Consider the following 288,358-nt stretch of genomic DNA (forward strand, 5'->3'; position numbering starts at 1 on the left):
TAAAATAAATATATTGTATGTTAGAAGTAGAATTGGAAGTAGCTCTTAAACACATTGGAAAAGGTTGTAAATATACACTTATCATTTCTAGAAGGGTTTTGCTTATTTGAACAGAAACTAGGAAAAAAACACTCCAAGATTAAGTTCTGTGAGGTACACCCAAGTAGAGTAACAAAATTCTGGGTAAAGCAGAGGAAAAATCCTGTAAGTCCAAATTAAAGGGTCTGTTTCTAAAGCTGCAGATTTGGCAAACCTTCTTAGCCACTCTTGAAGCATAGAAAATTTTAGTTCACTTATGTTCCAAGTTTAGGTGCTTTTTCATTTCCTTCCCAAAGATGTGTGTGCCTCAAGCAAAGAAACAATTCAATATAATTTATTGATTGTGACGTACATATTTCAAGATTAATTTTTAAATGTGTTACATTGCAAAAATGCAGATATCACCTTGTTCGAATAATAGTAATGTACGTATCAAAAAATTAAGAAGTGATTTTTCTTTAAATAGCCTTATTCTGATCTTTGTGTAAACATATATTAAATGTTTTACTTAAATGTTTTTTTTCAAAGTTATTAAGATTGACATTCTACAGTTTTAAACTTTGTACACTCTCACTTTATTCACATATTTTTGTTATTACTTACAGATAGTGAATTATTTTTTAAATGATTTATTTTGGCTTCTGTTTCATTATGTTGAATCAGAATTCTAAATCACTTGACATAATCCTTCAGATTGTTTTATCTTTAGATTTTTTTTTTTGCTACCAAGAAATCATTTTCAAAATAATTATCTCAATGGATTTTTCCTATCTTTCATTAACTTCTCAATATATCTTTATTTAAACTTGGGAAGCAAATGTAATGCCACCAGTAATGTTTGTAAACAAAGCTTAAAATAATGCATAACATATAAATTCAAATTCAGATGTATTCTCATTACAAATATAGTTAATTTAATATTTTTTAATATCAAACTTGAAGGTTAATATATGACAAATGGCCAGATTAATCTGACAGTATAAATCAACAGTGTTAAATGCCTGTTATAAAAAAAGCAAAAGTTGAATATTCTAATAATGCTTTGTAAAAGATGGGGTTTGATATGTTAAATTTAGATGTATAACTTTATAAAACAGAAAAGTGATTTTGCTGCTTAAAGTATAATTTCTACCAGCAAGGAAATTACAAACAGAATCATAATAAAAATGAAGAAAATAATAAAGGCAGCTCCTTTATAACTGCGCAGCACTTTGAGTGGAAAGGAGGAGATGATGAAAATCAAGGTTTAAAGAACATAAGGACTTGATTGTAAGAGGGTAACAGCCCTTTTCTCTCCTGTGTGCCATTTTCTTTTCACTGGACTTGGGCCTATGCTGGGGGAACTGAATACAAAACAAAAAAAAACAGTAGGATATTCCCATTTAATTGTCTTTGGTTGTTGAATTAACTGTACGATGGATACACTTAAAAGTTCTGTTGTATTGATACAATAACAGGATTATTTACACTCAAGCCATAGAATAATCAGCATCACATTGGTAACCTGTAAACACTTCAACTCCAAGGTAACAGGAAGTGAATCACAAGAACAAGCTACAGGGGCCTATGCTAAAGCAAGAACGGCTCCTATCAATCCCTGTTGAGTTCAGTTCAGTTCAGTCGCTCAGTCCTGTCCGACTCTCCGCGACCCCATGAATCACAGCACGCCAGGCCTCCCTGTCCATCACCAACTCCCGGAGCTCACTCAAACTCATGTCCACAGAGTCGGTGATGCCATCCAGCCATCTCATTCTCTGTCGTCCCCTTCTCCTCCCGCCCCGAACCTTTCCCAGCATCAGAGTCTTTTCCAGTGAGTCAACTCATCGCATGAGGTGGCCAAAGTATTGCAGTTTCAGCTTTAGCATCAGTCCTTCCAAAGAACACCCAGGATCGATCTCCCTTAGAATGGACTGGTTGGATCTCCTTGCGGTATAAGGGACTCTCAAGAGTCTTCTCCAGCACCACAGTTCAAAAGCATCAATTCTTTGGCGATCAGCTTTCTTCACAGTCCAACTCTCACATCCATACATGACCATGGGAAAAACCATAGCCTTGACTAGACGGACCTTTGTTGGCAAAGTAATGTCTCTGCTTTTTAATATACTATCAAGGTTGGTCATAACTTTCCTTCCAAGGAGTAAGCGTCTTTTAATTTCCTGGCTGCAATCAGCATCTGCAGTGATTTTGGAGCCCAAAAAAATAAAGTCTGATACTGTTTCCACTGTTTTTCCATCTATTTCCCATGAAGTAATGGGACCAGATGCCATGATCTGTTAAGAGAGGGGAAAGTTCAACTGCACCAGTATAAAATCTGCTTACTCTTTAATATGATTATGATTGTAAAAATGTGTCCTGGTATAGGACATATCCTTATAGATATTTTGTGCTATGTTTAAATATCTTACCTTTGCATTGTTATATTGTTCTTATTATTAATAAATGCTCTACTTCATATAGTGTATCTCTTTTCTCTACAGATTGATATAACTGAAGACAAAAACTGTTTACTTAATAAAAATATCACCACCTGGTGGTGACTCCTATAAACTGAAAAGACATAATCCCTAAGAGTTCCCAATAATATGAAAGCATATTACATAATCCCAAAGACTTCCAAGAGTTATGACTGACAGAGGTAACCATTTTGAAGACAGCAAATATCACAGTATTAATTACAACATAATTTTTAAAAGGCATGGTAATGCATTATTTGGAAGATTTTTCTCAATGTAGTTCTGTAGTACTGAATTTCATAAATAGATTTTCTCTTAATTTCTTAACTATTCAGCTACTTTCATTCATGTAGTCATCACAATATTTAGTGAAAGCCTATTTCGTGCTAAAAATTATTCTAGGTACATAGGATTATAACTGCAAACAAAACCAATATATATGTGTGTGTATATACACATATATACTGTTACTAGACTGTAAGCACACATGAGACTTCTTTGACTTCCTTTTTTCTTGGGGAGTATAGTTGCTTTCAGAGAAGGCGATGGCACCCCACTCCAGTACTCTTGCCTGGAAAATCCCATGGGCGGAGGAGCCTGGTAGGCTGCAGTCCACGGGGTTGCGAAGAGTCGGACATGACTGAGCTACTTCACTTTCACTTTTCACTTTCATGCATTGGAGAAGGAAATGGCAACCCACTCCAGTGTTCTTGCCTGGAGAATCCCAGGGATGGGGGAGCCTGGTGGACTGCTGTCTACGAAGTCGCACAGAGTCGGATGACTGAAGCGACTTAGCAGCAGCAGCAGCATAGTTGCTTTACAATGTTGTGTTGGTTTTGGCTGTAAAGACTTTCCTCACATCTGACATCATGTGAGTTCTGGGGATCCCCAAACCACTATCAATTTTAATAATTCACTAGAAGAACTCATAGAACTCCTTGAAAGTTGTATAGTCACAGTTATGGTATGTTACAAGGAGAAGAAGCGCATACAGCAGAATCCAGAAAAAATCCCTAAGTGTGGAGCCTCCGTTTTCCTTTCCCTGAAGAGTCATGAACAGCATTAATTCCCTAGCATCAGTGTGTGAGAACACATGTGGAATATTGCCAATAAGGAATGAATCTTGCTGTGCAACCTTTAATGGGGCTTCATCATGGTAGGAGTAGGGCAAATATGGTTGACTGCTCACAAGACTGACCTCAGTTTCCAGCTCCTCAGGAAGTCAAGTTTATATGGAATGAATAACTCAGTTACTACACTAAATCACATTTTTACTATCTGGCTGATCTAAGGACCTCAAACAAAGTCACGTCTATCATGTATAACATTCCAAGGGCTTAGTTACCTCCCCAAAAGAGCAAAGGTCAGGTCTCTCTTTGTATAGGATTAAGCTCTTCACTACATATATGTACATTGGTCATATACAGCTCTTATACAGATCATATATAGCGCTTCACTACATATACATGTATATATGCATATGATATATCTCAGGTAATGCTAAGTATTTTGACATAAAATAGGCACCAGATGTAATTTTAAAAATTAGAATAAAGGAATAATGACAGAAGAAGTGTTGTTTTCAAATATTTCAGTGAGGAAAGCTTCACTGATTAAGGTAACATTTCATCAGAGATGCAAATCAAAGATCAAGGTGTTAACTGATTCGGTTCTTGGTAAGAGCTCTCTTCTTGGCTTGTAGACAGCCTCTGTCCTCACATGGCCTTCCTTCTGAGGAAAGAGAGAGCAAGCTCTCTGGTGTCATTTGAAACATTATCTCAAACAATCTACACTATTTCCTTCTTCTTTTGTTCCTATCATCTCCAATGACTATCTAGTCCTATACTGAAAAATTCACATACTTGTATATCAAGTGTGCCCAATGGGTACATTTATTTGAACTATTCATTCCTTTAATTTTAATATTAGCTAAGAACTCCCAAAACATACACTCAATCTTCTCTCACCACACTTTTAACTCATATAACCAACTGCTTTCTAGACATCAATTTCTATGTTTCAGAGGTGCCTCAAACTCTACTATTATTAATTATATATATATTAACTCTAACCTTGCCCTCCAACTTCCTCCCACCAAAATCTTCCTTATCCTATGTTCTTTATATTTTATGATACAGTACCTCTCCATTTGAGGAACGCTGGGCTGGAAGAAACACAAGCTGGAATCAAGATTGCTGGGAGAAATATTAATAACCTCAGATATGCAGATGACACCACCCTTATGGCAGAAAGTGAAGAGGAACTCAAAAGCTTCTTGATGAAAGTGAAAGAGGAGAGTGAAAAGGTTGGCTTGAAGCTCAACATTCAGAAAACAAAGATCATGGCATCTGGTCCCATCACTTCATGGGAAATAGATGGAAAAACAGTGGAAACAGTGTCAGACTTTATTTTTTTGGGCTCCAAAATCACTGCAGATGCTGATTGCAGCCAGGAAATTAAAAGACGCTTACTCCTTAGAAGGAAAGTTATGACCAACCTTGATAGTATATTAAAAAGCAGAGACATTACTTTGCCAACAAAGGTCCGTCTAGTCAAGGCTATGGTTTTTCCCGTGGTCATGTATGGATGTGAGAGTTGGACTGTGAAGAAAGCTGATCGCCAAAGAATTGATGCTTTTGAACTGTGGTGTTGGAGAAGACTCTTGAGAGTCCCTTATACCGCAAGAAGATCCAACCAGTCCATTCTAAGGGAGATCGATCCTGGGTGTTCTTTGGAAGGACTGATGCTAAAGCTGAAACTGCAATACTTTGGCCACCTCATGCGACGAGTTGACTCACTGGAAAAGACTCTGATGCTGGGAAAGGTTGGGGGCGGGAGGAGAAGGGGACGACAGAGAATGAGATGGCTGGATGGCATCACCGACTCTGTGGACATGAGTTTGAGTGAACTCCAGGAGTTGGTGAGGGACAGGGAGGCCTGGCGTGCTGTGATTCAAGGGGTCGCGGAGAGTCGGACACGACTGAGCTACTGAACTGAACTGAACCTCTCCATTTGATCATCTTTCAAATTTTCTACTTGGGAGTCACCTGACTCTTTCCTCTAATTCTCCACATCCAGTGAATTACCAAATCTTGACTATCTTTTTCCCATTCAGTTCAGTTCAGTCGCTCAGTCATGTCCGACTCTTTGCGACCCCATGAATCACAGCACGCCAGGCCTCCCTGTCCATCACCAACTCCCAGAGTTCACTCAAACTCATGTCCATTGAGTCGGTGATGCCATCCAGCCATCTCATTCTCTGTCGTCCCAGTCTCCTCCCACCCCCAATCCCTCCCAGCAACAGACTCTTTTCCAGTGAGTCAGCTCGTCACATGAGGTGGCCAAAGTATTGCAGTTTCAGCTTTAGCATCAGTCCTTCCAATGAACACCCAGGATTGATCTCCTTTAGAATTAGTATTTCTTAATTCCAGTCCTTCCCATATTCCATCTTGTTCTGTCATCCAATTCTGTCTCCCCAAAATCACAGCCTAAGTCTCTCTACATCCATTCTTGCCTTCTCCATTCCTTTCTACTCAAAGCAGTCAAAATAATATTTCCCTGATTTAAAAAGTATTATTCTTTTTGTGACATGAATATCTTTTATGGCCAGTCTCCTTTCTATCACTTTGGCCTTAACCATCAATTTCTTAAGTTTCAGTGTGAAATTTTCTCACTCCACAACATTTTCATCATCTTTCTTCAAGCACAACGTTCCATCCACCTGTAATAATTTACTGCTTACCCTTTCATTCTTTAGAAAGAACTAAATTTATTTCAAAATTATATTCTTTTGCTATAACATCTTATGGCTATTGGTGGGTGGGGGAAAAACTTTTTCCTTTACCCTCCTATGTTTAGTTCTCTGGGACTTGGCATACTAGATTGACAAAAGACTGATTAGCAAGTGAAGGAAATGAAAATCCACTCCAATATTCTTGTCTGGAAAATCCCATGGACACAGGAGCCTGGTGGGCTACAGTCCATAGGGTCCCAAAGAGTCAGACACAGGTGAGCACACCCACACACACACACAAAACAGATTTAATCACTTATCTACAGGAGTTCACAGAATTGTGCCTAAAAGCAGTGGTTAGAATTTGGCATTTATGTATCATCTTTTAGGGAAGGGAAGGAGGAGAAAGCTATTCATGGGGAAACAAATGTTTTTAAAGAAAGATAAATGTGCTTTTATGAGAATAGATGGAAGATATGATATTTTTGTTACCAAGTCTTTTTGGTGTGATGCTGATTTGCAGTCTCCAGTAGCAAAAGTCCACCTAGTCCATCTTCTCTGATTACTCTCCCAAGGAAGGGATTTATGATAATAAAGATCTTCTGAGTTCTTCTGGGAGGCCGTGTTTTTAGGCATTTAAATTTCAGGAATTCAAATGCTACGGTTCAAAATAATCTTTCTTGCCATAGAGAAGTATTCTGAACTCCTTCATATGGCATTTTCCTTTAACTCACAACATACATTTCTTTTGCCTTTATCTTCTCTTAAAGACTGTAAGCAAATGAAAGTTGATGTCAAACTTGTCTTGTTCAGTGAATATCTCCAGCACCTTTAAATCAGTATATGTATAAATGAACCGGATATTCCCAGGGAAATTTGCAAGCCTGTGTGGCCAAGCCACTTGATTATTCAAGAATAGCTCATGGATAAAAGCAAAAATAAATAAATGGGACCTAATTAAAATTAAAAGCTTCTGCACAGCAAAGGAAACTATAAGCAAGGTGAAAAGACAGCCTTCAGAATGGGAGGAAATAATAGCAAATAAAGCAACTGACAAAGAATTAATCTCAAAAATATACAAGCAACTCCTGCAGCTCAATTCCAGGAAAATAAATGACCCAATCAAAAAATGGGTCAAAGAATTAAACAGACATTTCTCCAAAGAAGACATAAAGATGGCTAACAAACACATGAAAAGATGCTCAACATCACTCATAATCAGAGAAATGCAAATCAAAACCACAATGAGGTACCATTTCACGCCAGTCAGAATGGCTGCTATCCAAAAGTCAACACACAATAAATGCTGGAGAGGGTATGGAGAAAAGGGAACCCTCTTACACTGTTGGTGGGAATGCAAACTAGTACAGGCACTATGGAGAACAGTGTGGAGATTACTCAAAAAACTGGAAATAAAACTGCCATATGATCCAGCAATTGCACTCCTGGGCATACACACTGAGGAAACCAGAATTGAAAGAGACACATGTACTCCAATGTTCATTGCAGCACTATTTATAATAGCCAGGACATGGAAGCAACCTAGATGTCCATCTGCAGACGAATGGATAAGAAAGCTTTGGTACATATACACAATGGAGTATTACTCAGTAATTAAAAAGAATACATTTGAATCAGTTCTAATGAGGTGGATGAAGCTGGAACCTATTATACAGAGTGTAGTAAGCCAGAAAGAAAAATACCAATACAGTATACTAACGCATATATATGGAATTTAGAAAGATGATAACGATAACCCTGTATAAGTTCAGTTCACTTCAGTCACTCAGTCGTGTCCGACTCTTTGCTACCCCATGAATCACAGCACGCCAGGCCTCCCTGTTCATCACCAACTCCCGGAGTTCACTCAAACTCATGTCCATCGAGTCGGTGATGCCATCCAGCCAGCTCATCCTCTGTTGTCCCCTTCTCCTCCTGCCCCCAATCCCTCCCAGCATCAGAGTCTTTTCCAGTGAGTCAACTCGTCACGTGAGGTGGCCAAACTATTGCAGTTTCAGCTTTAGCATCAGTCCTTCCAATGACCACCCAGGATAGATCTCCTTTAGAATGGACTGGTTGGATCTCCTTGCAGTCCAAGGGACTCTCAAGAGTCTTCTCCAACACCACAGTTCAAAAGCATCAGTTCTCTGGCTATCAGCTTTCTTCACAGTCCAACTCTCACATCCATACATGACCACGGGAAAAACCATATCCTTGACTAGATGGACCTTTGTTGGCAAAGTAATGTCTCTGCTTTTTAATATGCTGTCTAGGTTGGTCATAAGTTTCCTTCCAAGGAGTAAGCGTCTTTTAATTTCATGGCTGCAATCAGCATCCGCAGTGATTTTGGAGCCCCCCAAAATAAAGTCTGTCACTGTTTCCACTGTTTCCCTGTCTATTTCCCATGAAGTGATGGGACCAGATGCCATGATCTTAGTTTTCTGGATGTTGAGCTTCAAGCCAACTTTTTGACTCTCCTCTTCACTTTCTCCCATAAGGGTGGTGTCATCTGCATATCTGAGGTTATTGATATTTCTCTTGGCAATCTTGATTCCAGCTTGTGCTTCTTCCAGCCCAGCGTTCCTCATGATGTACTCTGCATATAAGTTAAATAAGCAGGGTGACAATATACAACTTTTACGTACTCCTTTTCCTATTTGGAACCAGTCTGGTGTTCCATGTCCAGTTCTAACTGGACAAGTGCTCTGCACTGAATTTGGGTTAGCGGGCTCATGTTAGGAGAAGGCGCTGTCACCGCACTCCAGTACTCTTGCCTGTAAAATCCAACGGACTGAGGAGCCTGGTAGGCTGCAGTTCATGGGGTCGCTAGGAGTCAGACATGACTGAGCAATTTCACTTTCACTTTCACACATTGGAGAAGGAAATGGCAACCCACTCCAGTGTTCTTGCCTGGAGAATCCCAGGGATGAGGGAGCCTGGTGGGCTGCCGTCTATGGGGTCGCACAGAGTCAGACACGACTCAAGTGACTTAGCAGCAGCAGCAGCAGGCTCATGCCTTTAGATAAACGCAGTAAATAACGACAATCCTTTAAGAGAGGCAGGAACGTTCTTATACTTAACCATAGATTTGAAACAGGTGTGAGGCTGTTTTCAGCCACCTGTTCAAAAATTTAAAAAGGAATTAATTTCTTAAAGACGTTAGGGGAAAAAATATTCCACTTACAGGTTCTTTCACTGTCCCAACCGACGTTTACAAGGCCTACTGGGAAGCAAACTCCCAAGAGAATAAACTAAAACCCCAAACCCGTTTCCTCACATGCTGGACTTCAGGAAAGAAAACCTATGAGCCTCCCCCTTGCTTTCCCTCCAAATCTATAAAGGTAAACATCTCTGAGCACAACACAGATTTCACCTGAGCCAACCCGGGGACCTCCCGGGCCGGCGTCCTGTGACGTCACAGGAAACGTCTGCTTGTGGTGTTCAATGTCCCTCCCTCTTGCGCTGGGCGCCGGAAACAAAGCGGAAGTGGACGCGCACCGGCTTCCGGCCCCAGTCGCCATTTCCAGCGGTTGCAGGTACTGAAGAGTTGAGGTCTGCTGGGACAATGAGCTATGGTTACCATCAGAACTGGGGCCGTGATGGTGGCCCCCGCAGCTCTGGCGGGGGTTACGGAGGAAGCTATGGAGGCAACCATGGAGGAGGCCATGGGGGGAACCGAGGCTCTGGAGGCGGCGGCGGCGGCGGCGGAGGGGGTGGTCGAGGCGGCCGAGGCCGACATCCCGGGCACCTGAAAGGCCGCGAAATCGGTTTATGGTACGCGAAGAAACAAGGCCAGAAGAACAAGGAAGCAGAGAGGCAGGAGGTAAACTGAGACTCGGTAGTGGAGGGAGGATGGGGCTGAACAGGTTTCTTTTCCAGCCTTCCGCGCCCCCCGCCTTTTTTAAACTTTTTTTTTTTTTAACTGGTGTATGTGCTTTGTGGAGTGCAAGTGCTAAAACTTCCTGTAGTGGATACTGCAGCGGTAACGTTGGCCATGCGCATCTTTCCTGGAGCTGTTGAGGTTTATGCGGACCAAGAGTATGCTCCGCTTGAAAGACAAAACTGGGAACCAAATATTAGATTGAAGGTCCATCCGGAATTAACTTTATTGGGTATCACGTAGTATCTCTGGCTAACCTTTCCGTTATGGTAATGTTAGTTTCATTTAAGTTATTTGCCTGATGAACTCTAAAATAGCGGTTTTATACATTAAATACAGGTTTGCGTGGAACAAAACTGTCAAGCACTATTTTGAAAGTAGAGCCTTCCAGCTTTCACTTTACTATTAAAATAAGCACAAACTCAGGTTTTTTATTTTTACGGTGGGCTGCGGAGATTTCTGCTGATTAACAGCTCTTTGAGAAGGAAACCTAGGATCCTAGAAGTGGAAGAAGTTTCGGGAGTTGATTTGGTTTAGTCTTTTGTCTTCAGCTGGCAGTTGTTCCTTTGAATTGTATACTAAACACCTGTCTGTAGTAAAGGAACCATTAAAGTTCCCCGAGTGGCCTATTCTAATAATTATATATATGATTAAACCGAAGTTTTCTTAATATGAGCTTTACAGTAGCTTTCTACTGACTTAAAAAGCATCTTTCATAGTAGATGCAGAGTGTGATCGAATCACCATTTAGGCTTCTGTGTTTCAGTCATCCCATTTCTTTGTTTTCCTTTTATCTATGTCATTTTTATTGAATTTGGGGGGAGCATTATCCATTTACCTTAACAACTTACCGTTATTCTTCAAACAACGTATTTGACATGCAAAAATTAGGGTGTTCATTGAGCAAACTTTTTTTGAAAATTAAGGGAAGCACATCTAAGTCGTCTTGAAATTGGGAGAATGATTGAGTGATTAGTATTACAGACTATACATAGTAACTTCCCAAGAACTGTATCAATTTTTTTTTTTTACCCCTTTTTTCGCACAAGGTTTTATGCATGATGCTATGGAGATCTGAACAGTATTCAAGGAGCTTACAGTCTAGTTGGAAAAATAAGAACTAAACAGATGAAACATTAAGCAAATCAGGAAAATCTGTTATTTCCACCTGAAGCCAGTTGTACATTGCATGATTATGAACTAAACTCTTGACTTCCACCACCTCCCAAAACCTTCTCCATTTTAGTACAAGTTACTGCCATTTTTTCATTTGTCAAGGCCAAAATGAGATTTTTTTGGATTCTTCTTTCATTTCAGCAAATCTGTTTTCCTTCTTAATATATCTCAAATCTAACCACCTATCTCCACAGTAGTTAGCATAGATCAAGCCACTATTTTGTTGTCTGTCCCTGAATCTTAACTATCTGGTCTTCTATTTCTACTCCTTCCCATGAAATCTGACTCTTGTAGAGCCTTCAGTTCAGTTCAGTCGCTCAGTTTTGTCCGACTCTTTGCGACCCCATGAACCGCAGCACGCCAGGCCTCCCTGTCCATCACCAACTCCCAGAGTTCACGCAAACCCATGTCCATCGAGTTGGTGATGCCATCAAACCGTATCATCCTCTTTTGTCCCCTTCTCCTGCCCTCAATCTTTTCCATCATCAGGGTCTTTTCAAATGAGTCAGCTCTTCGCATCAGGTGGCCAAAGTATTGGAGTTTCAACTTCAACATCAGTCCTTCCAGTGAACACCCAGGACTGATCTCCTTTAGGATGATTTCTATTTCTACTCCTTCCCATAAAATCTGTCTCTTGTAGAGCCTTAGATCATCTCATTCTCTCGCTGACAGTTTGAAAGCCAGATCACTTCTGTCTCGGTCTGATACATTTCAGTCGCATCCTATTGTGTTTTCCAGGAATCTTGGCAATTTGGATTCTGTGTATCAAATTTCCTTTTATGTACCATACCTTTCTGAGCTCATTTCCCAAAGCTTTCGTAAACATACTTTTATTTTTGCTTTTTTATTATAGTTCTCATACCATTCTCTAAAATTATCTATTTTCTCTACTAAATATTTCAGTTTTTTGAAATATTTCAATAATTTGGCTCAGCCTTTCTTTTTTTGATCACTTTCAGCCCTACATGATTGCTTGCTTCCCAGTCAGGAATCCCATAACTTTTATCTTTTAATCTCTTTGCTTATAGTAACTGTGTTCTAATGATGCATCGTTACAGTTTCAACAGATATCTTTGAGACTCTAATGTATTTGAGATAGTATCAGAGGCGCTGTGTTAATAAGCTAGATATAGTCCATACCTTACACAAATTGTGGTGTGTTAGGTGCCGTAGGGCAGTTAGAATACAATGTTTAAGTATTACAGTAAGGAAGCTATGGGCTTATCTTCTAACTCAAACTAGGAAGAGCCTAGTAGGTTCCCTAGAAAAAGAAACCCTTAAGCTGAAACTTGAGAAGGCATATTTGTGTTTGTGACTTGGGGTCTTGGAATGGGATTTTTCAGCAGAAGCAGCAGCATGCACCACAGCCTAGAGGTCAGGAGGAATGTGTTCAAAGAACTGAACAAGTAAGGGCATGGCTGAGGAGGGCACAAAACGGACTATATTGCAACCCAGTACTCATGTATAACTGAACAAGATGTTTCATAAAATAATTACCTGTACATTGCCCTGGGGCTTTTGTTTTTGTTTATACCTTTCTGCCCTCTCCGCCTGCCCCCCTTCAATGCTGGTCATGATACTTTCATTGTACAGACAGCAATATGAAAGGTCCTGGACTAGAAGATAAGCAGAGCTCTGACAGTCTTTCTCCTAAGAACTCTAGCAAGTCATTAAAGCATTTTAAGCAAAAATGAAGTGTTAGATTTGTGTTTAAATTCACTCTGGGTAGCAGTATAGAGAATGGATTGAAGAAGAGACAATCCTGGGACAGGGAGACCAGTTAAGTAGCCCCTGTAGTAATTCAGGTGAGGAATGACACCTTGAATTAGAACATGGGCAGTAGAGATGGCAGGAAGTGGACAGCTTCAAGTGTTTTAGGAGATAGACTCAAGATGATTTTATCCGGAGGAAGGGGAAAGCAGGTGTGAATGAATGATACTAATGACTACAAAGAGCACACTTATTGGAGGAAAACGATGGGATCAGCTTAAGCACACCAAGAGTGGTATTATAGGGCATATAAGTGGTGGTTTCAGGGAAATAGAAGGCTGTGTGGATCTGATGCCTAGAGATATCTAGACTGCAGTTGAACATCTGACCAGTTTGTGGGACTATGCCTAGTAGTTGGGATATAGAAGTGAATGGGAATAGTGATGGGGACAAGTCTGAAATCTGTAGACCATTGCTTCTGAAACCTGAATCACCTGGCATCTTGTAAAAATGTAGAACTTGGGTGGTGTCAGATACAGCTTTTCTCACAGGCTCCCAGATGACGTCAATACTGCTGACCTGCTGATCACTCAGGCTGTATAATGAACAAGAAAAGGTAGGGGCTGAGGAAGAGAAGCTTGAAAGATCTAGGAAGAGCCTTCAGAGAAGAGAAAAATAAGGATGTGGATGTTGTTTTGGAATCCAGGAGAATCCTTTAGGGAGAAAAAGAATATAAAAAAATGAAAGTAATCAGTAGTGGCAAATGCTGCACTGATGTCAGTATAAGAGTTCAGAGTGTCTTGGATTTAGCAACAATGTAATTGGTAGCCTTGATGAGAGCACTTTTCATGGAGTTGTGGAATTAAAAACCAGATTACAGTGAAGTCCCTGGAGAAGGAAAGAGGAAGAAATGGGGCACTTCCAGGCAGGTGTACAGTGGAAAGGAAGAAAAGTTAGGGGTGGGAGAATTCAAGGGAGGATATTTGTTTTTGTTTTAAAAGTGAAGAGGTTTGACTGTGTTCAAGTCCTATCATCATGAACTTGATGGTAGGGAGCCTGTGGAGAGGAAAGGTGTACTGCTGCTGCTGCTGCTAAGTCGCTTCAGTCGTGTCCGACTCTGTGCGACCCCATAGACGGCAGCCCACCAGGCTCCGCCGTCCCTGGGATTCACCAGGCAAGAACACTGGAGTGGGTTGCCATTTCCTTCTCCAAAAGGTGTACTAGAGAAGACTAAATCGTGTTACAGTAGAAGTAGATAGCTCATAGATCTTAATGAATTATCACGGTAGAGGTTTTCTACTCACATTACTTGACCATTGGAGTTCACTGAAGAGTTCTCATGAGAATAAAGACCACAGAGCCTCTTCCCAATAATTTGGACAACATTGTGAGTCTCCTTTGCCAGGAGTTTCCAATTATAAGCTGAAAGAATATTTGAGAATGTCCAGAGCAGGAGGGGAATAATCAAAAAATTAAATACCTTGATAAGTCATGAAACCTAAAATATGTGTCTGAGATTCTTCAGGCAGAGGGTGAGGTAAAGTGAAAAGTAATGTAACTGGAAGAAAGTTAGGAGACAACCTACAGAAAAAGGCTCGATTCAGGTTTGGAATTTCAACATTCCTGAATTCACTGCCATGGCCTCTGAGGCCTCATTGTGCAGAAAACCTCATTAAAAATAATTTGCCAAAAAAGTCTATATATTTTTCAGGGGCTATTTTGTTTTTCAGTCATCTTACCTTTTTGTGAATATAAAATTAATATTACAAGTTTTAATTCTCACTTTTTAAGTGAGAATATTTATAATGTAAGAGATTTAAATGCTCATTGCCACCAAAATATTTCTTGCATTTTTAACTTTTGTTTTTGTCAGAACATTTGTGTTTATTAAATTTAATTGTATCTTTTAAATTTTAAGATAGGAAAAAAGTAACAGTATAATGCAAGGGTAGAAAGAGCACCAAAGTTTTAGTAAAGGACATAAATAATGCTTTCTTCACCAGTTATATTAGAGCTGATTTTATAGACACATAGTAGAAAAGTGGAAGGCAAGTGGGGGGTGAGTTTAACTTTCTTTTATATGTTTGCTGAACATATATTGTGTTGCTTTTATTTTTTTAGTTGTCAGATGATTTTGCACGTTTTCTCACGTTGATAAGGGTGCTTTTTCCTTTGCACAAAATAGAGAGCTGTAGTACATATGGATGAACGTCGAGAAGAACAAATTGTACAGCTGCTACATTCTGTGCAAACTAAGAATGATAAAGATGAAGAAGCACAGATATCCTGGTTTGCTCCCGAAGATCATAGGTAAAACAAAAAGTATTCTTTTAAAAAAAATGAACAGAGTGACACTTGTTTTAAGAGCATTTGCTTGCAAAAATGATAATAAATATTGTGTTAGACTCTTTTTTAAGTGAAATTTAGCCTCAAAGTATTTTTTCTTTTTATGTAGATTGAGCAGGGTTAGTGAAAGATTTAAAAATCTAGGTGGTATCCTTATTCCCACAGAAGAGTTTAATGGTAGGAATAATCTACTTACATAGGAGGCTGATGAAGTTATTATTTATTGTTCTAACTACCCACCTTTGTATTTCCAAAATTCTCTTGTGGAGGAGATCTGTAAGAAGTTAAATTGATGTTTTAGGAAATTCATAGAAACTATCATCAGGGCAAATTAGAAGTAGTTTTTCTGGGACTGTGTAATATAGCATCCCATTTGTACTTCAGAAACGGTAGCAGGAAGAAAATGGAGTGAAATGAAACAAGGCTCAGAAAATTAAGTAAAGAAAAACACTTAAGTCATTGCAATGAAGGAATGACTATTGGGTGGATGTTTATTGTTTTAACTACCACAAGGAATAACCTATCTGGCAGTATCTGTTTGTGGGGTGGAAAAAATTGAATTTATTAAAAGAATTTAAGTATTTTCATATTGCTCTACTAAGATAAAAGAATAAGGACTTGATTTTGGTGATTTTGAAATCATTAAACAGCATATTGTTCTATTTTTTTCAGGGCCTGAGTGGATCTTTATTTAACCTTTATCATTTTTGTATTTTTTCAAAATAGATACGGTACTGAAGCTCCTGCTGAGAACAAACTAAATTCAGTAAAGAATGTTGAGCATCAGGAAAAAAAAATGATACATCAAGAAAAGAGACCATTTAGAATCAGGGACAAATACATTGACCGTGATTCTGAATATCTCTTGCAAGAAAATGAACCAGATGCAACTGTAGACCAACAATTATTGGAAGATTTACAAAAGAAAAAAACTGACCTTCGGTATATTGAAATGCAGGTAATGGAAAGAAAAGATTTTTACTTGTCATCTCTTCTTGATAAAAATGTATTTATGGTTAGAGGTAGCTGCCTGATATCTAGATGAGTGAACAAGCCATCCTCTGAGAATCCCCCCACCCCTACACTATCCCTTCCACCCACCCACCCATAGTATAGAAAAGTAGTGAGAATGGAATTACACATAAGGAGCCTGTCTCACAGTTTATATGATGAAGAGACGAAATATTTAAGAAATGGGTAGTGCAAATGGGGGAAAAAAAATCACTCTTTAAATTTAATATTTCTAGACTATTAGTGAGATGTCATAAGAGACAGGGTGGTTAGAATTGTAAAGTTGTTTTCTTCTGGAACATCTAATCCACTCTTTCCTTTTACAGATGTTAAAATTAAATCCCTCAAAAGTCATATGATGTGCTTATATACACTGACACTTTAAACACAGAACTGTGGCAACTGAGTTCTCTTGAAAATTTTTCAGTATTTTCTTTTCCTGGGCAAGGTCCCTTCTGCTAAAACATAAAATTGAATGCTTTGTGGACGTTCTAGAGATAGATGTAATGTTCACTTTTCTTTTTTAAGAGAAAACAGGGAATTCTGAGAGCCATGTCTTTAATGTGCAGATATGTACTGCCATTTTTGAGAAAGGCAGATCATTGTATCTCCTGTAGGAAAGAAAAGATCTTTTGGCTCAATGAAGGTTGAATATCCTTATTAAAACAGATCAGCTGAGGTTGTCTAGGGACCAAATGCTGTAGCTGTTTGATGCCTTTTGAGTGAAAATATGTATTAGGGACAGAGAAGATTTCAAGATGAAGTTATTGAGAATATTTTACCTGAGAGCTGAGCTGCTTGTATAACCTTAGGAACGCAGAGTTAGCTGCCATCTCTGCTTTGTATGGAGGACAGAACTCAGATATTCTTGAAGATGAGTAATTGATCTAGTGCAGAGAAAGAAGAAATGGTTGGTCTTCCTTTTGGTCAGGCATGTTGTAAATGCTTCCTATGTTCCACATCATTTAAACCTCAGCAGCCCTGTGTAGGAGATTACACGTGCCTGTTTCACAGGAGGAAAAAGAATCTTAGGTTCAGTGACATACCTGTGCTTGCACAGCTAGTACCAGAACCAGGTTTAAAATTTAAGTGTTTTTAAGAGCTCAACTTTTTTCATCCTTGGTAATATGCCATTTATTTTTTTCCTTTAAGTTACTATTTTTTTGATAAACATTTTTCTACTTGCTTGATGCCTGTCATTGTGCTATTTTCCAAGATAAGTCTTGACACCTCACATAAGCTATGTGGTAATAGAAAATACTTTTGGACTCTTAATATGTTTATCTATGATATATTCTATTTACCAGGATTATAATTTGATTACATTTCTCTTGTAAAAGATTAAAAAAAATTTTTTTTTATAATTTCAGCGTTTCAGGGAAAAGCTGCCATCATATGGAATGCAAAAGGTAAAATTTTTATACACTATTTAATGTTTTGCAAAATGCTTAAATACATTTAAGTTCTGAATCAAGAAGAAATATAAATTAATGAACCTTTCCCTAAAGGATGGTCTTGGAAGTTCATTTTATTCTTTTGAATTGTTGAAAGACCAAAAAAAAATTTCTGAAGCAGTTTTACTGAAAATTTTTCTTTCTTTATGTCCATGATAGAGTTTAAAAATAGAATTTTCACTGGTAAGTTTATGTTTCCTCATACAGTCTCCCTATATAGAATAATATAGTCTCCCATCCTTCCCTGACCTCTCAGCCTTCCTTTGTTTTGACTTTACCTTTCTTAAGGACAGTCTGTTTTGGTCACTATGTGCCTCTTTACTTAGAACAGTGCTTTACATTCTATAGACCCCTAGTAAATACCTTTTGAATGGAATTTGGCCTGCTTCTAAGTACTTCTAGCTGTTACTTTGTTGGAATTTGTTCTGATATATATGAGGTATTAGATAAATTTTTAAATGGTGAGTTTTCAAGTTAGACTATTTCATAGATTGAAAATAACTCCTAACACCCTTTTGAAGTAGTGGTGGGATGGTTTTGTTAGTACTACTAATTTGAAAATATTTGTGATTGTCTATAAGAAGATCTTTCCTGAGTAGGCAGTTTTCCAGATAGTATCTGAATTTTAGCCATTTGATGTTAGTTATTTAAAACTTGGCTCTGTTTTAACTCTTTAAAAGGGAATAGGCTTAAATTATACTCTTCCTTGTTCTCAAACAGTATATAAAACTTGTCCTGTAGACAAAGCCATATTTATGATTTATAACATAAATCCTTGATGTTCTCAGTAGTTTTTTTCAGGGGATTTGCCTTATATTCAATAGACCCACATGTCAACATTCTTTTTAATTAATGTTAATTCTTTTAGTTCAGTTCAGTCGCTCAGTCGTGTCCGACTCTTTGCTACCCCATGAATCACAGCACGCCAGGCCTCCCTGTTTATCACCAACTCCCGGAGTACACTCAAACTCATGTCTATCAAGTCCAGCCATCTCATTCTCTGTCGTCCCCTTCTCCTCCTGCCCCCAATCCCTTCCAGCATCAGAGTCTTTTCCAGTCAGTAAACTCTTCACATGAGGTGGCCAAAATATTGGATTAGCATTAGCATCAGTCCTTCCAATGAACACCCAGGACTGATCTCCTTTAGAATGGACTGGTTGGATCTCCTTGCAGTCCAGGGGACTCTCAAGAGTCTTCTCTAACACCACAGTTCAAAAGCATCAATTCTTCTTCGATCAGCTTTCTTTGTAGTTCAACTCTCACATCCATATATGACCACTGGAAAAACCATAGCCTTGACTAGACGGACCTTTGTTGGCAAAGTAATGTCTCTGCTTTTTAATATGCTCTCTAGGTTGGTCATAACTTTCCTTCCAAGGAGTAAGCGTCTTAATTTCATGGCTGCAATCAGCATAAATTTATAAGCTGTTTCCTTTGCCTTGTGTGCTTTTCTTTAACAGAGCCATGGCTCTGTTCTTCTTAAAATTTGGTGCCTCATCTCTTGAAAATCGGTAGATCCAGATACCCAAACTGCCAGCATTGCATATAACAGAATTTTCAAGTATTAATATGCTTATTAAAGCAACCTTCAGTTCAGTAAGATTCAGGTAACTTTTCAGACTTAGTCAACATGTGATGTTCTTCACTTTTTTCTCCTTTTGAAATAGGAATTGGTAAATATGATTGATAACCATCAGGTAACAGTGATAAGTGGTGAAACCGGTTGTGGAAAAACCACTCAAGTTACTCAGTTCATTTTGGATAACTACATTGAAAGAGGAAAAGGATCTGCTTGTAGGATAGTTTGTACTCAGCCAAGAAGAATTAGTGCCATTTCAGTAAGTAATCTCTCACTTGTTAAAATTCCCAACATTTTTTTTTTCCATTCTTCTATGTAGTCTTGCTAGAAATTACTGATTTTGAATGTTGGGGTGGTTCTTAATTAGGTTTAGGATATGTTGCTATGAAAGCAAAATTTGGTTCGCAAGTATTTGGTAGTAAAGACCAAGAAATTGAATGACCTCTCTCATTGATAACAGATGTTTAGGAGTTCAAGATAAATTGCAAATCCAGGCAATTTTCTATAAAACTAAATGAAAAGCTGATAATGTTTATAGAATTGAGTATGAGCTTCAAATAATCTCCATCATTAGATACTTTACATTTTACTCCTTGATTCCTTTAATACTGTTTTCAGCTCTTTTTTTTCAGTGTATACGTACTGAATGACAGCAATATTTCTGATTTTTTAGTGCAATTCAGTATTAGGGAATTTGTCGTAGAAAAATAAGGTGTTTGGAGTTTATTTTGAAACAGGTATTAACTACATGTTTATTGTAGATAACGTTTTTGGTTTGTGTTTAGTTAGATGACCTAGTTAAATATATGAGTTATATGTTCTGTAAAGATGTTTGGGGTTTCTTACAATATCAAGTGTACAGTACATTTATTTCAGTGTTATGTAATTCTTTGTGTAAATTTAAATTATGAAGCTTTCCCGGTTGTATTTGATTTTATGATAGTGTTATTTATTACATCTCTAAGTCATTTTATACAGAATCTGTGGTCAGGAACTGCATTACCAATTACAGCAACATTTTGTAGGAACCACAGTATACGTTTAAGTTATAGTTCCTAAGAGATAACTATTTTAAAAAAGTAAAGCTGCCATGTTTGTGGGAAGATAATATTCTTAGAAATGGCATAAGTTCACAGAATGGTGAAAAATAAGCCTCTTTTGTTATAACACTATTATATAGCTAGACTTTGGTTAAAAATCTAATTTTATCGTTTTCACTAAAATATGACTATAAGTTCAGTTCATTCGCTCACTTGTGTCTGACTCTGTGACCCCATGGGCTGCAGCACGCTACTATAAATTGACAGTAAACAGAAATGTTAATTAGGTTATTTCGTTGCTTTTTTTCCCCCCCAGGATCTGTTGGTATTTAAATGGGCAGTTTAATCAACAGTAAACAGTGAAGTAATGGTCTAAGTTAATGTATCCAGGATATGATGATTGGGAAATTTTACTTCTGAAGTATTTCTTAAAAGTTAATTGTCATTTTCTATTTCTAACCTCATAAATCACTGCTCTGTCACTAAATGACTGTTGGTTACTTTCAGTTGCACAAATCAGTATTGGTTTATAAGATTTCATCTGTCTAGAGCTTATCTTTAGCAGCCATAACTCTAAGAACTTAACCAAGAGTTAAGAACTAAACCTGCCAATCTACAAAAAATAATCATCAGAAAAAATATCAAGTATATAGTTACTCTCAAATTATATTCAACCTTTACGAGTTTAGATTAAAATATCCAACTGTTTTTAAGACAGAGAGGACTTATAGAAAGTTGCTTTGGAAATAGTTAGGAGGGAGAATTTCAGAGCAGGTAGTCTTCAGCTCTTAAAGGGAACAATTTTAGATACCTCAGATTTTAATGTTTCTCGTTATCTAATGAGTAGTGTTTCAACAACTCCAGATTTTCACAGACATTTAGGATATTTACCCTAAAGGAAATGTTTTCTTTGTAACTTTATTTTATCTTAATTAAAGGTTGCAGAGAGAGTGGCTGCAGAAAGAGCGGAATCTTGTGGCGGTGGTAATAGTACTGGATACCAAATTCGGCTCCAGAGGTAAAGAGTGTTCACTTGTTTTGGTTTTGGCCATGCCAGGCAGCTTGTGAGATCTTAGTTCACTGACCAGGGATTGAACCCAGGCCCTCAGCAGTGAAAGGGCTGAGTCCTAATCAGTGGATCACCAGAGAATTCCAAGAATGTTCACTTCTTGTTTATAGGTAGAGTTTAGTGAAACTTTGAAGTTATCAGAGATTTAAAAAAAAAAAAAAAGATTTTCCCCCAAATTTTTATGCTGGTTATTGTCTTTAGAATTAACATTTGCAGTAACTGCAACATAGGCTTGCAACCCACAAAATCAGTTTTTTTTTTTTTGGATCCAAATTCAGATTTGAATTGCCATTTTAATATGTCTTTCGATCCCTGGGTTGGGAAGATCTCCTGGAAAAGGGAATGGCTACCCACTCCAGTGTTCTTGCCTGGAAAATTCCATGGACAGAGGAGCCTGGCAGGCTACAGTCCATGGGGATCTCAAAGAGTCGGACACGATTGAGGAACCAGCACTGTCACTTCACTTTTTTTCACTTTAAGATGTCTTTTACACTCGGAAATGTTCAGAATGAGGACATTTTTCCTGGATATGTTGGTAGACCGTCATTCTCCTAAAGGAGTGGCCTCCTATACGTTTTGGTACTGCCATGGAGCCTCTGACCTACCTTAATTTACTTTGTATCTTAACTCCCACCCCCCTCCACTGTATTTTTGTAGTCCTCTGCAGCTCAAAATTCTGTTTATCTTTTTAAATGAACTGATTTTCCAGTCACTAAACAAGTTGAGTTTCCTAAATATTTGGTCTTTTTCTGAATGGTAGGTCTTGTAAAGAAATCATTAACGTTGTATTTATAACAAAAATAATGTATAATGAACTTGAAGCTAGTATTTCTCATTACTGTGCTCTAGGAGTTCTGGTAACTAAAAAAATTAAGGATGAAGTTTTTCATTAAAACCGAAAACATTTTTTAAATTGAAGATTTTCTCTTAAACGTTTGTGGTATTTAATAGTTCATTAGTAAAGAAAACCAAGAATTAATTCATGTCTTTTATTCACAGTCGGTTGCCAAGGAAACAAGGTTCTATCTTATATTGTACAACAGGAATCATCCTTCAGTGGCTTCAGTCAGACCCGTGAGTATGTTTCAGCATCTCAGGACATCTAGTTAAACATCATCAAAAGATGTTTTTATTACATAGGGTTTTATTATTATGTAAAAGTAAAATGGTTCTGTTTTTGATTTTGTGCCAAGTAGCAAACTTCATGCTTCTGTTGTAGCCATCTGTCCAGTGTTAGTCATATCGTGCTTGATGAAATCCATGAGAGAAATCTACAGTCAGATGTTTTAATGACTGTTGTTAAAGATCTTCTCAGTTATCGACCTGACCTGAAAGTAGTATTGATGAGTGCGACATTGAATGCTGAGAAATTTTCCGAATATTTTGGTGAGTAAAATTTATGATTGTTACTTTACAGAGTTATCACAAAACCACTGAATTTAGAAGCAGGTTTTTAAAAAATGTTTTCAGATGTTTAGTGATGCAAGTAGTCAATGTTTAGCGATGAATTATATTTGAATATTTACCTACCCTCTGCTGCTGCTGCTAAGTCATTTCAGTCGTGTCTGACTCTGTGCGACCACATAGACGGCAGCCCACCAGACTCCTCTGTCGCCAGGATTCTCCAGGCAAGAGTACTAGAGTGGGTTGCCATACCCTTCTCCAATCTACCCTCTGCTGCTGCTGCTAGGTCACGTCAGTCGTGTCCGACTCTGTGTGACCCCGATAGATGGCAGCCCACCAGGTTCCACCGTCCCTGGGATTCTCCAGGCAAGAACACTGGAGTGGGTTGACATTTCCTTCTCCAATGCATGAAAGTGAAAAGTCAAAGTGAAGTCGCTCAGTCGTGTCCGACTCTTAGCGACCCCATGGACTGCAGCCTACCAGGCTCCTCTATCCATGGGGTTTTACAGGCAAGAGTACTGGAGTGGGTCGCCAGTGCCTTCTCCCTGTAGTAGTTTTTAAAATACTTTTTTATTTTTGACTGTGTTGTGTCTGTTGCTGCTTGGGCTTTTCTCTAGTTGTGGGGAGCAGGGGCTACTCTCCAGTTGTGGTGCACGGGCTTCTCATTGCAGTGGCTTCACGTTACAGAGCACAGGCTCTAGGTCCTCAGGCTTAGTTACAGTATATGAGCTCAGTAGTTGTGGCACATGAACTGCTCCAGAAGCATGTGCTGCTGCTGCTGCTAAGTTGCTCAGTTGTGTCCGACTCTGTGAAACCCCATAAATGGCAGCCCACCAGGCTCCTCCGTCCCTGGGATTTTCCAGGCAAGAGTAGTGGAGTGGGTTGCCATTGCCTTCTCCACCAGAAGCATGTGGGATCCTCCCATACCAGGATTGAACCCATGTCTTCTGCATTGGCAGGTAGATTGTTTACCGCTGAGCTACCAGGGAAGCCCTCTTTAGTAGTTTTTTAAAATGGTGGCATCATCTCTGGTCTTGTAGTGAAGAGATGTAGCCTTTTGGTGCTACCACCAGATAATTAAGGTGACATTAATCAAACCACAGATTTGAAAAATTTATTAACTTTTTTTGATAGTCTTCTGTAGCTTTTATGTATCTCAGGCTAAAGTGGCAATTTGTTAATAACAGTGATAACTAGCGGTAACTGTGATATCAGTGATAACCGTGGAATACCTTCAGCTTGCTGGGTAGTGTATTTGGCCTATCTTCATCAATGCTCATTGATACCTTGTGAAGTAGGTGCTATTCTTATTGTTACAGATGGAAAACAACCTCAGAATAGTTAAGTAGCTTACCTTTGCATAATTAACAGAGGGTCAGGATGATTTGAAATTAAATTTGAGGGAATTCCCTGGGAGTCCAGTGGTTAGGACTCAGTGCTTTCACTGCTGGGGCCTGGGTTCGATCTCTGGTCAGGGAACTAAGATCCCACAAGCTGCATGGAGTAGCCAAGAAATAAAAGAGAACCTAAATTTGAGTAGCTGCAGAGTACATTCTTTTAAAATTATGCCTTACTGTCTCTACTGCTTAAATTGTTTGGGGAAGGAGGAGACATGGGAGGACGTTAAAATGGAATAGCACTATATTTAATGTGTTTGTAATCAGCCCAGTTGACCTTCAGAGCGTTACTTTGTTTTTGTCTCTGTCTCAGTCCTTTTGATGAGAAATCCAGAACTAACATTGAGTCAACTTACACAGGTCAGAGGCTAAGTGTACTCAAAGTTGTGGTGCCACTTCAGTTACTTCCATTTGTGCCGTAACTTTGGCGTTTGTTTACAGAGAATATGGTTTATTTTGTTTGATACAGAACCTAAATAACATTTAAGTAACCGTACTGAGAGACTTCTTTTTTAACTAGTGATTCTATAAAATAGTAAACAGTAGTTTAATATTTGGTTAGTTCTTGCTGTAACTACTCCTTTCTTTCCCTAATTCTGGATGCCAGAGAGGTCATGTTCCTTATGTAGATTTCAATAAAACTTAGGTTCTCATGGCACCATCTTGGCTAATGATGAAGAGAAATAGACTTAATAGGTCTTGAATCCAACTTAAAATATGCTATTTTTTGGTATTCTGGGTTACGTTGTAGAACTGTGAGGTGTGTATACAGTTTGGTAACAGTAAATTGCTACTGAATGAAGACTAAATTGCTGTTTTTATTAAATGTGATATGGAAAAATAAGGTATAGCTGTAAGTTTCAGGACCCTTTTCTGAAGTTAAAACTAATGCAGTCATTGTCCTATTTACAGTTGATTTTTTTTTAACATTTGAATACAGATTTATGTTTTATCTACCATAATAGGTAACTGTCCAATGATACATATACCTGGCTTTACTTTTCCGGTTGTGGAGTATCTTTTGGAAGATATAATTGAAAAAATAAGGTAAGTAAATATTAGGAAGTAAAAGATTAAAAGTACTAATATACTTTAGTATATTAGTATCACCATTGTGTCAAACTTTAGTCTAAGAAACTCACCCTTAACTATTTCTTTCTAAAACATTGTTTTTCTTAAATCAGGGATTCCCAAATTTGGTTGCACATTGAAATCACCTGGAGTCTTTGAAAATCCACATTGACGCTCATACCATATTATGTAACAGAGCCTGGGCTGGAGCCACATATCAGTATTGTCTAAAGACTCCTGGGCAGAAAAGTTTGGGAATCTCTGTCTTTAGTATTGAACTTCTGTTCTGATTCTCCTCCCTGGTATTCATTCTCCTTTGCTGGCCTCCATTTCCCACCCTTTAAATATGATATTCCCCTAGAGTTCTCACCTTAGATGTTTCTTAGCCTTTTATGATTTCACTGTGCAATCCTATTTCCATGACCATAGTTCCAAATTTTCAGAACTATTTTCCTATAGCTTTCAGAACGATGGTTTCAAAACTGAATTCTTCCTGAATTGTAAACTTATCTAAATCTGTACTCAGCAGCATTCCAGTATCACAGATTTCTTGAACCTCACATTTTTCAAACAAACACCGTCACTTTATATTTGATTCCCACCGTGCTTCCACCAAAAAAATTAAAATAATCTATATTGCTTCTTACGCTTTATCATGGCTGCTCCTGTTGTCTTTCACCCGGTATTTAAACTCTAAATCAGAGTAGCTGGTGTTTCAAGCGGTTATGTTCCAGGATATGTTAACTGCTTTACTTGCTTAGTAACCAAAGTACTGTAAGTCATTCTGTATCCTGTCCCACTGTCCCCCATGAAAACCCTGAGAGCTTTCTCCTTGAACATACCTTCTTGTTTTTATTTCTTCTACTTAAGGTCCTTTTTATCTTGCCTATGTTACTGTAAGAGTTTCTCTGTGGGCACTGTGGTCTTCACTCTCACAGGTGCTGCCATCTGTTTTCCCCAAAACTGGTCATGTGAGCTTTCTTCCCTAGGGTATGCCCCTTGAGATTCTTTTTGAAAACTAGTTGAAGAACCTTTGTTGGTTTGTCATGGCCTAGAGCGGAGCACCTCAGCTGGTATGCTGAAGTTATGATCCCATTCACGCTGGCCTTCAGCTGCTAGCAGGATTCTTGAGGAGCCATCAAAATTACCTTAGTATCACTTGATGAGAGAGGGCTGAAGGCACAGACCCATAGGATCGGGTTCCAGCTTCTTAGCCTGTCACCTCAAGGCTCTTTAGAGTCTGGCCCTGTCTGTCTAGTGTCATGCATTCTTTATGCTGCTTCTCTTATGCACTGTCTCTTCTATGCCAGTGTGTGCCCTTTCTTTCATGACTTTATGCTTTGTTACATGCCGTTTCCTCCTTTTAGAGTTACATTTGCCACCTTCTCCACTTTTCATCTGTAAACTATTATGTAAGAACAAATCCCTGCCCATTCAGCCTTCTCTGATACCCTCACAGTGAGTTACCTTCTCAGCAAGACTGCCAGAGCACTTCTATCATATCTCTTGTACCACTTACCTTATTGCCATGTGATGTATCTTTTTATATATGTTTCTTGCACTACATTTTAAATTTTCAAAGTGGAAGATTTTGTCCTATGCATCTTTGTAACTAGTACATAGCACAGTGCCTGGCCTATAGTAAACATCTGAAAACTAAATGGACAGATGTAGAAACATTTGGGCTGAGATTTTTCAGGACTCCACAGCTTACTTATTAAAGGAGAAAACTAGAAAGTGATGGTGGGAAGGTGAGAGCAAAGATCCTACTGCATATTTTACATGGAGAAAAGTCAGCTGAATTTTGAATGGACATTTATATAACATATTTTTGAAACTTTATGGCTTTCACTGTGCACTAAGATCTGAGAGAAAACAAGGGAACGACTCATTACACAGCTTTGGAGCTTGTATCTAGATAGGGACACATACAGGCTATTACTGTTAAGGAGTATACTCTGGTCATGCTCACATGACCAGAGTTTTGGGGGAATAGATGGCAGCATTTGTGAGAGTGAAGACCACAGTGCCCACAGAAAAACTCTTATACTAACATAGGCGAGATAATAAGGACCTTAAGTAGAAGAAATAAAAATGAGAAGGTATGTTCAAGGAGAAAGCTCTCAGGATTTTCATGGGGGAAAGTGGGATGGGATACAGATTGACTTACAGTACTTTGGTTACTGTTCTTGGTAAGTGAAGAGTGTGTAAGGCAGGGATAGCTTGGACAACTCAGGAAAGCAGTGAGGTTGGCAGGGCAAGGAGGGAAGTGTGTGTGAGGGAGGAATGTGTTAAAGTGAAAGAGTGTATGTTGGTCTTCCATGTTCTGGTTATATCATCAGTGCTTATAAATTTTTATGCTCTCCCTCCTCAGTTCCACTTTCAACCATGTGGCCCCGTTTCTTACCATAGCACATTTACCAGTTGTTTTCTGAGGTAATAACAGGCAGCAACCTGACAGTAGAAACAAAGATTCAGGGATCAGTAATCTAACATTACATAAAGATGAATTGCTTTCTTAAGGTCTCCAGAAGGCAGTGAATGTACATGGAATTGTAGTTAAGGGGAGTCTCTTGAAGCAACAGATAGTATCTGTGCACTTGTTCTGTAACCAGCACAAGGAGGGAGGTGAAGTAGGGTGGTCATTAGATAGAAGTTTTCAGCAGAGGCCCCAGCTATTCCTTTTCCAGAGGAAGAGCTGTTCTGCAGGGAAGTAGGAAAGAAAATACGTGAGATATTATGGAGGGTTGTGATTGGGTACTTGGGGAGGGGGGCTGAAGGTTACCTCTGATCCTGTAATTGCTGGGAAGGGAGCCAGCTGTGGGTCCATCCTGCTGACTAGATTAATTTCTGTCTCAGGTTGCCCTACCTCACGGTGGTGCCTCTATATGTATCGAAGACTTAGGGGAGTCCTGGGTCACAGGTACTGAATAGGGAAGGGGATTGATGAACTCTTTGGGGTGTCTGCTATGTGTCAGGCACTGTGCTTTATCACTTCTTTTTCATTCTCATGTCAGTGCTGTTAAAGTATTAATCTCGCAAATAAGAAAACTGAAAGCCAGAAGCTTGTATCTTGTCCAAGGTTCGTAGCTAGTCAATGGCAGAGCACAGACATCAGCCCATTCTGCCTGACTCACAAAGCCCATGTTTCACACCCCCCATTCTGTTTAGATGCTCTCATCTAGGTGAACTCCGAGAGGCTTTGGGGTTAAAGTGTAGGTTTATTTTTCTTTGTCTCTCTACTTCCATGCCTCTCACAACTCACTTATGGTACGTGACGTGCACTGCAGCATGGTGAAGTCAAAGCATAGCACTGGACTGACTTGTAAGACATCTGAATGCTAATTCTGGCTCTGCCATCGTCTGTGTCTATAAGACCAAGCAGAACTAAGTCGTTCTCAAGCATGAGTCTGTGGATCTACAGACCATGTTATAACTACACTGTCTGAATCTCCTGGGGCACTAGACAAAATTTCTGGATGAGCAGACCCCAACCAGACCTACTGTATTCAAATCACAAGGTATAGGATTGAGGAATCTGTTTTACAAACTACCCCAGGGAATTATTTGTGCTCACATTTAGGAACCTCCTATATTCAAAATCTGAGTCTTCTAGGCAATTAACTATTATTTTGAACCTATATTAATGTTAACTTTTGATATAAAAGTAAATGCAAACTTAGATGATACTCTACCATTTAAATTTTTATTGCTAAAGATTATCTAGAGCTTTTACATACTTTGATAAAGAATGATTTTAATCTAAAATGTTTTATGTTCATATTTGTAAATAAATTTAAGTAACATTTACTAGAAAGTATAGTGAAGGTGTTCTTTCCTTTTAAAATCCTAAAATGTCAGAGATATTAGTGAAAACCAATTTTAAATAAAGTGAAGCTATTTAAGAGTATTTTTATTTTAGATATGTTCCAGAACAAAAAGAACACAGATCCCAGTTTAAGAAAGGTTTCATGCAAGGGCATGTGAATAGACAAGAAAAAGAAGAAAAAGAAGCTATCTATAAAGAACGCTGGCCAGGTTATCTAAGGGAATTGAGCCAAAGGTAAGTCTGTTTTTGTTAGAAAGTGAGAACATAGTAGCTGAATGACTAAAACAAGATGCAGGTTTGTCTTGACTTTGTACGTATTTAAGGGTAGCATTGTTTAGTCACTCAGTGGTGTCCAGCTCTTTTGTTATTTAGTCACTAAATGTAGCCTGCTAGACTCTCTGTCCATGGGGTTTCCCAGGCAAGAATACTGGATGTCATCTACATTGGCAGGGGGATTCTTTACTGCTGAGCCACCAGAGAAGCCCTGAGGATAACATTTCGAGTCTCATATTCTAGCTGGATACTCTACTGATTTGACTTGTAAACACTATCATAATCCCAGTATTTCTTTTTATTTATTATGTTTTCCCATTTGCAGATTGAGTTAATTTTAAAGTTTTATGATAAATTAAACTTCAGGAAAGTGTCAAGTATTTCATGACTTTATATTTGACTTGATAGGTATTCTGCAAGCACTGTAGATGTTGTAGAAATGATGGATGATGAAAAAGTTGATCTGAATTTGATTGCTGCCCTTATTCGATATATTGTTTTGGAAGAAGAGGTTAGTTTTGTTTTTCTTTAATTTTCAAAAGTGATACATTTTAATTTCATATCAAGGACTTGAAAAAAATTCTTTTCTTAAATGCTTTTTAAAAAATAATCTTTGGAAGAAACAGCTTTTGATACCAGGAGCAAGAATTTGAAAATAGCAAATGATTTAGCAGTTTGGCCTGTTTGAATAAAATACTCAACAAACGAAATGTCTGGATTATAAATCCTATTTTTAAAAAGCGAACTCTTTCTTTAGTTATAGTTAAAAGTTATTGTGAGCTAATATCATTTTAATGAAGACTTGATTGTGCACAGAATTATACTCTTACTGTATTTTGTTATGTAATCCTTTATAACAGTTATTTCCCCTCTGCATAGGATGGTGCAATATTGGTCTTTCTACCAGGCTGGGACAACATCAGCACTTTACACGATCTCTTGATGTCACAAGTGATGTTTAAATCAGGTATTTTAGAAATGTATTTTATTGCCATTCTAAGAATGGTACTTGAGTTATATGTAGCCTGGTTATTTTCTTTCATTTGAACTTATTAGTCCAAGTTGAGTTTTTTCAAAAGTTAGATTTTTTTTTCCCCCCTAAAGTTCTGGGTCAGAGATGAAGATGGTAGATACATAGTGAAGTTCCTTATTTAGTTTTATGGTGAGACTGTTTCCCCTCTGCCTAAATTTGCCCAATAAAATTGAGTCTTTGGCATTTGAAGTTTTTGTTGCTTCACTAACTTCTGCATTTAGTTGGGCAGAAAAGAAGTTTGAATTTATCCTCTAAGGCCAGTATTTCTCAGCTCTAACTGTACAACAGAGTCACTCATGGCACTTCTTTTAAAATGCAGATCCAGATTGCATCCTCATGCCAAATGTTAGAATGTGACCTGCCAAATGTTAGAATGTGACCTGAACATCTGAAGTTTAAAAAAATTCTCAGATGATCTTATTGTTTAATAAGATGTTTTGAAAGATACAGCCTCTTATGTTTTAGAGAAATGCACTGGAACATTTTTCTCCTATGAAATTAAGTTATAGCTTTTTCCGGAGTCACTGTTAACTTTAGTAAAATCAAAGCAAATTCCATTTAGTATTTTAAATAGTTCTGAATATACTTCCTAGCCTTAGTTTCTTGAAGTGCTTTGATGCGTTTTATTTTTTTTTTAAACACTGAAAAATAGTTTGATCTAATTTTATTGGCTAAAATACTTTTTAAACCCCATCGTGGTAATGCTCTCAAATCATTCACTATAATTAAAGTTATTTTCTATTCTTTCACTGCAAAAATATTTTTGTCTGATTACCATGACTTCCCTGTAATTAAATACTACTTTCCGTTTTCCTCATCATTGGTAACTTCTGTATATAAAAAGTATAGGTCATGATTAAACTATACAACCATATATATATTTTTAAAAACAGAAATACTTCTCTGGCTGAACCTTCCAACTTTGGCCTTTCCTTCCCGCATCATAAACTCTATTATATGATCTACTTTTAGTTTTAAAAATGTGAGTGTGTATGTATTTTCCAAGAAAAAATGTGGAGATCATTTTGGAGGAAGTAGGGAAAGGGTGTGATGCTAAAGTTTGTTATAATTGACTTCATTAGCTTTCTGATTTAATTATACTCAGGAATGGAAGTATTCATTTATAGTTCCACCACCAGCTTCAGTTTAGTTCAGTCGCTGAGTCATGTCTGACTCTGTGCAACCCCATGGACTGCAGCATGCCAGGCTTGCCTGTCCAAACACCTGGAGCTTGCTCAAACGCATGTCCATCGAGTAGGTGATGCCATCCAACCATCTCATCCTCTGTCGTCCCCTTCTCCTGCCTTCAATCTTTCCCAGCATCAGTGTCTTTTCCAGTGAGTCAGTTCTTCGCATCAGGTGGCCAAAGTATAACCACCAGCTTAATTTCTTTTAAAGAAAATCTTTCAAAAATTAAACATTCCTAATCTTTATCATCATCTGATAATCCAATCCATAATCAAATTTTACCATTTTTCCCCCAAAGCATGTTTCACAACTAGCTGGCTCAGATTGTAGAAAAAGTCAGACTGATAAATCGTTTAGTTTTAGAATGTCACTCCCATCTTTCCCTTTCTTTCCCCATGGTGGAAAAGACTAGGTTCTACTTTCTGGAGATGTCTAAATCTTTATAGTATCATTTCATTTAATCATTTCTTAATCCTGTTTTCCTGCCAACTGGAAGTTATATCTGAAGGCTTGATTCAATTCGAGTTAACTTAGAGTAGATGTATTTCATACTGTGTCACAGAGATAAGTAATTGAAGGCATTCTTTGTTAAGCACTATTTGACAGCTTTTTACAGTTTAGGAGGGTCATAGAGGCTGTGGGAAGCACAGTGTCTCCTGAATAACAGCAGTTCTCTTTCTTGGAAAATACAGCTAGCTAAGGTCTTCTGGACATTCTTGCTAAAGATTTACGTTAGGTTGCACTTTGGTAGCTATGTCTGGCTGAAATTTACCCTTGCTTCTGTAACACTCTCTCCTCCCCATTACGGTACTACATCAAACTATCTGTTGACTGATAATCATGAATGGGCTTGAACAACTTGATTTTGAAACTTAAAACTTCCTATATTCCTAACAAAATTATTTTTGTTTAATGTGGGCGACTTTTGGAATGTATTACATTTTACCAGTGCTATTTCATTATTTTTAAGTGGACATGGAAATTTAATAAGTAATTTGCTTTAAAATTTAAAATTTTCTTTGATTAAAGTAGGATTACCCAAAGTCAACAAACATATTCACTCATATTAAATAAAATCCTTTGATCTTTAGTTAGTGGTGGGAATGGGGTTAACGTTTTGTTTTGTATTTTTTTAAATATAATTTGAAAAGGTTGCTACCAACTTTTCAGCATTGCGTAAGAATTTAGAATTCGCAGAAAATAATAAGAATATAAAATGTATATACTTGGTCTGATTGTAGATAGGAATATAAATTAAGAATTAATGTGACTTAGCATCTGAACTCATTCTTCCATGTATTTTTTATGGAATTTTCTGCAGCTGTTTATCTTAAAGTTTAATTTTCTTCTTAATTTTCAGACAAATTTATTATTATACCTTTACATTCTCTGATGCCTACAGTTAACCAGACACAGGTATGTTAAATTTATCTTTCAAACTGAGGCAAGCTTTAAGGACTGCTTATTGTATGTTTTGTTTTCTTTTATTTTTGAAGGCACATTTTAAAATAGTAATCCATATAAAAAATACTTCTTTGAGAACCTTTGCAGATGAGTCTTCAGGGAATGACTGCACAAAAATTTGGATAAGAGAGGGTAATCCACGAATCACATTAGTTTCATCAGCATTAGGGAAATATTTAAAGATTGCTTTTATCAATAGCTTATTTGGGTTTCCTGAATAAAATAAAAGATGTGAAAACCAATACAAATAATTCAACCTAGGAATCAATAATCTATGACATACACAGTTTGATACTGAGATTTTGATTTAACAGAATTAGTACATTTGTAGGCATGAGATTTCAGTGATGTATTATTATGGTTTTGGATGTTTTGACTTTGTCAGATTCAGGGATCTCTCTAGTTACAATGAACAGTGCATTCCCAAAGGAAAGGTAATTTTCTACTGTGTTTGCAGGCCCTGGTAGAATGAGATGGATCCATTTTTCCATTCTCTTTGTAAGAAATAATATGGATATTTTTAATTGAGAACTTTTTACTATCTCTGCTGGTATGATAGTTCTGAGTAAGGCTCAACTTGCTGGATTAGGTACAGTGTGCATGTCTGAGGGAAGAGAAGAGGAAAGACAGAGCTCTTGATCCCAAAGGTTGAACAAAAGAGTATCTGGTGTGGAAGTACTTTCATCGCTCATGCCCTAACTGTGAAATATTGATTCCTTTGCTAGAGGATATGTGACTAGACTGGCAAACAACATTTTCTCTTATTACCATTTTTATAAATGAGACGAGTTTATGCTGTATTCTTTTTTGCTTTTCAGCCAAGTGGTATTTACCATCATGACGTAGGATTTATTATGTGATAAGTCCGTTTCAGTCTCAGTAGCTGGTATACAGTGGTACAGCTAGCTGACATTCATTCTGATGATTAGGAATGTGCCTTGTTGGTTGATGTCATCTGTATGTCTGTACATGCTCAGTTAATCAGTTGTGACTGACTCTTTGCAACCCCGTGGACTGTAGTCCGCCAGGTTCCTCTGTCCATGGAATTTTCCAGACAAGAACACTGGAGTGGGTTGTCATTTTCTATTCCAGGGAATCCTCCTGACTCAGGGACCAGACCCTGCATCTCTTGTATATCCCCCTTTGGCAGGTAGATTCTTTACCACTGAGCCACCTGGGAAGCCCTGCTTTTATCTGTATAGTTTTTAAGTAATTCATAATTCTTTATACTTCTGTCCCTCTCACTTAAAAAGTTTGACAGCACAGTAAAACATTGCATTCTGCAGCATTTGTTAAAAATTTTTTTAAAGTTACCATATTTAAATATCATATTATTAATTTTGTATACCACTTAAATATCTATAAATTAAAATAATCTTTAAATTATAACCTTTCACTTGAAATCTTGTTTGTGACAGGGTTTTGATATCTATGGGAGATTTGGTTTACCAAAAGGGAATTTTGTGATATTGAAGATGATGTATAAGATATAAATAAAGCTGTAAATATTAGATGCGTCTGTCAGTGAATGAACACAAAATTGCTAAAAGTGAACAGTACTAGAAGTAATTAATTGCAGGAATGAATGTATTAGAAATTCACTCTTGGGATTTTGATGTATGTACTCTTGCAGGTGTTTAAAAGAACTCCTCCTGGTGTTCGGAAAATAGTTATTGCTACCAACATTGCAGAGACTAGGTAAAAATTGTTTTTTAATTACCAACTACTAATGATTACATAGTGATCCACACTTTATTTTTTTGGGCTCCAAAATCACTGAGGATGCTGATTGCAGCCATGAAATTAAAAGACGCTTTACTCCTTGGAAGGAAAGTTATGACCAACCTAGATAGTATATTAAAAAGCGGAGACATTACTTTGCCAACCAAGGTCCCTCTAGTCAAGGCTATGGTTTTTCCCGTGGTCATGTATGGATGTGAGAGTTGGACTGTGAAGAAAGCTGATCGCTGAAGAATTGATGCTTTTGAACTGTGGTGCTGGAGAAGACTCTTGAGAGTCCCTTGGACTGCAAGGAGATCCAACCAGTCTATTCTAGAGGAGATCAATCCTGGGTGTTTATTGGAAGGACTGATGCTAAAGCTGAAACTGTAATACTTTGGCACCTCATGTGACGAGTTGACTCACTGGAACAGACTCTGATGCTGGGAGCAATTGGGGGTGGGAGGAAAAGGGGACGACAGAGAATGAGATGGCTGGATGGCATCACCGACTCGATGGACATGAGTTTGAGTGAACTCCGGGAGTTGGTGATGGACAGGGAGGCCTGGCGTGCTGTGATTCATGGGGTCGCTAAGAGTCGGACACGACTGAGCGACTGAACTGAACTGAATGATTACATTTGTTTTGAGCACCATAACAGTTAACATACCTTAATCTTTTTTTCTACAAAATACTTTGTAATTTCTTTAAACCTATTTTAATTTAGTTGCAGTGAACATGGTTTTTTTTTCTTTTTCAACCTGTACTAATTAGAACATTAGAAATAGGCTTCTAATGTTTTCTAAAGAAATAGCCTCTTCAGAAATAGGCTTTTAAGTGATTGTTTTAAAACTTCCCTAAAGAAGCATGGGGACTGAGGTCAGTACTTCTGGTTGGGAGTAGAATTGATAGATTGTTTGGTAATCACTTATATATACTCTTTAAGATTATTCCATTGGAGGTACTAATATACCAGTACAGTCATTGCAACAGATTGTTCTGCAGAAGCTGGTGTTAAATCATGGCACTGGAGGGCTCACAGAGCTAGTTACAGAAGTCCTCAGGCAAGTTGTGATGGTTGACTGAGGGCAGATAAGAATTGTGCACATGGTCTGTAAACAGGGCTCTGCGTGCTGCCACTGAAGCTGCTGGTACTGCCTGTGATGCGGTGTCTGATCCCCATTTGTAAATATGGAAGAGTGGTGAAAATCCTAAACTACTGAAATCAAGTTGATTCAATAAAAAGTGTCTTAAGATCCCTATCTGTAGATCTGGTATAGGCTAATATGCTTTAGATGTGTTTTTAACAATTTTTATGTATTTATTTTCCAAACAGCATCACCATTGATGATGTAGTTTATGTAATAGATGGAGGAAAAATAAAGGAGACACACTTTGACACACAGAACAACATCAGTACAATGTCTGCTGAGTGGGTTAGTAAAGCTAATGCTAAACAAAGGAAAGGTCGAGCTGGAAGGTAAGATCATACCTTTGAAGTCTTTACAAAAACACCAAAAATTTTGTGTACCAAATTTATTTAAGGTAGTTCCCGTTCATCTTTTTAAAAACTTACTGCAGCATGTTTTTAGATGGGGGCGTCATTTTAATCATAGTTGTTTTGGGAAAAGTATCTGTCAAGTTTTTTATTTTATGATTTTTCTACTTCTCATTCCTCAGTCTGGTTAATTAAAGTTAATATTCTTTATTTTATTAGCTATATTATCTGTGATTGTGTTTCTTTTTTAAAAACCATATTACTAATAATGTTTGCTATTAATAATACTTGAATGTCAGATCATCCTCTAGATACTTTATACATATTAACTTGCTTAATCCTCCCCACAGTGCTATGAAATAGGTTATTATCTCTATTTTGACGGTAAAGAAACTAAGGTATAGAGAAATAAAGTCATCTAAAGTAATCTCTCTAAAGTCACACAGCGTTAAAAGTAGCAGAGCCAGGAATTTGAATTCAGGTGATTTGGTTCCACAGCCTGGGCTCCTAATCACTATACTTTTTCCCACTTATGTGAAAGTGTAAGAAATAAAGATACCTTTGTGTTTTTTTTTTTTGGTTGCCCGTGGTCTTTTTCGTGGTGAGCAAGAGCTACTCTTGGCTGAAGTGCATGTGCCTCTCATTGTGGTTTCTCTCGTTGGGGAGCACAGCTCTCGGCCCTCGGGATTCAGGAATTGTGGCTTGTGGGCTCTAGAGTGCAATCTCAGTAGTTGTGGCGCACGGATTTAGTTGTTCTGCAGCATGTGGAATCTTCTTCGACCCAGGGATCGAACCTCTATCCTCTGCATTGGTAGGCAGATTCTTATTCACTGTACCACCAGGGAAGTCCAATACTTCTGTTTTAATGATCAGAGAAAAGATTTGCCTGTAACACAAATAATTGCACTTACTACTTGTTTTAACGCATACTTCAGAGTATTTTACACCCTAACTCATACGAGTGATAGAATCATGTCTGGAGTTTGAAGAGTTTTTAGCTTACGTCTTTGTAGAATAAAAAGATTTCCCTGAATTTTCAGATACTGGCTTAAGTAAGGAAAGAAGAGTTGAAAAAGAATTTGACAGACCATTTATCAGCCTTTTAATAAGTTTATACTATATATTTAAAGCTGTGACTCACTTGTTATAATGTTTGCAGATTATTCCAGTATAATGTGACTTCAGGTAGTTTATTGGATTATGCAGTTGGTGCTCTTGAGTCATAGTCCTGGTTTAGTCCAAGAAGTGTACCTTCTACTCTATTAAGAGGGAATAATTTGACTGGGAGCCTAGCAAGATTGGGGTTTCCCCATGCAGACCAGTCACCAAACTTTACAGTGTTGCATTTTATAGAATTCTTCATCCCCACTAACCTGGTGAAAGTTAATTGTGGAATTGCAGTGTTTTTGTTGATGTTTTGTTTTTAACTGAAGTATAGTTGGTTTACAATGTTGTTTTAGTTTCTGGTGTACTGCACAGTGATTCAGCTTTTATATATATATATAGTATTGTATTTCAAATGGAAAATAGTCCCTTGTGGGCTCTGTGATACAAATTTCCTTTAGCAAAGCTAATTAAGGTTGGGCTTCCCTGGTGGCTCAGAGGTTAAAGTGTCTGCCTCCAATGCGGGAGACCCGGGTTCGATCCCTGGGTCGGGAAGATCCCCTGGAGAAGGAAATGGTAACCCACTCCAGTATTCTTGCCTGGAGAATCCCATGGACGGAGAAGCCTGGTAGGCTACAGTCCACGGGGTCGCATAGAGTCGGACACGACTGAGCGACGGAACGGAACGGAATTATTTTGAAGGCCAGTGCAAACTGTATTTATTATGTGGTCCTTGGTGGAGATCCTATAGATAATGGGTCCTCTGAGCCACCAGATAAGCCCATCATTCAGATCAGTAGATGTAAATAAGGGAAAAAATTGTTTCCAACATCTCTCTGAGAGCTCACTAGATAGCATATACCTAAGAGCTTTTAAAATAATATAGACGGGTTACCATAATACCAGGATTTGTTACATAAAATGCTCACAAGGCCCAAGAGATTAACCTATGTATACTGCTGATTTTGTGTCTACCAGTCTGGAATCTGTAAGAAATAGGTAACCAAATTATTAGTAGGAGGAGGGAACCTTGTCTTTTTTAGAACTAGGATTTAGGTTTAGTGGATTTAAGTTTATTCAAAACAGATTAGGAAAAGGAATATATGAATAACAATGAAGTAACAAGTAAATTAGTTATGATGTGACTTGTAAGAAATAGCTATTGACTGCTTTCCCTGCCTTTTCTTTTTTCTGGAATTCTAAAAAGTCACTGATAATACTTAACCTCCCTCCCTTGTTGGTTTTTTTTCTTTTTAAGAGTTCAACCTGGTCATTGCTATCATCTATATAATGGTCTTAGAGCAAGCCTTCTAGATGACTATCAACTGCCAGAAATTTTAAGAACGCCTTTGGAAGAACTTTGTTTACAGATAAAGGTAAATTAAGTGGGAGAATTAAAGTAAATAAGGTTCTAGTTTTCAGCATGTTTTATAGAGGAAAGTAATATATTAATCTGTCAGAAAGAATTTAGACCACCATTTGTTTTTGTGTTAGTACAGTTTGACCCCTGAGCAGCCTGAGGGTTAGACTTGCCAGTTATCCCTTCTCTGCCTCAGAAAATGACTCACCCAAGGGTGGGTCATTGAAACAGCTTAGTTAGAATCAGGACTCAAACCTGTTGATTCTACTTGTTGTGCCTGCTGATTGAACACAAACTTTCCCCTGCACTTAGTTAATTTAAAGGTCTGTAAAATGAAAATGAGAGTACTGTATTTATTGAAAAAAAAATTTGCATAGACATGAACCCATGCAATTAAAAATCGATAAACTGTAAACTGTTTTTAAGCTTCTGTCACGTGTATATTAAACAGTTTTTAATTACATACTGCTCTAGAGCCAGACTACTTGGGATTGAATCCCAAGTCCTGTGGCAAGCTAGTTCTTTTATATTGGGCAAGTTATTTTAAATTAACTTTGTAAAATTCTTAGAACAGTGCGTGGCACATGGGAAATGTTCAGTAAATCTTAGCTACTGTCACTACATCTTAAGATTCTCTCATTATAAACTACTTACCCTTTTTTTTAGCATCATATATTTGATAAAATTAGCCACCTTATTTTGAAGATAATTGGTAATCAACTTGTTAAGATTTTAACCAGCTACTTTTCTCATTAATAGAGTTAGTGGGTGTTGAAAGTAGTATGTTGGCCTTTAAACATTTAGAATCACAAACATAATTTTAACTTATTCTGGTAAAATAAGTAACTGGATAATCATGTATAGGTTTGATGCTTTATTTGAGTGAGTGACACAGGGAAGACTAAACTCTGTGTCCATATATGACATGTTTAATTATGTTTGTCTCCCCCCAGATTTTAAGACTAGGTGGAATTGCTTACTTTCTTAGTAGGCTAATGGATCCACCATCAAATGAAGCAGTGTTACTCTCCATAAAACACCTGATGGAACTGGTAATTTTTCTTAATAAAACTCTAACCTAGATGTAGAGTGTTTAAAGCGAGCTAATTATAAAATTTTACTCTTAATTATTGCAAAGTAGACCAATGAGTGTGCAGGACAAAATTGATTCACTATTTGGCTGTTCAGCTTTAAGTATGAAATAAGTTATAAAATGATACTGTTGTGATTTTCTTATCATACTGGGCTCTTTCCACACAAGTTTTTTCATTGTAGGCATGACCTAAAATTACATAAAATTTTGAAATCTTTCCATTTCAGTCTTTTAAACTTTCGAATCTTTCAGTTTCCTGTTTTGATCCTCTTCACTTGTCTTCTTGAAAGGAATTTGGTTGCTGTATTCTATTCTTTCTGATTTTCATAGTGGTTTTATAGCTTTGTCAAATCTAAGCAACTTAATGACAGTATGGACATCTTATAAAGGCAGCTTTTCTATATTTGAAGGAATACTAGCAGGTGACTTTTTCCCAGACTATATCCCGCTACCTATCATTGTTTTTCTTAACAGCTTTTTCCCTTAGTTTATTTTATGAAGTCAGTGTTTTGAGGAACAGGTTTCATGGTCTTAGGTGCCCACTTAGTTGGTAGCCATCCCTACACAAGACCATGTTGAGAAGCCGCACATGACTGGCTGTAAGTTAGTGCCCAAAGTATAGAGAAAGAACAGAACTGTGCTGTCCAACTCAGTATCCACTAGCCACAGGTGACTAAGTTTTGAATTAAATTACAAAGTCAGTATCTTGGTCATATTCACACATTTTAGAAGTTGAATAGACACATGTGGCTAGTGGTTACCGCATGAACAGTGCAGAAATGACATTCCATCAGTGCTGCAAGTTGAGTTGATTAGTGGTGGATTAGAGGATGCTGATGGGTGTATTTTACATATTTAAAAAAATTTTTTTGAGCCATCTCTGTAGATAGTTTTGAAAATTTGGTCCATATGAAAACATTGAAATAAGCTTGTAGTATGAGTAATAAGTTGTTTAAATGAAAAGTATTGTATAAGCTTGTAGTATGAGTAATAAGTTGTTTAAATGAAAAGTATTGTAACTGATCTGACCGTTTTTTGTTTTTTTTTTTGCATTTGGATTAGATTTAGTGAAGTTGCTGATATTTTATGGAACAGTGTGGTTTTACTGACTTTAAAATTAAAGTCTTCCCCTCCAGATTTTTCTGTAATGGAACATAGCAATAGAGAGCTAGGTGGTGATCAGAGAATCAACTTACTTGTGGTAGAGATAGATGACCAGAGGACAGCTGGAGTCTGAAGCCAGAGTGGGGTGACTTCCTTTCTCCTGACTGAATTTAAAAACCAGTTGTTTGCAAGCAACAAAATTGTGAAAAGGCCTGGGACGTCCTTGCCAACAGTAGGGTCTGAAGCCTGCATTTTGAAAAAACTTTTTTATTGTGCAATGCAGAATGCCCATCCAGGATAAAAGAGCAAAACAAAACCAGCCAGCTTAATGATTTATTATAAAGTGGGCACTGTTATTTTTATTCATGTCAAGAAGTTAAGATACTAAAAGGGATACTAAAAGGCCACTGCCTACCCTCTCCCATCACTCCCTGAATCTCAGAAATAACATCTATCATGACTCTTTAATGGTAGTCTCTTGCTTTTCTTGATGATTTTACCAACCAGAATACATCTCTATAAAGAGCTCAATTTAATTTGACCCTTTATAAACTTTACAGAGATCCACATAAGATGTTGGGACTTTTGGAAGAATGGGGTTCTGGATTCTTTCAGTGAACATTGTGAAATTCGTGTGCATTACTGCTTTTAGCTGTATATAGTTCATTCATTTTCATTTCTTTATATGGCTACTGTAAGGTATTTTTGGTTGTTGTTTAATCGATAAGTTGTGTCTGCCACTTTTGTGACCCCATGGACTGTAGCCCACCAGGCTCCTCTGTCCCTGGGTTTTCCCAGGAAGGAATACTGGAGTGGCTTGCCATTTCCCTTCTCCAGGGGACTGAACCTGCATCTCCTGCATTGGCAGGTGGATTCTTTACCACTTAGCCACCTGGGGTTTCTGGTGGCTCAGATGGTAAAGAATCTGCCTTCAATGCAGGAGACCCAGTTCTGATCCCTGGGTCGGGAAGATCTCTTGGAGAAGGGAATGGCTACCCACTCCAGTATTCTTTATTGGAGAATTCCATAGAGGAGCCTGACAGAGCCCATGGGGTTGCAAAAGAGTCCGACACAACTGAGTGACTTACACTCACACTTTAACCTGGGAAGCCCAAAAGGCATTTTGCTTATTTCCAATCTGAAGCAATTACATACGCTGGTATGAATATTCTTTAGTATTCATTGTTTCTTAGTGTACATGTTTAAGTATTTCTCATAGGTATACATGTAGGTGTGAATTCAATAGGTAATGCCCAACCATTTTCCAAAGTTGTCAAACTACTTAAACTCCTACCAGGGCCAGTGGTAGGTGAGCATTCTCATTGCTTTCATCACCAACCTATAGTCTTTTATTCTAAGCATGTTGATAGGTATATTGTAGTTTAATAGTTTTAATTTGCATTACAGTGAGTACTATTGAATTCGTATGCAGCTTTTCATGCTTCCAGCCCATTTGGATAGTTTCATTTGTAAATTTCTGGTGCCAGTTTTTCTGTTATGTCATAGGATGTTATTATATATACTTTTTGTGTACTATTGATCTGAGCCTTTTGTCAATCGTGTACTGCATATGTCTGTATTGTTACTTTATCACTTTTTACTAGTGTTTCGATGAACAAATTCCTAATTTTAATGTGAAGTATATATCAGTTTTTTCTTTATTATTACTGCTTCTTATCCTTTCATGAGTCTTTATCTACTCTGGGAGTCATGGTGATAATACTGTTTTCAGTTTTTGTTCTTCACACTTGGAAATATAATCCATGTGCAATTGATGTGTGTGTGTCTGTGTGTGTAGGTGAGGTAAGAATCAGGTTTTAGATATGTGGAATAGTTGACTGAAACAGTTAGAAAAAAGTTTATCCTTTTTCTTCTCTTCTTTGTTCTGCAGCGCTGTCATCGATCAAGTGTCTATGGGCTTGTCTTTGTAGGCTCTGCTTTATTCTATTAATGTATGTTTTTCTTGAGCTGGTATCACACTGGCTTAATTACAATATTGAGTCTTAGCCAAGCAAGAGCATGCTCTTTCCCATTGATTTAGTTATTTAATCTCTTGGTATTTCAGCATTTTCTGTGTATCATACACCTCTTTAAGAGACTGATGTCTTGATTAGTGGTATTTTTGGATTCTGTTCTAACTTCAAAATTTTGCATTTTCTTGTGTGTCTGCTATACAGAAATCAAGTTGGTTTTGCATGTTGATCTTGTTTTCATTAATGCTGTGAAACCCACTTATTCTGATAACTGTATGTAGATATTTCTGTATACAATCACATCTATAAATAATTGGAATTTTATTTATTTCCAGCTGTCATCCAGTATCCTTAGTACAATATTGTGCAGAAGTGATATGATAGTGTGCATTCTTACGTTCTTTTCTCAAAGGAAAAGCTATCAATAATTCATTGAGCATATTCTTTGAAGATTTTTTTTGTAGAAACTCAAGGAAGTATCTATTCTTAGTTTATTAGATTTTTATTATGCACGGATAATTTTATTATGTATGTTTTTATCAAATACCTTTTCTTCCTCTAATGAGATTATCCAGTTATGCTGCTTTTTATGTTTAATTTGTAATGTATTGAATTACATCAGTTTTTCAAATGTTAATCCAACTCTCATTCCTGAAAGAAACCTAACTTGCTGTGATTCAATTTGCCATTGTTTTAAGTTTCTCATGTATAAGGTTATTTAGTTTCCCTCTCTCCAGACGTCCCTGTCAAGCAGGTACCAAGATTATGCTAAACTGAGAAAACAAGCTTGAAAGTTGCTTTTTTTTTCCTAGTCTCTGAAAGAGTTTTTGTAAGATTAAGGTAATTTCTTTCATAAACTTTTAGTAGAGCTCAATATTGGCTGTGTTCCCTTTGTGTACAAGTACATCCCTGTAGTCTGTCCTACACAATCCATTAGTGTGTGCCTCTAATTCCCCTACGCCTGTAACAAACTACCAGTGGGTTGGAGGAGCAATACGAGTTTTATCTTTTGCTATTTTTGTTGTTGTTCAGATTTTGTCATTTTGAATGTATACTGGACATTGTATTTACAGAGATCTTTGTGGATAAAAACTTGGAACTTGGAGTGATAATTTCCTCCAGAGAGGATTATATTGCCTCCTCTGGGAAGAGATGCTCCAGTGCTGTTCACCTCTCTAGACTTCTTTCTTTCCCCAATTACTGGACTTGTAATTTTCGTATTTCTTTTGTAAAAGAATTTCGTAATTCTTTTGTCAGTGTCTTCAGGCAACTTTTCTAGCTGTGCTCAGCGTGATGATTGGATCACATTACCTAGGGAATCAGAGCAGAAGTCACCCCCATTTTGGAGGATTATAGACTTATCTCTTGCCCTGCTGTTGGTTTCATGTCTCCTAAAGTACTGTAATTGAGGGGCTGAGCATTATTTATTACAAGTATATGTTTTGTCTTTTGGGTTCCCCCCCCACACACAACTCTTGTACTTAGTGATTTTCTTTATCTTATTGAATGCTGGCTAATGTTATTTCTCATTTTTCTTGTAACATTTATAGTAAAGCTGAATTGTGAGTTAATTTTATTTTTGTTTGTTTAAAAAAGTTTCTAAACCTTTGCTGACCTCAAAACTAATGTTTTGATGACGAGAACTAAAGCTGAACAATATAAGGGCATTTGGACATGAGTGGCCTGTCACTTTATTTTTTTTTTTAAGCAAACTAAAATATGATGCTTTACAATGTCTGTTTTAAACGTAAACTCTTACTTTATAGAATGCTTTGGATAAACAAGAAGAATTGACACCTCTTGGAGTTCACTTGGCACGATTACCAGTTGAGCCACACATTGGGAAAATGATTCTTTTTGGAGCTCTGTTCTGTTGCTTAGACCCGGTACTCACCATTGCTGCTAGTCTCAGCTTCAAAGATCCCTTTGTGATTCCACTGGTAAGAAGTATACAAAATAAAAGGCTAGGTTTTTCTTTTTTTTTTTAACACAGGGTAGTTATTTGCTTAGATACACTTTTTATTAGAATGCCATTCTCATTTATATAACATCAGAGCAATTTAAGCTGCCTTCATCTGTTTTAAGGGAAAAGAAAAGGTCGCAGATGCAAGAAGAAAGGAATTGGCAAAGGATACTAAAAGTGACCACCTGACTGTCGTGAATGCATTTAAGGTAAAATGGACATATTTTAAATTTAAATTTTCTAAATATGTGTTATAGTTATCAGGAATCAGTTAAATCAGTGAGTGAAAATGTTAAACTTAGGTGAACATTTGAAATAAATTATACTCTTTCCAATTTTGTGATAGTGCATTATTTCATTTACCCTCTTGGAAAAAAAGGTCTGTTCTTTGTGTTTTGATAACCGAACAAGTGAACAATTTATTTTAAAACATTATTTGCTATTATTCATTAACATCTTTGTCTTATTCACCTTTATGACAGAAGGTTCTTTCCTGTTCATTAATAAACTATACCTGTATTCAGATTTAACATTTTGATAGAGGATCATAATCATGTATGAATACTCTTCAAGAAAGAGAGACATTTTCTCTTACAGCCAGGCTTTTCTGAGGATAAACATGCCTCATCCATCTTTGCAACATTTAAGTGTAATTTGGGGTACAATTTATTTTAGTTCTAGACTCAGTTTCCTGTTATGGGATTGTTTATGTATTTTTTTTGTTCCTTGGAGCTAATTCAGTATTTTTTCCCCCATCTTCCTTTTCTAACTTAAAGCAAAGCAAAACATATTTGTGAAGGTGAAAATATATAATAGCATTGACATTTGTCTAACAGGGTGTTCTTTTTTATTAGTACATCATGTGCAGAATGGTGCTATTTTATGTAAAATGAACAGTACATTATAACTTGCTCTTATTTGTATAAAGTTCTGTAAACTCAGTTTTGGTTACTTCTTAATGACTAGGATCGTGGGGAGTTCATGTTTTCGTAGTTTGTTATTTTTTAAATTATTTGGGTTTTTTTACAGAGAAAATTAAAAATCAAAAGGTAAACATTGTTGCTAAAATAAAGACAAACTAGTAAGTATTCTTTGCTTTGGGGAATAAAATTAATACTTTATTTCTTTGCTCCCGAGGGATGGGAGAAAGCTAAACAACGTGGTTTCAGATATGAAAAAGACTATTGCTGGGAATATTTTCTATCTTCAAACACATTGCAGGTAATGATGAGTGTTTTGAAGTAATTCTCATATATGTTAGATTAGGGGATATATGTATCCATTCTGTATAGTTAGCTCTATATCAAAAAGTTAAATGTGAGTTTGTCTTGTGAAGTTGAATCATACAAAATCATAGAGGAGACTTTATTAAATCAACTGCAGTGGCACAAGAAAAAGATGTAAAGCGTAATAAAATAATGGCTAAGAGAAGAAACAAGTCCAGAGTTTAGCAGGAAAACACAGAAGCTCATTTACTCTTTCTGCACCCACCCATCCTTTAGTTGCCATTTTGAGGATTTGTTCTAAAATTTTCACTGATACTCCTAAAGTCTGTTTTAAACTCAGATAGGGCTAGTATCTATTTTTAAACTTTAGATTGGTATTTTTATCCTGAACTGACTTAGTGTAGTGAGAAAACACTATTGGAGACATTTGTGAAACAGAAGAAAGTAAACAATTAAGGCAAATGCAACATCAGACACTGCACTAAACTAGAGAAGTGATCTCAAGCCTGCAGGCCTATGAACATCCACACCTTTTCGGCTATGTGGCCTGAACTCTGGTAATGGACATTTAGCAGATCTACAAAGGGGTAAAGAATCCAGAATCCAGCATATTTAATTAAACGTGCCCAAACATTAACAGAATTAAAGGGTAATGACAGTTCTGAAAGATTCTACAGCCAATGGATAAAAGATGGGAACCTGGTATATCAGCAGAAAATACAACTGTTTCATAGTTAGGAACAGTTGAAGAATGCGGTTTCAGTAAAAGATAAGAAAATAAACCAGTGAAAGGAATGAAAAGACTGCTGAGCCAAGAAGACAAATGGAAGGCCATAGCATCATAACAAAATGGGCAACCTTTTAAAACAAAATATTACCTAGAAGGAAGGCTTGAGATAATCACAGCCTGTAGATGCAGCCATGAAAGAAAAAAATAAAGCAGTAAGTAAAAAGCTCATAAACAGGAGGAGAGCATTGATCTATCATGAATGTAACAGGTGTCTCTTCATAGAAAATCCAGGAGTAACTGAATATGTATTCAGAGATATAGGTAAGAACATGTCCCTTGAGTAAAAAAAAAAAAAAATGAACTACAGTATGAAAAGATAGTTAAAGCCAAGTGTTATTTGAGAATACTATATCCTGTCAAGATATTAATTCAAGTATAAAGAAAAATGACAGACATTTAAGAAAGCACTTGAAATAGACACTCATGAACTGACCTTGAAAAACTTACTGAGAGTAAAATGCTGCATATTAAGAGGTGAATCAAAAAGAATTTAGGAATGGAGAATACATGCTGAATATACATTGAAATTATTTAAATATGGAAAAATGCCAAATGGTATTGAGAATTATGGATATAGGAGAAAAAAAACAGTATTGTCCTGAAAATATAAAATAATGGTGATAGGAATCAGGAGGTGGCCTGGCGATTCAGTTGTAAGAGAAATTAGGTAGGAAAACTAAAGTTACACAATTCGTAGAAAGGATATATATTTAAAAATGACTTGGGACTTCCCTGTCTGTCCAGTGGTTAAGACTCTAGAGCTCCCAATGCAGGGGACCCAGGTTCAATCCTTGGTCAGGGAATTAGACCCCATATGACATAACAGCAAGACCCTGCATGCCACAACTAAGAACTGGCACAGCCAAATAAATAATTTTTTAAAAAATGACTATATTTCATAATTTATTTTAAGCTCACAGGCCTTCTTTATTAAATATCTCTTATGATTATAAAAATATTAGTCATCTAATTCAGTTTCATTTCTGTTTAATTGCCTTAAATTGAACTAAGATTAAATTCTTTTATTAAAATGGCTTCTGTACTGTTATCGCAGTTAAGATGGCATTTTTGTCCAATTCTGATGAGTATCTGCAATATTGTTTTATTTAATGATTAGGGAAGTCTTTTATACTTTCCTATATTATTTGAATGCTTTTTATAACAAAGCATGTATTATTTTACTCATGGTCATTTTCTTAAAAACAGGAAACAGGCCTTAAGATTTTGAACCAGGATGTAATGGTAGTTAGTTCTCAGTAGTATATACGTGAATGTTATTTTACTGTATGGTTTTCTGTATTTTTTTTCCCCCAAAATATGGGGTGGAGAGCAATTTTGAAAATTAGTCTTTTTGCCAAATAAAGTAATTATTAAACATCAGTTGTTACTCCCTGCAGCAGGCAAGCCTTTTCTATAGAAGATCGGATGATAAATATTTTCAACTTAATATCCACATGGTTTCCTGGCAGCTGCTCATCTTTGCCATTGTAATGCAAAAGCAGCCAAAGATAATATGTAGACAAGTGGGTGTGGCTTCATTTCAATAAAACCTTGTTGACAGAACAGATTTTTATAAATTTGTAGTTAACTATCCCTTGCTGCAAAACATCACATTTTTGCAAGAGTATTTTATAAAGCAGGGAAAGTTCACCATGAAATTTATGAGTGCACACTTTATAACCCCTATAGATGTGTGTGAAAGGTATTCTAGTTCTATTTGTTACCGTTGCTCCCTAGATGCTGCATAACATGAAAGGACAGTTTGCTGAGCATCTTCTTGGAGCTGGATTTGTAAGCAGCAGAAATCCTCAAGATCCAGAATCGAATATAAATTCAGGTACAACAGGAAATACAATGTAAATAACTTGCTGCTGTTGTCGGTTGTGTCAGTAGTTTACTTTTTTTTTCCTCTACCTTCCCACCCCGAATAGATAATGAGAAGATAATTAAAGCTGTCATCTGTGCTGGTTTATATCCCAAAGTTGCTAAAATCCGACTAAATTTGGGTAAAAAAAGAAAAATGTAAGCATTGAAGATTATTATCATTACTTGTAGTTCTCTCAGACTTTTTGAAATCATCTACTACAACATGGCTTGTATTGTATATCTCTTCTTACTTGTAATAGGACCCTATTCTTTACTTTGGCTATTTAAGGGAAGGCAAACTGTTTACGGTAGATACCACTGTCCCTCACTGCACATCCCAAAATCTGTTCCTTTGTCACCCAGTATTCACAAAGAATATTAGTAATGTAATATTACATTATGGTGTAAATGTGCTTCCCTGGTGGCTCAGATGGTAAAGAATCCTCCTGCAATGTGGGAGACCTGGGTTTGACCCCTGGGTTGGGAAAATTCCTGTAAGAGGGCATGGCAACCCACTCCAGTATTCTTGCCTGGAGAATCCCCATGCACAGAGGAGCCTGGTGGGCTACAATGGGGTCACAAAGAATCAGACACAGCTGAATGACTAAGCACATAAATATGAGAACAGTAAGCCAGCTGTTAAAAAGCAGTGCCTCAGTGGAACTTGCTTTGGAGTAGATTATGTTTCAGGATTTTTTTTTCCCCCCTCTTTTATGAAACAGATAATCTTGTACTTTAGCTCTTTGGATGAAATTGTGGGTTTTTTTTTTTTTTTTTACCTATTTTGAGAAATAAAGTATAGCTTTAAATATAGGTCCAAATAGTGTCAGCCTCAATAGTAATTGGAGACAACAATGAGGCATATTTTTGCCCAGTAAGCTAACTCATTCTAGTGAAGAAAAAAGAGAAACTGAAAGTCACATATGACTTGTAGTATGTGAATTGGTGCCAGACTTTTGGAAGACACTTTAGAATTGGGTGTCAGCAGTCATTAAAATAGTCACTGGCTCAGTGGTTTAATATGTTCTAGGAAGTCATTCCAAATGTTTTTTGCAAAGTATATTGTAAGCAGCATAGATGTCTAGTAGCAGTGAGAAAATTATGGTTTTATAAGACCATATTGTATGGCATTTCTGTTAGGTGTAAAAAAAAAATCATTGTATATTGACATAAAATATTTAGGTGAAAGAGTTGGTTGTTCTATACACATGAAAAAATATAGACCTCAAAGATAGCCTAAAGTGCAGTCATTGTTCTAGTGCAGTGGTTCTCAGCATGGGTAATTTTTCCTTCCCAGGGACATTTGACAATTTTTGCAGAAGTTGTGGTTTTATAACAGGAGACGTATGTGTTACTGGCTCTAGTACATAGAGGGCAGGGAATGCTGTTAAGCATTCCACAATGCACAAGACAGTCCCCATAACAAGGAATTAAGTACTTAAGAATGCAGATGTTGAGAAATCTGTAATGTTGTACCTGAGAATAGGGTAACATGGATGTTAATCATTGTGATTGGATTATTCACATATTAAGTGATCTGAGTAGTTTTTGACTTCAGTAATTTTTCAAATTCTTCTTCATCTATATCCCTAAAATGTACAGGTAGCTTAAATGTTTGTAATACATTTTGTTTATTCCTCTGCCATCCTGGGAAGACTTTATGAAGAAAATGTATCAGTAATTCTCTTTGGATTGATGCTTTGTTTTGTAAATGTGCAGGGGTCAGCACATTTTGGCATACTGGCTGAAAAACATCTTTGTGTAAATTTTTGTTGGAACACAGCCATGCCTATTCTCTGCCTGCTTACTAGCTACATTAGCAGAGTTGAGTAGTTGGAACAGAATGCCCCCAAAGCCTAAAATACTTTGTCTCTGGTCCCATATAGAAAAAGTTTGCCAAATCCTGCTGCTCCAGTGATGTAGGGTTGCAGGATGACATTGGTTAAATTGACTGTGCCGTGAGGAAAAATAATTGATTTTATTCTAAATAATGGCTCATGACTATGATTGATGATTTTATGGATCCCTAAAACCATGAAAAAGATTCCCTCAAAAACAGAAGAAGGATTAATGGGTTAACCCTTTAAATGTAATTACCAATGATTATATAACTATACTATCTCATATCTCCCTGTTGAATAATATTAACTAAAGACTCCTACAAATTGAGGTGAAATCTTTAACTATCAAAGGAAAGACCCCCTAAGAATGGAGAGATTGTACTGGAGCTGTGTATGTTTATTCCATGTATTCCTGTTTTGAAATGGGGCTGGAGGTTCAGTGAATGTGAGGCCAATTAAAACATATTTTAGAATAGGTTTTTAAAAATCAGAACTACGTTTTAAATAAAATTCTCCGTTTTTTAATTTTACTTGTCTGGGTGTGTAACCTGTGGATTTTTTTTTTAATTGATCATTTCAGTTATTCCGTAAATTGAGGGCGCTTTATCAGTATCATGATTTACAGTAAAATGTACAGACTATTCTCTAGGCCTGATTCACTTAGAATTCTCTCAGGTTCTTATTTCATTCTTTGTCTTTTAATGGTGTATATATTAACATAATTAGGGAATATTTTGTCACTTTTCTAATATGTTGAGTAATTATACCTATAAGAGAATTTGTTTTATGATTTAGAGTGTTCATTTTTATCTGATACTTTTCCATGTCTTATTAAAATAATTCTGTTTCCTTAAATATAAGTTTGGAAATATATAATGTAGAAATAATCTAAACTCATCTGTGATTTGGAGTCCTCCAGAGTGTTGTTTGTTTTTTTTTAACTACTTTTTAACTTTTTTTAAAGGGTGAAAGTTTACACAAAAACTGATGGAGTAGTTGCTATTCATCCTAAATCTGTTAATGTGGAGCAAACAGACTTTCACTACAACTGGCTTATCTATCACCTGAAGATGAGGACAAGTAGCGTAAGTGAATGTGTAAAATAGCCATAGATCTGAATAATAGTCTTACTGTGTTTTTAAAATTGTTTACTTTTCATAATTACAAACAAAACTTGTTTTCTTTAAAATGTTTTTTTTATTGGCGGATAATTGCTTTACAGTGTTTGGTGGTCTCTGCCAAACATCAGCGTAAATGAGCTGTAATAATGTATATATATCTTCCACCCATTCCATCCCTCTCGGGCATCACAGTGCACCAGGCTGGACTCCCTATGTTATATAGCAGCTTCCCGCTGCTGCTGCTAAGTCGCTTCAGTCATGTCCGACTCTGTGCGACCCCATAGACAGAAGCCCACCAGGTTTCCCTGTCTCTGGGAGTCTCCAGGCAAGAACACTGGAGTGGGTTGCCATTTCCTTCTCCAGTATGTGAAAGTGAAGTCGCTCAGTCGTGTCCGACTCTTAGTGACCCCATGGACTGCAACCTACCAGGCTCCTCCATCCATGGGATTTTCCAGGCAAGAGTACTGGAGTGGGGTGCTATTGCCTTCTCTGAGCTTCCCGCTAGTTACCTGGTTTATACTTGGTAGTGTATATATGTCAGTGCTACTTTCTCAATTTGTCCTAGCCTCTCTTTCCTCCACTGTGTCCATGAGTCTCTTCTCTACATCTGCATCGCCATTTCTTCTCTCTAAATAGGTTCATCAGTACTATTTTTTAGATTCCATGTATGTGCGTTAATATATGATATTTGTTTTTCTCTTTTTGACTTACTTCATTCTGTGTAACAGGCTGTAGGTTCATCCACTTACCACAGTGACTCAGATTCATTCCTTATTATGACTGAGTCTTCCTCCATTATATGTATGTACCACAACTTCTTTATCCACTCATCTGTGGATGGACATCTAGGTTGCTTTGTCCTAGCTATTGTGAACAGTGCTGCAGTGAACATTGGGGTACATGTGTCTTTTTGAATTGTGGTTTTCTCAGGTTATATGCCCAGTAGTGGGATTGCTGGGTCATCTGGTAGTTTTATTCTCCTAAAAAAAATTTTTTTTTCTGGTAAGACTCACAATGTCCTCAAGCAAATAACCTGTACTTTTAATGTGTGCAGATCTGTTGTGATGGATCTTTCTATTTTAATTAATAGAAGGTTATTTGATTTTCAAAATTTTCTTTCAGAGCCTGTTTTTCAAGAAATACTGACATTTTATGGTATATAGGAGTTCACAGTGTATGAAGAATTTTATTGACTTGTCAGTATAACTTATAAATACTGGTCAGAATATTAAGTGGGAATTTTGTTAATATATAAATAAAAAGAACTTCAGCTACATTATTGTTTTGGTTTTATCACTTAGAAAAATACTTTGTTTCCAGAATAGTGCTATTGATTGAATCAAAAGTATAAAACTACTTTGTTGTCTGAAGTAATGAAAAATGACTTGTTTAAAATTTTATATTTTTTAAATTAGTCTGTAATTACACTGACAGGATGATAATAATAATACCTGTTTTAGAAGTAAAACACTAATTGATACTAGTGATTTTACTGGATTAATGTGACAATAATCCTTTCCGACTCCTTAACTGTATTAACTTGCCTTAATTTTCATTATAGATTTACTTGTATGACTGCACAGAAGTTTCCCCATACTGTCTCTTGTTCTTTGGAGGTGATATATCCATCCAGAAAGATAATGATCAGGAAACTATTGCTGTAGATGAGTGGATAATCTTTCAGTCTCCAGCAAGAATTGCCCATCTTGTTAAGGTGACTGACTTTACATGATTGTCTTTGATTCTGCATGCAAGTTAGTATACAGTCTTGTGTTTTTGTTTATCCAAGTATTGTACATGTTACATTAAATATTTCTTGCTTTATTTCAACAGACAAAATTGTGTTGAGAAATCGATTTATAGTTTTTCTGAATTGTTTTTTGAGATAGTTACAGAGCAACCATTCTGAATGGCTAATAGCTTATGAAATTTCTTGTACCAGATCAAGTCACTATTATTTATTACACTGATAGTACATCTGCCTTTGTTGAACGTGTATACTTTTTCCAACTTCAGGAATTAAGAAAGGAACTAGATATCCTTCTGCAAGAGAAGATTGAAAGTCCCCATCCTGTAGACTGGAAGGACACTAAATCAAGAGACTGTGCAGTACTCTCAGCTATTATAGACTTGATCACAACACAAGAAAAAGCAACTCCCAGAAACTTGCCACCACGTTTCCAGGATGGATATTACAGCTGACAGGTTTTCTCTGGTGCCCTGAAAAGCCAATTTTACAGCCATCTTCCATCACGGTTTAACTTTGGGCCAGATGCCAAACCCTAGGACATGAATAATTTTAATGTGTAAGGTAGAAACCTTCAGTAGGTAGTAAAGACTTAATGTGCATGAATTAACAGTTGTCTGTAGCTACTATAAATACACCATAAAAAAACATTAAGTTCTCTGATCATACATTCTTATTGTGGTCATGTCCACATTTTGAGAATATTCCTCTTATGTACTTTGAATGTTGTACCACTTGGGGAAGTCCTTTGTTATGAAATATTAATCTTTCTGCCCATAATGACCGAGTATAGAATCAGTACAATTAGAATGATTAGGCAAAAGCAGTGTCAAATAGGAATTTCAGCACATCCACATTTTTTCTAATGAAACTTCTGTCAGAAGTAAATTAATTTGTTGTAATAAAAAGTCCAGTATTTAATAAAATGTACAGTGTGTAAATCTCAGCTAGCTTTTTGGCTTGGTTTCTGCATCTCCACCTGTCCCTTGGTTTGTTTGATTTTTTTTATCTTTTCAGAATATATTTGTATCCTTTTTATATCACCCTGTGCAGCGTAATGTAGCAATAGAGAGCATGGGTCTAGAGCCTGACCATTTAAGTTCAAATTTTAGCACTATCACTTACCAAAGATCTTAGGCAAATTACTTGGCTTCTCTCTGTTCCCGTTTTATCTGTAAAATACAGGTTAACAGTTGTGAGAATTAAATAGCTTGTTATATGTGAAGTGCATAGCCTAGTGTCTGGCACGTATTGGGTTCTCACTAAATGGTAGTTACGTACTCACTGAATGGTAGTAGTTACTTGTCCGTGAAATATTTTTTGTTAATAATGATCCATTAGGTTACACTTTTTCTCCTCGTGCTCTGATTACTCTTTTATACTCTCAGCCAGTGGTAGCTAGTCTGACATGTACTGTGCAGCCCTGTCAGATTTAGACAAATACAAATACTGTTATTTGTCAAACAGCCTTTTTGTCCTTCCCTTCCTGTTCGCTTGTCCATGTGTCCCCTCCTCTGTGCAGCCTTGTTCCCAGGGATGTTGGACCCTCTTCCCCAAGGGTGAATCATGCTTGGTCCAAGCCAATCATGCATGTTCTTAGTCTCCTTTAAGTAACTGTTGAGGCATGGATATATGGACCTGTCCTGTCTGATGTCAGCAGAGAAGAGGTCTGCACCAGGGGCATCTGAAACAGATCTTCCTCACTAATACTTCGAGGAGGAAATTCTGCACTCCTCCTTTGGACATTTTCTTGTCTGTATTTGGCACTTAGAACTGCTGTAGCCATCTTAGAATCACTAGGTTGGCTCAGCGGGCAGGTGGAAATCAGCCTTGTCCTTGATAACACTAGTGAGCTGTTGAATTACCAAACTCTGCAGCTGCCCTGCACATGGACTTACTCTGATACTTAACATTTTATTGTTTTAGTTAGCCACTTTTAGTAGTCTTTTATATAACTTGGCAGAAAGTGTGTTAACTGTAACACCTAACTATCCATCATTGAGTGTTGTTTGCTGAGGCTTCTATCATTTATTTTGTGATCTAACAGGTTGACCTTTATATCTGAGAAAAGATGTAAAAGTTGTAGTATTAGAAATACTGTAAAAAGACAAACCTTGGAAGAACACCCTCAGTTCAGTTCAGTCGCTCAGTCGTGTCCGACTCTCCGCGACCCCATGAATCACAGCACGCCAGGCCTCCCTGTCCATCACCAACTCCCGGAGTTCACTCAAACTCATGAACACCCTAGTATACCATAAAAACTACAGATTTTGTTGTGCGTTCCAAAGAAGCCAGGGAAAAGGAGTATCATATGATGACTTTGATGATCTTAACAGCACTGCTTCAGATAGTGCTCCCATTTCTGGGAATGTATGTCAACCAATCATTTCCTTCTAGGGTCCTGAATATTTATTTTTGTGTTCTAAGTCCACTCTCTTGGCTAGTATCCCGAAAGTGATTTGTCTCTCACTGAATTCTTGTTCAGCATCATATTGTGGCATGTTAGTTTTGGCCCTAAACTCAAGGTGATAATTAGGTACTATTTGTTCTATAAGAATGTTTGTTTTTATGTTTGTGCTTTTTTTTTATTTTTTTGCTTGCTTGCTTTTACTGTACAGTTTAAATTCAGTTATTTGGCCAAAATGGTCTTTGCAGAAAGCAGTTAAAACAGATTACCTGTAATTAGTTCTGTATTCACAGATCAATATTTAGTCTCCACAAATGGGGAAGATGTTCCTGAAGGACTGTTTAACAGATGAGCTATTTAGAGAGGTCAAAGGATACTTATTACCTCTAATTTATGTCTTCTCTACAACCAGTCAAGATGGAAATTTTAACTGACGGTGCTATTTATGTTTTTTGTTTACAGAATAAGATGTTACTTAGTGAAAAATGTATTCCAGGTCTTAGCACTATCTGTTATTTGGTAATTTCAAAGAATAAGACATTAAATTAAGAAGAAAAATCTATTTGGCTCACCATTCTGATACCAAGGATAACTCCTGGAAAAAATAACTCTGAAACAGAAACTTATGAAGGGAAAAAAAAAAGGCACTGAATAATCTTTAAAAAAAAAAAAAAGGTCTTTGAAAAGTGAATCTATATAACACCTTCTTAATCATTAACTTGGGCAAAAGCTCTGGGCATATTTATACCAATTAACGCAAGTGATTTTCTCTTCTTCATTTTTAAAACAAAGTCCACCTTACAAGTTTGAATAATAAAAGAGTTGTAGGAGGAATTTATTTTATGTACTCTACTGCCCAAAGTAAATGGTAATCCTTCTGCTCTTGAGCTCTGAGTTTATGTATATTTAAGTAATTGTGATCATGTAGTATAATCATATTTATAATATACTAATTGTTTTTACATGGCATTTTTATTCTGACTTTAAAAATAAATATTCATTGTAGAATATTTGAAAATTCAACATATAAAAAATGTTACTACTGTTATACTTTTTAAATAAGCTTGAAGATATTATTTTAATAAAGTTACCCAAGTATAATTCTGTTAATTTTGTCAGATGTTTTAAGTCATAATTGTTACCCTGATATAGAATATTCCTGTCACCTAAAAATGTCCTTTGTTCCCTTTGCAGTCAGTCCCCTGCTTCTACTTTCACCCATTGGCAACCATTGATCTGCTTTTTGGTCACTAGAAAATTCAAAAGTTTTGCCTTTTCTAGAATTTCAAATAAATGGAACAATATCTAGTCTTCTGTGTTCAGCTTCTTTCAGTTAACAAAAAATGCTTTTGAGATATTTATGTTGCGATATGTATCATAAGTTAGATCCTTTTTATTGTTAGGTAGTATTTCGTAGTAGTGTTTGTTACACCGTAGCTTGTTTAGGATTTATTTTTGTGTTTGTTTATGGCTGCACTGGGTCTTAGTTGCGCACATGGGCTTTTCTGCAGTTGCATTGACCAGGGCCTACTCTCTGTTTGCGGAGTGCAGGTTTCTCATTGCAGTAATTTCTTGTAGCAGAGCACAGGCTCCAGGCACGCAGGCTTCGGTAGCTGCAGCTCATGGGCCTTGTTGCTCCATGGTATGTGTTTTCTTTCCAGACCAGGGATTGAACCTGCATTGGCAGGTGTTTCTTTACCACACAGCCACCAGGGAAGCCCATCACAGCTTGTTTATTGCTTCACCAGTTAATGCTTATAATTGCTGTTATAAGTAAAGTTATTATTTTTATATGTATACAGGTCTGTGTGTAGATAGATACTTTCATGTTTCTTGGATAAGTACCTACGGTTAGGATTGCTGTGTTATATTGTATTTAAGTTTATAAGAAATTGCCAAACTGACTTCCAAAGTGGGTATTCCATTTTACACACCTACCCTCCATATGTTATGATTCCAAGTGTTTCAAATCCTCACCAGTACTTGGGTATATTTAGTTATTTGTTATTTTTTTGCCTTGAATGGATGTGGAGTCTCATAGCTCATTGTGATTTTGTTTTGTATTTCTGTAATGATCAGTGATGAACCTATTTCATGTACTTACTTGCTGTTTTCCTTGGTTGTCTTATATGTGTGTTCTGATCTGATTTTCCACCTCATGTTAAGTAATTGGGGCTTTAGAGATATTAGAGAGGAAGGATTATTCTCGATGAATTTTAGAAGTGCGGAAAATTTAAAGCCATTGACCTGAATATGGCAAAATGTGCCACTCTTCACTGGCTAGTACACTGGAAAGAGTTAAGCCACTGTTATCAGGTGCCAGAAGAGAATTCAGAAGGAGCTGTCTTTTTCAAAGATGTGGCAAAAACACCACAAAGCAAGCAGCTACAACCTTAGAGAGGGGTTTCTCTTCTGGGCATCAGCACTTACAGGCATTTTTACAGTGGATGGAAATGCAAATAAATAGTCATGTGTAAACACTGGTGCATCAGAACAAAATAGCTCTAGAAACTACAGGGTTCAAAAGCAGATTTTCTCTGATCCCTGGGAACCATGCTGTCCATGCAGAGTCCCTGAATCTTTAGCCATAGTACCTTAACTATTAAACTGAGAACAACTAGAGCAGACTCTGTGGGAGAGAAACACCAGGTTTAGAGGTCATGATGTCAAGAGGTTGCACATCCACTGTGAGGAAAAGAACAGGGCATAAGACAAAACTTTTCTTGTTTGGGTAAGGGCATGGGAGTGAACGAAGACAGCTGATGTAGAAGCACTGCAGAACCAACCTTTAAGACTGCTTAGAGTTGTGGTTTTCAACGAACTGGCCCATTTTATCAGTGTTGTTGAATATATGTGAAGTTGTTTGAGTATCTTCTTACCAATATCTGTCAAATCTATAACAATATGTAGTCTTCCATTCCCGACATTGACAGCCTCCTTTTTTGGTCAGCTTGCTAAAAGGTCTATCGATTGTATTCGTCTTTTCAAAGAACTAGCAATTTGTTTCACTGATTTTCTGTTTTCAGTTTCATTGATTTCTATATATATATGATTTCTATATTTATCCTTTTTTCCTTCCTTCTGCTTCATGTTTACATTTTATTTTTAATTTCTTGAGATGGCAGCTTAGATTTAAGTGTTTAGTGCCATAAATCCCTTTCTAAAACACTGCTTTAGCCCCAACCTATATGTTTTAATGTCTCGTGCCATCCAATCAGTATATTTTTTATGTTCTCAATATATTTGCCTCTTAACATATTAAGAGTGTGTTGTTTAATTTTCAAGTGATTAAAGATTTCTCTGTGGTGGTTCTGTTAATTTCTAATTTGGTTCTTTTATGGTAGTTGGAAAACAGTTCTTTTACTTATTTTTTAAAATTATTGTTGACTGCTGGGTCTTGCTGCGTGGGCTTTCCTCTCGTTGAAGCAAGTGGGGCTGCTCTCTGATTGCAGTGCACAGCCTTCTCATTGCAGTGGCTTCTCTTGTGAAATTTGGGCTCTAGGGTGAGCAGGCTTCAGTAGTTGCAGCACATGGGCTCAGTAGTTGCAACTGCCAGGCTTAGTTGCCCCGTGGCATGTGGGATTGAACTCTACTTCATTGGCAAATGGATCCTTTACCTCTGAGCCACCAGGGAACCCTGATTTCAATTCTTTTAAATTTGTCAGTTTATTCCCCAGAGTGTGATCTATCTTGGTGAATGTTATATATCTGCATGAAAAGAAAGTATAACCTCCTATTTCTGGGTGGAGTGTTCCCTATTAGGTCTCATTCCTTGATGTCGTTCAGTTCTGTAGCATTACCCACTGTATTGTGGATTTGTCTGTTTTCTCCCTTCAGTTCTGTTAGTTTTTGCATCATTTTGAAGCTCCAGTATTTGGTACTTACACACTTGGGGTTGTTACGTCTTCTTCATGGAATGACCCTTTTATTGTTAGGTAGTGTTTTTTGTTCCTGGTAATTTGCTCTGCTTTATCTGTTCTAGTGTAGCCTATCCAGCTTTCTTTGGATTGGCATTTGCTTGATACTATCTTTTTTCCATTCAGTTCAGTTCAGCTCAGTCGTGTCCTAATCTCTGCGACCCCATGAATCACAGCACACCAGGCCTCCCTGTCCATCACCAACTCCCAGAGCTGACTCAAACTCATGTCCACAGAGTCGGTGATGCCATCCAGCCATCTCATTCTCGGTCGTCCCCTTCTCCTCCCGCCTCCAACCTTTCCCAGCATCAGAGTCTTTTCCAGTGAGTCAACTCATCGCATGAGGTGGCCAAAGTATTGCAGTTTCAGCTTTAGCATCAGTCCCTCCAATGAACACCCAGGATTGATCTCCTCTAGAATGGACTGGTTGGATCTTCTTGCAGTCCAAGTGACTCTCAAGTCTTCTCCAACACCACAGTTCAAAAGCATCAATTCTTCGGCAATCAGCTTTCTTCACAGTCCAACTCTCACATCCATACATGACCACGGGAAAAACCATAGCCTTGACTAGACGGACCTTGGTTGGCAAAGTAATGTCTCTGCTTTTTAATATACTATCTAGGTTGGTCATAACTTTCCTTCCAAGGAGTAAGCGTCTTTTAATTTCCTGGCTGCAATCAGCATCTGCAGTGATTTTGGAACCCAAAAAAATAAAGTCTGACACTGTTTCCACTGTTTTTCCATCTATTTCCCATGAAGTGATGGGACCAGATGCCATGATCTTTGTTTTCTGAATGTTGAGCTTCAAGCCAGCCTTTTCACTCTCCTCTTTCACTTTCATCAAGAGGCTTTTGAGTTCCTCTTCACTTTCTGCCATAAAGGTGGTGTCATCTGCATATCTGAGGTTATTGATATTTCTCCCAGCAATCTTGATTCCAGCTTGTGCTTCTTCCAGCCCAGCGTTCCTCATGATGTACTCTGCATATAAGTTAAATAAGCAGGGTGATAATATACAGCCTTGACGTACTCCTTTTCCTATTTGGAACCAGTCTATTCCATGTACAGTTCTGACTGTTGCTTCCTGACCTGCATACAGGTTTCTCAAGAGGCAGGTCAGGTGGTCTGGTATTCCCATCTCTTTCAGAATGTTCCACAGTTTATTGTGATCCACACAGTCAAAGGCTTTGGCATAGTCAATGAAGCAGAAATAGATGTTTTTCTGGAACTCTCTTGCTTTCTCCATGATCCAGCAGATGTTGGCAATTTGATCTCTTTTGCCTCTGCCTTTTCTAAAACCTGCTTGAACATCTGGGAGTTCACGGTTCACATATTGCTGAAGGCTGGCTTGGAGAATTTTGAGCATGACTTTACTAGCGTGTGAGATGAGTGCAATTGTGCAGTAGTTTGAGCATTCTTTGGCATTGCCTTTCTTTGGGACTGGAATGAAGACTGACCTTTTCCAGTCAAATGAAATTATAACAGTAAGTATAGAGTAAATGAATGGAGTAAATAAATCCATTCATTTACTCTATAATTACTGTTATAATTGCATTTGAACTGTTTCCAAAAGTTGACAGCATATAGTTAGGTCACTTTTTAAATCTGGCAGTATCTGCCTTTTAATATATTTACATCACTTACATTTTATGTGTGCCATTTTGTTTTTTGGTTCTCTTTTTGTTCCTCTCTTTCCCTTTTCCTGCCTTCCTATGGTTAGTTACCTGACAGTTTATTTAGTATTCCACTTTACCTTGTCTGTTGTTTATCAGCATATATCTTTGTAAAGTTTTTGCTTGTTCTATGGATTACAGTGGACTTCCCAAGTGGCTCAGCAGTTTAAAAAAAAAATCCCTCTGCAGTGCAGGTGATGTGGGTTCGATCTCTGGGTCAGGAAGATCCCCTGGAGGAGGAAATGGCAACCCACTCCAGTATTATTCTTATTAGGAAAATCCCATGGGCAGAGGAGCCTGATGGGCTACAGTCTGTAGGGTTGCAAAGAGTTGGATACAACTGAGCACATGGATTACAGTATATATGTATTGCTTTAGTTTTTCCTAAATATTTAGTTTTCCCAAATATTTCCTTTATAAACGAGAAGGAAATGGCAACCCACTCCAATATTCTTACCTAGAAAACTCCATGGACTGGAACCTGGCAGGCTGCAATCCATTATATCAGGCAATATAATGTTGCTTCAGCCAACCAATATTTTAAAAACTCAAGGATAGTCTATTATTGTTTACCTAAATGGTTTACCCATTCTGTTGTTCCTTGTTCATTCCAGACATTTCAAGTTTCCTTTTTCCACTTCCTTTGACGAACTGTTAGTGAAGGTTGCTCAGTTGTGTCCAACTCTTTGTTACCCCATGGACTATACTGTCTGTGAAATTCTCCAGGCCAGAATACTGATGTGGGGGTAGCCTTTCCCTTCTCCAGGGGGGTCTTCCCAACCAAGAGATCAAACCCAGGTCTCCTGCATTGCAGGAGGAACTGTTTAATAAAGACTATATTTTTTAGAGCAATTTAAGGTTTACAGGAAAACTGATCAAACTGTATATAGAATTCCTGTGTACTTTTACCCCCTCTTAACTTCCCCTATTATTAGCATCTTGGTACATTTGTTACAATGGATGAGCCAACATTAATGCATTATTAACTAAAATCCATAGTTTCCATTAGGGCTCATTCTTGGTATTGTATATTTGAAGAAATGTATAATGACATATACTCACCATGACTTAACCTTGCAGAATACTTTCACTACCCTGAAAAAAGTCCTCTGTGCTCCACCTCCTTTCTTCTCCCTGAATCCCTAACCCTCATGGATCCTTTTATTGTCTCCATGGTTTTGCCTTTTCGAGAATGTTACATACTTGGAGTCATTTAATGTATGGCTTTTTCATATTGGCAACTCTTACTTAGTAATAAGCATTTAAGGTCCTTTCATATCTTTTTATGGCTTGCTAGCACATTTATTGCTTGTTAATATCTCATTGTCTGGATGTGCCACAGTTTTATCTGTTCATCTATTGAAGATTATCTTGGTTGCTTCCAACTTTGGCCACTATAAATAATGCTGAGATAATTTTTGTGTAGATATTTCTGCGGACATAGTTTTCAACTCATTTGGTTAAGTATCAAGGAATGTGATTGCTGCATCGTATGGTAAGTGTTTCAGTTCAGTTCAGTTCAGTCGCTCAGTCGTGTCCGACTCTCCGCTACCCCATGAATCACAGCACGCCAGGCCTCCCTGTCCATCACCAACTCCCGGAGTTCACTCAAACTCATGTCCACAGAGTCGGTGATGATGCCATCCAGCCATCTCATTTGTTTAGTTCTCTAAAAAACTGCCAAACTGTCTTCCCAGTGGCTTTTGCATGCCCACCAGCAGTGAATGCCCCATGTCCTCACCAGTATTTGGTATTGTCAGAATTTTAGTCTTTCTCTCATTTTAATATTGTAGTTGCATCATAATGTATGATCTTGAACATCTTTTTCATATGCTTATTTTCTATCTATATATCTGAGTTTTCCATATTTTTGCCCACTTTTAATTGGGTTTTCTAATTATTTAGTTTTAAGAGTCCTTTGTATATTTCAGATGCTAATCCTTTACCCAGATTCTTTTTCAAGATTTTCTCTTTTTCTGTGGATTATATTTTCATTCTCCTTTTAATGAAATTCAGCTTACCAGTTTTTTCTTTCACTGATCATGTCTTTGGTGTTTAAGGAGTCATCTCCAAACCCAAGATCACCTTGACTTTCCCCTGTATTATCTTCTAGGAGTTTTACAGTTTTGCATCTTACAAAAGTTTCCAAATAGATAGTTCTTAATTTTTGTTGATTTCCAATTTAACTATGTTATAATCAGAAACCACTCTGTATAACTTCAGTCCTTTAAAATTTGTTGAAACTTGTCTTACAATTCAGGAAATAGTCAAATTTAAATATTCTACCTGTGCATTAATGTATGTGCTGAAATTGTTGCAGCATGTCCTAGAGAAGCCTGTTATTTCCATCTTCTACACTTTGATTGCTTTTTATCTATTTTTTACACTTTTTCACATAAAATGAGACAGCTATGTTAAAGTCTCAAGCTGTGACTTTGGACTTAATAAGCTATATTTTTGCTTTTACTTATATTGAGAACATATCATTGCATGCTAAGTCACTTCAGTCGTGTCCGACTCTTTGCGACCCCATGGACTGCAGCCCACCGGGCTCCTCTGTCCATGGATTTCTCCAGGCAAGAATACCAGAGTGGGATGCCATTTCCTTCTCCCAACGTATCATTGGAAGAATATATATTTTAAATTGTTACATAATATCTTCCTGGCTAACTGAAACTTTATGTAGGCTGTGTCCCTAGTCATACCTTTTATTTTACAGATGGTTTTATCTTGACATAGCCACAGGTAGTGAATGTTATCATGTTCTGCCCAAACCTTCATCAGGAACTGCCAGCAACCAACAGCTTTCGCTCATCAGCCATATACAGGAATTGTCCTCGGCTGAAGGGAGTCGCCTCAACCAAGGGCACGTCCCCTTTCTGGACACAGCCAGCATCCTTTGTTAAGAACAGGGTTGCCAAGACCCACTCCCTTGCCAAAGCCCCTCTTTCTCCCCTCCTCTGAGACTCCAGGTAAATCTTTGCACTCACCACCTGTCCTCTCCATGCTTCCCAGTGGGTTTCTTCTAGCCTCTCTTCCAGTTCTCCAGTAGCTTTTAACTGTCAAATCTGACGTTAAGCATACTTACATAATTTCTAGTTTTTTATTTTTTTTTCTGTCACGTCTTGTGGTTGTTATTTATTGCTTTTTGAAGTTTGGCTTTATCTCCATGATTAAGCATGCTCAATCATGTCCAACTTTTTGCGACCCTATGTTGTAGCCTGCCAGGCTCTTCTGTCCATGGCATCTTCCAGGCAAGAATACTGGAGTGGGTTGCCATTTCCTCCTTGAGGGGATTTTTCCAATTCAGGGATCAAACCCACATTTCTTGGATTGGCAGGTGCATTTTTTACCATAAATGTAGCAATTTTACTGACTTAATGATTTTACTATTAAGAATTCTCATGTGTATCAGTTTTTTCTGTATCCAGATGCTGTGTCTTGAGGTTTTTTGGTTTTTTTTTTTTTGCTTAAACTTTCATTTGAGAATTTGTTTTTTGGAAATAATGGAGAACTAAGATGATGGTAGCTTTCTTAAGAATGAGGTTTTTTTTCCTCCGAAGGACCTTGGTATGCCACAATCCCAAAAAGTGAAGCTTGAGATTCTTGAGTTTCCTCTCAGAGTAAGCCCTTTGGGGACCACACCCACAAAAAGGAAGCAGTGGTAGGTGCTGTGGCCTGTGTCACTTAGTGCACGGAGGATGGGCTAAAGAGGAAGGTGCATCCTGCTGCTCCTGAGGTGATACTCCCTATCGCTCTGCTCCCCTCATCCATCACCACCTGAGTGAAAATGCAAGAGAGATGCCTTTATATATCTTATCACACAGCTGCCTTTTAGCTGCAAAGAATACTGGAAAACTAGCATTTTAAGGTGTTGTAAAGAGTGTTGCAGACATGGGCCCCATGATCTCTGCTTCCTAGGTGTTGGCATCTCCAATTAGGTTATACTTCATGGCCAAGGAATTACGCAGATCTAGTTAAGGTCCCAAATCAGCTGAATTTGAGTTCATAAGGGAGATTTTTCTGTGGGTCTAATTACATGAGTTTTAAAAAAGTTTTCTCCAGTTAGTAGCATAAGATAAGAGAGATCCATGTGTGAGAAGGACTGAACATGCCACTGCTGCCTTGAAGGTGGAAGGAGCCACACAGCAAGGCATTCTAGTCCCTGGAAGCGGTGAGCACTGCCCCACCTGCCCTCCCTCCAGCAGCCAGCAAGGAAATGGGCTCCATACAGCAGTCACAAGGAATGGAACGCGGCAAATAACAGGTATGAGCTGGAAGGTAGTCAAGCCAATGCTTTGATTCCTGTCTTATGAGGCTATATGCAGAGAACTCAGCCGAGCCATCCTAAACTTCTGACTTTAGAACTGCGAGACCATAAAGGAATGTTATTTTAAGCCACAGAGTTTGTGGAAATAATACAGTCATTCTTTGTCTTCCACCAAGATTCACAAAGGGGTAAAATGTCCCAGGTACAAAGGTTAGGATACTGAGTGGCCAAAGTGAAAAATAAGGTGTTTACTCCAAGGGTTGATAACTGAATTATTCGAGATAAGCTATTCAGTCATGAGGTTTTGTGGAAACTCTTAAGAAAGAAATAGGATGGCCCAGTTCTTAAAAATGCCCCAGCATTTTAGAGCAGCTGAGGCCCACATGGTACCCAAAAAAGATCAGACTGACAGCTTTCATATTAGCTACAGATACCTTTTGTAGAACACTGATTTGGCTCAAAATTCAGCAAACTTAAATTTACTAAAATGAACACGTCCTACAGTAAATTAAATCATATCAGCACGAAAGAGCAAGTATATACAAAATCTTTATAAACTCACATATTTTGTCAAAAGTGTACAAGCAGTCTCATTTCACTGGGACAAAAAATATTTTTCTCCACAGGTCACTGAATGAAGTCATTGTACAATTCAGAGAAGCTATACATAGAAACTGAACTGGGTGTGAAAAACAATACTGTGTCACTCACAGCTGAACCGAAACATTGTGAATGTGTTAATCTGCTATAAAACAATGTTTTATCTAATAAACAGTATTAACCCACTTGCTAAATAGGCTTTGACTTATGCACATATTTCTAGAACTGTTCAACATCTCATACTGATAAAGGATTCATACAGTTGCTAATTTTTAGTTTTAACAGGGTATTAGCAAAAAATAATATGAAATTGTCTCTTTGCAAAGCAACACATTTACTTTCCTTCCGTGAAAGTGACCCATTAGTTAAATTCTGTTAGCCTCTCCTCCAAAACGTCTGTGGTTTGTTTTACCAACCCTGAAACCTCACTAGCTGAGTCCACTGCTATTCTCCACTGACAGACTGGCCCAGAACTCAAGTTTCTCAGGACCTGGAATATCTTTATACCCAAAAATGTTCCACTGATAAAGGAGAGAGTGATCCAGGGGCGATGCAGCCACAGGTGCCACCCCAACTGCCTCAGTGACGACACAACGCAGGTGACCCAAGCTCACTCGCCTCCTGCACTGGGCTTCTGCAGTTACTCACAGCAGATAAACTGGTTGGCAGACAGTAGCTGGGAACATGTCAGACATGGACCTGAGTCCTTGAATGGTGTTCCCTTTGCCAGGCCCTCCGTGGAAGAGAATGGAGTAGAGGTGGAAAGTAGCTGCCAGTAAAAAAAATCATTCCTCCCCCTCACTCTTCCAAACCCTCCATTCCCTCTTTATGAAAACATTCAATTATAATGACGCTTCTCTCTCCTTGTACTAGTGGAAGAAATAAAGTTCTGCAGATACCCACAGTTAAGAGACTTCAAATCCAGCAAGCAAGGCCTTTAGTGCAAATACAATGAGTTCCCATTAAGGTCAAAATGTTATGTTGTAATTAGGTACCATGCTGGCTTCTTGATACCTTTTAAGGTCCAATTTTACCTTCCTTGAAATGGTTAAAGTACGTTTCAGCCAATTTCCTTCTGCAAATGGGAGTAGGAACGGTCATAAATTTCATGTTATTGAAGGCAAAGCAGCCTCACGTCATCTAATCAGCTCAGTTGAGTCTGTTTTTAAAAAGCAGGACCCTTGTCCTGTATTCAAGATTTTCTCACATACATGAGGCATCTAAATTCTATGTTGTTAGAGTAGCCTATGTTTTATTAGAATATATGTACCTAAGACCAAAGTTAGGTGAGAAAGATTATTATTATTATTTTTTTAATCTAAGGCTCCTTCCCTTCCAATGAGGAAAGGGGTGACAAAAATTCAAGTGTCAATTTCCCTTTTCTGGGAAGAGGTTTAGAAAGGCTGGGCTCACCTTCAGAACTCTAGCAGTTCCTTTTGAAATCTATCAGATCTAAAATATAGAAGTCAGGAAAAATAGTTACAAAACTGGGCATTCTTAAAGACATAAAACCTTGGTAATACTGGAAGAACCATGTGAAGGAGATGTTTAAAGAGAGCTCATATACATTCTTGGTTAAGTGAAGATAAAATGAGGATACAACATCTTACATATATTTTCTTTTTATGCCAGGACATGATACAATGAGGAGTAGCTGAGGCAGCCTGATCCCTGAAGTGGACTGCTCAGCTATTCGATTAACCTAAAGAGGTTTGCAAAAGGATTGCTGTGCACAGACTGAGCTTTGCAGACTAACCATATCCAGTAGCTGTTCTGAGAGAACAGAACCACCTGGCAAACTTAAAGGCATGTATTTCCATTCTTTTAATTAACTAGGCTATGTTAAAATTAACATCAAAACCAGCTCTGAACCAATCAGCCCACCATGATGTAGTGCAAATCTCGCAGTGGCAGAATACCCTCGGAAAGGCTACACGTTGGTCTCCAGTCCCAGCAAACGTCCCATTCTCTCCACATTCTTATCAATTGTAGCTTGGCACGTTATCTCCTTAGCACATTCCATAGGAAACCAGCCCCGTTCTCCATCTCGAAGTCTTTCCCCTTCATACCAGCCTGCAAAAAAGAGCAGAGGTCTCAGGGGACACCAAGTATTTGACGGAATCTTGATTGTGTTTGGCTCCAAGGAAGGAGCATAGGGGCAAATTTCAGAGCTAGCATTCTGCCCCAGGTTGGGTACCACCGATGATGCAAGGTGAGGAGAGAGGTGGAACAGAGGGAAACCTTTCAAGAGGGAATCAATGGCATGACATGATGAAAGGCAGGACATGATCAGAGGCCCTGAAGTGAGCTGGTTGGGAGAGTTTAGGAGCTTGGGCTGAGTTTAAGAAAGGAATGATGATGCTTTGGGTAATGAGAAAGTAATTTTTTTTTACTTTTATACTGAAGTATAGTTGATTTACAATGTTTTGTTAGTTTTAGGTGTACAGCAAAGTGATTCAGTTATACATATATATATATTTTTTCAGATTCTTTTTTTCCCTTAAAGGTTATCTCGGAAGTCTCAAACTGTCCTCATTTGTTTTCATTCCTTTATTCTGTTCCATGGCGGTGATTTCCACCATGTGTATTCCAATTCACTTATCCATTCTTCTGCCTTATTTATTCTGCTGTTGATTCCTTCTAGGTATGTTTTTCACTTCAATTACTGTATCCTTCCACTCTGTCTGGTTTTTATCCTTATTACTCTTTAAACTCTTTGTAACTTCTCTGTGCATCTGTTCTTTCCTATATTCTTGTTTCATCATTATGATCATTACTCAGAATTCTTTCTTGGGTAGATTGCTGATCTCCACATCAGTTAAGTTGCTGTTCTGAGGTTTTATCTTGTTCCCTTGTCTGAAACATATTTCTGTGCCATCTCATTTTGTCTAAATTTCTGTGTGTTTTTCTGTGTATTTGGAAGGTTAGTTGTGTTTCTCAAACTAGGAGAAGTGGCGCTCTACAGGGGGATGTCCTATATGTCTCAACAGTACAATCTGCTAGCTGGTGCCTTCCCACTGGTAGGTGGACCTGGATCTTGGCTCTCTGGTTGGCAGAGCCATGTTACGGGTTGTGTCTACAGGTGGCTGTGGGTTCAGGAATTCTTCAGGGAGCCTGTCTGCTTATGTCTGTGGCTGTGTTCCTGCTCTGTTGGTTGGCTGGCCTGAGGGTTCCCATTACTGGAGCCTATGGGATGTTGGATAGGACCAGGTCTTGGTACTAATAAGCCAACATGTCAGGCACCAGGATTGTCATGTGGTTGAACATAACCCAGTATGCCTGCCACCAGTGTCTGTGTCCAGACAGTGAGCCACAGCTGACTCCTGTTTCCTCAGGAGAACCTCCAAGACCCGCAGGTAGGTCTGATGTAGGTTCCTATGAAGTCACTGCTTTTGCCCTGGGTTCTGCTTACACATGACCTTGTGTATGTCCTTCAAGACTGAAGCCTTACTTCCCCCCAACCTGTGGAGAGCCTACACTCCCGCTGGCTTTTGAAGCCAAATCTCTGGGGGCTACTCCTCCTGATGTCAGACCCCCAGGTGGGGAGCCTGAAGTGGGGCTCAGAACTCACTCCTGTGGGGGAACTCTTATAATTGTTTTCCAGTTTGGGGGTCGCCCACCAGGGTGGAGGGAATGTGAGATTTGCTTGTATCATAAGGGCACCCCTTGATCTTGTTGGGTTTCTTCTTCTTTGTCTTTGGATATATAGTATCTTTTTCTGGTAGGTTCCAGTCTTTTTATTGATGGCTGTTTACCAGTTGTGATTTTTGTGTGCTCATGAAAGGAGGTGAGCTTAGAGTCCTTCTCTACCATCTTGTGTCCCCTATCTGACTTAAATGAGGAAGGAGGGACCTCTGGAGCTGAGAACTAGGTCACTGGGGGACCAGGAAGGAAGGAAACATTTCATGGTTCCTTTTGACTAACAGCCATGTAACTGCAGCCTATTAAAAACCATTTAGAAACAGTAATGTGTAGATAAAGGAGAGAAAGGTGCATAGGAGAAAACCAAGGTTAGGGAACATAAGCATTGACAATAAAATGAGACCCTGAATGCTGGACCACCCCCACCCCCCTGAAACACTCCCACTCACCATCGCTAACACGCTGATAAATGAGGACCACGTCTGCCACCTGCAGAGAGAGTTCATCTGGCTGCTTGGCAGTAAATGATCGAATGATTTCCACTTGGGTCAGTGCTGAGGGGGAAAGAGGACATAATGAGAAACAAAACAGGGACAAGTCAATAATTTGCATTCACTCAGCCAGCATGGATAGAAGAAAGGTAGGCTTCAGTAAAGCAGCAGAAATGAGTTTCTAGGAACACCCTTTCTTGGCCATGAGCTTCAGAGTTAGAAGCTCAGAATCAAGAGAGGCCTTTTATGATACATGAATCCCCTCAAAAATAGCCTTCATAAGTCATTAGATACATCACACAATACAACTGGAAACAGCCACGGGGTAAACTGAGGCAAGACAGATTGGGTATGTGCCAAGGCCATGCAGCTGAAGGTAAAATCCAGAATCTATGCAGTTCTCCTGGTTCTCACCCAGGGTGCTGCCCCAGCCCACCTAGCAGCACTTGAGAGCTGCTAGAGAAGTGTAGAAATAAACATTCCAGCCAAATATTAGATACTAACAGACAAACATTTACTTCAGTGACTTGCTCCTCGCTGACCTGAGTTCTTACTTTGTTTTTTAATATGAAACTTGATTCCAGAGAAATTTCAAGCCAGTCACTTTAGCTTTGCCTTTAAGCTGTGATTTGTGAGTGCTCCAGGAGATCCAGTTTTGTTGCCCTAATTCTTTGAATTTGCCCTACCAGCTAGAATCACCCAGAGCAGCATAACGTCAAAGCACATGGCGCTACCCTTCACTGTGTCAGTTCCTAGCTCCCTAGAAAATTAAAATATTTTTAATATTATTTAATAACAAAAAGTCAAAAGGAAGGGTAAAGTGACTTACCTTAAGGTTAAAAATACACTTTAGTATGGAGAAGGTTTAAATATGCTACTACTGCCCATTAACATACTAGGAATGTAGGAGCTTGAATAGTACAAGCAAGGAGGTCAATGTAAATTTAACTTTATTCTCACTATCGTATCGTATATAATGATGCACCTAACTTGCAGGTGATTTAAGAGACTCAGGAAGGCTATGCAATGATCTGCCACGTTTACAGAGCAAAGAACTGCACTTCAGGTTGGAATCTGTCCCCTTGTCTTCCAAAGCGGGGTGCACCCAGTGCTGATGTGGGGCAGCAAGAAGGAAACCTTGGGAACTTACAAAGCGGGTAGTGTGGAATTTAACCACTAACAACCCAGCAGCCAGCAGGGGGCAGAGCTCTCCCACGGTTCAGATTGTCAGCCCTCCGGGTACTTACAGGTCCTATCTGGAGGCTGCTTCCCACTGCTGTGTCCCAGGGCAGTTATCCAACGGGCTCGCTCACTCCTAAACACAGGGAGCATCCAGTTGAGAGATTCAACAGTGCTTAGACACAGACTGAGGTATGTTCTAGAATGCAAAGGCTTCTCTCCCCGCAAACAGGGCTGAGATTCTCTAGAAAGGTAAGCGGCTGGTCTTCAAAACCAAGGTAAGAGTTATTTTAAAATGATAATCTGGAAAATGTAAATAAGCCCCAAACAAGTGACTGTCAAGAGATTCTGAATGACTCTGTCTTGTTATTAAGTGGAAATTCTCATATGAGAATTGTTGTTTAGTTACTAAGTTGTGTCTGAATCTTTTGTGACCCCACAAATGAGCCTGCCAGGCTCGCCTGTCCATGGGATTTTCCAGGCAAAAATACTGGAGTGGGTTGCCATTTCCTTCACCAGCGCATCATCCTGTTAACAAATAGCTGATTACACTAATATATTATAATCACAGAAAGATACTCTGTACACTCACAGTCTAGTATTGAACATTTCAAAATAAAATTTCATGAAAAAAAATCCTAGTAAATCTATCTCTTGCCACTCCCTCCTCTCCTCCCCGCACATGCAACCCATTTCCAAATAAATGAGAAGACTGAAAAACTGACAAATATATTTAAAGTTGTTCTGTCCTCCTACAACAAACATTGCCAAATATAAGCCTTAGTGAACTAGAAATTCTGTTCTCAGATGCTTAAAGTGGTTTAGTGATTACAGACAAAAGAAACCTTAAAAAAGGTTTTAAAAAAAGATTTTTTTTATATTAAGCTATAATTATATGAAACTAATTATTTAACTAAAAGATCAAAAGTTTAAGATGAGCAAACATTACTCTGTAATACAGTAACCCCAAGTTTCTGACTTGGACAGTCAAATATTAGGACTGTGATTAAATAAACCACACAAACATACACACTTTAAAATCTTTTAGGACGCATTTGTCAGACATTCCACTTGAGATCCATTATTTCCTTTAAGTTTCCCAAAAGCCTGTTCAAAGGATGAGAAGACTGAACAGAAGTTCCAAGGTAAGTAACGCAAACCAAGGTCAGTTTCAACTACTACATGCTACCTCTTAAGAAAGGGATGCCTTATAATAATAGAAAATAACCAAATGGGACCTAATCAAACTAAGCTTTTGTACAGAAAAGAAAACCATAAAAAAACTGAAAAGATAACCTATAGACTGGGAGAAAATACTTGCAAATGATGTGACCAACAAGGGCTTAATTTCCAAAATATACAAACAACTCATACAGCTCATAGGGCTTCCTTGGTGACTCAAGAGTGAAGTGCAATGCAGGAGACGGGTTCAATCCCTGGGTCTAGAAAATCGATCCCTGGCTCGGGAATATCCCCTGGAGTAAGGGAATGGCGACCTACTTCAGTATTCTTGCCTGGCGATTCCAGACAGAGGAGTCTAGTGGGCTAGAGTGCAAGGGGTCACAGAGTCAGACTCAACAACTAGCTTTCTCACTTTCATACAACTCAATTAAAAAAAACCCAATCAAAAAATGGGCAGAAGACCCAGACATTTCTCCAAGGAAGACATACAGATGACTAGTAGGTATATGAAAAGATGTTCAACCTCACTAATTATTGGGACTTCGCTGGTGGCTCAGACAGTAAAGAGTCTGCCTGCAGAGCAGGAGACCTAGGTTCGATCCCTGGGTCAGGAAGATCCCTTGGAGAAGGAAATGGCAACCCACTCCAGTATCCTTGTCTGGAAAATCCCATGTACAGAGGTGCCTGGCGGGCTACCGTCCATGTAGTCACAAAAGCATTGGACTAAACAAGATCACATTATTGAAGAACACGCATAAAACACTGCACTATTAAGTGTATATAGATCTGTAAATGTTTACTTAGGTATAACCATGTACTCACACCACCAGATCAAGACACAGATCTACCAGGAGTTTCCTTTCTATTCTTTTCCAATCAATGAACTCCCACAAAGGTAACTGCTGTTCTGATTTCCATCACACAGACAAGTTTTGCTTCTCTTGAACTTTATGAAAACGGAATCCTATATTGTTGTCCACTTTGGCTTCTTTTGTTCAAAACATTCACCCAATATTGAAAACACAAGCCTCATCTCCTCCAGGTTGGCCTCCTCTGAAGCATGTACCACATTTCTGACATCATCCCATTCTGGTAATGCTGTCCCCAGGCCCCCCTCCACACAGCTCTGTCACACTGCTGGGCAGGCACATACTTCCTGAAGGCAAGCACTTTATCTCTGTATCTGCCTGCACATAATAGGAACTAGTAAACACTGACTTCTGCTAAACTGTTACTACTCATCGCACACTGACCCCATCTTTTATGGGCTTATCTGTTTCTCCAACTGGGCCACAGATTCCCCCAGGACAGGAACTGGATGCTGTAAATAGTATAATGGATTGCATATATGCCAGGTATGGTGCTTTTTTGTATTTAGTGAGTACCATCTCATCTTTACAACAGTTTTGAAAATTATTACCATTGTTTTTTGTTTTTTCAGAGGATGAAGCTGAAGTCTGGAGTGTTAAACACCTGCTCATAGTAAAACTGCTAAATGATACAGTCAGATTGTAAGCCAGGCAGCCAGGGATCAAAGAGGTGGCGCTCCTTAGCAAGTGCTCACAAAATTACCAGGGAGGCAGGAAGGGTATAAACTGCAATCTGCTGAAAGACAGACTTACTTAAAAGAAAAAAATGAGGCCAGTCCCTGGTTGATCTGCTGTGTCAAGTAGTAATATGCAAAGTTCATATAGAAACTCATGACACCGCCTTGCTTTCAAGAACTTGATCTCTAATTCAGGCCCAGGGCTTTAAGGAGGTTTTATAAGGAGCCAGTAAAGCACAACCTCTTTTCAAATAATCCCTTTGTTAGGTAAGTATTTTTTTTAAATTCAGGCTCAACGAGAATTTCCAAAGTACAAAGGCAATTGAAAACTAAACAGTATCTTAAGGATGGAAGCGCTGTTTGCCAAGCGTAACCTGAAACGATCCATGTCTTCACACGCCATATCCAAATCCGTCCGGCTCACCATGGCATCTTCACACGGCCCTTACTGCCTTCTGCAGTCCTCAGCGTGGACCCTCTCTGGCCCCGAGTGACTGGTCTCAGCGGCAGCCTCACCCCGCAGCCGGCTTCCAGAAGTCCAGATGAAATCTCGCTCCTGTGGCATACTGCCTGGATGCTAATGGCATCCTTTAGACACAGCGGCCCCTCACAGGGACTCCAGGGCACAGAACAAGACACTCCTTGTTGCCTTGCTGAAAGGAGCCGCTTCTTAAAAGGGCTTCAATGGGATCACCCCACCCGCTCTGAGATGCCATCAAAACCGCACGACATTACCCGAGGGTTCCACAAAGTGTGCCAAGGAGCTCCCGCCCGTCGTGAGGCAGAAAGCACTGCATCTCTAAAGCAGGGAGGAGACTTGCTCCACGTAAAATGGAATTCTAAGAACAAGAAAACCTTGGGCGTAGACATACCCACTATTAAATTTAGATATCAGGTCCAGGGCTCACAAGCAGACAGCTATTTTCTCTAGGGACAATGAGAACACAAATTAACAGTCCACACCAAACCAAATCATTGAGATTTCCCTCTGCCCAAAGTGCCAGAATCAACAACCAATGCCACTAATGGAGACTTTTAAAGCACTTCTGACTCCTCCTTTGAACCAGCATTCACCGAGTCCCTGCCTTTGCAGGAGCCCTATAGTAGGCAGGGGTTGCTAAGTGAGTAGTACAGGGTCTCTTGCTCTTCACAGCCATCAATGAGGAATCAGAGCAAAAGACAAACACACAGAGAATCCAATGTATCCTGCATTGTGCTGGGATGGCGCCTTCTCAGTAAAGCCCATCTGACCAGGAGAGAAAGGAGACTGAGCTGAGGAGAGACCCCTTTGACATAGATATCTGGAAACGCAGTCCTTTCTGTCTGCATGCATGAACTGATACACCTCCAGTTCCCCACTCAGGAGTCAGCCATCGTAGCACCTTGACCTGTCCCTTATATGATTATGCACAGGTTTAAACTTAATTGCACAAAGGTCAAAGATACAGCCAAGCTGGACTCTCATTGAATATCAGGCATCTGCTAGAAAAGACACATCCTGAGAAAGTGGAAAGCAGACTTTGAAACAGGCAGGAGTATGGATGAGATGGAAGGGAATGAATGTGCCCGCGGAGGGCTTTACTACTGGAGGGGGTCGTCCTGGTTTTTCAATAGAAGCCCAGAGACTTCAGCTGCGGTTTGACCTTCCTTTATCCCTTTTAAAATGGCATTTGACCAGACACCTTTTGTGCTCCTTTTCACAGCCTGCAAATTTACTTATGGTTCCTTTTGAAACTCCTGTACCCATGGCCTTTGGAGGAAAAGTCCCCGGAGCCTTCCTAAGGTGATCATGGAGACCGCTGTTTCTGTTCATTCTCTCACACAGTCAGTTCAACGAGATGAATTCAATATGTGATCCAAAGAAAACCCACAGGGCAGAAAACATTCTCATGAATGCTATGCAACAAAGCCTTATAAAGCTGTACCAGCTCAACTTATTTTAAAAAATCTAACCAAAGCAAAGTAGTTCCCTGAGTTTTAAAATTTATATTCTGTGACATGCTATATAGTTAAATCAATTGTTTCTTGTCTGTCCTATCAAACAGCTCGTGAGACCTAGTCTGGTCCACACATCCTAGAGTTAACCCGAAGTGGGTCAACTACCTGTTTGCTTAAAAAAAAAAAAGCAACACCATCACCTGCTCTCATTTTCCTGGATATCAATGATGAGGAATCACCAAAGATTAAGTATCCTGATGAGCACCTACAAATGTAAAAGATTATTAGACGTAGATTCAACAAATACTACAACCTAAAATAAATTTTTCCCATACAAAGTGTCATCTCTGGATTTTTCTTAAAGGGTGAAGAGTAGGTTAGACATACTATTTACAGTTTTATTCCATCCTATTTACTTCCTGTTAATTAAGTCATTAACAGAAGCAGGAAGAGAGCAAAAGACTGCCTGCAAACAATGCCCCTTTATCAGGAGGCCCAGGAGTGGGCTGTCTGAATGGCTGACAGGACTAACCACATCCATTAGGCGTCTGGTTCATCTTCTGAGACAAATTTTGAGAAGGACCTCTGCTTACAGCTTCAGGTGATTACATCTCATAGTTTAAATAGAAGATAAAAGTTTGTGTTCATTACTCAACATGTCCTGCACAGGCTGGACCCAAATGCCATCCAAATTCCACTGTGAACACAGGAAGCCAAGGACACCACTTGCCACGGCCTCACTGCATGCCAGCTGCAGCTGTCTGGGCTTCATTTTAATGAAGGCAGACAAAGGGGGCTCTCGGGCTCCAACATTCCTCTTAAAAGGCCAGAGGGAGAAGTGACAGTAGTAAAACATTCTTCCCTAGTCCTTTTATCAAGGGTAAGCTTCTGTATTTTCCACAGACTACTGTCTCATTAATAATACAGTGACTTAAGATCTTTAAAAAGCAAACAGATATAACACAGTATGGCTTAGAGGTATATCCTTAAATCGGTTTAACCACATCCTTGAGAACAAGTGTGGAAAAACAGGTGGAATTTAGATAACACTTGCTCTAGCAGCACAAAACCAACAACAACAAAATCACAGTGAATAGAGATTGACAGAGAAGCAGTATTTCCCTACACTTGGTTGCAGGTCCACCTTGGCTTGGATATAGAAAAATGAATTAGATTAATTGTGGGGCAATTCCAAAAAAATACTCATTGGGAACCTGCTATGTACAAAGTGAGAAAAAGATAAAACAAGCTGAGTATGGGGATTAGTAGTAAAACCATGCAGAAGTGGAGAGAAGAGTTAGAGGCGCTGCTGCTGCTGCTGCTGCTAAGGCACTTCAGTCGTGTCCGACTCTGTGACCCCATAGACGGAAGCCCACCAGGCTCCCCCTTCCCTGGGATTCTCCAGGCAAGAACACTGGAGTGGGTTGCCATTTCCTTCTCCAATGTGTGAAAGTGAAAAGTGAAAGTGAAGTCACTCAGTTGTGTCCGACCCTTAGCGACCCCACGGACTGCAGCCTACCAGGCTCCTCCATCCATGGGATTTTCCAGGCAAGGATACTGGAGTGGCTTGCCATGGATGCCTCAAAAGATAAAGGAGATGCGGGTTGTCCTGGGGGGAGGTGGTGGGATGGAAACGTAGGAAGATGCAATACACTTTCATTCAGGAAGAACCAGCCCAGGATGATCTGTTCAGACCTAGAAGCATCAGAAATGGCACCAATAATGTGAAATTAAAGAAACGCACATGTTAGGGGAAGCAGAGGGTACCAGCGATGACCAGTTTCAGAAAGGCTGCATTTCTGAAGAGGGAGTGGAGAGGAAAGGTTACATGTGGGGAAAAAATGAGAGTGCACAGATAACAGGTTGAGAAAAATTCAAAAAAGAAGGCTCAGCACAAGAGAGCTGGATGGCTAACGAGATGGCATTAGAACTAAAGAGGCAATCTGGGCTGCTAGGGGTGGTCCCCAGGAAGCCATTGCTCATCTTCTGATGCAGGGCCCTCAACCGGGCCGCAGAGGAAGCCACCATACTGAAGATGGCTAAGGAGTGACTCAGTACAGGGCTGCTCAAGCCAAAGCATCATCGATTCCTCTCTTTCCCTCATGGCCACCCCAACTCATCCAGTCCTGAAGCTGGCCCTGTTGCCTCTGCCTCTGCAGTATAATGTTTTCATCTCCTCTCACAGACCACAGTCCATGCTGCCATTTGACTCATCTGGACTCATATAATAGGACCCTAACTGCTCTCCCCAATGAATCTCCTGCCTCCACACCTGCCTCCCCAGTTTATGTGATTCTAAACCAGTGCTTCTCAAAATATCTGGGGTGAACTGGTCTTCACCACCCCAAGACCCCCACCCCTGTTCCAACTCAGTGTGGACCAACTGTTCTCAGATACAATGAAAATGAGTTGCTGTTGAAATAATCACACACTTTGATACTGCAGAAATGTCAGATTGCTGTATGTTTTTAACTGTTTCCCTCAGGCCGGGCCAGGAACAGTGTGAGGACTGGCAGCCCACAGACCCTACTGGAATAGCTCTGCTGAAATGCTCCAGGCTCCACCAGTGTCTCAACCACCCATTTTCCCCTGACTTACTCTGGTCTAGTCACTTTCACTATGTTCAGGCCAAGTTTCATGGCAGTTGGGACTTGCTGTGCCCTCTGCGTGGACCATTCTGGCCATGCCCTTTCCCACAGGTATTCTGCATCCCTTAGGGCTCAGTTCAAATGTCCCCCGGAGATGTCTTTCTGCACCATCTAATTTGGAGGACATTCTCCACCCTAGCACCTAACACTCACTCCAGAACACATTGCCTGACTTTACTGTTGCCACTGCATTTTTTTTTTTTCCCACTTATTTTAAATATTAGATGAAGAGGGCTTCCCTGGTAGCTCAGTGGTGTTGAATCCATCTGTCAATGCAGAAGCCCTGGGTTTCATCTCTAGTCTGGGAAGATCACACGTGCTGCAGAGCATCTGAGACTGTATGCCACAACTACTGAACCTGAGCTCTAAAGTCCCGGAGACTTTGGTTGCAGGTGGGCGGGGGCTGGTCAGGAGTGCTAGAGCAGAGGGTGGGCGAGACAGAACTGAAGGAGAAAAATGAACCAACAAGCATGGTGCACGCGGCAAGTGCTCGGAATTCTCGGGAACAAGACCAGGAGCAGCCCTGAGGGGCTCCCCGCAGAAGACAGACCTGGCGCCTGGAGTGAGGCCTGAGGACTGAGGCATCTGGTAGTTTGAGGAGTTTCAAGAAGGGTATTCCAGGGAAGTGGGGGAAATGGGCAAAGGAACAGAAAAGGAAGTTTTTAAGTGGAAACTAACCTGGGGGGTGCAACATCTACTCACCATTATAAAATATTTCGAATCATATGATGCCCTAAATTGACCACAGACCTTTTCCTTTTTTGAGTCTACACACTCCACATTTTAGTAGTTTTCACACTTGATGGCAACTGGCTTCCTGGAGTTTTCTTCAGATCCAGAATAAGGCCAGGTAGGAGTGGAATAGTCTCCTGGCTGGCAGCTTCTCAGGAAGAAGCTTAACGTTATTAGAACGCTAGAATCAGAAAGGTCAAGTCGAATCTTTGTCAGTAACCCATTTCCTGTGTGCTTTCAGGCAATTCACTTCACCTTTTGGAATCCCATCTGATATCTGGGGGAAAAGCTGAGGGAGCCGGACATCAGACTTATAATGAGGGTCACTACATATTGTCTAAAGATGCTCTGGAGAGCCAAAGAGGGGGCTATTCTTAATTTTGCCAGAACAACAGACAAAACACTGATCCCGAAGAAACCAAGATGTTATCTTACTTATATGTCATCTTACTTATTACAATGCTTCAAAACTCTGAAATACCATCCTTGAGAAACACCCACACCTCCCTTCTTCATGCTCTCTGGCTGGCTTAGCGTCTGGCCCATCCCAGATGCTCGCCAAGTGTTTGCCCCACTTCCTTTCAGTGAGCTTTTCTGTATTCTTTATGTAATCAAAGCTATCAATCTGTTCTTCCACAATTCCACTGTCTTATGATAGCCGAACTGTCCCTGTGCCAAAGAGCTGCCCCCTTCCTATTGCTGCTGATTTTACATTCCCAGGTGGCCTCTACTAAGAACAGTTTTACAAAGAAGGTAAATATTTAGGTACAGACCTCATTCTTTTTCAAACCAAAGAATGTAAATAATTGATCTGAAATTCTGCAATTATTCAAGGCCACGGTAGTGATAAAAACCTTGTTTTCTCAACTAGATTGCTAATGGACTATTTTAACCACATATAAAAGCTAAAAATTCTCACCTATACATTTTGCAAACCTTAGATGCAAGGAAAACATTCTACACAAACCAAAACTCTGACTGTTCAAAACCATGTAGCCCAGTGCCAACCTGCACATTTCCAAATACAGCATATAACAGCTTGCCAGGATTTTAAACAGCTGATTTGAAAAAAAAGAGCATTTTGACTGTCCTATTTTTTTTCAGCACCAAAGTATTTGTCCAGATTTTTACTTTGCAATTGTAACTGAGTTGGGAGCAGGGGAGAGTGAGGGAGTCATTCCTTCCATACCCAAGAATAGAGCTACCTGTTCACATCTTCTAGAATGTTCTCTTGCTATTAATTAAAGAGCTACAAATATGAGTCACATCCACGGGTTTACAGGTGACATAACTAGATATTCTGAGAATTTCTGGTTGAGGAAATGAACATCCATTCAGTCCACGGGCAAGATCAAAAGGCAAGAAAAAGGGTGGAACAAGGGCTACAGAAAGTCCCAGGAAAGGATTGAGCCTTGGTGTAAAAACTGGAAGTGCCAGTTTACTGCCTAATCTCTTGGAATAATCTCAGAAACCAGCAGCAGAGATTACATAAATTATGGATGAGACAGTCAGGAAAAGATCTGTTGATATGTTGGCAAGATCTGAATAAAGAACAAACAATCCTTATAAACACAGAGAAAAGGAAAACATAAGCGAAACCAACAACACTTTCTCCCTTATTAAAAATGACAAATGAATGTCTTCACCTCTGAATAATTCTTTAGAATGTCTGGACAAGCAGTCGTCTCTGAAGTGTTTAAGACTTATTTTCATCCTTAAAGTTCTTTAAGATCTAAAGTTCAGACATACTAAAATCTCTTTTTTGAGAGCGGCTTCCCCCAAACAGAGGAGATCTAGGTCTGTCTTTACACACTAAGGGGTTTAATCATTTTTAAGAGTTGAAGAAATGCCTTCAAGAAATGCCTCAGCCCTGGCCTTGGGTGTTGTCCCCTTGCTGGTCACCTGCACAGCCCAGTAAGCACCACATCCACCAGAGGTGCCCTCCCCAGAGGTGCAAACACAGAGGAGCATCCTTGGAATGCAGAGGGCTTTCCAGCCCTTTCCTGGAAGAATTCTGGGGCCTAAGGAAGAAGCATTGCTTTGTTTTATAAACAAACACAGGGGATGGCGCTCTTTTTCTTACTCATTCCTTCTGTTAGCTTGAGAAGTGCATTTGGAATACTCCCTTTCCGCTGTTTTTAAATCTCAAATAGCTTTCTATACCCTGCTCTTCTTGGTTTTCTTCACCCTTTGAAAAGTTACTTCTAGTGCCTAAAACATGAAATGGTCATTCATCGTTTCACGTGGATGGCTTTTCCCCTTCTTTTTCTTTTCTTGTATCTCTCTTTAACAAACCAGGGTCCCTGTTAAATATTCTTAGAAGATGGAGACTGTCTCTTTGGGTTGACTTTCACTAAGATTTTGTTACAGTCTTAGGGTTGTTATTCACCCTGATTCATTTTCATCACACTATATAAGAGCCAAGTAGGAGTGAGTATAGGAACCCCAGAGAACTAAGGATTAGGGACCTTCTTTCCCTCCAAGGCTTCAACTTCTGACCCAACATAATACCTGCCTATGATGATTATTTTAAGAGGAGGCTTCCAGTTTCCAAACAAATTGGCCAACTATCTCTAAATGGACAAAATCTCAATGTAACCGAACAGGATCCTAAAGGGCCTTCTTGGGACAGAACCCCCACCCCCACTGTCCTCTGCTGCAGTTCCTTCCGGAGGTACCTAAGTAACAGTATCTGAGGCACATTCCTGAGCTGTGTCACAGATGTTTAAACCACCACCAAAATGAAAGAAATTAACTACTTGATGAGCATGTACCCCGAGACCCACCGTTACCTGAGGATTGATAAGGTAAACCACCCTGTTACCTGAAATCAGCCAATTAGAACTGTGCACCAGCTGAGCACATACCCTGTAACCCCTTCTCTCACCTGGCTTTTAAAAATGCTTTGCTGAAACCCATCTGGGTGTTTGGGGGTTTTCAGAGTTCAAGTCACCCATCCTCCTTGTGTTGGAACCTTTATAATAAAGGCTGCACTTCCCTTCATCACAACCCGGTGTCAGCAGATTGGCTTTACAGTGCACAGGCAAGCGGACCCAAGTTTGATTCAATAACAGCTAGGGCAGACTTGACAATTAAGCCCCCTTAGCTTCATCCCATATGGGCTTCCCTGGTGGCTTAGATTGTTAAGAATCTGCTTGCAATGCAGGAGATCCAGGTTCAATCCTTGGGTTGGGAAGATTCCCTGGAAAAGGGAATGGCAACCTACTCCAGTATTCTTGCCTAGAGAATCCCATAGACAGAAGAGCCTGGCAGGCTACAGTCCATGGGGTCACAACGAGTTGGCCATGACTGAGCAACTAAAACTGCCACTACTAGCTTCATCCCATGTGAGAACGGACTGCCTACTAACTGCTGCTGAAACTGTAGGCACAAACGTGATGACTGTTCTGTCTCTGCATAAACTCTGGACGGGAAAGAGGGCTCATCAAAATGTTCGGAAACCATTGAAGAAAACCACCCACCTTGACCAGGCAAGACGATAACCACTTGTATGAGTTGTCTCACAACAGGAGGGTCCCAATAAGGAATGGGGTGCTGCCCCCAAAAACTAACCAGAAGAATTTGGGAGGGGCCAAAAGGAGAGAGGAGATGCCACCCCAAAATGTGAGCCAACCTCCCAGAAACTGTCAGACCAGAATCCATCATGGCTGAGAGATGTGCACGCCACCAGGGAGGACCCTGAGTCAGACCAGGTATGAGCCAAACAAGATGACTCCCCATTACTATGAAACCCAAGATCGCGGGCTCTGGCAGAGAGGTCCTCCTGGGTTCCCTTACCTGCTGTTCTCCGCCTGGGCACCACTTCCCTATAAAGTCTCTTGTTTTGTCAGCACATGTGTCTCCTTGGACAGTTCATTTCCAACTGCTAGACAAGAGCCCACTTTCAGGCTCTGCAGGGGGTCACCCTTCCTGCAATAAATATATTTCCCTAAACCCAGTGTCTCTTTTGACGAGTCACTGGGCTTTCTGCTGCCTGGTTGAAGGTAGGTGATTGCAAAATGACTTCAATTTCAGTAGCTAAGAAAACACAGGGCCTAGAATCAAACTACCAGTAAGTCATATTCCTAGAGCTCCTAGGTCATATTTTTATCAATAATTAAAACAAACTGATTTTTAAAGCTTGGTGCATAACAGGCAGGCAATAAAAATACATAGTAGGTTTTGCTGTTTCTAGGGAGTCTGTGGACCAAGGGTAATTAGACCATCAGCAGATATGCTGAAACCCTTGCCTTACACATACTTACTGCGTCTCTGCTCCCAGCAGCATCTCCACCTTCTCATTTGCATGGTTACTAAGGACAGTCAGCGTAAAGAGGTGACTGGCAGAGTTCTGTCTTGAATAAAGCATTGTGGAGCTGTTCTTTCCTGGAGAAGAATTAAGCTCTTCACTGTCACAAGACTCCACCAGTAGCTGATCTCTTAAAGAATAATCATTGACATTGTAACTTTCTTCACTGTAAAGAAAAGGGAAAGAGAACATTATCAGGAATTCAGTGGATGAGACTGTGACACTGTCGATTTTCAAGTCACGCTTTGGGGGACGTGGAGGGGAAGGGAAGGAGGACAGGGAGAGAAGGATTTATTTTAAATAGGAATTGAACTCTCAATTATTCCTACTGATTATGAGTCAGTGTGTGTGCTCATTCACTTCAGTTGTGTCCAACTCTTTGTGACCCCATGGACTGGAGCCCGCCAGGCTCCTCTGTCCATGGGATTCTCCAGGCAAGAATCCTGGAGATCTTCCCGACCCAGGGGCTGAACCCACATGTCTTATGCCTCTGGCATTGGCAGGTGGGTTCTTTACCACTGAGCCACCTGGGAAGCCCTATGAGTCAGCATAACCCTCCAAAATGAAAACCTGTTAGTTACTATTTTTCTGTTGTATGCTGAATTGTATCTTAGGTATCAAAGCAATATCGGGACTTCCCTGGTGGTCCAGTGGCTAAGAGTCCATGCTCTCAACGCAGGGGACCCAGGTTCAGTCCCTGGTCAGGGAACTAGATTGCACATGTCACAACTAAAGATCCCAAGTGCTGTAACTAAGATGTGGTGCAGCCAAATGAATATCTTTTAAAAGTGATTAAAAGCAATATTAAAAGCTATTATTAAACCCTCCAGGTTTCCTTTGCCACTATCCTGGCATTGCTGCAAAAAGTAAAACAGACAGACATCATAGCTTGAACAGCTATTCCCCAGTCTCACCTCTATCTGCAGGATGAGATCTACTCACACTCTGGGTGGCAAGGCCGCACTACCAGCCTCCAAACCACCAGGCACAGGAGGGAAGAACAGCCTCAGAGGTCGGTCTTCTGGCAAGACCCCCAACCGTTCCTCCCAGCATGCACAGCCTCCCCACCTGCTTCAGAAAGCACCCACTGATCCCACCACCCCCTCTATCCCTGCTTGTGCCCCAGACTGACCCCCTGGTGGTCTTCACTCCCCTGGATGCACTCTCACCTGCACAGCCCTAAGCACGTGCCTAATTGGGCCTCACCTCCCCAAACCCCTCAGCTGGTTTGCTAAACCCTTCCACTGCGTCCTCTGGAACTCCAGCTAAATCTTCTAAATCCTCAGCCTCTTCTCTGAACTCTCTCTCTTTACCTTCTTGCCTTAACAGATACTAGGTTCCTTCTAGAGAGCACCGCCTCCCTAGAAGGCTTTCCACCTGCTTGAGTTTAATTATTCTAGACAACAATCACTTCCTCCTCCGAGAATGTCCCCCAGTTTTGTGCTTATGCCATCAGTCTCTATTTCATCATCAAAGTCATCTCCAGGCCCCTGGATCCTGCTCATCCTCATTCATGAGTGTAGCTGCTGGCTTCCTGGTGCTGTCCAGCACGCCTTTCTTAAATTTCCCTGTGGCAATCCTTCCAACAGTCCTGGCCTCTCAGTTCCTTGACTTCCCCTTCAAGTATTGACCCTGTTATCACCAACTGCAACCTCTCTTCAATCCCAATGCCAAAACCACTTCCTAACCAGCCCTGCTAGTCTCTTCGACTCGTCTCTTCCAATCCTCAACCCCAACAATTTTAACCCACCATTCCTGCAACCCACTGATTCCACCGCCTTTCCCTCCTTCCTTGGACCCTTCCTGTCCTCTCATTCACCCTTCTTCAATTACCCAACTTGCATTTCCTGATACCTAGTTATATATAATCACTCCTTGTATACACAGTCATTTTCTTGGCAAATCCAACTCTAGTTCGATGCAGCTCTTCTCTCTTCTCTATCTGTCCTCGCAGTTGAACATGGCAGAGCTCAAAAATAACTGGTGAATGAATGGATGACCCATGCAATACATTCTAATGCATTCTAAGAACCATACTGAACAATTACCTTACCTAATAACAAATGCAAATGTATGAACTCAGGAGAGCTAAGAAAAATCCTAGTGCTCAACTATACTAGGAAATTTCAAAACAGGCCATTTTGCTCAAGATTTCTGAGAAATTTTTTCATCTGGTAGTGGGCATCTGTCAACCATTTCCTTGTAACTCTCCTTTAAAAACTTTATGGTCTTTTTAAAATTTAGTTTGATAGATCCTTCACCCACCCCAAACCAGCAAATACAGTTGTATCATTCTTAAAAGCAAAAAAAAAAAAAAAAATGCCTTTTGATCAAGGCTGTTTGTTGCTAGGGTAATAATCTGTATTAACTGGAAGTTCACAAGGCAACATCATCTCCAAAACTCGCTGAGACTGCATACAGACCAGCACAATTGCACTTAGAATATATAAAATATTTCTCATATAAAAATGAGGGTTATCAAAGTTCATGTGATTTTTATAAAAGGAGGAAGCAGGGTAATATACTTTACAAACAAACAATATTATATTTTTTAAAGACTTTGTGTACCAGAACCAAAGCAGTCAATTTTGGGCAAAGCAGGTGTGGGGTTCCATCTGCAGACCTACAAGCCTCGTAGTTGCCCAGCCTCAAGACAGACCCAGCAATGACAGAGACATCAATGGTTTATGGGAGAGGGGATCTCACATCTGAAACAAAAGGGTCCCACAGTGACGAGTGTGCAGCAGGCAGCAAGCAGACCAGGGCAGCAGTCTTCAGTGCTCAGGGGAGAAGAAGTTACCATTTACAGGGGGAAGTGTCATCAAGTGGGCTCACTGGTTTCCATGAAAATGTTCCTCACAGTTCCTCTGGTTAACAATCATCATGAAGGCAGTAGTTTCCCTTAACAGACTAGCATGTGGAGCTGTTCTGGCCAAAGGATTAGAACAATCACTAGCTGGGGGAGTGGGCCATCACATTCCTGTGAGTTGGGTACAGGTGAGGGAGGGATCCAGCAGGGCATGGACAGAGAGTAAGAGATCAGCCATCTTGAGTGGCCTGACCATACAGCAGGTAAGGCTTGTAATACTGTCTAGACATCTCAGACTTAAGGGACTAGGTCTGACAGACAGAGTGCCTGACGAACTAAGGACAGAGGTTCGTGACACTGTACAGGAGACAGGGACCAAGACCATCCCCATGGGAAAGAAATGCAAAAAAAGCAAAATGGCTGTCTGAGGCAGCCTTACAAATAGCTGTGAAAAGAAAAGAAGCGAAAAGCAAAGGAGAAAAGGAAAGATATAAGCATCTGAGTGCAGAGTTCCAAAGAATAGCAAGGAGAGATAAGAAAGCCTTCCTCAGCGATCAGTGCAAAGAAATAGAGGAAAACAACAGAATAAGAAAAACAAGAGATCTCTTCAAGAAAATTAGAGATACCAAGGGAACATTTCATGCAAAGATGGGCTCGATAAAGGACAGAAATGGTATGGACCTAACAGAAGCAGAAGATATTAAGAAGAGGTGGCAGGAATACACAGAAGAACTGTACAAAAAGATCTTCACGACCAAGATAGTCACAATGGTGTGATCACTCACCTAGAGCCAGACATCTTGGAATGTGAAGCCAAGTGGGCCTTAGAAAGCATCACTATGAACAAAGCTAGTGGAGGTGATGGAATTCCAGTTGAGCTATTTCAAATCCTGAAAGATGATGCTGTGAAAGTGCTGCACTCAATATGCCAGCAAATTTGGAAAACTCAGCAGTGGCCAAGGACTGGAAAAGGTCAGTCTTCATTCCAATCCCAAAGAAAGGCAATGCCAAACAATGCTCAAACTACTGCACAATTGCACTCATCTCACACGCTAGTAAAGTCATGCTCAAAATTCTCCAAGCCAGGCTTCAGCAATATGTGAACCGTGAACTCCCAGATGTTCAAGCAAGTTTTAGAAAAGGCAGAGGCATCAGAGATCAAATTGCCAACATCTGCTGGATCATGGAGAAAGCAAGAGAGTTTCAGGAAAACATCTATTTCTGCTTCACTGACTATGCCAAAGCCTTTGACTATGTGGATCACAATAAACTGTGGAACATTCTGAAAGAGATGGGAATCCCAGACCACCTGACCTGCCTCTTGAGAAACCTGTATGCAGGTCAGGAAGCAACAGTCAGAATTGTACATGGAACAACAGACTGGTTCCAAATAGGAAAAGGAGTACGTCAAAGTTGTATATTGTCACCCTGCTTATTTAACTTTAATGTAGAGTACATCATGAGGAACGCTGGGCTGGAAGAAGCACAAGCTGGAATCAAGATTGCTGGGAGAAATATCAATAACCTCAGATATGCAGATGACACCACCCTTATGGCAGAAAGTGAAAAGGAACTCAAAAGCCTCTTGATGAAAGTGAAAGAGGAGAGTGAAAAGGTTGGCTTGAAGCTCAACATTCAGAAAACAAAGATCATGGCATCTGGTCCCATCACTTTATGGGAAATAGATGGGAAAACAGTGGAAACAGTGTCAGACTTTATTTTGGGGGGCTCCAAAATCACTGCGGATGCTGATTGCAGCCAGGAAATTAAAAGACGCTTACTCCTTGGAAGGAAAGTTATGACCAACCTAGATAGTATATTAAAAAGCAGAGACATTACTTTGCCAACAAAGGTCCATCTAGTCAAGGCTATGGTTTTTCCCGTGGTCATGTATGGATGTGAGAGTTGGACTGTTAAGGAAGCTGATCGCCGAAGAATTGATGCTTTTGAGCTGTGGTGCTGGAGAAGACTCTTGAGAGTCCCTTGGACTGCAAGGAGATCCAACCAGTCCATTCTAAAGGAGATCAATCCTGGGTGTTCATTGGAAGGACTGATGCTAAAGCTGAAACTCCAATACTTTGGCCACCTCATGCCAAAAGCTGACTCACTGGAAAAGACTCTGATTCTGGGAGGGATTGGGAGTGGAAGGAGACGGGGACGACAGAGAATAAGATGGCTGGATGGCATCACCGACCTGATGGACATGAGTTTGAGTGAACTCCAGGAGTTGGTGATGGACAGGGAGGTCTGGCGTGCTGTGATTCATGGGGTCGCAAAGAGTCGGACACGACTGAGCGACTGAACTGAACTGAATTGAGACATCTCAGACACAGATTTAATAAAATCCAGGACTCAGGACAAGACCAAAAGGAAAAAGAATAAAAATGAAAGCTAAACCTCAAGAAGAGCTGCAAAAATACGAGAGAAAAGTAAAGTGAAGCCTTCTTTGGTACTGTCCTCTCTCTGCACCCCTGAGCTACTCTCTTGGTCCAACTCACAAGCTTAAAAAGATTATCTCTACATGATCTTTTAGTTAAAATCATTTCCAGTTAAAAATAGTTCTCCTTCAGACAGAGAACTGCAAGCTTCCTAATACTGTGCACATGGAGTGTTTAGGCAGTGCCCTATGCTATGACATTGCATAGGTACTGTCTGTATTCCCAAAGAAATAAAAGGCAAAGAAATTGTCATGTTATGAAGGCATCATTCAAGATGATGCAAGTTCCGAAAAGGCTTCAGCACAGGATTCCAAACCAAGAGTTCATAGGAAACTCATGCAAATGGACATGAATAAGCTACTTAAATCTTTCTCCCCCCTCTTAATTTTCAGAGTTATTCCCCACTGTGTTTACCTAAATGCAAACAACATCAGCTAGTGAATCTTTCAGGGGGTACATAATTAGAGACAGAAGAAGTAGAAAAATTAATAGAATTTTTTTTTAATTGTTCTCTTAAGCCATGACAACCACAATACCATTAAGACCTTGGGTGGACCATTTGACCCAGTTTATGCCTGTTGTCCTCTCAGATGTTCAGCTGGGATGGTAAAGAGTGGCCACCTCACTTATAACTATGCGAGTTCACCTCAAGATATCTGGTGTCCACACATCTGGGTCATTGAGCTTTCCCACTGTTTTAAATTCTGTATCCAAAATAGGACACAGGAAACAAGTGTGCTGTTTTCTTAACTGATTCAATAGCAGTCACCCAATATCATTATTTTATCTAGACCTGCAAACGTCTTCATTATGTAATAAATAATGTCCACAACTTCTTCACCACTCCTTTAATGCACTTAATATTAAAAAAAAACTTGATTTAACAGTAGTCAAGTAAGCTATTTATCCTTGTCAGCTGCTATTCAAACCCAATGGAATAAACAAGGAAAAGGAAGTCGCTCTTGCTAGCTTGCTCATGCTCTCTCACACAACATACACACTCACACAGTTAATCTCATAAAGGCTGAAATTACCATTTCCCCCTCTCCAAATCTGCTGAATACTGAGTGAAATTCTTTCTCCTCATGACAACCAGCACCTACTAACTCATACTAATACAAAAGGATAACAGTTAAAATATGTGCTTAAGGATTTCTCTGGTAGTACAGGGAATAGGAAGCTAGCTGCCTGCCAACGGAGGAGATATAGGTTTGATCCCCGGTCCAGAAAGATTCCACATGCCTTGGAGTAACTAAGCCCATGTACCTAGAGCCTGTGCTCCACAACAAGAGAAGGCAGCACAATGAGAAACCTTTGCACCACAATAAAGATCCCCTGCTGGCTGCAACTAGAGAAAGCCTGTGTGCAGCAAGGAAGACCCAGCGCAGCCCAAAATAAATAAATAAAAATAATAAAAATACGTGCATAAGCAGAAGAGGGGGGAATCCACAGTCAGATGCAGCCATTCACAAACCCATTCCCTCCTCTGCTGGCCCACCCGTGTCCAGTAAGGTATAAAACAAGCTCAGCTGGTTTGGGAAAGATCCCCCTTCCCTAAGGGAAGTTGATGCTAATCAGACTTCCCCATGTTTGTTTCTTTCATTTAGCAAACATATGGTTTACATAGCCTCTGAAGCAATCTGGATCATGTATTTAGGAAGTTAAACTGCTCAGAAAAAGGCAAATGGAAAAACCACCTTTCCTTGCATGGAGCAGTTTACGCGTAGACTTCCTCTGATTGTCTTAGCCGCACTCCAAGTTTACCAGCTGCTCATCAAAGAGCAGCCGCTTTGTGCAAGCAAGCCTCCTATCAGGCGCAGCAATCAAATCAATATAAGCCTGTGGCTCTGTGGCATAAACAAAGATGTGTCTCCCTGTCGAAACTTACAGTCCTAGTAACCTTTGAGATGCCTTTTCTTTTTTTAGCATGATAAAAAAAACTATCAGAAGAGAACAGGATACGGTGGTAAATAAATACCTCAACTATTCTTCCCTCGGAAGGCATTCTTTTGTTAAGCAGCTCAGATACTGTTTGGTTTTACTGCATGCAACCTAACAGCATGCGCTAAAAACTTTTCAGTCCATGATATACCTTTTCTGAGAATAGTTGATTCTTAAAGTGAATATTAGGGAGCACTTTTAACTTTCTCTCCTGTCAATTTCTATAAAGGTTGAAATGCTTTCATAATGGGCATATGTTTGAAAAAATAAAGCAAAAGTATTAGTTGCTCAGTTGTGCCTGACTCTCTGCAACCCCATGGACTGTAGCCTGCCAGACTATTCTGTCCATGGGATTTCCCAGGCAAGAACACTAGAGTGGGTTTCCATTTCCTTCTCCAGGGGATCTTCCCTACCCAGGGATCGAACTTGGGTATCCAGCATTGCAGGCAGTCTTTACCATTACCCAGGAAGACATGGGCATGTATTTATTACTTTTAAATAAGGGCAACATTTACAACTGCATACATGCATGAAGTAAAAGTCGTTCAGTTGTGTCCGACTCTTTGCATCTCCAGGCCAGAATACTGGAGTGGGTAGCCTTTTTGTTATCCAGGGAATCTTCCCAACCCAGGGATCGAACCTAGGTCTCCCGCATTGCAGGCGGATTCTTTACCAGCTGAGTTACTAGAGAAGCCCACATACAGTCGTGTCCGACTCTTTGTGACCCTGGGGACTCTAGCCAACCAGGTTCCTCTGTCCACAGGGATTCTCCAGACAAGAATACTGGAGTGGGTTGCCATTTCCTCCTCCAGGGAGATCTTCCCAACCCAGCCATCAAACCCCTGTCTCCTGTGTCTCTTGCATTGTGAGCAGGTTCTTTACCACTGAGCCACTGGAGAAGCCGGTTGCATACTTTTTTAGAATACCAAATTTTACATATTTAGAATATTTAAAATAAAATTTACATATTCAGAATACCAACTTTTGGAATACCGAAGATGCATGTGTATACACACATTAGTGAGTACAAGATGACAGACAGCCAGCTCAGCACAGGACCTACTTTGGGAAGGAGGGGGAGAAAGAAGGGATGATGATGAAGAGGCTCTAGGTAAACCTGCAATATTATATCAGGACTTTTTAAATTTTTTTTAAGAGACCTGGCAGTGATAGAGCAAAAAAAAAAAAAAAATTGTATCTGTTAAACCTGTATTATAGGCATGTTGGTGGTGGTGGTGGTTTAGTCACTAAGTTATGTCTGACTCTTACAACCCCATGGACTGTAGTCTGCCAGGCTCCTCTGTCCATGGGATTCTCCAAGCAAGAATATTGGAGTGGGTTGCCATTTAGTGTTTGATAATTTTCTGTATCTTTGAAATATTTTGCAATTCAAGGTAAAAAATAATCTAAATAATAAACGCATAGACTGTCAGCATTCCAGGTTTTCTGTGGATGCCTGAGGGTACAGGTGAAGGGGCTCTTAGGCAATGGAATATTTTCTGCCTTACAAACAACTGATTACTTTCAGATAACATCACTGACTGAAATATATTACAAGGTAAGAGTGAATTCACTAAAACGGCTGGGTTAAAAAAAGGCTTTTCCATATATGAATAACACTCAGAAAATGTAATGGAAGAATATCTTATTCATAATAGACACAAAACCCACAAAATATTTAGAATTTTAAATTGAAGTTTCTTCTATATGAAGACAGACTTGAAATACTTTAGAAGAAGGCCTGAATGGATAGAAAAGTTTGATATTAAAGAGATACTAATTCTTCCTGAATTAATATATAATTTTAACAATTTCCTTGAAAAAATCTCGGTTTTGCAGGGGCAGAGAGGAGGGGGAATAGTCAAGCTGATTCTACAATATGCAGAAAATAAACACGTAAGAACATTCAAATTGTGATAAAAATGAGAGTGACTAGCCATATGATATATTAAAAACATATTCTAAAGCTGCTGCTGCTAAGTCACTTCAGTCGTATCCGACTCTGTGTGACCCCATAGACGGAAGCCCATCAGGCTCCCCCGTCCCTGGGATTCTCCAGGCAAGAACAGTGGAGTGGGTTGCCATTTCCTTCTCCAAGGTCACAGCTGCTGCTGCTGCTGCTAAGTCACTTCAGTCGTGTCCGACTCTGTGTGACCCATAGACGGAAGTCCACCAGGCTCCCCCGTCCCTGGGATTCTCCAGGCAAGAACACTGGAGTGGGTTGCCATTTCCTTCTCCAATGTGTGAAAGTGAAAAGTGAAAGTGAAGTCGCTCAGTTGTGTCCGACCCTTAGCGACCCCACAGACTGCAGCCTACCAGGCTCCTCCATTCATGGGATTTTCTAGGCAAGAGTACTGGAGTGGCTTGCCATTGCCTTCTCCACTAATTCAAAGACTGAGACTAATAGACATTAGTGGACAGAGGGAGTAGTGAAACAGAACAGTGGGTTCACAAACTGACCCTAAATACATCTAGGAATTTACTACATGATATAAGTGACATTTCAAATCTGTGGAATATTGGTAGTTTAGTCAATGTATAATATTGGGACATCTGGAGAAAGACCTGAAAAATTTTAAGAAGCTGTATCCCAGTCTCATTCCATTAATCAGGGTAAGCATCATGAAGAAGAGGTGGTGATAGAACGAGTCTTTCTGTAGAGCCTTGTGATTAGAGATGAGCTTTTATACATGCAAATACCACAGGAAGAGTTTCCACCTTAACCCTTCTGAGCAAACCTCTTAGGTACTTAACAAAGACGACCAGGAATGAGAAACAGGCTGGATAACCAAAGGGAACCAGGAGTACAAAAGCAAAGACAGGGATGGGGAAAGCAAGAAGAAGCGTTAGACTTTAAAAGACCAGCTTTCCCCTGCTCAAGTCAGCCTTAACTGTCAGTTGTCTTACCTGCCACCTTGCATTGTTCTGGAACTTTCTTTCAGAGCCAAAATCTGACAGACTAGAAGGAGAACTTCCAATTATTCCTTTTGTAGAAGAATTAAATTTGAAAGGACTTATCCAAAACAAAACACAAGGATTTTCTGCCATCTTTGGCAAGAATAAGATTTATTTTTACCTATTCAACTCCTCCCTTCCCACAGGTTTTGTTTAAAACAGGCACGCAGCTTCCCTGTCCTGAAAAATCTTCACTTGAATCTGCTGGTGAAAAGACAGATGTCTACTGAGCTAGCAGCTGCCTGGCATTTACTCCTTGTGCCCACGTAGTAATGAAATCGCTCTCCAAAGTCATGATGGCCCATCACCCCAACAAACCCAGTAACCTGCACATCACCATTGCTCATCTAGGCACTTGACGAGGTTGAGCACCTGTGACAACCTGAAACTCTTCCTCTCCTAATGCCTTCCACGACAGTTCTAAGTCATCCTTTTTTTTTTTTTAGTGGCCATACTCCAAGTTTTTCTCCTAGACCCTCTTGCTTTCTGCAGGGATCTGTAATGGCTCTGTAATGCTCCCATATGTGGATTCACAGAAGTCCTGGGGTTTTATAAAATCAAAGAGATTCTTCCCACTTCTCTTCAAGACATGTACAAGCATTCTTTCTCTGCAGATTTCAATTTGTTTCTCTTTCCCTTCTGAAAACATGATTGCTAATCCCCACACTTGACTTTGTGCTTAACTGCAATAAGAACACCCTGGTTAACATTTCTAGGAGGGAGGAGATAGGATTATGCTGAAGTCTACTTTGAAGTTAAGAGGTTAAAACACTTTTCTTCACAGTGACTGAAGTTGATTTTAATTTTAAATCTTGGTATTAGAATTATACAGTTTTTTTTTTACTAGAATAATATACAATTTTAAAGCTGTGAAGTACAGCATAACAGATAAGAGTGCAGACTTGATTGAGCATGTCTGGCTCAATTTCATCACTCGTGCACTTCGTGATTTTGAGCAAGTTACTGATCCTTTCTGTGTTTTCTCCTATGAAAAAAAATCTCCTGGGGATTACAATACCTCTTAGGATTGTTGGGAGGATTAAGTGAAATAATACAATTATTATCTTTTTGCATGTAAAGCTCTTACAATCATGCCTGGCTTACAGTAAATGTTATTAGCTAATATTTTAAATCTTCCTATAGAGCATCATGCCTTTATACTGCCTGACATCTTGTTAAAAGCCTAATAATTATAGGTACTTTGCAAATGAGCAAGTGGACTAAGCATAATTAGAGCCAAATACCTGTGTCAAAATATTCATTATTTGGCAGAGGCTTCAACCACCAAAACAAGGCATGAAATTTGCCCCAAAACTGATTTCAAACAGCGTTATGTGCTCAATGCCTCAAAATAATTCTGAAGACTAACAAACGCGCCACACACATGTTATGAATATTTACTACAAGTCTTTATGAACAGTTTTTATTTCTCTCAGAATGAAACCCTGAATGAAATTACTGGGTCATATGGTAAATTGCTTAGCTTCTTAAGAAACTACTAGGCCACTTTCCAAAGTGGTTGCATCACTGTACATTCCGATAAGCAGTGTATTAGGGCTCCAGTTTCTCCACATCCTTATCAACACCATCTTTGTCTCTATTATAGTCATCCTAGTGGCTGTGAAGTGGTACCTAGTTTTGGTTTTAACTTTCATTTCCCTACTGACTAGTAATGTTGAGCATCTTTTCAAATGCTAAGCCATTTGGATATCTTCTTGGCTGAAATGTCTATTCAAATGTCTGCCCACTTAAAAATTGAGTTGACTTACTTTTGAGTTTCATAACTCTTTATGTAATCAGGGTAAAAGTCCCATATCTGTATGGCTTGAAAATATTTTATCCCAGTTGGTGGTTTGAAAATTCATTTTCTTAGTTTGTTTTTTTTTCTATTATGTAAGTTTCAGGTGTACATTGTTCAGGTCCACTTTATAGCACAGCGGCTTTAAAAGAATAAAGACTAAGTCCAGCGGTTAAGAATCCACCTGCCAATGCAGGGGACATGGATTTGATTCCTGGTCCAGGAAGACTCCATATGCAACTAAGTCTGTGCACCACAACTACTGAACCAGCATTCTAGAGCCCACAAGCCACAACTACTGAGTTCACAGGACACACCTGCTGAAGCCCTCTCACCCTGGAGCCCGTGCTCTGCAACGAGAGAAGCCACCGCAACGAGAAGCCCTCCCACCACAGTGAAGCGTAGCCCCGGCTCACCACAACTGGAGAAAGCCCATGCACAGCAAGGAAGACAGCACAGTCAAAAACAAAAAAGGAAATCTTAAAACAAAAAAGACTAGACTTCCAAAAAACCCAGAAATGTCACACACTTTCTATTTCACTGTTGAGAATGTAACAAATAGTGGAGATGAGGGTCACATTTGTTGGTAAGAATCTGTTATGATTTACTGTCACCCGAAAAGGCAGCCAATGATTCACATAGGATCAGAAAGCCCCCAATCCAGGTTTATCGTCACTGACCTCCCCAAATGAAGGGAAAAACATACTGAATTCACTTCTATCAGCCACAAAGTTACAGAGTCTCCTAGTCAAATACGAGGGATGTAACAAGACAACTGCTAATACAAACATATACACATGAGTCAGATCACTGTACAAAAGAATAAAAGTTGATCAATGATTATCCCTCAGTCACTTGCCATCTGACATGGGTTCTTGATAGGAAGGAAGAGGCATGGTGTTAAATGCATTTACTCCTAAGGCCATATTTCAGAGGCCATAATCCAGGTTTGGAGAAGGAAATGGCAACCCACTCCAATATTCTTGCCTTGAAAATTCCATGGACAGAGAAGCCTGGTGGGCTACGGTCCAGGAGGGTGCGAAAGGGTGGGACATGACTCAGCGACTAGACAACAACAATCCAGATTTGGCCTTGGAGTGCACCAAACTTTCAGCTGTACAGCAGTGGCTTAAGGTTTCAAGGGTTTCCCTGGTGGCTCAGATGGTTAAGAACCTGCCTGCAATGCAGGAGAACCAGGTTCAATCCCTGGGTTGGGATGATCCTCTGGAGAAGGGAATGGCTACCCCTGCTAGTATTCTTGCCTGGAGCATTCCATGGACAGAGGAGCCTGGTGGGCTACAGTACATGGGGTCACAAAGAGTTGGACACAACTGAGCGTCTAACTCTTTCTAAGGTTTCAAACCATTTTTTTTAAATAAAATGTTCTAGAAGTAAAAGGACAATAATCTGATTTGTGCCAAATCTTTGGAGACAGACACCCAGCACTAGGAATAATGATGCTACCAGCAGGTATCAGTCCCTCAGCAGGGACCATTCACGGCCTTAAGCGCTCTGTGAGCATGATCTCAATTCTCACAGACACTCCTGGAAGACCATGACATTGCTCCCCTCACTGTACAGATGAGAACACTGAGAATCTGAGCAATCAAAGGCAACCTGCCCAAGGTCACATGGCCAGGATTTTGACCACTGTTCTGTCTGACACCAGGTTATTTACATTGGGCACTTGGTGCAACTTTTGACATTGAATGGCAACAATGACTCTTCTTACAGAGGCAGAGGAAAAAAATACTCTTAGCTCCCAGATGTCAGAGGATCAAGGATGTGTGGGGCAGCAAGAGAAACAGAAGAGAAGGAAGACGAGAGGCGGTTCTCACATCTCTCCCATCCCACCTCTCCATCTCGACTTAGAATCCGATCCAAGCGGTCACAAACAACCAAGCTGTATATTCCAGGAATAAAAGTGCTTTGAGTCAGAGCCTTATTGCCTTTTCTTTACCCGAGATACTCAAAAGTTAATTTTCCAAGGAAGGAGTTTATTCTGCAGAGGCAGAGGGACAATGTCAGGTAGGCTCAGCTTTCTATAGCAGCAAAGCTGTCAAAATAGAAAAACTCAAAACGGGGCCAAACTAGGCCATGACCCTTTCCAGGGAGCCCACACCACTTTAAGCTACTGGACATCCAAACTACTTAGAAAAAGGCAAGTTCTAACAAATCCCTGAACTCCTGATAATGATCAGGTAGAATTCTATTACAGAAAATCCTTTTCTTTAAAACTTGAAGATCTGTAATTTGTCATGGAGTTCAAGTTATGTCAATATACACAATATTTATGGAACTAGGGATCAGGAAGTGGAAAGCTCCGGTCTTAAATATCTGAGGGAAGGAAATGTGAAAAGGAAACGCTCTTCCCCACACTCTGATGCTAGATTGGCTAAAGGTAGAGGAAGGCTCACAAGTGCACCTTGGGACCCCTTCTAATTTCCTCTCACAACCAGTAGAACTATAAAAATATTCACTTAAACAAAATCCCGCTTTGAAAAATGTGTTTATCAAAGCAAATAAAAAATGTGCCAGTTTCTAGGCTAGATTTCCAAGAACATTACAGGATGGTAGAAAGGTAAAAATATTCTAGAAAAATGAAATTAAGAATTAATGAACATAAATTGTTAGAGGAGGTTCCAGAGTCAGACTCAGAGGAGAATCCTGGCTTTGCTGAGAGACCTTGAAAAAGAGACTTTAACCTCTTTCTGCCTCAGTGTCCTCATCTGTAAAATGGAAATAATACTTGATTACTGCGATAACTCAATGACAGATTCACAAGCACTCTGAGCACAGTGAATGGGACACTATAATCCTCAATAATATAGGCTCTTACCATCATTATCACTATTACCACTCATCTAACTGTACAGAATACCCCAAACCATCATGGAAAGATCATTTGTGGGGACAGAATCCAGGAGAAGCTGAAAGAAACACATCACAACATGATTACATTTACTGGTATGATAAAAAGACTAGATTTCCATATTCGTTTGGTATTGTGCCCAACACCCACACAAGGTCAAGCTATCTGCAGCTCCAAATGTGCTCAACAGCACAGTGGGGCTGGTGGCAGCAAAAAGGCACTACAAGCAATATACTCATGTCAACCACACTGGAGGACCAGCCCGAGCCAAAGGGACGTGGGTTCTACATCTCCAGTCATTTCTGTCTTTTGTGAACCTACCCCCAACCCCATTTATCTTAAAGGCAATGTGTTAGTTCTTTTAAAGACTATGGAGAACAGTGTGGAGATTCCTCAAAAAACTGGAAATAGAACTGCCATATGATCCAGCAATCGCACTCCTGGGCATACACACCGAGGAAACCAGAATTGAAAGAGACACATGTACTCCAATGTTCATTGCAGCACTGTTTATAATAGCCAGGACATGGAAGCAACCTAGATGTCCACCTGCAGACGAATGGATAAGAAAGCTTTGGTACATATACACAATGGAGTATTATTCAGCCATTAAAAAGAATACATTTGAATCAGTTCTAATGAGGTGGATGAAACTGGAGCCTATTACACAGAGTGAAGTAAGCCAGAAAGAAAAACACCAATACAGTATACTAACGCATATATATGGAATTTAGAAAGATGCAAATGATAACCCTGTATACGAGACAGCAAAAGAGACACAGATGTATAGAACAGTCTTTGGGACTCTACGGGAGAGGGTGAGGGTGGGATGATTTGGGAGAATGGCATTGAAACACGTATGTTGTCATATGTGAAACGAATCGCTAGTTCAGGGTCAATGCATGTTATACGATGCTCGGGGCTGGCATGCGGGGATGACCCAGAGGGAGGATAAAGGGAGGAGGGAGGTGGGAGGGGGGTTCAGGAGGGGGAACTTATGTAAACCCGGGGCGAATTCATGTCAATGTATGGCAAAACCAACCAATATAATATTGTAAAATAATTTGCCTCCAATAAAAAATAAATTAATTACCAAAAAAAAAAAATAAAATAAAAATAAATAAATAAATGCCAAACATCTAAAAAAAAAGAGCTCTTAGGACTTCCTTGGCCGTCCAGTGGTTAGGTCTCTGTGTTCCCACAGCAGGAGGCAACAGTTTAATCTCTAGTCAGAGAACTAAGATCCTGCAAGCCATACAGAGTGGCCAAAAAAAAAAAAATCTTTCTCTTTTCCAAACTATCCATTGTCAATTTGAACTTCTGTGGAAAAGAAGACTTCCCAGTTGTGGCTGTAACTGTCTACTATCTAATCCCCTGCCATCTTCTCCCACTTCATGGCTAAACTAAAACAATCATGATTGTCCTATTCCTCTCTGCTATATGCTGGCTTCCCCAGCCTTCTTTATAAGGTCAAGTCTTGTGATCCAAGACAGATGGGTAAAACACAAGAAGTCTTCTGAAGACTTACTTGTCTGGGAAAGGTTCTCCTCTGCTGATGAAAAGAAAAGGTACTTGAGAAGAGTCCCTTTATGGTCAGGCTCTATGCCTTGCTCCCCTCCTATGTCCTTGAATGAAATCATGATGCCTGGACTTGCAACAATGGTGCTATTGCACATGGGGCAAAAGTGAACAGAGCACAGAGCACTGTGCAGCCAAACAGTGGGAAGGGGCGGGGTTACTGGTAAGCCCGCTTTGGGTCTTCACATTTGGTGAGAGAGGTAAATGTCTTAATTGCTTGAGCCACTGCAATTTGGGTATCCAGTTACATACAGCCAACAGCCTTCCTAAATAATTTAATAGTAAATTTCCCAAAGTAGAAGAGTATGTAGGGTTTCCCAAGCTCACCTGACTTCTTATGGATGTGTGTGTGTGTGTGTGTGTGTGTGTGTTTGTGTAATAAATGAACATTTTTATTGCTTAAATCCTTTTGTATGGATAGCTCAAAACATTAGTTAACACAATAGTACAAAATAAAAGTAAGCCAAAAAAAAAAAACCCCTTCCTCTGCAGAGCACAATTTTGCAAATACAATCCAAAGTGTTTTTCAGATTGAAGTTATATGTCATTTATGGGTAAGTTTATAGGTAAAATTCTAGAAGATGTGAGAAGTCACATGATAAAGCCCCAGATTTGTTTTTGCCCAGATTAATTAAAAGTGAATCTATAATGGAACAGGACACAAAAATCACATATCTTTTAAAAATAAAAGAGAATTCAAAGAACTTTTAACTTGGGTGTGGAATGGGGGAAGGCCGCCCACTGAGTAACACTGTCACTCTGTTTATATTTAACCATCTTCACGACTGGCTCACATTTGACAGATATTTATTAAACGGTCATTATGGGCCAGGCAAAGTCTCAGCACTGAGGATACAAAGGTCATCACGACAGACATGAGCACACAGTAACACAAATATTATGACAGAGAAAGTGCAGGGCTCTATGGGAACACAGAGCAGTGGAAACAAACCCGCTCTAGAGGAATGGATAAGAGCTCCCAGTGGATGTGGCAATTAATCTAAAACCTAAAGAATGAAAAGGACTTTGCCTAGAAAAGATCTGGAGAGGAATGGGGTCATGGGATAAAGAGGAGTATTTCAGGCAGAGAAAGAAGCATGTGCCAGGTTTGGGGGGCTATGAACAGGGGCATTATTCAGTGAGACATTTATGCTGAGTGCAAGGTAGATCACGGAAGGGCTGTTTGCAAAGCACAAACTGAGTCTTTTAAAAAGCACACTGTGGCTGTGGAATGTAAACAAATGGAGGGATGGTGGCATGAATCCAGTTCTGGGCGAGTTCAAGGTGGTGGTACAAGGGCGTGGCAACAAGTGAGGACAAAAGCTGTTCCATCACGGGTAGAAGACTGGGGATTGGACAGATGGGGAGTACAGTGAGGAAAAGGGCAAGGAGGACTTCCAGGTTTACTGTGGAGCAACTGGCAGGATGGAGGGGCCTTTTACTAAGGAGGGAAGAGACCCTGGAGAAGGGACGGTTTGAAACAGAAGATCTGTATATGAAGGTAACCTGTGAAACCTCCAAGAGCTGTTCAAGTCACATGACCATGATGACATTCAGAAGTGAATGAAAAATGGCATCGTGCGTGTGTGCTAAGTCGCTTCAGTCATGTCTGACTCTTTGCGACCCCATGGACTGTAGCCCCCCAGGTACCTCTGTCCATGGATTCTCCAGGCAAGAGTACTGGAGTGGGTTGCTATGCCCTCCTCCAAAAGATCTTCCTGATCCAGGGATTGCACCTGAGTCTCTTATGTCTCCTGCATTAGCAGGTGGATTTTTTACCACTAGCACCACCTGGGAAGCTCATGAAAAATGGCATCAATGTTAAAAAAAAAAAAAAAAACAAGCAAATGTGTTCTAGAACTGGTTAAGACATTACAGCACTACTTCTTCATTCTATGTTTAAGTGAGGCGGTGGTGATGGGCCAAGCAGTACAAGAGGCTGAACTCTGGCCCCAAAAATATGCTGAAACCTAAACTCCTGGTTCAGTGCACATGACCTGATTTGGAAATCAGGTCTTTGCAGATGGAATCTGTTAAGATGAGACCATTCTGGATTAGAGTGGGCCTGGAACCCAGTAACTGGTGTTCTTACAAGGAGAGGGAGATTTTAAGTCACACAGACACACAGGAGAGAAGAAAGCCAGCTGAACATGAAGGCAGAGATTGGAGCCACAAGCCAACGAGCCCAGAGAGCCACCAGGAGTAGAGGCAAGGAAGGATTCGCTCCTGGATCCTTTGGAGGTGTGTGGCCCTGTCAGCTTCCTGATTTCAGAATGTTGCCTGCATGACCATGAGAGACTAAATGCCTATTTTAAGCCACCCAGTTTATGGTACTTTACTACAGCAGCTGTGGAAAGTATTACAGGGAGGAAGACTTTGTTTTAGCTTCAGAAGAAATTGTAAAGGAAGGCCTAAGGTAGATAAGGCACTGAATCAGACTGCCAAGACCATTGCAAACTGTTTGGGGAGTCTGGCCCAAATACTTAGGTCTTGAATTCAGTTTTTATATTTCAAAACTGAGGGCAACAGTACTTAATCTGTAAAGCTGCACATGGGGGTATAGTCTGTGCACTGTCATGGATAATTAATTATAAATATGCTATCGCAAGGCAAAAATTAAATATTACATATATTTATATAGATTATTCAGTAATCTATGAACACAATATGGCAATCCCTTCTCTTTTATTATAATATTACTGCTATTGCCGTGTTGAGTCTGATAGATCTGTACACATTTGTTCCTCTGAAGGCAAAGCTGGCTGGCAGTCTGGCATCTTTCTAGCACAGTGATTCTCAACTGGGAGACATATGACAATGTCAAGAGACATTTTTGGTTGTCACAGAACGAAGGAGGTCCTACTAGCAAGCAGTAGGCAGAGGCCAGGGAGGCTGCTAAAACATCCTACACAGAATACGGCACCCCCCCTGCAACAAAGAACTGTCCAGCCTCAACTGTGCTTCTAGAACTCTAATCTGGAAGCACCCGATAACCTGCAGCCAAGCTTCAGGTACCAAGAATACACTTTCTCATCCACAGCAGTCAAACTGATCACATATTCTTCTGAAATGTGACACAAACAGTGACTCGCAAGTAGCCCAGAACTAATGGAAACTTAAGTTCTCCTTGATATCCTAAAAAAGAGTGAGAATTCCTGTCCGAGAAGCAGCTAGTGACCATGTCACTCTGAAAGCACCAGCGGTGATACACATACACACACTGCAGAGCTGAGGCGTCCACACACCCCACCCGTCAGCATAGACCCTCTGCCAGACTGGACTGGAGGAGGAATAGCAACTGTCCTCCCCAACAGTCCCTCCCAGTAGCTGGGAAGCTTCCTGAAGCTGAGAAACCACTGGAGACCCAGTAGCTGAGCTCCCTGACTGAACCCTGGAATTATATATTCATCAGTGGGTAGATGGATCAGTCCCAAAGCGCTGGCACAGGTAGTTGGTTATCTTTTATCTGGACCTTGTAGCCAAGCCTGAAACACTGCCTCATTCAAAGCTGCTGTATCTTTTCTGTGGCTGCCTCTGGCATGCGAAACATTTGTAGTTGCCTCCTTGCAGCTATAATGTAAATACGGCTGTGCATACTGTACATTTTTAACCAAGCCTGTTTATCAAGCCTCTGTGGTCTGCTTGTCTCCCTCACCACGTATTCAGGTCATAAACAACTTGAACCTCCAGTGCTATTCTTGGAGTCAAGAATACCTTAGAAATAGGATGAGCTAATTGTTAAGGGCAAGAAAACCCCAATTTTGGTAAAGGCAAAGTTAGGTACTCAGGGTTGCCCTCTCTGCTGAAGCTGTATGATTTTCTTTTATTGACAAGGAAGTTTAAACATATCTAAGGAAATAAATGTGGGACAGTTCACAGTGCAACATTAAATGGCAAAATCTCCCATGGAGGGCAAAGCACACTGCTGAATAGAACAGTACATAAGTTAACTCTAACTTTGAGAAGTCTGTATTTATTGGGTTCTAGGCAAGTTCAAGGATAAAAGTTGTGCCATACTGGTTTAAATACCCTGAATGTTTTCATCAACATAATCAAAACTACATTTACATTTAAAATTGGCTTGGTACTGTCAATGTATCTTTTATCATCAAAATCAAAAGTTTAGTTAAAGCTTTTGGTCCATTGAGACAGAGCAAATATTTCAACAGATGGAAAATGTTAAAAGTTAAAAATTCTGGCATTTGAAGACTCATATATAATTATCTTCCTCTAAAAACAAAACATCATGAAGAAAGCCAAAGAAACATGCTATCTCATAGGAAACCAACAACCAAACACAAAAATACAAAAATTACAATTCCTCTCCAATCTGTAAAATAAAATTTACTGAGCTACTTGAACTTTTTAAACTGCCCCAGATAATAGAGATAATTTCTTCTTGAAGCTATGGGAACACTATTTTCCTAAGTATGAAAAATAATCATCAGCATCTTAATGTATTCATCACAGACACACGGCTTTTCAAGGCAGAACACACAAAATTTTCATGTCTCATTGACAACCAAGTGGCTGAAGTAATTCATAATACAGTCTGATTTGAAGGAGCAGAAAGAAAAGCTCAACCTCTGTTTCAATTCAGTTTGAAAAAGGAGAACTCAAATAAATATTTCATGATAATTTGGACATTAAATTTATATCTTCATAGAAGCCTGTTTCCATGATTCCCTTTGGGCAGTAGTGTGTAGTGTTAGTTGCTCAGTCGTGTCCAACTCTTTGCGACCCCACAGACTGTAGCCCAACAGGCTCCTCTGTCCATGGGGCGTCTCTGGTGGCTCAGACGAAAAAGAATCTGCCTGCAATGCAGGAGACCCAGGTTCTATGCCTGGGCCGGGGAGATCCCCTGGAGAAGGGAATGGCAACCTATTCCAGTATTCTTGCCTGGAGAATTCCCTGATTCCCTTTATCTTGTCTAAACCGTACCCTGTGAACTAACAATTGCTATTATTATATGACATCAAGTCAGCCTACCTTCATCACCTTCATATGCGGAAACAAAAAACCCACAGATTTATATTTTAATTCTAAGCTCATATTCTGGGAAAGATAGACTATTTACAGAGAAATAGCAAGAAGATATTTTATAATCCTATCTATGTAGAGTACATTTAATAAAGAATGCCCCCTAGGGCTTCCCTAGTAGATCAGTGGTAAAGAATTCACCTGCCAATGCAGAAGATAACGGGTTTGATCCCTGATCTGGGAAGACCTGACATTTCAAGAAGCCACTAAGCCCGTGGGCTACAACTATTGAGCCTGTGCTCTAGAGCCTGGGAACCATAACTACTGAGCCCTCACACTGCAACTACTGAAGCCCGCATGCACTAGAGCCCTGCTCTGCAAGAAGAGAAGCCACCACAATGAGAAGCCCACACACTGCAACTAGAGAGTAGCTCTCATTGGCCACAACTAGAGAGAAGCCTGTGCAGCAATGAAGACCCAACACAGCATAAATAAATAAATAGAGTTAAAAAAAAAAAAAAAGAGAGAAATGCTCCCTAGAGAAAGGCAGCACTAAGGGCCAAGGAGAGTGTGTATGTGTGTTTCGAGTGGGGACAGTTTAGAACAAATGTCAGGAAAAAAGGCTTGTACAGTAGTCCTCCTGGAAGTTTCCCTAGAGTAAGCCCTGACTACACAACCAGAAGTCTAAAGTAAGAAGGAAAAACACTCTGCCAACCATGAGACTGACTTTCTTCCCCAAAGAGGGGAGTACTGGAGCATTGCTAACGTCCTCCCCATCACGGGAAACTTTTTTGGACTAACAATTTTTAAGAACACTGGATTTTAAATTAAGCTACAAGAAGCCACTAGAGTTGCACTTCAGCTTGTTCTCAATCAGAGCAACTTTATCTGTTTCATACAAAGGTCCTACAGCAGAAGTGTGAAAAATGCTGACAGAGAATAATACCATTGAATAATACCATTGCCTCTCTAGGGATGTCAAGAGAATCCAAGGACATAAACGTGTGAAATGCTTAGCACAGAGGTTTGCAGGCTATCAAAGCTCAGCAGCGGTTTGCTAGAACGATGATGCCGATAACAATTCGAATCTGCTGCAGAGGTAATTTAAAGAAAATGAAGCACAGATGTTCATATGATTCCCTGTGTAGAAATTTTACACTTAACATCTCACACGGAGAAGGCAATGGCAAGCCACTCCAGTATTCTTGCCTAGAAAATCCCATGGATGGAGGAGCCTGGTAGGCTGCAGTCCGTGGGGTCGCTAAGGGTCGGACACGACTGAGCGACTTCACTTTCACTTTTCACTTTCACACATTGGAGAAGGAAATGGCAACCCACTCCAGTGTTCTTGCCTGGAGAATCCCAGGGACGGGGGAGCCTGGTGGGCTTCCGTCTATGGGGTCACACAGAGTCGGACACGACTGAAGTGACTTAGCAGCAGCAGCAGCAGCAGCAACATCTCACAAGCTTTTAAGAGATGATCACCTCCAATAGTTGCTTGCACCACAGAGTTTTAAAACTGGACGTACAGAGGGCAATGCCACAAAAAGGCTTACCTCTTCTTCTTGGTGATAATGAGCACATCATTAAAAAGGAAGAAGTAGACTTGCTGTTTGGACGTCCTTTTTGAGAAAAGCACCGTGTCTTCCACGTAGGCTGTCAACTCACCTCTTTTTACCAACCACCGGGAAGAGGAGACTAGAGGAAAAGGCTACAAAGAGAGAAACACTCAGTATCCAAAGTCAAAGTTAAGTCTTTTTAGGATTATTGAAAGTAAAGTATAAAACTTATATTCAAACAAATGATATGCCATTATTTTATAACAGTTCATATAGTAGGTACATAAGGGTAAAAACACAATTAGAGAACACATTCTTCAAGAGAAAACCAAAAGGAACAACTTATTTTCCAATAGAAAAAAACTATTAATATTAACTTGTCTATATAAAAACTAAAACTCAGTCAGAAAATGTTACTGAGTCAACTAAAAATTGTTACCCTTCCATTAACTCTCAACTTTTTGTAAAAAGATGACTGATAAGAAGTCACTTAAAACTGAAAAACCTCAAAATGTAATCTATTGGTATCAACTGCAGCCATTTCAAATACCACAAATCAGAATCTAAATATACCAAAAAATAATGATAACTGTACTTAAAAAGAGACAAATGTAAAATAAGAGATAAAAATAAATGTCTGCATTCAATTCATGAATTAAAAAGACTTTATTCAAAAGGAAAGAAAAAAAATCCCTGCAAATGTATGTTATGTCTATTGATTATCTACTTAGCTGTATTCTAGAGAACACCTCTTCTAAAAAGTTTATGGTAGCTTCCCTCACGGAAGTTAGTCTCTGAAAGCACTGTGCCACTTTCTGATTGTGAAAATGAACTTCTTCCAGAATAATCCATCTTAATCTCATAGAAAAGGCTATATTCGAGGAATTACATATTGCCTTTTCTTTATTCAGTTTACAGTTTCCAACTGGAAAACTCTCAAAACCTCAGAATAATCCTTACCCTTGAGAGTTCCATTTTTTTTTAATTACCAGAAATGCTTACTGCCAAAAATCTAATTTAAAACACGACATCCATAAAATAAGCAAAAGTTCTTGGACACACAAAAGATAACTCTAGTAAGTGTGGTACAACCAAATGTCATCCATTTCAAAGAATAATGATTAAAAATAGCCAAAGGAAATTGAGGATATAAGGGAGGAAATTTGAAGGCTAAAAAAGGATTTCATTTTTTTTTTTTTTAATTTATAAAGGACATTTCTAGGAAGTCTGCTCACCAATATATACTTTTCGGTTGGCCAAAAAGTTCTTTCAGTTTTTAAGTGAAAATAAGAGACACATTTTTCATTTTAATCAAGAACTTTACTGAACAAAATATTCACCATTTGGTTCCACTATCATCTGTCATTTTTCAGACAACTTCATAATTTCATCTTCCCAAAACTTTTAATCTTTTTAGGCAAAGAACTGTTTCAAGTGACTTTTACAGTCTTCCAGAGAATTGAAATTTTTTTCCATTAAGAGAATTTTGTAAAGAATGAAATAGATGGAAATTCAAAGGTGCGATGTCTGGTGAATAGTGGCAGATGAATCAGAACCTCCCAGCCAAGTTCTAACAGTTTTTGCCTGGTCATCAAAGAAACAGGCGGTCTTGTGTTATCCTGATGAAAGATTATGTGCTTTCTGTTGACTAATTCTGGGCACTTTGTGTCAAGTGCAGCTTTCAGTTGGTCTAACTGGGAGCAGTACTTATTGGAATGAATCCTTCGGTTTTCTGGAAGGAGTGCATAAGAAAGGTGAGCCAATCCAATCCCACCGTACACACAACATCACCTTCTTTGAATGAAGACCAGCCTTTGATATAGTTGGTGGTGGTTCATTTCATTTGTCCAGTGATCTCTTCCATTCCACATTATGTACAGTATTCACTTTTCATCGCCCATCACAAAAATGGAACATTTTCATTATGTTTAAGTAGAGAATTGCATGGGGAAGGATGGTCAAGAAGTTTTTTTTGTTTTAACTTATGTGGAACCCAAACATCAAAGCAATTAACCGAGCTAATGTAAATGATTTTCAATGATTGATTTGGATATTTTGTGTATGTCAGCTATCCCCCATGTAGTATAACATTGAGCGTTCTCAATCAATGTCTTGATTTGGTCACTATCAATTTCAACTGGTCTACCATCCAGCAAGAAACTTCACAAACCACATCTGATATATTCAATCAGTCACAGCAACTTCTCCATATACCACACAAATCTTTTTTTTTTTTTGCATTTTAGTCTTACTTTTACCTTTCCTGAAATAATAAGGCATAATAAGCAGAAAATGTTGCTCTTTCTTCTATCTTCAGTATTAAAATGGCTACACAAAAATTCATCAATTTTTTTTTTTCCTAAATGCACACTGATGTGACAGGTGTCACAGCACAATCTAACAAAGTTGTTTTCAATTAAGTTAAAGACAACTAAGCATTATTATAGCTATCTTATGGAGAAAAACAAACAAACATTTTGGCCAATCCATATTTTCCTGAGGATTTAACAAAGGAAGATGAAAGATTATGGCTGATCTTAAAATTTCAAAAGTGTCTAATAAAAGAGTTCATATAGTTGTCAGCCTCCAAAGTCTAATCATTCTATGGCTGAGACTTAAAAGGTGACAGAGAGGCAACTTCAATAATTTAGGAGGACCCCCACCAGCAAACACGAGCGGTCACAAATAATCAGAGTCAGGTTAGGTGCTGCCATAAGACTATAATTACAAGATAACACTGCAATCGTGCCATATACTGTATAGTACGAACCAATGAGAGTATTATATACGTGCCACCCTATGCCTATTCTTAGTTTAGAGGACAAGGGGAAAAAAAGGTTTTTTAAACTCTTGTTCTTGAAACAGACTGAGTTTTTGTTTTGCTTTGTCTTATCTTTTAGATTGAGTTTTATGGACACCTCATAATCCACTAGGCAAAAATAAATTTCTAATGTATAGCTAAAACTGACAGTGGCTTTCTCCAAAGACATAGAGATGGCCAACAAGCACATGGAAAGATGCTCCACATCACTAGTTATTAGAGAAATGCAAATCAAAACTACAAGAAGGACTTCCCTGGTGGTACAGTGGGTAGGAATCCATCTGCCAACGCAGGGGACACAGGTTTAATCCCTGATCTGGGAAGATTCCACATGCTGGGGAACAGTTGAGCCCATACACCACAATTACTGAGCCTGTGCTCTAGAGTTTGCAAGCTACAACTACTGATACTGAGCCCACGTGTTCCAACTAGTTGAGAGTCCAAGTAGTTGAGCTTGTGTGCCACAACTACTAAAGTCCACATTCCCAGAGCCTGTGATCTGCAACAAGAGAAGCCACCGAAATGAGAAGCCCATGCACTTCAATGAAGAGTGGCTCCCACACACTGCAACTACAGAAAGCTCACACACGGCAGTGAAGACCCAGAGCAGTCAAAAAGAAAGAAAAAACTACAATGAGGTATTACCTCACACTGCTCAAAATGGCCATCATCAAAATTTACACAAACAATAAATGCTGGAAAGGGTATACAGGAAAGAGAATCCTTCTACACTATTGGTGGGAATGCAGATTGATACAGCCACTATGGAGAACAGTATGGAGGTTCCTTAAAAAATAAAAATACATCTGCCATATGAACCAGTAATCCCATTTTTAGGTATATACCCTGAACAAACCATAATTTGGAAGGCTGCATAAACCCTGATGTTCACAGCAGCATTATTGACGATAGCCAGGACATAGAAGGAACACAAATGTCCACTGACCAAAGAATGGATAAAGAATATGTGGTACATATATACAATGGAATATTACTCAGCCAAAAACAGGATCGAAATAGTGCCATTTGTAGAAACGTGGATGAACCTAGAGACTGTCACACAGGGTGAAATAAGTCAGAAAGAGAAAAACAAATACTGTATAATATCGCTTATATGTAGAATCTAGAAAAATGGTAGAGATGAACTTATTTGCAAAGCAGGAATAGAGACACAGACATAGAGAACAAACTTACGGTTACCAAGGGTTGAAGGGAGAGTGGGATGAACTGGGAGACTGAAGTTGACATATATACACTACTATGCGGAGACATTACTTTGCCAACCAAGGTCCGTCTAGTCAAGGCTATGGTTTTTCCCGTGGTCACGTATGGATGTGAGAGTTGGACTGTGAAGAAAGCTGACTGCTGAAGAATCGATGCCTTTGAACTGTGGTGTTGGAGAAGACTCTTGAGAGTCCCTTGGACTGCAAGGAGATCCAACCAGTCCATTCTAAAGGAGATCATCCCTGGGTGTTCATTGGAAGGACTGATGCTAAAGCTGAAGCTCCAATACTTTGGCCACCTCATGTGACGAGCTGACTCACTGGAAAAGACTCTGATGCTGGGAGGGATTGGGGGCGGGAGGAGAAGGGGACAACAGAGAATGAGATGGCTGGATGGCATCACCGACTTGATGGAGGTGAGTTTGAGTGAACTCCGGGAGTTGGTGATGGACAGGGAGGCCTGGCGTGCTGTGATTCATGGGGTTGCAAAGAGTCGGACACGACTGAGCGACTGAACTGAACTGAATGCATAAAATAGATAACTAATGAGAATCTACAGTAGCACAGGGAACTCTATTCAATACTCAATAACAGGAAGAGGGCATTTTAACAGAAGTGTTTGTGTTGTTTTTAGCGAGTACTCATCATCTAAGAAAAATCATGGGTCATGTTTCTGCATTTAAACTGTTACAGTCAGAATGTCATAGAGGAATAGTTTACACTGATCTGCAAGTCAGGACATCTAGACCCTAGTCCTGATTCTGCCACCATAAATCAAATGACCCTATTAGTGATTAATTATTCTCTGGGCTATATTTTCCTCATTTATAAAGTAAAAGGATGTATCAGTGACCCCCAAACCATATGACACAGTAGAGTGTTATCTGCATAAAGCCGTCATCACTCTAATTCCACTGCACAAATAAGGAACCCATTCACTATGGTAAAAATATGACTAGTCACTTTAAGCTGCTTAATTAAATTCAAGAGGCATCAAAAGGAATAAAATCACAACCATGAGCACTCACATCCATTAAGGATTCAACTGTGAGCGACAAAGGACTCGACAATGGCCTAGCCTGGCCACTGTCATTTCCTTCTTTGTTTATCCTGTCATCTGCCCCTGAGCAGTAAGAGACAAGCAGCAACATGCAGCACATAGGCAAAAAAGAATTATGTAAGAAAAATAAATGTGAAAAGAATAATCCACTAATAATCCTTTTTGCCAACTGGGAAAGAAGCCCCCTTATTTGATTGAGGAGAAATACCCTAGTCCTGGAAAAGACTGATGCTGGGAGGGACTGGGGGCAGGAGGAGAAGGAGATGACAGAGAATGAGATGGCTGGATGGCATCACCGACTTGATGGAGGTGGGTTTGAGTGAACTCCGGGAGTTGGTGATGGACAGGGAGGCCTGGCGTGCTGATTCATGGGGCTGCAAAGAGTTGGACATGACTGAGCAACTGAACTGAACTGAACCCTAGTCCAGCTCATGGGATACCATTATTTTGCAGGACACTTTGGCTCAGACAGTAAAGAATCTGCCTACCATGCAGAAGACTCAGGTTCAATCCCTGGGCTGGGAAGATCCCCTGAAAAAATGAATGGCCATCCACTCCAGTATTCTTGCCTGGAAAATCCATGGACAGAGCAGCCTGCTGGGCTACAGTCCATACAGTCCATGGAATTAAGAGTTGGACACGACTGAGCAACCAACACTTTCACTTTTTTTTTTTTTTTTTTGGAGAATAGCAAAGAAATCTCCTTTCCAGTCTAAAAATTCTATCATTTTACTATGTTTCCTCAAGTTTGATCTCTTCCGAGGAGGAAAAAAAAAGTTCTAGTTAGATAATTCCTAATTCAGTAGTTTAGAGAAAGGTCACTTTATCTAGGATAAGCAACAGCAGAATTACCCAGAACAAAATATCTGCTGCTCTGCCTGCCAGCCTCTGTGTAATCAATTTATGGCCCTGCTTTGACAAGCAAATTCCTCCACACTTTGTTACTCTCCACTATCTCCCTATTCACTGACGATTTCAACAAAAGCAGTAATAAATCTGTTTATGAAGAAGTACGAGAGAGTACCTTAATTTTAAATTCCAGCTGGGAGTTAATTGTGTACATCATTTCCGTCCTTTCCATCTTCCGGGCTCCTTCATTGCAGAGTCGCACCAACTGGAAACAGAGAATAATCAGGGAGGGTTAAGAGGTGAAGGAGAGAAACCTCACTTTCAAATGCAGATCTTGCAGGAAATAATTAGCACTTTGGAAAACTCCAGACAGTTCAGGAATTTACAGCTTCACAGTCGAGACTCTGTGCCCAGTTGGAAGTGGTGTCATTAGGATGTGCAGACAGAGGAAGAACGTCCTGAGAATTTTCAGGGACAGACATCCTCGTGTTACATGTGTTACCACATGACACGCTTCACATACACGAGGCAGGTTCATTGAGTGGTCCCATCTGTCCGTTCTGCCCCTGCTCCTCGCCTGTACCCATGGGAACCCCACCAACCTCAGGGCAAGCTGCACCTCTCTCTCCTCTTCAAATCAGAGCAGATGAGGGCAGGATACCGGACTTCAAAGGCAAATTCTCAGCTGAATGCAATGCTCAATACGTGACAGGTAACCTGGATGCTGGAAGAGGCCAGCCTTCCGCTGGAGACTAATAGTCAGTGATTCTTCAAGCTGAGGGGAATGCAGTTTAGTTAGCACTACTGAATTATCTACAAAGAGATGGACTAATAGTCCTTGGATGAGTAGCTGTGATACTGTGACTTATAATAAAACAGATATTTTGTCTTTTATCCAAGGTTTCTGGCACATGGCTCCTAAAACCCTTGTAATGTTCTATATAAGAGCCTCAGGGGCTTCTTTGGCTATAATTTAGTATTGCTTTCAGTTCCTGAAATAGCTCCAGGGCATAAAAGTGAAGTGGGTATCTTCTGTTATTCATAACAAGCCCCTTTCAACCTTGTCTGAATTTATATTAATGAGGCGATTTTCGGAAAGCCCCTAAAGATGGGTTGGTTGCCAGGGGAACCATTCAAATAATTAGAGAAAAGACTGGAACTTTCAGGCCCACCACCTGACCTCCAGGGAGGGAAGAGGGGCTAGATATGACTTGATCACTACTGAGCAGTGGTTTAATAAATCATGTCCATGTAAAGAAGCCTCCATAAAAACCGCTGAATTTCGGAATGGGAGAATGTCCGGGCTGGTGAGAAGATGGCTATCTCAAACTCTGAGGATAGGACATCCGGAGCTTGGGACCCTTCTGGACCTCACCCTATCTCTTCCTCTGGCTGTTCACTCATATTTAGCATTCTTTGTAACAAACCACTAATCTAGTAAGTAAACTGTTTTCCTGAGTTCTATGAGCCCCTCGAGCAAATTAATCAAACCTGACACAACTGAGCGACTGAACTGAACTGAACTGAAGCAGGGGGTGGGTGGTGGGACCTTCTGATTTATAGCCAGTGGGTCAGAAGCACAGGTAACAACCTGGACTTCTGAAGAGTAACTAGAGTGAAGACTGGGGTGTGGCCTGGTGGGCCTGAGTCCTTATCCTGTGGGATGGGCTATCTCCGGGGAAGTGAAAACTGAATTGAATAGAGTAAGCCATGTGGGCTTCCCAGGTGGTGCCAGTGGTAAAGAACCTGCTTGCCAATGCAGGCATTGGATCCTTGAGTCGGGAAGATTCCCTGGAGGAGGGCACGGCAACCCATTCCAGTATTCTTGACTGGAAAATCCATGGGCAGAGGAGCCTGGTGGGCCACACAGTCCATGGGGCCACACAGAGTCGGACACAACTGAAGTGATTTAGCACGCACACATGCACAAGCCACCTAGCTGGGAGGGCAGAGTTGCTCAGTGTGGGGAAAGCCTGCACACATTTGGTGACCACAAGTGTCAGAAGTGATGTGTTCTGTGGGTAGAGCATTGAGCACAGAGGATCCACCCAAGAGTTTCTCCTTTATATTGTACCTAATATATAATTATTAGTTTGCTGGCCTAAACCAAAAGAAATTTTGTATTGTTAATTTCTCATTAACTTAAAAATCTGTAAAACATGCCCATAACAAGGATCATTGGCCATAAAGACAGTGTGATTGTTAAAAAACAGAAGCTAGAAATTCTGATTAGATTTACTTTAATATTAGTGCTTTATTAAGTAGCTCCCACTATAAAAAGAAAGGAGATCAATCCTGGGTGTTCATTGGAAGGACTGATGCCAAAGCTGAAACTCCAATACTTTGGCCACCTCATGCGATGAGTTGCCTCACTGGAAAAGACTCTGATGCTGGGAGGGATTGGGGGCGGGAGGAGAAGGGGATGACAGAGAATGAGATGGCTGGATGGCATCACTGACTCGATGGACATGAGTTTGAGTGAACTCCGGGAGTTGGTGATGGACAGGGAGGCCTGGCGTGCTGTGATTCGTGGGGTCGCAAAGAGTCGGACACGACTGAGCAACTGAACTGAACTGAACTGAACTGAACACGTAAGTAAACAAAACAGGCCACAAAAGGCTCTGACCTAATCCTACCTTCATGGAGGTAACTAGAAACAAGATTGGTTACACACTTCCTCTTTTTTTCCCATGATTATATGAACATATAAGTACATACATATAATGTGTAAAAATTCTTTTACTTTTGTAAATGGATCACCCAAAGCTTGTCTGTGACTTAATTTTTTCACTTGACAATATTTCTCCTTATAAATATAACATTCACTGAAAAACAAGTTTATTTTGTACCTGGTATGTGTCAGGTGCTACGGTTACAACATTTAAGAGATATACAATCCCTATTGTCATAAAAGAAGGGCAGACACAATAATCAGAGACTGAAATTTTAAGGAAAAAACTGGGGGGCAGGGGTCCAGGGAGGAAGAAGGTGGGGAGAGAGTCGGGGGCCTCTGCTTCGAGTTCCTCTGAGCTGCACCGAAGGAACAAAGGTAGTTGGAACACACAATCAAGGGACAGCACTGGTCCAGGCAGAGCGAACCTCAGAAGCAGACTGCTGTGTGCTGAGAAAGTAAGATCCTGACACAGGAAAATGGCACAAGAGGAAACTGAAGGACCAGGCCAGCATCAAAGCATGCAGGTTCTTTCAGCATGTGGCTTGTATTGTAAGTGCAAAGAAAAGCCACCAGCAGGCTTTCAGCAAAGCAGTGACAGGATGCAATATACGCTGTGAGCACATGTGCTTTCACAGCGCACCTATTCCATCCCCAATTGGTGGACGCTTGGACGATTTCCAATCACTTAACAGATATTCTGGGCTTAAAAGGTATGACTATCTTCAGTTCCAGCATATCTTTAGGTCCCAGTGGTATGAAGAGTTTACTGATGCAGGGACTGTTGGTCCACCTGATCAAAGCTAGGAGCCGAGGGACTTCCCTGGTGGTCCAAAGAATCTGCCTTCCAATGCAGGGACACAGGTCTGATCCCTGGTCGGGCAACTAAGACCCTACATGCCTTGGGGCAACTAGAGTGCCCGCTCACAATAACTACTGAGCCCGCACACCACAAAAGATGTGTGCCATGTGCTGCAACGAGGAAAGCCTGAACACCTCAACCAAGACCCAGCACAGCAAAACAAAACAAACAACTCAGACAGCTCAGAGCCAGAAACATTCTGGCTGGGCTTAGGGGCAACCTGCAGTTAAAACATGCTAAAAGAACTCAGACAGATAAATAGCTGTGCTGCTTGGAACATTTTTAAGATTTCATTTATTTGTAATTCCCAAATCTGTGCTCCCAGACTTCCAACGGAGTCTGTTCCCCAAACTCTACCTCCAGCTACCTGGATGGTATCTCTTCTCAGATGGACCACCGCTGTCTGAAACTCAAAACGGGAATGCCCAAACCTGAACACCACCTTCCTCTCTCCCTGTCCCAGCCCCGTGTTCTCTATGTCAGTGGCTGACCCAGCATCATCCATTTCCCCAAGTCAAAAAGCTAGGCCCTGACCACTCAGGAGCCTCCCTCTCCTTTGACCTCTGTCCAAACAGTTCATAGTATCTCCTTAATGCTGTGACCTCCAAAAAACACATTCAGTCTTTATAAGTTCAAATCTGATCATGAAACTCCTCAGCTTGAAATCTTTAAAAGGCTCTCTGAAGCTTCCAGAATTAAATCTCATCAAGACCAGGATCTGGCACCAACTTACCCGATCCTACTTCTCCCGTCTTGGGCCTCAGAGCTACTGAATTTCTGGCCAAAGGCCCTCCTTCTCCCAGGTCCTTCACACTGTTGATGTTCCCTCCACCTGAATGCCCTTCACCCCACTCTGTCCAACTGACTCCCTCTTATCCAGATTTATACCACTCTATTTGTCTTCCCTGGTGGCTCAGAGGTTAAAGCATCTGCCTCCAATGCGGGAGACCCGGGTTCAATCCCTGGGTCGGGAAGATCCCCTGGAGAAGGAAATGGTAACCCACTCCAGTATTCTTGCCTGGAGAATCCCATGGACGGAGAAGCCTGGTAGGCTACAGTCCACGGGGTCGCAAAGAGTCGGACACGACTGAGCGACGGAACGGAACACGGATTTGTCTTTCAGATCTCATTGTGGGTATTACTTTTCTTAAAAGACTGGAGAACAGAGACTGAAATGTCCATATCTGTTAGTTAAGTACCTGGCCCAGTGCCCAAGACACAAGGAATACTCAGTAAATAGCAAATGTTAATGTGTAAACTTTAAGAATTCTTAAAGAGATGGGAATACCAGATCATCTTACCTGCCTCCTGAAAAACCTGTATGCAGGTCAAGAAGCAACAGTTAGAACTGGACATGGAACAACAGACTGGTTCCAAATCAGGAAAGCAGTACAACAAGGCTGTATAGTCTCACCCTGCTTATTTAACTTATATGCAGAGTACATCATGAGAAATGCCAGGCTGGATGAAGCACAAGCTGGAATCAAGATTGCAGGGAGAAATATCAATATGTCAGATATGCAGATAACAGCACCCTAATGGTAGAAAGAAAAGAGGAACTAAAAAGCCTCTTAATGAAGGTGTAAGAAGAGAATGAAAAAGCTGGCTTGAAACTCAACATTCAAAAAACTAAGATTATGGCATCCAGTCCCATCATTCCATGGCAAATAGATGGGGAAAAAGTGAAAACAGAGACAGACTTTATTTTCTTGGGCTCCAAAATCACTGCAGATGGTGAGTGCAGCCGTGAAATGAAAAGACACTTGCTCCTTGGAAGGAAAGCTATGACAAACCTAGACAGTGTATTAAAAGCAGAAACGTCACTTTGCTGACAAAGGTTTGTCTAGTCAAAGCTATACTTTTTCCAATGTCATATAACAGATGTGAGAGTTGGACCAAAAAGAAGGCTGAGCACCAAAGAATTGTTGCTTTTGAACTGTGATGCTGGAGAAGACTCTTGAGAGTCCCTTGGACTACAAGGAGATCAAACAGTCAATCCTAAAGGGAATCAGTCCTGAATATTCATTGGAAGGACTGATGCTAAAGGTGAAGCTCCAATACTTTGGCCACCTGATGCAAAGAGCTGACTCACTGGAAAAGCCACTGATGCTGGGAAAGATTGGGGGCAGGAGGACAAGGGGCAACAGAGGATGAGATGGTTGGATGGCATCACCGACTCAATGGACATGAGTTTGAGTGAACTCTTGGAGATAGTGAAGCACAGGAAGCCTGGCATGCTGCAGTACACGGGGTTGCAAAGAGTAGGACACAACTGAACAACAATGCATAAACTGCTTTCAGAGGTCATTTACATGTACTTTTAAAAAGGGGGACATATAGACCACTGGAACAAGATAGAAAGCCCAGAGGTAAATCCAGGCATCTATGGGCACCTTACCTTTGACAAAGGAGGCAAGAATATAAAATGGGGAAAAGATAGTCTCTTCAATAAGTGGCGCTGGGGAAACTGGACAGCTACATGTAAAAGAATGAAATCAGAACACTTCCTAACCCTATACACAAAGATAAACTCAAAATGAATTAAGCCCTAAATATAAGACCAGAAACTATAAAACTTTTAGATAAAAACATAGGCAGAACAATGTATAACATAAAACATAGCAAGATCCTCTATTACCCACCTCCTAGAATACTGGAAATAAAAATAAACAAGTGGAACCTAATTAAGCTTAAAAGCTTTTGCATAGCAAAGAAAACTACAAACAAAGTGAAAAGACAACCCTTAGAATGGGAGAAAAGACTAGTAAATGAAACAACTGACAAACGACTGATTTCCAAAATATATAAGCAGCTCCTACAAATGAATACCAGAAAAACTCAATCAAAAAGTGGGCAGAAGACCTAAACAGGCATTTCTCCAAAGAAGACTTACAAATGGCTAACAAACATATGAAAAGATGCTCAACATCATATGCAAATCAAAACTACAATAAGGTATCACCTCATACCAGTCAGAATGGCCATCATCAAGAAGTCTACAAACAATAAATGCTAGAGAGGGTGTGGAGAAAAGGGAACCGTTTTGCAGTGTTGGTGGGAATGTAAATTGATACAGCCATTATGGAAGACAGTACGGAGATTCCTCAAAAAACTGGCAGTAGAACTACCATATGATCCAGCAATCCCACTACTGGGCATATACCCTGAGGAAACCAAAATTGAAAAAGGTACATGTACCCTAATATTCACTGCAGCACTATTTATATAATAGCTAATACATGGTAGGTAGCCACCTAGATATCCAACATCAGATGAATGAATAAAGAATTTGATGCATGAATACAATAGAATATTACTTAGCCATAAAAAATGAATCCATTTGAGTTGGTTCTAATGAGGTGGAAGAACCTACAGCCTATTATACAGAGTGAAGTCAGAAAAACAAATATCGTGTATTACTCATATATATGGAATCTAGAAAAACAGTACTAACAAACCTATTTACAGGGCAACAGTGGAGATACAGACACAGAGAACAGACTTATGGACATGGGTTAGGAGGAGGAAGGTGAGGGTAGGACAAATGGAGAGGGTAACACAGAAGCACATACCCTACTGTGTATAAAATAGGTAACCAATGGGAATTTGCTGTATGACTCATGGAACTCAAACCAGGGCTTTGTAACATACTAGAGGGGTGAGAAAGGATGGGAGGTGGGAACGAATTTAAAGAGGGAGGGGACACATGTATACCTATGGCTGACGCATGTTGATGTATGGCAGAAGCCAAGACAATATTGTGAAGCAATTTTCCTTCAATTAAAAATAAGTAAGTTTGGGGGGAAAAAAAGGTGGGGGGACAAATTCATTGGAAAAGACCCTGATGCTGGGATAGACTGAAGGCCAAAGGAGAAGGGCGTAGCAGAGGATGAGGTGGTTAAATAGCATCACCAACTCAATGGACGTGAATTTGAGCAACCTCCAGGAGATAACAGAGGACAGAGGAGCCTGGCGTGATACAGTCCATGCGGTTGAAGAGTTGAACATGACTCAGTGACTGAACAACAACAGTTGGCTATTGGCTTCTGCATTGGGTAGCGCAACTCTATAAATGTTTTCAGCATCATTTGAGCAGGAAATTGCACCGCTGTTCTTGTGCTGGGAAGTCGCCAGCCCTGAGAAGAGCACAGCTCTGGAATTTCTCATTAGAAAATGGTCTCAGACTTGCTCATGTACCTATGTAGTATATTCTCTTGATCAATGTTCCTCTTCCTCAAAGTACAAGGATAAATGTTAATTTTATACTCTTCAGGTGGGAAATGGTGGCAAACCAATAATGAAAAATTTTCCAAAAGGTAAAAAAAATAAAACATAAAAAGGGGTGGGACAATTCCTTTATTCCATTTTAAAATGAAAGGGAAAATGGAAAATAAATCCATCATCTTTATTTCCTAAACTTCCAATATCAAGTTCATCAGCCACCACTTCTGAAGGCATATTAAAAACAAAAATGTTCCCCAAGCATCTCAAGCAATGGTATCCTCAGTGAACTCTGTTTAGTGACTGTTTTAAGGGATGAGTACTAATTTGCATATGTGTGTTCTCATATTTTCCATAAAATCAGCCTCTTCATATTGAAACTGTGCCTTCCTTCAACATCTGTCAAAGCTTTATTAAATTTAGTTCACTAAATGTTTTGCTTTAGGCAAAACTTATGTGGGGAAAAAACCTCAATCTCTCTAAGGAAGTATAAATAAAAACTAAATACTTTCAATTTGTCAAATTCACAAAGATGAAAAGAATATTATATGCTGGGGAGTGTGGAGAAAGATAAGATACTTAGAAATACTTCCGGTTGTCATGGACACAGGGACAATTTTTCTTACACGTATTTGGGGGCCCTTAAAACTCCGCGACCCCATGAATCACAGCACGCCAGGCCTCCCTGTCCATCACCAACTCCCAGAAATCACTCAAACTCACGTCCATCGAGTCGGTGATGCCATCCAGCCATCTCATTCTCTGTCGTCCCCTTCTCCTCCTGCCCCCAACCTTTCCCAGCATCAGAGTCTTTTCCAGTGAGTCAACTCGTCGCATGAGGTGGCCAAAGTATTGCAGTTTCAGCTTTGAGTGAGTGAAGTGAAGTCGCTCAGTCGTGTCTGACTCTTTGTGACCCCATGGACTGTAGCCTACCAGGCTTCTCTGTCCATGGGATTCTCCAGGCAAGAATACTGGAGTGGGTTACCATTTCCTTCTCCAGGGGATCTTCCCGACCCAGGGATCGAATCCGGGTCTCCTGCATTGGAGGCAGACGCTTTAACCTCTGAGCCACCAGGGAAGCCCTTCAGCTTTGAGAGTCGGACACGATTGAGCGACTGAACTGAACTGAACTGAAAACATACCAAGCTCCACCCTCCCGCATAAACCCACTTCTGGAAACTTTACAACAGAAATCATCAGAGGAGCACAGTCATTTATGCAAGGCCACGCAGCACTATTCAGAACAGTAAATGAAACGGGCACCGCATGAATCCATGTTTAAATGTACATTTACATTCACTGGAAGCACATACCATAAAATGACAACAGTCATTACCTTCAACAAGATTACTAGTATATTTTGTTTTCTCTTATTTCAAACTTTCAAATTTTCTGTAATGCACACTTAATACTTTTAAAAATGTACCTTTGTAAACTTTACATACATTATTTCAGAGCAATACTTAAAGAGTGAATAAAACAAAACAAAACATTAATTCCTCCCTGCCACACACTTGTCTCTTCACCATCAGCAACCACGGTTGAAAGTTTGAGTGTGATTCTAAACACTATTTCTGACACACGTATGTATATAAACGCACTTTATTATCTAGATGTCATTATGCTATTTGTTCTGTTCTGCAACTTCATGTTCTTCACCTAACAATACAGCTTAGAGACCTTTTCATGTTAACGGATATCTACCTCTTTGTAAACAGCTGAAGCAGTAAGTTACAGGAAAAGATTCAAGAGGACTTGGCTCTTCTGCCACTAGCAGAAGAGCTTAGAACTTAATACTATCTCCAAATAGAAGTAGAATTTTTATGAGGTGTGAGTTAAAGCAGTTATTCTCTTTCTGTGGGAGCATAAATAGAAGACAACAGCAGGGGAGATTTCATTGGCATCAGAAACCATCTCTTGACCACCATTCCTTAGACACAGACAGCTCTGCACCAGCTGAACTATCAGGTTCCCAGGAAATTGTCCTCCGTGCAGCTCCACCTCTCGCATAGGAGCAGAAAATCAGAAAGTACATACATGTTTCACTTGATAGAAACATCTTGTTTTCAGGTTGTTTGACTAAGTTAGTAAGTCTCTCCAAATGCTCCAATTTAGAAAAATTGTCACCATCATTTCATCAATACACATGAACAATTTCACTGAAATATTATTTGCACTAGGCAAATACCTTTCATTAGCATTTTGATCACCAAAAAACATATTACTCATTTTTCCCCAAAAATGAATAACTATTTAGAGAGACTTGCCCAAGGGCCTTAGGTGGAATCTGCTTCTAAAAATTTGGGCCTCAACACACAAAATTTCACTGTAAAATAAGTACTGGGAACTCTTAGTTTCCCTCATTTCAGAAAGAGCAAGTGAAAGTCTGCATTTTGATTTCGAACCATAAACGCTCTATGTGCACAATCTTTTTGTTAAGAATACTGACATTGTTTTCCCATCTATAAAAACCCACTGGTAACTTGCACAAATGAAAAAGAAGATGAATCCTTGAGCTGGCGGTACTGATGACCTCAGTTTCCTACAACACTTAGAGACTGAGATTATAATCCTGACGTTCATGACTCCTATGCAAGAGAGAAATATGTTGTCCTAGAGAAAACACTTGCTTAGGTCACTCGAACAGCAATTCTTCACAGAGGGTCTTTCATATAGTAAGTACCAAGGTAGTGCATATTTAGTTGCTTCAGTCGTGTCTGACTGACTCTGTGCAACCCACAGACTGTAGCCCACCAGCTCCTCTGTCTATGGGATTCTCCAGGCAAAAATACAAGAGTGGGTTCCCATGCTCTCCTCCGGGAGATCTTCCCAACCCCGGAATCAAACCCACGTTTGTTAAGTCTCTTGCATTGGCAGGCGGGTTCTTTACCACTACCGTCACCTGGGAAGCCCTGTATCAAGGTAAGGCAATTAATTTTTGCCAGCCTGCCCTAAAAGCACCAGTGCCAAATCAAGTGAAACAGAGATGCCTAAAGGAACATAGCAGTCTACTCAAATTGGGACACAATAGTCTCAAAAAAATTAGATATCAGTCCTAATTCACTTCAATCACTACTACCTTCCTCCATTTTCTGTGTGAATTTTTTTTCCAGCTTCTCAGTTACAACCAAACAGAATCTGACAATCTCTTTCATATCTAAGACTCAACTTCTCCAAGTATCTTCTCCTAAAGATGCCCCCATCCACTACAGGATTTGGGGTCCCGGAGGAGAAACCCACGGGGATTAGGAACATAGGCAACTTCATACCTGTCAGGCTAAGTTTCTTCACTTAGTGTTTCACAAACTGGGATATGTGTATATCCTTCTCTGATGGAGCAAGAGATGCATTCAAGTGGTTGGCAGATCACTATGGTTTAAATGTTCACATCCTCCCAAAACACATATTGAAATCTTAACTCCCAAAGATGATGGTACTAGGAAGTGGGGACCTTTGGGAGTTGGTCAGAAGTCATGAGATCGAGCCCTCATGAATGGGATTGTGCCTTATACAAGAGGCCCTAAAGAGCTGCCTTGCTCCCTTCTGCCTTTTCAAGGCTACAAGAAATCTGCAACCTGGCTGGAAGAGGGATCCCAGCCAATTCTTCTGGTTCCCTGATCTTAGACTTCCAGCCTCCAGAACTGAGAAAGAAATTTGCTGTTTATAAGCCAGTCAGTCTGTTGCACTTTGTTCTAGCAGCCCAAATGGGCTTCTCTTTCAACTCATTTTACCCTCACAGTCCAGTGGTTGAAACAGCTACACTCACTGGCTGCACAATCTCATCCTCCACTCATTCCTCAACATGCTCCAATCTGGCTTCCACACCTACCCTGCAAGGACAAAACTCACCTGATAATAAATACACCCGGTGAACGCATCGATCATTATCTCACTTTGTCTTTCCAGAGCAGTCAATGGGGCTGCCCTTCCTTCCACCAAATTACATGCCATTTGCCAGACCATTAGAGGGCTTCCCTGACTGCTCAGTTGGTAAAGAATCTTCCTGCAATGCAGGAGACCCCAGTTCAATTCCTGGATCAGGAAGATCCACTGGAGAAGGGACAGGCTACCCACTCCAGTATTCTTGGGCTTCCCTGTGGCTCAGCTGGTAAAGAATCCACCTGCAATGTGGGAGACCTAGGTTCAATCCCTGGGTTGGGAAGATGCCCTGGAGAAGGGAAAGGCTTCCCACTCCAGAATTTTGGCCTGGAGAATTCCATGGACTGTATAGTCCATGGGGTCTCAAACAGTTGGACACGACTGAGCAACTTTCACTTTCCTACTTTAGTACTTCTGTTGTTTTTCAAGTTTCCTCTGCTGTTTCCTCTTCCCTACACAAGATGAAGCCTGGTGTTCTTCATGGATGAACCTCAACACTCTTCTTACTCTATACACTCCTGGGTACTTTTCATCCACTTTCCCAGCTTCAAAAATCATCCTCATACTGATGATCCACAAACCCATGTCTCCAGGTCAAGTCTCTCCACTGAGCTCCTGACTTGGATATTCTATAGGAATCTCAACTTCAATACACCCACAATGGAATTGTCAACTTCTCCCTATGCTCATAGTGTGGAAATAAGAGCATCCATCTAGTTGCCCAAGACAGGGACTATTTTCCTTGGCTCATGTCCATAAATATACCCACCCAAGTCATCTCCACGCCTACCTCCCCAATGTTGTAGGTTTGCTTCTTCACCTTCTAGTATCATATCAGTATAGGCTCCAGTCATCTGTAACCTAAGCAACTTTAAAGGCTTCATCACTGGGGCCCATTCTCACTGTCAACTTCACAGCACATGAATCTGTAGCTTCCACAGCATCCTAGATAAGGTTCACAATTCCTTAACGTGGATCCTCTGTGCTCTCTCTCCTGAACGGGGCTCTAGTCACACGAAGAACATTCTAGTTCAAATTCTACAAACAAGTCTTTGGGTCTTTGCATGTTCCTGAAACACCCCTCCCCAGTCCCTGGCTCCAGGTTTCAGCTTCAACATTTCTATGTTCTTCCTCATGTCACTCACCATCCTTTATTGTAACTCTTGTTTCATGTCTGCCTTCCCCTTTATACAGCACATTCCATGAGGGCAGTAACCACACATGTCTTACTCATCCTCACATTTTCAGGGGCTGGCATTTTCCCTGGCACTGTAGTGGATACACAATAAATATTTCTTGAATGAGAGAATGAATAAACAGCTATTCAGACACCAAAAGAAAATGAGATCTCTAGAGGCCCTTCAGACTGTCTGAAATAGTAAAAATACCAATTTCATTTGAGTATAGAAAACATAATTTTGTTTTTCAACTACTTAAAGAATGGTGCACAAATGGCCATGAGAATCAACCAGTTTTTAGCATCAAATCCAGACAGGTTCTCTTCGGAGGGATCTGAGTGTTTTACTGTCTGATAAGCTACTCAACAGTTACCTTGCTCACTTCCTTTAAGGCTCTTTTGCAGACTTCATATTTCGGAGAGTCCTTAGGAGTCTTTTGACAGATAGTCTGCAATGAAATAAAAGAAGAACAAAATCAGCTGATTTATTCTATTAAGTAAAATAAAACCAATGTCCAGCCATATACTCTTACTCATAGCAAACTTAACAATGCTGAACACAATATTATGGATGAGTATTAAGACAACATTAAAATAGGAAATAGTCTTTAAAAGTATAGGATCCATGTTCATCCAGAGGATAATTTAGTAAGAGGATAGACTTCAGAGGTGGGTGAATCTGGTTTCAAATTCTATATCTGCTCCTTATGAGCTATTCGACCTTGGGCAAGTTACCTTCCCTTATAAGCTTCTATAAGCCTCAGTTTCCTCATCTGTAAAATTGGGATAAAGCTACCTATAAAGCCACAAGGCTGTTAAAAAAGTTAAATGATAATGCATGGAAAGTTCTTTATGAATAACCTGAATACAGTAGGTCTTCAATTAATGACAAAATTACTTCAATGATCCCTGTTATCATCATTATTAGGTTATTATACTTGCAGATGATATAATGTGAATAAAAAGGTCAAGAAAAAATGGCAGCTGGGTTTTTTCTTGATATGCTTATACTGCAATTTTTGTGATGGTAAAATTGAGTTCAAAAAAACGTCAACTGAAGATATATTGAATTATATATAACTTTTGAAACTATATCCGTTCAAAGCTAACAAAACCATTTCAATTGTTAAAAATGTTCATCTCAATTAAGTTGAATCTCCAAATGAAGTAAAATCGAAGAGATCATGTTTTAAGGACACTTAGATTCTGCCCATTGGAGAAGGAAATGGCAACCCATTCCACTGTTCTTGCCTGGAGAATCCCAGGGACGGGGGAGCCTGGTGGGCTTCCGTCTGTGGGGTCGCACAGAGTCGGACATGACTGAAGCGACTTAGTAGCAGTAGCAGCAGATTCTGCCCAGATTCTTACACATGGATAACAGACGAGAGCAACAGGCATCAAGCAGAAGGGGAAGATAGCAAACCACTGGTACCTTCCATGCAGAGGAACACCAAGCCTATGAATCTGAAAGTCAGGTGTCAGGAACATTATGTGTGATATGTAAGAAGTACAGACTGGACCACTGGTGGTTTTATATTAATGCACTCAAAAGTTTTTCGACTATGACCCCACTGTAAGAAATACTTTTACACTGCAACTAGTACACATGCACACAAAATGAAAGTTCTTTATGAAATAATATTTAATCACATTATGAACAATGTATGTATCATATACTGTGTTCTACTCTATATTCATTTTCTAAAAACACTACTCATGATTCAAAAGTCAATTTCATGACCCACTAATGAGTACAAAAGCAGTTGGAAAAATATTAGTTTTTATTTCTGGGAGCAGGCCATAGTTTCTTTCGTACACGTCAATTTTATGTAAAATCTTGCACACACTAGGAAGTCATTCTTAGTAGAATGAGATTAGCTGTAGTCATTCTTCCCAGAAGAATCTACAATCTCAAAGCTTAATCTACAATCTCAAAAGAGTCTCTGACCCCAAAAAGTATCATTTCTTTTTAGACTCTGTGTGATAGACATGATAAATATTGATACAAAAAAATCAGAGCTAGATTTGTAAAACTGCAAGTTTCCCAATATTTACAAGGAGAGAAGTCCCTATATCACACAAGATGGACAAGGATGGGTGTAAAGATAGTAGACCAATAATTGAGGTGACCGAGGAGAGCAGCAGGTGCTGAGAATTCTCAAAAGACAGCTGAAACTCCTCAACACTGCGGCGGCTGGGCCAAGAAAATGACCATAATCTCACCCTTTTACTAGTTTCTAAATTTCAGTGCTTCTTTGAATTTATAATGGAAGAGAGAAAATGGAATTTATTTTGTAATCTTAGACAATCATAATTTTTGCTATATTTTTATCCTGTATTTTGACATAAAAAGCAAGCATGTCAAAACGGACATGATATTATCCAAATTTAAAGCAGAACTATGCCAAGATATTTTAACTTGATCAAAAAGATATGATCCAGCAATCCCACTTCTGGGCATATACACGGAAAAAACAAAAACTCTAATTCAAAAAGATACATGCAACCTGATATTCATAGCAGCACTGTTTATAATAGCTCAGACATGGAAGCAGCCCAAATGACCATCAACAGACAACTGATTTAAGATGTGGTATATATATGTAATGGAGTATTAGCCATAAAAAGAATGAAATAATGCCATCTGCAGCAACATGAATAGGCCTAGAGATTATCATACTAAGTGAAGTAAGTCTGACAGAGAAAGATAAATATTATATGATATCACATATGTGGAATCCAAAAGACAATACAAATGAATCTAAAGATAAAAGAAAAAACTCACAGACACAGAAAACAAAGTTACTAAAGGGGAAAGGAAAGCAGGAGAGGGATAAATTAGGAGTTTGGGATTAACAGATACAAACTACTATATATAAAATAGATAAGGAACAAGGAGCTACTGTATAACAAAGTAAATATCTTATAATAACCTATAATGGAAAATAATATGCAAAAATATATACATATAGTATATCTGAATCACTTTGAGATACACCTGAAACTAACACAATATCATAAATCAACTATAGTTCAATTTTATAAAAAAAAAAAAAAGGCGCTGGTTGGCACACTAGCTGGATAGGAGTCACGTCAGGCCACCCCATTCTTCTGTGACTGCCACTGTGGTTTCAGTGCAGCCAGTATGCAGCCATCCTGGGCCACTGCCTGGCCGTCCTCCCATCTGTGCTGCCCACCAGTCCGTCTCTGCTCTTCCCTCAGTCACGTCCTGCACTATTCAAAAGCAAATACGCGTTTTCTTCATGAATGCTCCCTACGATAAGATCAGATGTCTGGATTTTCCTCACTCATTCTGAGCAATGCAAACTAGGGCAGGTTTATGCCTTGTGATGCTGATGAGACTCCTTCCCGTGTGAAATGGGAGCACTTCAGCAGCTTGGGGCATCCCAGGTGGCACTAGCGGTAAAGAAGCTGTCTCCCAATGCATGAAGAGATGCGGGTTCAATCCCTGGGTCGGCAAGATCCCCTGGAGGAGGGCACGGCAACCCACTCCAATATTCTTGCCTGGAGAATCTCATGAACAGAGGAGCCTGGTAGGCTACAGTCGTGGGGTTGCAAAGAGTCGAACATGACTGAAGCAACAGAGCACACATGCAGCAGTTTGGAACATGACAGGGAAAGGGAACCTAGTGATCCAACAGAGGAAACTGAGGCCCAAAGAGATGAAGTGGCACGCCCAAGGTCTCATGCCTGGTGTTTCAGCCGCAAAGGAATTCAGGACTCCTGACTTCAAGAAGTCAATATTCTTCCCATTTCAAAAAATGTTAAGTGAAGGTTGTAATCTAACTTCTTTAGAGTGACCACACAGGCCTAAATTGAAGGCAGTTTCCCATGTGGCACTTTCTCACCAAACAGCACCTTCTCACTGAATTGGGAAATTTTATAGAAGGGATATAATTTAAGCGGAAGAAGAATAACTTTCTTAATCATATCTGTTGCAGCAACAGCTATCCACAGAGGAAAAAGACACCAGGTCACATCTTACATCCATCAGCAGGGGAAGGCGGGTCACCCTCTGCATGGGAAGAATGAGAAACGAGATCATGGGTAGGTTCCTACAGTCTTCGTGGGACTCGATTCGGGACAAAACTTCCTTGAAAGATGGGTTGGTGGCTCTGAGGGAAAACAAAGAGACAAAACTTGAAAGTATTTCCTTCTTTAAGTTAAGAGGCAAGTCAAAATGTATTATAAAACACTGTGATAAACTTATAGATTATCAATGATTTTTAAATATATAAACAACATAAACACATAATTACATAGGTGGACCTGGAAGGCTTGGTTGCCTTTTACAGTCAAGACTGAATATAAGTTTAAGGGCAGTAATAAGAATAATAACATGAAAATATAGGTGCCAGAAATTTTTAGAAATAGTAAACAAATGAAGAAACAGTGGTATCATAATGGTGAATGTATACATTAAAAATTAGTATACACACTACATTTCATATCTGATCATCTACAAACATTCCACTAAAAAGATGACACATATGTTTTAAACCACATCTCTAGCCTGAGATAATAATCTAAGAAAGAAATCTCAGGATTTACTTACTAGGAGGCTTTTGGACTTTTCCAAAGCTTCTAGAACAGAAAACCTTCTGACTATGTCAGCCAGAATATCCCTCCTCTCCCAGTGACATTAGAACAGGGACAACACTGTCACAACATTTCTATGGAATTTAGCAAGATGCACGGACATAAAGGATCTCATGTGGCACCATACATATAACTTTGAAGGGGATTCCAGTAAGAATGTGGGGTCTCAGCAAGGTCCCCAACTTGCCAAATAAAAGACCTAGCATTCGGTGCAGACAGAAGTCAAACCAAGGTCTTCTGACTTTCAGTGGGTCCCTGACACAGCATCTCTCGTTCTGTCACCTCACTTCACCCTAAGGGTAGCTCAGTGGAGTTACAGTGTGACTTGTGAGGGGGAGGTGGAGGAGGGGTTGGCCCCAGATTCTGTGATCCCCTGGTGAGGGGTGGGGGAGGCCAAGAAGCAGGGTAATGGTAATTGAAATCTTTTTTCAAAAAAATATACTTTGAAACTTAGATGATTTGGTTCAAGGCTGCTAGAAAGAAATCAGGAAATATCCAGAACAGCAAGTTAAAAGAAAGTACTCAGAAATGTTATAATTTCTTTTTCTTAAACTGAGGAGTTAAGTTTCCTGCTAACTTTGAAAAAAAAAAAAATTTAGGAAATTAAAAAAGAATCAAATTTTAAACCAGTTGCATATTTAAATCACTTCTGCCACCTCCAAAGATTCTGAGGAAACTGACCAGTCTAGGATAGACCCTGGGCATTGTTTGTTTGCTGGTTTTCAGATTTCAAAGTGCAGGTAAAGCTCAAAGTCACAGCCCCAAATGTAAATTTACATTCTGAAAACACAACTACTAATTTCCATGTGAAAGCTCAAATGGTGATATCATTGAACTAATTTAAACAAAACCTTTATCTTTAAAGAGTTACATAAAGTACAGCAGTACTTATTCAAGTTTTTTTTTTAATTTTTTTTTTTTAATCTTGCAAAACAAAACTTAATTTAGCTCTAATTCCAGGCTTTGGCTTTTACACGTGTCACTTGGATTTTCCAACAGTTAAAGAGTAACCTTTACATCGCAGTTCCCATGGTGGATGAGGAGTGATGAGGGCGTCAGGTAACCTCTGGAGACATTTCTGCTTATCAAGGCTGAGGTGAGGCTGTGCTACCAGCAGCTGGTGGACAGGAGCCTGGGGTGCTACAATGTATAGATGTCTCCACAACAAAGACTAATCTAGAACAAAATGTCCGGCAGTGCGGACAAATTCTGCTTTGTACTAATAACCTCATTTAGGGCTGGCTGCTGGGGGTTTTCCTCCCTGCCTATACAAGATTTTGAGGGGGAATGGGGCATCATTAGCCCTTCTGACCCACGTGGGGGCTGCTTCTCTAAGTAGCCATGAGGTAATCATCACCATAGGGTCTCTCACATTGTCGAGAGACTGGCCAGCGTGCCATGCTTCAGTCGTAAACACCACAGCTCACAGAAGGATGATAACAGCCAGTCAGCCCCCAAACTGAGTTTACAGCGATGTCCAACTGTACTGCCAGACATGGAGCTCCTTGTGATAAACAAGCCCCGGCCCCAGTAAAGCAATACAGACATTGCTGAACCACTGCTGAATGCTTTTCAGACTAGAGATGGCATATCCATCTCACCAAAACTCTCTAACCTAAATAGAACAAAGGGAAAAGGTGTGTGTGGAAATTTAAGGTTTACTTCTTTTTCGTTTCACGAGCCTTTAAGAACTTAAAAAAAAACAGAAAACTGCCTTCCTTCAGATCATCCTTGTTCTCCTGACACCTAACCACCCAGACGGAAAAGATGAGTGATTCCCATAAACAACTAAATACAGAGTTGCCATTTGAATGGAGGAAGACTAGAATACTAGAGGACGCTTTGGCTCCTAGACACTAGTTCAAGAACTATATCTTGGCCTCAGGCAAACTATTTAATGACCAGATAACAGCTTAGAGAACAACCTTCTCACCATTTAGAATGATGATCACCGATCATCATTACCCTCCCCCACACCTCACCCCAGTCATGCAGGAATTAAAAAAAAAAAGAAAAACAACAAGGAAAAAATCAACAAGCTATAATTTCAGAAGAGCTTTAAAGAAAATTCTCCACAACTGGGTTTTTCTAATCTAACACCCCTGCCCAAAAGCACTTCTCTTCCCAAAAGACATTTAATAAGAGATCAATTAATTTCAATCAATGTGACCCAATTAAAACATGATTAGATCATTAAAGCCACAACATTCAATACTGCTTACAACAATTTTTGCAGTGTCCGCTGTTGGTAGACTTCATTTGTGCAGTATTTCACATATGGGTCAAATGTGGATGCTGTGTGCTTTTCCACAATGTCACTTATGTCCTCTATGAAGATATTATTCTGATGTCTTGCTTCCAACTCTGTAAAGAATCTAAAAAAAAAAAAAAGAAAAGCATTTATACTGCCTTATATATGCTTTAATAGACAACAAATTATCCTTATGAAATGCTATTATACAGGGTTTGAAAATATCAGCAGTACATGGTACCAAAAAAATACAAGAAAAAAACTATAAAACAGTCTAAGTTTAAATCTATCATATTAACATCTTATTCCTTTATATGAAAGTGTTAATCACTCAGTCATTTCTAACTCTTTGCGACCTTATGGACTGTAGTCCACCAGGCTCCTCTGTCCATTGATTCTCCAGGCAAGAATACTGGAGTGGGTTGCCATTTCCTTCCCTAACCCAGGGATCAAACGCAGGTCTCCTACATTGCAGGCAGATTCTCTACCATCTGAGCCACCGGTGAAGCACATTACTTCATATGGTTAGCTTAAAACATTGATAGTCCAGGACATTTCTGTGCTTTCAGGTATATTTTGGAATGAACAGATTTCACTATTTTTCAAGAATTCCCTAGATACTTGGGGGCAGGGTGCAGCATTAATCCTTACATATATTATTGTATTGAAAAGCATATGAGCAAAATACCTAAATAAGTGCCTAAAAACTAAGTCTGAGACAAACCTAATTCTATGGGACCTTTCTCTCCAAATAAAAAATAATCATATCATTTACATCTAATACAATACATGACATTTAAATGACTTTGCAAATGATTTAGATTCAATTTAGAGTTGCCTTGTGTGTGTTGTGTGCACTCACACATACACCTATATTGTGCCTGCTGCTGCTGCTGCTAAGTCACTTCAGTCGTGTCTGACTCTGTGTGACCCCATAGACGGCAGCCCACCAGGCTCCCCCGTCCCTGGGATTCTCCAGGCAAGAACACTGGAGTGGGTTGCCATTTCCTTCTCCAATGTGTGAAAGTAAAAAGTGAAAGTGAAGTCACTCAGTCGTGTCTGATCCTTAGCGACCCCACGGACTGCAGCCTACCAGGCTCCTCCATCCATAGGATTTTCTAGGCAAGAGTACTGGAGTGGCTTGCCATTGCCTTCTCATATTGTGTCTAGCCCAGTAAAAATTAAATCTCAGATAAACAATGAATAATTTTTTAATACAACTATGTGCCAAATACTGCACAGGACATCTTGGGTGTCTTGCATATCTTCTGTCAACCTTATATTGGATCCAATTTTAACAAAGTCTCAAATCAGGTATTTGAAACACAGTGTTCTTCCTCTGGCCCACAGACAGCAGCATTGGTACCACTTAAGAGCTTATCTAAAATGCAGAATTTCACCCCTCACCTCTCCCAGTCTGAACCTGCACTTTATTAAGACTGCCTGATAGTCTGAATACACACTAAAAACTGAGAGCTTCCCTAGAGCACACTTACTGACCATGTTCAGAGCAGCAGGAAAATATATCAAAAATAACTATCACGCAAAGACTAAAGGGTTTTCTTAAGAAGGTGAAATCAACAATAATGTCTACTGTTGACTAGAATATTAGTACAAGGGAAGGTTAGTTTTTGTATTTAGCAGGTCACTGCTCCTTACCAGTTTGTTGAGTGGACTCCATAATACAAAATTCAAGACAGGCAGTGAATGAGACAACAGACATTTATACAAGATTATAAATGGTAAATATGGGCTAACATTTTCTTACATTTATATCACAGGTCTTTTCAAAGAAAATCCTGGCACTCAGAAACAAAACAATTAAGATGTTAAAGATCTTATTTTTATAAGGGTTGGGAAGATCCCATGGAAAAGGAAATGGCAACTCACTCTAGTATTTCTGCCATGAACAGAAGAGCCTGGTGGACTACTGTCCATGGGGTTGCCAAGAGTCAGATACGGCCAAGTGACTGCACATGAACGCATGTTGACACGTACATTAAACTCATTTCAATATAAACTGTATTAGCTTGTCATCATTAACTATTCTACTTTTATTTATTTTTAATTTTTTTACTATACCACACAGCTTGTGGGATTTTAGCTTCCCAATCAGGACTGTGCTAAGAAAGTGAAGAGAAAGTGCCGAGTCTTAACCACTGTATCACCAAGCAATTAGCTCTACTCAATTTTTAAAAGTCTCCAAAGGAGCTTACGAAACAAAGAAATATATTTTAACTTCCTAGAAGAATTAACATTTATATTCTGGGAAAGCACCTACATGTTTATTACCTTTAAAAAGGACTCAGGAAAATAGTCAAGATGGTTCCTATCCCCATGACCTCACCATCCAAACTCCTTGTTTAAAGAGCAAGAGGAGCAACTAAAAGCACATTCTGCTAGACTATTTAGCCTTCCTTCCAATGGGATCAGGCTGAATGCGCACAGTGTCCCTCAGGAGTAGCAGGTCAGAAGAACAGACAATCTGTGTTTCAAAACTCAGTCAGTGACTTCATGTCACTTTGCACGCTGAGCTTATTCAGCATTCAAAGAAAATATCAAACCCTTTCTAAAAGGTTTCAGAATTTCAAAAACATCCAACTCCAAACCCTAGACAAACAAAAACCATGGTACTTCCTATCTAGACTAGTCCCTCACTTCAAGAAATCTGTGATCTATTAAGACAGTAAGAATGATAAATATAAATGATATAAGGAAAACAACATGCTTGTATATAACTAACTACATGTTGAAACATATATGCATAAGAGTGCTGATGGCAGTATCTTTTTAAAAAATATACAAACTATATATCTTTTATTCTAGTAAAATATATATATATTAAATAAATGTTGCCATTTAAACCATTTTCAATGACTTTAATTACTGTCACAGTATTGTGCAACCATCACTATTTCCAAAATACTTTCCTCACCCCAAACAGAAACGCTGTACCCATAAAGCAACAACTCCCCATTCCCCCTCTCCTCAGCCCGATAACCTCTCATCTACTATCAATCTCTGTGAATTTGCCTATTCTAGATATTTCATGTGAGTGGAATCACTCAACTTTTTCTCTAGCTTATTTCACTTAGTATTGTGTCTCCTAGGTTCATCCATATTGAGGCGTGTATCAGAACTTTTTCTTCTTTGTGGCTGAATAATATTCCATTGTAGGTACTTATTATAATTTGTTTATAATATGAACAGGTTGTTTCCACCTTTTAGATACTGTGAATAATGCTTCTGTCAACATACCCATCTGGGGATCTGTTTGAGTGGCTGTTTTCAGTTCTCTGGGATATATATCTACAAGTGGAATTTCAACCTTGCTGACTTTGCTACTAATAGTGTATACCAGGAAATGATAGTATAATAACAAGAATCAATACAGAAGAAGCTGAGTTAGATGCCAAGGAGAGGTTATTTCATTAAATGAAGGTTGAGTAACAAATAAAGGATGGAAACAGTATGGACCTAACAGAGGCAGAAGATATTAAGAAAAGGTGGCAAGAATACACAGAAGAACTATACAAAAAGGATCTTAATTTCCCAGATAATCATGATGGTGTGATCACTCACCTAGAGCCAGACATCCTAAAGTCCGAAGTCAAGTGGGCCTGAGGAAGCATCACTATGAACAAAGCTCTTAGAGGTGATGGAATTTCAGTTGAGCTATTTCAAGTCCTAAAGATGATGCTGTGAAAGTGCTGCAGTCAGTATGCCAGCAAACTTGGAAAACTCAGCAGTGGCCATGGGACTGGAAAAGGTCAATTTTCATTCCAATCCCAAAAAAAGGCAGTGCCAAAGAATGCTCAAACTACCATACAATCACATTCATCTCACACGCTAGCAAAGTAATGCTCAAAATTCTCCAAGCCAGGCTTCAACAGTACATGAACTGTGAATTTCAGATGCTCAAACTGGATTTAGAAAAGGTAGAGGAACCAGAGATCAAATTGCTAACATCTGTTGGATCACAGAAAAAGCAAGAGAGTTCCAGAAAAAAATCTACTTCTGCTTTATTGACTTCGCCAAAGCCTTTGGTTATGTGGATCACAATAAACTGGAAAATTCTTTTTTTTTTTTTTTCCAATTTTATTTATTTATTTTTTTCAAGTTGAACAGACTAAATTTCTTTAAACAAACTTACTTATACTCCAGAGTCCTTTTAAAACTTAATAGCATTTATACATTGAAGGTATTTGATATGAGATGGTAATACCAGACTACCTTACCTGCCTCCTGAGAAATCTGTATGCAGGTCAAGAAGCAACAGTTAGAACCAGACATGGAAAAACGAACTGGCTGCAAATTTGGAAAGGAGTACGTCAAGCCTATATATTGTCACCCTGCTAATTTAACTTATATGCAGAGTACATCATGAGAAATGCTGGGCTAGATGAAGCCCAAAACAACCTGGAATCAAGACTGCTAGGAGAAAGATCAACAACCTCAGATATGCAGATGACATCACCATTATGGGAGAAAGTGAAAAGGAACTGAAGAGCTTCTTGATGAAAGTGAAAGAGGTGAGTGAAAAAGCTGGCTTAAAACTCAACACTCAGAAAACTAAGATCATGGCATCCAGTCCCATCACTTCATGGCAAATAGATGGGGAGACAATGGAATCAGTGACAGACTTTATATTTTTGGGTTCTAAAAACACTGCAGATGGTGACTGCAGCCATGAAATTTTACAAGACACTTGCTCCTTGTAAGAAAAGCTATGACCAACTTAGCATATTAAAAAGCAGAGACATTACTTTGCTGACAGAGGTCCATCTAGTCAAAGCTATGGTTTTTCCAGTATCATGTATGGATGTGAGAGTTGGACCATAAAGAAAGCTGAGCACTGAAGAATTGATGCTTTTGAACTGTGGTGTTGGAGAAGACTCTTCAGAGTCCCTTGGACTGCAAGGAGATCAAATCAGTCAATCCTAAAGGAAATCAGTCCTGCATATTCATTGGAAGGACTGATGGCTGAAGCTGGAGCTCCAATACTTTGGCCACCTGATGCAAAGAACTGACTCATTGGAAAAGACTGATGCTGGGAAAGATTGAAGGCAGAAAGAGAAGGAAACAACAGAGGATGAGATGGTTGGATGGCATCACTGACTCAATGCACATGAGTCTGAGCAAGCTCCGGGAGTTGGTTAATGACAGGGAAGCCTGGCGTGCTGCAGTCCATGGTGTCGCAAAGGGTCAGACACAACTAAGTGACTGAACTGAGTAAGGAATGGTTCTTTACCTCCTGATGCTCAGAGGTGAGTGCCCCATGGGAGGCAGGGAGCCAATCACTTGTAATACGAGACCTATGACAGAGCCATACAGTGAAAACGACAGAGAAGGGCAGGGGAACTGGAGGCCCGAGGTGAGGAAAGGTGTGAGGGGTCATCAGTGATGAGGATGGTAATGCAAGAGGCCAGGGGACAGAGCACCTGCAGCAGGACACAATGTGGGCAAAGACACGCATCTCATTCAGAGAAACTGTGGGGTTCAGCAAGCTGAGCTGTCAACCACAGGAGGAGCAGGAGCAGAGAATGAGAGTGGCAAAGCAAGCGGGCCTGAGCTAGACTGCAAAAGTCTGTCTACTGAGGAGCTTGAACTTAATCTATGGACAGAGAGAACCTGCTGGAGTTGTTGAAGCCCATAAATCATCCAATTGGACAGAGACAAATGACACAGAAGTGGGGAAGACCACCTGCAGGCCAGTGAGATGCTAAGCTAGGCAAGTAACAATAAAGCCTGCAAGGGAAATCAAAAGGAGAGGACACAATAGGGTAACCGTTTGGAGGGAAAGTTAATACAGTGGAGAAACTCATTAGATGGAAAAGTCAAGGAAGACACTGCGGTTTCTACTCAAAGTTTCTAGCTGGGCAACAAGTTGGGTCATTAAGCCATCCATTTAGACAGGAACTTAGGAGGAAGAGGGAGAGGCAAGAAAAACGCAGTTTAATTTTCCCTGAAAATATACATCTGTGAGAATTCAGAGCCACAGGAATTCTAGGTAGTATGTAACCAGGACTAGTTCATTTTTAGCTGGTTTTCATATAAATGCAAACTATTTGTAATTTCTTTTAGCTCCAAGTGTCCTTTAAGAAAATGTTAAAAGAAAATTGAAAAAATAAGAAAGCATTCATAAGATCATTATCATGTAAATCTAAGAAATATCTCAGAGGCAAAGCTCTCTTCCAATTTCTTGTCTTCAGCTAACTGTTACAGTCTGAAAGAATGCAACTATATGACCAAAAACAACAGCAACTTGGCTTTTCCCAATGAAAAGGGAAATTCATCTATCACTCTTGAAAGTTTGCCAAACTACAAGATTAAAAACAAAGCACTAATGAAATGTTTACGCTACTTATTTTGATACAATATAAACGAAGCCACACATCTTTTATTTTGACATGAGCATAATTAAGACATAATTCAAAGCCTTCTATGTTCAATTCTCTATTGGTTATTTTGGGCAAATTTGCATATTTCACTAAATGAGCTGAGCTACCAACAGGCCAAGAAAGTATTACTAAAGAATGAGGTATTATTTCAATAACCGAGAACGCTGGAGATCCAAATGAAATCTGAAGCAAAAATAAAAGCATTCTGATTCCCTGGGTGAAACCTGAATGGAGTCTGTGAAGCAGTCTGGCTTACTTGAAGGACAACTTTTTAATGGAAATCTGTTTCAGCCCAATGAATTTTTTTTTCCTGGCACAATACCTTCATTATTTCTTCTTTGTAGCAGTACCAAGATGATCATGTTTTACAACCGATCATGTTATACAACCTTTCATTTTTTTTCTCCAACCAAAATTTTAATGTCATCGCTAACATCTAGACTTTGAAAAACCTCTGATGGACCAGGAAAGGCCTCCTGGAAGCACTGCCTCTTAACCAGACACCCCGGTTAACCCTGTCTGACTCTTGACTATCACCAGCATCCGGTAGCTCCAAATTCTCACAGGTGTGTCTTTTCAGCATCTATTTCACCTCTCTAAAGGGAAATTAAACTGACTGCCTCTTGCTTCTTCTCCCTCTACCTAATCACATCCATACTTCATAGGAGGGCTGCAAATGATTGCAGCCCCCCCAGGTGAGCTTCTTGGCTGTGCAGAGAAAAGGTCAGGGCCACCAAGAAACGCCAGGCCAGCCTCCCAGGAGGTGAGGACTTCAAGATGAGAATCACATGGTCACATCTGAGAAGCCTGCTTGAGGCCTGTAGCCTCTCCTCTAATATTTCCTATAACTACAGGGACTGCATATTCTTTAGGCCTTTCGTGGTTGCTTTATCATATGATGGTTTTAATTGTAGCACTGCATTTTCAGGGAAAAAGCAAAGTCAACAGGAAAGTAGCCGCTTCTGACACACTCAGTACATATACTTTTGTGAGCATCATTTTCTCCCTTCTGTAGTAGGTGGAAAAGACCTACCAATATGAGGATAAATGTTGCCATACCACAACTAATAGCCTCTTCAAATTCAACTGGTAATGTTATTGGCAGGTCAGGGATGAGTAATCCTGAGAGATCTTTGGAGACAGTAAATCCACTCATCTACACGGGAGAGTAAAACTTATTTAATATAGACAACAAATCTGGCTTCAACTGTCAGCCAACAAAATCTCCTCCCATGTGTTTAGCATAGGATGACATGCTTTGATGGATGTCAAGTAGCCAACAATTGATAACCACGAACACCATTCACTGTGCCAAGTCCAGCTCTTCCCACACACTGCCTCATTTAACTTAACCCTCAGGTTGACTTTATGACTGCCAATGAATCCATTTTACAGATAAGAAAACCAAGGCTAAGAGAACTTAAGTCAAAACTCTAAACAACAAGCTTCAGTTTGAACGCAGAGCCTTTCTGAGTCCAGAGCCTGCTTGAACTACTTTACCTACTGCCTCTGCTCACAAGTACCCACGGCTCTGTTACTACTGGCCAGTCCTCAATCTGAATATCCAACAAGAAGGCTTACAGCTGGAACTTAAAGAGGAAATACATTACTTTCCAAGAATGACTACCAAATTATCTCAACAAATGATTTACACACATCTAAAGAGTAAAGACTTTCACAGTGGATTTATGCTGTGGCAAGAGGTGTGAGAGAGCAGAGCTGACCATCTCCCTAGATGCTGCCTCCAGGAGGGTGGCAGCCAGTGATGTGTTCTGGTCCTGGTCCACAGAGTGAGAGCAGATATTGGTTTAGGGGTGGCTGGTGAAACCCTCCAGGAGTCATTCCTAGCCAGCCCTCTCATTCCCTGCTGCCCTCCCCCTTGTCCCATTCATCCTTCAAATCTCAGATTCACTTTCACCCCCTCCAGGAAGCTTTCCCTGACCCTTCTGGGTTGGGTTAGGTCCCTTTATTTTATGTCTTAATAAACCTCTATGTTTTTCTTTTGGTGTGTCTACTATGATTGTAATTAATTATATAATGATTTGTTTATCTTTATCTCTCATAGCAAGGGGACTAGAGGACAGAGGTCATGTCTGTTTTGTTCAACACTCTATGCTTGGGGCCTGGCCATAGGACTTGAAATATAAAAGACAAATAACTGATGGAAAAATAAATCTAATTTGTGTTTTAAACAGTAAATATGAAGATGGAATCCATTCAAGGAATTTTGTTCTAATGCTATTTATATGACACCTACAAAGAAGCCAGTCTCTACCTTGTTCTGTGCTGTGTTGTGCTTAGTTGCTCAGTCATGTCCGACTCTTTGTGACCTCGTGCACTGTAGCCCACCAGGCTCCTCTGTCCATTGGGATTCTCCAGGCAAGAACACAGGAATGGGCTGCCATGTCCTCCTCCAGAGGATCTTCCCAACCCAGGTATCAAACCCAGGTCTGCCACATTGCAGGCGGATTCTTTACCCTCTGAGCCACCAGGGAAGCCCCTACCTTGCTTTATTCACTGGTAAATATATATTAATATTTATGGACCACAAACTGAGTTCCCAGAGTTATTTTAGGCACAGTGAAGGTTTCAATGAAGACACAAACTCCCAGCACAAACTTTTACAATCCTGTCAAGTATGGTCAGTGCTTCCTAGGTGGCTCAGTGGTAAGGAACCCACCTGCCAATGCAGGAGACGAGGGTTTGATCCCCGGGTCAGGAAGATCCCCTGGAGAAGGAAAAGGCAACCCACTCCAGTACTCTTGCCTGGGAAATTCCATGAACAGAGGAGCCTGGTGGGCTAGAGTCTGTAGCTCACCAGGCTCCTCTGTCCATGGGGTTCTCCAGGAAAGAATACTGAAGTGGGTTGCCATGCCCTCCTCCAGGGGATATTCCTGACCCAGGAACTGAACCTGCATCTCTTAGGCTACTGTCCATGGGGCTGCAAGAGAGACAGGATTTAGAGACTAAACAACAAGTATGATCACTAAGATAAGATGCAGTTTAGCCCAAGTTTCTTCAGTGCCAGCTGCCCTTACTGAAAACCTTGCCAGACTGGCTTCCATTTCACCAATTTAGGGAGGATCCCAGGCGACTAAGCAGCTCAGCACTGAGTGCCTGAGCTGAGGAAGCACAGAGAGCAGGGCTCTGGTTACGATCAGCGCTGCCTTGTGCCTTTCTGGGAATGGCATCCTTTCAAGGTACTTTTCCTTCATTAATATGCATGTGCCTAAAGCAAACTCAAATCATTCCTGGATATCTTCCTCCCTTGGACGAGCTGACAGTCTAAGTGGTTGTGGTATAGCACTGGAGAGGGTCATATTCACGTACGCCAGAGACATGTAACATACCAGGCAGGTTTCACATGTCTAAATTGCTATTATATAATAAAAAATATCTTCACTAAACAAAGAAATATTTCAGATAAGTAGCAGCAAACTATGTGCTCCTGGAAACACTTTCCTAACAGATCAACAAGAGAACATTCTGTACTCCACCAAAATGAATTTCTACTCTGCTAAGGATAAGTGAAATTTGGGGTTTATTTGTTTGCACTTGTTGGGGGTTTTAGGGTCTTTTGCTTTTTGGGTTTTTTAATGTCACGTTGACATTAAAGCAATTTCTTTTAATACAATAGACTATGGAGAGCAAACTCATGGCAAGAATACCACCACTAACCCAAGGCAGGCATCATTAACAGATTATGGTGCTCTGCCCATTTGCAGAATCTGTACCCAAGGAAGCCATTATCAATCAATCAAAATCAATGATGAACATGATGAAGCTCACTTGTAAATCCTTCACTGGACTCACACTGATGGGAAATCTGTTAATTCAACAGAAATAGAGGGCTGTTGCTTCTCAAGAAGAATACCCTACATCCTGATCTGGTAACAGTCTCACAGGGTTTCCTCCCCAGCAGACTACACATCTTTTCCCATTCCATTTTAGAGTTTTGTGAAGTTTTCTCTCTGGATTGATAAAAGGGCTGAATCAGAAGTGTTTTGGGAACGTGAGAGGAAAAAAAAAAATTCTCAACAAAGATGTATATAATTTCCATCCTGAGAGCTACTGTTTAATCCTGAAAATCTCTAGGATGGATTTTGTTAAAAGATTCTTATCATCTTATCAAAACCTTTTAAATCAACCTGGACATAGGACAGAGGTGACGGAGGTGAAAGAGATAAACGAAGGTTTTTTTCCTTATCCTTAATACCACACAACACAGAGCCTGCTAGGTTTAAATCCAGTTCCCCACAGATGGCTTCAGTTCAGGGCACCCAGCAAATCTCAAAGATGAAAGGTGGAGCTGGGGGCTGGGGGAGGGAAGGGAGGGAGCGAACATAGAACCAAGTGCCCCCGAGACTTCCCTTCATCAGTTAAGGCTCCTGCTTGCTTAGTTCTTTCTCTCACTGATCACAGACAAGCTAGAGGGAAAAGAAACAGGACCAAACAAATAGTAAAAAAAAAAAAAAAAAAAATACTATTTTTAAATTTCTGGAAATTTTAATACCATTAGACCAAGTTTTTGCTTAAAAATGAGAATTTAAAGTATTTCTCATATGAATCTGCTTCACAGAAGCTGGAGGAAAAGGGTCTCGTTCCCATGGTAACCTTCTGCATACTTGATTCTTTTGTTTCAGCACTACTCATGAATTCACCCACATCTTAACTTCACCCAGAATGAAGATAACACTCTAATGAACGACAGGAAGCATTTACCAGAACTCGTCTCAAAACACCCTGAGAAGAAGCTTTGTGTAGGCATAGGCCTGAGACACTTGGGCTATGATGGACAGTTTTGCAGTTTTTCATTATGGTTTTTAAAACTCTGAACACAAGTATACATTTCCATCTGAAAGAAAATCATACCTCCTCCCTACAATTTTATATATAACTGTGAAGACCGAACATGCCTGGTTCATCACTGGATTTCCAGGACCTAAAAAGAATGAGGATTCCTTCGCTTTGATGTACACCTGAAACTATCACAACATTGTTAACCAACCAAAATTCAATATAAAATAAAAACTCTTTAAGAAAAAGAAACCTTTAATTTATTATACAATTATTTCAGATGTGGAGGTGAGAATGGGGGTGAAATTCGCCTACTGTTTTCAATCTGCTGACCTAACCAAAAACACTGTTAGCTTATCTTGAAATTTATTGATTACAAAATTGAAGGTTACTAATATACAATAAACTTCAAGTGTGTCACACACTGCAAATAAAGGGGGAAAAAATCATGACTGTTTATTTTTCATGGCTGACCTGACTGCAAAATTTTATTTAGTGTTGTTCTTGAACATTGTTTACTTATGATGAATAAAGATTTGGGACTAATTGGAAAAAAAAGAATGACGACTTGATAACTGCACTGACTAGGTTCCTATTATTCCTCCTTGCCCCACTGCTAAAGTGCCGACTTCCAAGCAGAGGAGCAGTGGGTGGTAATATGAAACAAGTATCTCCCAGGAACGTGAGTTAACTTCAGACATGAGTTACGTTATCAGGGTCCTCACAAGGGGGGTGCACAGGGCCGAATGGCCCTGACGGTTGGCAAGTAAGGCAGGTGGATGTCTGTGCTCCTGACACAGCAAGCAAGACTCAGGGCATGTAACTCAAGAATAGGTTTGCTAATCCACTGCCTGGCCAAAATGCTTTGAAAACTCCAAACCTAGAAAAGATTTATGACTTTCGGAGGGACTGTTTCCTTTTATTAGATGACAGTTACATAACCAATTCCATGACACTTTCCCCTTAGCCGCCTGGAAGGGTGTTTCTGTATTTAACCCTCACTCGAGCTAGAAGCTCTAGCAGGAGAGCTGGCTGGGCACACTGGCTACCCTTGTCCTCGCCCCGTTTCCCATTTCCCATTCAAACAGATGGACTGTGTACATGGCATCCACTGCTAGTAGTCTTGAGCCTTTGGTGGATGCAGTTGGAGGATAAAATATCAATGATGAACAAATAAGCCAGGAAAATGTGGTGGATGCTTGGGTGTGCTTGGAAATAGCACCAAGAATGAATTTATAGAATGTTTGAACAATATCAAGTAAAACAATAACATCTTTTCATGCTGAAGCTCCCTTTCCTGTTGTGTACCTGACCATTCTTGAATAAAATCAACACAGAGAAGGACATGTTTGCCTTCAGACACTCTCTCCAGATGCTTTTTAGGTAGGGCCCTCTGTATTTCAAGTCAGAATTTAACCCACAAGGAAATGTAACATTTCCAATAAGCCCCAAAGCTTTTGCATTTTCACTTTTCTTTATTAAATATGCCCCCAAAAGTTGTCTTTCTAAAAGGAGGCAATGCTTTCTACAATTCCCATCAGTTTCAGCAGAAAGAAAAAGGAACCAGGACACAGAATTTTGAAAAACTCTAGCAGCTGGTTTCCTAAGCCATAATATCCTAAGAAAAAGGATGCCTATCTGAACGAGGGAAACAGAATTCAATGTCTTTGCTGACATTTTTCAAACCTGCTCCAGTTTATCAGCAGCTGGCTCCAGTCAGGCCCTTTCTCACACAACCTTCTCATTCACCTTTCATCATGGATTTTTAAAATACTTTCTTTTTAGATGGTTATTAGCCCTGACCAGCAAAGTAGCCAAAGAATATGATCTACAGGGTAAACAAGTTCTTAACCTGGTCTTAAGTGGATTTGGAATGATGATAAATTTGTTCCTGCATTTATTAAAATGAAAGGAACTGAGTACAGAAGACTGGTCAACCATCAGTCCTGCAACACGCAGAAATCAGCTCAAGACCAGTGGCCACACAGGGAAGCCAGAAACACACAAGGAAGAGGGGAACAGATGCTACAGTCCAATGGTAGGGGAGCATGAAGACGTGAAAAGAGAAAATGTGCAAATACCAAACCTCCTCAATACCAAAGACCGGACTTTCCACTTTCTCTTTTTCTCAGTCTTTATACTTTTCTCCAACATTAGCTGTATGTGATCTCATGAGTATCAGATAACAGTATCTATAAATAAATACACTTCCAGCTGAAGTCCATTTTGCACTGTACCTAATATATAGCAAGGCTATCATGTACCATTACATCACACCTCTGGAAGATGGATGCAGGGTACTGGTTACAAGAGCCAGATGGCCTGGGTTCAAATCCCAACCAGTCTTCTGCTAGCCTTGTAGCCTGAGGCTACTTAATGTCTCCATGACCTATTTCCTCATTTGTAGAGTGGGAATAATAATGGTATGACCTCATGTGGTTCTCACGATGACTTAATGAATTAAAACAAGTGGCCACAATGTGGTCTGGCATGAGGTATATGCTCGTTAACATTAATTATTACTCAAGTGCAATAAAATTCCTTTCCCTCCCATGTAAATTTACACAATTCACATGTCTTTTAAATGAAGCCACTAAGCTTTCTTGATTTTCCAGTCCACTCTGTTCAAGGACAGCAAGTCTCGCTCCTATATTTCCATCAATTAAGTTCAGGTGGGCAGGTGTAATATCATCTTGCCATACAACAAATCTGCTCAGAGTCATAGGCATACACTTCCTCATCAACTTATTAGAAATTGTAATAGGTACTTATCAGTGACAAAATTAGAGGAGGATTAGCTCAGTTCTTTATTGTGTTTAAGAACCACTGGCTTCGAATCAAAATAGTTTAAAGTTAAATTTCTAATTATTTGAGAATTTTCAGTTCAGTTCAGTTCAGTCGCTCAGTCGTGTCCGACTCTCTGCGACCCCATGGATCACAGCACGCCAGGCCTCCCTGTCCATCACCAACTCCCGGAGTTCACTTAAACCCACGTCCACAGAGTCAGTGATGCCATCCAGCCATCTCATTCTCCGCCGTCCCCTTCTCCTCCCGCCCCCAACCTTTCCCAGCATCAGAGTCTATTCCAGTGAGTCAACTCGTCGCATGAGGTGGCCAAAGTATTGCAGTTTCAGCTTTAGCATCAGTCCCTCCAATGAACATCCAGGATTGATCTCCTTTAGAATAGACTGGTTGGATCTCCTTGCAGTATAAGGGACTCTCAAGAGTCTTCTCCAACACCACAGTTCAAAAGTATCGATTCTTCGGCGATCAGCTTTCTTCACAGTCCAACTCTCACATCCATACATGACCACGGGAAAAACCATAGCCTTGACTAGACGGACCTTGGTTGGCAAAGTAATGTCTCTGCTTTTTAATATACTATCAAGGTTGGTCCTAACTTTCCTTCCAAGGAGCAAGCGTCTTTTAATTTCATGGCTGCAATCAGCATCTGCAGTGATTTTGGAGCCCAAAAAAATAAAGTCTGACACTGTTTCCACTGTTTTTCCATCTATTTCCCATGAAGTGATGGGACCAGATGCCATGATCTTTGTTTTCTGAATGTTGAGCTTCAAGCCAACCTTTTCACTCTCCTCTTTCACTTTCATCAAGAGGCTTTTGAGTTCCTCTTCACTTTCTGCCATAAAGGTAGTGTCATCTGCATATCTGAGGTTATTGATATTTCTCCCAGCAATCTTGATTCCAGCTTGTGCTTCTTCCAGCCCAGCGTTCCTCATGATGTATTCTGCATATAAGTTAAATAAGCAAGGTGACAATATACAACCTTGATGTACACCTTTTCCTATTTGGAACCAGTCTGTTGTTCCATGGCCAGTTCTAACTGTTGCTTCCTGACCTGCATACAGGTTTCTCAAGAGGCAGGTCAGGTGGTCTGGGATTCCCATCTCTTTCAGAATGTTCCACAGTTTATTGTGATCCACACAGTCAAAGGCTTTGGCATAGTCAATGAAGCAGAAATAGATGTTTTTCTGGAACTCTCTTGCTTTCTCCATGATCCAGCGGATGTTGGCGATTTGATCTCTGGTGCCTCTGCCTTTTCTAAAACCTGCTTGAACATCTGGGAGTTCACAGTTTACATACTGCTGAAGCCTGGCTTGGAGAATTTTGAGCATGACCTTACTAGCGTGTGAGATGAGTGCAATTGTGCGGTAGTTTGAGCATTCTTTGGTACTGCCTTTCTTTGGGATTGGAATGAAGACTGACCTCTTCCAGTCCTGTGGCCACTGCTGAGTTTTCCAAATCTGATGGCATATTGAGTGCAGCACTTTCACAGCATCATCTTTCAAGACTTGAAATAGCTCAACTGGAATTCCATCACCTCCACTAGCTTTTGAGAATTTTATATCTCATTAAATTTAAAAATGTCTTATCATAAGTTTGTTTTCAGTGTCGAGGAGTCTGTTTCTGCTTTGCAGATAAGTTCCTTTGCATTATTTCATTATTTTTTTAGTTTAGAAAACTCACAGTTACCAAAGGGAAAAGGGGAGGGGGAGGAATAAATTAGGAGGATGGGATTAACAGATACACACCACTGTTCAGAAAATAAACAACAGGATTTACTGTATCGCACAGGAAACTGTAAGGACTTCCCAGGTGGCACAGTGGTAAAGAATCTTCCTGCCAATGCAGGAAACATGGGTTCCCCTGGAGGAGTAAATGTCAACCTGCTCCAGTATTCTTGCCTAGAAAATTCCATGGACAGAGGAGCCTCGCAAGCTAGTCATGGGGTCGCAAAGAGTTGGACACAACTGAGTGACTGAGTACGCATGCACAGGAAAGTATATTTGATATTTTGTAATAACCTATAATGGAAAAGAATGTGAAGCCATCCCCCTGGAAAAAAGTCTGCTCACAGTTCTAGAGTTCAGTATCCATCTCATCGACCTTATATCCTACCCCAGTCATTTCTCTTTCCCTTCATTACCACAGAGATCACTTCCGTATGAAGAGGTCTGATTCACTCCAACCCTGTGCAACATGACTTTTGCCCATTTCATCCCATAGACATTACTCCCACAAAAGTCTCTAGAGTTTGACACTATTAGTTACTGCTTGCTTTTTAACCTAAACAGATAATTGTAAGTGATTTAAAAGAAAACCATTTTTACTGAAACCATAATAATTATAAAATTTGCATGTTCTTTAATTTACATTTTAATGACAATGTATTAAAATTTTATAATTTTTTAAGTAATATTTATTCTTATTTATTTATTTGACTGTGCCAGGTCATAGTTGCAGCATGTGGGATCTAGTTCCCTGACCAGTGATCGAACCTGGGCACCCTGCATTGGGAGCATGGAGTCTTAGCCACTAAACCACCAGAGGAGTCCAATTTCGTGTATTTTGAATCTAATGACATTTTCCTTTATTACTGTTTAGATTAGGACTATCCAATAGAAATATAAAGTGAGTCACATATGTGAGCTACATAAGTAATTTAAAATTTCCTAGCAATAATATTAAAAAAGTTAAAAAAAAGGGGGTGAAACTAACTCTAATAATATATTTTATTTACCAGTATATTAAAAATATTATCATATCAAAATATAATCAATGTAAAAGTTATTAATTAAATAGTTTACCTTTTTCATACTAAGTCCTGGATTCAGTGTATATTTTACACTTATCAGTTCAGTTCAGTTCAGTCGCTCAGTCGTGTCCAACTCTTTGCAACCCCATGAATCACAGCACACCAGGCCTCCCTGTCCACCACCAACTCCCGGAGTTCACTCAAACTCATGTCCATCGAGTCAGTGATGCCATCCAGCCATCTCATTCTCTGTCGTCTCCTTCCCCTCCTGCCCCCAATCCTTCCCAGCATCAGAGTCTTTTCCAGTGAGTCAACTCGTCGCATGAGGTGGCCAAAGTATTGCAGTTTCAGCTTTAGCATCAGTCCTTCCAATGAACACCCAAGATTGATCTCCTTTAGAATGGACTGGTTGGATCTCCTTGCAGTCCAAGGGACTCTCAAGAGTCTTCTCCAGCACCACAGTTCAAAAGCATCAATTCTTCGGCGATCAGCTTTCTTCACAGTCCAACTCTCACATCCATACATGACCACGGGAAAAACCATAGCCTTGACTAGACGGACCTTGGTTGGCAAAGTAATGTCTCTGCTTTTTAATATACTATCTAGGTTGGTCATAACCTTCCTTCCAAGGAGTAAGAGTCTTTTAATTTCATGGCTGCAATCAGCATCTGTAGTGATTTTGGAGCCCCAAAAAATAAAGTCTGACACTGTTTCCACTGTTTCCCCATCTACTTCCCATGAAGTGATGGGACCAGATGCCATGATCTTTGTTTTCCGAATGTTGAGCTTCATTATAGCCCATTTCAATTTCGACAAACCATATTTCAAGTGCTCAGAAGCCACACAGGGCTAGTAGCTACCACATAGGACAATATATCTTTAGATCACTGAAGTCAACAGAAAATATAAAATATGTGTAAAGCTTTATTATAACAACTAAATTCATGATTTTGCTGAAATGAAGGCAAAGAAATCAAATTTTGTGAAATAAGTGTGTAATGATAAAAAGAAAACAGAACCATTGGCTTTGTATAATGAAAATCCTAACACAGAAAGATACACAGAAAGATTCACAGAAACTGAGAAATTACTGGAAGTTGAAATTTTATACCTGTAGCCAGGGCCTAGATTAGGGGAAACTCAGACTGCCATATTAAATAGCCTCAACTCCTTCCTTAAGTAATAGAGAAACACTGAAGTTTCTTCTGTTTTAAGAAAGAAATCTAGAGGTAGTAGGGTGAAGGCCAGGATATGGGGCTGAAGGTTAAACTGAGGTACTAACAAGAAGGCGAGGAAGCCAATCACAGTCTGCACACGTGATCCACTTAAGACAGGAGGAGACTGGCAGTTCCTCAAAACGTTAAACAAGGGGTTACCATATGATCCAGCAAGCCCACCCCCAGGTATACACTGGGAGAGAAATGAAATGAAATAAAAGAAATGAAAACATATGTTCACACAAACACCTGTACACAAATGTTCATAGAAGCATAAGATATAATAGCAAAAAAGGGAAACCAGCCCATGTCCATTAACTAAAAAGTTAACATAAAAAGTGGTATATGCATACAACGGAATATTACTCAGCAATAAAAATAAAGACTTGCCTATATTGCAACATGTATGAACCTTGAAAATATTATGCCAGATGAAAAAAGCTAGTCATAAAAGATCATAGATGATTCTATTTATATGAAATGTCCAGAATAGATAAATCCAAGAAACACAAAGTAGACAGGTGGTTGCCTAGAGCTGGAGAAGTCTGGGGAGAAATAGGGATGAGTGCTAAGGGATTTCAACTCTCTGTTTGAGGTGATGAAAATGTAAAGTTGATTGTGGTGATGTCTGCTCAACCTGTGAATATACTAAAAATCACCGAATTACACAACTGAAATGCGTTATTTGTATGGTATGTGAATCATTCTCTCAATAAATCTCTTTTAATAAAAAGGGCAGCAGCTGGGAAATGGACAGAAGGAGTAAGAGTTGATATGCACACATTCTGTTCATGGATAGAGCTCTCTTTTCCTACTTTCCCAGAGAGTGAATTCTGTGTGTGTTTCATCTCTTTTCAAGAGACTCTTATGAAAAGCCCCAAGATTTAAACAATAAATGAGAGCTGCCCTGGTTCAGTCTGGGTCAGGAGGCCCAGAGTCCAGTTGTTTGGACCAACACCCAACTTGGCTGACCCTAAAACGCCTTCAGGGAATTCCGGGCCCCTGGGAACGCAATCTGAAACCACTCAGTGGATCCAAAGGGCTGAGAGATGTGGGAATGTGAAGCATCTTTGCAGGGTCAGCAAGAGGGAATCCAGCCAGACTCTGCCTAGTCACACCAGGGAACTGGAGGCACAGTGTCCGCACCAAAGCAGCCCTGCCCACTGCGCACACCTTCAACCCAGTGACAACTGTCTGCCCTCTGCCCTGTGACCATACACACTCCCTTGTAAGGGTGAGTAATGGGTTCATTTATAGAAAGCAACAAAAGGTCTGGTTTCACACCCTCCCTTGAGGTTCACACCATCCCAACGATGGTAACTGTGTTCAGAAGAGTCAAAATGACCCAAAATCTTACCTGGTATTTGACCATAACCAAGATGCTAGCAGCCTTCAGTTTTCTTTAGTAGCAGTGAAATTAGAATTACAAAATACATTATCTATTCCCTTAAAGAAAGTTATATAGTATGCATAATGGAGTCTACGTTTCCTGCTGCCAATCTGTAACCTATGACATGAGAAGTCATATTTCACCACTGTTTGTGTTCTGTTTTATACATGTACCCCTTTTCTTGCACTTATTTCTCTACCAAAATCCTGGTCGCCAAACACAAGTCTTCAGGAAAAGTATTTTGCACTTCATGCTATTCCCCACCCTTTTTTTTCCCTGCTTCAATCCCACTTTTCCAGAACTAACAAAAACCACTTCTAAAAGCTCTGGCCCCATCACCCCATTCCTCAGAAGTATCAGTGAGATCCAGCTGTCTGAACCAAATCTCCAATTGCTAACTTCTAATGACACAACTCCTCTTGTTTCCTTTCTAAACAGCTCTATGAACCACTCTGAGCCACCAAGTCAGCCTACTACCTGCACTCACCTACATCTGCAGAAGGGCAGTACCATTGCAGAACCTTCTTTTATTGCTTCTTAACCATGTTGACAGTAGATCATCACAACTATTCATTCACTAGGATATGCAGTGGCTGTAGAGAGTTATCCATTTGTTTGTAGGGAGTTACTCACTCTCTAGTTTTCCCTTGTTTTTTTTTTTTTTTTAATTGACATCTTCACAGCTGTGGTAGAAACAACTATCAAAACCTAATCTGACTTTTAAAAATTTATTGGAATATAGTTGCTTTACTCTGCTATGTTATTTTCTGCAGAGTGAATCAGCCACACGTATACATTATTGTTTAGTCACTAAGTTGTGTCCAATTCTTTGTGACCCCATGGACTGTAGCCTGCCAGGCTCCTCTGTCCATGGGATTTCCCAGGCAAGAATACTGAAGTGGGTTGCCATTTCCTTCTCCAGGAGATCTTCCCAACCCAGGGATCGAACCTGCATCTCCTACATTGCAGGGGGATTCTTTACCACGGAGCCACCAGGGAAGCACATACATATTTGCCTCCTCTTTTTCAGATTTCTTTCCCATTTAGGTCACCACCGAGCACTGAGTAGAGTTCCCTGTGCTACACAGTGAGTTCTTATTAGTTATCTATTTTACACACGGTCGTGTATATATGTCAGTGTCAGTTTCCCAATTCTTCCCACCCTCTCTGTTCCCCTTGGTGTCCACACGTTTGTTCTCCAAGATATACACTTGCCTTTGGTCACTTCACCAGAGTAGCTCCCAACCATCTTCACTTTCTGCCACAGAAGCAGGGAGGGCAGGCTCCCTGCAAGCTGCAGGAACTTGAAAAAGAAACTGCCTACTTTGGCTTACTTGAGGGAGAGCTGCAGTGTGATACCTTTATAAGGCGCTGGTCTGATGGTCTGGAGTTTAAAAGGAATGTGAGCAGCTATACCTGTAGAACGGAGAAGGCAATGGCAAGCCACTCCAGTACTCTTGCCTAGAAAATCCCATGGATGGAGGAGCCTGGTAGGCTGCAGTCCGTGGGGTCGCTAAAGGTCGGACACGACTGAGCGACTTCACTTTCACTTTTCACTTTCACACATTGGAGAAGGAAATGGCAACCCACTCCAGTGTTCTTGCCTGGAGAATCCCAGGGACGGGGGAGCCTGGTGGGCTTCCGTCTATGGGGTCACACAGAGTCGGACACGACTGAAGTGACTTAGCAGCAGCAGCAGCATACCTGTAGGAGGGGAGGGAGCAGCGCCCGGAGAGCTGGACCACAGGATCCCCTGCCGAGGCATGTGTCCACTCAAGTTGTCAGCAGCTTCTCTAGTTTCCCTAGAAACTGAAAATGCCTGGGCACCTGTACTAATACGGTCAGCACGAATTTCAGCCTCAGAATTGTTATCCGTTATTACACCTGATAGCTTAACTAGACATTGCATAGTGCTTCACAGTTTCCAAGTGGTTTTCTTCATCTTTCTATTATACGGTAGTACCTTTTCCAAGGGCTGTCTTTGGCTTTTAGCTATGAAAACTAAATCCCCATTGGCTACCTTCTAAAACAAAACGAAACAAAATATATAGTATAAATTCTTTCTGCGGGACGAACTGAAAAATCGTAATTCAGTGATAGAGAACTACTCCATGAGAAGCAGTTCTCAAACAAAAGCTCATTTATAGGTTTTATTATTTTTATACATCAGTGATACACTAAATAAATCAGAGGCAGTCAACTTTATAATCTCTAGGAATTTTAAAAGAATTCAAGACCTTTGAAAAATATAATTGTATTAAGGTTTGCTTGTCGGACACGACTGAGCGACTGAACTGAACTGAACTGAAGGTTTGCTTTTCTTTTATAAATCTTCAGGTTTCAGTATATTAATTTTATATGTGTATATATGCATATATATATATTTGTTTAAGGTTGACTTGAAGATAAACTATAGAAAATAAAGAAGGAAGTACTTAATTTCCATGGAAAGTGATGGACATATGAGGTTCCAGGTAGGAAGAGTCACCACCATGCCTGCCCTCCTTCTCCAGTGGTCTAAATGACCTACAATATGCCACATCCATGCTCTGAGCTCTGTGTGCAGGCCGCAGGCCAAGTTAAACTTGAATTGTTTGAAGTGCAACTGCAGGTATGAGGACAGAGATCAAAAGTCTAACCATCCCCTCCTTTTTTTTTGGCCACATCACCCTACCATGTGCAACTTTTAGTTCCCCAAACAGGGATCAAACCAGTGCCCTCTGAAATGGAAGCTCAGAGTCTTAACCTCTGGACCACCAGGGAAATCCCTGACCACGTCCTTCTACAGAAACCGATCAAAGGGATATCAGCACTGTTCCTTAGATTTTCAAAACCTGGACTTCACCCTCTACTCTATGACACAGAGTGGTAAATTCAATTTTCTAAAAAGTGAACTCTTCAAGCATTCTCAGTAGGAGATTCTTCAGTGGTAAAATCCCCGTCTGCAGGTGGATGGCGCTTCTACAACATCTAGGACCTCCAAAGTCTCAGCCTAACAATGGTCTCCATCATCACCTTCCTCTGCTGTACTTCTACAAGCTATGTTTCTCTTATCGGGCTATTTCCTAATTTCAAGCATTTCTCAGTTTTCAATAGTTGCCTTACCTCTTTGCCAGACTAATACCTTGAAGCCAACTCAAGTTTTTAAACTATTTTCAGCAGGAAAAAAAAAAGTGTGCATATGTATCTTTTGTTTTTTTGTTTTCCTGTTCCTTTTTTATTTAAAGAGCATTGTTTTTACTCCCATATTAATACTGTAAAAAAAGACAAATCAACCTGATCCCTCAGTTGCTCTAATATCAAAAATTGACAAAGGAGTATTTTTAACCCATCTAATTTTAACAGAGGGGAAAAAATAAAGGAAAAATAAGCATGAGTTATTGAAAATTATATAACTGTACTTTCTTAATGCCTCAAATTATACAGTATTAGAGACAAAGGTATATTGAAAGTCCTTATGCTTAATTTCCCTAAGTCCTGGTGAAAGCATTCACCTTAATACATGAAAACATATTCCCCTTCCACCTACTCCATACTTGCTAAGTTGATAGAGAGGGTTTCTAAGGAGCTTCAAGATTGTGACCCTGTGCATGCACACAGCCCCATCAATTTTCAGGCTAATTCAGAACAAATGATCAAACCAACAAAATGAACACCTGAGCTCTCAATGGGTGGCTGATAGGTTGAAACTGCCGTACATATGTGTATTTGTATGGCAAATCTGAATTATCTTCCAACACTTAAAAATCAAGAGACTATACCCACACACCCAGATTTCCCAGTTTTGAAATATCAGCTCTCAACACTGAGCTCACATTCTCACTACAGCCACAGTGGCTGGGGCTGCACTCACACCCCCATGTACAGTGACCCCACCACCACCACCACCACTCAGAACCCATCCTGCTTTTCAGCTATGTGACCTGGTCACCAAGACAATTTCTCCCCCTCTAGAGAGGGCTCAGAGCCAGATTTGGCTCTCAGTTCTGGCTCATCTGTTAGCATCTAAGTACATACTCAGCTCAGTTCAGTCGCTCAGTTGTGTCTGATTCTTTTCGACCCCATGGACTGCAGCACACTAGGCTTCCCTGTCTATCACCAACTCCTGGAGCTTGCTCAAACTCATGTCCATCTAGTTGGTGATACCATCCAACCATCTCATCCTCTGTCATCCCCTTCTCCAAGTCTCCAAGTCCCATTCTTCTCCAAGTAGTAAGTGACATTTACTACTTGGGTGCAATTTACTTAACCTCTATGCTTCTCATCTGCTTAAAAATATCTATTTCCTGCATAGATCATGGCAAGCATTAAATAACACGAAGTCAAAAAGGACTTAGCATAGTACCTGGCACATGGGGCTGAATAAATGATGATAAATGTTGTCATTATCATCATCATCAAATAAAAAAGCATCCAAGGGACACTTGGGAAGATGCAAATTTCCATGCAAGTCAGAAAGTTTCTGAAATCACTATTTCCACTTCCTTAAATGTATACATTATTTAGAAGAAATCTAAGTTACTAGGGACTCATTAACCTCTTTGGCTTCCATGTATCAGGATCTTGCAAGCCCAGACTCCACATATGTGGGAAAAAAACAAAAACCTGCATAACACCTGGTTTTCATTTAATTCCTCAGAAGAGCAACATATTGTTCAGAAATATTTTTATACGCAAATCAACCTGTCCCATACCCCTGAGAAGCTTCTCCTATTAATATAAAAAGAGAGAATACAAGCTTTTATCAGCTTGAAAAAAACGTATTTAACTGTGAAGAAGAATTAATTGCTGCAATTAGCATCAAATTTTAACAAACATATGGCTGTAAAATGTTTGTCTTTCACAATAAAGGCTTTGGATTTCACAGATTGCCATAATTGATAACTCTGTAAGAACTGTAATTAATTGGGAACTTTTACAGTTCAATTACAGAAGAATAAAGGAAGAAAAATTCAGCCATCACTTCATAATCTTAATGCAACCTATGTGAGTGGAAATCAGTAGAAAAGTCTTGTCAATTATATTCATAATTTGAGCCAGAAGAAACTAGATGAGAGGCTAAATCCAATTATTTATAGCATTCTGGCCAAAGTCCATAATGAACTTTTAGAAGGACTGGGGGAAGAGGGAAAAAAAATCCATAGAAACCTTACTAATAAACTCTCTTGCAATGGCCTATTTGGATATTAATAGCATCATATTCTGATGGTAAGTAAACTGTGTTATAAAGCCTTAAGTTTTCCTCAAATGTTGATTTTGCTACTGAATATTTAAGAAAAAAAGAAAATTGGTATAAAAAGGGTTAAATTATGATCCTTATAACCATTTTACTTCAAAGTCAGTAATAGTAAAGAACAGCCCAACCCTATACAATAATGTGAAGTTATAAGAACAGGCACCTTGTTTATGCAATAGATGTTTTTATAAAGCTAACTTTTTTTTTTTTTTTGCAAATCAAATCACTACAAATGACTAAAAAATACCCTGGATGTTTCATCTTGTAAAAAGAAACGCAATCTGGGAGTGCAAATGCTCCCCCTTAGAAGGCATCTGTGCTATGTGTCTGGATCTTAAGCCGGTCTGTTTTTAAACACAACCAGTACTTCCTGCATTCAGAAAACAAGTGAGACCAGGAAGAAATGTCCACTCCCACTGCCACAGCGAAACTTCAACAACAACATTGTTGCCTCACAGAGTATGGCACTCTCCCCTTCCTTTCTCTGTTTAGAAACGATGCCAATTACTCTGACAATCCTTTTAGTCACAAAAGCCATGTGGAGACTAAGGGGTTCTGAAGGTGCATCCTTGATCAATTCAGTTCAGTTCAGTCGCTCAGTCGTGTCCGACTCTTTGCGACCCCATGAATCACAGCACGCCAGGCCTCCCTGTCCATCACCAACTCCCGGAGTTCACTCAAACTCATGTCCATCGAGTCGGTGATGCCATCCAGACATCTCATTCTCTGTCGTCCCCTTCTCCTCCCGCCCCCAATCCCTCCCAGCATCAGAGTCTTTTCCAGTGAGTCAACTCTTCACATGAGGTAGCCAAAGTATTGGAGTTTCAGCTTTAGCATCAGTCCTTCCAATGAACACCCAGGACTGATGTCCTTTAGAATGGACTGGTTGGATCTCCTTGCAGTCCAAGGGACTCTCAGGAATCTTCTCCAGAACCACAGTTCAAAAGCATCAATTCTTCGGCAATCAGCCTTCTTCACAGTCCAACTCTCACATCCATACATGACCACGAGAAAAACCATAGCCTTGACTAGACGGACCTTTGTGGTCCAAAGCAAATTCATCTATTGCTTCCTGTGCAGAACTATGCATCTCACAGACATAATACCAAATACGGTTCCTCAAAAGGATTCCACAAGAAACTAAAGTCATTCTTAAGGTACGTTGATTTTTTTTTTTTCCATAAAGGAAAAGAACAAAACCTAGATGCCACTGGGATTCTAGAGCACACCATTCTTCTTGGGTTTCCTTCTGCCCCCTCTGGCTGTTCCATCTCAGTCTCCTTTGCTGGCTCCTCCCCGATCTTCAAAATATCTTAAGAGCTGGAAGGTCCAAGTGCTTGGTGCTTGGTGCTATCTCCTCTGTCTCCATCCTTTCTCCAGTAAACTCATCCACACCATCGCTTGAAATTCCACCTACAAGCCAACCACTCCCCAGTATGTCTCCACATTCAGATTGCCCCAATCCAGACTTATATAACGAAATGCCTCTTCAGCAGTATCTCTGACAGCTCCCAGCTATTTCCAAAGGTACAGGGCATGCGAGACAAAGAACAGCATCAGGACTCAACGCTTTGTTAAAGGCAAAACTACAGAGACACTAAAAAGATCAGTGGTTGTCAGGTGCCTGAGCAGAAGGAAGGATGAACAGATAGACCACCGAGAATTTTTAAGGCAATGAAAACCATTCTGTATGTTACTGTGATTGCAGATACATGTCATTGTACATTTGACAAAACTCAGAGGCTGTACAACACCAAAAGTGAACCCTAATGTAAGCTAGGACTTTGGACAATGTCAAAGTAGGTTCAGAAGTTGTTTAAATGAGCCTCTCTGGTGAGGATGCTAATAATGAGGGAGGTTGTGCTTATGGGAGCTCAGAGGGGCTATATAAGAAATCTCTGTACTTTCCACTCAATTTGATTCTAATCCAAAACTGTTCTAAAAAATACAGTATTAGGACTTCCCAAGTGGTCCAGTGGTTAAGACTCCACACTTCCAATGCAGGGCATGTGGGTTAGATCCCTGGTTGGGGAACTAAGATCCTAAATGCTGCATAGTGAAGTCAAAATAAAATTGCAATTTGTCAAAAATAATAATAATAATGAAGTATTAAAGAATACAGCTCAACAGTGAATGAACAAAGTGAAAGACATCAAAAAGTTTATCATTCCATGTCTGTTCCACTGTCCCAGAGTGTCTTTCCAGCATCCCAGTTAGAAAGGCACATAATGCTTTTCCTAAATGACCTCCAGAAGAAAGGAGAGTCCTGGGCCTCCTTCAGTAGGTGTGACATCACTCACCAGTGCATACTCGCTGACACACACAGGCAACCTGACTCTTCTCATGAGGTTAAAATTTAAGACAGGCTTCATGAGAACTTTCTTAATAAGACCCCAATCTCTCAGCCCCCTTGACCCGTGGTGTTTCCCACAAGTCTCTCCCAGCTCCTGAAGAAAAAACCTACCAGTGGGAAAAACATGGACTCTCAACTCCAGTACCAGGGCGAGACTCTGGACTACTCTTCCACAGAGCAGGAAACAAAATGAGTAAGACTCACGTAGCTTCATGCCACGTCTGAACTCTCAATTTGTCTTCCCCTCTCCTTTTCCACTTCTCCAAGCAGCTGTCCAAAACTAAGAGGAGTTCTCCATTTAGTTCTTGAAGAGGATAAAGAAATTAATCATCCCAATTTGTATTTGCAGAAGTAGCCACTGATGAGCTGATACTTAAGAATCATCCTCACAGCTGACTGGCATCACCACCTAATTTATCCTTCAAACTGGGGACACCTCTTGAGTGAGAAAGGAATAATGAATGATTACACCCAACTACTGAAATTAAACTGGGCCGACAAGGATGTGTCGTTATCCTAATAAATTAAAGAGCACTTCTATATACTAGGAACTACTCTAGCTGCTTTTCATGTATGGGCTAATTTAATTTCCACAACAACCCAAAGAGGAGGGATCACCACCCTACTCCCAAAAAGTGCCATCACCTCCACTTTGCACACACACATACTGAGAAATGACATTAGGAAGCTTGCTCGAGGTCACACAGAGCAAGTGGAAGAGCCAGGATTGGAACCCAGACAGACTGATGACACTGTTAGTCACCACCCCAATACTGTCAGTAACACTATGCTTAATGACACTCGAACAGTCCCAATGTTTACAGTGTTTTAGAATAAACAAAAGTTAATTGTTTTTCACAGTCCTGAATTATTTCATTCCTGAGAAATTTTTTTTCTTTTCTCTCACATCTAACTGAAATTAGTCCTGCCATACCTCTGGATAGAATGAACAGAAATAAACCCAGCTAGAGCTAGCAAGCAGTTGGCCACTTAGGTTTTGCCTGTGTTGCCTGTTCTTGTTATTTGTGGTAGTTATGTTCTATAAAGTTACTGTGAACACTGAATTAGCAAACACTGAACCATTACTCCTAAGTGGAAATACAGAGATTCCTATAAGCCTCTGATCACAGTAGTTTGTTTCATCAACTGATTGATATATAACCTTTGATTTCTTAGCACTACATTCATGCCAACAGCACTGTCAGTTATGTCTGAACAAAGGTTATCTAACACATGTTTTCTCCGTATGATACATTGCAGTCTTCCTACACTTGGGAACTTTACACGGCACTTCAGCACTACACGTGAGGGCCATTTTAAACAGCAAAATTACCCACCCCAAAAACCCACAAAAAAGGAAAAAATGGGGATTTAAATAGTCTGAATGACTACAAGAGCACAGCACAATACAAATACAATATCTGTACTGGCGTTACAAATAAATTTTAGTGGGAGGCAAATGAACAAATATGGGTATCACAAATAATGAGGATCAACTCTTCATGTCCCTCACTCACAAAGGTACCAAGCCTGTGATACAAAAGCAGCACAGAGACTTCAGTTCTAGCCGGCAAATCTGAATGCAAGTCACCAGTCAGACACCCACTAGTTGATGGCTGTGAGTAACTTACTTTAACCTCCCTCTGAGCTGTCTTTCTTCAACTGTAAACTAATACTGCCTCAAACCTTCTCTTCCTTGGGTCATATAAGAGCAATTACAGTAGCTTTCAATCTTGAGTTTTATTTTCCATTTCTCATCGTTCTTCACTACCAAGTCTTTACAGAGCTAAGTTCTCATATTTGTTATGTGCTATGGAATTCAGTGTCTCAGATGATAAAGAATCTGCCTGCAATGCAGGAGACCTGGGTTTGATCCCTGGGTCAGGAAGATCCTCTGGAGAAGAGAATGGCACCCACTCCAGTATTCTTGGCCTGGAGCATTCCATGGACAGAGGAGCATGGCAGGCTACAGTCCATGGGGTCACAAAGAGTCATACAATTGAGTGACTAATACTTTCCTTTTTTTTTTTTTTTCATGGAATCAGGCTAAACAGAGCAACATGGTCCTGCTCTAACTAGCAAATGAAATAGGATCTGTAGGTACAGGGGCTTCTCAAAACTTGTCATTTAAACTTCAATGAGAGGGGGAAAAAAGACGCAGAATAGTGTGTTTCATCAGAATGCTACATTTTTTAAAAAGGGGGACAGTAAGAACTAATTTATATTTGCCTGAATTTTCATAAAGAAATGCCGGAAGCTGAAACAAGACATCTAATACATTAATAGGAAGTGAAGGGTAACAGGGTCGACAGAGAGAGGGAGTGAGCAGGTGTCTCCGAATACAAGTAGGTATCATTCGATATGGTTGTACTTTTACACCATGTCAATATATAACTTATTAAAACCACAATGAAATATCCTTTCCTGTAAAATAATGAGCCAAGAGTTAAAAGTTCCAGGTTCTAGCCTTAGCTCTGATTCTAGTTAGCTGTGAGGCCTGAGGTAGTCTGTGGGTCCCAGACGGGATAGATGGCCTCTAAGCTCCCTCTCTACCCCAAAACTGCAAAGCAGTAATCAGTCACAAGACAAAATAAAAGAGTAAACCGAGCTTGTACCAAAGTGTTTCAAAGTTTAAGAGAATAAATTAACAGCAGGTGAGCTCTCTCTTAGCCAAGCTAACATGATTGACACATTTTACAATTTCTATCTCCTATTTCAAATAAATTATCTGAATCTTTAAAAACAAGATAGTAATCATGAGAAATTTTAACAAAACCAAATGTTACCTAAGGACATGATACAAAAGTTCTTAGCAAAACTGAAGCATAAATGACTTTCCCTTAAGCTAGATTAACTGAAAGTGTCCAAATCTCCCAGATTTGTAAACAATTCAGAAGCAAGGAAATTGAAGAATTATGCACTCCAGCTAGAAGTATGTTCAGTGTTTTGAACCAAGACATAACCCAGGCTCTATTATTCTTCAAACAAAAATCTTCATATTGTAGTTAAATGACCAATTTAATATGTTGTAGAAATGTTTATTAAGTTCCACTCTGTACATCCCAATTGCCCATTTAATAAAGTTACCAGCAAATATAAAATCAATAATAACAAATGACTAGTGTGGGACTTTTACATATAGACACTAGGTTGACTTATATTTGACCTAAAACACCTATTAACAAAGTACAGCGTGGGGACTATAGTTAATAACATTTTACTGTATTTTTAATAGCTGCTGAGAATGAAGCTCTTAAACATCTTTATCACAAGAAAAAAATGTTATCACTATGTACATTGATGGAGGTTAACTAGATTTATTGTGATCATTTCACAATAGTTTACACAAATATCAAATCATTACATTGTATACCTGAAATTAATGTTACATGTCAATTGTATCTAAATTAAAATAAAAATATATTAAAGACCATTAATCTTAGGAGACTAGTATGATGAGGGAGCATAAGGAAAGACAAGTAAGTAAGCGTTAGAGAAAAGACACTTCCCCAGTTCCCCCACCACCGCAAGGTCTTGCTTTGAGGGGTATCCTATTCTCGGGCTTCTGGACCATGTGCACTTATCCCACCAGATCACCAGGACAAAGGTTTTGCCTGCCATCTTCACTGTTGTACTTCCACTGCCTCGCATATTGTCTGGTACACAGCAGGTCCCCTATAAATTACATTAAAGAAAGTCAACTCTAACATACGTCATTAAAGAATAAAGATGCAATGCTCAATAAAAATCTCATATTCAGAATGATGCCTATCTCCCCAAGAAGATAAATCCCATAACTCATGTGGAACCACTCATTTAAAGTTCCTAAATAGAAGAAACTAGACAGAGGACACCCTGGCTTATTTTAAGTATAGGAAGAGAAAAAAACGGATATCTACTGTTTGTCTTCATTTAAGACTCTGGCTATTTTAAAGACTGAAAGAAAAGTAAATCAACATCAGCGCATAATAGCGTGTACAGTAGACTATAATTGCATTTTTAAAATAATTTTATCTTTGGCTGTGCTGGGTCTTCACTGCTATATGGGCTTTTCTCTAGTTGCAGCAAGCAGGGGCTACTCTCTAGTTGCGGCGAGTGGGCTTCTCATTGAGGTGGCTTCTCCTGCTGCAGAGCAGGGCTCTAGGGTGTGCAGGCTCGGTAGTTGTGGTACATGGGCTCAGGAGTTGCGGTTCTCAGGCTCAACTGTTGTGGCACACGGGCTTAGTTAATCCCCTGCATGTGGGATATTCCCAGATCAAGGATTGAACCCAGGTCTCCTGCATTGGCAGGTGGATTCTTTACCACTAAGCCACGAGGGAAGCCCTATAACTGTATTTTAAAAATCATACTTATATATGCAGAGAGCATCTCCAGAAGCTACATCACAAACCAGCTGTATGGGGGACTTCTCACTGCATACCCTTTGGCAGAATTTGAATTTTTCACCAGGTTATGTATTATTTTGGGCAGTGGTGAGTGGGATGTCTCACCCACTGTCTATTGGATGAAAGCAGAGTGGCCTCCTCCACAGGAATCAACACCAAGCCAGCCCTTGACAAGGACATACAAGGCTCACAAGGGAAAAGCACACGGAAAATTTCAAATGGACCACAGATGTTCTAGACAAGTAAAACACGTATCATGTCAAACTTTGCCTACTGCTCAATTCTAGGCTTGTTGAAAGAAACACATCCACTGAGATTATCAAAATGCCATGCCATGTTTCCCCAAATGTGCTGTTCAATGGTTCCCAGGGAAGGAAAAGGCAGCCCTGCGTCATCTGCTTTTCATAGCTTGGATGTTCACTTTCAGAAAACTGTTTCCATGTATCACCCTCGTATTAGAGGATTATTCACATCTCTACTTCCTCCAGGCTGTCTTTCCCACATTAAAAAGACCAGCAGCGTGTACATTTTTTCATACCATCCCTGAAAGGCTTTTTACTATAACCAGGTTCTCTAATGGAAGTCAGATTTCTGAGCCTAAGCTGGCATTTGCAAAGTCCATCCTCTGTGAGACCAACCTGCCCGAGTTCATATGCTGCACGGAGAATATACTGTATAGAAAAAGCACTGATAGGAACAGGTAATTGAGCTATGATAAGAGACTCACAGCAGGCTAGGACCTCAGTAACCTGGTTTTTGATTCTTCAGTTATTCCCATCATTAGCTCGCTGCTTATGGAGCAGCTGACATGCAAAGGGATGCAGTGATCTTCCTAAGGATGAGATTAGGAGGATTCTTTATTCCGGTCTCAGGAGAGAGAAATGTGTTCAATAAAGACTCATCTTCAATGTTAGGGATTAAGTTCATGCCAAGAAATTCCGCAACAAAACAGTCAAGGGAAGACAAAGTTCCTCCAGTTTGAACATCTAAGTTTCCAAATACAGAAGGTCTTCAAGGAGTCCAGAAGAATCTGCTGTATTCAACAGTATGCAGGGGAAGAGTGTATGGAGTCTAAGAACTATACCTCCCTTCCCCCGCTAAGTTGGAATGATACCTCATGAGCAAAAAACAGACTGCTCAGTCTACCTTTCAGAAGTATCAATAAAACGATACTCTGATCTTTAAATGTATTAATAAATTGGTAAAATTCTGATACTCTAATAAAATTTCATTCTGATCACAAAAACTGTTCTATGGAAGTAAACTGGATATTAGCCAGGAAGACTGAAAAAGAAAAAGGGATTAAGGGATAAACAAAGGTTAAAACAGAAATGATTTTAGTACAAGTGAGTTCCTAGGACAGCAAAAACACAAACAAGGTAAATTCTTAACCTGTATTTAATATGAATTCTCAAGCAACTCAGATGCTCCAAAATTTAAACATATAGTAGCTAAATCATATAGGTTTTTAAAAAACCTTCCTCCTAAAGATTTTTAACTTAATGCCACTTAGTGAAATCCAAGCGAACAATTTCACGGTTTAATCATCTCTGATTTCTTTTGAACTGGACAGATGCAAGGCAAATGGCAACTTGTTGAGAACGACTTTCAAAGATGTCCTGGAAAACATCTTATTCCTGGAAGATTTTTCAAAGGTATCTGCATGCACACACAAATACATACCTAAGTATCTATATAACTAAGTGTCAAGAATTAAATAGACACATGATAGAAGAAAAGTAGGAGTTACATGGCAGGACAACTTCAGCAGATAAACACAAACACTACTATTGTACCCTGCTCTGGTTGCTCATATCACTTCTCTGCTAGAAAAGAAATTCCAATGAACTCCCGATATACAGACCGTTTTCTCACTACAAAGGGACTTTTGTTTGAATCCCCCACAAGTGACAAGGTCAATCTTAACCAATCTTGACATTTCTATGGAACCTTTCCACCAAATTTTTTTCCAAGTTCAAATCATTTCCTGAAACCTACTTGAAATCCAAAGAAAACACTTTATAGATAAAGTATAGGGTAAATTCTTTAACAAATGCCATTCATGACACACATTTTCCTCAGTATTTTTCTACAAATACACTTGCAAAATCTAAAATCACAAGGCTTGATTGTGATTTAATCCACATCCTTAAAAAGTTAGAATATGGTAATAATATACTGAATTAATATTTAAAACTGTGTTCACCTGTATTCCTAGCATATGGAAAGTGATTTCAGAATTTTTTTTAATAAAACCATATTTTCACAGCTTTTACAGAAAGTTGACATTTTAAAAAGTTAAAACATTTTACCACGGGGTTTCTCTGTATTTACATAACTAACTAAGGGATAAAGAATTCTTTCATTTAAGTCCTAAGAAAGACTTGCAAACTCATTTTTTATTAAAGTTTATTTTGGAAACATTAGTTTTTCAAAGAAGCAATTCAGACAGCATTTCCCAAATAAGCATTTTCTTTTCTTCCTTGGAGTATACTATAAGCAACTTGAATGTCTTTTTAATTTTACTGTACTGTTAAATGTTAGGGCATCTGATGAGATAGTAACTATGTAGGGCACTTCTGTAATCAACTGGCTTATTTCTAGCGAATATTGCAACATTTCAACCATGGAGACACATTCAGAGACTGCTTATGATAAAGATACTGGAAAATATCCCTCACTTAGAGAACACTATCCACAGGGAAATGACAAGCCAATGACGTCTATGACATGCCTCGGAGCTGTGTCAGAAAACTAGATGCTCTTTGCTTTTAAGGTCTCCACATTTTAAGGGGTCAAAGACATTCAAATCGAAAATGCGTCTCATCACTCTCCATGACTAGCTTCATGGGTGATATATATCAAAAAGAGAAAACCCTAATATTTTTCCAGATGAGTAATCCTTAGCAGAAGACTAAAGTGAAATTTAGTTCTTTGGGCTGAAACCTTAAACACACTTAGAATATGTGTAATTGTGCAAACGTGGTCTAGGAGAATGCATTCTGAAGAAAGAAAAAACTCACTATGAGTTTCAACTTCATTTAAATAAATGATCTTAAATTTTCATAAAATTAATTGGCGTCTCAGTCTCCTCACCTGCAAAAGGGAAATGATGGTGCATCACAGGACACTCTAAAGGATTAAATCAGATTAAACAAGAATTGTTGGAAAAACACAAAAGTGATGCCCAGAGGCTGAAGAGTAATGCACAGCAATTAGAGGCAAGATCCCACAATAAACAAGCAATCAGAAAGCTTGAAAGAGCTTGCTTTTGAAACATAATTCATCAACCATCTTCCTTGTTCTTAAATCAAGTGCTAGATTTAACTTGGCTAAATCAGAAAGTTTACATTAAAATATTTTCCATCAGCCAGAAAAACTGTGTGGTCCTGCGCTTGTTTAACTTACAACTGGCAAAGTCAAAAATCCATGTAATGGTTCAAAATCCCCAGTTGCAAATGCAGTGCAGATGAAATACGGCAACTAAAATCCAGCCATTGTTTCTTTTTCCATGAAGTTCTACCCTAGTTTAAGATTGATAACTGCTAGTGACTGAGCTTGGTAACACTTTCGTCTGTCCCAACCAGGATCGTTAGCCAAGTTTAAATCTCCATGTGACAACTCAGAATCCACAGACTCTTGGAGCTTGCAAAAGCAATGCAAAAAGGCAAAAAAGCACATAATGGCCCAAATGTCTGCAAAAAATAACCAGGAGAACAGCCTGGTTGGCAGCTGGAGCATGTCAGGGCCTGTTTTGAAGTCCTGGTCCAAGGAATGTACTACACACAAGCAAACACCAGTCTGGGAAGAAGCAAATAGCTCAGCTTTTAATCCTAAGTCATGATTAATACGCTTTATGATTAGGGAAGAATCCATTTATTTTGAAATCATTCAATGTCCAAATAAAGATGATCACTACATGTTGCAAAGCTCGCTACAACCGTGCTGAATTATAAACATGCACACAATTGCCCAAGAGTCTTTACAAAACGAGACCTGTTCTTTAACCTAGTCCTAGACCAATGCCGTCAGAGGCTAATACAGAGAGGATGTACAATATATACCAAAGTCAATAAATACAAAATCTAGAGATATTTCAGATTACCAGATTAGATGATCAAATTGACAATAACAATATCAACAAAATCATTGCTATTTGAGAGCTTACCAAGTGTTGAACTAAGCCCTCTACATATATTATCTCATTTAATTCTATAGCAACCCAAGGAGGTTGCTATTATCCTCACTAGACATCAGGAAACACTTAAGATTTAGAGTTAATAAGTACTTGCCTAACATATTACTGAAATGTCTAGGTATATAGATAAAGATATAGATACATTTTTATTTTTTTTACATTTTGGCTGTGCCATGAGACATGTAGGATCTTAGTTCCCCCACATGTGGGATCTCAATTCCCCAGGGATGGAACCCACACCCCCTGCAGCAGACGCCAGGAGTCTTAATTGCTGGACTGCCAGTGAAGTCCCAAAATGGATATGTACTTTAAAGTTTGAGGCTTTATTTGTGCTGTACACCTACAAAGCTTAATAATAACAACAAGTTTGAATATAAACATTCGAGTTGAAAATTATAAAATGTTACTTAACTTGAATTAATGCCAGTCACCATTTGACAAGAATAGGGTGAAGGTCCGTCTAGTCAAGGCAATGGTTTTTCCCGTGGTCATGTATGGATGTGAGAGTTGGACTGTGAGGAAGGCTGATAGCCGAAGAATCGATGCTTCTGAACTGTGGTGTTGGAGAAGACTCTTGAGAGTCCCTTATACTGCAAGGAGATCCAACCAGTCCATTCTAGAGGAGATCAATCCTGGATGTTCATTGGAGGGACTGATGCTAAAGCTGAAACTGCAATACTTTGGCCACCTCATGCGTCGAGTTGACTCACTGGAAAAGACTCTGATGCTGGGAAAGGTTGGGGGCGGGAGGAGAAGGGGACGACGGAGAATGAGATGGCTGGATGGCATCACCGACTCTGTGGACATGAGTTTGAGTGTACTCCGGGAGTTGATGATGGACAGGGAGGCCTGGCGTGCTGTAATTCATGGGGTCGCGAAGAGTCGGACACGACTGAGTGACTGAACTGAACTGAACTGAACATGTATGCCAGATTGCCAGGGTTCCAAAAGGAGAGTTAGGGCAGAAGCCTTCGGATGTCAACAATCAGCGTATCCTTGTTTCCTGTACGCTGGCCACTTCCTCACCTGGGGCTGGGTTTCCTGAGTCTCGTGATCCAGTGTTCATCTATTTTGCCCCACTGCTGGGTTGAAGCGAGGTATCTTCCAGTGGTGTGGAGCCAAAAAGGGAATCTGGGCTCTGACTACTGCTCAAATAGGCTGTGATGAAATTCCTGTTTATAGTCACACCTTTACTCCAATTCATCAATTCCTGCACCTTCCAGAGGAGCTAGGTTTAAATCTGGTTCTTTCTTGGCTTTCTTCACTCCCAATTTAAACTTTCTCAGATTACCTGAAGTAATCACTGAGAGTCTTTATGCTGTTTTTAGGTTTCAAAATATCATTCATTGCTGATATCTCATTCTTGGTTTTGTTTAATTTTTTAAAAGCTTTTGTGCCTTTGTGCATTGACTATCCCATCATTTTTAATGGGATATCAGAAGGGAATAAATGTTAGAGCACATGGCTACTCAGTCATCTGCCTCCCATTAACTTTTACAAAGACTTGAGATACCCTCCCTGCTTTTCTTCAGTCTTAACTAAAAGGACTGGATCTATTAATAAAATATTTCGGGGCTCCCTGCCAGTCCAGTGCTTAAAACTCCATGAGTCCACTGCAGGGGGGCTCAATTCCTGTTTGAAAAACTAAGATCTTACATGCCGTTCAACATGGAAACAACAATTAAATTTTAAAAATACATAAATATTTGTTGTCTTTATGTCTTTACTTGAAATGATACTTAAATAATGACTATTAATTACTTCAGACACTGGTTATTGGTAAAAGCCGAATAATGGGGACTAAAACACCCACATTATTGTAGAGTTCTTGAGGTGAATTTCAAATTAATTTCTTTGTTGATTCATCTCAGAATAGAGAAAACATCATCATAAAAGTAACTTCTGAATGTCACTGTCTCAAATGTCGGCTTTTAAAATGTTGGTTTTAGAAAGAACAGTTTTTCTGTTACATCTGTGAAATTGGACAATTGCTTTAGTTACCAAAAAGCTTTGTAAAGTTGGTACCAAATAGAGTTGGTAAACTTATACTGGATATTGTGGAAGCAAAGAACATTTGCTAATGAAAAACAATGGCAATAGCCATTACTTCAGGGCAAAACTTAAACAGGTTCTACAACGTAAGGAATTCCATACTCTCTGGCCAAGTTAAATTTAATATGTTTTTCTTTTAAAATTTAGCTTTATGAACTAGTCAGGAAAGACGAAATGCTAGGATTAATACTACAAAACTTTTGATAGTTTACTATTGATGCCTTCAAGTTGACAATTCTAATTACCAAATAAAGAAAACACTGCACAATATAAATACACTGTGCTGTTACTCGAGTAAAATTTCATTTTCTGTATAATATAGTCATTTTATAGAATAATATTGAAACGTGCATTTAACAGTATCCAGGGTTCCATGACATTTTAATTTTAATATAATCTGATTAAAATTAGATAAAAGAATCTTCTGGAGAAGCAAGTTCTGGGTGAGTCCCATTTTGTCTGTTTACTATTACTGTAATTTACTTCTCCACACAAAGCAGAAACTGGAGAGTCTGGCATTAGCTGCTCATTATATGTTGGGAACAAATTCAGTTCCTCGGGACACAAAAGCACATTGATGGATATTTTTATTTTACTCGGCAGAAATTGAAGACAGCATAGTTTTAGCTTTCAATTACTTCCCAAAGAAATACCAAAGTTTTAACTTTGTATTGAGAACAAGAAAAACAAGCAAGTCTCAAAGTTCTTTAGCAGCATAATTTTATAGGTTACAAATAACAGTATATATTATTATTGAAAAATGCAAATGAAATATTGTTAGCATGACCTAGACATTTTGAATGAAAACTCAGAATTAAGATTGAAAACATTGTGTTATAAAAAATCAAAGAGAGTTTCATCTAGTCTTCATTTTGCAGGAAACTTTTTAATACTTAGAGCTTAAGCCCATAGCAGTGGGGTTAACAATTTAGTCTTACACAAAAGACAATTTCCTTTTCTGATAGTATCAGTCTTTTACCAGCAATAGAGAGCTTAAACTTAAAAACAAGTAGAATTAAGATCATACTCTGTCCCAAATTCATGTAAATTAATCATACTTGGTCTTCTTCTAGTAATATGGCATCTATCTATAAATTATTCTAAATGAACAGATATGTGAAAGCAGAACCCCCCAAAACAAAAAAAATCAAAAAAGTTGAAAGTGTTAGTTGCTCAGTTGTGTCCAACTCTGCAATCCAATGGACTGTAGCCTGCCAGAATTCCTGTCCATGGAATTCTCCAGGCAAGAATACTGGAGAGGGTTGCTACTTCCTTCTCCAGAGGATAAGGATGTATACAAATAGACAAAGTATATACTATATGTGATGTTTAATAATGAATTAAGTATTCATTTCTAAACAAAAGATATCTAGTACTACACTTTTTAATGGGATGTTTAGGGTTTTAGGACATCTTTGGGCCTTAAAAAACAGAGAGACCATGAATCCACAGAGATTTCATGCATCTAAGTCAGAGGGAAATGGGCACAGTCACAGGTAGGAGGGAGTAGGTCCACGGCTGGGAGGTCAAAGACTCCGCCTTAGCGCTGACCAAGGACATACTGGGACAGGATTTAGCTCTAATAATCGCAAGAAAAAGAAAAAGCCACACTCTTTGTAGGAGGGGTCAAATAGAAGACCAGTGGGGTTCCAACTGCCTCCCCGTGTATGCCTTTAAAGACGGTTACAAAGCAAACAGCTGCCTGGCCTATGGCACTGACCCAGGAAGTGAAAGGTAGGCATTAAGGAGAAGGGCAAGTTCTCCACAGTCAAGGGGCTTGAGAAAGTCCATGCAGTGCTTCCTACCCTATCGGCTTCCCTTTGGCCCCACCTCTAGGTTCCTTAAACGTTTCTGAGCCGAAATTCTGACCATGGTTTTCTTTTTCTCCATCCATGCTTCTCAAGGACACAACCAGCATTTGGGTGGGACACTTCACACTTGTCTGGGGGCAGTCCTACTAACACGTCTAGCACCTTCAGCCCCCATCTACTAATGCCAGTCCAGTCCCAAGGTCACTGGAGCAAGCAAAAATACATTCTGAATGCCACCAGGAGGCAAACCCGACCACCACCATTTCAAAACCAAAGCCACAAGCTCTGGTATCTCATTTAAACCCACAGTGCCAAGAACGTACACAACTCAAATCTACATCTTGTGTCAAGATTTTCCTGGATTTCTGATCTTTTTCTCCTTTCAACTAGACATCTTCCCCTCATGCTCGACAGTTATTTCGAGCTTGCCCCAAACTGAATTCCCTTATCTCCCTCAATAAGCCCCAACCTGCTTTTCTTACACCCTGGCTAATAAAACCATCATTCAAGGTCAATGAGGCAGAAACTGGGAGGCAAACAAAACTCTTCCTCTTTCTCACAAAGTCCTCAGGATTGTAAGTTCTAAATATCCCTCAAGTCCTTCCTCTTACGACTGCTATCAGATTCCCATCATCTCTGGGAGTGTTTAGCAATGGCCCCAAATTTTTCACCATCTTCCCCTCCTCTCTAATGTAAACACTGTACCACTATCATCTCCCAGGTCACCAGTTCACTTCTCAACTTAATGGCTCATTGTGCCCACCCAGCCTTCAGGAAACAGAAAAAGATCCTCAGCAGGAACACAAAAGCCTTCATCATCTTGTCTCATCCTCACCTCTGATTCTCACCAGGGGGGTCTAGGCCCACAAACTTTAGCTGACCTAAATCTGCCCATCTGGGGGAAGCACCCTATTCTAGGATGCCACTGCACACACACTGGGGAAGCTCCACTGGCAACCACTGACCAGTGAGGACCAAGAGTCACAGGGCAGATGCTTCCTAGCCGAAATGCTCCAGAACCCAGGCACCTGGCAGAATAAGAGGCTCCACATGTATTGACTGAAATGAACAATTCTTTATATAGGAAATTCAGTAGGACTATCCACTGACAAATGCACACACCCAGAATCAGAATGGTCTTGTCCTTGTCTCTTTTCATATAACGTCATCTTACACAGAAGGGCTTCTTGGTGACACTTACTGGCAAACAGTGAAGAACTCAAGCAATTATAAGGAGGACCAGACACCACACTATTGAGTCAAACGCTGAGCATGCAATGATCTTTGCCTCCACTAAATAGCCCATCACCTAGAGCGACAATTTTTCATCAGGTAAAAGTAAAGCAATGAAGACAGTCTTGATTATGCCACACTTAATAATGCCACACAATCAGTAATCAGTTTAGACACTTTTCATTTGCTTATTCAAGGAAAAAAATGAAAATTTTATGATTTCTTAAGACTGGAAACTCATGGGTAGCACACTGAGAGTCACTCTTGGAGCCTAAATGCTGGAAATTCAACAAGCAGGCATTACATAATGAAATAGGTTTTGTAAGTCTTCTGAGCACTTTGAATTTTAAAAAGGACATATTTAAGACTTCCCTGGTGGGTCCAGTGGCTACAATTCTGCATTCCCAATGCAGGGGGCCCAGGTTCAATCCCTGGTCAGGGAACAAGAGTTCACATGCTGCAACTAAGACTCAGCACAAGTGAAGACAGTCGTGTCCAACTCCTTGCAATCCCATGGATTGTAGCCTACAAGGCTCCTCCATCCATGGAAATTTCCAGGCAAGAGTACTGTAATGGGTTGCCATTTCCTTGTCCAGGGGATCTTCCCAACCCAGGGATCGAACCCAGGTCTCCCACATTGCAGGCATTTGCTTTACCATTTGAGCCACCAGGGACTCAGCACAGCCAGATAAAATAAAAAATTAAAAAAAAAAAAAACAAAAAAAAAAGCTTTAACTAAAATGAGTGTTTCAAACTTAAATAAACTTTTGTAATGTAAGTTATTATGATACAGACATAGGATTGCCATGTAGAAGCTAATCATTCTTAATTGAAATATAACAAGAGATTAAATTACATAGGTAGGCATCTCTCCAAACTAAAACACTGCATTTCAAATAAAAAGAGAAAAAAAAAAAATGTTTCTTTTTTATCATTTAATGGAGGTTGAGATGTTTTTGTTTTAAAAATGAAAAATAGACAAAAAATGTTCAGAATAGCCTCTTATTATAAGTTACTATCAAAATGAAAACATTCAGATAAAATCGTAAGAGATTTAAATTTTGTCAGGGAAATTAAAATAATAAAATGTTCATCTATAATTGAAATGAAATGACTTATTTCAGGGTTAACTAATTATGCATTTTTTTAATCTCCATTTTATAGCTAAGTTGGAGAGGTTTAGAAACCTTCTCAAGCCTAATCTACTACCTGCTGGGACCCAGGCTCTTTCTAAATCACTCTGATACACAACCAGTACTATCGAGGCCCAAAGACTCTAGGATCCAAAACATCCTCTCTTCAAGAACTGCTGTTACTCAACAATCAGATCTGACCAGCAGCTTTCTCGAGAGCCATCGATAGGCTGCGAGAAGCAGAATCATGGCCACACAATTCAAAGAACAGTTCCAAAGAGGAGTAAAAACATGTGCCGTGGTTTTCAGAAAATAAATTCTAATTAAAATCATAACTTACATGTTATAGTTATCAAAACAGTAATAATTATGTATAGCAATATAACTAATATAGAGATTTATCATCATAGTTAAACCAAAGTACAAGTTAAAATGAAAGAGACTCATTTTGAAATCTGAACACCTGTCGAACCAAGACACACCATCTAAGGCTCTTGTTTTGCTCTTCACTAAAAGGAGAAAGATTTTTCATTTCTCTTAACAAAATGAGCAAGAATGGTGCCCCCCAAAAAAGCAATGGGCTGAACACAAGCATCGACTCAGGTTCTAAAAGAGGACTTTTCAAGCTGCAGTGCGTGTCACCACCTGCACACCACAGGCCTCTCTTCTCTAAGGTTCAACAGGTCCTCTGAACATGAATTTTTAAGTATCCATGTCAGACACAAGATTGCCAAGATCTTTTCTTGTGGCAGAATCTGGCTTCAGAAGTTGTGTAACTAGCATAAAATACTAGGAGCACTCACTGATCTGACCACGAATCCCATCTCTGCAGTAGCCCAAACTCACACACTAACCTGTTCATCACAGGTTAATCTTGTAGTTTAAAAGGAAAATCTAGTATATCTGCACACAGAGACGGAGGCAGGAATACGTTCGCATTACCGTCACTGCCTACCTGGCTCTGCCCTAAAGTGACAAATGAACAACGTCCAGATTCACCAAGGATATTCACCCCCTTGTGGCAGGTCCAGTCTTTGTGGGTCCTGAAGCCTATAAAATTTGGAGGCCCTCTAAGAAGAAATCAGGCACTGTGCTGCTGCTGCTAAGTCACTTCAGTCGTGTCCGACTCTGTGCGACCCCATAGTCGGCAGCCCACCAGGCTCCCCCGTCCCTGGGATTCTCAAGGCAAGAACACTGGAGTGGGTTGCCATTTCCTTCTCCAATGCATGAAAGTGAGAAGTGTAAGCAAATATTTAAAAGATGCCCTTGCAAAGTAAGCAGCCTTAAAACTTAAGCTTCACAAGTTGAACGGTAAACCCACCTTTGACTCAACCACAAAAAATTGCCAATTTCAAACCATTTTGACCACCCAAAACAGCAACTTTGCACGGCTCAGTTTACTACACTGCTGCACAAGGCTCCAGTACAGGCTATGTAGTTCCTTCAGGACAGAAGAGTTCACACTTGAGGTACAAACTGAGCTTCCTGCCCTCATTAAAAATATAATAACAGTGAAAGTTCTTCTAACAGTGCTTATGGAAAGTGAAACAGGGAAAACCTACAGAAATCATTATGGATACTATGACTGCACTTTAAAAATAATATACACATATCTTAACAAAGCAAGAGTGTGAAAATGTAAACAAATAATTTTTGTATTTAAATGTTATGATCATGAGTTACTTTTTTCTTTTCCAGATAAATGTTGTTATATTACTGGCATAACTAAAAAGGAAAAATAAAAGGGATAAAGTAGGGAGAAAAACAAGGAATATGGCAACCTCAGATACAAACGTCTGCTGTGTCGATTCACTACACACTTAGCATCTATTTCCACATCAGCAACTTGAAACAGACCTTAAAATTTACTTCAAGGGACAAAGATAAAAGCCAATTGAACAAATGAGAGGCTTCACACCTCTCCTTTTTAGAGAACCCAGGTGTTTGTTAGTAAGGAATACCTAAAGGCAAACGAAAGTGAACTTACTTTTTGCTTGCCTCACAGACGTCTGTAATATTGGAGAAAAGATGGTGACTCTCGGTTTTGGTCATCGTATCACTCAGTGCTTTAGAATTTTTAAACATTCGTATCAAGATCTCCAAACTGAGTAAATACGAATGTTCAGAGGATATGACTTCAAAAATAGCCTGATAAGGAGGAAGAAGAAATGAGCTGTTAATTCTTTCAATTAAAGAATTTAAATCAAGCTCTCATAATTCTGCTATAAGAATAACAGTATCTTTAAAACTGCAAAACTAAGTATAAAAAAAAAAAAGTACATTACCAAACTACTGTCTTTATATAAGGCATGTATACCCAAATTTTGAGCAGAGTCACTGCCTAGAGTGTAAATAGGAAAAAATGAAAGCATTTGGCATCCTGAGGTCATGTTTTGCCAGAGGGCAGAATCTCAGGGAGGAAGTTAGGGCAGGTCGTAAAACCTTAGGGAGACATTCATTAACCTTTGGGGTCATCTCCTCCAGCCCTGATTTCAAAGCATGCTGTTCTGGGACAGTGAAGATTTATGGACCTCCCTTGGGATTCAGAGAGTTTCTCACAAATCCATTTCTTCCCTCCCCTGTGGGTCCTTTCTCTCCCTGTGTTTTAATTCAACTAATTTGTAGTTAATATGAGCAAATATTCTGGGTGTATTAAAGAGCATGACTTGACCTACCCTCAAAAGGTTCTTATCAGCCACAGGAATTCTTTTATATAAACTCATACAATCGAAAGTAATTCTGTCCAATAAGCCACCCTTTCTGTTCTCTTCAGTGTCTCAAGAAGGAGTGAAGGACCCTCAGCAGAAACTCTTGGTGTCAGGCACACAGAGGTGGTTCACCTGATAAGCCTTCATTAACGATGAAAAGCCAACCCACATATGTCGAGATACCAACGCCCTGTGTAAGGAATTCATCTCGCGCCTTAACAAAATCAGATTCTCCTAGAATGGCCAGGCAGAGAGAATTCCTCCTCAGGGAGGGGTGGTGAACATCCTTGCCGGCTTGAGATTCCCATCCTTCCTGGAGATCTTCCCTAATAACAGAGCCATCATCACCTTGGCCTCCAGGGCTCCTCCCTTAGCACTTGGCCCAGAGGGACCCAGAAGAGTCTCCTTATAAGAACTAATGCTCTAGCTGAGGTCAGGGGGGAGCAGGCAGGCAGGCAAAGGCAAGGTGGACGCCCCACTGCAGAGTAGGTGGGCCATACTCTGTAATACTCTGTAAATCAGGTTAGTGGTGCTAATCTCATTGTTCATCTCTATTCTTAGCATCCATAATCATTTAGGTAAGTCTTATTTCAATGTGGTGATTTAACCTTGGTTGTGTTCCAGGGACTTTAAGTGATATAACCATCTAATGATTATGTCATTAGATGTAAAGACAAGGACATCAATAAGAGTTTCATTTAACTTGTATCTTGTGTGATTCTATTCAATTAATAAAATTATCCCCAGGAAATGTAATACAGACTAAAGAAAGTTCACGCTTCCTGACCAAAAACAATGGATTTCAGGTTGTTGATGGACACAGTGCCTTGGAATGATTAAAAACATTTCAAAGTAGAGGCTTTTGTAATCAAATCCAAAATGTGAAGATTCAAACAAAATGATATGATAAACCATATCACAGGAAAAGACGAGTACGTGGTAGTTTAATATAATACATTTAATGTAATAACTTAAAACATTCTGCAATAGAAACATCAACTACTTAAAGGCAAATCACATTAGATCTGTTAAATATCTGTATCAGAACAGAAATAGATCATAATTAGATTTGCTGCTATCATTACATTTTTATATCACAAATTTGAATAAATATTCTCAAAATGTAAGGGAGATGGAATAGATTTAAAAGAAAAGAACTATTCTAATGGGATCAGGACCCTGGAGAAGCTCTTGAGCTGTTTATGCCACAATGTTAACAGTAAAAAAAAAAAAAAAAAAACACCTCCTACTGTCCATCATTAGGAGAACATATTTTCTTTAGAAGTATTTGTAGAATGGAATACTATATAGTGGTTTGAATAAATGACCTAGGTTAATATGTCTTTACATGGATAAATCTCAAAAACAACGTTAAATGTAAACAGCAGTCAACCAAAACATACGTCCAGAATCATGTCATCGATCTACATCCTAACAGGCACACACAAACATATGTACATAAATAGATGCAATACATGAACAGATGGATACACACAGATCCATAATTATAGCTGTCTCTAGGGAGGAAAGGAATGAAAGGAGAATGTAAGACTTCTATTTTATCGAAAGTCATATTTTCTTTATAAAAATTAGAAAAATTATAAGTAATAATCTTTTAAATTCTCTGTGATGTATACACCAATGTTATACAGTATTCTGATTTTTTTTAAATAGTCCTATAATTCTGGAGCAGGCAATGGCACCCCACTCCAGTACTCTTGCCTGGAAAATCCCATGGACGGCAGTGCCTGGTAGGCTGCAGTCCATGGGATCGCTAAGAGTCAGACACGACTGAGCGACTTCCCTTTCACTTTTCACTTTCATGCATTGGAGAAGGAAATGGCAACCCAATCCAGTGTTCTTGCCTGGAGAATCCCAGGGACAGGGGAGCCATGTGGGCTGCCATCTATGGGGTCGCAGAGTTGGACATGACTGAAGCGACACAGAAGCAGCAGCAGCAGCAGAAGTCCTATAATTCACCCTTATATTTTTGTGTTATTGCAAGCCAATGAAATAAGAAAGGGGTACTTCATATCCTCTGTTGACTTTATTTATATGCATGTATATGCCTAAGCTTATTTGTCTCCAAACTCATATGCGTAAGACAGAAGGAAAGTGCTTTGAGAACTTCAAAATATTATTACAATGAGCAATTTTCTTAAGCTGCATTTACTAAATTTCAAGTTATGAAACTATTGCTATCTGTTCTATTTTTTACTAAGCAAATTTGTGTGTTGGTATAATTTTAGATTTCTAGAAATCTTGCAAAGAGGGTTCAGAGTTTTTCCACTACCATCCTTTTTCAGTTCCAGAATCTAATCAATGTCTTTTCCATTTTTCAACATATTTCTTCCAGTGTAAATATTATACCTGGACTAGGTGCTTTGTTAGGTTAAAATGACATTTTGTTTTTATTTTTTGTTTGCTTAATTGCTCAGTCATGTCCAACTTTTTGCAATCCCATGGACTGCAGGGTCCTCTGTTCATGGGACTCTACAGGAAAGAATACTGGAGTGGGTAGCCATTCCCTTCTCCAGGGGATCTTCCTGACCCAGCGATTGAACCTGGGTCTCCTGCATTGCAGGCAGATTCTTTACAGTCTGAACCACCAGGGACTAGGTGCTTTGTTAAATTAAAATGACATTGGGATATTTTAAATTTTCTTCTCTAGGAGCTTACATATAATTTTATTGACAATAATCATATAAGCTTTTTTTAAAAAATAGAAAAGAAAATGAATATGGTGTTAAAGGAAAATGCTCAACAAAACAGACACCCCTGAGAACCCTAAAGAATCTGCTTGGTAGAAAATGTACCTTTTGGAACTTCCCTGGTGGTCCAGTAAGACTCTGTGCTCCCAATGCAGGGGAGCCAGGTTCAGTTCCTGGTTAGGGAACTAGATCCCACAAGCTGCAACTAAGATCCAGCACAGCCAAATAAATTAATTAAATTAAAAAAAAAATACCTCTTGTCGCTTTCTTTCCTCCTGGCTAACTGTCTGAGATAATCCATTTCTTTTCACCTAGAGCAAAAAGCAAAATAAAGTTGAGCCCATTTACTTTCATAAACTACTTCTTTATTATGTTAGGCATAATTCTATGCCCTTCAAATATGAATTAACTGCAAAATGTTAAATTCAGTACATACTAATTTTGAGTCTCATATCCCTCAGATGACATTTAATCACATCAATGAATTAGCACAGTACAACATTAAAGGAATGAAAAGTGTCTAGAACACTACCCAATGGGTTTGAGTTAATTTGTTCTGGTCTTAGTTCTGGCTATTCCTAAAATACTTATGAAATTAATCTCCCAATTCATAAGTGAAGAAGTCCCTGATAATAAAAGAAAGGAAGCCACTGCCCTAAGAGTTTACTGCTTAGAAACCCTGGTCAGTGATATGGTGTCCTTATTACATTGAAAGTGTAATTTTAACACTATATGAACACTCTGTTAAAACAGAGACTCAACGGAACACCAATGCTCTTTACAAAAACCCAATCAAACAAGAAAACACAGTCCTCTTGGCCCAATTTCAACAGGTTTTTGGACATATTTAATTTTGACAAATAAGGATGTTAATCTGATATTCTTTGATGAAGCAAGAATACCTGCAAGGGCCAAGAATGCCAGTACCATACTTGGAATAATGCAATTGTGTTCCTAGTTGAATTCCAAAGTCCTTATCTCAACTGCCATACATTTCTACTTGACTGCTGAAGTTCCTACCAAAATTCAGTCTCTAACTCAGAACAGAGGTTGAATTATGAACCCCATGAAGGCAGGACCTGGAGTCTGTTCTAATATACCTGGCCCTGAGTCCAGCACGTGAAAGACATTCATGTTTTCCAGTAAAAGTTTAATTAATGAAAAGTAAGGCACGTACACAATACCAACCAATTAGATCCTGCACTTAACAGAAGAGCAGCAAAAAAGGAGAATGTCCTCCCCTTGTGTGAAAAAGCAATAGCAATAAAATGTAACAGAGGTCTTCAAACGTTTTTCTATCTACTTCCTAAAAAAACTAAAAAACCATGTTCCCTTAGACCCATTTTATGTTGACATTTCAAATTTTCATCCAAAATTTAAAGAATCTTAAAGACATATCATCCTCTCAATTGTAATCTAGACATTTTAACCATGTGCTATCATATTCTTTTAAATATATCTAGTGGAATATAAAAACCATGATGACAATATCTACCATCATCCACTTAAAACATATGGAGATTTTACATTATTCTTCTTTCTCCTTGAAAACCCATTTATATGTCAATTTTCCCTCCAAATTTCCTGATATAATTCTGTATCAGAGTATTTAATTAGTCACTCCAGCATATTTAGGGCATAGGTTTTTACATTTAATTTTCTAAAATTTCTTGTGATCAATGAGCTTTAAGTATAAAGTCTCTTCTGGATTGTATAATCACTACAAACACCATTAATAATCCATAACCAAAATGATGCCATTATTTCCAATTTCAATGCATTAAGCACTAAAAGTAAAATTTTACTAAGAATACAACTCTGAGTGAGATGGGGGTGGGGGGTGTATGGTGGCTTCATTAAAGGAGGTTTTGCTGAAACAAATATTTCAAATTGACCCCATTTTATTTTGTGCTGTGATTTAACGTGCTGACACAGGGAACCAAACACGAAAGTAAGATTTGAAATGGGATTTCTTTAAAAAAATGGCAAAAGGGGTAACTGTGAAAAGTGGAAACTGAACAATGAAATCTGGTGTAACATTTTAACTGCAGATACACTCTCAGTTTTAGAGAAATGAGAAATTTCTAGAAATTTTTAGAATGCCTAGGAATTGAGAAGGAAATGGCAACCCACTCCAGTGTTCTTGCCTGGAGAATCCCAGGGACGGGGGAGCCTGGTGGGCTTCCGTCTATGGGGTCACACAGAGTCGGACACGACTGAAGTGACTTAGCAGCAGCAGCAGCAGCAGGAATTGAGGATCTGGAAAATAGTCCCCTTAAAACTATTCCTGCCCACCTCGCCTAGTCTTGCTGAATGCAGGCATGTGATTTGTACCCCAGTGTGAAGACCACTGGTATACAGTCCTTTACATGGTGGGGTCAGGGAAATAAAGACAACGATATGTTACTGCCTTCAATCTGGTTGTTAGAAAAGATTATAGAGAGTGTACAATACAGTAGAAAGAGTCCTAAGTCAATAGTAAAATCAATAAACATTTACTGACTGCCAGGAAAGATGTCAAGGATTTTATATCCCTGTGATCACCGATTCCTCAGAAAAACTCTAAAAAGCCAATACTATTCTTATGCTCATTTCACAGACAGTAATAACAATTAAGACTTAGGATTCCAGATCACATAACTAACAGATAGGAAGGCCAGAATCCTCATACAGGTATACCAACTCAAGGGCTCCCACTCTTAATCATGATGTTATCAGGGATAGGGGACCCCCAGTTTTCCATGAAGTCACCTTACTTCTAAGGTTGGGTGACTGTCACTAATGATGATCCCTTCTAATGCCAGGTCTGCACCAAGTCTCCATATGTTTGTTGTCATTGCACATATCATGGAATGTTCTCAGCCTTATCTACCATGCTGACACTGGGTCAGCCTGTCAGCAAGAGTACATGGTCAAAAACATTTCTTCATACATTTTAGTAAGGGAGGAGACTGGCCAAAAGAACGAAACCGTTCAGAGCTGCTCCCATTTGGTTAACGTTGAGCAGGAATTTCACAGGATTTCCTGCCTGACTCAAAGCCCAGCAGATCAATATCCTGGCGCTGTGCCCACAGTCTCGGCAGGTGATGTCACCAGCAAGAATTTCCACACCACCAGCATCTCCATCCACAGCTACTACTGAGTTCAAACCTGGAAATCTTAAGGGGAAGAAAGTAAAGCATATGAGCTTAGAGACATACCCAGATACAGCTAGGTCACTGAGGGATTAAGAGTACTTCATCCTATCAAAAAGAAAAAAAAAAAAAAAAAGAAATCCCCAGCTAAAGTAGTTGCCCTTCTGAGGGAGAAGAGAAGGTAGTTTTGAAAAAGGCAAAGCACTCATACATAGAATTATCATCTTTCACCAACAGTAATAAAAAATGATCAAACATTCCTTTAACCAAGAAGTCATCAATTAGAAACCAGTAGCCCATACAGATGGAGAAGGCAATGGCAAGCCACTCCAGTACTCTTGCCTAGAAAATCCCATGGACGGAGGAGCCTGGTAGGCTACAGTCCATGGGGTCACTAAGAGTCAGGCACGACTGAGTGACTTCACTTTTCACTTTCACACATTGGAGAAGGAAATGGCAACCCACTCCAGTGTTCTTGCCTGGAGAATCCCAGGGATGGGTGAGCCTAGTGGGCTGCCATCTATGGGGTCGTACAGAGTCAGACATGACTGAAGCGACTTAGCAGCAGCAGAAGCCCATACAGAACTGACCGATAAAACAAAAGGTTCTAGAAAGTACATTCTTGGGTTATAATTAAGAAAACTGGCACATTCAAGGATCCAGAAGGCCAGATCTGGAGTATAACAAGCCAGCTCCACCTGGCTGACTGCCAGACCACTGCTTGGGGCCCGGCTGGATGGGTTCTTCTCCGGAGCCAAGAGGAAGCTTTTTGTCCGCCTGAGATCTTCCACATGCAAGTCTAAATTACACAGTACCTGAAAGCAGGTGCCTGGAGGCAGAAGGTCAAGAGTGGGCAAGAGGATTTCAGAGACTGAAGAATGTGGAAAATGAAACCAGAAAAAGAAGGGGAAAGGAGATATATAAGAGGGCCCCATAGAGACTGGCAGAAGACACGCAGGAGAAAACTGGGGAGAATGAAAACACAGAGCAAAATGTCAAGCGGAAAGAAATAAGGAAAGAAGGGGGAGGAAAGGAGAGAGGGAAACAAAAAAAGGAGACAGACTGTGTGCAATGATTTTAGTAGTAATGTATCTCTGGAAATTTTCTACTCAAAACCAATGATCTATTGCTAAACCGAAGTGAAAATTACTGGTAAGCCCAGGCTTTTCTTTTGCACAAGCACACAAATATGTGTGTAAAACATATGTTTACAATAATACCTACAGTTTTTACATTTACATGTTTTCTGCAGTTGACACACTTTTGCTAAGAGAATTAAAATATCAAGTTTATCACATTTCTCCAAGTGTTCTCCTTGTTTCCACGTGTGGAAAAGACAATACACCAGCTTCCAAAACAGGATTCCTATTCTGTCATCTAAAACGAAAGAAACTAAATCGTACAGGCTCTTTTTAAAAAATTTTTACATATGTATCTTGCAGTGGCAGCTCCAGCCCAGCACAAACGGGAACACACAGACTGCCAAGCAACAAACCTTTACAGACCTCTTCTGAACTTACTAGGACTTGCTCATTGCTTTAAATTTCCTATTTAACTATATCATCAATAAGTACAGTTACAAATGTAGTTGAATGAAACATTAAGAACTACACTCAGTTTGAGGTTCTTGGTTTTGTACAATCCAACTAATTCACAAAACTGTTCAAATCTTGCCATGGCAGATTCTATACTCTTAGGAGAATATGTGAATATGTGTTAATATTTATTTGACATATACGACATATATTCAAATAAAAGTGGATAAAAATTAATTCAAATAAAACAAAACTGTAGCCTACAACTACAGTTCTGACATATGTTAAGAAATATGAACATATCTTATGTGACTTGTCAAGGCAGTGAATTCAGGTAACTCACTAATCTCATAATAGTTCTAAATTAATAATTATAAATTATATTTTTACTGCTGTAATTGGTATTAAAATTCTCCACCTATGATTTTTTATAATTAACATATTTTCCATGTTCAAAAGAGACAAAAATTAATGATTGGCTAAAACTAATAAAGAACAGTAGGAGATACTTCATCAATGGATATACTGTCTAACTGGCCCCAAGATACAGTTTTTGAAATTTAAGGTAAACTCCCCAAAGGATAGATCCAAAAGTTACTCCACCTAAAACTAATGCCAAGTTAGTCCGAGAAAGACAAATATCATATGATATAACTTATATGTCGGAGAAGGCAACGGCAAGCCACTCCAGTATTCTTGCCTAGAAAATCCCATGGATGGAGGAGCCTGGTAGGTTGCAGTCCGTGGGGTCACTAAGGGTCGGACACGACTGAGCGACTTCACTTTCACTTTTCGCTTTCACACATTGGAGAAGGCAATGGCAACCCACTCCAGTGTTCTTGCCTGGAGAATCCCAGGGACAGGGGAGCCCGGTGGGCTTCTGTCTATGGGGTCACACAGAGTCGGACACGACTGAAGTGACTTAGCAGCAGCAGCAACTTATATGTAGAATGTACAAAAATTACATAAATGAACTTATTCACAAAATAGAAACAGATTCACAGACATAGAAAGCAAACTTATGGCTACTAAATGGAAAAGGAGAAAGAGAGATAAATAAGGAATTTATGATTAACAGGTGCACACTTCAACACAGAAAACAGATAAACAGCAAGGACCTGATATATAGCACAGGGAACTATACTCAGTACTTTATAATAACCTATATGGGAAAATAACCTAGAAAAGAATAGATATATGTATGTATACAACTGAATCACTTTGCACTACATCTGAAACATGACACTGTAAATTAACCAAGCTTCATTTTTTTATGATTAAAAAAATAAATAAAATGGATGCTAATTTCCTTTGTGATCCTTTGCAAGTCTGAACTTGTTAGATGACTATCTCATGAAGGAACAAGCAGACTTTAGGTAGTAATTCCACTTCTGCACTCATCACAGCTACAGGTGATTTCACCTTGTGAAAAACTGTCTTAAGAAAACCTAGGCAATGTTCCTTGGTCTCTGACGCCACTGACTACAGTAGGTAGTAAAAGCCAGGTTCTCTAAGTCTCCAACAGAATCCTGAGGTTACCATGTATAACTAAGCCTATCTACAAGATAGAGCCTACCCTGTAACTGTGTACAGGGCTAAGAGGAATTACCCCAGTCTCTAGGCTGATCAGATCATTTTCTATGGGGTAAACAGGGATATGACCTCAGGCCCTCTATGACTTGACATTGTTTCTTTATAGATAAGATGGGTGAACATTCTTTCTCTTTTTCCCACAAGCCAAAGAAACCAGAATAGGAGGGCCTGCAAAAGACTGACCGACCAAAGAGGCTCAGAAAAGTAGTCAATTAAAAATGAGATCAGATATTTATAATCCAAGTTCACTCAGGCTCCATAAAGCACTGATGTCCACTGAATACTCACTGGAGCTAAGACCTTCAAACTTAAGAGTTAGCCATTCGCTGAAAACGAGCTGGTTTATTCATGCCTCCTGGTGACTTGCTATTCATGAACTTCTATTCTGGAGAGTTCAAGTGGGAAGAGAATGAATTGCAAAGTAAAATTATACCACGGGACACAATCACTCCTAGGTCCTTTCTACAGACAATACAAATTGAACAGTCCCTGAATTTCCAGTTAGTTAAGAGTTCTTTCACGTCAACAACATAGGAACAGCAGCTCTCTGAGAGTATGCTTGAAATTCCTAAAATGAAAAATCTGCCACGGGCCTGAAACTGTCTTTTGAAAGTAGTCCCCGCAGGTTGTCTCAGGCCCCACCTCGTCCACTGAGAAATCACTGAGACGCTGTCCACCTAAGCCACAAGCTGTTGCAGAACACCCCACCCGTACCAACAGCCAGAGACCCAGATGATCAAAGATGAAATAACTGAGGTCAAGATGGGGACGGTGCTGTATTTTTAAGGAGAAAAAGGTACATAGATCATTATTTTTTAGAATAATGAGAGGTAGAAGACAATGGCCCATTTAATAAAATCATATGCTTAATTTAAAAAGATCTCCAGTGACATGCCAGGGATCTCATCATTTGTTCAAAAAACCAGAGCTCCTCTCTCACCGACTGTTGTTAAACTTAAAACAGTAAAATTCTATAATCTTAAAACTATAAATTCTATAAACTTAAAACTGAAAATTCTACAATCCTCACCAAAATTCTTGAATCTCAAGAAACAGCAAGCTCTGCCAGCCTCCCAGAGGTAACCTCGGGTCTGCTAAAACTGTGGCGAACTCAGATAAGGCAAGGCAGGGCTCGAGGCTTTGACCCTGCAATGAACTGTGTCACCCTCTATAGTCAGAGCCAGGATTCCTCACTGAGTCCCAGTTACTTCAATACAGATATGGGGCCGAGAGTACAGACCACAAACAGCAAGGTCATTAAATAAACTGCTGTGCCTTATAGAATTTAGGAGACAAGAGTGCAAGTGTTACTTTATAGCCACCCCCTGTAAACCAGCATCCTTTATTTAGCCAAGACCTGACTACTAGTTCTGGTTGGTTCCTCTTGTATTTCTCCGACTACTTATGTATCCAATGCTTACCATGCACCACGCACTGTTCTTTCCATGCATCTAAACCTTCTAACAATACCACAAGAAAGGTATTACTATTGCTCTTTTACAAATAAGAAAACAGAGACACGGGAAAGTTAAGTCATCGTGAGCCCTAATAAGTGGTCAAGCTGGTATTCAACTCAGGCGTGACTACTGCCCACAAGGACTAATTTCTTTACCACCGCGATGAACTGCCTTCTCACACTTCTGAATTTCCTCGAGGTGTGTGTAACCTGCAGCTACCCTTCCTTTAAACTAAGGTCCTCCCCTTGGATACCTCAGAAACTGCATCCCCAAATGAATTCTCAGCTCTGGCTCCAGAGACAGCAAAGCTGTTGGCAGGGTGCCTGGCAATTTTAACTGTTGATTAGTCCTGACAGCCGTGGAATCTCCACAAATTCCTCTCTTTGACTTGTGGCTCTCAATACCATTCACTCCCCTGTGGGCTACTGGGCCTGGACCCAGGTGGACTCAATCTCTATCCCCCAGTGAGAGAGAAACCCACTTCTGCTTTTTCTATCGGCAACCAGGGGGAGAAAATGAGATCAGGACATACATGAAAAGCTAATGTCACAGAAGTAAGATAAAAAGGAAGACTGGTTTTAGGGGGAAAAGGCAATTCTATAAAATTATTTCAAAAAAGGTGAGCAGTTTTCAGAATTGGACTATTTAATAAAATACTGAGGACGAGACCAGACTAATAATGGTGGTGAACAGTGGAGGGAGTTGGGAATGGTGGTAAAACCATAGCAACTTTCAGTCTTGTTGTGTTCAGTTTTGCAATAAGGTGAATACACCTGCATTACCTTTGTAATTTAAAAATGAGCATTTCAAAGAACTTAATTTAAATTTTGAAGTTTAAATTGGAATATTAAGAACAAACTAATGACTGACTAAGGGGAATTGGTTAAAAGAACCAAACATAACCAAAACCAAACATCTACCCATTTGATGAAATACAAATATGGGCTTTACAAAGGTTGTTATGGAACAAAGTTTAATGACATGAAAAGTCATTCACAGTGTTGTTAAGAGAAAAAAAAAAATGTGTTAAAAAACAGCAGGTTTAATGATGAACAAATATTTACAACATTATTAAAGGGAAAATATGAACAAAAAGACAATATTATTTTATTAATTTTTGCTTAAAGGAGGAGGAAAATTCTAAATACACATTAAGAAAAAAAAAGTCTGAAAAGTTATATACAAAAATATCAACAGTGACTACATGGGAAGGATTTCAAACAATTTTTATTTTCTTCTTTTTATCTATTGGTACTTTTTAATTTTTCACTAATAAACATCTCTGAGCTTTGGAATTAAAGCATCACTTTTAATAAAAACTAAGTTTCAAAGTTTTCTCTCAAAAAAAGAAACAAAGTAAGTAGTGTAGGCAAACGGAACTGTTTAGAGATGCCAATAATACCTGCATTTCTTAGTTGCTGCCCACAGGAAAGCCCATGAGAGGTAACCATTTACAGATAAAAGTAGCTAAGATAAAGGCAGGCAATGAGAAAGGTTTCGGTCACGCCCAAACCAGGCAGTGGCTTATGAGGCAGTGTTGACGATGAGTGATGACAGGTAGCTGCGCAGATGGGGTAACAGAGGAGGACAGGGCTGGAGGTGCGTAACTGGCAATGAAGCCCACGGCACACGGTTGAAGGCATGAGTCAGCAAGGGGCTGACGAAGGCAGAACAGGTCTGAGGGGCTCTTCCTGCAGAAAAGGACACCTGTTTACAAAGGAGGTGCCAACATCTTTGTTGCCATTCTGTGTTGGCTTGTTATTTTTGTCAAGCGGCAGATGGACAGAAATGATCACCTCCGAACAGTAAATTCCTGAGAACAACACTGACACTGAAGTTAGTTTCTCAGATTTGCAATACAATTTAAACTTGAGCAAAACTGGTTTCGGAAAAGTGAACTGATGTTTTACATGCAACGTTCAAAGCATGCCATGATCCCACTGGACAGGAGTTACCTTATTATATGGAGGAGATCTGAGAAACAGGCATAGATTTACCAATATTCTCCCATTTACCTATATCTCAAGTTTCATTTTCAATTCAATTATTCAAGCAATTATTTTATACTTCTATTGTTTTTATTTTTGACTCTTCACCCATCCAACCCATCTAGATTTAGTCATAATCTCTAGAGAGCACTTTCCTGGCCTTTACTGCTTTCCATGACATCTATCTGTATCATTCATTTATGCATTTTGCCCTACATTCTTTCAAAAACATCACTTAGACCTTTCATTTCTATTGTCTCCTAAATCAGCTTCTAAGTTCCCACAGAGTAGGTACTGGCTTTAGGTTTGTTTGCCCCATTCACCCCGATGCAGCAGAATACATACGAATTTTGGAGTCAGATACTAGCATTTTCAAACTACAAACTTATAATCACTTAGTGAATAACAAAATAAAGCCCCCAAATTTCTGATTGTCATCTATGTCAGAGTAACAAAACAGAAAGGACAGGACAGAAAATACCATAGTGCACTGTGTGTATTAAGGGTAACGTCCACTTTGTGAAGCTTTTGTTTGAGATACACAGACACGCACACCCATGAATACACATACTAGGTTATAAGTAAAATGTATTTCTCATTACGTTAAGCTACCGATACAGACCATGGTTGCAGGATAACTCCACCATGTGTAAATTTCCACTAGATATGTCAGTCACGTCACTTTACACTCTCATTCACATGTGAAAGAAAAGCTGTACTACTCAGAGATTCTGCAGAAGCAGCAGCCCAAGTGGCCAGTTTTCTCATCATGTGGGAGGGCAAAACAGATTGGAACAGGGCTGGTTAAGCACCTGATCAAATAACAGTAAATGTTTCAATGATCTATTTAAGTGTAGGGGAGGGGGGGAAGGGCGGGTAGGATTAGTGTCTAAGTCTATATGATTCTCTCTTAAGAAACTCAACAGGTAGCTATCCATGGAAGCTGAAAGAGTAACAGGAGGAGGGCCAGGACCATGCTAGGTAACCTTAAGTTACAAGAACTCAGAAACTGTGTGTGTGCAGAAGAGCAGACAGACCAGGCACAGAGGGACAATAAGAAGACAGCCAAGAGGCTACTTCTGAGATGGAGTCATATTATTGGCCAAGTACCTGATGAAAATGTGGTTTCTGCTCTTTCAGGGCCCTCGGTACACATTCGTTATTTAGACAAACTTGAAAGGCTCCGTTCCAGGTAACCTCAAGACCATAAGAAAAACAGTCGTAGAGTAACCATATTTGTCATCTCAGAGTCTCAGCTGCCTCAATATATGGTGGAGAAACAGCAGTCACCCCAATGGTATTGTCACAAGGATGATATAAGCTGAGTGAAATGACCCAGTCCAATATCCGGAGTACAGTATCCTCTGAAAATACTGGGTTAATACTTTCAGTTCAGTTCAGTCGCTCAGTCGTGTCCGACTCTTTGCGACCCCATGAATCGCAGCACGCCAGGCCTCCCTGTCCATCACCAACTCCCGGAGTTCACTCAAACTCATGTCCATCGAGTCGGCGATGCCATCCAGCCATCTCATTCTCTGTCGTCCCCTTCTCCCGCCCCCAATCCTTCCCAGAATCAGAGTCTTTACCTACATGTAAAAAAATTAATATCATGATGATCCAATGACAGGTCCCAGGGCTACAGACACCCTGCAAGTCAGCCTCTACACTGCCTGCTCACACTGAGACCAGTTGAGTATGAGTTTAGCAGACAGCAGCCATAAACCTTTGTATATCACTACCAGAAGCAGGATTTCCTGCTGCCCCAAATGGGAACCGTTCCATTTTTATTATTGCAGTCAGATGAGCAGTAGAGTTTAACTCCTACACCAAGGGGGAAAATAATCTGCAATTTCCTTTCACTGGCAACAATACTTCCTTCTGCAGAAGCTGTCCACTGGCTATATAGTCCTTATGCCCCCAAATAACAGATATACAGGTAACAAATGCCAAAATGATCCTAAGAAAGAAGAGAACAGATTAATCATGCAGAAAATCAACAGGCTTTAAGTATTCTGGATAGATCAAACAAACTTAGAAATAAACTTTTAAGCACTAGCTCCATATTTATAGACTCCGTAGTACTTTCGATGTTGACAATTTCTCTATTCAATCATCAAGGAGACAAATCACTCTGTGGATGTGGAATGGCCCCATCACTGGACCAAGAGAAGAGATACCACAAGGGGACATCTTAAGGTCAAGTGGGCAAACACAAGAATCTGATGGATGATTTCCACAAGCCCAAGTTTAGTACTATAGAGCCCTTCCCCATAGTTATTCAGAACTCCTCAAGCAACTGAGCTGGGACTTTCCCTGGTGGTCCAGTGGTTAAGAATCCACCTTACAGTGCAGGGGACATGGGTTCAATTCCTGGTCAGGGAACTAAGATCCCACATGCCGTGGAGCAACTAAGCCCGAGCACCATAGTAACTGAACTAGCACACCACAACTAGAGTTCATGAGCCTCAACGAAAGATCCCGCATGCTGCAACTGAGACTAAATGCAAATAATACATAAAAAAGTAAAGTAAAAGTAACTGAGCCTTCTTTCCTTTTACTTAATTACATTGTACTCCTACAGACTCCTATTGTTCTTAAATGCATCCCAACCACCTACCCAAAAGAAATTATCAAGTGGAGGACAAGGCTGTAATTTAATTTGATTTCATAGTATGCAAACACCTAACATAGGTAGCTTTAAACTATGAAGATACCAAATTTCCTAATGTATCAAAGACATTTATTAAATCCAGGATGTAGCCAAGCAAATGCCAAGAACTTTAATTTTAAAATAAAAATTAAAAGCAGCCTCCACATAGTCCCTAAATAGGAAACTTTCTGGCTAGTTTAACTGCTGGGTAGCTTTCTGTTATTTTCACTTATGGGATTAGGTTTTGTCTTCATTCACTCACTCATAAATTCATCACAGATTTACTGCAAGCCTACAGTAATTCAGGTACTGTTTCACGTGCTAGGGATAAAATAGAGAATACAATAGTCAAAAATCTGCCTTCGTGCAGTTTTTATTTCAGTGAGAAAATATGGACAAGTAACAAGAAAAATCACATAGTATGTTAGAGGGGTAAGTGTCAGGAAGAGGATAAGAAAAGTTAAGGAGGTGGTAGTGAAAAAGTCATGTGTAAGTTGAGGAGACAGCAAGTGCAAAGGTCCTGAGGCAGAGTTCACCTCACACTGGAGGAACATCAGTATAACTGAGCAACAAGCAAGACAGAGAAGCAAGAGAAGAGTTCAGAAGAGTGACCAGGGGCCAGAACACACAGTCTCACTGGCCTCTGTAAGGCTTGGTCTTTACTTTGAGTGGAGTTAAGAAATCACTTAACACTTCAGAAAAAACATGATATCTTAGTACAGGATCACAAATCAACAATATAACTATATAGCTGCTATATGCAGAAGAGACCAATAGGCACAGAGGCAGATACAGGGAGCTGAGCTGGGAAGCACAGGGGACAATGCCCCTCCATGTTGACAGAATGGCAGCAGCAAAGCAGCTCTATTCTGAAGGTACGGGCAACAGGCTTTCCACCAAATTGGAAGTAGGTTATGGGAGAAAGAGAAGTGTGAGGAATGGCTCCAAGGGTTTTGATCTTCAAGACTGGAAAATGGAGTCATTATTTGCTGAGAAAAACAAGAGATTGTGAGAGAAGCTGATTTGGGTGGAAGAGAAGGGAGTGATCAGAAGTCAATTTTTGGACAGGTTAACTTTGAGATGCTAGCTAGATACTAGAAATGAAGTTGGAGATCCCTGTCTGACACTCAAGGAAAGGTCCAGTCTAGAGATAGAAACCTGGAGATCATCAGAGGCAGATGATATATTTAAAACCAGAAGACTAGAAGCAATCAACCTGGGAGTGCAGATCAGGGAGGAGCCCCAAAGATGGAGCCTTGGGACTCCCAACAGTTAGTGATTGGAAGAATGAGGAGGATTCACAAGGAGATCAAGAAGCTCCAGGGGCACTGACTTGATCTCAAATCCCCTGACCCTCTATAACCTCAAAGGGTCTGTGTACATGATGTTTCCCTGCCTGGGACTCCTCCACCCTGCACCCACCCCCTCCAACAACAACTCTGACCTGACATTTATCTGGTAGCTGATCAGATGGCAGCTCTTGTCACCTTCTTTGCCACCTTCCCTCGACTGACAGCAATGTGCCCAAACAGATGCCCTTCCCCACAGGATCTCAGAGCAGTACAAGCACAGCCTTCATGGCAGTCAGACAGCAATCCTGCATTTATTTATGGGATTATTTGGTATCTGTCTTACCAGTTAGGATGTCTGCAAGGACATCAAAGCAGGGTGGGGTCTGTTTGTACTCCATCACCAGTGTCTAGAACAGGGCCCTTCATAAAGAATAGGGGAATGAAGGAATCCTTGATCAACCTCTCTCTCAATTTTCTGTTAAATGAAATAAGACCCTCTTTGTGTGGGTCCCAGGTCAAGGTTTCCAATTGAAACATCTCCTTTTGTACTTATGCCAACCAAAATAAAATACCCTTGTGCTCATGTCCTCCCACTTTCTTGGAGCACCTGTCTCTTCTGCCCCCTACCTCCCCTTGGGGCCTCAGGCATACACACCCATATTTTCACAACCCATTGTTCTCCCCAGAGAGTCAACAACATAAATATTGGCACATAAATTAGTGCACTCACTTGCCCTTACTTACTAAGCTCCAACTAGAATATTTATTTATTTTTCTCAATCTCTATATATTTTCCAGAAAGGGTTATATAGTTCAAGTTCCACCATCACTATAATTCAGAAAAAAAGCCATTTCTAATAGTGATATGAACAACATGAAATGCACTGAGCTATACTGATGTGTCCCCAGTATTTGGAGATAAAAGAAAAAACACTCCCAAACTGGAACTGAAAAAAACAAAAATTATAAACACACACTTCAAGCATATACGTGTGTGTACATTTTTCTAAAGAAGTCTATGGCTGATAACTTTTATCAGATTCTCAAAGCAGATAACAGCTCCCTAGAAAAGAAAGATGAAGGAGTGCACATCCATCCTACAGACTAACTCGGAGACCAGAAAGAACACTGAAAATCATCATGTATAGACATGAAATAATTTTTAAGACACATCATTCAGGAAAAAAGCAAGTTTTAAAAGCTGCACGGGCTTCCTTGGTGACTCAGTGGTAAAGAACCCACCTGCCAACGCAGGAGACTTGAGAGACATGGGTTTGATACCTGGGTTGGGAACATCCCCTGGAGTAGTAAATGGCAACCCACTCTAGTATTCTTGCCAGTAAAACCCCATGGACAGAGGAGCCTGGTGGGCCACAGCCCATGGGGTCACAAAGAGTCGACACAATTTAGTGACTAAACAGCAACAATATCGGCACAGTATATTATTTATGTACATGCATGTAATCTTTACTTTTTCTCCTTACATGTATATATATGGATTTTGAGAGGAGTGTTACCAAATTGAGAAGAGCGTTGCCTAGAGAGAAAGGGAAAGAGACTGGGATTGCAGACATGATCAAGAGAGACTTTGGTCTTATCTGAAATGGTTTAATTTTTTTTTTTCATGGAGAATGTGTTGTCTATGGCTTATATAGTCAAAATCAGCTTTCAAAAATGTTAAGGGAATGCCTTAATTTAATTGTACTCAAATGGCAAGAGTGTAACAGAGCTCTGTCCTTGCCTCAGGCTAAGTAGACCCCAGCTCCAGCCCTCTTGGCCAGACCAGGATCTCTGCTGGGGGTCTCAGGTCATGTGCACATAGACCTCCAGTTCTGTTTATAAAGATACAAACACTCCAGGAGACCTACTGTCCAACTTAAGAGCTTGCACCAGGACACGCCTAAAGCCCTGACTGTTTACATGGTGAGTATTGAAAGTAAGCCAGATGTGAAAAATGAGAATTTTTTTTCTATTTTTTTAAACATAAAAGATAGATATGATAAAAGATATTAATCACCATTTAAGGTAAAAAAAATAATTTTATGAGGCTGCTGTGTTGCAAAAATGTAAATGGAAAATTCTATGACTGAAGAGAATATTTTAAGCAGCAAGTCACTGAACAACTGAAAATTAATTCAGACAAGTGTGAAAATGTAAGGGGAAATGATGAAATTTTCAATGACCTCTAAATACTTTAAGCATTTCTGCAAAAAGGACATTCACGTTTATTACATCTGCTGAGCTCTGATTTTCAGTAGAAAACTGTCTTTTACAATAAACATGGTGTAAATTCTAAAAGAATAAGTCCCACCAGATGGAACTGCTAAGACTCCAAAGTGTGTTATATTATAAGTAAGTATAATGAAATTAAAGCCAGTTTTCAAATCATCCTTTCTCGTTTGGCAGTTCCAGAAAACCATCCAGAGCAAACTACGTGTATATTAGGAGCTAAGTCCAGTACTCAAGAGATCAAAGTCCTAATTCTAGTTATGAACCTAGTTAGACACACTAGGGACAGCCGAAGACATATTTCACAGAAAACATACAGAACCAGTTCCAGAATAAAGTGTTTAAAATTTTTTAGCACACTGGAAAAATATGCAAAGCGAGCAGGATTACTGATAAGTCGCCTATCAGCAAGTCCAAAGGAATAGTCCAGTAAGAGGGTGACTATATGAGGCATGTATCTGGTGACTGCATTCGGTACTGAACCCAAGTAGAGTGTTTGCCTGTGTGCTTGTTCTTGCCTCTGGAGCCTGAACACCCTTGTCAAAGGTACCTGGCATGTCAAGGCTATGGGAATTACACAAACACCCCATGGCAAACAAATGGGGTCAGGGCACGGCTAGAAAGTGTGGCTTTGGGACTGTCACCAAACTTAACAAATACTAGTTTCGCAACTGTCATTTTTTCAATCTAACACATAGTACCTGATAGGGGGAAGGGTCGAGTTATGACAAAAGGCAAAAAGACTCCAGGCAAGGTTTATTTTTTATTTTCTGTAATACTGTAAAGCTTTCCGGGATCCTATGAAAGGATAAAACTTATTAAAAACCTGAAGCTCTCTGCAGGGGGTACTCAGCTGCTATGCACCTGGCACTAACTGCTACAGGTACATAGTGTTCTATCCCATACCAGTAACACAGTCAATATTTTTCTTCAAACCCACAAGCCCAGAAATCCAAGCACTGTGGGCTTAGTCTCCACAATGCCAGTTTAGGTGAGTTGTTGGGTGAATCACCTGTGGAAGGCAGCTTCCTTTGTCTCTGGGCACAGATCTCCAGAGGACAGAAAATTCGTTTTTCAAATTGAAATCTCAAATTTCATTTCAAACCAAGCAAAACCTGAAAACCACGATCATTTATTTTGCACACATTAGTGTTCCCCAAGACCTGAAGTGAAAGTGAAGTCACTCAGTCCTGTCTGACTCTTTGCGACCGCATGGACTGTAGCCTACCAGGTTCCTCCGTCCATGGGATTTTCCAGGCAAGAATACTGGAGTGCATTGCCATTTCCTTCTCCAGGAGATCTTCCCAACTCAGGGACTGAACCCCGGCCTCCTGCATTGTAGGCAGACGCTTTACCATCTGAGCCACCAGGGAAGCTCAAAGAGCAGCAAAAAGTTATGTTCCCTGGAATGAAGAAATCCTGTATTTCCAGTGAAGAAATGATTGATGCACTCTGACAATCAAGTAAAGGAAAAGTAAGTCTGGCACCATCTGATGACATTAAGGAGCCCAAGTTGTGTTCCTGACACCGGAAAACACCCCACTTCTATGTGGGGGGGACTTGTCAACAAAGCCACATTGCTACACACATTCACCAAGTCTCTGTAATCCAATTAGGGAAGCCTGTGGCAGCCTAAACTTTCTCTACTATGTTGAGGCCCAATTAAATGCCTCATTCCTTGGTGACTAACTACAACACCCTAGTTAAACCTGTCACAGCACCTTACACAGAGAACCACCTCTTGCCTGTGTGGTTGTCCAATGAAACCGAAGGAGATGCATCATAAACAAATGCACTAAAACAAATTAGACACAGACTGAAGGTTTCAACACCTTACAAAACAAGCAGAAGTGACTGCAAATTGCTTCTCTTTTAAAGTCTCCCACACACTGGATGCTTCTTACAGTTAACTGATAAGAAAACTTTCATCATCTCAGGAGGCAGTCCCGAGTTGGCAACAGAGATAAGAGGTTTTCACAGCATAGGACAATCAACAGCAGCTAACACACAGGTGTGCTCATAAGCACCCTCTCCCAAGCAGAAAGTCAAGGTAGATCCAAATAGAGATCTAACCCCTTTGCCAGAAAACCCTTTGTTCTACTCCCTTTCTGGAATCAAGGCCTCGCTCAGAGAAGAGTTTTGTGTTAAAGACTGGACGGGGACGACCTTACTTATTTGGTATTATTAAAAATTAAGCATGGAAAGATGATGCAAAAAAACACAAAAGGTCGAAGTGCTCCAAAATCTGCCTTAAACACTGCAGCCCCTCTACAAGAAGAAATCAGGGCACAATATCAGACAGAGATAATAGAGGTGCTGACTGCTTATGGAAAATATATGACATTTTTCATAATTCACGAAGCCTCTTTTCTTTAGGGTCCTAACTGCAACCTGGATATTTAGCAGCTATTAGAATTTTTTTTAAAGTAATAGCTGCTTTTTGTTGTTAAAAGTATCCAGTTTTAAAAAAGCCAAGGTGGACTACCACTTTTTAGTGGACAGGAAACCATGTGGGGAGGACAGAATAGAACTTCAGGACAGTAATGACTTCTAGGGAGGCAGGAAAAGAGAAAAGGACTGGAGAGAAGGATGGTTAACAGGATCTGCCTTAAAAACGAGAGGCCTGAATATTAAAATGTTAACATCTGTTCAAGCTGGTACCTGTATGGCAGGTACCTGGAGATCTATTACACAAACTTACATGTTAGTTTATCTGCACGCTTGCCCTCTCGCCTTTCAAGATGGCCCACACTCTGTGGAGTGTGTTTCTCTCTAAATATATCCACATCTTACCTATCACTCCGTCTCTTACTGAATTGCTTCTGCCACAATTTCTTGAGAACTTCAAGAAATCCTGAGACCAGGCATGATCTCAGTTAAAAGACCATGAGTTCAAGTTCCAGATCTGGGATTTGGCTAGGGTCAAGTCCTGACTGTAGGTTCAAGGCCCAGTTTGAATTACACGGTTTCAGAGGGTACATTACAGATGAAATGACTTAAGAAATATGATTTAGTAATCACAATGTGTGACCTTATGCAGATTCCATTTTAAATAAATCTAAAAAATATGAAAATTGAGAAAATGTGAATACTGACTGGGCATTGGATGGTATTAACAATTTTTTCTGAATTTTTAGTTGCAGCAATTTTGATTATTTTTTATTTTAAAAATCTATATTTCTCTGAGATATATAATGAAATATTATTTACAGATAATTTTTCTGCATGCTTGAAGTTGTTCAGCCACTAAGTTGTGTCTGACTCTTTGCAACCCCATGGACTATAGCCTGCCAGGCTTCTCTGTCCATGGGATTTCCCAGGCAAGAATACTAGAGTGGGTTGCCATTTCCTTCTCCAGGGGATCTTTCTGGACCAGGAATCAAATCCACATTTCCTGCACTGACAGGTGGATTTTTTACACTGAGCCACCAGGGAAGCCCCAAGCTTGAAATACTTTATAATTAAAAAAAAAAAAAGACAGTGTTTAAAAGTGAAACAGAGACACAGAAGGGCCAAAGAAAACGCAGGCTGGTGACCAAGTGATGCAAAGGGCAAAGTCCAATCATGATGCTTTGGTTAAATGTAATTGCCAAGCAACACAATAAATACACACAAGCCCTGGGAACATTCAAATCCAAGATAACACAGTTCTGCAGTCAGAATCTACAACATTTTATCACCAGATAGTCTTCTAATACCAATCTTGTTAACAAAAGGCACAACAGTACATTGATCCTTTGCCAAATAAAATGCATGCCCATATTTGAAGTATTGAAAGTTTGAAAGATACAAAGTGTTATTTAAATTTCCATATGTTAATCTAAATGAAAGCCAAGTTCCAGGAAGCATAAATATGGCAGCCTGGCTTTCGGTACTAAAGCTAAGTTGGAGAAGTGTGTAAGTGACAGAGAAGTACATGTTTTCCTTTAGCATTCAGAGATCAACAGCAAGATTTAGGCCTGGACTAACAAACATAGCTGCTGCCCTAGAGAGAAAACAAAAAATCCAGTTTTCTTCTCGCGTATCCCCTACCAAATGGTCTATACCAACAACAGAATGACAGTCATTTAGGGTCAACTAGGCCTGTTACGTTGCCAACAAAGGTCCATCTATTTAAAGTTTTGGTTTTTCCAGTAGTCATGTATGGATGTGAGAGCTGGACTATAAAGAAAGCTGAGCGCCGAAGAATTGATGCCTTTGAACTGTGGTGTTGGAGGAGTCTCTTGAGAGTCCCTTGGACTGCAAGGAGATCAAACCAGTCAATCCTAAAGGAAATCAGATCTGCATATTCATTGGAAGGACTGATGCTGAAGCTGATACTCCAATACTTTGACCACCTGCTGCGAAGAACTGACTCATTTGAAAAGACCCTGATGTTGGGAAAGATTGAAGGCAGGAGGAGAAGGGGATGACAGAAGATGAGATGGTTGGATGGCATCACCAACTTGATGGACATGAGTCTGAGTAAGCTCCAGGAGTTGGTGATAGAGAGGGAAGCCTGGCGTGCTACAGTCCATGGGGTCAAAAAGAGTCAGACATGACTGAGCAACTACTCGCCCAGAGATAGTCTTGGGCTCATGAAACATTTTTTAAAACTTAAATTAGGATGATACTTGAAGGGAATTCCCTGGCGGTCCAATGGCTAAGATTCTACGCTCCACATGCAGGAGGCGGAGTTTGATCCCTGATCAGAGAACTAGATCCCACATACCCCAACTAAAGATCCTGTATGCTGCAACAAAGATTGAAGATCGTGTGCCGCAAGTAAGACCTGGTACAGCCAAATAAACAAACATTAAAGAAAACAAACAAACAGGATTTTGTTGCTCACTGAGTTGTGTCCAACGCTTTGGGACCCCATGGACTGCAGCACACCGGACTTCCCTGTCCTTCAATATCTCCCGGAGTTTGCTCAAACTCAAAAGTCTGACCTTCTGTATTCTCTTTTCTAAATATCAGAAAATATTGCAACACTGAACTGGTTTGAACTAAGCGGCAGCTGTTCAACTTATACAAGGCCTGTGGATCACAGTTCCTGCCACTCCCCATCACCCACACTCACCAGCATCACTTATAACACTACTTGGCCTGCCTCCTCGTGGGCATTTTAATCTGTGGTGTAACACTAAGGATGTCACACCATGGTGTGACGCTAGAAACACATAACTTACCCTTAGCACAAAATTAGGGGGTAGGAGGGAGACAGAAGAAAAGGTTTGGTTTCTTGAATTCTGAATTCCAGTACAGTGCAGAGAGGGAAGGAAAAGCCTGAGCCAGATGTCATCTCCATAATCAACATACATGTATTTCCATGGTAAAGTTTACAAGTGCGTCTTCACTTACGCTAACGGGTTCCCTAAGTACATGAGATTCCTGATTCTGAACTATGCTCATTTCGGCTTAAGAGAGAATCACTTCTGCTTCCATATTGCTAAGGGACTCACAGAGGTGCACTGGCTTGTTTTTCATGCAACATTCCTACCACCCAAGCCAGTTATGGGAACTCTTTCCTACCTACAAATGCTGTACCCAAACTCACATCACGTAAACTAAGCATCACACTGTGACATTGTTAAGGCAGGAGGAAAAGAAATTATGGCTAAAAACTAAGGTTTGATGCAGAGAGGAGAATTTACTCATCAATACAAAAATAAGTATCAGACGCTGGCCCACAAAAGATGCACAAGTAGAGACAGGACGGAATGCCATTCATTAACCAATTTCAAGAAAATATAAATGTGTCTCTATCAAATGAAATTCCCAAGGAAGAAGTGTAACACATTCCCTGTTTTACATAGGTACTATACATACATACAAATATCATGCATACATGTTTATTATTGTCATTCAGTCGCTAAGTCATGTCTGACTCTTTATGACCCCAATGGACTGTAACCCGCCAGGCTCCCCTGTCCATGGGGATTTTTCAGGCAAGAATACTGGAGTGGATTGCCATTTCTTTCTCCAAGGGATCTTCCTGGATCAGGGATGGAACCTAAGTCTCCTGCATTGGCAGGTTCATTCTTTACTACTGAACCACCAAGGAAGCCCCCAAACATATGCATACACAGCCATAATTACAATACAGTTCAGATATATTAAGAGATATTAAGCTATCACTTAATATAGATATATTAAGCTACCACTACATACACACTGTATAAAAAAACAAGAAAATATACTGAGTAAGAAGAGTTTCCAGAGTCCATAGTACATCAGTCTTAAATCACTTTATTTTTATAAAAACATGATAAATTTTCCTGATCAGAATTGTCAAAGTTTACTTTCTCACTGCAGAGTTTCAAGAAATAGTTCACAATCTAAAAGGAAGAATCTTTCTCCTTAGGGTTATAGGATCACTGGTAGAAAAAATTAAAACCACAACCAGATATAATTTCTGCAACCTGGTCTCTTCACTCCCAGATAGAAAAACAGAAGGTACACACTCACCGCAGAAAGCTGGCTCCACGTGGACCTCAGAGGCTTGTGGTGAATTACAATTTTTTCCTCAGATTTCTGTTCTTTCAGCTCTGACTCCTCATCGGAGTCGATGTCAAGGGCCTTTTCTTTGTAGTTCTGATACAGGACAGCGTTTTCTGCAAAAAAAGAACCAAACCCTACACATCACTAATTGTCACCCCCCCCCATCATGTTGCTACTTGTTCTAAAGAAACATCCAATATTTATAAGATGTTTGGCCTCCAGTTTAATAAACAAGAGATAAACAGGTTTCTTCATGAAGAGTCATGATAAAAAATTTATTTTCTCACTCATTCAGCTCTATCTCCCATTCATCTGCAAGGAACAGGGAAGTGCCTGTACATCAAGTGCCAACTGAAGCAAAGTTTCTATGACTCTGTCCACCACTCATGAAGATCATGTCTATTACATTATTGTTTTTTAGGTTGAATTTATACCCTTTATTTTTTGATTTAACAAACATTTATAGTACATCTACAATGTGCCAAGGCCTGGGAGTAAATAGAAAATAAAAGACACTTTCCGTGCCCTCATGAGCTAAAAATTTAATGAGAAATATAGTAAAAGTCAGTCATTCATGAATTCATTCAACTAAGAAAATGTCTACTAGATGCCAGTAAATGCTAGGTGCTGGGGATACAACAAAGAACAACAACAAAAAAAGAGAAAAATCTCATTCTTCAAGGAGCTGACATCAGAGTGATGAAAGAATGACCATAAATAAACAAGCAACTTTTATAATATGGCAGATGCTGAAAAGTAACATGGCGAAAAATCAGAGAAAGGGTGTTATGAAGGGTAATATGTAGATTTTAAACAGGGTGGTTTAGGAAGGCCTCATAGAGGTGACATTGAAGCAAAGATCTAAAAGAGGTTAAGAAAGGAAACCATCTAAACAGCTGGCAACAACAGAGACATCAGCAAACAGAGACAACAGCAAGTACAAAGGCCCTGGGGCCGGAGTCTGCTTGGTGTGTCTTACAATATGTACAATGATCGGCAAGGAGGCCGGTGTGGCTGGAATAAGTTAAGGGAGGGGAGGAAGTATAGGAGATGGGGGTTGGGATGAATAGAGGGCTGACCATGTAGGGTCTTGCCCCAATGCCATTGAAAGGACTTTTGTTTTTTACTCCAAGTAAGACAGCAAGTCATTTTAAGGTTGAGGACACAATGATCTGGCACAAATACATATCTACAAACCAAAAGATTTATACACTAGTGCTCTGAGAATAGACTGTCAGCAGGACATGATTTAGTCTGGGGGTCAGAGAAGTGTTAATGGGAAAATGTTAAGATCTGAAAGCTGAGAAACCACAGAGCTACAGAAAAAAACACCTCCAAAAGCAAGAGGAAATAAATTACCTTAGAAGAACAAAAGAGGTCACGAACTGGAGTGTAGGTGTCAATCAGACAAAGGGTGTAAGGTGAGTTTAGGGAGAAGAGCCAGACAGTTCAAACCAGACAGAGTTTTGCAGTCTGTGTTAAAGAACTGGGTTTTACCCTGAGCCCAAAAGCCAGAGTTTCTTTCATACTGTAAAGGTTATATTTTATCCCAAATGCAATGAAAATCCACTGAAAGACATTTTTAGATTGGAAGAGCAAAACATTGACTAGTTAAGGAAATAATTAGGATGCTCTTGAAGTGGTCAGTGAAAAGCAGTGGAGACTTGAGGGGGTTGGACAGGATACAGGGGTCAGACTGGCTGTGGTGGTCAGGATGTTTTCTAGCTCTGTTAAGTCCCACAACTGAAGTGGCAGAAGGGAACTCCAGAAGAGATTCAGCTTTAGTGGAAAGATTATGAGTTTGGTTTTGGAACATACTGAGTTTGAAATGCTTTCCCCATCTACTGAAGCCAGCAAACATCCGCCTCATTTCTCATCAACTATGGCATGTTCTGTATGCATCATCACTAAATACTGAGAGTTCATGCAAGATTTTACTGTTCTTTGATTGGTCTGCATATGAAAGCAGATTGTGAGGGTATAGATCTCTGTAGAACCCTTTAAAGTACTTGATGTATGACATAAAATACATTCGGACATTGTTGATATGATGTGTCATTCATCTCACAACAATGTAGGCAATTACTAGCTTCATTTTACACAGGATAAAACAGGCGCAGTGAAGTTGAGAGGCTTGTTTAATGTCACTCAGCTGATGAGTAGAAGCAGAGGACAGAAACTCAGATCTCTGGTTCCAATATCACAGGATCTTACCAATCAACCACACAGCTTCCTGACTTACATTCTTGTTAGTCATCAACTGTTAAGACTCCTGCATTCCTCATGTACATGTATGTGAAAAAGAATGTCTAGGTTGTCATATTTAAGAAGAGAGGAGAGGCTGCACAGAAACAGCTCCTCATAAAACGAAACAGCATAAAACTAGTTATAATGAAGGTCTGTCCTCAGACTTCAAAAAATCTCAACATTTTAAACTATTTGAAGCAAAGGTCCCAAAACTAATGCCAAATTCCAGAAAATGCAAAACATCTCTCATGATTGATATTAGATAGATGCTCTGTTCACTTCACAGTCATAACAGGGTACAAGAGAAAGCAAAGTGCGTGAGAACCAGTTGTCTGTCCTGGTCCTGGCTGTGTGACAGTGGACAAGGTACCTAGCCTCTTTGAGATTCCAGATTCCTCGGTTATAAAATCTGGAAGATGACTTTATCCCAACCAGCAAAAATACTATATCTCGGTTTCTTCCCCACTGAAAACCTTTTTCTAAGATGGATACAAAAAATACATTTTTATAAACTGGTCATATTTAAATGATAAAATGGGAACTGACTTTTATAAGAATGATATGGGGAAATGTTTTGTAATCAGCCAAGTTGATACAACTGTGGGTGGTTTTACCTTTGATTTACTTACAGAGGGGCATACCCTTCTTCACTGTTCTTTAAAAGGTTGGAAAATCTTAGCATTTCAAAGAATGACAGGAAGTAACTACCCTCACCTCCACCACACTCCCCCAGCTCTACAAGCTCTTCTGGTCCATTGACACTGGATCCATTTACACAAAGTCCCCTAATCTGATTAGGGTCTGAACACCTGGTGAAAGCTGCTTTTGTTTCTGAGATCCTTCACAAAAACACTATATGGAGTCGAAATTCTTAGCAGTAGGGTTCTGTAAGTGAAGAGAGTTAGATTTCCTCCAAATTGAAACTTGGTTAGGAAACCATATTAATGATATTAAAAGGTAGAAATATGGGGATAAGAACATTAAGTCAAAGGTAATATGACCTAAGGAAATACGGACGTAAGATCTACATGCCAAACCTTCAGAATTTTAAATTGAAGAGCTAGAGTTTATCCTTAATCTTTCTTCATTTTTTGAGGGAGGTGGGGATGGAGCCAGAGTAGAGGAGAATTAAAAATCCCAGAACACTGGTCTGACAAAGTCATAGGCTTACAAAGAATGCCATTAATTTTATTCACTGCTGGTATTACTGGATGAAAATTTAGCTTAGTGAAGAACTTTGTGCTGTATAATTTGAGAAGAAGTTGTACATTTTTCTCATCTTGTGTTTTTGTTACTTCAGTTGGATTTCAACTTATAATTGATATTCCACATTGAAACAGCAATAAAAGTCTGGAAAATCAAATGCTTACCTTCCCCATCAAATGTTCCTTGTCCTTTCAGCATTTTTTTCTAAGAAACAAGAAAAGCAAAAAGAGGAAAAGCAAAGCAAACTATGTATGAATGAGCCAAACAGAAAATACAGCTATTTCAAGAAAAAGTACTTTTTTTGTGGTCACATTCATTAGATTTCCAACAGCATGCACAGATGATCCCTGGAGCAGTCATATGACTACTACCACTCACTAAAAAGATGAAATAAAATGTACAATATCCCCCACGCTCAGCCAATACAGCTTGAGAATCCTCAAATGACCAATAGTTTTTAGCTTATTACTGATGATTCACCAGCACTGTTAAATTGAACTCTGCTATACTTGCAGAGTTGGGCGGCAGGGCGGTGGGGGGGGGGGGGGACATTAAAATGTTATGTAATTTCTTTACTTAGAAATTAGTTTGCTTAGTCGCTCAGTCATGTCCTATTCTTTGTGACCCCATGAGCTGTAGCCCTCCAGGTTCCTCTGTCCATGGGACTTTCAAGGCAAGAATACTGGAGTTGAGAAGATATTCCCTTCTCCAGGGGATCTTCCCAACCCAGGGATTGAACCCATGTCTCCTGCATTGCAGGTGGATTCTTTACCATCTGAGCCACCGGGGAAGCCCATTCATGATTCACCACCACTGTTAAATTGAACATTGTTAAACTTGCAAAGTTGGAGGGGGAAAAAAAATACACATAAAATGTTATGTAATTTAAGGCCACAGGATCTAAAATAAAACAGGCTCACTTGTGTATTACATATGTGACATTTGTATAGACTGGGTCCAGCTTTCTGATTAATCAGGAAAAGATGTGGCTGCCAAAATGAATTTCTGCCCTATTGCTGAGATCTGTCTTGTGTCTGGAGAACACAGTACATGCACACTCCAAAATCTACTTCCCTAGTCTTCCCTACTTCTTTATGTCATATTTGGTAATATTTTAAGGAGTGCAACTCCTAGGTCTTTATCTGAGAGCAACGCCACACCATTCACTCCAACCTGAAGTTTCAAGCTACCAACTTGTTAAACGCACTCAAGGGTTAAGTGGGCACAACAGGGGAATGAGATGCAACCAAAGCCACTGATGAAAGAAGCCAGAAACAACAAAGATGACGAACTATGTCTTCTGTGATTCTGGCAATTGACTTTTTAAGATTCACATTTTACCTGGATGGTATTTAGTAGGTGTTCGTTAGGGAAAGGAAAAATATTTCAGTAATTACATCACTAATGTAAGTACTTAAAATAATCAACAGGCTGAAAGGAAATCAGTGTTTTCCTGTATCAGCTGTGGTGAATCAGCAACCAGTAACTGACACTTCTAAACAAGCACCACACTGGCATGACCACATAATCAAGAGTGCAGATCCACACCTGCCTGCCACCCCCTCTGCAGCTACCTGTATTAAAAGTGTTCAAGACTCACTCTACCAATATGTAATTTGCTGCGTTTTTTCTCCTACTTGTCCCCCACATTTTGCCGAACTTAGAAAATTAATACAGTGATAACAGTTTCAGTTCCTCCCTGCATTAACCTGGGCTATGCCTACCAGCAATAAAATGGCCAAGATAGATGTGCAGGGGTCTGATCAACAAACAATAAAATTAAAAAAGAACAGTAACCTTTGGTTCCCTCTGTGCCCCTCCTCCCTACCCCAAGTATTTTCACTGACGGCTGAGTGACTGCCTAACATGCGACACTCTTGCCCACTTTTACCTTTATCCTTCCCAGGCTGGAAAACTTCTCCTTGTCTTCCATTACTGCTTTCAGAACCGGCTGGGACATCCTGTTCTTCTTCTTCGAGGTGCCAGGACTGTCAAAATCAACGCCACTGACCACCGCCCTGCGATAGGAGGTGGACCGCAAGCCTCTCCGCAGAGACCCCGGGCTGTCCAAGTCGTGCTCCGCCTCGCCCTCGTCCTCTGCTGGGCCCAGGGGGACCCCAAGGCCCTCCACCATGCTGCGCACCTTGAGCAGTCTCTTGTGAGGTTCCACGTTCAGACTGTTGGATTTACTTATTTTAATTTCCGAGGCCAAGCTCTTCGGAATGATCTGCTGTTTTCCCACTTTGAGGGCGGCGGGGCTGTTTGTGCTCAAAACCACCGAAGGATTCTCCAGGAGTTCGTTCTCCGGTGAGGGCAGCCTTTGGAGGGGCAGTTTTTGTTCCAAAGACCTTTTGGGGAGCGAAGGAGAGAGTCTCGAGGGTCCTCGCTCAGGGTCCTTAGCCATGTTGCCGGAGAGCGAACCTGCGCCTTGGGAGGAGATATTAGGGGAAAGCCCATTTGCAGCCGGCGAAGGCAGGGGGTTGGGGGGGAATCCGGTCTTGTCCCCCTCGGGGCTGCAGGGGGAGGGCGCGCGAGGAGTCCGCGGTGGGTGCAGCGGCTGAGGCGCGGGCTTGGTCACTGTGCCGTTCGCTGGGGACTTGGGGGAGCCGCCCGACGCCACTCTGGGGACTTGGGGTGACTTGGGTCGTCGAAGCCGAGGAGAGACAGCCCTGTACTCCTGGGAGACGGTCCTCCCATTGGTCACCGCCCTCCGATGGGCGCATAGAAGCAGGGGGCTCCTCTGGACCGTCCTGCAGTCTGAGGCGCCGGGCACTTCGGCCAGAGTCTGCGCCGCAGGGAGCGTCTCTCGGTCCTCCACCGGGAAATCCGTGATCAGCAACCCGCTGGGGCTCTGATAGGACTGGGGCCTCGGCTTGCTCCGGGCCAGGAACTGGGGCTGAGGGGTTGAACGCCTCCGCCACAAAGGGGTTAAGCTGTTGCTGGAAAAATCCACTTCGCTCTCGGTGTCCATAGCGGAGCCTCGGGGGTCAGCCCCCGGGGGTGTGGGGGACAGCACCTAGTCAGTCTTGCCTAAAGAGGAAAAAAGTTATGGAGCTTGGCCTCCGGAATACCAGGCACGCCTTGCAGACGCGCGCGCTCTGAGCCCGGGGATCACCCGGCTGCCGCGGGACACAACTGCGTTCAATTACCCACCCTTTCTGGGGCAAAAACTGCGCCCACCGCGGCGAGGGGTCCTGTACAGAAACCTGGGTCGTGCCCAGGAGAATTAATCCAATCACCTCCGCGCCTCTCTCGCGGCCCAAGACCACCCGCACAGAAACAGACCTCCACCAAATCGCCGGTGCAAACTGATGCACAGGAAACTTGGGACGAGTTCAGCTTTCTTGGGAAACTCGTCGCGGGACGCTCCCCTCGGCCGCCATCCAGCGGCCCGCCCCCGTCTTAGGTCCCCTAGAGCTCGAGCAGCCCGTCTCCCAGGCGGATTTACCTTCAGGGCTGTGTAGAGCCCAGCGCCGACGAGCACCCCCTCCCAGTGGGTGGCCCGGGTCCCGGACCGAATCTTCGCCGCGGGAGCTCGGGAGAGCTCAGCAGCAGACCCAGCGTCGGCTCCGCCCCCGCCCCCAAGCTTGATCCCGCCCACGGCGTTGGTCACGCCCCGGCCCGCCTCGGTCGCTGCCTTCTGGGAGCCGCTGCCTTCCCGCCCTGGTCTCTCGTTAAAACACTCAAGCGCACCTGGGCTGTGTGCCGAGCTCCGGGTTCCCGGCCACGAGTTGCGGGGAGGGGCCGGTGTGGGAGCTGCGGGCGCGCAAGGCTGTTGCTCGGAGCACAGCGTGGGAACAAACGTAGGAGCCCTGCCAGAATGTAATTTGCGAAGTCCTGGGCCCCCGGGGGATCTCCCGAGTAGAAGCTCGGAATGCCAAGCACTGTAAGGTGCGTGAAGGGCGTGAGCTGGAACGCGTAGCTCTGAACGCAGAAAGCCAGGCGCTTCTCAGTTTTCCGGTGGTCTTAAACCCGATGCCCTACTCCCCTGCTTAAAATATCTTATGGACTGATAGGCTTGCTTGTGCCTGGAGTATTTCTGGAGAGATACTTATAGCCAGTTCGGGGGAGGACAACTGGGTGGCGAGGAAACCGGAGGGACGGAGTGTTTTCATTCAATCATCTTTGGATCTTGTATGCTTTACCTATTAAAAGTAACCATAATTTAAATTGAAAAAAAAAAGCGTATTGGTTTCTAAGCGTACACAGGATAAAATTCAGAATCCTCTCTAAGGCCCTATAGGACTTGGCAACAGCACGAGCGCACGAACAGGAAGTATTTACCTCTGTAGCCTAGTCTTCCCCCACCCCCTACACTTGTTCCTTCACTAATTTTAAGCCACACCCACCAAGTTTGACAGCCTCAAACCTTGCCTTTTGTTTCTTCTTGACCTTCTGACCTGTCCGACAGAGAAGACGCCCCTCCTGAATGTGATTATGGTACGCTTATTTACTTTCCCGGCCACCTTTTCTCATCTGTCGACACTCATCGCAAATGTATTTAATCATTTTTAGTTTTATGTTTATTATCTGCTTTGTCTTCTTTTGACTGAAAGCTGCAAGTGGGCAGGGGCCATGTTTCTTTATTGCCTCCTCTGTATTCCAGGCACATGGAGAATATTTGTCGTATGAATGAATGAGAGAGTGACCCGGATGAAGACAGTGGCCAACCGCCGCAGAGTGCTCTGTTGCCAAGTAGTAGAAAGTTGGCTGTGTCCTGGACAAGCTCCAGCATTGTGAGCGGAATAAGGCAAACTTGAGAAGACAGATGATTTTTAGAACATAAGATCTGTGTAATTAATTCTATTACCAAGACATATGGGCTGTTCTCCAAACTCTGTTTTTTGGCATTCACAAATTCAACAAGGGGTGTACTGCGCATCCACAAAGTGCTCCTGTTTGCCCTGGATAGGTTGAGTTTGACGACCGAAAATAGTAAAAGGCAATTTCTGGGTGGTGATGAGATGAATTTTTTCATGCTTATTTATACTTTGCTATACTTTCCAAATACTGTACATTAAATATATGTTACTTTGATTTGAGATGTTTTCATAAGTAGAAGAAATGGCATCAAAATATTTATAAGAAATTTTTCTTAAAGAAATTTACCAAATATTTTGGTTAGAAGATATGGCTGATTATATACTCATACCTACCCACTTTTTAATATAGGGTATTTTTCATACTAACATGTACTACTTGTATATTGGGAAAACATAATAAAGTTAATTTTTAAAGTGCTTAGTTAATGACAGATGAAATGTTATCTAATTCAGGATGCAATCTGTGACTTACATTAAGAAGTTTTAAATGGTGATGTGAGAAACTAGCTTCTCTTCAAATTGCGCTGGTTCTGCAAACAAGCGTAACTGATGATTATGAAGAAATTGCAGGATATTCCTACCTCATTCCTAAGCAACAACATAATACCCACCAAAACAACAACAAGGACAAAACATGAAGTTCTGTTCCTTCACTGAGCTTTGAAATCCACAGATCTACTGCCCATTTTACAGTCCATTCAGTTTATCATAATTACTCAAATCTAGGACATTTTTGATAGCATGTGCTATCAAGAAAATAAAAGAGCTGTGAATTAAATTATGACACAGTGTGTTGTTACATAGGATCTTTTTAATACTTATGGTTTTAAATTTAGATATAATTTTTGCAGTAATGTACATATTTAGAAAAGGGAAATATAAGCAAAATAAATAGATTAAATATTTCTACAAATTCCATACATGAGTCTAATTTTCCTAAATTCCTCTTCACACAGAGCATCATGTGCTTGTCCACACAGTATCATTGATATACATGCAGCATTTCCTAAAAGGATGGCCTAACCATGTCTCTGGGATTTGCTTCCTAGCCAGACATTCATTCTTCAAGTTTGATGCTGGCACATTCCTATTAGATTAAAAGCATAGTTGTCTTGTTCAACTGAATTATATGTCACTACAACCTATGTAGGGCTTCCCTGGTAGCTTAGCTGGTACAGAATCCACCTGCAATGTAGGAGACCCTGGTTCAATTCCTGGGTTGGGAAGATCCCACTCTGGTATTCATGGGCTTCCCTGGTGGCTCACATGGTAAAGAATCTGCTGCAAGTCGGGAGACCTGGGTTCAATCCCTGAGTTGGAAAGATCCCCTGGAAGAGGGCATGGCAACCCATTCCAATATTCTCGCCTGGAGAATCGCCATGGACAGAGGAGCCTGGCGGGCTACAGTCCATGTGGTTGCAGAGACTCAGACGCAACCGAGCGAATAAGCACAGCACAGCACAGTACAACCTACATATCCTCTCAATTAATTAAAGAAGTTTCTGACAAACTGAAGTTCCAGGGCCTTGCTGCAATCCTGTGTGATCCATGAGTTGGTTTTATTACCCTCTTGTTGCTTTGAAATTTCTTTTATCTAATCTGACACATCTGGCAATTTCTCCTGCCTTCAACTGCAGTTCTTAGCATACAGTTTTGACACATGTAGTATTAAATTGCATAGAACTCAGTGAAATGATGACAATTCAAATAGTTATAACTATGTTCACAAATGCAAAGGCAATGCCAACTATATCAAGACTGCCCCCTGGCCAATGGCTATTTCTTAACATTATAGTAAGATGAGGTCGCTGATGATGCAGTTGGTAAAAAAGAAATCCACATGCAATGCAAGAGGCCTGGGTTCCATCCCTGCATTGGACAATCCCATGGAGAAGGAAATGGAAAACCATTCCAGTATTCTTGCCTGGGAAATCTCATGGATAGAGGAGCCTGTCAGGCTACAGTTCATATGATCACAAGAGTCAGACATGACCTAGCAACTAAACCACCATCACCACACATCCCAGTTTCAGAGATGTTAAAAATGTGAAACCAAAGTGCTGCTTAGAATTGGAGAAATACAGGTCCATCTCATCAAGCCTACGGTTTTTCCAGTGGTCATGTATGGATGTGAGAGTTGGACTATAAAGAAAGCTAAGCACAGAATTGATGCTTTTGAACTGTGGTGTTGGAGAAGACTCTTGAGAGTCCCTTGGACTGCAAGGAGATCCAACAAGTCCATCCTAAAGCAGATCAGTCCTGAGTGTTCATTGGAAGGACTGATGTTGTAGCTGAAACTCCAATACTTTGGCCACCTGATGCAAAGAGCTGACTCATTTGAAAAGACCCTGATGCTGGGAAAGATTGAGGGCAGGAGGAGAAGGGGACAACAGAGGATGAGATGGATGGATGGCATCACCAACTCAATGGACATGGGTTTCGATGGACTGTGGGAGTTGGTGATGGACAGGGAGGCCTGGCATGCTGTGGTTCATGGGGTCACAAAGAGTTGGACACAACTGAGCGTCTGAACTGAACTGAAGCTGAGTAAGGTGTACAATGAAGCTCCCTGTTCCCTGAAAGCCTCTGCGAAGGAGTCTGGAAGTGGACCTGAAGAATATGTAAAATGTCCGTTCCGTTCCGTCGCTCAGTCGTGTCCGACTCTTTGCGACCCCATGGACTGTAGCCTACCAGGCTTCTCCGTCCATGGGATTCTCCAGGCAAGAATACTGGAGTGGGTTACCGTTTCCTTCTCCAGGGGATCTTCCCGACCCAGGGATCGAACCCGGGTCTCCCGCATTGGAGGCAGACGCTTTAACCTCTGAGCCAAGGAAGGAAAAGGATATCCTAGAGCCATGTCCCAGAATGAATAGAAACACAAGGCCATGGCTTGAGAAGTAATATTTACTAAATGCCAACTATATTTCAGGAACTAATCTCAAATTAATCCTCTCTCCACTTAAATAGGAAGAAGCCGAGGGTCTAAAATCTCTTCTTGTACTGTTGGTAAGCGGTTGAGTCAGAATCCTATTAATAACTGGGATCTGTCAGACTCCAGAGCCCTGGAGCTCCACATACCAGAAACTAAAGTCACAAGAACAGGGAATTTGCTTTAAGAAGTTGTGGAAGATTGATTTGGCTAAATAGAGAATAGAATGTGATGTGTGACATAAACTGAGGGGTCTGAATTTTACTTGGATAACATCTGACACTCTGAAAGTATTTAAACTTTGCTATCTTTTAAAACAATAAAACTGATAACACCAATCTCAGAGATAAATAAAAATAAACAGATTTGTTTGTGCATTAAAAAAAAATCCACCTAAACCCATAAAATCTGAGGGACATCTTCTCTTGGAAAGAAACTATAGAAAAATATTTAAATATATGCATAACAGACAAATGTTAGTATCTAACCACTCACAAATCTTTAAGGAAAAGACTAACAGTGGAAAAATGAGCAGAGTGAGAATAATTTTAGAGTAGACATGGGTGCTTTCTATGCATAAAAATACACTCAGCCCCAATTGGTAACAGCAAAATTAAAACAGTAATGAGATCATAGCTTTTCATTCATTAGATCAACAAAGATTAAAAAAAAAAAAACACGGTAAAAGTGCAGGGAAAAGAGGGTTCTGACTCCTTCATGGTAAGAATATAAACAACTTTTCTGAAAAACAGTTAGATGATACTTAATCAAAACCTTGAAAATAGGCATATCTTTAACCAAGTAATTCCATGCCTAGTAAATAATCCTGAGGAAATAATCTTTGATGTGTAAAAATACATATGTTCAAAGATGTCCATTAAAGCATTTCTTACAGTAGCAAAAAAAATCAGAATCTGACTCTTTATCAAGAGATTAATAAATCATGATGTAAAATGCAACAACCAAAAATAATGGTATAGACATAAATTACTCATACAAAAATTCAAAATACTGTATGGTAAGTAGGAGAGAAAAGTTGTTTTTGCATGCATTATGCAGAATGTCCTACATTGAGTTGTTTTTTTTTTTTTAATGCAAACAGCTGTGTATAACTACTTAATGATAGAGAATCTGCCTGCAGTGTGGGAGACCCAGGTTCGATCCCCAAGTTGGGAACATTCGCTGGCGAAGGGAGTGGCAACCTACTTCAGTATTCTTGCCTGGATAGTCCCACAGAGAAGCCTGATGAACTACAGTCCTTGGGTTGCAGAGAGTCGGACACAAATGAGTGAATTAACACAACTACTTAATATCTAGATTTGTAATACTCAAAATGTTAGCATGTCCACCTCTGGGACAAAATTAAAGGTGGTATTTCAATTGTGCTTTGCTGTAGAACAAACCACCTCCCCACTTAGTGGCTTAAAATAGCAAATTGTATTATTTATTGCTCCTCACTATTCTGTGAACTGGTGTGGTGGGTTCTTCTGAGAACCCACCAGGCTCTCCCACATGGCCACAGCCAGCTGTGGGGTAGGCTGGATCAGATGGACAGGTGGACAAGGAGAGCCTCACTCAGTTGGCTGAGGGTTGGTTGGTGCTGGCTGTTAACTGAGGTTCCTCAGTTCTCCCGTTCTCAGATCTTAAACATCCTGAACAAGCTTAGTAACCCTGGTACAATGAAGTGATGAGTCCAAATGACAAAGAAAAAATTGGAAAGGATATTTGAAAAAGAGAATTTGAGAACTGATTAATTCTCACTGGGAAAAAAGTTCTTTAAAAGATACTTTCTTACAGCACTTATAATAATGATTAATATATTACCTTCTGCTTTGAGCACTTGCAATATACCAGACCCTCTTTGAAGTGCTTCAACTATATCATTAATACTTTGACTTAACCTTCACAATGATCTTATGAGGTAGGAACTACCATTGTCTCCAGTTTATAGAGGAGGAAACTAAAATGCAGAGAGGTTAAGTACCCATGCAGTCTGGCTCCAATCTGCCCCTTAACTATCACATCGTTATATTATTTGTGATTCCATTATTCACTTATATTCTTTTTCCACAAATAAAACATAAGCACCCCACTGTCAGTTCTTCCTCTATCTCCTATAGTGCTTCAGTAAAATGAACAGATCGATCAATCAGTGATAATGTTAGCCCAGAGGAAGAGGAGCCATACCAAGCAGGGTCATCCAATCAGGAAATAAATGCAAATGCCTTGGAAAGGAAGACTTTCTGAAAGGAAAGTCAGTCCCATTGATCAGCTAGTATTTTTTGGCTCCTGATGGGTATCAGGCTCTGGACTTATAGATACAGTGGTAAAGAAAGTAGGCATGATTCTGCCATAGTCTTGCTAACCACCTATCGGGAAAGACCAACCCCAGGTGGCATCTAACCCATGTTGCTCACTTAGTGCTCTTTCAACCAGCCCGTCTCATCTTGGTGGGCATGGAACCCAACATACAGGGCTTCCGGAGAAAGCAGGCAGCCGAAAACAGTGCCGGCACTTAACTGCAAGTGTGGGAATTCTGACAGTAAAAGGAAAGGAGAAAACAGAGCAGTTGCTGGAGGGAAAGAGAGAAACAAGCAGTTTTATTTCAAGACTGGGGACACTTGGCTGGAAGTCAGGCAGCTGTCTTTTAGTTGGTGTCTGCTGCTTTCTAACTGTGGGAATGAGAAGAAGTCACTGAACCTCTAAGACTGCAGTTTCTTCAACTGCAAATATGAAATTGTTCCTCTTAGCACAGTTTGAGAAACACTGGTCAGTTAGAATAATTTGGATGTGGCCAGTCTAATAGCTGGGGAAAATTTCATGCAGGAGTCAGGGGTAGAGGAAGGGAGGCCATCTGAACTGTACAAAACAAATTCCTAATCACCTTTCCTCTATCTTGAACAGAGGGGCTTCCCTGATGGCTCAGATGGTAAAGAATCAGCCTGCCAAGGCAGGAGACTTGGATTCGCTCCCTGGGTCAGGAAGACCCCCTGCAGAAGGAAATGACAACCCACTCCAGTATTTTTGCCTGGGAAATCCCAAGGACAGAGGAGCCAGCTGGACTACAGTCCATGGGGTCACAAGAGTTGGACATGACTTAGAGCCTAAACAGCAACAATCTTGAACAGAACATAATCAGAATAAAATTCTGTTGTTTCCGACTCTAGCATAAAGGAAAAGGATCATAGTGAGAAAAGGATGCTGAAAATGGCTCAGAGGACTCTTGTTGATAGGACCCAAGGAAATTATGAGAGAAAGGACTTCTTTCTGCCAGTCTTAGCCAGCAGCATCTAATCTATTAATTCACAACTGTGACTCTGAGAAGGAGACACATCTGATTGACCCCCCAGTGACACTGGGTTTTTGAGGGGAAGCTCTCCATTTAACTAGAGTGATTAAGATCCTAGGTAAACTACAAAGTCACAGTGGACAATGACTCCCTGAACTTGTTAGGCCCCAAAGAACAACTGTTCACTCTTGTTCTTTGAATTATAGGGATAAGATAAACAACTGAGCAGCCACTTGCTTCAATAGATTCTAGTCTGAGGTCACCGCATGGCTTGAACAGACCTTTCACCTCGTTAAGCAATAGTTTCCTTGCAGGTCTGGTCTTCTTTTTTTCCTTTTAAAATTTTAATACATTCATTTGGCAAAAATTGGGATTGTACAAAAGTAAAACAAATCTGCTCTTGTCTCTAGTTTCCTACCCCGCCCTCTAGAGGCATTCACTGTTAACTGTTTGTGTATTTTATAATTTTCAGATTTATGGTGGGACATAAACAAGCATATATATCCCTACATACCCTGGACACCCCCACACACACTAGTATCCTATAACGATGTTCTGTAATTTATCATTTACCTGGGATATTATTATCCACCAGTAATTACAGAGCCACTATCTATTTTTAACATCTGCACAGCATTAAGAAGAATCAGATGCACTAACAATTTCATATGGTTCCACCTAATCTTACATCACTTACTGGCAAATTTCCTGTTGATAAACATTTAACTTATTTCTTCACAAAATCTGAGCACCAAGTAGGAAAAAAAGTTGTCTTTAGTTCTAAATTTCCATAATTCTTTTTTGTTCCCATTCTTCAATGCCTGGGTCAGGTAAGGTAGTAAGAGAGAACACTTTATTGAACAAAGATACAAGGATGATTTAATTCTGTGATGAGTAATTAGGAGTCTGCTCTTAATACAATCTTACTGATGATATATGGCGAACATCCTCTAAGTGTGTTTCTTTTGGGGGAAACACAGATTAGGGGTGCCATCATCACTATTATTGATTTCCCTTGCTGATAATTTCCCAGTCTCTCTCTTTAGTCTCCCAGTTTACCCAATTCTTTGTGGTTCTTCTGTCCATGGAATTCTCCAGGCAACAATACTGGAGTGGGTAGCCATTCTCTTCTCCAGGGGATCTTCCCAACCCAGGGATCAAACCGGAGTCTCCTGCATTGGCAGGCAGATTCTTTACCATCTGAGCCACCAGGGAAACCCTATGCCCCTTCTACACTGTCCTTCTCTGGATCCTGCTCTTTCTTTGAATTATCAAAGCGATATGAAGAATCACAACTCTTGTTTCATGAAGTTTGCTAAATAATTTGAACAAAAAGTTATCTGAATAGGCCATAATGTTCCTTTTGTGTGAAGTATTTGATGTTTGCAAAAAGAACTCGAGATAAAAAAAAAATTCTTCTGTGTGCCCTCATTTTCCAGGTAAAACTGTATCAGGAATCATGTGGGGATACTTAAAGCTAGCCAACACATTTCAAGTTTTCTTCTGCCCAGATTTGTTTGGAAGAAATCCAGTCTTACCTATCTCAAAAATTCAGCAGGGAAAAATAGCTGAAATAAATTAAAACCGTGATTACTAAATTCTGTGTTTACCTAGACAGTCTGGCATTTGGCTTAAAAGACAAAGCTTTTTAGAAAGTGTTATTTAAACTCAGTTTTGCTACAGATTTTAAATTGGAAGAAAAATGATAAGAGGGGAAAGCTCTATAAACCATACACGTTTGGGCTCATTACCAAGTACTCTCACCAAGCAGTACTAATAGAATTTGAAAAATGCTTTCCTGAGTTGAGATCTGCCACCTAGCAACCACTGAGAAATGCTTCCTGTTCTGGCCCAAGACAACTCAAAGTGCCCAGCTTTAAAATTGGTGAGGTGTTCCTTTAAAATTGATGGGGTGTTTTGCTGTGCATGGGCCACAGTCATTGAAGGGAGGATTAAAACTTTGTTTTTAGGGCAAAAATATGCAGATTAGAAGGACTGTTTAATTTAACTGCTCAGCTGAGTTTTGGAACACAGTTGGCCGATTAAATGGAGATTAAAGATGGCAGTAGACTGATTATAACAAAGATTATTTGTAGTTTATCTGAAATTCAAATTTGTCTGTGCATTCTGTATTTTTATTTCTTCAATCTGGCCACTCAGTTCTGAAGAAACTTTTGTAGTACAGAGTGGGAGAATATTTATAGAATATACATCACTTATAGGCTTCCTCTGTGGCTGGGCAGTAAAGAATCTGCCTGCTATGCAGGAGCCGCAGGAGACACAGGTTCGATCCCTGGATCGGAAGATCTCCTGGAGGAGGACATGGCAACCGTCTCCAGTATTCTTGCCCGGAGAATTCCATGGACAGAGGAGCCTGTGGGCTACAGTCCATGGGGTCACAGAGTCGGACACGACTGAAGTGACTTGGCACGCACACAGATATGCATACGTCATCTATATTAACTTGATCCCCCAAGACTATTGATGTTAATGGATCTATGATGCCTTTCCAAGAGCACTGGCTATTGGATAGGAGGGAGTATGAAGCATAGGAGGCCACAAGTAGGGTGGAAGCTAACAGAAGGAGACGAGAAATCAACCCAGTGTTGCACCCGAGAAAGCTAAACTGAGGGGAGGACAGGTGAAGGAAGGGGTTAACTGAGTGGGAGCAGGGATGCCCCAGAGTGTAATGGTGCCAGGTGAGGAGAAGGGGCTGCCTAGACTTCTGGGAGGAAGAGGAAGTGGGGTGATGTCAGCATTCATTTCATTTTTAAGGGATAGAAGGAGAAGAAAGCCCGCCGTGTAAATGTGCCTTCTGAAGCTTGGACGAAGATGGGAAAGATGCTACCTGGGATCCCAAGAGGTCACTGCCACCTCCAGGCAGCACCCAAACAATCCCCAGGCCGCTTGCAGATACAGAGCCAACCTGGGGCTGAGAGGCTTCATCAAGTCCCTACCGTTCCCACTTCACCTGGCCCAACTCTGAGCCTGGGAGAGGCTGTCACTTTGTCTTCAATCCAGATTACAGCCCCTCATCCCCACCTGAGAAATCTGCAGCTCATTAACTCAGCAGCACAAACTACTTTAGACAGAATGCATATGTAATTCCTATGTGTTTGCACATGATTGAACATCTCCTAAAGGACACATAAGAAACTGCTAAATGGGGTATGGAGAAAAGGATTTCCTTCTACACTGTTGGTGGGAATGTAATTGGTGCAGCCACTGTGGAGAACAGGATGGAGGTTCCTTAAAAAAACAATAAAACATAGAGTTGCCGTATGATCCAGCAATCCCACTTCTGGGCATATATCTGGAGAAAACTTTAATTTGAAAAGATTCCTGCACACCAGTGTTCATTGAAGCACTAATTACAATATAATTACCATAGATAACACATGGAAGCAATTTAAATGTTCATCAATGGAGGAATGGATAAAGAAGATATGGTATAGATACAGTACAGTTGGGATTCCCTGGTGGCTCAGAGGGTAAAGCATCTGCCTGCAATACTGTTGTTGTTAATTGCTAAGTCGTGTTCGACCCTTTTCTGACCCTATGGACTGTATCGCGCCAGGCTCTTCTGTCCATGGAATTTCCCAGGGAAGAATATTGGAATGGGTTGCCATTTTCTTCTCCAGGAGATCTTCCTGACCCAGGGATTAAATTCTTGTCTCCTACATTGTAGGCAGATTCTTTATTGCTGAGCCACCAGGGAAGCCCCACTGGAATATTACTCAGCCATAAAAGAATGAAATAACGCCATTTGCAGCAACGTGGATGAACCTAGAGATGATCATAGAAAGATAAGTCCAACAGACAAAAACAAATATATGATATCACTTATATATGGAATCTGAAAAAGTGATACAAATGAACTTATTAACAAAACAGAAACAGACTCACAAACATAGAAAACAAACTTCTGGCCACCAAAGGGAAAAGGAGGCAGGGATAAGTCAGAAGTTTGGGATTAATACATTTACACTACGATGTATAAAAAAGATAAATGACAAGATCCTACTGTATGGTACAGGGGAAAATATTCAATATCTTATAATAAACTATAATGGAAAAAAATCTGACAAAGAATATGTGTACACATGTATGTGCTTGTGTGGTAAGTCGCTTCAATCATGTTGGACTCTGCGACCCTAAGGATTGCAGCACACCAGGATCCTCTGTCCAAGGGATTCTCCAGGCAAGAATATTGGAGTAGGTTGCCAAGCCCTCCTCCAGGGGACCCGCCTGATTGATACATGTGTATATATTTACATACATATGTGTGTGTGTATAAATGGAATCATTTCTCTGTACACCAGAAATTAACACAACATTGTAAATCAACTATACTTTAAGAATTATTTTTTTAAAAAAGCAACTGCTAACTGTGGCTACCGGGGTGGAGAGGACTGGAGTGAGGCAGTGGGTGGGGGGTGGGTTCTGAAATGGAGGTATATTTGCTCGCATACCTTACATACCCACTGATTTATTTTCCTACGTGTGTTTATTACTGACTCATAATAAAAATTCAAATTTAATGACTGTAATAAATTCAGTCCAGAATCTGATTCATGTTTCAACTTGCATCTTTGGTTTAAGATGACTCATGGCAATAAGGTGTTTTAAAATAAATGTCTTTATACACAATATCTGTTAAAGAGGACTGGGAGCTGACATTTCAGTACACTTTCTTGAAAACTTGCTATTGAAATCAATGACAAAAATCAACCCTTGGCAGAAAGTTCTGCTTATCATTTTACACGTTCACTCCGAATTATGTGCCATGTTGTTTTATATATAGGTATGTAAAACCTCAAAATGAAAATTTGATGGAAATTAAATCTGAGGTCTTTTTATTTTTTTAAGTAAAAGCAATATTGAATCCTACCTTATAAGTTCTGCTCGGTCAGGTATCAGCCTCCTTTGTTCAGTAATGGAGCCCTAGGACCTAGAGCAGCTTATTGGCACATATTATGTGCTCAATAAATAATTGTTGAATGAAGCAATACATGATTCATATAAAAATTCAAATATTACATAAAATGATTGTCTAGAATGTGCAATACCTTCTATACTCTTTCCTCTTTATATTCTAGTCTTGTAAAATAAAAGAACAAATCATTTACTTCTTAAAGAGTGAAACTTTCATCTTAAGTATGTTTTTAAAAGATAGTTAATTGAGTGATGCCATAAAGAATGAAAAGACAAGCAACAGAATTCAAGAAAATGTAACAGATATAACTGGCAAAGGACCAGCACCAAATATATGTAAGAACTCCAATCAATTAGAGAAACTGGCAAAATACTTGAATACACGTTTCATGTTAAGAGTAGCCCTTAACTGCCAAAATCAGGTGAAAAGCACTCTTTCATTTAGTCAGGAGAGAAATGAAAATTAAAACTACATAGTTGGATTTCCCTGGTGGTCCAGTGGTAAAGAATCCATCTGCCAATGCAGGGGACACAGGTTCAATCCCTGGCTTGGGAAGATCCCACATACCAAGGAGCAACTAAACCTGTGTGCCACAACTACCTAGCCGGTGCTCTAGAGCCCACACTCTGCAACAAGAGAAAGCCACCAAAATAAGAAGCCCTCCCATCGCAATGAAGAGTAGCCCCCGATCACCACAACTAGAGAAAGCCCCCACACAACCAAAAATAAATAAACAAAAAGCAAATAAATCTAAATTTTAAAAAACCTACACAGTCAATAGATGGACAAAATTGCTGAAGTCTCACAATAGTAAATATTGGTGAGGATCCTGAACAACAGGAATGCTTATATATAGTCTTTAGTGAGGAAACGGGTTACTCCAGTATAGAAAACTACATGACATTATCTTCCAAAGCTGAATATGCGGCAATTCCATCCCTAGTGTGCTAGAGAAATTCATTAACATAGCAAAGTTAAAATAGGCCAAAATTGAAAAACACCCAATTATCTACCAACAGAAGAATGGATCTAAAAATGTGGTATCATCTCACCATGAAATTCTATATGGCAATGACAAAGAACAAAAGGCATCTTCAGACAACAATATGGATGAATCTCACCAGCTTACAGTCATCACAGAGCTCTGCTATGATTTCCCTAAGGGAATCAGCAGCTCATTTCAGAGGGCAGACTCTTCTAGCAATTCAGAAATGCCCCAGTGCTGGAATAGTTCCTTGTAGACAGCAAGCTCTACCTGAGGGCTGAGGGGTTATGGAGGCTCTCTGCTGGGAGGAATGAAGTGAAAGTCACTCAGTCGTGTCCGACTCTTTGTGACCCCATAGACTATACAGTCTATGGAATTCTCTAGGCCAGAATACTGGAGTGGGTAGCCTTTCCCTTCTCCAGGGGATCTTGCCAACCCAGGGATCGAACCCAGGTCTCCCACATTGCAGGCGGATTCTTTACCAGCTGAGCCACCAGGGAAGCCCCTGTTGGGAGGAGAGGGGCACACAATTTCACTAAAGGGACGTGTGGGTGGAGAGTAGACCGTGAAGCCAGGGACATGTGCTGATAGTGGCATGAAGTCCCTGACACAGAGATGAGAGGGTAAGTCTGGGCTAAGGTTGTCAGGACCTCTACCGGGGTCTCTGCCCTGGGGCTCCCAGGCCTGCTGTGGGTCAAGACAGTGAGGTTTCCTGAGATGGGGATTCTCAAGCACCTCCATAAACATGGGCTGAAGAAACCCTCGGACTCAGGAATCCACAGAGGCAGAGGCTTCGATGCTTGATCCTTGTCTATAGCCTGGAGTCATTTCTTCTGTTCTGACTGCGGCTGCCTCTACAGCTGAGGGTCTTTGGTCCAGTTGTTCTTGAAGGGCATTTGAACTTGTGCTCAACTCAGGTTTTGTTTCAGACATGCCTCCCTTTCTTTGTAAAATGGCCACCTTGTCTTCCCCAGGTGTCTCGGTTAACTCCTGTTGCTGTCTCCTGCTGCAGTGGTGTGCACTGGCCCTGCTTTCTTTTGGGAACAACTGTGTGGTTATGTACCTGTCTCTCATCTGTGACACTGGCGCTTTCCTCCTAGACCACAGGTGCCCGAGGTGCTCTCCTCCTTCACTGCTGCCATTTATGCCTGAATAACTGCCATGAGTTTGTTCTACAAAAAGGAAGAACTGTGAATTTTAGGGGGTTTCCATGAAGGGTGGAGACAGAGTTTGTACTTGTGAAAAGAGGAGTAAAATCTGAGTTCCACTATTCTCTAGGTTAGTCTCTGAGCCAGTCTAAATCTCTCAACTTTATTTCCTTATCTTTCAGTTCAGTTCAGTCACTCACTCATGTCTGACTCTTTGCATCCCCATGGGCTGCAGCATTCCAGGCCTCTCTGTCCATCACCAACTCCCAGAGCTTGCTCAAACTCATGTCCATCGAGTCAGTGATGCCATCCAACCATCTCATCCTCTGTCATCCCCTTCTCCTCCCGCCTTCAATCTTTCCCAGCATCAGGGTCATTTCCAATGAGTCAGTTCTTTGCATCAGCTGGCCAAAGTATTGGAGTTTCAGCTTCAGCATCAGTCCTTCCAGTGAATATTCAGGACTGATTTCCTTCCTTATCTTTAAGTGGGGCTAATAATACCTGCCATAACAATCATCCTGATGTAATGTGAATTTGGAATTAGAAAACTACTTGTGTAAGAGGGTTCCCTTACACGGTTGGTGGGCATGCAGACTAGTATAGCCACTATGGAGAACAGTGTGGAGATTCCTTAAAAGACTGGAAATAGAACTGCCATACAACCCAGCAATCCCACTGCTGGGTATGCATACCGAGGAAATCAGAACTGAAAGAGACACATGTGCCCCAATGTTCATCGCAGCACTGTTTACAATAAGCTAGGACATGGAAGCAACCTAGATGTCCTATGGCAGGTGAATGGATATGGAAGTTGTGGAACATATACACAATGGAATATTACTCAGCTATTAAAAGAATGCATTTGAGTCAGTTCTAATGAGGTGGATGAAACTGGAGCCTATTATACAGACTGAAGTAAGTCAGAAAGAAAAATAACAATACAGTATATTAACATATATATATGGAATTTAGAAAGTTGGTAATGACAACCCTATATGCAAGACAGCAAAAGAGACACAGATATAAAGAACAGACTTTTAGACTCTGTGGGAGAAGGCGAGGGTGGGATGATTTGAGAGAATAGCGTTGAAACATGTTTATTACCATATGAGAAATAGATTACCAGTCCAAGTTCCATGCATGAAACAGGGCACTCAAAGCTGGTGCATTGGGACAACCCAGAGGGATGAGATGGGGAGGGAGGTTGAAGGGGGTTTTGGGACAGGGGGACACATGTACACCCGTGGCTGACTTAACCACCACAATATTGTAAAGTAATTAGCCTCCAGTTAAAAGAAATTAATTAATTTTAAAAAAAGAAAAATACTTGTAGAAAACACTCTGTAAACTCTATACAAAACAAAGGTGGACATTTTATTACTGACTCACTTCAATGCTGGAGACTTCAGTTAAATCTCTGGGCTGGGAAGATCCCTTGGAGAAGGGAAAAGCTATCCACTCCAGTATTCTGACCTGGAGAATTCCATGGACTGTATAGTTCATGGGGTGGCAAAGAGTCAGACACAGCCGAGTGACTTTCACTTCACAGGGGTGGAATTCTTCAAGGCAAATCCCATAGGAATCACCTTGAGAATTATTTTCAAAGGACTCAAGGTCAACTTACCTAGACAACCATTGTCTTCTGGTATCCAGGAGATTTTTCACTTTGTGGTATGAGTCAGTGCCCATGAATCTGTATTTTATAAAACATTCAGATGAGTTTAATGAAGGTGATCCTTTGACCTCACTTTGAGAAAACACTGGATCCATTTTAGGTAATACTACCTTTGCCTTCAGCTTTTAGCTTCTAAAACATTCTGGAATGTGACATCCAGGCATCCTGGAATGCGAAGTTAAGTGGGCCTTAGGAAGCATCACTAGGAACAAAACTAGTGGAGCTGATGGAATTCCAGTTAAGCTATTTCAAATCCTAAAAGATGATGTTATGAAAGTGCTGCAATCAATATGCTAGCAAATTTGAAAAACTCAGCAGTGGCCACAGGACTGGAAAAGGTCAGTTTTCATTCCAGTCCCAAAAAAAGGCAATGCCAAAAAATGTTCAAACTACCACACAATTGCACCCATCTCACACACTGGAAAAGTAATGCTCAAAATTCTCCAAGCCAGGCTTCAACAGTACATGAACCATGAACTTCTAGATGTTCAAGTTGGATCTAGAAAAGGCAGAGGAACCAGAGATGAAATTGACAACATCCATTGGATCATCAAAAAAGCAAGAGAGTTCCAGAAAAATATCTGCTTTATTGACTATGTCAAAGTTTTTGACTGTGTGGATCAATCAAACTGTGGAAAATTCTGAAAGAGATGGGAATACCAAACCACTTTGTCAGCCTCCTGAGAAATCTGCATGAAGGTCAAGAAGCAACAGTTAGAACTGGACAAGGAACAACAGACTGGTTCTAAATAGGGAAAAGAGTACATCAAGGCTGTATATTGTCACCCTGCCTTTTTAACTTCTATGCAGAGTACATCATGAGAAATGCCGGGCTGGATGAAGCACAAGTTGGAATGAAGATTGCCAGGAGAAATATCAATAACCTCAGATATGCAGATGATACCACCCTTATGGCAGAAAGTGAAGAAGAACTAAAGAGCATGTTGATGAAAGTGAAAGAGGAGAGTGAAAAAGTTGGCTTAAAGCTCAACATTCAGAAAACTAAGATCATGGCATCTGGTCCCATCTCTTCATGGCCAATAGATGAGGAAACAATGGAAACAATGAGAGACTTTATATTTCTGGGTTCCAAAATCACTGCAGATGGTGACTGCAGCCATGAAATTAAAAGATGCTTGCTCCTTGGAAGAAAAGCTATGACCAACTTACACAGCGTATTAAAAAGCAGAGACATTACTTTGCCAACAAAGGTCTGTCTAGTCAAAGCTATGATTTTTCCAGTAGTCATATATGGATGTGAGAGTCGGACCATAGAGAAAGCTGAGTGCTGAAGAACTGATAACTTTTGAACTATGGTGTTGGAGAAGACTCTTGAGAGTCCCTTGAACTGAAAGGAGATCCAACCAGTCAATCCTAAAGTAATTAAGTCCTGGTAATTTATTGGAAGGACTGATGCTGGAGCTGAAATTCCAATCCTTTGGCCACTTGGTGCAAAGAACTGACTCATTGGAAAAGACCCTGATGCTGGGAAAGATTGAAGGCAGGAGGAGAAGGGGATGACAAAGGATGAGATGGTTGGATGGCATCACTGACTCGATGGACATGAGTTTGAGCAAGCTCTGGGAGTTGGTGATATACAGGGAAGCCTGGAGTGCTGCAGTCCATGGGGTCATAAAGAGTCGGCCATGACTGAGTGACTGAACTGAATATTACCTATTTCATATATAGACATTTTTTGTTCAAAGAAATGTGCTCATTGCTTTACTCATCCAAATAAAATATTTCAATATTTTCTTTTATGTCATAATTAAAAAGTTCTATCACATTCTATGATTGTTTTAAAAATTACCCATGGTTTCTTCTGGGTAGTTATGTCCAGAAGGTATTTTGGCAGTAGCCATAGGGACTTCAACAAATATGGTCTTTCCCTTCTTTCCACTTAAGGTCTATAAATCATTGAATCAGTTGCTTTATTTATAATAACTCTTAATTTTACTATCTTATCTGATGTTACTGTCTGAACTTTACTATGAAACCTAGAGAAGTCTTAAAATGAGTAGAATTCTCCTTCTTCCCCTATCCTCTGAGACAGTTTAAATAGCACAAGACCTGTCTGTGTTTTAGAAGCTGGAAAAGTTAATAATGAAACAGCTTGAACCAGACTTTTGGGTCGGCAGGTTTTTATATTCCTTGCAGAATTACTCAGCTACTTAGATTTTACAGTTTTTCTTGAGTCAGTCTTTGTTTCTGTATTTTCCTAGATTCATTTTTTTCCTTAACAGTCTTAAGTGCCTCTAAGATCAGTTTTATTTTATGTACCATTATTAAGTCCATTATTCATGGACTTCCCTGGTGGCTCAGATGTTAAAGCGTCTGCCTACAATGTGGGAGACCTGGGTTCAATCCCTGGATTGAGAAGATCTCCTGGAGAAGGAAATGGCAACCCACTCCAGTATTCTTACCTGGAAAATCCCATGGACGGAAGAGCCTGATAGGCTACAGTCCATGGGGTCCCAAAGAGTTGGACACGACTGAACAACTTCACTTTCTTCATTAATATTCTGCATTTTTTGCATTATTATTTAACACTGCCATACAAGTTAGTCTGCTTATATATGGCATTGTTTTCCAAATGATTCTCAAGTTTATTTAATAAATCCTACTGACCTAATCTTTTCTAATTTGTTAATTTCTGTTTTTATCTTTAATTATGTCTTTATTTTTCTTTTTTCTTTATTTTGTTCTTTTTTTAATTTCTTGAACAGTTTGTTCACACATTGTATCAGTCTGTATGCAATTAGGAGAGGAAAACCATATAATAATTTACACAGGAAAGGTTTATTATGAAGAATTATTAACCACAACAAATGATTAAAGTAATTATAGATTGTCTAGTAAGAAGTAAAGTGATGGTTTAGTCACTAAGTTGTATCCAACTCTTGTGACCCCATGGTCTGTAGGCTTCCAGACTCCTCTGTCCATGGAATTTTCCAGGCAAGAATACTGGAGTGGGTTGTCGTTTTCTTCTCGAGGGGATCTTCCCAACCCAGGGACAGAACCAGCATCTCTTGCATTGCAGGCAGATTCTTTACTGCTGAGCCACCAGGGAAGCCCAGTAAGTAAAGAGAATTCTAAAGATTATAACAATTACCTAACATAAGGAGCAGCCACTATACATGGAGTTGAGATGGAGCGCTCAAGCAAGGACCCATCTCCATGGTGGATGGGAATGTGGGGGTGGAGCTGCTGAGATCCAGACCTTATTGAAGGGGATGCTGCCCTGGCTTACTGGGGAGAAGAAATGTCACAGTATATCGGTGCTGGTGAAACTTGCTAGAAATCTGTCCTTTCGAGTTGCCAAAAATCTGCCCTCTAGGGTACCAAGGAAAACTATTCATAGGAAGGTGTCTTACTGGAGGCGCTTTGTTGCAGAACTGCCCAAGTGGGCGCTAGAGTAAACTTCAGACCATGAGGTGCTGCTGTCAGCTGCACACCCCAGGATCGGAGCACTGAGTGGAGAAGCTGAGAGTACTACCTGAGGAGTACTACCTGGAGAAGCTGTCAGCAGTGCAGGAGGCAGAAAAGCTCATCTGCAAAACCTACCAGGGAAGGTGCATGGGGGAGGGGAGCTGCTGACCTTTGGGTGCTGCTGGCTGCCATTCACCGCAGAAGTTCAGGCTTCCAGACAACGATGTGCTGCAGGAGCCTGGTGGTGAAGAAAGCCACCGCCCTGAACTGCAGGAGTCTGCCTAACAAGTACAACAGAACCAAGAAGCAAGCCCTGTTTCTTCTACTATGTTTCTATAACACTCTAAAGTGATACAACTTTAGTGCCAGCAAGCAATGAAAAAATATTTAAAGGGCCCAGGTCCATTTTCACAGAGCTGTCTCAAAGGCTGACTTTGAAAATAAGAGGCAATGAACAGGTAACCAGCACAGAAGTTTTCATCAATTCTTCTTGAATAGTGTGTGTGTGTGTATGTGTGTGTGTGTGTGTGATAGTAATAGCCTTGAAAGAGATACATTTTGTTCCAAGTACACTTTAACAACTTAAATTTTGTGTTATGTTTATATGTTACTACTGTTTTCTAATTAGTCTATTATTAAAATCTTATACAAGCCCCTGTGACCCTGTCCTTCGAAGTAAACAGTTTGCTTTGGTTTTCCAGATCTCCCTTGAGTCACAAAGGACTGACTCCAGAGTTAATGATTAGGAAATGTGACGATATAGGAACAAAGAATAACCTTGGGTGGAGAAAATAGTAACAACTTAGATTATAAATCAACCATATAGCAGAGTTTCCCAGGTCCCTGAAAGATGCTAAAGCTGAAACTGCAATACTTTGGCCACCTCATGCGACGAGTTGACTCACTGGAAAATACTCTGATGCTCGGAAAGGTTGGGGGCGGGAGGAGAAGGGGACAACCAAGAATGAGATGGCTGGATGGCATCACTGACTCGATGGACATGAGTTTGAGTGAACTCCGGGAGTTGATGATGGACAGGGAGGCCTGGCGTGCTGTGATTCATGGGGTCACGGAGAGTCGGACACGACTGAATGACTGAACTGAACTGAACTGAAAGATATAAAGGTCTGACACCCATTCCTAAGCTATTTTTACAGGAAGCTGGTGAAAACTACTAACTGCAAGTAGACCCTAGGTCAATTGAAACCAGAGGACTGATGATGCTCTGAACTTCACCTTGATGTCAACTAAGTTGAGAATTAAGCACAAGTTGATCCTGTGCCCCACGGCTCCCTTCCTCACTACCTTTAAGAAACCCTTCCCTGAGAGCCATCAGGGAGTTCAGGTCTTGTACACACTCGCCGTTCTCCTCACGTGGGCACCTGCAATAAACACTGGACTTCTCTATAATGTGACCAGGTGTCAGGAGATTAGCTTTGCTGGGCATCAGGCAAGGTGATCCATATCCAGGCTTGTCAACATGACTGATGCTTTCATTTTCCGTGACTCAATAATTATAGATATACACTCTATTTTTAGTTTATAGGTGGACTTTCTTATTTATGTATTTTTTTGCTTTACAAGTATTTACTTTTGTTATAGTGCAGTCAAAGAATGTGCCTTAACTAGTTATACTGCTTGAGATATCTATTAAGGTTTTCTAACAACATTTTGCAAATGCTCCCTGGATTTTTGAAAAGAATATAGACTATGTGGCAAAAAGCTCAATACATATACTAATTAAACTTTTAATTATGCAATGTTTATTATATTTGTTAACTTGGTCTGCAAAAAACTGACACAGAGAGTAATATCTTTGTTATTGTTTTCAATTTGTTACCATAATTTCTCACAAATTTTATCTTGTTTATTTTCATGCTAAATTTTTTGACACATAAACACTCATAAGTGGAGTTTGGAAGAACATATCCAGTTTTTACAATGGTGTATTTGGATAGATGCCTGACACATAGCAAATGTTCAATAAATTCATATTTAATAGTGACCTTAAATTTTGAAAAATCATTTTTGGATGATATTTATTTATTAGCATCAATATCATAACACCTCTGTTTTTTGGAATATACTTTAAAATATGTTAGAAAAAAGTGTACAGAAGAGATGAAACAAGATTACCAAAAAATGTTGATATTTACTGAAGTTGGATGATGAAGCTAGATGAGAGTTAGTAATATTATTCTCCTTCTTTGTTGTTCATGTTTGAAATTTTCCATAGTAAAAATTTTTAAACTATGTTTGTATAATTACCTATTAATTCTCTCCCTTTTATGATAAAAAAAATTCTTTCTTCTAATAGTTCCAATTTTGTTTTCTTCTTTCAGGGTCAGAGGATCCTTAGTAGAAATGCAAGTCTTGTTATATAAACTGATTTCCAGTATTTTCCAATAGTTAGTCAATAGTCTCCATTGTATTTCACCTCAAAATATTTAATGAGTTTTTTAAAATTCATTACAAATCTTTGGACATTTGAATACATACTCTTTAAAGAGCACTTACAATGTATGAATCAGTGTTATGAAGGCAATACATGTGTTAGCTTTTTATTCTTCACAAATTCACAATAGAATCCAAACACTTATATTTACTGTCATTGTAAAGGTGAAGGGAATCTAGGCAGACAAGACTGAGTTGTCTAAATCACACTTTTGTTAGGACCTGAATGGGGTTTTGAACCTGGCTGGGCTAGTAATAAAGGCAATGCATTTAACTGCTGCTGCTAAGTTGCTTCAGTCGTGTCCGACTCTGTGCGACCCCATAGACAGCAGCCCACCAGGCTCCCCCATCCCTGGGATTCTCCAGGCAAGAATACTAGAGTGGGTTGCCATTTCCTTCTCCAATGCATGAAAGTGAAAAGTGAAAGTGAAGTCGCTCAGTCATGTCCGACTCCTAGTGACCCCATGGACTGCAGCCCACCAGGCTCCTCCTTCTATGGGATTTTCAGGCAAGAGTACTGGAGTGGGGTGCCATTGCCTTCTCCAGTTTAACTGCTACACTATATTAAAACAACTAGTGTGCTTTGAATAATCTACATCTATAATTAATTTTCATACTCTGCCATTTTACTTTAGATAGGGTTATTATTATTTGTGATTATGCATTTTAATGTGGCTTCTTTGTATAATTTTATGTGGCCTTTTTGTATAAAAACTATTTGGGGGACACATGTACACTCATGGCTGATTAATGTCAATGTATGCCAAAAGCCCGGAGAAGGCATTGGCAAGCCACTCCAGTACTCTTGCCTAGAAAATCCCATGGACAGAGGAGCCTGGTGGACTACAGTGCATGGGGTCGCTACTAGTCAGACACGACTGAGCGACTTCACTTTTACTGTTCACTTTCATGCATTGGAGAAGGAAATGGCAACCCACTCCAGTGTTCTTGCCTGGAGAATCCCAGGGATGGCGGAGCCTAGTGGGCTGCCGTCTATGGGGTCGCACAGAGTCGGACACGACTGAAGCAATCTAGCAGCAGCAGCATGCCAAAAACCACTACAATATCGTAAAGTAATTAGCCTCCAATTAAAATAAAGAAATTAATTTAAAAATAACTGTTCGTAGACCATATCAATATTTACATATGTGATTTGTAGACCATATCAATAACTATTTAAACATGATTTCTAAGTAGTATTGTAGAAGATATCTGGAGTCCAGAACTGGTTAAGTTGGCTGTGCCAGAGGCTGTGTGCAATTAGTTCTGCCATAGCAGCTTCTATTCTATGAAAGCATGGGACAAGGAACTATGGGTAGCCTTTGGACACCAGCTCCTGAGTGACTAAGGGTCTCAGTTCAATGGCCCACAGTGAACTGAATCCTTCCAATAATCACTGAATCCTTCCAATAATCCCCCCCACTAATGAGCTTTGAAATGGATCCACACCCACTCATGCCTTAAGATGATTATAGCCCTGGCTGACAGCTTAATGGCACCCCTGTGAGAGACCCAGAGCCGGAAAATGCAGCTGAGTTATGCCCCTACAGAAACTGAGAGATATTAAATGTTGTATTAAGCCACCAAATTTTGAAGTAATTAGTTATGGAGCAATAGGTAATTAATACATCACCTAATATACTTCCAAAAGATTCAGTTGCTGTTTAAATATATCTGAGTTCAATTAACTTTTGTTCTTGCTAACTAGAACCTTGACTGGTACAAACGTTTACTACATTTTCTTTGGTAATATCTTAGTCTCTTTTTTTATTATGCAATCAACTAAAATTCATCTGAGAACTTTTGCAGAAATGACATATGGTTGATAGATGCTGTAGTTCTCTTGCTCAAGCATTTTCAAATGTAGTTCAAAGGAAGGAATGCTTTTTATGTTGTCACACTTAGTGACATATACACATACAAATAAACACACACATAGATACATCAATATATCCTAGATTCTTTTATATTACTATTCTTTCTGATCATTTTGACTTAAAAGTAAATGCTGGTTACAACCTATTAAACTGATTTCATGACTATGCATATGTGAAAAACATGACTGTAAACTTTCTCATTTTTTCCTTTATTTCAGATACTTCTGAGTTGAATCTGTTTTATTATTTATTTTTCCTTAGAGAAATAACTTGTATTTTTTTTACTTGGGTGCTCTTAGAAATGTTTTTCCTTTATCTTTGAAACTAATTTGAGTTTACTGATATTTTATATGTCCTTTCAGTTTAAAGAATGACATTTTTTCTGGTTACAGGGATATTTTCTCCTATTTATTTTATTAAATCAAAGTTTATTATCTTTTTTCATAGCTTCATGTCTTTATCTTTTGCTCTAAAATCTGGGAGAATTTCTTGAATAACCATCTAAATAACTGATTATGTTTTCTATAATATTTAATAGGGTTTTCATTACTAAAACAGTATTTTAAAATTGAATTTGCTTTCAAATATATACAAGCTTTTTATGCCATCAGATTATCCCCATACATACTTGCAGTACATGTATTTCATAAAGGACTTTTATCTGGAATATATAAATTACCCATATGTAAAGATACTCAGTAAAACCATGAGCAAATAATGTGAACATACACTTAACTAGAAAAGATGTACAAATGGCAAATATGCACATAAAAAGATGTTCTATACCATTAGTCATTCAGTTCAGTTCAGTTCAGTCTCTCAGTCATGTCCGACTCTCTGCAACCCCATGAATCACAGCACGCCAGGCCTCCCTGTCCATCACCAACTCCTGGAGTTCACCCAACTCATGTCCATCGAGTCGGTGATGCCATCCAGCAATCTCATTTTCTGTCGTCCCTTTCTCCTCCTGCCCCCAACCTTTCCCAGCATCAGAGTCTTTTCCAGTGAGTCAACTCGTCGCATGAGGTGGCCAAAGTATTGCAGTTTCAGCTTTAGCATCAGTCCCTCCAATGAACACCCAGGATTGATCTCCTCTAGAATGGACTGGTTGGATCTCCTTGCAGTCCAAAGGACTCTCAAGAGTCTTCTCCAACACCACAGTTCAAAAGCATCAATTCTTCGGCGATCAACCTTCTTCATTAGGAAAATGTAAATTAAAACCATAATGAGATACAACTATACACCTACTAGAATGGCTGAAATTGAAAAGACTGATAATATCAAGGGCAGACAAGTTGCAAGTAACTCAAAACCACATAACTTGCTGATGGAAATCAGTTTGGCAGTTTCTTATAAAGTTAAATACACAATTCACCAGTGACCTAGCAATATTATTCCTAAGAATATAACCAAGAGAACAAAAATATATTCCTTCAAAGATTTGTATGTTTCACTTCAGTTCAGTTCAGTTCAGTCACTCATTCGTGTCCGACTCTTTGCGACCCCATGAATCACAGCACGCCAGGCCTCCCTGTCCATCACCAACTCCCGGAGTTCACTCAAACTCACGTCCATTGAGTCGGTGATGCCATCCAGCCATCTCATTCTCTGTCGTCCTCTTCTCCTCCTGCCCCCAATTCTTCCCAGCATCAGAGTGTATGTTTATAACACTTTTATTCATAGTAGCTCCAAACTGGAAACAACCCAAATTTCCATCAACCAGTGAATGAATAAATAAACTATAGTGCATTCATACAATGAAATAGAACAAATTACTTATACATGCAACAGGAATTAATCTCATAATCATTATATTAAGTGAAAAAAGCCAAATGCAAAAGGCTATATGCTGTGGAAAAGGCAAATCTATAGTGATAGGAAAAAGATCAGTGTTTGTTAGGGGTCTCAGTATGACGGCAGGGGTTTGACTACAAAGGAGCTGGAAGAAATTCTGTGGGGTGATAGAAATGTTTAATATGTTGATTGAGGTACTGTATACATTTGTTAAAATCTGAAGTTTAACAAGTTTTACATTTGTTAAAATTCACAGAGACTTTTCACTTTAAAAAGGTTAATTTTACTCTGTGTAAATTATATCTCAATAAATTTGACTTTAAAACCAGATGAAGGGGAGAGAAGCCAAGATGGTGAAGTAACTAGAAAGATGCTGAACTCAACTCCTTTCATGAGCACACCAAAAGCACAACTATCTGCAGAACAACCATTGATGAAGAAATAGTGGAACCTACTAGAAAAGATCTTTGAGAACTAAAGACATAAAGAAGGAATGACAGCAAGATGTTCGTAGTGATGCTTCAAGTGGGCCTTAGGAAGCATCACTGCAAACAAAGCTAGAGGAGGTAATGGAATTCCAGTTGAGCTATTTCAAATACTGAAAGACGATGCTGTGAAAGTGCTGCACTCAATAGGCTAACAAATGTGGAAAACTCAGCAGTTGCCACAGGACTGGAAAAGGTTAGTTTTCATTCCAATCCCAAAGAAAGGCAAAGAATGCTCAAACTACCACACAATTGCACTCATCTCACACGCTAGTAAAGTCATGCTTAAAATTTCCAAGCCAGGCTTCAGCAATATGTGAGCTGTGAACTTCCAGATGTTCAAGCTGGTTTTAGAAAAGGCAGAGGAACAAGAGATCAAATTGCCAACATCCACTGGATCATTGAAAAAGCAAGAGAGTTCCAGAAAAACATCTATTTCTTCTTTATTGACTATGCCGAAGCCTTTGACTGTGTGGATCACAATAAACTGTGGAAAATTCTGGAAGTTATGGGAATACCAAACCACCTGACCTACCTCTTGAGAAACCTGTATGCAGGTCAAGAAGCAACAGTTAGAACTGGACATGGAACAACAGACTGGTTCTAAATAGGAAAAGGAGTACATCAAGGCTATATATTGTCACCTTGCTTACTTAACTTCTATGCAGAGTACATCATGAGAAATCCTGGGCTGCAGGAAGCACAAGCTGGAATCAAGATTGCCGGGAGAAATATCAATAATCCCAGATATGCAGATGGCACCACCCTTATGGCAGAAAGTGAAGAATAACTAAAGAGCCTCTTGATGAAAGTGAAAGAGGAGAGTGAAATGTTGGCTTAAGGCTCAACATTCAGAAAACTAAGATCATAGCATCTGGTCCCATTCCGTTCCATTCAGTCGCTCAGTCGTGTCCGACTCTTTGCGACCCCGTGGACTGTAGCCTACCAGGTTTCTCCGTCCATGGGATTCTCCAGGCAAGAATACTGGAGTGGGTTACCATTTCCTTCTCCAGGGGATCTTCCCAACCCAGGGATCGAACCTGGGTCTCCCGCATTGGAGGCAGACGCTTTAACCTCTGAGCCACCAGGGAAGCCCATGGCAGATAGATGGGAAACAGTGGAAACAGTGGCTGACTTTATTTTCTGGACTCCAAAATCACTGCAGATGGTGATTGCAAGAACAAAATTAAAAGATGCTTACTCCTCAGAAGGAAAGTTATGACCAACCTAGACAGCATATTAAAAAGCAGAGACATTACTTTGCCAGCAAAGGTCCATCTAGTCAAGGCTGTGGTTTTTCCAGTAGTCATGTATGGATGTGAGAGTAGGACTATAAAGAAAGCTGAGCACCAAAGAATTGATGCTTTTGAACTGTGGTGTTGGAGAAGACTCTTGAGAGTCCGTTGGACTGCAAGGAAATCCAACCAGTCCATCCTAAATAGTAGACTAGTCCTGGGTGTTCATTGGAGGGACTGATGTTGAAGCTGAAACTCCAATACTTTGGCCACCTCATGCGAAGAGCTGACTCATTTGAAAAGACCCTGATGCTGAGAAAGTTTGAGGGTGGGAGGAGAAGGGGTCGACAGAGGATGAGATGGTTGGATAGCATCACTGACACAATGGACATGGGTTTGGGTGAACTCCGTGAGTTGGTGATGGACATGGAGGCCTGGTGTGCTGTGATTCATGGGGTCGCAAAGAGTCGGATACGACTGAGCGACTGAACTGAACAGCAAGATGGGTAGGAGGAGCAGACTCATGGTATAATCTAATCCCATACCCCCAGGTGGGTGACTCACAAACTAGAAAATAATTATATTTCAGAGGTTACCCCACAGGAGAAAGTATTCTGAGCCCCATATCAGGCTCCCCATCCCAGGAGTCCAGCACCTAGAAGAGGAGCCCCCATTTCATTTGTTTTTGAAGGCCAGTGGAGCCTCCTTCTCCCCGCCAAGTGTTTAACTCTTAAATGGTACATAAAAAATCTCATATGCACCAGGACCCAGGGAAAAGGATAATTTAATTGGAGCTGGGACCAGACCTACCAGCTGGTCTTGGATAGTCTCCTGAAGAGGTGGAGGGTGGCTGCAGCTCACCTTGGGGATGTAGACACTGGCATAAACCAAACTCCTGGGAATATATCTGGAAAAGATGAAAACTCTAATTTGAAAATATGCATCCACCCTAATGTTAGTAGAAGTACTAATTTTAGTAGCCAAGATATGGAAGCAAACTAAATGTCCATCGAAAAATGAATGGATAAGATGTGTATGTGTGTATAGTGAGTACACACACACACACACACAATCAAGTAGTATTCAGTTCAGTTTATACAATCAAGGAATATTCAGTTCAGTTCAGTTGCTCAATTGTGTCCAACTCTGCAACCCCATGAATCGCAGCATGCCAGGCCTTGCTGTCCATTACCAACTCCCAGAGTTCACCCAAACTCATGTACATTGAGTTGGTGATGCCATCCAGCCACCTCATCCTCTGTCGTCCCCTTCCCCTCCTGCCCCCAATTCCTCCCAGCATCAGGGTCTTTTCCAATGAGTCAACTCTTCGCATGAAGTGGCCAAAGTATTGGAGTTTCAGCTTCAACAACAGTCCCTCCAATGAACACCCAGTACTGGTCTCCTTTAAGATGGACTCGTTGGATCTCCTTGCAGTCCAAGGGACTCTCAAGAGTCTTCTCCAGCACCACAGTTCAAAAGCATCAATTCTTTGATGCTCAGCTTTCTTCACAGTCCAACTCTCACATCCATACACGGCCACTGGAAAAACCATAGCCTTGACTAGATGGACCTTTGTTGGCAAAGTAATATCTCTGCTGTTTAATATGTTATCTAGGTTGGTCATAACTTTCCTTCCAAGGAATATTACACAATCATAAAAAGAAATGAAATAAAGCCATTTGCAGCAACATGGATGGATCCAGAGATCATCATACTAAGTGAAGTAAGTCAGAGAAAAATAAATATCATATGATAACACTTATTTATGGAATCTAAAAAAATGACACAAATGAACTTCCTTATAAAACAGAAGTAGACTTACAGACACAGAAATCAAACTTAACAGTTACCAAAGGTGGGGAGGGATAAATTAGGATTTGGATATTAATAGATACACACTACTATATAGAAAATGGATGAAAAGAAAAAAGAAATAAAAGGACCTATTGTATAGCACAGGGAACAATATCCAATATCTTGTAATACGCTATAATGGAAAGAATCTGAAAAAGAATATCTATATGTCTATATATATATAGATACATATATGGCTATGTGAAAGTTGCTCAGTCATGTCCAACTCTTTGCAACCCTATGGACTATACAGTCCATGGAATTCTCCAGACCAGAATACTGGAACGGGTAGCCATTCCCTTCTCTAGGGGATCTTCCCAACCCAGGTATCGAACCCAGGTCTCCCACATTGCAGGCATATTCTTTACCATCTGAGTCAACAGGGAAGCCCATATATATATATATACACCAAGCTATAAAAAAAGAATGAAATAATGACACTTGCAGCAACATGGATGGACCTAGAGATTATACTAGACACAGTAAGTAAGAAAGGGAAAGACAAATACCATATGATATCACTTATACGTGGAATCTAAAATACGACATGAATGAACATATCTATAAAACAAACAAACTCACTGACATAAAGAACAGATTGTTGAATATAAGGAGGGAAGGATTGGGAGTTCGGGATTGGCAGATGTAAACTATTATATATAGACTGGATAAACAACAAGGTCCTACTGTATAGCACTGGGAATTATATTCAATATCCTGTGATAAACCATAATGGAAAACAATATGTATAACTGAACTACTTTGCTGTGTAGCAGGAATATATTTATATATATATATATATGAATCACTTTGCTCTATAGCAGGAATATATATATTTATATATATATAAATGAATCACTTTACTATACACCTGAAATGCTATAAATCAACTGTACTTCAATTTCAAAAATTTAAAGAAAACAGATAAAGAAAATTTGGTCATTGCTTTTTCTTCTGTTAAAACCTCTTCTGACCTTAGAATGTATTCACAATAGAAACAATATCCTTCAGACATTTATAGAGACTGAATTAGAACTCTCTTGCTTTCTCCATGATCCAGCGGATGTTGGCTATTTGATCTCTGGTGCCTCTGCCTTTTCTAAAATCTGCTTGAACAGCTGGAAGTTCACGGTTCACATATTGCTGAAGCCTGGCTTGGAGAATTTTGAGCATGAATTTACTAGCGTGTGAGATGAGTGCAATTGTGCGGTAGTTTGAACATTCTTTGGCATTGCTTTTCTTTGGGATTGGAATGAAGACTGACCTTTTCCAGTCCTATGGCCACTGCTGAGTTTTCCACATTTGTTGGCCTATTGAGTGTAGCACTTTCACAGCATCATCTTTCAGGATTTGAAATAGCTCAGTTGGAATTCCATCACCTCCACTAGCTTAGTTCATAGTGATGCTCTCTAAGGCCCACTTGACTTCACATTCCAAGATGTCTGGCTCCAGGTGAGTGATCACGCCATCGTGATTATCTTGGTCATGAAGATCTTTTTTGTACAGTTCTTCTGTGTATTCTTGCCACCTCTTCTTAATATCTTCTGCTTCTGTTAGGTCCATACCATTTCTGTCCTTTATTGAACCCATCTTTGTGTGAAATGTTCCCTTGATATCTCTAATTTTCTTGAAAAGATCTCTTGTTTTTCCTATTCTGTTGTTTTCCTCTATTTCTTTGCATTGATTGTTGAGGAAGGCTTTCTTATCTCTCCTTGCTATTCTTTGGAACTCTACATTCAGATGCTTATATCTTTCCTTTTCTCCTTTGCTTTTCATTTCTCTTCTTTTCACAGCTATTTGTAAGGCCTCCTCAGACAGCCATTTTACTTTTTTGCATTTCTTTTCCATGGGGATGGTTTTGGTCCCTGTCTCCTGTACAATGTCACGAACCTCCGTCCAGAGCTCATCAGGCACTCTATCAATCAGATCTAGTCCCTTAAATCTATTTCTCACTTCCACTGTATAATCATAAGGGATTTGAATTAGGTCATATCTAAATGGTCTAGTGGCTTTCCCTACTTTCTTCAATTTAAGTCTGAATTTGTCAATAAGGAGTTCATGATCTGAGCCACAGTCAGCTCCTGGTCTTGTTTTTGCTAACTGTATAGAGCTTCTCCATCTTTGGGATCAAATTGCCAACATCCTCTGGATCATGGAGAAAGCAAGAGAGTTCCAGAAAAACATCTATTTCTGCTTCATTGACTATGCCAAAGCCTTTGACTGTGTGGATCACAATAAACTGTGGAACATTCTGAAAGAGATGGGAATCCCAGACCACCTGACCTGCCTCTTGAGAAACCTGCATGCAGGTCAGGAAGCAACAGTCAGAACTGGACATGGAGCAACAGACCGGTTCAAAATAGGAAAAGGAGTACGTCAAGGTTGTATATTGTCACCCTGCTTATTTAACTTATATGCAGAGTACATCATGAGGAATGCTGGGCTGGAAGAAGCACAAGCTGAAATCAAGATTGCTTGGAGAAATGTCAATAACCTCAGATATACAGATGACACCACCCTTAGAGCAGAAATTGAAGAGGAACTAAAAAGCCTCTTGAAGAAAGTGAAAGAGGAGAGTGAAAAGGCTGGCTTGAAGCTCAACATTCAGAAAACAAAGATCATGGCATCTGGTCCCATCACTTAATGGGAAATAGATGGGGAAACAGTGGAAACAGTGTCAGACTTTATTTTTTTGGGCTCCAAAATCACTGCAGATGTTGATTGCAGCCATGAAATTAAAAGACACTTGCTCCTTGGAAGGAAAGTTATGACCAACCTAGATAGCATATTAAAAAGCAGAGACATTACTTTGCCAGCAAAGGTCCATCTAGTCAAGGCTATGGTTTTACCCGTGGTCATGTATGGATGCGAGAGTTGGACTGTGAAGAAAGCTGATCGCCGAAGAATTGATGCTTTTGAACTGTGGTGCTGGAGAAGACTGTTGAGAGTCCCTTGGACTGCAAGGAGATCCAACCAGTCCATTCTAAAGGAGATCAATCCTGGGTGTTCACTGGAAGGACTTATGCTAAAGCTGAAACTCCAATACTTTGGCCACCTCATGCGACGAGTTGACTCACTGGAAAAGACTCTGTTGCTGGGAGGGATTGGGGGAGGGGGAGAAGGGGACGACAGAGAATGAGATGGCTGGATGGCATCACCGACTCTGTGGACATGAGTTTGAGTGAACTCCGGGAGTTGGTGATGGACAGGGAGGCCTGGCGTGCTGTGATTCATGGGGTTGCAGAGAATCGGACACGACTGAGCTACTGAGAGAGCGAGCGAGTGATGAATTAGAAATTTCTTATAAAAAATTTTGGTTTGGTGAAGTAAATTTGCTTCCTAGGGAGTATAATTTCTCAGCTTAATCCCTTCCCTTTGTACTTTTGATCCTTTTATTTGACTATTGATTTTTTTCTACTCAAATAGTTAGGATTACAATTTGCCAATTAAAGGAAAACTTTGTCATGTTAATACTTAGCCTATAATGATAAAGGGGAAAGGAAGAAATTTCCATTCTCTGAAGTTTTCCATTCCAGATTGGGTATTCAGTTGACTCTGCACATAGAGCCTGTGGAAATAGCTCTGGACTAGGCTGTTACTTCCTTAGCCACAATTTACAGCATTTCTGCCATCTGGAGTGTAAGGTCAGTTCTGGGGAAGCTCGATTGTTACCATATTGAGGGCATGAGCACTGTGGGTGGGCAAGTTCATATCCAGGCCTTGAGACTGATCACAGACTCATGAGTCTACAGAGGCCTAAAGGTAACTTACCTGTGCAAAATAGCCTAGGAAGATCTGTGGGAGTCTGGAAAATGCACTCCTTGTCTAACAGGAGTGGCTGCTACTCAGCTTCAGTGTATTGTTGCCATGTGGGAATGTGGGCTCGGCAGTGCCAGAGGGAGAACTTCTGATTCAAGAGAAGCCAGAAACCTAGATTTTCTTTTTATGCAAAATCTCCTAATTTTTTAAGCCTTGGCAGCTAGTTTGAAATCTTAAAAATATTCTGTGGACCAAACAATGTGTGGTCCTAACAAAATACATCTGTGGCCTACCAGTTTGTGACCTCTGCACTAAGAATTGTTTCAGAGGAGACTGGGTTTATTTAGAGAGTGAAGTCGCTCAGTCATGTCCGACTCTTTGCAACCCCGTGGACTATAGCCCACCAGGCTCCTCTGTCCATGGAATTCTCCAGGCAAGAATACTGGAGTGGGTTGCCATTTCCTTCTCCAGGGGAACTTCCCGACCCATGGATCGAACCCAGGTCTCCCGCATTGCAGGCAGACACTTTAACCTCTGAGCCACCAGGGAAGCCCTTATTATTTAGAGAAGGTGGCAGTAAATCAAGGTTTAATGACTAAGAGCCTGGATTAATTTTTTAAAATGCTGAACAGCTTCATCGTCCCTTACACAGAGATCCCTTTTAAAGGCATTACATGGTCATTGTGATTGTGTTCTAGGTATCTATTCTGCTCCTTCTCTTACGTGCAATAATCATATGGTTTTGTTACCAAGTCCAAGCTTGTACTGTTCACTAAATGACAGGCCAACCAATTGAGATGAGTTGCTGTGGCAAAGAACAGAGACTTTATTTGGAAAGCCAATAGATGGAGAAGATGGTGAACTAGTGTTTCAAAGAACCATCTTCCCCAAGTTAGAATTCAGATGTTTTTTTTTTTTTATATTAAGGAGAAGGGGTAAAGTTCTGGTTCCAGCCAGACTATCGAGGGGATGTGTTAATTTCATTTTTTCCAGCAGCCATTTATAGATGAGCCTGGTCAGGATGCTTCCTGTGAGCTAAAAAAAGAAAAATTTTTTAACTTTATTTTTCGTTGAAGGATAATTGCTTTACAGAATTTTGTTGTTTTCTGTCAAATCTCAACATGAATCAGCCATTTGTTGATACATATATCACCTCCCTTTTGAACATCCCCCACCATCTCCCTCCCCATCCCACCCCTCTAGGTTGATACAAGGACCCTGTTTGAGTTTCCTGAGCCATACAAAAAATTCCCATCAGCTATCTATTTTACATATGGTAATATAAGTTTCCACGTTACTCTTTCCATACATCTCACCCTCTCTCCATGTCCGTAAGTCTATTCTCTATGTCTGTTTCTGCATTGTTGCCCTGTAAATAAATTCTTCAGTACCATTTTTTTAGATTCCATACATATGCATTCTGTTCTGTTCCGTCGCTCAGTCGTGTCCGACTCTTTGCGACCCCGTGGACTATAGCCTACCAGTCTTCTCCGTCCATGGGATTCTCCAGGCAAGAATACTGGAGTGGGTTACCGTTTCCTTCTCCAGGGGATCTTCCCGACCCAGGGATCCAACCCGGGTCTCCCGCATTGGAGACAGACGCTTTAACCCCTGAGCCACCAGGGAAGCCCATATTTATCTTTCTCTTTCTGACTTACTTCACTCTGTATAATAGGTTCTAGGTTCATCCACATCATTAGAACTGACTCAAATGCATTTCTTTTTGGGGCTGAGTAATATTCCATTGTGCATATGTACCACGACTTCTTTATCCATTCATCTGTTGATGGACATCTAGGTTGCTTCTTGTTCTGCTGCTGCTGCTTAGTTGCTTCAGTCATGTTCAACTCTGTGCGACCCCATAGACAGCAGCCCACCAGGCTCCACCATCCCTGGGATTCTCCAGGCAAGAACACTGGAGTGGGTTGCCATTTCCTCCTCCAATGCGTGAAAGTGAAGTCGCTCAGCTCAGTCGTGTCCGACTCTTCCTTGTTCTAGCTATTGTAAATAGTGCTGCAATGAACAATGGGATACGTGTGTCTTTTTCAGTTTTGGTTTCCTCAGGGTATATGCCTAGGGGTGGGATTGCTGGCTCATATGGTGGTTTTATTCCTAGTTTTTTAAGGACTCTCCATATTGTCTTCCACAGTGGCTGTGTCAATTTACATTCCTACCAACAGTGCAAGAGTGTTCCCTTTTCTCCACACCCTCTCCAGCATTTATTGTTTGTAGACTTTTTGATGATTGCCATTCTGACCAGTATGAGGTGATATCTCATTGTAGTTTTGATTTGCATTTTTCTAATAATGAGCAATGTTGAACATGTTTTCATGTGTTTGTTAGCCATCTGTATGTCTTCTTTGGAGAAATGTCTGTTTAGGTCCTTTTTCCACTTTTTGACTGGATTGTTTGTTTTTCTGACATTGAGTTGTCTGAGCTGCTTGTTTATGTTGGAAATTAATTCTTTGTCAGTTGTTTTATTTGCTATTATTTTCTCCCATTCTGAGGGTTGTCTTTTCACCTTGCTTATAGTTTCCTTTGCTGTGCGAAACCTTTTAAGTTTAGTCAGGTTCCACTTGTCTTTTGGTTTTATTTCCATTACTCTAGGAGATGGGTCATAGAAGATCTTGCTTTGATTTATGACATCGAGTGTTCTGCCTATGTTATCCTCCAAGAGTTGTATAGTTTCTGGTCTTACATTTAGGTCTTTAATCCATTTTGAGTCTATCTTTCTGTATGGTGTTAGGAAGTGTTCTAATTTCATTCTTTTACATGCTGCTGTCCAGTTTTCCCAGCACCATTTATTGAAGAGGCTTCTTTTGCCCCATTGTATGGTAACCATAGGTCTATGGGTTTATTTCTGGGCTTTCTGTCTTGTTCCATTGTTCTATATTTCTGGTTTTGTGCCAATACTATACTGTCTTCATGACTGTAGCTTTGTCATATAATCTGAAGTCAGGAAGGTTGATTCCTCCAGCTACATTCTTCTTTCTCAAGACTTCTTTGGCTATTCAGCGTCTTTTGTGTTTTCATATGAATTATGAAACTTTTTGTTCTAGTTCTGTGAAAAATGCCATTGGTAATTTGATAGGGATTGCACTTAATCTGTAGATTGTGTTTGGTAGTATAGTCATTTTCACAATATTGGTTTTTCCTACCCAGAAACATGGAATATCCCTCCATCTGTCTATGTCATCTTTGATTTATTTCATTAGTGTCTCATAATTTTCTGCATATAGTTCTTTTGTTTCCTTCAGTTCAGTTCGTTCAGTCGCTTAGTCATGTCCGACTCTTTGCGACCCCATGAACCACAGCACGCCAGGCCTCCCTGTCCATCACCAACTCTCGGAGTTCACTCAAACCCATTTCCATCGAGTCGGTGATACCATCCAGCCATCTCATTCTCTGTCGTCCCCGTCTCCTCCTACCCCCAATCCCTCCCAGCATCAGACTCTTTTCCAGGGAGTCATCTCGTCGCAAGAGGTGACCAAAGCATTGGAGTTTCAGCTTTAGCATCAGTCCTTTCAATGAACACCCAAGATTGATCTCCTCTAGATGGACTGGTTGGATCTCCTTGCAGTATAAGGGACTCTCAAGAATCTTCTCCAACACCACAGTTCAAAAGCGTCGATTCTTCGGCGATCAGCTTTCTTCATAGTCCAACTCTCACATCCATACATGACCACGGGAAAAACCATTGCCTTGACTAGACGGACTTTTGTTGTCAAAGTAATGTCTCTGCTTTTTAATATACTATCAAGGTTGGTCATAACTTTCCTTCCAAGGAGCAAGTGTCTTTTAATTTCATGGCTGCAATCAGCATCTGCAGTGATTTTGGAGCCCAGAAAAATAAAGTCTGACACTGTTTCCACTGTTTTCCCATGTATTTCCCATGAAGTGATGGGACCAGATGCCATGATCTTTGTTTTCTGAATGTTGAGCTTCAAGCCAACCTTTTCACTCTCCTCTTTCACTTTCAACAAGAGGCTTTTGAGTTCCTCTTCACTTTCTGCCATAAGGGTAGTGTTATCTGCATATCTGAGGTTATTGATATTTCTCCCAGCAATCTTGATTCCAGCTTGTGCTTCTTCCAGCCCAGCGTTCCTCATGATGTACTCTGCATAGAAGTTAAATAAGCAAGGTGACAATATACAACCTTGACGTACCCCTTTTCCTATTTGGAACCAGTCTGTTGTTCCATGGCCAGTTCTAACTATTGCTTCCTGACCTGCATACAGGTTTCTCAAGAGGTAGGTCAGGTGGTCTGGGATTCCCATCTCTTTCAGAATGTTCCACAGTTTATTGTGATACACACAGTCAAAGGCCTTGGCATAGTCAATGAAGCAGAAATAGATGTTTTTCTGGAACTCTCTTGCTTCCAAATGTTCAAGCAGGTTTTAGAAAAGGCAGAGGCACCAGAGATCAAATTGCCAACATCCGCTGGATCATGGAGAAAGCAAGAGAGTTCCAGAAAAACATCTATTTCTCCTTCATTGACTATGCCAAAGCCTTTGACTGTGTCGATCACAAAAAAACTGTGGAACATTCTGAAAGAGATGGAAATCCCAGACCACCTGACCTGCCTCTTGAGAAACCTGTATGCAGGTCAGGAAGCAACAGTCAGAACTGGCCATGGAACAACAGACTGGTTCCAAATAGGAAAAGGAGTGCGCCAAGACTGTATATTGTCACCCTGCTTATTTAACTTCTATGCAGAGTACATCATGAGGAACGCTGGGCTGGAAGAAGCACAAGCTGGAATCAAGATTGCTGGGAGAAATATCAATAACCTCAGATATGCAGATGACACTACCCTTATGGCAGAAAGTGAAGAGGAACTCAAAAGCCTCTTGTTGAAAGTGAAAGAGGAGAGTGAAAAGGTTGGCTTGAAGCTCAACGTTCAGAAAACAAAGATCATGGCCTCTGGTCCCATCACTTCATGGGAAATACATGGGAAAACAGTGGAAACAGTGTCAGACTTTATTTTTCTGGGCTCCAAAATCACTGCAGATGCTGATTGCAGTCATGAAATTAAAAGACGCTTACTCCTTGGAAGGAAAGTTATGACCAACCTTGATAGTATATTGAAAAGCAGAGACATTACTTTGCCTACAAAGGTCCGTCTAGTCAAGGCTATGGTTTTTCCAGTGGTCATGTATGGATGTGAGAGTTGGACTGTGAAGAAAGGTGATCACCGAAGAATTGATGCTTTTGAACTGTGGTGTTGGAGAAGACTCTTGAGAGCCCCTTGGACTGCAAGGAGATCCAACCAGTCCATTCTAAAGGAGATCAATCTTGGGTGTTCATTGGAAGGACTTATGCTAAAACTGAAACTGCAATACTTTGGCCACCTCATGCGACGAGTTGACTCACTGGAAAAGAGTCTGATGCTGTGAGGGATTGGGGATGGGGGGAGAAGGGGACGACAGAGAATGAGATGGCTGGATGGCATCACTGACTCGATGGACATGAGTTTGAGTGAACTCCGGGAGTTGGTGATGGACAGGGAGGCCTGGCGTGCTGTGATTCATGGGGTCGCAAAGAGTCGGACACGACTGAGCGACTGAACTGAACTGAACTGAATGTACAAAATCATGTTATCTGCAAACAGGGAGAGCTTTGCTTCTTCTTTTCCAATCTGGATTCCTTTTCTTTCTTTCTCTTCCCCAATTGCTGTAGTTAGGACTTCTAGAATTATGTTGAATAATAGTGGTGAAAGTGGACACCCTAGTCTTGTTCCTGATCTTAGGGGAAATGCTTTCAGTTTTCCACCATTGAGAATGTTTGCTGTAGGCTCTTCATATATGGCCTTTACTATGATGAGGTAGGTTCCTTCTATGCCTATTTTTTGAAGAGTTTTAATCATAAATGGGTGTTGAATTTTGCCAAAGGCTTTTTCTGCATCTGTTGAGATTATCATATAGTTTTTATATTTCAGTTTGTTAATATGGTCTATCACATTGATTTATTTGCGTATAGTGAAGAATTCTTGCATCCCTGGAATAAACCCAACTTGATCATGGTGTATGAGCTTTTAGATGTGCTGCTGAATTCTGTTTGCTAAAATATTCCTGAGGATTTTTGCATCTATGTTCATCAGTGATACTGGCCTGTAGTTTTCATTATTGTGTGTTGTCTTTGTCTGGTTTTGGTGTCAGTGTGATGGTGGTCTCATAGAATGAGTTTGGAAATGTTCTTTCCTCTGAAATTTTTTGAAAGAGTTTTAGAAGGATAGGCATTAGCTCATCTCTAAATGTTTGATAAAATTCTGTGAAGCCATCTGGTCCTGGGCTTTTGTCTTTTGGGAGATTTTTGATCACAGTTTCAATTTCAGTAACTGGGTTGTTCATAATTTATATTTCTTCCTGGTTCAGTCTTGGAAGATGGAACTTATCTAAGTATCTATCCATTTCTTCCAGGTTATCCATTTTATTGCCATATTGTTACCAATAATAGTTTCTTATAATCCTTTGTATTTCTGCATTTTCTGTTATAACCTCTTCTTTTTCATTTCTAATTTTGTTGATTTGATTCTTTTCTTTTTTCTTGATGAGTCTGGCTAAAGGTTTGTCATTTTGTTTATCTTCTCAAAGACCCAGTTTTTAGTTTTATTAATCTTTACTATTGTTTCTTTCATTTCTTTTTCATTTATTTCTGCTCAGATCTTTATGATTTCTTTCCTTCTACTAATTTTGGGGATTTTTTTTGTTTTGCTTTTTCCAGTTGTTTTAGGTGTAAGATTAGTTGTCTATTTAATGTTTTTCTTGTTTCTTGGGTAGGATTTGTATTGTTATAAGCTTCCCTCTTAGAACTGCTTTTGCTGAATCCCATAGGTTTTGAGTTGTCATGTTTTCATTGTCATTTGTTTCTAGAAATTTTTTGATTTCCCTTTTGATTTCTTCAGTAATCTGTTGGTTATTTAGAAGCATATTGTTTAATCTCCATGTGTTTGTGTTTCTTACTGTTTTTTTCTTGGTATCCAGTCTCATAACATTCTGGGCAGAGAAGATGCTTGATAACAATTTCAATTGTCTTAAATTTACTGAGATTTGATTTGTGATCCAAGATGTGGTCTATCCTGGAGAATGTTCCACGTGCACTTGAAAAGAATGTGTATTCTTCTGCATTTGGATGGAATGCCCTGAAGATATCAATGAGATCCATCTCATCTGATGTGCCATTTAAGACTTGTGTTTCCTTATTCATTTTCTATTTTGATGATCTGTCCATTGGTGTGAGTGGGGTGTTAAAGTCTCCTACTATTATTGTGTTGCTGTCATTTTGTCCTTTTATGTTTGTTAGTGTTTGTCTTCTGTGTGAGCTGCTCCTATGTTGAGACCATAAATACTTAAAATTGTTATGTCTTCCTCTTGGATTGATCCCTTGATCATTATGTAGTGACTTTCCTTACCTCTTGTAATCTTCTATATTCTAAGGTCTATTTTGTCTGATATGAGGATTGCTACTCTAGCTTTCTTTTGCTTCCCATATTCATGGAATATGTTTTTCCATCCTCTCATGTTCAGTCTATATGTGTGTTGAGGTCTGAAGTGGGTTTCTTGTAGTTGGCATATATATGGGTCTTGCTTTTGTATCCATTCAGCCAGTCTGTGTCTTTTGGTTGGAGCATTTAATCCATTTACATTTAAAGTAATTATTGATCTATATGTTCCTATTGCCATTTTCTTAATTGTTTGGGGTTGATTTTGTAGGTCTTTTTTCTTCTCTTGTATCTCTTGACTATATAAATCCGTTTAACATTTGTTGTAAAGCTGGTTTTATGGTACTGAATTCTCTTAACTTTTGCTTGTCTGAAAAGCTTTTTATTTCTCCATCAATTTTGAATGAGATTCTTGCTGGGTACACTAATCTTGGTTGTAGATTTTCCCCTTTCAGTACTTTAAATATATCCTGCCATTCCCTTCTGGCCTGCAGAGTTTCTGCTGAAAGATCAGCTGTTAAATGTATGGGGTTTCCCTTGTATGCTATTGTTGCTTTTCCTGCTGCTTTTAATATTTTTTCTTTGTGTTTAGTCTTTGTTAGTTTGATTACTATGTATCTTGGTGTGTTTCTCCTTGGGTTTATCTTGTGTGTGACTTTACGTGCCTCTTGGACTTGACTGATTATTTCCTTTTCCATATTGGGGAAATTTTCAACTATAATCTCCTAAAATTTTGTTCATACCCTTTCTTTTTCTCTTCTTCTTCTGCTGCTGCTAAGTCACTTCAGTCGTGTCCGACTCTGTGTGACCCCATAGACGAAAGCCCACCAGGCTCCCCCGGCCTGAGATTCTCCAGGCAAGAACACTGGAGTGGGTCGCCATTTCCTTCTCCAATGTGTGAAAGTGAAAAGTGAAAGTGAAGTTGCTCAGTCGTGTCCGACCCTTAGCGACCCCACGGACTGCAGCCTACCAGGTTCCTCCATCCATGGGATTTTCTAGGCAAGAGTACTGGAGTGGCTTGCCATTGCCTTCTCTGCTTCTTCTTCTGGGACCCCTATAATTTGAATGTTGATGCCTTTGATATTGTCCCAGAAGTCTCTGAGATTATCCTTACTTCTTTTCATTCTTTTTACTTTATTCTGCTCTTTAGAAGTTATTTCTACCATTTTATCTTCCAGCTCACTGATTCATTATTCTGCTTCAGATATTCTGCTATTGATTCCTTCTAGAGTATTTTTAATTACAGTAATTGTGTTGTTTGTCTCTGTATGTTTATTCTTTAAATCTTCTAGGTCTTTGTTATAAGATTCTTGCGTTTTCTCCGTTTTGTTTTCAAGGTTTTTGATCATCTTTACCATCACTATTCTGAATTCTTTTTCAGGTAGTTTGCCTAATTCCTCTTCATTTATTTGGACTTCTGTGTTTTCTAGTTTGTTCCTTCATTTGTGTAGTATTTTTCTGCCTTTCCATTATTTTGTTTTAACTTATTGTGTTTGAGGTCTCCTTTTCCCAGGCTTCAGGGTTGAATTCTTTCCTCCTTTTGGTTTCTGTCCTCCTAAGGTTGGTTCAGCGGTTTGTGTAAGCTTCCTATAGCATGAGATTTGTGCTGAGTTTTTGTTTGTTTGTTTTTCCTCCAATGGGCAAGGCTGAATTAGGTGGTAATCTTGTCTGCTGGTGATTGGGTTTGTATTTTTGTTTTGTTTGTTATTTAGATAAGACTCCTGCACAGGGTGCTACTAGTGGTTGTGTTGTGCCCGGCCTTGTATTCAAGTGGTTTCCTTTGTGTGTGTTCTCACTATTTGATACTCCCTAAAGGAGATCAATCCTGGGTGTTCATTGGAAGGACTGATGCTAAAGCTGAAACTGCAATACTTTGGCCACCTCATGTGACGAGTTGACTCACTGGAAAAGAGTCTGATGCTGGGAAAGGTTGGGGGCGGGAGGAGAAGGGGACGATGGAGAATGAGATGGCTGGATGGCATCACCGGCTCTGTGGACATGAGTTTGAGTGAACTCCAGGAGTTGGTGATGGACAGGGAGGCCTGGCGTGCTGTGATTCATGGGGTGGGTCGCAGAGAGTCGGACAGGACTGAGTGACTGAACTGAACTGAACTGAGGGCGGAGCCTGGTGGGCTGCATCTATGGGGTCACACAGAGTCGGACACGACTGAAGTGATGCAGCAGCAGCAGGGTTAATTCTCTGGTAGTCTAGGGTCTTGGAGTCAGTGATACCATTCCAAAGGCTCAGGGCTTGATTTCTGGTCAGGAAAGAAGATTCCAAGTGGTTTGTTATGGCATTAAGTGAGATGAAAACAATACCCAAAAATGAGAAATCAAGGATGAACCCCAGAAAAATGGCATTTACAAAATCAGGCTAATAATAATTAAAATAATGGAATATATACCCATAAGCAAAGTCAAAATAGTCCCAACAAAAATAAAGTACAGCCATTTGACCTGGCAAACAAAGGAAATAAAAAATTATATTTACCAGTTAAGAAGAAAACTAACTAAATTACAAGCTGGAAAACAAAATTAAAGCAAAGTGCCAAGTGGGGAATAAAGCAATAAAAACAATACAAACAAATATGTTGAGAGGAAAGGAAATAAAGAATAGATATGCAAAATTATAATAGAGTTAGATAAAGAAGATTTATATACATTAAAGATTAACTGCAAGGGGAAAAGAATAGTAGGAAAGGCAAACAAAGAAATAAATGTAGAAAAACATAATAGATTTTGAAAATTAAAATTATAAAAAAGAGAGGAGAAATAAGTAAAGGAAAACTCCACAGAACTGCAAAAGCCCAACATAGAGGCAGAATTTTATAACAACAATAAAAAGTGTGACTGACTATACATATCCACATACACACCCATAAGCAAGATCAAAACAGTCCAACAAAAATAAAGTACAATAGATTGACCTGGTGAAGAAAGGAAACCAAAAATTATATCTACCAGTTAAGAACAAAACTAACTAAAGCACAAACTGGAAAACAAACCTAGAGCAAGATGCCAACTGGGGAATAAAGTAATGAAAACAAAACTAACAAATATGTTGAGAGGAAAGGAAAGAAAGAAAAGAAAGAAAGAATAGATATGCAAAGTTAAATAGAGGTATATAAAGAAGATTTATATACATTAAAGATTAACTGAAAGGGGGAAGTTCAGTTCAGTTCAGTCGCTCAGTCGTGTCTGACTCTTTGCGACCCCATGAATCACAGCACGCCAGGCCTCCCTGTCCATCACCAACTCCCAGAGTTCACTCAAACTCATGTCCATCGAGTCGGTGATGCCATCCAGCCATCTCATTCTCTGTCGTCCCCGTCTCCTCCCACCCCCAATCCCTCCTAGCATCAGACTCTTTTCCAGTGAGTCAAGTCATCGCATGAGGTGGCCAAAGTACTGGAGTTTCAGCTTTAGCATCAGTCCTTCCAATGAACACCCAGGATTGATCTCCTTTAGAATGGACTGGTTGGACCTCCTTGAAGTCCAAGGAACTCTCAAGAGTCTTCTCCAGCACCACAGTTCAAAAGCATCAATTCTTCGGCGATCAGCTTTCTTCACAGTCCAACTCTCACATCCATACATGACCACGGGAAAAACCATAGCCTTGACTAGACGGACCTTGGTTGGCAAAGTAATGTCTCTGCTTTTTAATATATAGCAGGAAAAACAAGCAAAGGAATAAATGTAGAAAAAGTACAAATAGGTTTAAAGAATTAAACATTAAAAAAGAAAAAGAGGAAAACTTCACAGAACTGCAAAAGCCCAACTTAAAGGCAGAGGTTTATAACAACAATAAAAAATGTGACTGAGGGGAAAAAAAAACTCAAAAGCTTAATTGGATTTCATAGTGCCAATAAAATCAATGTCTACAACAGAGAGGGGAAAAAAAGAAAAAAATCCAAAAGAATCTATAGAACAAATCAAAACATAATAATAAATTTTTTTTTTTTGTTTTTTTTTTGAGTCACTGCTATCAGAGTCCTTTCCCTCGCTGGGAGTCAGTCCACCTCACCTCCCTAGGATGCCCTCCAACAGTGTGCTGATCACTTGACCTGCTGTGGGGGCAGCTCAGATTCTAATCTGGTCCTACTCCTCTGTGTTCTTGCCTCCAATGTTCACAGCTATCAGAACTAGTGCATCTTCTTTTGTGGGAGCTCTCAATGACCTTTTATATATTACATGGACACAGAGTCGATTTAATCTGCAGCTTGTACAGTTGATGGGAAGGTTTTGGGTCTTCTTCCTTAGCCACACTGCCCCTGGGTTTCAATTGTGGTTTTATTCCCACCTCTGCATGTGGGTCATCCATGGAGTTTGCTCCTGGGTCTGCCCTGGAGGACTTGGGTTTGCCCCTGTGAGGGCCAGGTGTGGAGGTGGTGCAGCTGCTTTGGTCACAGGGGTTTTGGCAGCACCAGGTACTCAGGGTAATTGGCAGCTAGGGCAGCAGGAAATATAGTGCTCTAGAAGGGTATGGCAACCAGTATTGGCCAATATGCTTCAGTATTCTTGCCTAGAGAACCCCCCTGATAGAGAAGCCTGGCAGACCACAGTCTACAGGGTTGCAAAGAACTGGACACGACTGAAGAGACCCTGTGTGCATAGACACAAGACTTTTCTTGCCTGTGGCAGCTCTGCCCCAGTGAAAGTTGAGTGTGAATGTGGCACAGCTACTTGGCTTTCAGGGACCCTGGCAGTGCCAAGGGTGCAGGGACACAGACTGCCTCTGCTACTGGAGTTATGGCCCTATCAGAGTCTTTTTTCAAGCCTTTTGTAGCTGGTGACCAGAAGGCCTCTTTGCCCAGTCTTTCTCTGTAGCTCTGCCCATTTGTAGTTCAGTGCATCAGGCATTTGATAAGTCAGCCTTTCTATTGTTCAGCTGCCGATGCTGGCCTATGGGGAGAGAGAGACAATGGTGATGGCTCTACACCCTACCCATGACTCAGTAGTATTGCCTTGCTTCCATGGCTGCCTGGCTTTCCTCCACAGGCATTTCCCACCACAGTCTCCTCCCTCACATCCCCTTGATCTATCTCTCCACAGTCCAAAGCAGCCTTCGCCCCGGGATTGCTCCACAATCCCTAAACTCCATCTCCTAGCTGGTGCATCTTCTAGGGGACCTGCGTCCCTTTCCAGAGTATGGATAGCTACATTAAGGACTGTCTTATTCTTATTCCATTTAGGCTGCCACAGATCAGCTCTTTCACTCTCAGCCTTAAAAGTTTTCCTCTGGCTCAGACAATTGCCCTGATATGGGGATCAGACCCCTGCTTCAGTTGCCCCGCTCACTGAAGGCAGGTCCAATCCTATTAACATTCCTGTTTTTCTCCCTAGTTCCTTCATCCTACCGAGTTTTGTGTGGATCTATAAATTCTTTTCCACTGGTCAGGTACTCCTGTCTGCTCTCAGCTGATGTTCTGCATGCACTTCTGAAGGTGTAGTCCCGATGTATATGTGGAGAGAAATGTACTCCGTGTCCACCTACTCCTCTGCTGTCTTATTCTGTCTCTAAAAAAAGGTATTTTAGCTTTACACTAATTACCTGGGAGCAGGGTTCCCAGAGAAGGGCCATTATGTATAATTTAAGCTTATAGGCAACACCCCTTTAGTGATTAACTTGTAATAGAATACAGTTTCTTCCCTATTACATTTTAGGGGCTATTGATCCTTTCTCTACTTCTGATACACTATTCCCCTTGCCCACATCAACAGATAGTAACTCAGGCCTGAGCCAACCAGGAAACAATATTTCCGAGACACAGATCAGACCACGGTGACTTTACTGGATGAAGTTTACAGGTTTTAGGGGCTTCCTTGGTGGGTCAGTGGTAATGAATCCCCGGCTAATGCAGGAGACACAGGTTTGATTTCTGGGTTGGGAGGATGCTCTGGAGAAGGAAGTGGCTACCCACTCCAGTATTCTTGTCTGAGAAATCCAATGGACAATGGAACCTGGCGAGTACAGTCCATGGGGTCACAATAGAGTCAGACATGACTTAGCAACTAATCACCACCGCCACCAGGAACAGATTTTAGAACTAGAAGAGACTCTGGGGTCTAACCAGTTATTTTCAGATGAGGAAATGAAGCTCCAAAGAAGTGATATGATTTGGCCAAGGCTGTGCAGCTGTCTAGACGTAGAAATGAGACCACAACTAGTCTCCATACTCTACCCGCTTTGTTTATTACGTTACCTTTAAAAACAACTTCCTTAGAGGTATTTTGCCCTGCTAATTCTCTTACAACTGTTACTACTTACATACTTTTATAATTTGACCTAATTCCCATCCTATTATCAGGTTTCATTCATATAAAACACTTCCTTCCTCTGAACTCAAGATAATATATTGTTGATAACACTCATTTGACAACTGTATCAATCAAGGCTCAATTCAGTTCAGTTCAGTTCAGTTCAGTCGCTCAGTCGTGTCCAACTCTCCGCGACCCCATGAATCACAGCACGCCAGGCCTCCCTGTCCATCACCAACTCCCGGAGTACACTCAAACTCATGTCCACAGAGTCGGTGATGCCATCCAGCCATCTCATTCTCCGTCGTCCCCTTCTCCTCCCGCCCCCAACCTTTCCCAGCATCAGAGTCTTTTCCAGTGAGTCAACTCGTCGCATGAGGTGGCCAAAGTATTGGAGTTTCAGCTTTAGCATCAGTCCCTCCAATGAACACCCAGGATTGATCTCCTTTAGAATGGACTGGTTGGATCTCCTTGCAGTATAAGGGACTCTCAAGAGTCTTCTCCAACACCACAGTTCAAAAGTATCGATTCTTCGGCAATCAGCTTTCTTCACAGTCCAACTCTCACATCCATACATGACCACGGGAAAAACCATTGCCTTGACTAGACGGACTTTTGTTGTCAAAGTAATGTCTCTGCTTTTTAATATACTATCAAGGTTGGTCATAACTTTCCTTCCAAGGAGCAAGCGTCTTTTAATTTCATGGCTGCAATCAGCATCTGCAGTGATTTTGGAGCCCAAAAAAACAAAGTCTGACACTGTTTCCACTGTTTTTCCATCTACTTCCCATGAAGTGATGGGACCAGATGCCATGATCTTTGTTTTCTGAATGTTGAGCTTCAAGCCAACCTTTTCACTCTCCTCTTTCACTTTCATCAAGAGGCCTTTGAGTTCCTCTTCACTTTCTGCCATAAGGGTGGTGTCATCTGCATATCTGAGGTTATTGATATTTCTCCCGGCAATCTTGATTCCAGCTTGTGCTTCTTCCAGCCCAGCATTCCTCATGATGTACTCTGCATATAAGTTAAATAAGCAGGGTGATAATATACAGCCTTGACCTACACCTTTTCCTATTTGGAACCAGTTGGTTGTTCCATGTCCAGTTCTGACTGTTGCTTCCTGACCTGCATACAGGTTTCTCAAGAGGCAGGTCAGGTGGTCTGGGATTCCCATCTCTTTCAGAATGTTCCACAGTTTATTGTGATCCACACAGTCAAAGGCTTTGGCATAGTCAATGAAGCAGAAATAGATGTTTTTCTGAAACTCTCTTGCTTTCTCCATGATCCAGCGGATGTTGGCAATTTGATCTCTGGTGCCTCTCCCTTTTCTAAAACCTGCTTGAACATCTGGGAGTTCACGGTTTACATACTGCTGAAGCCTGGCTTGGAGAATTTTGAGCATGACTTTACTAGCGTGTGAGATGAGTGCAATTGTGCGGTAGTTTGAACATTCTTTGGCATTGCCTTTCTTTGGGATTGGAATGAAGACTGACCTCTTCCAGTCCTGTGGCCACTGCTGAGTTTTCCAAATCTGCTGGCATATTGAGTGCAGCACTTTCACAGCATCATCTTTCAAGACTTGAAATAGCTCCACTGGAATTCCATCACCTCCACTAGCTTTGTTCATAGTGATGCTTTCTAAGGCCCACTTGACTTCACATTCCAAGATGTCTGGCTCTAGGTCGGTGATCACATTATCGTGACTATCTTGGTCTTGAAAATCTTTTTTGTACAGTTCTTCTGTGTATTCCTGCCACCTCTTCTTAATATCTTCTGCTTCTGTTAGGTCCATACCATTTCTGTCCTTTATCGCGCCCATCTTTGCATGAAATGTTCCTTTGTAATCTCTAATTTTCTTGAAGAGGTCTCTTGTTTTTCCTATTCTGTTGTTTTCCTCTATTTCTTTGCATTGATCACTGAGGAAGGCTTTCTTATCTCTCCTTGCTATTCTTTGGAACTCTGCATTCAAATGCTTATATCTTCCCTTTTCTCCTTTGCTTTTTGCCTCTTTTCTTTTTACAGCTATTTGTAAGGCCTCCTCAGACAGCCATTTCGCTCTTTTGCATTTCTTTTCCATAGGGATGGTCTTGGTCCCTGTCTCCTGTACAATGTCACGAACCTCCGTCCAGAGTTCATCAGGCACTCTATCAATCAGATCTAGTCCCTTAAATCTATTTCTCACTTCCACTGTATAATCATAAGGGATTTGATTGAGGTCATATCTGAATGGTCTAGTGGTTTTCCCTACTTTCTTCAATTTAAGTCTGAACTTCGCAATAAGGAGTTCATGATCTGAGCCACAGTCAGCTCTTGGTCTTTTTTTCGCTAACTGTATACAGCTTCTCCATCTTTGGTTGCAAAGAATATAATCAATCTGATTTCGGTGTTGACCATCTGGTGATGTCCATGTGTAGAGTCTTCTCTTGTGTTGTTGGAAGAGGGTGTTTGCTATGACCAGTGCATTCTCTTGACAAAACTCTATTAGCCTTTGCCCTGCTTCATTCCGTGCTCCAAGGCCAAATTTGCCAGTTACTCCAGTGTTTCTTGACTTCCTACTTTTGCATTCCCCATGAACAGTAACAAAGGGCAAAATGATAGGATACTGAATGAGGAATTCCCCAGGTCGGTAGGTGCCCAGTATGCTACTGGAGCTCAGTGGAGAAATAACTATAGAAGGAATAAAGGGATGGAGCAAAAGCAAAACCAATACCCAGTTGTGGATGTGACCAATGATAGAAACAAGGTCCGGTGCTGTAAAGAGCAATATTGTATAGGAACCTGGAATGTTAGGTCCATGATTCAAGGCAAATTGGAAGTGGTCAAACAGGAGATGGCAAGAGTGAACGTCGACATTCTAGGAATCAGTGAATTAAAATGGACTGGAATGGGTGAATTTAACTCGGATGACCATTATATCTACTACTGTGGGCAGGAATCCCTTAGAAGAAATGGAGTAGCCATCATGGTCAACAAAAGAGTCCGAAATGCAGTACTTGGATGCAATCTTAAAAATGACAGGATGATTTCTGTTCGTTTCCAAGGCAAACCATTCAATATTACAGTAATCCAGGCCTATGCCCCAACCAGTAATGCTGAAGAAGCCGAAGTTAATCGGTTCTATGAAGACCTACAAGACCTTTTAGAACTAACACCCAAAAAAGATGTCCTTTTCATTCTAGGGGACTGGAATGCAAAAGGCTCAATTACTAGATGCAAAAAGTCAAGTACGCTTGCCTTAGCCGCAAACTTTTTTTTTTTTCCAGCTAAGAAGCCCATTGGTGATACTGCTGGAGGCAGGGGTTCAGTGATGTCACTTAGTTGTCTCTGCTTCTCTTGGTGGGCTGGCTTTTCATTATGAAACCAAAAGCTTCCTCTATGCAGCTGGGAAGATGGCTGCCAGCAGCTCCAGGCTTACTTAATCATACTTTAGTAACCACATGGAGAGAAGTCTATTCTCTCAAATTTGTATGTCTCTCAGTGGGAGACTCTGATTCTTGTATCTCATGTCTGGTCCCTGGACCAATTTCTGTGTCTGGAAGAACATGCTACTATTTTATAGGTTCAGATTGGATCTTGTTTTCCTGTCTCCTGCCAGCAAGAAAGAGGAGGTACTGAGATGGAAACCTTCACTAGGAAAATGGGGATGGTCAAGATGATTGGATATTGATAAGAAATATCTATCAGACATCAGGAAAGCAATTACATAACCAATACTGTTGCATCCCAGTATGGTTATGTTTGGGAAACAAACAGGATCCTGCTCAATTCCAGTACATCCAAGAGTTAGGCGTGGCTGAAGTCCAGGAGAGTGTATCCAGTGATGCCAGGACTGGTTAGTGGTGAGGAAATAGAATATTCTTTTTATTTATTTATTTTCGGCTGCATTGGCTTTTCACGAGTTGTGGTGAGCAGGGGCTACTCCACAGTTGTGGTGCATGAGCTTCTCATTCTAGTGGCTTCTCTTGTGGAGCAAGGGCTCTAGGGTGCAAGGGCTTCAGTAGTTGCGAGTCCTGGGATCTAGAGCACAGGCTCAATAGTTGTTCTGCGGCATGTGGGATCTTCCTGGACCAGGGATCGAACCCATGTCTCCTGCATTGACAGGCAGATTCTTTACCTCTGAGCCACCAAGGAATCCCTGGAAACAGAATATTCTAAGGAGAGATATAAAGCCATGTCAAGAACAGGAGAGAGAGACATGGGGAGGAGAGAAAGAGATGAGGCAGGGAATGCTTTGATGAGATGTGCACAGAGCCATCTTGGTTGGTCTCAGCATGACAGCAGTGAGTTGTCCTACAAATGGGTTTTTAAGTTAATAGAAAACTCCTGACAAATAACACTGTCTAACAGATACCAGACTTACAGCAATTGCTGGGAGAAAGTGTAAATTGGTTTAAACTTTTTGAAGTTTACAATGAGTATGCCCTTTGACTCAGCCATTCTTCTTCTCAGAATTAACCCTAAGGAAATATTTATATATGGAGATTGTGCTGTAAACTGTTAATTGCTGTTATAAGTCGATAAAAGATGGAGACAACCTAAACATTTCACAATATAAGACTGGGTAAGCAAAGAAATCATTACAAATACAAAGGAATGTATTGCAGCCATTTAAAATGCTATTATAAAAGAGTATTTAAAGAAATGAAAATCTGTTCATAATATATTGTATGAAAAAACAACTTCCAAAATGGCTCAAGATTAATTACTTTTATTATACTCTACTATATACCAGACAGTTGTATGATCTGATTTAATCTTTACAATTCTAGGCAGTGGTTATTATCTTTCCCCCCATATTACTTAACTCCTCCTAACTTCATTTCCTTCTCTATAAATGGGATATAGTTGAGTCAGTCATCTGGAAGCCACATGCCTGGATTTAGAGCTGGCTCTATTACTTACTATCTATGTGACTTTGGACAAGTTGCTTTTTTCATCACCAGCACTTTTAAAAATATGCTTTATATTGCCAATCAGTACTCACATGCACACACAGATGCAGAATATAAATGGAAAGAAAAATTTGCAAACCGATACTTATTCTTCCTACCTTGGATGCATTCTGGTATTTTCTTTTCTGTACAAATCCATTCCATTCTGATCTACTTTATTCTATTCCATTTTATTTTTTTTTTAAATGATGGTTACAGCCCACAAAATACAAGCCACTAATGGTAGCATGACTGACATTCTTCAGATGCTCAATAAATGGCAGCTACTATTTTCCCTGTTCTACTTTCTTCTTCTCCTCCACCTCCTCCCTCTCCCCTTGCTCATCTTCCTTCTCCTTCTTCTTCCTGTTACTATGATTGGTAGTAGTAGTAGCAGTAGCATCAGGATTGTGACAGAAGGTGGTTAAAGGCAATGCCCTTCAGAAAGAGTAGATTCCCAGCTTCAGAGTGTGGAAGCAGTTTATAAATACAAGTCAAATTGCCACAATCATTATAAATGTAACTTCTAACAGAACAGATGGGTTTATCCTGTACTTGACAAATCCAACTGTCATTGGTGGCGGTAAAGCTGAAAATCTGTTGGAGGAAGTCAGCAACACTCCCTGGAGGAGTCAGAAGACTAGACTGACTGTCAAACTGCAATGGTACTAGGACTCATTCAGTTATAGACTACAGAAAATCAAAACCAGGATTTTTGGAAAAAAGAATTTATTGGCTTACATACAGAACGAGGCAGTAGTAAATCTACCGGCTGCAGCATTGTTATTGCTTCCCTGGTGGTTCAGACAGTTAAAAATCTTCTTGCAATGCAGGAGACCAGGCAGGATTCAATCTCTGGGTCAGGAAGATCCCCTAAAGAAAGGAAAAGCAACCCACGTCAGTATTCTTGCTTGGAGAATTCCACGCACAGAGGAGCCTGGCGGGCTACAGTCCAAGGGGTGAGCAGAGTCAGACATGACTGAGAGACTTCCTCAGCATTGTTAGATCCAGATGCTCAACAGAGTCCTCAGAAAATTCTTTTCTAAGTTTCGGTTATACTTTACTACATTGGCTTCCCTCTCTGCCAGTTATTTTTTAATGGTGGCCCCTGGCAACTGAAGCTCTAAGTCTGGAAGAAAGAAACAATCTCTCTTACCAAGTTCCAGTAAGTCTTGGGCCTGGCTCTCCTTGACTCACATTGTGTTCCATCTTGGACCTAACTGTTGCAAGCAGGGGGTTAAGCTGCTCTGGCTGGCCAGGATCCCCAGAACCATATGGGCTAAATGAAAAATAGGTGGGCTGTCAAAGGAAACCAGGTTGCTGCCACCAGTAGTCAAGAGTAAAGATGTGGGTGCACAAAAAATGTCTACTATAGTTAGTAATGGGCTTCCCAGGTGGTGTTGGTGGTAAAGAACCCGCCTGCCAATGCAGGAGACATAAGAGACACAGGTTTGACCCCTGGGCTGGGGAGATCCCCTGGAAGAGGGCATGGCAACCCATTCCAGTGTTCTTGCCTGGAGAATCCCATGGACAGAGAAGCCTGGTGGGCTACAGTCCATAGCTTTGCAAAGAGTTGGACACGACTGAAGCAACTTAGCACACACGCATGAATAGTTAGTAATATTTCAGAGTAAGACAGAGGATCTCAGAAACCCACATAAAGTGAGTGGTCAGAAGGGGTTAAAATCCAGGCATGAACCACAGACAAATGTTTGAGCATCAATAACAAAAGAATTCAGAACTCCAGAAATTCCTATGTGCTTTGTCCATCTGCACATGCAGAGATCTTGTCAGGAGCATCCTTCTGAGATAAGGAGGAAGGAAGGGAACTAGGGCAAGGAAATTGCATTGAACTAGTTAAATATTATCTCATTTAATTAACCAAAAGTTTGTCCTTAGGTAACACTGGGGTGGATAGTGGTATTTCCATAAAGGCACAGGAGAAAACTGAGATCATATATCTAGAAAGTGATGGAGTCAATATTTCAACACAAGTTTTGTCTTATCCAAAGCCCACACTCATTGCCTCTGCCTGAAATTCTTTCTGTATTTTCCTGACTATGAATTTCCAATTACACTTAAGTTTGTCAAGATTTATCATGCATCTCAGGGCTCCCTTACATTTAATTCACAGCCCTGCAGAATCTTTTAATGGTGCTGTAATTAGTTGTTAAATCTGTCAATGGTCTCCAAACTTCATTAATCATACACTTCTATTGGTCAGAACTTTTGGGTAGCCTACTCTATGTTTTTTATTTATTTATACTTACATGTGTTTATAATAGAAATATACTTATTGCATGTTATAATACTAATGTAGTATTTACATTAGATGGTGAGACCCTTGAGGGCAGTGGCTATTATGTCATCTTCAGCCAGTACCTAGCACAGTATCTGATACATGCTATGATGACAAAATTCTCAAATAAAAATTTTTGAACATCTGCTTTTGCACATGATCATGATATAATCACTTGGTGTATATAGACCTTCGTTCTGTGTTCCAGAAAATGTAATCCTCATACTAATTCTAAAAGGTAAGACCTATGTTTCCCATTTGAGAGATGAGGAATCTGCCACCTAGTTGATGGCAAAAATCATATTCTAGTCCAGGTCTTAGATGCCTCAATGGCGTTACTGCTAAACACTATGTTAAGGTCTATGTTAATATATAAAGTGACAATGAGTCAGAATTCAAATTGATGCTGTTCTGGAGAATTTAGAATATATGGCTAAATAGCCTTGTGTTACTGACATTTCTCCTAGTTTCCTGTTTTGCCTTTCTAACTAGATCGTAAGGGCCTATGTATGCATGATGTTTTACTTTTTTCTACCCCTCTTGCATTGCTCAGATGCTTCGCTGAGCCAATGTTTTTGGCTCGATTATTTCTGAGAATGACCAGGGAAAGGTGTGCCCAGGACTGTGGGGGTATAGGATGTGGGGGTGGAGAGGTGTCAGTCAAGTGGAGATGAGGTATGTTGACAACGGGCCTGCCCTCGGACCACTTCCCACATATCACACACCATAGGCTGCTAAGCCCGGTGGCCATGGAGAAAACTCTTGTTCCCAACTGTTTGATTAAAGGAGTATCTAGTTGAAAAGAGAATATTCTGTAATATTCTACAGAATATTAGGTACTAAGATTTCAAAACTCATGGGTGAGAGAGACATAGAAATGATCACTCCTAGTTACTGAGAGTGTTTATTTTTTAAAAAATTCTTCAAGATTAACTGTCAGTAAGAAGTTGAAGGGAAAAGAAATGGGAAGATGTAAGCCAGGGAAACGGTGTCTGTGGTACTGACTAGAAGTTGTGAAAAACAAAGGAACTGGTTAAGAATGAAATAGAAATCAGAGGTGGGTAGACATATTGTCCCATTTTAAATATTACAACATAACAGAGAACCAGAAAAACTTAAAAATGACATTGGAATCCAGAAACCGGAAAGTGCTTGACTTTGCTGACAGCAATTTTTTCCTGCTACTAAATCGTCTGTATCAGGCAAGGCACCTACTTGCAAATGAACTCATTTATCTATTATGTTGCAATGGTAAAGTTATGGTATAAACCCGTAGATATAAAATTGGAGAAATTCCCTTATTTTCACATGCCAGCAAATAGCCCAGCTGTGCCCTCTAGTGCTCATGCTGTCCTCTTGCTTTATTAGGAGATGAAAAATATGAAGCAAATGCATTCTGAGTGCCTCTTCTACCTTAGAAATTAGCTTTCTGTGTGGGATGATTGCTTCTATGGAAAATAAATGTTTCTAAAGAAATATATATAGTGAAGGTGAAACACAGATTTCTTTATTTCTGTTCCCTGGAGCACCCTTTTCCTTCACTTATAGATTCCTTTATAAATTTGGGTCATTGGTGAAACTGATGTTTTCAATTCCACCTAGTCAGTTACCAGAGGATTGGATTGAGGCATAAAGAATTTTTCACAGATCCAGTATTGCAAATAAGTTGGATCAGGTTAGGACAATCATTTTTAAAAGGGGGTATTACCTTACTTACACATGTTGGGATATATGGTATGGCAAGAAGCTGCCAGGGTAGGGGAATTTTCAGTCAAACTCAACTCGGCTTGATTTAATTTTACCAGGAATATGTGTGTACCAGTCTTAATATCTTTGCTTGGTTGTAATTTCCATGTATATAAGTCTTACATATTCTAGAACTTGGTATTTTGTACTATATTTCAAGTTGGGCCTTGCATACAGAAAGTTTAAAAAATTTTTTGAAACTTTCAAAAAAGTTGCAAGTATTTTTTTTTTCTGGACTATTTAAGAGAATGTTGCACATACAATGACACTCCTCAGAGTATTTTAACATGTTCATTTCAGTTCAGTTCAGTTCAGTCGCTCAGTTGTGTCCGACTCTCCGTGACCCCATGAATCACAGCACGCCAGGCCTCCCTGTCCATCACCAACTCCGGGAGTTCACTCAAACTCATGTCCACAGAGTCGGTGATGCCATCCAGCCATCTCATTCTCAGTCATCCCATTCTCCTCCCGCCGCCAACCTTTCCCAGCATCAGAGTCTTTTTCAGTGAGTCAACTCGTCGCATGAGGTGGCCAAAGTATTGGAGTTTCAGCTTTAACATGTATTTAACAAATAAAGATTTCTCCTACACAACCACAATGCCATCCAAATCAGAAAATGAACATTGATGTGTTACTAATCTCAGACCTCCTTTAAGTTTTTCCTGCTGTCCCGTTGAGGTCCATCAGAACACAAGGATCCATTTCAGTATAACGTGTTACATTTAGCTATTTCTCTGCAGTCTCACTCTGGAAGAGTTTTTCATGTGTTTCACTTTCATGACCTTGATAACTTTCGACAACTATCTGCTGACTGTCTTCTAGAATGGTCCTTTATTTGGATTTGTCTGATGTTTCTTCACGATTAGGTTTAGGCTGTACATCGTAGGCATCAGTATGACAGAGTAATGCTGTATTGATCTATCAGGTGACACTTGTTTTCAGTTTGTCCCATTATTAATGGTTTTCACTTTCATCAGTTGATTAAAGTGGTGTCTACCAGGTGTTACCACCGTAAAATTACTCTTGTCACTTGGTAATTTATATGTGCTTTGTTTGGAGTTCTTTTGCCTATATATTCTGTTTTTCATTAAACTTCCAATTTACTCATCTACTTATATCTCTTTAGGTTCATTTCTTAAAATTTTGTTCAATTGAATTAGTTTTATTCAATGATTCATTAGTAACATTATTTATTCTGCTTAAAATTTCCCAGTTTGATCAATGGGAACCCCCACAAGTTGATTTCTGTGTTCTGACATGTTTCCATTGTTTTCTGAGAGTTTTAAAATAGTTTATTTTTTATTGAAGTATAATTGATTTAAAATATTGTATTAATTTCAGGTGTACAGCAGTTATATATATATACATATATATATATTTTTCAGATTCTTTTCCCATACTGGTTATTGTAAAAGATTGAATATAGTTCTCTGTGCTATACAGCAGGTCCTTGTTTATTTTATATATAGTAATGTGTATATTTTACTCCCAAATTCCAATTTATCCTCCCCATCACCTTTCCCCTTTGATAACCATAAGTTTGTTTCCTATGTCTGTGAGTCTGTTTCTGTTTTGTAAATCAGTTTATCTGTATCACTTTTTAGATTCCACATATAAGTGATATCATGTAGTATTTGTCTTTGTCTGACTTACTTGACTTACTATGATAACTGTGGGTTACTATCTGGGTTACTATCTGTAGGTCTATCCATGTTGCTGCAAATGGAATTATTTCATTCTATTTTATGGCTGAGTAATAGTCCATTGTTTGTGTGTATGTATATACACACACACCCCCCCCACATCTTCTTTAGCCAATCATCCACTGATGGACATTTAGGTTACTTCCATCCTGAAGTTGGTGATGGACAGGGAGGCCTGGCGTGCTGTGATTTATGGGGTCGCAAAGAGTCGGACACGACTGAGCGACTGAACTGAACTGAACATGTCTTGGTTATTGTAAATAGTGCTGCAGTAAACACTGGGTATATACTCAGTAGTGGGATTGGCGGATCATATAGTAGTTCTTCTTTTACTTTTTAAGGAAACTCCATACTGTTCTCCATAGTGCCTATACCAATTTACATTCCCACCAGTGGTAGGAGGGCTCCCTTTTCTCCACACCCTCTCCAGAATTTATTGTTTGCAGAGTTTTGATGATGGCCATTCTGACTGGTATGAGGTCATACCTCACTGTAGTTTTGATTTGCATTTCTAAAATAATTAGCACTTCTGAGTATCGTTTCATGTGTCTTTTGGCTATCTGACTCATTTGAAAAGCCTCTGATGCTGGGAAAGGTTGAAGGCAGGAGGAGAAGGGGACAGCAGAGGATGAGATGGTTGGATGGCATCACCGACTCAATGGACACGAGTTTGAGTGAACTCTGGGAGTTGGTGATGGACAGGGAGGCCTGACGTGCTGCAGTCCATGAGGTTGTGAAGAGTCAGACACGACCGAGCAACTGAACCGAACTGAACTGAGGTCTTCTTTGGAAAAATGTCTATTTACTTCTGCTCATTTTTTTATTGAGTTGTTTTTTATTTGATATTGAGTTGTATAAATTTTTTGTATATTTTGAAAATTAATCCCTTGTTGGTCATACCCTTTGCAAATATTTTCTCCCATTGTGTAGACTGTCTTTTCATTTTACTTATGGTTTCCTTTGCTGTTCACAAGCTTTTAAGTTTAAGTAGGTCTCATTTGTTTAACCTTGTTTTTTTGTTTTTGTTTGCGGGTATTGATCATCCTATACTCTTTCCCAGTCCCAGTCCTGGAATGAGTCATTTTCCCAAGGAGTTCCTGAATCCTTTAGTACAGAATGGTATTTAGAAACCAAGATCTGGGCAAGGTGCTCTTTTTGCCCTCTCAGAAAACTGAGCTAAAGACTAGATGTGGTACACCCCCTCCCCATATTTCTCTATCTATCAATATTTATTCAAGACTGTAAGTGCATACTGACTCCAGTTCAATGTGGAGTTAATTCTAGTTGTGCTTTTTCCTTTGTTGAGAGTGAGAAACTTGGCCCTCATTTTCCTTGGTATATTTACTTAATCAGCTTACCTTGCTGTTGCTCCTACACATGTCTGCTCTCCTCACCCCAGTTCTAACTCCCTGAAGGGTTACCATCATATGGGCATCCTCTGTGTCCAGGTGGCTCTCTGACTTCCCATTTTGAGCTGCCCCTGGCATTCTAGCCCTGTTCACCTTCATCAGGCTCTACCACCCCATTCCAAGTTTCCCACATTCAAGGACACATTCCTCACTTGGGCTCCTTTAGACCCTGTGGTTGGTAGGGGGAACAATAATGATCCCTGGAGCTCTAGGACTAACATCTCAGGAAAGAAAAGAAAAGTAAGGATGAAGGGAAAGAACTTTTAAATTTTTTCCTTGAAATGTGTTTGAATGACTAGATGAATGAGTAAATGGTATATTAAATTCTTAGGGAGATCATAACAATATTAAAATATTTTAAAACAATAGAAATTTGTAGTCTTACAGCCCTGGAGATCAAAAGTCTGAAATTAAGGTGTAAGGAGGGCCATGCCCTTTCTGAAGGCTCTAGGAGGGGATCCCTCTTGTTCCTAGTTCCTGATGGTTGCCAGCAGTCCTTGGTATTCCTTGGTTTTTAGCCACATACTTCAGCCTCTGTCTCTGTCACATGGCATTCTTTCTGGATGTTTGCATCTCTCTATGCTTCTTTATAAAAAAACTACCATGTACAAAATAAACAAGCCACAGGGATATACTACACAGCACAAAGAATATAGCCAGCATTCTACAATAACCCTAGATGGAGTACAGTCTACAAAAATATTGAATCACTATGTTGTATACAAGTAACCAACACAATACTGCAAATCAACTATACTTCCATAAAAATAAAATAGAAGACATAGATTTTGAATTTAAAAAAGGAATTTCACATATCAGATTTTTCTAGGGCACGAGACAAAAATAAACCTGGATTATTTAAACCATGATTTGTCTTTCCATGCATCTCATCTCTTCTCTTCCTATAAGGACACCAATTTTATTAGATTAAGGGCCCACTTTACTTGTTAACTAACTGAATCTGTGCTGCTGGAGAAGACTCTTGAGAGTCCCTTGGACTGCAAGGAGATCCAACCAGTCCATTCTAAAGGAGATCAATCCTGGGTGTTCATTGGAAGGACTGATGCTAAAGCTGAAACTCCAATATTTTGGCCATCTCATGCGAAGAGTTGACTCACTGGAAAAGAGTCTGATGCTGGGAGGGATTGGGGGCGGGAGGAGAAGGGGATGACAGAGAATGAGATGGCTGGATGGCATCACCGACTTGATGGACATGAGTTTGAGTGAACTCCGGGAGTTGGTGATGGACAAGGGGGCCTGGCGTGCTGTGATTCACTGGGTCGCAGAAAGTCGGACATGACTGAGCGACTGAACTGAACTGAACTGAATCTTATCAACCAACTAACTAAAGAATGATTGAATGAATGGTATTTAGAAATCAAGATCTGGGTGCTAGGGATTCCTGTCACTTTTAAGTCACTTCCACCTGACTTGGAGATGCTAATGCTTAGGGCTCCATGTTGAATCCCTTTTGTCTTTACCATCAGCTCTCTCAACTATTCCTGTGCTTTCCTATAGCATCTCTATAACAACTTCCAATACTATACCACTTCCAATGAAGACCTCACTTCTAAGCTTCAGATTTTATATCACACACTACGTACATACCCCCATTTGACTGTTTCACATATTCAGAGCCAAATTTTTTTTTCTCCATACCCATCCACCTCCATCTAAAACTGCATCTTCTCCCATATTTTCCTAATAGGCAGATCAAGCCACACCTGCCTGTCATACTCGATACTAACCTTCCCTCTAATATCTTTCCCAAGTCACTGCCACAAATTCTCATATCTGTTTACTCTTTGTCTTCTTTCCATCTCAGCAGTCACCATTCTAGTCAAAACTTCCAGTATTTCTCATCTCATTGACTGCATTTGCCCCTAACTTATAATCCCAATTCTGATTATTTTTCCTTTCAATCTATTGTCCACCATGGGGTGATTTTTTAAATAAACGAACACTTTTTTTAAATAAAGTTTTTTAGCCATATCCAAAAGTAGAAAAAATAGTACAATGATCTCATATAACCCATCAAGAATCAACAATTACCAGCATCTTGCCACACTTGCTTACTTGATTAATCTATTCCTTTTCCCCTTCTTTCCATCCTCCTTTTTTTCCTTTCTTTCTTCCTCCCTACCTCCTCCACTTATTTCTCTCTTTCTATCTCTTCTTTTTACTTATATATTTTTGCTGGCATATTCTACAGGAAATTCTTGACATCATAAAATTTCACCTCTACTTCAGAAACACCTCTAAATAATAAAGAATAAGGATATTTTTCTTATATAGCCAAACACCATTAACACAATACACCAAATTAAAAATAATTCCTCAACATCATCCACTTTTCAGTCCATATTAAAATTTCTCTGCTGCTACTGCTACTGCTAAGTCACTTCAGTCGTGTCCGACTCTGTGTGATCCCATAGACAGAAGCCCACCAGGCTCCACCATCCCTGGGATTCTCCAGGCAAGAACACTGGAGTGGGTTGCCATTTCCTTCTCCAATGTGTGAAAGTGAAAAGTGAAAGTGAAGTCGCTCAGTCGTGTCCGACCCTTAGCGACCCCACGGACTGCAGCCTACCAGGCTCCTCCCTCCATGGGATTTTCTAGGCAATAGTACTGGAGTGGCTTGCCATTGCTCTTTTGGCATTTTGCTTTTGTTATAATATTCATTTAAAAATAAGAATCACGTTTAAGATTGGGTAGCCCCATGTTTTCCAACTCCTCCCCTTACAACTAAAAATAACCCTGAAGATAACACAACAAACAGCATAGAAGATTTTGGAAAATTGAAAGAAGGCAATGGTCCAAGGACCTCGGGACTTGAGGAGGGACACAGCAATGAGTCCCTGAGTTTCTGTATTGCCTTTCATGTGTTCCAGACAGGTCGTTCCCTCCAAACTGGAACTGCCAACAGGCACAGACAGAAAATTTCCAAGAAAAATCCTGTTTCCATAGCCAAAAGATCAGGAAAAGGATGGCCCAACAACAGAAAATCTTTTTGGCAATACCTGCCCTACTCCAGCCAAACATCTACAGAAATACTGCCTGGCTTCCTGTGGTTTCAATGGGGTCAAACAGCAAGCTGATTTTTCCATCTTTCCTCTGTCCTCACTCATGGAAGCAGACAGTGGTGCTCTGATCCTCTTGTCTGTTGGGGTGAAGTTGGTGAGACTGAATGAGAAGCTGACCTTCTGTCTTCTGCTCAGTGGAAGAAGTTGATGCTCTGATCCCCCTGCCTAGTTAGTGTCAGCTGGGCTGAATGAGGAGCTGATCTTTCCACTGGAAGTCGACTTTGCTCCCCTTCTCCTGCCAGGGTAGTACTGGGGAGGTTCACAGTATCAGGGAGGTTCAGTGGCAAGTTGAGCCTCCATTCCCATCAGGCAATGAGATTGAATGGGTCAGTACTTCATTATTCCCCAGTCAGGCAACAGCAGTGGTCAGTGGTGAGGGGAGCTTCTGTTCAGACACTGCAGCAACGATGTGTGTGATTTTGCACTCTCATTCCCCCTTCCCTGAGGTCAGTGGAGCCTAACAGAGAGCTGAGCTTACACCCTTACTAAGATACAATGAGACAGAATAGTTAGTTCTCCACTTTCAAGGGGAAGTTGCCAGTAGGGCTGAGGAGGAGCTGAACTCTCCTGCTCCCATGTGGTACAATAAGGCAGTGTAAGTTGGCATTCCACTTTTGGGGGGTGTTGTTGGCAGGACCCAGAAGCAAGGCAATCATGTAGAACCACACAGCCCCTGCATTACACCTCAACAGGGAGTTGTTGTCATTTAGTCACAAAGTCGTGTCTGACTTTTTGTGATTCCATGGACTGTAACCTACCAGGCTCCTCTATCCATGGGATTTTCCAGGCAAGAATACTCGAGTGGGCTGCCATTTTCTTTTTCCAGATTATCTTCTCGACCCAGTATCTCCTGCATTGAACCTGTGTCTCCTGCATTGGTGGGCAGATGTTTTACCACTGAGCCACCACGGAAGCCTCTCAACAGGGAGACTGCTGGCTGAAAAAGAAGATTAAGAAGGATCTACAGTTTTATTTCTGGCTGCTGTGGATCTTTGTTGCTATGCACAGCCCTTCTCTAGTTGCAGGAAGCAGGGGCTGCTCTCCAGTTGCAGTGCACGGGCTTCTCATTGTGGTGGCTTCTCTTATTGTGGAGCGTGGACCCTAGGTCCATGGGCTTCAGTAGTTGAGGTGAACAGGCTTAGTTGTTCCATGGCATGTGGGATCTTCCCAGACGTGGGATTGAACCCATGTTCCCTGAATTGGCAGGTGGATTCTTAACCACTGGACCACCAGGGAAGTCTCTACATGGGTTAACTTAATCAATACCCGTAACAACACTGAGGTGAGTGCTATTATTATACTCTCCCATTGCTTTTATCTTATTTTGAAGAATGCTGTTGTGGAGTGACTAACTCACCCAAGGTGACACATCTTGCTCATGGAGAAGGAACCAGGATGCAGGCCAGCAAAAGGAAATCACTTTGAGACTGGATGACTGAACGACAAGCCAGTACATTTGGCTTGGATGCAAAATTTTTGAAGGACTCAGAGAAGGGGTGTGACCAAATATAAAGGTCAGTTAGATTTTAGTAAACAGGTGGGGTGGATCAGACTAAGAGAGCTTCTAATGAGGAGATTATGGAACAACAGGGGTCCAGGACACTTGGCGGCTATGAGAATGAACCAGAAAGTACTGAATAACAGCATGTAGTAACAGATTAGAAATAGATGTGAAGAGGATAAAAGCACCTCTCTTATGTCAAAAATCAAGAGATGTCAAAGATCCCTGGACTACAGCATGAGAGATGTGCACTTGGTCAGGGTTTTGTCATTTACTAGTTGTATGTGCCTTTTGGCATGACACTTCAACTCTTAATCTTCTCAGTTTTCAAATGAAATTCTATTAGAGGCTCTAAAGAAGAAGCTACCAGGACTTCCCTGGTGGTTCAGTGGTTAAGACTCTGTACTCCCAATACAGGGAGCCTGGTTTCAATCTCTATTCAGGGAACTTGATCCCACATGCCACAACTAAGGCCTGGTGCAGCTAAAAAATAAATAAAAAAGGTAATCATAAAGTAGAAGCTACCCTACTTTGGGACTTCCCCGGTGGCTCAGATGTAAAGAATCTGTCTACAATGTAGGAGACCCAGGTTTGATCCCTGGGACAGGAAGATCCCCTGGAGAAGGGAATGGTTATCCTCTCCAGTATTCTTGCCTGGAGAATTCCATGGACAGAGAAGCCTGGTGGGCTACAGTCCATACAGTAAGTCCATGGGGTTGCAGAGTCGGCCATAACTGAGAGACTTTCATTTTTACCCTACTTTATTGTTGTTGTTGTTTTCATTAAAGAAACCAATAAACCATTTTTATAGTAATTTAAATTGTATCTGTCAACATTTGAACATTGAGATTACACACAAATCTGGATTTCTGTCTTTTCATGAAAAACCAGAAGATCTGGTAACACCAGGCTCCTGATCTCACATGATAGCTATGTGCTTAACCTTGAGAAGCAGCTATCCCTCAAGCCAGGTCACCTGCTTTCTGACTTTCCATCCCTCGAGTTTGCTTCAGCTGTATCAATCATATAGCTCTGGGCTCTGTAAGTGTTCAAATTATTTTAGCCCTGAACTAGTTGATTTTCCAGTTTTTTTTAGTTGTGAAACTTGAAAATCTGTAACTTTTTATGTATCCGAAAAGCAGGGTGAGGAGGAGGTAACAGTAATAGGTTCGAGAGCTTACCTATTGCTGCTGCTGCTAAGTCACGTCAGTTGTGTCCAACTCTGTGCGACCCCATAGACGGCAGCCCACCAGGCTCCCCTGTCACTGGGATTCTCCAGGCAAGAACACTGGAGTGGGTTGACATTTCCTTCTTCAAAGCATGAAAGTGAAAAGTGAAAGTGAAGTCGCTCAGTTATGTCCAACTCTTAGTGACCCCATGGACTGTAGCCCACCAGGCTCCTCCATCCATGGGAGTTTCTAGGCAAGACTACTGGAGTGGGTCGCCAGTGCCTTCTCCGAAGAGTTTACCTGGTGCACTATATTTTAAGTGCTTTACATATATTATTTCATTTAATCCAAATTTCATTTGGCTTCATCACTATTATTTTTCATCATACCCAAACAACACCCAGAAGGCTAATTTGCCCAAGGTCATATGACAGCTGTGTTAAGTCAGGATTTGAACCCAACTGTCTGACTCCAGATCTAATGCTTCATAATCATTAAGCTCTGAAATTTGAAGGTCAGTGAATTTTGGAGAAAAGCTAGTTGGTTCTCAGTGTATGAGAGGCTGATAGTCAGTGTACCCTGGCCATGAAGGTGATGAAGTGATCCAGATACTTGCTACCCTAGGCAGAAGAGTGAGAGCCCTCATCCCTTATAATTCTTCATACCACCTGTTCAAGCACTGGAATAAGAGACTCAGTGTAGTCCTGGTAGTAATGAAGTGTTAAGAGCTGGGGGGATGAGAAAGGCTTTGAAGGGATTTAAGAATTAGAAGGGAATGGGAGCCAAAGCGACAGCTTGAGGTGAGGGAAGCTGGCATAGTAAAGCTGGATTCATGCTAGTCCTTTTATTCTGCCAAGAAGCTGTAGGTGCAAACCCGAGATCTGGACGAGGTTAAACAGGTGAAATACTGGCTGTACACCCATCAAATCAAGTTTGCAAACTATGGTGAGAGACCTATTTTTTCAAAACTATCCCAAGTACTGCTGGTTAATAGAGTTATAGGGAGGGCATAATGGCTGTTTTAATTTTCTGGTTTATCAACTATGATATCTATTAACAAAATATAACAATTCAGTAACATGTAGAAAAAAGTACATAAATCTTCAGGAACTTATAAACTATGAAAAAGCTTAAATATTAGACTACAACTGGCATATTTTCCCTCAATTGTATATGTGAGCATTTTCCTTCTTGGGTTATCATAATTTTCCTTTTTCTGTTTCATTTTGTATTTCTTTTGTGAGATAAAATGGTTATGAGAAATTACTTTAAAGGTATATAATTAATGAGAGTCAAATGGAACATATACATAAATGGAAATAATAGTCTTTTATAATAACTGGGCCCATTGAGATATAAATTAGAGAACCATTTTATCTGCTACTGTTTTTCATTTTATCTGTTTTTCAAACAGTTGCTAATAAGCTAAGTTCAGAACTTTTATTTTTCTACTTGGGAAATATTTCTTAAGCACCTGTTTTATGCTGGGATCTAGATGGGAGGCAGAGGGAAGAAGACAATAGTGAAGACTCAGTGCAGGCTTCAAAGAATCTATAATATGCTCCAGTTTACTGAGGTCTGGTGGCAGTGACTGATATTTAGTTTGGCTCTTTTGAGGTGAAGGATTATCTGCCCCAAGGTGTGGCTTGATCTACTGCCCTAAAATCTTCCCCTATTTACCTGACACCGTGGGCTGTATGTTAGGATGGAATCAGGCACCATTCCGAGCTAATATCTGATCTCTAGTCTGATACATCGGAGAAGGCAATGGCAAGCCACTCCAGTACTCTTGTCTAGAAAATCCCATGGATGGAGGAGCCTGGTAGGCTGCAGTCCGTGGGGTCGCTAAGGGTTGGACATGACTGAACGACTTCACTTTCACACATTGGAGAAGGAAATGGCAACCCACTCCAGTGTTCTTGCCTGGAGAATCCCAGGGACGGGGGAACCTGGTGGGCTGCCGTCAGTGGGGTCACACAGAGTCAGACACGACTGAAGTGACTTAGCAGCAGCAGTCTGATACATAAGCAATGACTCACTTCCTTTTTTCCAAATTGTGAAAAATATGTGTAAGTTATAATTCCTGTTTTTCTAATCAATTCATAAAATGAAAAATGGTTAAGCCAGTTCTGTATAAACTGGCCCTATTCTCTACGTCTGTTAAAACTGCTTTTAAAAGTATATAGAGTGTTTTTAGGCCAGTACTCATGGCTTATGCTGTTTTTTAACTTCAGGAAAAGATTAAGACAACCGTGACCAGGATTGGCAAGCCAGGAATTTGTGAAAAAAGTGAAATAAGATTTTGGATCAGCTCCTATGACCAAATACTACCAGTTTTGAAAAGTACTATAATCAGTTGTGGCTTCCCTGGTGACCGCAGTGGTAAAGAATCTGCCTGCCAATGCAGGAGACGACGCAAGAGACATGAGTTTGATCCCTGGGTTGGGAAGATCCCCTGGAGTAGGAAATAGCAACCCACTCCAGTATTCTTGCCTGGAAAATTACATGGACAGAGGAGCCTGGAGGGCAGCCCAAAGAGTCGGACAGGACTGAGTGAGTGCACATACTATCAGTTGATGTGTCTAAGAGGTGGCTTGGCCTGATTTTCATCACTGTCCCCAAAGTCATTCCAAGTAAATTTCCTGTACAATTTATGGAAGAACTGGGTTTGCTAGGCAAATGAAGGTTGAAGAAAAGCCACACAGTTCCCCCTTTTCAGAGAATGATGCCTCTGAGTGCCTCTTACATAAAAATTCTGGAGCAGCCACCAGCTAAAATTCATTTTACAGAAGTTGTAAACCAGCTGCCAAGGCCTGACCCTCACTTTGTCCAGTGCCATCAATAAAGTCCTTCGTCAGGCCTAACAAAGCTTTTTTTTTGTTTAAAACAAGCAAACCCTCTTGAAAGGACTAAATCAATGATGCACAGTGAAGGAAGGTTTGGTTTGACCAATTAATTAATTTTTAGGGTTTTATGTATCTGGGAAGACTAGAGAAGGAAAGTGTTCTGATGGTGGAAAAGAATGTGAATCTTTATCACTATCCAGAAAAGCTGGCCTGCTTGCCTGTGGGGCTGCATGAAAACCTGCAGAGTGGAACCAAGACCCTGAGATATTTTCCCTTCATTTCAGAATTCTGTCTTGAATGGTGAGTAACAGTGAACCAAAGAGAGCTGGCCCTTAGAGCATAGTAGGTCCTCGTCCTAAAATAGGTCACTTGGTCTTTCATTCAGGCTCCTTTACTGATTTGTATGTACACTTGGGCAGATCACTAGATGCAACTTACCAGAGTGTTTTCCTCATCTGCTAAGTGAAGGTCCTGGACTTTCAATATTCATGGCTTCTTGCAATTCTGGGCACCTGTTTCTAGTTGGGATCCTTTGCAGTTGACAGGTTCAAAGGATGCCAATGATGTCCATACCAGATATTTGGAATGGTTCTGTTTATCACAAATAATAAAGGGCTCTCCTGATATAAGAAAGGAGAAACAAAAAAGAGATTGGCTTGGTATTCCTAGCTTCAAGCAGAATCTACATTTTGGTGAGTGAAGTGAGTTTCATTTGGTTTAGGATATTTAGAGTGGATGGGCTTCTTTATCTCATCCAGGGCCTCTAATTATAGGGAACTGGCTAAGTTGCAGTGTGGTGGTGGTGGTTTAGTCGCTAAGTCTTGTCTGACTCTTGTGACTCCATGGACTATAGCCTGAGAGGCTCCTCTGTCCATGGGATTCTCCAGGCAAGAATACAGGAGTGAGTTGCCATTTCCTTCTCCAGGGGATCTTCCCAACCCAGGGATCAAACTTGGTTCTCCTGCATTGCAGGCAGATTCTCTACTCACTGAGCCACCAGGGAAGTTGCAGTGAATCCACTGCAATTGTCAAAGAAACTGTGATTTTACCTTAAAGATTGAAACAGGTTATAACAGGAATAAGCTGTTTCTTTTAGTCTGATTGAAAGACTTGCACTGCCATTCTTGAGTTCTTTACACTGTTCATACAAACAAAGCTTCTTTAATTTTTTTTTTGAGAAACAAGAAGTTTAATACATAAACCTTAAAAATTAATGTGACTAAACCCCCATATTTGTACATCTCAGATATGTCTGTGCTATGTTAAAGCAAGGGTGTGTAACTAATATTGTGAGAATATGGCAAGTGGGGTGGAGAAGGAAATACATTTTAAAATAAATTTTCGAGTCACTGTAATTAATAGAAGGAAATACATAAGCTATTTTCACATAATCAAATCCACATGGACAGTTTCCACTTGCATCTTGGGTGTGGATCTGAAGGCAACATGAAATAAGGAAGGAGCCAGCTTTAAAGATGTTTATTTTTTCAGCTTATGTGGAACATGTGGAGTTAACTATATAGAAACACTCATCTGAGAACTAAATAACTACACCAATAAGTCAATATTGAACTCTTTGTGGGCAGAAATGGCCTCATTCAATTCTTAGTATGTCCAATAGTACTTGCTAACCAAAAGGCATATGGTACATTTTGAGAGAGGAAGGAAAACTTTTTCCCTGTAAAACTGTTAGGAAAGAGTTCACTTTTGCTTGACTCTGAGGAAGAACTAATCATTTTCAAAACGTGGATTTTTAAAAATCCACAAATAAAACCAGATCATCTTATTTAATACAGTTGAAGTTACCCTTTTGCCAAATGTTTATTTTTTGATTCCAGTGTGCTGGATAATGTACAAGGGCTGACACAGCTCAGAAGAGGAATAAGACATTCCTTGCCCTCAGGGGATAGTGAATAGTGGATCAAATAGTGAGAAAAACATGCAGAATCAAATGGTAACAAAGATATAGTGAAGGTGTGCTATGTTGTGTACATATTCAAGAGAGATACTACTTTTGGCTGATTGAATTGGTTGATTGCCTATTACAGGCTGGGCACTTTAAAAATTATTTCTTTTGCAAAGATGGGCATTATGATTTCTACCTAACAGGATGAAGTTGAGGCTCAGAAATGTATGCAAGTGAAGAATTCATAGCTGTCACTTAATGCAGGATTCATGGGGCTCTTTTAATTTACACATGTTACCTTTCAGGAGCAGAGAAGGTACATGCAGGAAGTAACGTGGGGGCTGGGCCTTACAGACCTTGTCCTTAGCAGAGTCCTGTCCTCTAAGGTTTCCCCTCTGATTAGTGCTCTGTGACCTTCTTTTTGTCCCTTCCTCCACTGTCCCACTTTAAGCCAGGTCAGTTAGAGTCCTCCCTTGAGAATGAGGCTGAATTTTAAGGAACAGAAGCAATCACACTTGTGTGTAGGAACTGTGGAGAATAGTGTATTCTCACCTTCTGAGATAGTCCACACTCTTGTCTGTGGAGTGTGTCTCTCTCTAAACAAATCCACTTCTTACCTATCACTCTGTCTCTCACTGAATCCTTTCAGCGATGAGACATCAAGAACCTGAGTTTCACTGTCTTGAGACCAGGCATGTGATCTCAGTTAAAAGATCATGGGGTCAAGTTCCAACTAGAGTTGCATGGTTTCATTACTACTACTTTATTACTTGTACTGCTACTACCGAAGGTCTTCGAAAAGAGTAGCGTTGCCATAAAGGTACATAAGATGGGTTAAAATGAGAGAGAGATTGCAAGAGGAGAGATCAGGGGTGCATACTTGAGTGTATTAAATGAATTAATCAGAAGGCTATTGAAATAACTCAGATGATCAGGTAAATAAAGCTGGTTAGTGCATTTTATAAAATCCTGTGGTTCTCTAGATGTCTTTGGTTTTCTTTTTTTGATTAAAAAAGCATGGGTATGGAAAAACATTTCTATACCAGAAGAAGATCAAATATAAGTGGCGACTGAATCTTGGTCTTGGTATTAGAGAGATTATAGGGAGCAGTAGGGACCGAGGTAAACTGGAGAGTATACACACACTGTAAAGAAACTACTATTGCTCAGGAGCAGTTGATTAATTCCATGTGAGAAATCAGGCCCAGTGCTGGCACACCTTTGGAGTTTTGAAGAGTGGCTGAAATCCTGAGAACTGCATGAAATCACTCACATTTTAAATGTTGGCTCAAATTTTTCTATAATATCATGTGAGCCAAAGAATACATTTCTAAAGGCCTCATGTAGGCCATGGTTGTTAATTTGCAATTTCTGTGAGTAGCAGGGAGGCTCGGAAACCAGAGTATAAGGATGTGAGTTCCCAGAGTGCTGCTACCATATCTTATTGTTTATTTATTGTTAGAGTTCTATTTATTTAGGCCCCTCTGCATGACCTGTGGGATCTTAATTCCCCAACCAGGCATTGAACCCGTACCTACTGCACTGGAAAATGGAACCTTAACCACTGGACCACCAGGGAAGTCCCTCCCATATCTTATTGATATTTATATATTCAGTATTAGTAGCACTTCTCGGGCACAAATATCAGCAAAATGATCCTTCTCTTAAAACTTAGGTGGGAGATAGACACATAAGCATATATTCATAATACAATGTGATAAATGTGATGACGGAATGTGTCAAGATATTAGGAGAGCACAGAGGTAAGGCTACAAGCAAGGCAGCCTATATCCAGCAAGGCTTCTTGGAGAAGGTGATGGGGCATCGCTAGGCAGTAATGAAAAAACATAAGAGGTCAGACATACATCTTTTTTCAACATTTATTTTAACTATCATTTAGAGTGGTAAAAGCAAATTTTGAAATTTGAAGAATCATTTAGTAATTCTATACCTTCTTCTGCTTCACACTGTAGAAAATAATCAATGCATAATATTTTAACTTAGGAATGAAAATGTTTGGGGAAGCAAGAAAAAGTTGTTTACAAACAGTGAAAAATTTTATTTCCTTAGAAAATAATCACATCATCTGACAGGAAAACTTATTTCAAAATTACAAGAGTAGCTGTTCAGTCAACATTAAAGGAGGCTGACGTTATAGTAATTCTTTCATTTACTTCTCAGACTCTGAAAATATGTCAGGCCTTTATCTGATAATCAGATAAGACTACTTTTTCCTTAGTAAGAGAAACAGATTTTATTGTCAGGAGATAATACAGAATGTTTATATGCATATTTCAGTGGTGGAATAATTAAATCTTTTAGAAAAATCAGTCAGATGTACGGTTGCTTTTGAAGATCTTCATGGTCTTTTTGAGATTCTGCTTTTTTTTCTTTTTGCATGAAAAAGACAACATTTTGTTCTTGATATAGATATATCCTATTAAAAAGAAACCCGAATAAATGTGCAATCACAAACCTGCTGGACTAGTTTAATTAGTATTTTAACAAGCATTAACCTGAGCAACACAAAGGTTTTGAAATGGAAAGATCACATTTGAGTCAACTCCTATAGTGTATTATTTTTAGTTCTTTTCCTTTTCTTTTTTTGATGAAGGATGTAAGAGAGAGATTTTAGAAGAGACTGGAAGACAGAAATTTTCAGGACTAGAAACTACATAATTTGCCTTACCTACTTAGAATTCTGGGTCCAAGAGCTAGTCCCTATAAAATGGTTCTGTAAAATGCTAGTAATTCTGGCTTTGGATAATTCATAATTTATAATAAACCAGATGGGTCATGAGGTAAAACTTGTTTTTGAAGCATGTAAGTAAGGGGAAAGAATTTTAAAGCAGTTTAAGGTTATAAATGAGTCTGCAGATGAGATGTTTAAGATGATTTGAAAAAAAAGAACAAGCTGTTCTCAAACACTTTGGAAGTATGGACTTAAACAAACAGATGAGCCATGTGCAAATTATTTCAACTTTTCCTAAGCTCTGTCATATTTGGAGGGAGCCTTGAAAGGTTATTCTGTGGCATTCTAGTTTCATGATCATAAATATCCCTATTTGAGAATACTTTGCTTAAAATATCACTAGTTAATCATATAATTACTTTTCTTAAAGTACTCTATAATGACCACTCTTCTTTTTAGAAAGGAGTCTAAATCAGTGTTTTTTCAAAACAATATCTGTAAACTATTTTGAATTTTATTTAGATTCTCCCTCCTTCTAAATATATAACTTTAAGGTTTAAAAAAATCTGTTTATTTACTTAATTTTTAATAACATATCTTGAGTTTGGTCCAGCAGCACCTTGACAAACTATGACAGGTGGACTGGAGTGAAGAGTTGGAGGCAGCCCTACACTTGGCCTGTGAATAGACTTGGTGACAGATGCTCAGTGGATCAATCTGATGAGCAGGTTAGGGTGGTCCAAATGGTATAGGATAAGAAAAATGAAGTGTTGAGATTTCAAGAAGGTATCCTCAGAGATTCATGGGGCAGAGTAAAAAGAAATCAAGTGCTGGTCTATCATCCAAAGTGCAGATATTCAACCTCAGTGAAGTTAGTTAGTAGATCTCAGTACTCAGATCAATAGCAGAAGTGTTGGAAAGAATAAGGAAAGACCCATCACTAAATAGCATGGGTAAGAAAGCAGGCAACTAATAAAAAAGAAAAAAGACTAAGGTCCAGAATCAAGGCAGAAAACACTGACCCAGAGAACTGAGGTAGGTGGGGTGGACAAATGTCCATAGTGCCCAGGGTCCATTCCCTTTTTTCTTACCATAGGTCTGCTTTGAGAAGCCAGACAGATAATGAGCATGGAATCGATCACACCCAGTTCCTGGGTTGAGCCCTGGATGACAAGCTGAGCAGCATAAAGTCTATGGCTAAGTTGGATTGATCATAGTGACTGATGGGACTTTAAGACTATTAGTGTTGCAGTCTCCTCTCTTTAGAACTACTGAAGTCAATTCTAGTTTCATGGCGGGGACCCATATTAAGAAAAAAACTGACAAGGTTTACGGATGTGAAAGACTAGAAAACGGGCAAGGAAATGAAGACAAATCTCTGAGGATACAGCAAACCCATGTATCCTGTGATGACTAAAGATAGCACTATCCCCCTGCTGCTGCTGCTGCTGCTAAGTCACTTCAGTTGTGTCCGACTCTGTGCGACCCATAGACGGCAGCCCACCAGGCTCCCCCATCCCTGGGATTCTCCAGGCAAGAACACTGGAGTGGGTTGCCATTTCCTTCTCCAATGCATGAAAGTGAAAAGTGAAAGTCAAGTCGCTCAGTCGTGTCCGACCCTCAGCGACCCCATGGACTGCAGTCTTCCAGGCTCCTCCATCCATGGGATTTTTCCAGGCAAGAGTACTGGAGTGGGGTACTATCCCCCTAGACCTTTTAATTGTCTGGACCAATAAATTCCCTTTTTGTTGCAGCCAATTGGGTTGGGATTTCTGGTACTTGTGATTGAAAGCACCTGGTACATTAGATGCTGGCCGGGAATAAAGAAGAAACCAAGTTGTTAGAAGATGATTCATGGTGGGCACCAAGTCTCAGGGATAAGACCAGTCTTGTTATGATTTGAGTGACTTGAGATTAGAGATGTCCTGATGTTAAATCCCAAAGCACTGAACAAGAACTACTTAAATTTCTTTTGCTGAAGATTAGGATTGGTTGCCTCTTAATTGGTTGAATTTACAGTGAAACCTGAGCTTGAAAATGGCAAAAAATTTGCCAGGAGGAAGATGGGATAAAAAATAGACTGGGTGAGTCCACTTACAGCATTCCTCAGTTACTCAGTTCAGTTGCTCAGTCGTGTCCAACTCTTTGCCACCCCATGGACTGCAGCACATCAGGCTTCCATGTCCATCACTAACTCCTGGAGCCTACTCAAACTCATGTCCATCATGTTGGTGATACAATCCAACCATTTCATCCTCTGTTGTCCCCTTCTTCTCCCGCCTTCAATTTTTCCCAGCATCAGGGTCTTTTCCAATGAGTCGGTTCTCTGCATTAGGTGGCCAAACATGATTTATTCTTGGAACTGGGGGCAAAGATTTTGAGAGACACTTAGGATCCTGGAATGTGAAGTCAAGTGGGCCTTAGGAAGCATCACTATGAACAAAGCTAGTGGAGGTGATGGAATTCGAAATGAGCTATTTCAAATCCTAAAAGATGATGCTGTGAAAGTGCTGCACTCAATATGTCAGCAAATATGGAAAACTCAGCAGTGGCCACAGGACTGGAAAAGCTCAAAATGCCACACAATTGCACTCATCTCACACACTAGTAAATTAATGCTCAAAATGCTCCAAGCCAGGCTTCAGTTAATACGTGAACAGTGAACTTCCAGATATTCGAGCTGGTTTTAGAAAAGGCAGAGAAACCAGAGATCAAATTGCCAATACCTCTGGATCCTGGATCATCAAAAAATTAAGAGAGTTTCAGGAAAACAACTATTTCTGCTTTATTGACTATGCCAAAGCCTTTGACTGTGTGGATAACAATAAACTGTGGAAAATTCTGAAAGAGATGGGAATACCAGACCTCCTGATCTGCCTCTTGAGAAATCTGTATGCAGATCAGGAAGCAACAGTTTGAACTGGACATGGAACAACAGACTGGTTCCAAATAAGAAAAGGAGTATGTCAAGGCTATATATTGTCACCCTGCTTATTTAACTTCTATGCAGAGTACATCATGAGAAACGCTGGGCTGGAGGAAGCACAAGCTGGAATCAGATTGCCTGGAGAAATATCAATAATCTCAGATATGCAGATGACACTACCCTTATGGCAGAAAGTGAAGAGGAACTAAAAGGCCTCTTGATGAAAGTGAAAGAGGAGAGTGAAAAAGTTGGCTTAAAGCTCAACATTCAGAAAACAAAGATCATGGCATCTGGTCCCATCACTTCATGGGAAATAGATGGGGAAACAGTGGAAACAGTGTCAGACTTTATTTTTTTGGACTCCAAAATCACTGCAGATTGGTGATTGCAGCCATGAAATTAAAAGACGCTTACTCCTTGGAAGGAAAGTTATGACCAACATAGATAGCATATTAAAAAGCAGAGACATTACTTTGCCAACAAAGGTCTGTCAAGGCTATGGTTTTTCCTGTGGTCATGTATGGATGTGAGAGTTGGACTGTGAAGAAAGCTGATTGCTGAAGAATTGATACTTTTGAGCTGTGGTGCTGGAGAAGACTCTTGAGAGTCCCTTGGACTTCAAGGAGATCCAACCAGTCTATTCTAAAGGAGATCAGTCCTGGGTGTCCATTGGAAGGACTGATGCTGAAGCTGAAACTCCAATACTTTGGCCACCTGATGCGAAGAGCTGACTCATTTGAAAAGACCCTGATGCTGGGAAAGATTGAGGGCAGGGGGAGAAGGGGACGACACAGGATGAGATAGTTGGATGGCACCACCGACTCAATGGTTTTGGGTGGACTCTGGGAGTTGGTGATGGATAGGGTGGCCTGGCGTGCTGTGGTTCATGGGGTTGCAAAGAGCTGGACATGACTGAGCAACTGAACTGAACTGAAACTGCTTTACAATATTGCATTGATTTTTGCCATACAGTGACATGAATCAGCCATAGGTATACATATGTCCCCTCCCTCTTTAACCTTTCTCCCGCCCCGTCCCACCTCTCTAGGTTGTCACAGAGTACCAGTTTGAGCTCCCTGAGACATACAGCATATTCCCACTAGCTATTTTACCTATGGTAATATATGTGTTTTCATACTACTCTCGCCATTCATCTCACTCTCTCCTTCCCTCCTTGTGTCCACAAATCTGTTTTCTATGTCTATGTCTCCACTGTGCCCTGAAAATAGGTTCACCAGTACCATCTTTCTAGATTTCATATATATGCATTGCTGCTGTTGCTGCTGCTAAGTCTCTTCAGTCGTGTCCGACTCTGTGTGACCACATAGACAGCAGCCACCAGGCTCCTCTGTCCCTGGGATTCTCCAGGCAAGAACACTAGAGTGGGTTGCCATTTCCTTCCCCAATGCATGAAAGTGAAAAGTGAAAGAGAAGTCGCTCAGTCGTGTCCGACCCTCAGCGACCCCATGGACTGCAGCCTACCAGGCTCCTCCATCCATGGGATTTTCCAGGCAAGCGTACTGGAGTGGAGTGTCATTGCCTTCTCCGATATATGCATTAACATATCATATTTTTCTCTTTCTAATTTACTTACAGTCATTCCTTATGGCTGATGTGCTCCTGTCAGGAAAGTTCCCCTGAGTCACCTCGTCTCATGAGGAAATCAGTTTTCCATTCTACTCCACCCTCAGTTTTTTTCTTTGTATATTCTAGATTGAATTAGCTTTTTCTAACTAACAACCAAGATAGTATTACACAATGTACTTTCTTCCCCTGTTGGCTCAGGCAGTAAAGATATTGTTTGAAATAAGGGAGACCCGGGTTTGATTCCTGGGTCAAGAAGATCCCCTGGAGAAGGCAATGGCAACCCACTTTACTATTTCTTGCCTGGGAAATCACATGGAGAGAGGAGCCTCGGGGGCTGCAGTCATGGGGTCACAAAGAGTCAGACACGACTAAGGGACTAACACTTTCAACTTTCTTTCAATATACTTGCTTAAAGCAAGAAACTACATGGTTGAAATAGAGCAACCATTAGTTTCCAGGAGGCAGAGAATCCTAAAATGTACAACATAAACCTTATCTATCCTAATAGAAAAGCAGTTGGGAAGAAAATACCTACCTCTGCTCCAGGAAGAGAGGGAAAATGACACAAATCTTGTGTGATCTACAGACGAACAAATCACTGTAGAAGATCCTGAGTCAAATACATATAAAAGTGGGTTTTATACACGTTTTGTTGTTGTTTGTTTGTTTGTTTTAGGACGCTAAAACACTGAGGGATCATGTTAGGAGGAATCCTTCAAGGAAAGCTTTATGTCAGCAATTGTCCTTGTCTTTTGTATGCAATTCTAAAGATCTTTTTAAAAGTTGTTTTACTATGTATTTATTCTCTTAACTATAAATTAGTACTTCACAATGAAATCTTAAACACTCCTGCTTTTGCCTCTTCATCTACTATAAACAAGTAGAGAAGTAAATAGCTTAACAACATTGTTACCTACCTTATAAAACTTTAAAAATTATTTTCTTTGGCTACATAGAAAATTCCTATATTTCTCTCAATCTGTTGCTATAAAACCCTGTTACTTGATTTTCTGACACTTTCATAACATTTATTCAAATTGAAAAAACAGTTCCAATTATTTGTATTATACACAACCCAGGAAATTTCATATAAAAACAGTAAATCAGGTTTTGAGAAAGCATAAAAAATGGACAAATGCATGATTCTGATGAGAAACCATGGTGCTTAATATCATTTAAGAAACTTTTGAGTAGCTGATGCTGGTCAGGGACCGTGCTAGACCGAAAATAACAGGCTGCATATCCAGGTCTCATATAAAGCCTGGCAGATGATTCTTGTTACTTGAGAAGTAATACCAAGAGATTACATGAGGTTTGGCTGTCTTCCCTGCAATGGAGTTCTGAGAAAGCAGATCTAGAACCATGGGGTCGATAACCTGATATTTCCATCCCACTGCCAGGGCGACATTGACTCCTGCCCATACATAGTTATGTTACTCTGAACAACTGAAGCCAGTGAGTTGCAGGGAGAGCACAAGGAACAGTTAAGAAGCGTGGATCATGGTGGGACTGAGTATCAGGTCTGGAGGAGGTTAGGGCAGTAAACAGGAAATGAGTTTTGAGATGACAAGAGGGAGTGCTGAGAAAAAACTGGATCAAGAGAGTGAGTGTTAACTCTGTAAACAGAGGATTGAAGATCCACTTTTCTGGTATGCCAACAGGAAAGGACCTGATAGCTCAAAGGAGCCATTCACAAGCAGACATCATCCACAAATCAAATAACTGAAAAACAATGGAAGCAATCTATCAATCAGTTTACTTACAAAATGCCAAATAACTTGCTAGATTAAATTGCTTCTCTCAAAGTCATTGAAACAACTTATATTCCCACCTGAACTATATGGAAATTTTAGTTGTTCCACATCCTCACCAACAGTTGGTATTATCAGTCTTTTTAATTTTAGGATCATCAGTATTTAAAAAAAAAAAACCTCACATATCTCATGAGGAGCAAGGTTGAGAACAAGTTTTCTGTATGAGAGAATCATACTAGATAGATAAGAATATTTAATAGAAACTGACATTTAGAATAGCCAGTGGGGAAATTACTTAATTGCTTCATGTTTAGCAATTCTCATTTATAAAATTAGGATAATACTTCATAATGTTGCTGTGAGCATCTGAGTGTGTAAAGAGAAGAAAAGCCTCTTGTGTTTGCAGTTTTAACTATTGCTATTATATCCACCATAGAGTCAACCAAATAGTAGACAAACATTCCTGGTACGTTCTCCCACAGGTTGTGTGAGACCTCCCCAAACACTCCTGCATTCTATAGGTTATCCAGTCACTCACTCATTCATCAGGGAGGAAGGTTACAAAAGGCACATTTTCAGTCATCATCTGATAGTGCCAGACCGAGAAAAAAAAAATACATGATGATAAAAAATGGTTGAATAGGTGACAAGGGAAAATGAGGACAGATTGTGTTCTTTATAATTTCCATTATTATACATAAACTCACGAAAATTATGACCAGCCAAGAAACATTCATTTTCTCTCAAATTTGAACCATTGTTTTAAGAAATATGTGTCTTAAATTTTAAAGTC

At 40.1% G+C, this 288,358-nt stretch overlaps 2 protein-coding genes across 5 annotated transcripts; one reads left to right on the forward strand and one right to left on the reverse strand.

Moving 5' to 3' along the window:
• Positions 1–9,720: 9,720 nt before the first annotated feature.
• Positions 9,721–54,500, forward strand: DHX36 (DEAH-box helicase 36). The gene is made up of 25 exons (XM_055411271.2): positions 9,721–10,048; positions 15,177–15,301; positions 16,064–16,295; positions 17,719–17,757; positions 19,470–19,640; positions 21,360–21,439; positions 22,490–22,564; positions 22,710–22,876; positions 25,257–25,338; positions 29,285–29,425; positions 29,873–29,975; positions 30,344–30,431; positions 33,046–33,101; positions 34,783–34,847; positions 36,205–36,348; positions 38,729–38,846; positions 39,784–39,882; positions 44,767–44,940; positions 45,086–45,172; positions 46,101–46,184; positions 48,717–48,816; positions 48,911–49,001; positions 51,651–51,771; positions 53,369–53,521; positions 53,824–54,500. The coding sequence occupies exons 1-25, from the start codon at positions 9,791–9,793 to the stop codon at positions 54,007–54,009; spliced, it is 3,039 nt and encodes a 1,012-aa protein (XP_055267246.2). The 5' UTR covers positions 9,721–9,790; the 3' UTR covers positions 54,010–54,500.
• A 13,524-nt stretch (positions 54,501–68,024) lies between these two features.
• On the reverse strand, positions 68,025–209,216 carry ARHGEF26 (Rho guanine nucleotide exchange factor 26). Of its 4 annotated transcripts, none has more exons than XM_055411283.2 (16): positions 209,091–209,216; positions 207,534–208,672; positions 205,807–205,846; positions 202,157–202,302; positions 190,646–190,732; positions 180,083–180,139; positions 176,397–176,557; positions 132,621–132,773; positions 129,785–129,914; positions 126,153–126,227; positions 113,144–113,233; positions 107,013–107,167; positions 84,042–84,251; positions 71,799–71,866; positions 70,510–70,614; positions 68,025–68,491 (listed from the first exon to the last, which is right to left on the reverse strand). In XM_055411283.2, the coding sequence occupies exons 2-16, from the start codon at positions 208,611–208,613 to the stop codon at positions 68,349–68,351; spliced, it is 2,700 nt and encodes an 899-aa protein (XP_055267258.2). In that variant the 5' UTR covers positions 208,614–208,672; positions 209,091–209,216; the 3' UTR covers positions 68,025–68,348. The 4 variants fall into 4 exon arrangements, with proteins under 4 accessions (XP_055267258.2, XP_055267265.2, XP_088695780.1 ...); XM_055411290.2 differs by lacking the exon at positions 209,091–209,216 and adding an exon at positions 208,928–209,064; XM_088839654.1 differs by lacking the exon at positions 190,646–190,732.
• Between the last annotated feature and the right edge of the window lie 79,142 nt (positions 209,217–288,358).

This window comes from Moschus berezovskii, chromosome 1 (assembly GCF_049115385.1).
Source record: "Moschus berezovskii isolate FMDL1 chromosome 1, NW_MosBer_1.0, whole genome shotgun sequence".
In the NCBI taxonomy this organism is placed as follows: domain Eukaryota; kingdom Metazoa; phylum Chordata; class Mammalia; order Artiodactyla; family Moschidae; genus Moschus; species Moschus berezovskii.

Excerpts from the sequence above, each read along its gene's own strand:
- DHX36 (XM_055411271.2), top strand. The coding sequence starts at position 9,791 with ATGAGCTATGGTTACCATCAGAACTGGGGCCGTGATGGTGGCCCCCGC. Across the intron at positions 22,565-22,709 it reads CAGTGGCTTCAGTCAGACCC|CCATCTGTCCAGTGTTAGTC; the intron begins GTGAGTATGTTT and ends CTTCTGTTGTAG. Across the intron at positions 33,102-34,782 it reads CTACAGTTAACCAGACACAG|GTGTTTAAAAGAACTCCTCC; the intron begins GTATGTTAAATT and ends GTACTCTTGCAG.
- ARHGEF26 (XM_055411283.2), bottom strand. The coding sequence starts at position 208,613 with ATGGACACCGAGAGCGAAGTGGATTTTTCCAGCAACAGCTTAACCCCT. Across the intron at positions 190,733-202,156 it reads CGTGGAGCCAGCTTTCTGCG|GTTACCTGGAACGGAGCCTT; the intron begins GTGAGTGTGTAC and ends TATGGTCTTGAG. Across the intron at positions 132,774-176,396 it reads GTCTGTGAGGCAAGCAAAAA|ATTCTTTACAGAGTTGGAAG; the intron begins GTAAGTTCACTT and ends TTTTTTTTTTAG.